The following is a 288,358-nucleotide window of genomic DNA, read 5'->3' on the forward strand; positions in this document are numbered from 1 at the left end:
ATATGGTCACGTTACAATTTTTAGATACTTCATATTTATCTTTAATTTACTTCAAAACGTACATTAATTTCATAACAATAATTCAGGATGTTATGATAACGCGCTCTTTTAAAAATCGATTATCTAGTATTCAGCAGTCTTTAGTACAAAACAAATTTGACAATAATAACTTTAATATACATAATATAATTATAATTGAATATTTTAAGACGCGTTGCTGTTACTAAAGAATCGATATGTTCAAGTTACAAACGCCATATCAAAATCAAAGAGCATAGATGCTTCGTCACACACAAGCGTGTTATCGCAACAAATATAACAGCAAATTGTTATTAAACTTCAGCAAAGAGAATAAATAATTTTTATGTATGCAATAATAACAATTATTAAAAAAATCATATTATTTGGCATCTTTAAAATGTTGGTTATACAATAAAGAGCCAAAGATTATTTACAAAAGGTCATTACATATTTATTTAACATTATCAAAATTGTAAACGCATTTATTATACAAACAATAAATGATTACATAGTGGGGCAACCCTCGTTCCACCTTACAACGACACCAACACCAACATTGGCAACACCAAAAATTTACTTTCATATCCGTAAATTTAAACCTTTATAAAATTATTTTAATGTACACCACATTCAGGGGAACAAACAAGTTCCTAGCTAGCGCACGGATAAGAATACACCACTATTTTTTTTAAATAAAAATATTTCTTTATGTGATAGTGAAAGTGTATGGATTTTGTTTCATTAAAAGGACGTAAAGACTATTTTATAATTCTTGATTACATACATACAAACCTACAATATAACTATTGTTTTCGAAGAGTACGGTCCACTAGGATGACTCCATTTATTTATTTTTTTACTTTCAACATTACAATAACCCTGTATTGATTCTGGCAACACATTAACCACCGACATTGACAGAGACCTCGTTCTTCGATAATAAAAATATAGTGGTGTATGAAATATCCATATTGACACACACACAACACGTTTTCGCTAAAATTCATTTCATTTAATGCAGTTTAATTTGCAGTTAATGCATTCCACTCGCGCACACCACAGGCACACAAAGAATTTCAATATACAGGATAAAACTTAATGTGTTAAGAACCTAAACCTAACACTTCATGCCTGAACAATCAGTCTTCTCATTGCGAAAATTATCATAATACATATTTTATATTTATATTTACACAATATTTTGGAATTTTCTACATTTCATAATTCTATCCGAAGTGATCAAGTGGCTGGTGTTCTTATATAGATCACGCTCAATGCGTTCAGATATTACAATGTGACCAATGAATGTTGAGCAAAGTATACAGAGGTTAAAGTAAAAACGATAAAGCATTATTGTTTATGGCACTAATCTTTAAAACACTAAAAGCATGCATTTACAAGCGAATTTCGGAGTGTCTGTTTTTTTTTTTTTCTAAATTATTACTCAGCATGATACACAAATATTTTTTTTAAAACAGAAATTAAAATTATGAATACAATATTATATGTTTAAGATTTAAATGAATATTAATGATTCGTAAATATTAATTATTAAAGTTATAGAGAAGGTAGTTCGAGTGAGATGAAGGAGGTTTTAAATGATGATTTATGAAATGACAACGACCAAGGAACCCGAAGCCGCTTAAACTAAAACTAATTCAAATACTATTTTTTTTGTTCTTGAGGCTAATCTCATGCAATGCACTATTGGTGATAACAAAGAAAAAATCTCATGTTGGTAATGTTTCTTTTGAATTTAATTTGGCAAATAAATAAAAAGTGCCAATTTTTTCCCCCTAAACTTTTTTTGCGTTAAATGAATTTTAAATAACTTAGTCACCGGTTACAACGCTTTTTCCTTCGTTTGATGTTAAACTCACAGCTATACTTGCATGAGTTTTTTGTATTTATTGTTTGTGCAAAATACGTTACGTTCACAGAACAAAACCGAACCGAACTAAAGGATGAACATGAACGCGTCTAGTGTGCCTAGAGCAAGTTTTTTAACGTTCTTCATAGCGTAAAAGTTAACTCAAATTTGTATGGAGGTGGAACGTTTGCCTACGTTCGCCGCTAGAGGCGCTGGCGCGTTTAAGTGAACTTTTACGCTATCGAAAACGTTAAATATTCGCACTAATCACACTTGTCAACCGTGAGTGAGCACACGCGTCCAGCCGGGGCACATTGAACAGAAAATATCCAAATGACACATTCAAACAACAAATACCTTTACGTTATTTATATGGAGGGTAGAAGTAAGGAGTACCTCAGTGCATTAAATAGTGTCCGCTATAAAGAAACCAATTAAGGTGGCGCCACAGTAGCAAGTGGAAATATTTAAAAAAAAGCACCATAATTTACCACACTTAACTCTGTTTAAAACTGTTATATTCATACCATTCCCACTTCCTATACTAGCGCTATTTCGGTGACTCTTCCAACAATAGCTTGCTGTTTACAGGTAGACATTTTTTCAACTTGTCCCCTATACAAGATAGTACTCATTACTTCTACCCTCCATAGTTATTTATTCTAGATAAGCCGAGCACATCGCCACAGAACAGTCCCTTGTAATGTGAATTACAAATATTTGATGACAATGACTGTTCCATATTAAGAATTGCTCGCAGAGATTGTAGAAAGATTATCGCCATCAATTGTTCAAACGAGAATCATTGTTTTGATTCATGCACCGAACAAAATAGTCAAGAACATCAAAGTGAGTCCGCTTCAGAGTGACGCTTGACTTTTGTTGTGATATTCTAAAAAAAAAACTTGGTATCGCTTGTTCACATTCAACAACTTTACCACGTATAATACGGTCCTTAGCATTAGCCGTTATCTTTAGGGAAATTTACTATCGATGAATTTGTTGCGCTGTATGTTACCTTGTCAACATTTTTTTAGGAGCATTATTATACGGGAATCCCCTATACTCTATATACTAGCTGTTCAACCCAAACGAGTACCGGGGTAGCAGCGCGGTGCGAAAATAAGCGATTTACATTATAATTTTCTCGAATTTGAATGATTTCAATAGCCATTAGTTTTTTTCCTCCGGAGTAAAAACAAATCGATTTTATCGAATTATCCCATCTCTAGTCATCACACGCGATCGTTGGATATTCACTAGTTCGGTATGGTTCGTATTAGAGATGAAACGGATAGTGGTTTGGCCGGATACCGGATACCGAATATTCGGCAAACTGCGAGGCCGGAGCGCCGGATGTTCGGCCCTTTCAGAAATATTCGTGCGCGTTCGGGTGTTGTCGCACGTGAGCGGAGATCGCGACGACTCGGTACGACGACGATTTGGTATTCATTCACCACAATTTGCCACTTGTTAATTTTGAGTATTAAACAAACTAATTATAACAATAAAACAATCACTTTTGACGTGCGATTATAAAAATAAAAGTTGTCCATAGCCTATTGTGGTATTATTAGCCTTTTGTATAACCATGAGATTTTCTTCAATTTTGCTATTCGAAATCCGGTCGGATACTGATTTATTATACGCTATCCGGCTGGATAGTGAAAACCTGGCCGGATACCGGATAGTTACCGGATATCCGTTTCATCTCTAGTTCGTATGGTTGAGCTGGCGGGTGGCGACGCTCACAGTATCCCGTTGGTGTGGTACTGGTAGTTGTCGTAGAGCCTGGTGGAGATGGAGTTGAGCGCGTCCTGCACGAGCCTGTCGACGAGCGCCTGCAGCTGCGGATCGGTCTTGCCGCTCTGGAAGCGAGCGCGGAACGACGACACCACGCTACTACTGCGGAGGCACGCCAGCTGACCGCCTGCGCGACAGGAAAAAATAATTTCAACAGATGTGACTAAGACAATTTGACAAGTTTGTAGGCATGAGGTAGGCCGTATATATGTCTTCCTAAAAGGGTAACAAATCACTACATAGTATAAAACAAAGTCGCTTTCTCTGTCCCTATATCAGTATATATTTTTATGTAAGTTTATTAAGATATAGCACCGTCCAGTTCGCTTATTCCTCTCCCTGCAAAGTTACCTGGAAGAGATCGCTTTCAGCGATAAGGCCGCCAATTTATGTCACCGATTATTATTTGTTTTATATGCTTACTCTGTATACGGATTGCTGTTCGTTAGTCTCGCTAAAACTCGAGAACAATTTGGCTAATTTTGGTCTTGAATTATTTGTGGAAGTCCAGAGAAGGTTTAAAAGGTAGACAAATATGAAAATGTTCGGACTTAAAAAAAAAAAAAATCCTTTGATGTCCCCCCCATCGGACGGATTCCTTTTGTTTGTTTTAAGTTTATTTTATACAAAAGTTTAGGTCTTTTATTTATCGATTGAGGCACTAGGAAGTCTGCCGGGTCAGCTAGTAAATAATAGTTGAAAAAACTAACAAAATACGCTTTTATAGAAAATTACATACAATATGAAAATGCTTAGATCACTGAAATCATATAACGATCGCTTGCTTATTTTAATTTGATATCTTTAAGCAATAGACGCAAATATCTTGACCTTTCCTTTTTATATAATATTTTAAACAATAATATAGATTGTCTGAACTCTTGTCAAGAATCCAAATTTCTACCCCAAGTAGGTTGCCACGCTTAAGTGTCTACAACTGTTCACTCTGCGTCGATATAAAACCAATCTAGGCCTTAATGCACCCTTGACTCGAATGTGTAAGTTATATAGCGACCTCCATCGTATATTGGATCTGGACATATTTGCTCAAAACTTGTTTAGTTGTAAGAAAAAAATTAGAAACTATTTAGCTCCTAAACCATGTTAATTGTTCTCATGTTATTTGTTTTTATGTAGTTTATTGATGAATTTTTTCTTTTTATAATTTTTATCTGATTTCTTTTTGTTCCTTTTATTTTTTGGTTTTTCTTTTAGATTTAATTAATTTTATAATCATTTGGTACTAGAACTAGATGTTAGCTGTGATTACCTATAATTAAGTGAGCACATGTCATGTTTTGATATTTTTGTACCCTATGTTTAAGCCAGTGTTTCATTTATTGGTGATCCATTAAATAAATAAATAAAAATCCTTTTTTCTTACAGAATTTTTAATTCAAATTTATTAAAATTTATTTTCTATTTTTAGTTGAATTTTCTATAAAAGCGTATTTTTTAGTTGTTTTAAACTATTATTTATTTTAAATTTTTTAGTGGAATATCATTTTTTTCAATTTTTTTTTATATTAATTGTCATCGGTCTTTAATAAGTATATCAAATTTCGAGTTAATCCGACGTTTTGAAGGGGGTCAAAATCATATTCAAAGATTCCGTTACAAACATACTTAAAGTATATTACATCTGAAGCTAATAAAAGCGTATTACAAAAAAAGTTTAATAGTGACCATTGACACCAAGCCCACTGAGTTTCTCGCTGGATCTTCTCAATGGTCTGGGCGATTCCGATCCGGTGATCAACTCAACGATACGCTGCTCAGACCAGGTCAGATGTTCGTAGTCTCTTACACCGTGCCGTAAAGTCTTATTTTAATAAAAAGTTTTTTATATGAAAAATATATTAAGAAATGAAACGAAGTTGATTAATATGAAACATGGCTTGATATGAAATGAAATGAAATATAATCTGAGTAAAATGGTGGTCAAAGACTTTTTTTAGTGGACTTTTTGGAGATTCACGAAAAGTAACGTTCAGCAGCTTTGTTTCATTTTCCCACATTTGTGCACTTACACAGATACTAAACAATTAATAAACCACCGTTATTACACATTTAAACCTGAAGCTTAACACTAAATAGACAAAATAAAACAAATCACACAACTTCACTCCTGGCGTTCCCGCCAAAAAGTCGCTGAACTGCAACTATGCGATAAAGACTAGAGATAGGACAAAGCGATGCCTCCAATGAACACCACGCTAACTCCAAATTCGTAAATTTGCAGGGGGAGCGTTTAAACGAAAAAAGTTGATAAAATCTTCATTATTGCAGATATATTTATGGTTTTTTTGTGTAACTAGCTGATTTACTCTTGCTCCGAACCCCATCAATAATGATTAATTATAATACTTTTAAAATAGTGAAGCGATTTGCGTGAAAAACGAAAATTTCAAAATTTTGAGTTAGGGTAATGTTCATTGGAGGCATCGAAGCTGTCAGCCTGCCACTCACTCATTCGCATCAGCTCGACCATGTGTATGATCTGGTCGCAGTACTTGCGCGCCGCGATGAGGCCGCGCAGGATCAATATCTTGAAGTATTGAAACATGTCCGAGTGTTCGCCGTCCATTACCTCAACGAACTCCTGTGTCAACTGGAAACAACAAAATGTACGTTTTATACGAACTGCTTTCTCCCATAGACTGCTTTAATATACAAAAGGCTTCGGCTTTGTACCCAAGTTTAACGGCAGCGGCTTGACTCTGTCCCTGGCATTGCTGAAGTCCATGGGCGACGGTAACCATTCACCATCAGGTGGGCCGTATTCTCGTCTGCCTTCAAGGGCAATAAAAAAAACCCAAGACCACTTGCATTAATTTATGTCCCAAACCAATACAAACGTTTACGCCAGTACAACAGAGCAGGAGTTGTTTATTGATTGTCGTTGATGAGGTTGGTGATTGCTGACACAACGGCTTTGATTGTACAGTCGTAAAAAAAAGATAAAAATATATCGTTTTCATTGCGCGCAATGAAACACAAAATCAGCTCGCCCTTGGAATTACTTTGTGTTACATTACCGGTTCACAAAATATGTAGCTTCTGAAACCCACGAGTATGCTTGTCTTCGCTTAGTAAATTAATATTAGTTTCTGTTCGCTTAGAGCTATTCAAACCAAAAAATGATAAGATAAAAAATGATTTTTATTTACTATTAAAATTCACTATTCTCTTTTGTTTTCAGAAAAACACAAGTGGAGTTATGGTTACGCTTATCTAATTGTGCATACCATATTAAAATATGTTTTAAATAATAATGTTTTAACAAAGCAATGTACAGAAAAACGTTTACCTTGAACGGTGAACTTTCGAATCCAAGATTTTTCGGTGACGTAGAGAATATGAACCCGAAGTCGATGTGGATTATGTGACCTTCGCTATCCAATAAGATGTTTCCGTTATGCCTGTCAACAAAATGATAAATCATTTTAATATTTTTTGGAACGAAGTTCCTTATGGGACGATGCGGAGGGGTACCCTGACCGGGAAAAAACGTCCGTAACGTAAGATTTTTATTAGTAATGTACACAGTGTACGACTTAACTTTGCAATAACGTACAAAAAATAACATTTTTTTATTATATATTTTTTATAAATGATTGTGAATAAAATAAAGTTGATAACTTTGTAAAGTAGTTTATTATTTTTTTTATCAATAAGAAAATCATAATAAAAAATGTATACCCGAATAATTACTTTCTTTCTACCTCGAATAGAACTTAAAATTAATATTTTTATAATAAGGAACTTCGTTCCTATCCGGTGTCCCACGACACCACACATCTTTTTTTTAAGCATGACACTCATGAAACTCAGTAGGCTGTGTCTGTGGGTTAATTTACTCGTCAAGCCCTTCGTCAAGTTCGCAAGCGACGGGTTCGGCGAGAACGATGGCCGGTGCTTGAGGTACCTAAAACGCACCGTTTACCATTCGGTCCGCAAGATCGGGAATGAATTTGACGCTAGAGGCGCTGCTCAAACTGCATACAAATTTGAGTTAACTTTTACGCTATCGAGAACGTTAAAAACTCGGCACTAAGCACAGCGGTCTATAGTGCTCGAGGTGCTTACCGGTCCTTGAGTTGCAGCAGATAGCTGGCGAGCGCGTAGGCGGCAACGGATTCCACGAAGTTCCTTTGCGCGCGCAGGAAGCCTTCAGAGGTGGGCGCGCCGTGCTCCAGCTGTAGCCACGCGCGCAGGGACTTCCCCGACTGCTTCTTGATCTGGTGCAGCGACACAGAGTTCAGCACCTGCCAATAAAGATCTTCATTATATTTACTGGTGGTAGGTGAGTCCACGCGGGTAGGTACCACCACCTCGCCTATGTAGGCCGTGAAGCAGTAATGCGTTTCGGTTTGAAGGGCGGGGCAGCCGTTGTAACTATACTGAGACCTTAGAGCTTATATCTCAATGTGGGTGGCGCATTTACTTTGTAGATGTATATGGGCTGCAGTAACCACTTAACACCAGGTGGCCTATGAGCTCGTCCACCCATCTAGGCAATAAATAAAAAGAATCTTTACTAGCGGCCCGATCCGGCTCCGCTCGGGTCTTTAACGAAAATTTCAACGATATTTGACGTTGTTTTATTTTTTAAATAAAAGAACACTTATTGCGGCATAACTATAATAGTTTGACATATATGCTGTCGCAACACTTTTTGTAAATAATAATGTGTTCTACAAAGTCGTAGTGCATTATTTTATTCTATCATCAATAGTTTTCGCAGGGCACGTGATGTAAATAATATTTTAGGTAATTTTTTTACACCTTGGGTTAAATTATTGGAATTTTAATAAAGATCCCTAATTTTTTTCAAAAAAGATTATAGCCTATGTCACTCGGGACTGTAGCTTCCAAACAGTGAAATAATTTTTCAAATCGGTTCAGTAGTTTTGGAGCCTATTCAATACAAACAAACAAACAAATCTTTCCTCTTTATAATATTAGTATAGAAGTATAGATTATGAATTAATCGGCGTATGGACTATTGTTCACATACCACGGCAATTAGAATACGATTGTGCGAGCAAGACAACATGATGGTGTACCGTATATACCTATCCCCTCCCGATTGGGGGGAATATCGACAAACCTGAATTAGTTGAATTGAAAACGACTTTAATTTAGTGTTTAAGAACATTAAATAGTTTAATTTTGTCATCAATGTTTTGTAACTGATTAAAAATATTGAACAAGTTAATTACCTAAACGTAAGTACCTACCTAACAACTAAACAGTGCTAGCCCTATCGAAAAACTCTATTGTCCCCGTACGTGACCCGATTCACCCCAAAAGCCAAGGTGGATCAGGTCAATCTAGTTTTTTAAGTGTTTGTGTGTATTTTTCAATGAACTATGTATAATAATGCATCGTATATGAAAATTTAAACCTCCGGAAACATTTTTATCTCAATTTTATTGGTATAACCCTAAGAAACAACGCTGAAAATTTGTGTTGGGATTGGAAAGCGTCCCGATTCTCCCCAATCTATTGTATTATACACAAACTCTTCTACACGGTTTTACATACGTATTAAGTTCCACGGGGGTTCGAATGCGCTCCTCTCAATGCCATTGAACGTGATAAGGTTATTTACCTATTGTTCCTAACTCGCGATAACGAAGCAATATATTTAACATAACCCTTATATTTAATCGGCTGGCTGATAATATCCACCCACGTCCCCGCCTACGTGACGTCACCACTGAGCTCGCAACGACACGACCTTTAAGCCGCATCTGAAGGGAGCACCCTGTACGTGGCGGCACAGGGTGGTGTAACGCCGGTAAGAGTAACGCCATCTATCACCAAATACCCGAACGAATATCGAAGGATCTAGAACGCTCGAGAAGTACAACGTCATCTATTGTCAGATAGCGGAAATACACATCGAAAGTACTCGACTTGTGAGGAATATTCTCGATCATTCTAGGGATGTGGTATCCGCTACAAAAGCGTTGCAGAGATGGCGCGCAGTCAGTTAGTAATCGGATTTACTCGAAGCGAAACAGCGAAAGAATCACCTGAAGCGAAGCGGAAGAAGCGAATTGAAAATTTTAAAGCGTTTTTGAAGTTTGTTAAGTGTTCTAAGTGCTAATACAGTGTTAACTTGCATTTCGGTAAATTTTTTTTCTTACTGCTTTGATGGGTGAACGAGCTCACAGCCAACCTGTTGGTAAGTGGTTACTGAAGCCCATAGACATCTACAACGTAAATGCGCCACCCATCTTGAGATACACAGATATACAAGAGGTCCTACCACTAGTTAATCCCGAACCCCAGCGCGTAACAGTGGGAATCCCCGCGTCCGTAACTATCCATGTTCACATTCAATCTCGTGTCGTTCGCGTCACGTTTCGCGAAGCCTCAGCGTGACGCGAACCGTTCGCATTAGACACGAGATAAAGTTCGACGTCACAACAATACAGTATCATTAGTCACGTGGCTCGGAACGGATGTCTGCGATATGAAAACATTCGAAGAGATCAAAGGGCCATTTAGTTGTTTAATATGTTTGTAGCGAGTGTACATATTAAAATGTTGTTTTTTGTTTTTCTTTGCTTAGATGTCTGGTCGAGCTTACGGCCAAACTTACGTTAAGTGACTACGGAAGCCCATAGACATCAACAACGTAAACGTCACTAAGCTTGAGACTTGAGGTCTAGGACAAATTAATGGTCTGTTCTGTTATAAAAACTTATTTGAAATACTTATACGGTTTCATAACTATTTATCCGCGGTGATTTCCCAACTATTTATCAAAGGCAGTATGAGTTGAATTACATTTTTATTGCCTTTAATATCAGGAGAGCATACGCCCTCTCGTGGTATGTTAAGTACGCCAATGGTAACAAAACAGAAGACTAATAATAATATTACATACATATACAAACACATCTGCGGTATATATATATCATATAATTGTCTTATTCTGGTGATCCTAATGAGGATATCATATCAAAGTAATAAAGTTAATAAAGTATTATTGGTGTTTTAATATTTTTGCAATTTAAGTTTTCGTGTTAATCGGACGTCTTGTAGTGTAGGTGACAATTGCGTTTTTTTCTTTTCCTATTTATGCTGATAACCTAGGTTGCTATTCCAGCTACAGTCGGAGAGGTAGGTGAGCTCACGGGGCTCTAACCAGAGGACGTTGCTAACACTAGCCCTAGCAAGAGCAGTGCTTCGCAGAAGATCCGGCGGATGATTGCGTTCCATACAGACTTACTGGTGGTAGGACCTCTTGTGAGTCCGCACGGGTAGGTACCACCGACCTGTCTATTTCTGCCGTGAAGCAGTAATGCGTTTCGGTTTGAAGGGCGGGGTAGCCGTTGTAACTATACATGAGACCTTAGAAGTTATATTTGAAGGTGAGTGGCTGATTTACATTGTAGATGTCTATGAGCTCCAGTAACCACTTAACACCAGGTGGGTTGTGAGCTCATCGACCTATTTAAGCAATAAAAATAAAAAATGTGTGTGCAATTCACACACGGTAGAAGTGGAACTTATTAAAAAAAAGAATAATCGCAAGGGTCTACCACTCCGCAGTGCAACGAAGCAGCCTCACCCTGAGGGATCACGGTGAGGGAGGCATGATCACGGTATCCCTACACCAGGTAAGTATGATTAAGCAAGAGAAATACAAGAACGTCTATCAACTGTTTAACATCTCGTCACCGCGATTCAGAAATTGTTGAATTTACATGCAGCGGACATCTGTTGATAACAAACTAAATAGAAATAAAAATATCTCAGGGCGCTCTGAGAGCCACGAAAGGGTGCACGGACGTCAATAACACACTGAACTAGTCGGGGACGCGAGACGGTGTGAAGCGCTTCGTGATCTGTCGGCGCCGCTCGGAGCCGCTTCGGCAAGCCAATCGCGGCACACTAATTTTTTCGTTTCGTTTCATTTCGTTTCATCGAGTTTGAAATCACAACGATTCTAAAGAAGTTTCACTTAAAAAAAAAAGAAGTAACATGAGCAATACGGACCGGTTGTATGAGTCCGGTGTCGCGGCCCAGACACAGGATCTCGTAGGGGCGCAGCGCCAACGGCACGCGCTCGTGGCGCCAGATGGCGGTGAGGCGGCGCAGCAGCTGCGCGGCCAGCAGCTCCTGGCGCAGGTCGTCGCCCACCTTCACGATGCAGCCCAGCAGACGCCAGCCCGACAGCGCGCCGTACGGGGACATGGCGCGGATGCGGCACAGCTTGCTCTCCCACGATTCCTGTAGATCAATGTATTAAGACTCAACTTTTTTTTTTCAAAATATCTGACGCGTACAAATCAAACAATTCCTGGGAACTAGAGGTCGCCCAACGGTCGAAATTCGATCATAATCATTAATTTAAATTATAAATTTAAACATTATGGTTTTTTTTCTACCTGAGCTGATAGCTTTGAGAGGCTATTTCAGCATAACCTTAACTAGCAGGTGAGCTCACGGGGCTCAAACTTGACGACGTTGCTGACACGAACCCTAGCAAGAGCCGTACTTCGCAGAATCTACCACCGGATCGGAAACGCGACCCACTGAGAAGATCCGGCGAGAAACTCAGTGGGCTGCGTCTATGTGTTTATTCGTCGAACCCGTCGCTTGCGACGAATGGAAAAACTTTGTATCCCTTTTTACGAAAATTGCGCGGACGGAGGAGTATGAAATTTCCCACACTTATAGAGAATATAGAGAAGGAGTGCAGAATGTTAATATTTTTTTAAATTATGCCTAAAAAATACATGAAATTAATAAAAAAAACATTACACACACTACCATATATTTGACGCACACGCGCATGCATACTATTTATTTATTGTCAAACTTTTGTTCTTGACGTCTGTGGTCAAATTGAGAATAGATTAAATACCTATTGTTTGTCTTTATTAATAATCTTGGCGAAATTTGTGATTATAGAAGTATAATAGTTTTTGAAAATAGAATCATAATAGTGTACGAACTTACAATTCCAATTAATTATAGTCGAATTTCGACTACTGCGGGACCTCTAGTTCTAATTAAACAGTAAAATTTCGTATTTTGTACCACGAGCTCACACATCATTATGTCATTTTCGTTACGCTCAATGATCGCTGTGAAATTTTAACGTTACGTTCTTCGTGATTTTTTATAAAGATTACTGAAGATTTTACTCATTAAATCTTTGTCATAGGAAACAAAGTATCGCTTCGAATTGCACGTTCGGAATACAACAATACGTGGTCATTTAATACATACTAGAGGTCCCGCAGTAGTCGAAATTCGACTATAATTAATTGGAATTGTAAGTTTGTACACTATTATGATTGTATTTTATACTCCTATAATCACAAATTTTGCCAAGGCTACACTATAAAAAAATATATTAATAAAGACAAACAATATTTAATCTATTCTCAATTTGACCACAGACGTCAAGAACAAAAGTTTGACAATAAATAGTATGCAATGCGTGTGTGCGTCAAATACATGGTATGTAGTGTGTGTAATGTTTTCTTTATTGATTTAATGTATCTTTTATGCATTATTTTAAAAAGATATTAGCATTGTGCACTTCTTCTCTATATTCTCTATAAAAGTGGAAAATTTCATACTCCTCCGTCCGCGCAATTTTCGTACAAAGTTTTTACTTCACGTATTAATACATATATAGATATCGAATCTCTAATCGATTATGCAGTCTGTATTCAAATGTATTATTACAAAAGTTATTTTCCTTGTTTCTGGAATGAAGTGGAAAATAATACTACATTGTTATTATGTATTACGGACGAACAGAAAACTCGAATGAGCAAAACACCATATTATTTTTACTTAAATCACGTACAAAACTTATCTTTATGATTATATACTGTGTAACTGAGATTTAGAACTCGTGTCTCTAGATCAGTCACTGACACGACATTTATGTTGTCGATATCTATGAGCTCCGGTAACCAATTAACACCTTTTTTTTTTTTTTATTGCATAGCTGTGTGGACGAGCTCACAGCCCACCTGATGTTAAGTGGTTACTGGAGCCCATAGACATCTACAACGTAAATGCGCCACACACCTTGAGATATAGTTCTAAGGTCTCAGTATAGTCACAACGGCTGCCCCACCCTTCAAACCGAAACGCATTACTGCTTCACGGCAGAAATAGGCGGGGCGGTGGTACCTACCCATGCGGACTCACAAGAGGTCCTACCACCAGTAATTACGCAAATTATAATTTTGCGGGTTTCATTTTTATTACACGATGTTATTCCTTCACCGTGGAAGTCAATCGTGAACATTTGTTGAGTACGTATTTCATTAGAAAAATTGGTACCCGCCTGCGGGATTCGAACACCGGTGCATCGCTTCAACACGAATGCACCGGACGTCTTATCCGTTAGGCCACGACGACCACAGTCACAGACACCTTAGGAACGTCTTGTGAGTCCGCACGGGTAGGTACCACCACCCTGCCTATTTCTGCCGTGAAGCAGTAATGCATTCCGGTTTGAAGGGTGGGGCAGCCGTTGTAACTATACTGAGACCTTGGAAAACATATCTTAAGATGGGTGGCGGTATTCACGTTGTAGATGTCAATGGGCTCTGGTACCCCTTAACTCTAGGTGGGCTGTGAGCTCGCCCACCCATCTATGCCATAAAAAAACCAAAAAAGAAACATATGAGTCGGGAGCTAATCCAGTCGTCTAAACAATAGAAAAGAACGATTAGTAGAGAATGTATAGCGTACCTTAAGTGCGGTAGCGGACGGATCGGCGGGGTCGTGTCTGAAGGTTTCTGCTTCTGTGGCGTCGACCAGCCTCCTGCGCACCTCGCCGGCGACCACGGCCACAGACTCGCGGCTGCCGCACGATGACGTGGACAGAACCGAAACCGCCGAGACCTGCGCAAACAAGAAACCGTTTTTCTTTCGGTCCATGGGCCGAACCTGCTACGAGGTCCCCGCGCCTAGAGTGCGCGCGGAGCATGTGGGACTGATCCACGACTGCGGGACCGCGGACCCATGGATATTTTCAGGGCCCTACAAAAAAGAAACCCTACGCAAACTATTTTTTTTCTCCTACCTATGCTGATAGCCTTGAGAGGCTATATCAGCGTTACCCTAGCGTGTGGGTGAGCTTTCAAGGCTCAATACGAAGGTGTTGCTAACAATGGCCCAAGCAGGAGAATCGCAGAATCTACCACAGGATCGGAAACGCGACTCACTGAGTAGATCCGGCGAAAAACTCAGTGGGCTGTATCTGTGGGTTGATTTACTCGCCGAGCCCTTCGTCGCCAGCGACGGGTTCGGCGAGGACGGTGACCGGCTATTATTTATATGAAGGGTAGAAATAAGGAGCACCATTTGTATATATTAAATAGTGTCCTCTGAAAGGGAGCCAATTAAGCTGGCGGTATAGTAAGTGGAATGCTTTTAAAAACAGTGCCATAAACTACCACACTTAACTCTGTTTAAAACTGCTATATTCATACAATTTCCACTTCCTACACTAGCGCTATTTTGGTGACTCTTTCAACAATAGCTTGCTGTTTAGGTAGAGACACTTTTTCAACATGTCCCCTATACAAAATGGCGCTTCTTACCTCTAACTTTCATAAATTATTTAATGTTAAAACTTTCTTGGCACCCTCTTATAATTTAAAACGGGATAAAACGAAAGGACGACATTAAACAGAGACAAACATATACTTTTATGGCATTTAGCCTGCGAGAGAATGAGATGAAATGCTTGATGAACGTTTTACTTCACGTTTTGTTTTTTATCGATAGGGGTGAACCAGCTGACAGACCACGGGTTGTTGAAGCGACATGAACTCAACGAGTAATCAAAGAAGATACGAGTTGATCTACAGAGCCGACCTCCCTGGCGTCATTAACAATGACAATCTCATAACTTTTTCGCGCAATAAAACTGTTCGCAGGCTCTTTCGTGTTTTGTCTTTAGCGACCACATTGACTATAACCATCTGTTTGAATAATCTAAAGCACTATTTTATAGGGCTGTCTCTCACAAGTTTTTTATTACTGTTTTATCAATAGCAATGTACCACTAAAAGTCGATTAACTATGAGCACCCTTGATCAAAGTCAGACAAAAAAAAAAAACAATTACTAGAATAATGCATGTGCGTTCAAAGTTATTGAGTAGTTTGGTAAATTAATTATGATTGATTCGTAGTTACGAATCGATTGAATTGTGTGTTCTCGTAAAATTAATTTCCCATTTTACGTAATGGTATTGTTAGTGATCTAATAGATGCCTTATGCTTTATACACTAGTGTATAACACAGAAGAGTTTTCATCTTTCATTTTCATTTCATTCGTTTAAAGCTAAATCTACTCATTATTATATAAATACAATTTCTAATGATTTAATTCCTCCACAATTAGATAACGATTTATGCTAATGAAAGCGGACCTGTTTAAAAATATCTAAGTGCATATTAAAATTTTATGAATGTGTTGATTTAAAGCAAATGAAACTATATGAAAAAACATAAAAGAAATTACATTATTATAATGATGTTACTCAACTAAAAAGTCTAATTCGCTTACAATTTTCTTGGTGATTTAGTGAATGTCTCGTCAAAACTTTTGAATTAATACACTTTCACTCGGCAGGCGATGTGTGTTTAAGTCACTACCGTAAAAACGGAGTTCTTAGAACTCAGGTCTCGAGATGGGCCTCGCCTACACATAATAAGCCCTCGTATTCATGGCTGTAAAGTTTTTAGCAAAGTTTTACGACTGACCGCCTGTCTGGCGTCAACCCTCCTTGGGTATGCTTTTGCTGGTAGATTGCCCGCTACCAGTCGGGTAAAGCGCTGGATGTTTGCGCTTAAATGCCCCTGTCGCCTTTTACGACACCCCTGGGAAGATAAGGGGGCGGAACTATTCTTAGCCGGATCCGTGCGGACTTACCACACCTCATAAGCAATATAAAAAAGTCACATTAGGATCGGAGGGTTTGTTCTCGTGTTCTTAAAGTACGTACCTGCGACACGCTGTCGGGCGCGGGCGCTCTGTGGTCGTAATGAGAGCTGAGTTCATCGTCGTCATGACTCCAGCAGTCTCCGGTGTCCACGTCGTCCAGTGCCGAATACAGGGAGAGCGCAGGCCACTCAGGCACGAGGTTCTCCTCACTCTTCGTATGTCTGATGGGGGGTGAGTGGGGAGCCGGTGGCGCTGGAGGCAGCTGGCGGGGAGGAAGAGGCTCGTGCCCGTCAGTCTCTAGTACCTCCACGTACATTATGTACGGAGCCTGTGAGATAAATGTATCAATGTAATGTATTCAAATAATACAAAGGAACAGATAATTAGTTTACCATTGATCTTTTACAATATAGACATGTGAACAAGCTCACGGCCCAACTGGTATTAAATGGTTGGCGGAGCTCATGGACGACACAACGTTAATATATATACAAATATTTATACTATGATTAAATAGAACTTTGTCTGTATATTAAATACATTTATAAGAATTGTTGTATTTTTTTTTTGTTTATTGCTTAGATAGTTGGAAGAGCTCACAGCCCACCTGGTGTTAAGTAGTTACTGAAGCCCATAGACATCTGCAATGTAAATGCGCCACCCACCTTGAGATATAAGTTCTAAGGTCTCAGTATAGTTACAACGGCTACCCCACCCTTCAAACCGAAACGCATTACTGCTTCATCGTAGAAATAGGCGGGGTGGTGGTACCTACCCGTGCGGACTTACAAGAGGTCCTACCACCAGTCATTTACGAAGAGACGTCATTGCCTCGACCACTAATCTTCGATTTTTTACGTGTCTATTTTTGCGTTTATTTGAGCATCAAACAAAGTGACTAGAGTAAAGTTTTTGTGCGTAAACAGTTTTGATTAGACTTTAAAATTATTTCAAATTAGCGAAATTTAGTTACATAACAAATTAGTGAATCCAAATTTCTTAACTTTCTTAACAGCTCACATTCCGCATACATACATACATTCATAACATTATTTAATCAAATTCCAACGCAGCTAGAGCCTCGGTCGAAATTACCATATCTCCTTGGGAACATAAACAACTCACAATAAGCAACTCTTTAACAAAATTAAAAACAAACATTTCTTATTTATTTCTCCGTAAAGCCATTGAACAACGTCATAATGATAGTAAAGATAAAATACTTAATAATATTAAGCTATCGCTAGAATGTTACCGGTTTGAAGACATCTTAGATAATTCGACTATTTAATACGAGTACAATGAATCAATAAAGCTATTGTACTAGAATTACTAGATCGTGTTATCCAAGCAAATAGTTTTATAATATGTACTTGAACCTCTCTAAGGCTGAATCTAGAATAGACAATATTCTATTATTATAATGTTTACTTCCCTGTTTTTTATAGCAGTGTTTTAATGAGCATAAAGCGGATTTTGATTAACGGTTTGTTTGAGTGACACAGCGACGTCTATAGTATATTTAGTTCTGTAGATTTAAATTTTCATTCGGGTTAACCGAAAGTTTCACGTATTAACAAAAATATCTAACTAATTCGAATGATCTCTGATTCAATCACAATCAAATTCATGTAGCTTTAAAGAAAAAAAAATGGAATACGGATTTAATCGTAGCTTTGGTTCGAAGTACCTACCACAGTTGTTAATCCATTGTGATTTATTGATATTATAATATTGCTGTCGTAATTTATATATTTTAAAAGTAACTAAAACAGTTAGCTTCGGATCATCTAAGTCTCACTTACAGTTTAAGAGACTTGTTTTCAAGCCAGATCTATAGATAAAGGTACAGCTACAATTAAATGAGCCACATAAACTTTTTAAAACTGATTGTTAATGCGTTTTTTACTGCCCTACGACTTAACAGATTACTGATGATTAATTTAAAACGTTATTAATTTTGTCGAAGAGATACTGCACTAACAGGCTGTTTTTTTTATTGCCCTTGTAGGCAGACGAGCATACGGCCCACCTGATGGTGAGTGGTTACCGTCGCCCATGGACTTCAGCAATGCTAGGGGCAGAGCCAAGCCGCTGCCTACCGCTTAATACTCTCCACAACGTGCATTATGAATACAACATGTGCACACAGAAGAAACGATGAATCGACTTTCACAGTTCCATCTGGTGCGATTCTCGAAAACTTATGATAATATTAACAGCAATAGTATATATACATTAAAACATTTATTAAAGTTACACTAGCGGACCCGACATACGTTGTCCTGTGAATGCATACACAAAAATTCATTCAAATCGATCCAGCCGTTTAGTTGCAGTATAGATAAATAGCCTGGATACCGACTACAGCGCCATCTGCCGGACTGATTTGTGAATCTAAGCCACCCAGGGCGCCACGCAAACGCATACAAAAAAATTCATTCAAATCAGTCGAGCCGTTTAGGAGGAGTTCAGTGACATATACACGTGCATTCGAACTATATATACGAAGACTGACTGATATAAAATATATTAAAAATTCAAAAAAAAAAACAAGAACAGAATAAAACAGATGATGTCATCTATCTGTGTTAGAATTCATTTGATTTACTACTTAATTATGAAATTCCTAACGCAGTAAATTCTATCTCGATCATTATCTAGTGCGAATAGCGATCTCGCACTAGTGGATACTACTGTTATTACTAGATCTGCCGCGATTCAATATTGCATTTCACCTTTTTTACACGCTTTATATTAGCTTCACTTGTATGTATGTTTGTATGTTTTTAACTGACTCCTTTAGACGCGATTTTGACCCACCTTAAACGACCAGATTTCATTTAAACTTTGTAGATTTATCGAGGACCGATGACAATACACTAATTTGATAAGATATTCCATTATTCAATTTGCAAAATAAGATTTTTGCCAATTTATATATTTTTTTAGGATTGTAGAGCACCTGCTCATGCAAGACTTCTCTCTATCACAGCTGTTTAGTCTGTGAGTTCTGATGAGCGGAACATCAACAGTGTGTACGTGATCTAAATTGTTGACAACAACTTTGATACGTCACTATAAAGTTTATTCGGAATGCAAAATATCAATTAGTAGAATATCGAATCGAATAAAAAACCGGACATTTAAAAACCGAGTTTCTCGAGTAATAGACAAAATTTAAACGATTTTTACGGTTTAATCTCGTATTTATTATTGTCATGAAATTTTTTCCGACGCTTCAAATACTTTATAGTTTTTCGTGTGCACGGCGGTCAGTCCGTCATTGAAAACTAGTTTTAATTACAAGGTATTATGTTAGAAATTCGCTTAATGGTACTTCGTGGTACGTTACACGTGCACACATCACGCACACATCGTATAGACAAACCCATGGAAGGTCAGCCTCGGTTAATTAACTTAATAAATGACTTACATTCCGAACATTCCCGAGAACATTGATATGATGAGATCATGAAACTATTTTGTGTGGCTAGCTAATTATCTAGCGCATTGGTTCCCAAACTTTGTACCGCGCGTGAACGCCAAGGGTACTCAAGAAAAGTCAGTTGATTTATTTGATATTGTCACAGAAACCATGAAGAGATATTTGTTTAATGATTTCGGGGTAAAATTAACTAAGCTTCCTATTAAACATAAAGGAAATATATAGAAAAAAATATCTAAACAGTTTCTTTCATCCCATTAAAGACAATTGAGAATGAGTGTTATATTTGCCCTACTTTCCTTCATTTCTTCAAACCCTTTAAAGGCTACGCGTTAAAGGCTATATCCAATAGCCGATAAGGGTGCCGTGGCGAAAAAAATTTAAGAAGCAATGATCTGAAGCGGATAATTCCACCGAGTGTTAATGAATATAATGACACTGCAATCCTTGATAGGAAGCGCGCCCGTCTCTACCACATTCATTTCTATTTGAATAAAGGAATAGCAGACATTCCAATATTGTCTCTGCTGCAATCGGCAACCACTTTTTGTCCGGTGAACTCGTCTAGACAGTCAAGCTGCTAATAATATTCCCTATTTTTCCGCGATTGATCAACGCCAAAAACTTTGACAAAAGCATGAAACGTACTGACAATAATGTCATGAAATCTCCGTAACCAGAGTCTAGAAGGGAATAAGCCATGATTAGCCTAGTGCAGGGGTGAGCAACCTTTTTAATCAATGGGCCAACTTAAATTTAATATTTTTTGGCGGGCCGCATATCGATCAACTCTTATTAATAATTTACGAAACTTTATTTATAATAAATATTAGAATAAAAAAATATAGATATTAAAAAAAAGTAAAGATAGGAAGAAGAAAGAAGAAGAAGAAAGATAGGTACAAAGTAAAGATAGATAAAGTAAGATACAAATTTCAAGCAGTTAAATTTTCGATTATTTTCTATCATGAACACTCCGATTCACGAATAGTTTTAATACTACTGTATTAATGCAAGCTCGGAATACCATTCGGAGAAACGGTTTACCCGGCAATCAAATTTTGATAAACATAATCTTGCTTCTATTCTATTATGTTAATAATTTAAAAATTATTTATTCTATTCATCGATAAATATTACAAAAATTACCTAATTTGTATACGCATAACGTAATCTAATTACGCAAAATCCCAGAGTTGACAATTAATTGGTTATTGACATAATGAAATTGTCGCAGTTTTGTTGTGAATCAACGCGTGAATCACGTTGTCCGGTCCAATGTTTAAGATGCTCGCGTCATATACATATGCTGAACATTGTTAGAGACTTCACTCAAGTCTCATCGTTAAATTCGCCTACACATCTACGCCAAAATACGGTAAACCAATTAAGTTCATTGAAATCTTTACTAAGTAAACGTTTATAATAGGAGACAGACAAATGAAATGCGAAGTTTAATAAATGAAAATCTCCTTAATTAATTTTTATTTATTTAAAACATATTTTTAGTGTGAGTTCGTAACTTTATTGTGACAAGAATGGACAAGATAAAGAATGAGTATATCAGAGGATGTGTGAAAGTGGCCCCGGTAAGCAACAAATTAAGGAGCGGACGGTTAGGGTGGTATGGACATGTGATGCGTAGAGAGAAGATGCATGTGACTAGGAGATGTATGGAAATGGTAGTGCAAGGTAGAGGGGGAAGAGGTCGACCGAAGAAGACATGGATGGAGTGTGTGAATGACGATATGAGAGTGAGAGGAGTGAGTGTTGAGATGACGGCTGATAGAAGAGAATGGAAGAGAAAAATTAGCTGTGCCGACCCCACCTAGTGGGATAAGGTGGAGAAAAAGAAGAAGAGTTCGTAACTTTATTATCCTACTGTTTACAGGCAATTTATTTCAGTTGCACACCAAAAAAGAATGCAACAACAAGTCCGTACAGTTACAGTTTCAAGTAAGTTTAAGTAGTCGTTGCCTAAAGGATAAGACGTCCGGTGCATTCGTATCTAGCGATGCAACGATATTCGAATATTTCTAATGAAATAAGTACTTAACAAATGATCACGATTGACTTCCACGGCGAAGGAATAACATCGTGTAATAAAAATCAAGCCCGCAAAATCATAATTTACGTAATTAATAGTCGTAGGATCTCTTGTGAGTCCGCACGGATAGGCACCACCACCTTGCCTATTTCAACCGTGAAGCAGTAATGCGTTTCGGTTTGAAGGGTGGGTAAGCCTTTATAACTTTACTGAGACCTTAGAACTTATATTATCTCGAAGCGGGTGACGGCAATTACGTTATAGATGTCTATGGGCTCCGGTAATCCCTCAACACCGGGTGTAGTTCGTCTACCCATCTATGCAATAAATAAAAAATAAAGATGTCATACAAAAATGGTCCACCACCTACAGCGGACATTCAGTTATTTGGCTAAAATTATATTCCATATACATAATGTCATCGAATACCCTTTAAAATAAAATAAAAATTGTCACGATATCACTTAAACAGTTTTATTTATTTATTGACAATTGACAATTGAAGTCGTCGTGGCCTAAAGGATAAGACGTCCGGTGCATTCGTATCGAGCGATGCACCGGTGTTCGAATCTCGCTGGCGGGTACCAATTTTTCTAATGAAATACGTACTCAACAAATGTTCACGATTGACTTCCACGGTGAAGGAATAACTTCGTGCAGTAAAAATCATCAAACCCGCAAAATTATAATTTGCGTAATTACTGGTGGTAGGACCTCTTGTGAGTCCGCACGGGTAGGTACCACCGCCCCGCCTATTTCTGCCGTGAAGCAGTAATGCGTTTCGGTTTGAAGGGTGGGGCAGCCGTTGTGACTATACTGAGACCTTAGAACTATATCTCAAGGTGTGTGGCGCATTTACGTTGTAGATGTATATGGGCTCCAGTAACCACTTAACACCAGGTGGGCTGTGAGCTCGTCCACACATCTAAGCAATAAAAAAAAAAAAAAAAAATTTAAATTCGAGTGCTCTTAATAAAAAGTACTTTACATACGTACATTTTTTATTGTTAAAAAATAATTACCTTGCAAATTCAAAATGAAATGGCCATAATAATATAAATACTGGTATCTTTCTAGAACAATTGTTTCTTGATTTTTATCGGAATCATTAATCAAAGGTAGCCTAACATAAAAACCATGACATTATGTAGAATACGTAAATTGGTTTAAGGACGTGAGAAGCCGCTTGGAATCTTAATGAATTCAAAACTATAAAATCGATTTTAATCATCACGGTGGTACGGAGTGTCGTGATCCCACAACTATTGGTACAATCATCAAGCATGTTTGTTATCTGAATCTATCCGACGTAATGATTTTTAGAACATTTATTCCAATAAAATATTGACTACAATTTTTAATGCCTTTGTAGGCAGACGAGCATACGGCCCACCTGATAGTGAGTTGCTACCGTCGCCCATGGACGTCGGCAATGCCAGGGGCAGAGCCAAGCCGCTGCCTACCGTTAAACTTAGGTACATCAAACCCAAAACTTTGTAGCATTTACCCTTTGTGGCATTGTCTAGGGGAGCCAAGACGCTGGCTACCAAAGGTATATTAAGAACGGTCCATATGTATTGAGTCAATCAATACCTATGGACTAAACCCAACACCAACACTCATAATACGTACTTGATTTCATTAAGGCGAAAGTGAGTTTTGCTTGTTGCGCTTTCGCGTTTTAACCACTCGACCGTCCATCACGATATTTTGCATACGCGTTGAAAATACACATAAAAAAGACCTAGAACATCCTTTCATTCACGAAAAAAACTACTATTACTGAGCAATAGATTTTCTTTGCATATGACAGAGTTGTTAATAAGATTTATTAATTTTAATAGTTTATTTGGAACACTATGTTGAGTATATCAGAGAAAGTGTGAAAGTAGCCCCGGTAATCAACAAATTAAAGAGCGGATGGTTAGCGTGGTATGGCCGTGTGATGCGTAGAAAGAAGATGCATGTGACTAAGAGATGTATGGAAATGGTAGTGCAACGTAGAGGGGGAAGAGGTCGACCGAAGAAGACATGGATGGAGTGTGTGAACAACGATATGAGAGAGAGAGGAGTGACTGTTAAGATGACTGTTGTGATTACTGGTGGTAGGACCTCTTGTGAGTCCGCACGGGTAGGTACCACCACCCTGCCTATTTCTACCGTGAAGCAGTAATGGGTTTCGGTTTGAACGGTAGGGCAACCGTTGTAGCTATACTTGAGACCTTAGAACTTATATCTCAAGGTGGGTGGCGCATTTACGTCGTAGATGTCTAAGGGCTCCAGTAACCACTTCACACCAGGTGGGATGTGAGCTAGTCCACCTATCTAAGCAATAAAGAAAAAAAATGACGGCTACTAGAAGAGAATGGAAGAGAAAAATTAGCTGTGCCGACCCCACCTAGTGGGATAAGGTAGAGAATGAGAAAAGAGATTTGGAGCCCTAATTTAAAATTTTCAAATAAAACATCGAATCGAACTCTTAACGTTCGAAAGACGTTTTCAGAACGTCCTAATTACAACAGCGTAAAGAACGCGGCAATTAAACATTGACGTCGAGCGCTAATTAACACAGCCTCTATTGTTTCCAGACTTCACATCGGTATGAATGAATAACAAGTTAGAATATTTAAAAAAAATATATCATTTCATTTGAAAAGAATTGCTTTAATGAATCAAAACCGAAGCTTATTGTGCGCCACAGACGTTCTATTAAACTGGAATTATCCCCGGTGTACCAGAATAACAAATGATTGAGACGACATATCACCGATATCACAGAGATTCCGACAGGGAATCGTAATCGGACCCAGTGAGTTATTGGGTACTACAGGCTGTCAAAGTCTACATATGCCAGAGTATTTTATCTACATACGTGATGCCAAATATTCGGTAGCTAGCCTATTGCTAGGGATAGGGACGAATAGACATCACATCTGGAATCGTAAAATGACTATGTCAGACCTTTCAACACGGAACACACTATGCGCGTTTATTTTTTTCTACAAAATGCTACCCGCCTGCGGGATACGAACATCGGCACAGTCGCATCGCTCAGCACTAGTACATCTTCTTATCCATTAGGCCATGACGAATTCATAGTCTACATTATTTCATATTCAATTCATAAATCCTTGTCTACTCACCTATTTCATTGCGTTAGTTCAATCGAATTTTGACATATAATCATGTTTTTATTAAAAAATGTTACTAAATTATTTAAATAGATTGGTTCTTGGGGTCTGGAGAAAACGACTAAAGGAAGATGCTCCGTCGACCGTATGCTAGGTAGATCCGTGTCACCATTGCTGTCCAGCCGAAGCTCAAGTATTTGGGCCTTGTGTTGGACAGCAAATGGAAATTCGACCACCATTTCAAAATGCTGGTTCCAAGGCTGATGGGGACGGCGGGTGCGCTGACCCGTCTTCTTCCCAACACCGGTGGATGCAGCGCCGGTATCCGGCGACTGTACCTGGGGGTGGTGCGCAGTATGGCCCTGTACGGTGCTCCCGTGTGGTCGCCCGCACTTACCGCGCGAAACGCGGCTCTGCTGCTCAGAGCTCAGCGGGCGCTCGCGGTGAGGGTCATCAGGGGGTACCGCACCATCTCTCAGGATGTGGCCTGTGCTCTCGCCGGATCCTTACCGTGGGACCTCGAGGCCGAAATCTTGGCCACGACATACCGACGGAGAACACAGTCCTCGACTCGGGAACGGACACCCGGCCCCTCGGTTGTCGATCGATGGAGGCGTGCTGCGCGTGGTCTGGCGTATGCCAAATGGAGAGAGCGCTTGCTGGAGGAGCTCGGCCGAACTTCGGCCACTCGTCAGCGCACGCTCGAGGCACTGGTGCCTGTGCTGGAGGCATGATCGGACCGGCGACACGGTGAGCTCTCCTTTCGCCTCACCCAGGTCCTCTCAGGGCATGGATGCTTCGGGAGGTATCTGTGGAGAGTCTGCGGAAGGGAGCCACATCCGGGCTGCCACCAGTGCGGGCACCCGAACGATGACGCTCAGCACGCGCTAGAAGCGTGCCCACGGTGGGAGCACCCGCGGCGAAACCTCGTCGCGGTGTTGGGGCAGGACCTCTCTTTGCGGGCTATCGTCGCCCGTATGGTAGAGGACCGGAGTTCGTGGGAGGCCATGGCTGGGTTCTGTGACTTGGTCATGGCGCTTCGTGAGGCTGAGGAGCGCGAAAGGGAACGGGATCCCTCTTCGGCTCCTCAGCGCAGAAGGCGGGGTGGACAGCGCGTGCGAGAGGCCGCCGCTCAGCCCTCATAGGGACTATCGAGTGCCGGGTGCGGGGGCGCTCGGCACTCGACTGTTGGTCCGGTGGTGAAGCGGTGCAAGGTGGCTCCTGTGCGCCGCTCACGGTGTGTCTCCCGAGACGAGGTTCTACGGGATTTTCCCGGGGATGAAATCCCGTCTTAACATTAGTACGGGTACCGCCTAAGGCGAGACTTTCGGCGCGCATCGCGGTACCGTAAGTTTCGTGTAGTCGGTGTGGTGGAGGTCGATGGGGTTTAGTCGGTAGTCGTTCTGCGGGGCAAGTGTTTCGCGCGCCTTTTTCAAGGCGTAGTCTCCTGTGAGAAATTGGGGGAGGTGAAGGAGCTCGGCCTTTCTCTTCTCCCCTTCTTCCTCTCAGGAGGCGCCGGAGTCCGACATAGCCCGGTCCGTTACCCCCCTCGACCGGGTATCCGTAAATGGATTCCCCAGCGCTAAAAAAAAAAAAAAAATTAAAATGAATGTAAGCGATTCTTACCTTATCTTTGCTATTGAGCACCGTGGCCGCGTACGGTGATATCCTCAACACGTAGTGAGGCTTGTGATATAGGGGTAGCCAAACTTTGGCCGGCAAATTCAGGTTCAGAGTCGCTAGTTCAGCTCTGAGGTGGCCATTCCTTCGTTCCTTGTCCGCGACGCTGGCCAACCGGCGTCCGATATTCATTAGCGCCAACATGAACTGCAATATCAATTATTCAGTAAACTATTTGAAACCGACATGAGTATACATATAAAACATACCTATTTTTTTAAGGTGCTTCAGCACTAATCGTTTTTATTCGATCGTAATACGAATTTAACTTTTTTATTTTTTATTGCATAGATGGGTGGACAAGCTTACAGCCCACCTGGTGTTTGCGTGGTTACCGGAGCCCATAGACATCTATAACGTAAATGCAGCAACCCACTTTGAGATATGAGTTCTAAGGTCTCAGTACCTATAATTAGAACGGCTGTCCCACCATTCAAACCGAAACGCATTACTGCTTCACGGCTGAAATAGGCAGGGTGGTGGTACCTACCCGTGCGGACGCACAAGAGGTCCTGCCACCAGTAAAAACTATAGAAGTTTTTCTATATCGTTCCATTGCTTGATTTTTATTTTTATTTAGTAAGTTACCGGAGCGCAGGGACATCACAGCGCGCATGTCGTCACCCACCTTGAGACGTGAGGTCGAAATCCGAATTCTATAATAGCTATACCAATCTTCAAAGCGGAATACATGAGCGTTTCGCAGAAGAAATAGTCAAAAAATAACGGTATCTATCGCTACTAGCTATACTATACGTCCTTAAACCAATTACTATATCACTGAATGTATACACATTTCTGCCATTCCCGATCCTGCGGACAGAATGGAAAGCAGTCGACGTCGCCCAAAACACGTCATCTCGGATCCTCCCGATCCACTAACGGTGCTTCTAGGTACTTCAAGCACCGGTCACCGTTCTCGTCGAACCCGTCGCTTGCGACGAAGGGCTCGACGAGTAAATTAACTCTCAGACACAGCCCACTGAGTTTCTCGCCGGATCTTCTCAGTGGGTCGCGTTTCCGATCCGGTGGTAGATTCTGCGAAGCACGGCTCTTGTTAGGGTTCGTGTTAGCAACGTCATCAGGTTTGAGCCCCGTGAGCTCACCTACAAACGTTAGGGTTACGCTGAAATAGCCTCTCAAGGCTCTCAGCTTAGGTAGAAAAAAAAAAAAAAAACATTTCTGAATTGATTACTGATGTAGAGGTTATCTTGTACTTAACGATCGGATCTTTCCGATTACAAGGACTTATCACGAATCGATTAGTTAACAACGTGATTAAAGCCGCAGTTATTGTCGTTTATAATCATTTATTTAATAACAAACTACGTTTGGATTACCCTAGTAATCGGTGATATTAGTTTGAACAACATATTTTCAAGAAAGTAGCGCTGTTTGATTTTTTAGTTTAGATAGCCTATTATCGTATTATCGGTTAGGCACCAGCTACCTCGACAGTCGCAGTTTCAAGGCTACAAAAACAATTCACCTCCACGTGTCTTTAATAAATAAATTAAATTTCCGAGCAATGCTTGTACATAAATCTTCGATGAACTAGTAATGTTTAATATCTTAAATTTTTGTAATGAAAACTAACTTTACGGTTTAATCTAGCGGTTTTTACTATGAATTTTAAGGTAAAAATTTCATTTATTTATTTAAAGTTTCAATTTTCACAACCGAAATTTTGTCACGATTACTTAAGATTCAGAAAAATATTAAATTATGTTAACGATCGCTGCCGCGACAGTCACACGGGCCCCACAAGCGAAATTACAACACCGCAGAGCAGAATTCCACATTTTAATTGGCCAATAAAAAATGTGTTAATAACCGAGTGACATCTAACGGACGCTGACGAAAGACCAACCTTTGGTCCAAGCTTTGTACTACATTGTACCAATGTCATCTAGTTTTTTTTTTATTGCTTAGATGAGTGGACGAGTTCACAGCCCACCTGGTGTTAAAGTGGTTACTGGAGCCCATAGACATTTACAACGCAAATGCGCCACGCATAGGTTTGCGGTAGGCAGCGGCTTGGCTCTGCCCCTGGCATTGCTGAAGTCCATGGGCGACGGTAAAAACTCACCATCAGGTGGGCCGTATGCCCGTCTGCCTACAAAGGCAATAAAAAATAAAAAAAAACGCACCTTGAGATACAAGTTTTAAGGTCTCAGTACAGTTAAGACGGCTGCCCCGCCCTTCAAACCGAAACGCATTACTGCTTCACGGCTGAAATACCGCTAATACATTTCGAACCACTTCGAACACACAGATGGCGCCCATTTTCTTGTTATACGATTTTGCTTTGGTATTGTCCATGCACATTTGCGGCATAATAATATACTATTAGAGGCGACTCCCTCTTAAGTCAAAGTCGATGGGCGGAGCCATTGACGACGAGCACTCACGTGGACTCGTGACGTCATCTGGAGGGGCAACTCGTCATCTGGAGGGGCAACCGACCGACCAGCGGGGACATCACGCCACCTCGGAGCACTTTTTGCTGGAAGCGCGCGCAGCGTTCACTTGTCTTAGATTTAATATTCTGTGTCGATCGTTCCTACCCACTTTTGTATTTTTTTATTTATTTAAATTATTAAGCCGTTGCTAAAATCAGAAGTGGGATAGGGCTTGTGCCCTATCCGCTTTTGGGTTATCCTGGCGTACAGTTTATTTTTAAAATTTGCATTAAATTAACAAAGTAATGACCGATATACGTGTAACTGGAAGCAGGGTAGGAGGACGCTCGCATTCGCCGAATGTTCGAGACCAATATTGGAGAATAATATTGGCGCGTTTAATTGCTTAAAACTCAAATGTGAACGTTGCGCGTGAGTCGAGCCCGCTAGGGTCGCAGATAGAAGACGCACGTCCCTCGACCGCGGACGGTGGTGGCGCCGGACCCGTGGTGGCGTTGGGAATCACATCACCGCCGCCGTCAGAGTCCCGCGCGTACGACGCTACAGACAGGATCATCGGAGCATTAAGTGCACTGTCCAAAGTAAGGTCGAACCATTTTTATATTTCTAATTTTGACCCCAGCGTTAATGATATCGATTCTTGGTGCGAAGTAGATTTTTTTTGTCGGATACCCTCTTATGAAATGTAATAAATCACCAAGTAACTAGCTCAACGACTTTATCACAACCGACCTTACGGTCTATTTTTATTGACGCGATAGAACATGCTCGAGACTGAATGCTCAGTTTCGGTGGGTGGAAATAGCATTCGAAGGGTTCAAAATGTTACTAGTCGGCAAACTCCATCAATACGTCAATTAGACAACAGTCCGACTGTCCAGGTCGGTGATCATGCAAACGGGACGCCGTGTTGTTCCATCGCCGTGTCGATTGTACCCGCGTTTGAGAATAGATGTAAAATAGTTCCACCACGCGTTGTGACAATAAAAAGGCAACTACCACATCAGCACGGAAGTTAACCGAATCCATTAGATTCGTAAATTCAGATCGAGCTCATGGTTACCTTATTTCTAAGTTTTACCCTGCCGTGCAATACATAGACACAATGTGTAAGGAAGTAGAATGGGCTAGATCCTTAACTGGGAAGGCACTGAGTATTTGTCACGAGTTTTGGGCTGTCTTAAGAGTGATGAGCGTACTTGGTTACACGTGTGATTGTCTAGTGACCGGACGTGGGGTAACTTCGTAAAAGACTTTAAGCCGTTGTGTCCGCGAAAGTTAGAGTATGCCAATATTCTTTATAATGCTATGCAATTAGCATCAGATTGCTTTGCCTCATACGTCGAGTGCGCCAGGAGATCGTTGCTCTGTCTTAAGATGGTCAGAGTTCTGACTGACAAACTCGGAACTTTAATAATGATACGGGGCATAATGGGCCCTCTGGTTGACTCGCGAACGCTAGTCTACAGATTCACGATTTGATTAAATTTTTGGTGGAGGTCAGGTTAGGCCGAGTCCTCGTAGGGTTCAGGCACTAGTTGAGTCACCAGTGACGCGTAATGTCAAACATTCTTGGGGTTGACTGCATGCTTCCAGAGATTTACGTGGTAACATAGTTCATGTAGATGTTGTAACGTGGTAACATAGTTCACGCAGAGATTTACGTGGTAACATAGTTCACGTAGATGTTGTAACGTGGTAACATAGTTCACGCAGAGATTTACGTGGTAACATAGTTCACGTAGATGTTGTAACGTGGTAACATAGTTCACGCAGAGATTTACGTGGTAACATAGTTCACGTAGATGTTGTAACGTGGTAACATAGTTCACGCAGAGATTTACGTGGTAACATAGTTCACGCAGAGATTTACGTGGTAACATAGTTCACGTAGATGTTGTAACGTGGTAACATAGTTCACGCAGAGATTTACGTGGTAACATAGTTCACGTAGATGTTGTACCGTGGTAACATAGTTCACGTATATGTTATGACGTGGTAACAAAGTTCACGTAAAGGTGTGACGTGGTAACGCAGTTCACGTTACGAGTGTATTAGCTTGACATGTTAACTTGGCCATGTCAACCAGACTTTACTCTCACAGTATATATGGTATGGTAACAGTGCCGATATGGTAACAGTGCCGTGTCGTCAGTACATCTAACGTAACTCAACAGCACGCAGTGAACGCACTGAAATGTGATGTAAAATGCTCACAAAAACTACTAACTTTTACTAATGGTTCATGGTACCAAAATCATGATTGTAATGCAAACAATCTATTTCTATGACGATATCATAGAACACCCCGATAGCAACGCTGTGCACACAGTGAGTCCTGCATCGTCAGAGATTGAAGACGGTCATGACATCGAGGTGAACGTGGACGTCCACCAGTCAGGAGAGGCCGTATTAGAGGCGACTCCCTCTTAAGTCAAAGTCGATGGGCGGAGCCATTGACGACGAGCACTCACGTGGACTCGTGACGTCATCTGGAGGGGCAACTCGTCATCTGGAGGGGCAACCGACCGACCAGCGGGGACATCACGCCACCTCGGAGCACTTTTTGCTGGAAGCGCGCGCAGCGTTCACTTGTCTTAGATTTAATATTCTGTGTCGATCGTTCCTACCCACTTTTGTATTTTTTTATTTATTTAAATTATTAAGCCGTTGCTAAAAATACCTACATACTCTCATACTATGCCGAGTACACAGTTCTAATGCTAGACCCAAAAGTGCAATTAACAAATTACGGATCAGTTCCCACTCGTCTCTGACAACGCAAGGGTACAAACAATTTCCGATCTAATATTCCTTTTATAATATTTTGATTAAAAAAATTGTAAAAATAATTGTATTATTAGAGGCGACTCCCTCTTAAGTCAAAGTCGATGGGCGGAGCCATTGACGAGAGCACTCACGTGGACTCGTGACGTCATCTGGAGGGGCAACTCGTCATCTGGAGGGGCAACCGACCGACCAGCGGGGACATCACGCCACCTCGGATCACTTTTGCTGGAAGCGCGCGCAGCGTTCACTTGTCTTAGATTTAATATTCTGTGTCGATCGTTCCTGCCCACTTTTGTATTTTTTTTTATTTATTTAAATTATTAAGCCGTTGCTAAAATCAGAAGTGGGATAGGGCTTGTGCCCTATCCGCTTTTGGGTTATCCTGGCGTACAGTTTATTTTTAAAATTTGCATTAAATTAACAACGTAATGACCGATATACGTGTAACTGGAAGCAGGGTAGGAGGACGCTCGCATTCGCCGAATGTTCGAGACCAATATTGGAGAATAATATTGGCGCGTTTAATTGCTTAAAACTCAAATGTGAACGTTGCGCGTGAGTCGAGCCCGCTAGGGTCGCAGATAGAAGACGCACGTCCCTCGACCGCGGACGGTGGTGGCGCCGGACCCGTGGTGGCGTTGGGAATCACATCACCGCCGCCGTCAGAGTCCCGCGCGTACGACGCTACAGACAGGATCATCGGAGCATTAAGTGCACTGTCCAAAGTAAGGTCGAACCATTTTTATATTTCTAATTTTGACCCCAGCGTTAATGATATCGATTCTTGGTGCGAAGTAGATTTTTTTTTGTCGGATACCCTCTTATGAAATGTAATAAATCACCAAGTAACTAGCTCAACGACTTTATCACAACCGACCTTACGGTCTATTTTTATTGACGCGATAGAACATGCTCGAGACTGAATGCTCAGTTTCGATGGGTGGAAATAACATTCGAAGGGTTCAAAATGTTACTAGTCGGCACACTCCATCAATACGTCAATTAGACAACAGTCCGACTGTCCAGGTCGGTGATCATGCAAACGGGACGCCGTGTTGTTCCATCGCCGTGTCGATTGTACCCGCGTTTGAGAATAGATGTAAAATAGTTCCACCACGCGTTGTGACAATAAAAAGGCAACTACCACATCAGCACGGAAGTTAACCGAATCCATTAGATTCGTAAATTCAGATCTAGCTCATGGTTACTTTATTTCTAAGTTTTACCCTGCCGTGCAATACATAGACACATTGTGTAAGGAAGTAGAATGGACTAGATCCTTAACTGGGAAGGCACTGAGTATTTGTCACGAGTTTTGGGCTGTCTTAAGAGTGATGAGCGTACTTGGTTACACGTGTGATTGTCTAGTGACCGGACGTGGGGTAACTTCGTAAAAGACTTTAAGCCGTTGTGTCCGCGAAAGTTAGAGTATGCCAATATTCTTTATAATGCTATGCAATTAGCATCAGATTGCTTTGCCTCATACGTCGAGTGCGCCAGGAGATCGTTGCTCTGTATTAAGATTGTCAGAGGTCTGACTGACAAACTCGGAACTTTAATAATGATACGGGGCATAATGGGCCCTCTGGTTGACTCGCGAACGCTAGTCTACAGATTCACGAGTTGATTTAATTTTTGGTGGAGGTCAGGTTAGGCCGAGTCCTCGTAGGGTTCAGGCACTAGTTGAGTCACCAGTGACGCGTAATGTCAAACATTCTTGGGGTTGACTGCATGCTTCCAGAGATTTACGTGGTAACATAGTTCACGTAGATGTTGTAACGTGGTAACATAGTTCACGCAGAGATTTACGTGGTAACATAGTTCACGTAGATGTTGTAACGTGGTAACAAAGTTCACGCAGAGATTTACGTGGTAACATAGTTCACGTAGATGTTGTAACGTGGTAACATAGTTCACGCAGGGATTTACGTGGTAACATAGTTCACGTAGATGTTGTAACGTGGTAACATAGTTCACGCAGAGATTTACGTGGTAACATAGTTCACGTAGATGTTGTACCGTGGTAACATAGTTCACGTATATGTTATGACGTGGTAACAAAGTTCACGTAAAGGTGTGTCGTGGTAACGCAGTTCACGTTACGAGTGTATTAGCTTGACATGTTAACTTGGCCATGTCAACCAGACTTTACTCTCACAGTATATTATACACCCGATATGGTAACAGTGCCGTGTCGTCAGTACATCTAACGTAACTCAACAAGAGCCTACTATACATGAACGCACTGAAATGTGATGTAAAATGCTCACAAAAACTACTAACTTTTACTAATGGTTCATGGTACCAAAATCATGATTGTAATGCAAAAATCTATTTCTATGACGATATCATAGAACACCCCGATAGCAACGCTGTGCACACAGTGAGTCCTGCATCGTCAGAGATTGAAGACGGTCATGACATCGAGGTGAACGTGGACGTCCACCTGTCAGGAGAGGCCGTATTAGAGGCGACTCCCTCTTAAGTCAAAGTCGATGGGCGGAGCCATTGACGACGAGCACTCACGTGGACTCGTGACGTCATCTGGAGGGGCAACTCGTCATCTGGAGGGGCAACCGACCGACCAGCGGGGACATCACGCCACCTCGGATCACTTTTGCTGGAAGCGCGCGCAGCGTTCACTTGTCTTAGATTTAATATTCTGTGTCGATCGTTCCTGCCCACTTTTGTATTTTTTTTTATTTATTTAAATTATTAAGCCGTTGCTAAAAGTATTATATTTCTATGAATCATTATTTTACTTTACTTTAATAAAAGACTTTTCAATAATTCAGTATAACATTGCCAAGGGATATAACCGTGAGCATTTAATTCGTGACGTTTAAAACAGTACATCGTAATAACAGAGAATGATTTTAAAACTTTTTTTTATATTTAGTTTCGCGACAATGATTATACGATTATTAGTCAATAATAATTAACAAGAGAACTTTGATATACCAGAAGAATACCAGAATTAGAATAAATATAATCAAATATGCATTGCCCTGTCTGTTACATTTCTTATACCATAGCATGGTAATTTATATCTAATATGCTTGTTGTAAAGTCTTATAAATTTAATAACATTAAACTAAATGCAAATGTTACTCTTTGATAGCATGTATAAGATCTGTCAATACGGAATAATATTTTATTTCAATTAGTGATAATTTCAACGATCCTTTGAAAATATTTCATATTTCAGCTAACTTTTTTAAGACCTTTTGTTTATTAAGATTTTACGATATTTTAAAACCTTTAATTAGATTTACGAAATCAATATGAATTCACTATTACATATTTATTCTGTTTACCCTGCTGTTCATGTTTTGATGCAAAATAGTTATGTATTCGTCAAGAATTTACACAAGTGTACGGCACGTGTCGTGAAATGTGTTTAACACATTACAATTCATTTAACTAATCAAAAGTTGGTTCGGTATATAAACTCAAATAAGTTCATCTCGTTTCTGTTTACAACAAAAAATAGAGATGACCTTTATTCATTGCCCATTTTAATTCACTTACTCTGTGTGAAATGTTACCACTCTATATGCTACGAGTTTAAATAAATGAATTTGAATTGTTGCACTATTTAGTTTTGGGATTCAAACACTAATCGTTGTTGTCGTCAAACATTTTAAGGTCCCACCCTAAAATATCGATCGACTGATTTAATTAAACGAATGATTAATAATTACCTCTAAATGCGGTGCCAGTCTGGGAGCGTCGCACGAACACTGTTCCCCACAAACACAACCGTTATCGAAGGCTCGTCCAGATGTCAAGTCCCCTAAATACTTCCAAGGAGGCGTCGACACTCTCAACGCCGAAGCGTCCGATTGTGTTCGGTGATGTCCTCTTTTCGCTGCCGGCCTAATCTTTTCGGCCAGTATGGATTCTCTCAACTTCATCGCTTTAGACGTTGTCGAATCCCCACCGAACGCTGTCAACAACCATACGAGTCGCAGCGAAAACTCCGTGCTTTGTTTACATCTATGAATCAAATACGGCTTTAGCACCTCCGCTACGTCGGCTAACTCTATGTACATCGTTGCCAGCTGCGGCAGATAGAAATCCACATCCTCGTGCGGAAACGAAAACAATTTATTCGCCAGATAAGTCTGTACGCCTGAGGAGTTGTGAAAATATTCTATTGCCATGTTCATGTCAAACAACGAGCTCTCGAATAGTCTTAACAGAGAGTCTTTGTTTTTGGACGTGCTTGCGATGCTGGTGCCAGCTGTAGTTGTCGGTTCTGCTATCGTATCGGGGGGATCGGGAGGTTTCTCTGAGTCTTCCGGATTTCCAGAATCAAGACTTTCTCTAGACCGCGCCGCTGTCGACAGCGGAGGTCGCTCGTCTTCGTTGTCATCGGGCGGCGTGTGAATACCAGAGTCGTCTGAGCCGGTCGGCACTTCCGGAGGCAGAGCCAATCTCGGAACCGTCGCTTCGATAGTGAGTCGCAGAGGTGCATCCTCCGGCGAAGTTGGTGTCATGTCTTCTGGTATCCGTTGGAGCACAGAGTCCAGGGACCTGTTCCTTTGATGACCGCATCCCGCTGGCGGCCCTCCTGCGCCTGTCACATGCCTACAACAATAAAAAAAACATACGTAAAATCATATGGTTTTTCCAAAATCTATAATGTATTCTATTAAAATTGAAACCGGTAAATATATTGCTTTATTGCTTATATAAATGTATGTATTATTGATAACGCACTTATAAAAGGGATCCTCGTAATGTTGAATTCCGATTACGATAATTTTCCTAACCATCTGGTCGACTAAACTTTGGCTGTTAATTCGTAAATCACTTGATTCAAAGCACAGAGTAGGTACGTAATTTAATTATCATCCACAACAGCAGCCACGAGAACGAAGCGTTGGAGCACGAGCGAGCGGTAGTCACAGCCCGCAAACAACCTTGCGATGTTTCACAGCGCGTAAATAGAAACGAAACGCCGACCGACCGACAAACGCACGTCCATCCTTGAAGCGGCCGTATGCCATACTGTCATTAAAGTCTGTCTCGTGTCCGTATTCTGTGTATTTTACGCAACTGAACTCAATAAACGCTCCGCATACCATTCGAATAAGGATCGCCTCGATTACGCAGCCTAAACACCACCCAAAGAAGTTTTACTACGAAACAAGTAAACAAAGATCTGTGAGCACATTTCTTGGACCGACTAGGTATACGATGTTAAAGTTTTTCAAGAAGTGGAATGAATTTTTACTTTTTGTTTGTATATTTGATAACTACACTTGGTCAAACATACGTCATGTAATCAAAATCATATTATTTGCGTGAGTTGCGTGTGGCTAGATAAAAAAATGCCGATAGTATTTATACTATTATTGAATACAAAAATGGATTCGGTACACTACGCTTATCATTAAGATTTGTATCGACAAAGTTGCAAAACCAGTTACTACATCAAAATACGAAGGCGAGTCTCTTATTAGTATTCACCGTGTGACTTTAGTAGTTCCTTATGAGACCGCGTGGGTCTCGGGGCTCAGCCGTGACGGAATAACAATGAAAATAACAGTTACAAAAGAATTTGTGTAATATCTACGACAACTGTCGCTTCTACGTAATTTTTACGTTCGACAAAAGTAAACGTCTAGACAGTACCAGTTTCGAGATAATATTATATTTCCCGATCGCTATCGTAAAACAGTCGATAGCAACTTGTATAAAATAGAAAACTACATGGCGTGAATTTTGCCAATGGTATGCCGTTTGAGAAAGTAAAAGGAAGTGGCGGTGTTGAATGGAATGCCATAACCACACCGTTCTTTAATGGTGAACGAATTATCGTAGTTTATTTTTGGATCGTTATCGGGAACCAAGAGTGTTTGTTGCACCCTCGGGAATAGACGTGCTGCTAAGTCCGAAACAACAATACAATTTCAAATAAGTAAATAATAATATGTACATTCTGTATTATGTAATTATACTTTATACAAAAATAACGTAACTGGTTGTTACACATTTTACTGACTTCTAAAAATTAATGTTAGAGAAGTTTTAGGATTTCTATATTGTTATTAATATGTTTCATTTGCAGCAGGTGGAATGTACAGCTTCACTTTAATCCATTGTTGCGTGTAGGTTGAGTTTTTGCGAGGGTCTATCGAATGTCGAATACCTCTACAGATTGTTTCGGTATTGAGGTCGATAATCCAGATTCTAGACTATCATAAAACAGTGCAACTATACCAGAAGAGTGTATGTACATAAAAGACATTAACAAGAAATACACCTCAACTTTAAATAAATTCACTTTACTGTTTAAAAACGCGCGTGAAACCGCAGAGCACGCCTAGTTAAATAGCACAGCTCCCAATTTATCCGATAACTAAATCGATATCTAAGGTAGGACTAAAACAATACGAAGACAATTCACCAGTTCAACAATTAATCAGGATTTTTTTTTCATGACGCTAGGCGGCTAGATAATTCACAAAACAATAGAATCTGTTCCTTATTTCAATGAAAACAAAGCAATTAAGACACTTTAAGCTGTGACGCCAGCAAACAATGATGTCAATGAAAAACCAACAGTCTTTTAACGACGACAAATTTTAAAGTTATTGTTACATTGATTTCAATTGAAGACTTGTTAAAACACTGATAGTTAATGAGGCATATTTTTGTTTAACATCTAAACAATTCAGATTTTGTAGCTCTTCGTATGGCCAGAGGTTCTTGCACCTGTCTATAGTAATAGACTGGGTTATTTCTTAACTAGCTACCCGCCCTCGCTTCGCTTCGGAAACTGTAATTTATTATTGATTTCTCCACTATTTAATGGATGTTATTATACATATAAACCTTCCTCTTCAATCACTCTATCTATAAAAAAATCGCATCAAAATCCGTTGCGTAGTTTTAAAGCTTTAAGCATACATAGGGATATAGGGACAGAGAAAGCGACTTTGTTTTATACTATGCAGTGATACTGGCGTTCCTAATCTATTACTTCAACTGTGTTTATATAGTACTTATTCCCTTGGTTCGTTTAGCTGATAGGATATGTTCTGAGCTCGCACAGGTCGTTAGCACCGTCCTGTCTATTGCTACTGCGAATCAATATATTTTGATTTGCTGTATAGGTTGGGGAGCAACTGCCCGGGCAGTGGGGTTTACCCCGAGACTCATTCCGTGCCCCCCTAAAGGGTGCACTACGATCCGTTTTTTTTTTTCATTCGATAGCCTACATGACGGCTATCGAATGATGATACCAGTGAGACTAACTTAATTTCTCACTCAATATTATAGTGTTTATGGGATACTAATAATTACTTATTATCAAATGCATTGTGAGATCGTCTGCCGATCGGAGCTGATAAATTAATAAAAAAGACGTGTGGCACTCGGGGACTGCTGCGGTAAAGCTATTGCAAAGCATTTTTTATCAACTTATGCAATTACAATTAGACAATAATAATTTAATATTAAAACAATAATAATAATAAGACCACGCTATATTTATAAACATTAACAAAAGCAAAACATTAACTGTCCCCTTCACACTCATAAGCTAGACCGCCTGAGAGAGAAATGGGCAGACTTTTCATGATGCTCATGCAGTGCGACGTCACGCCGCGCGCTTAATCACAAACACTACACCAACGCAACGTGTGAATGTGTTGAACGCGAGCTACATAGTAGGCGTAGTGGGGGTGTCAGGTTATTTTCGTTACGGAATTTCTTGATTCAGTCGCCGCGCTCAAGGCCCGCGATAGAAGCTATGCAATATCTTAAAAATCAAAACCTTTAATTAACACGTTTTATAGAGCATGTTCATTCAAATACTTTTTTTCATTTAAGAAATCCAGATACCTATATCTTAAAGATTCATTTAAATTATACACATACGTACAATTCATTTGAACCAACTAACAATTCAAGATGTTAATGGAAGTAGCACGTCGATCGTAGAGTTCTAAACAACAAATTGACGTATTCGAAATAATAGAGCTGCTTGACGTCATTCACTGATTCTATTGTTCTGAATTTTTACACGCTCACGAAAAAAAAAGGAAAGCTAATCATCCGGGTTTCTCGGAGAAGTGAGATTACAGACAATAGAGTCGATTAAGCGGTCTTTAAAAACACACCTGCTTGGGAGAACAGATGTCGAGTTATTGTTTGTCGTGTTTACCGCGGGCAAAGAATTCGAGCGGACTTTCAAAAGCGGACGTAGAATTAAAATCGTGATATTCACAAGCGATCAAGTTTTTTTTTTTTTGTCTAAATGGATGGACGAGCTCACAGCCCACCTGGTGTTAAGTGGTTACCGGAGCCCATAGATATCTACAACGTAAATGCGCCACCCACCTTGAGATATAAGTCCTAAGGTCTCAGTATAGTTACAACGGCTGCCCCACCCTTCAAACCGAAACGCATTACTGCTTCACGGCAGAAACAGGCGGGACGGTGGTACCTACCCGTGCGGACTCACAAGAGAACCAGTAAAAAAGTCAAAAATTCTTGCAGCATTTTTAGTCATTTAGAAATAATTAGTTTTGGGTATCGAACGAGCGATGGGGAGCACGAAACTGTATAGTGTTACTCACGCTTAGCAAATCGTGGCGAAAGTGAACGCCTCTTTCGGCCTTGCCTTTTTGTTTTCGTGTGGATAGGCGATGCCGGGCAATTAAAATATGTTAACGGAATTAACAAATAATTCTTTACGTAGGTAACCTTTACGTAAATTAAATAAATAAATATATCAATATATTACTAACAATCACGCCACGTTAACTGGTCCCGTGATAAGTTCGTATAGAACTTGTGTTACAGGTACCAGATATCGGAAACAAATGTAAGATTTTTATTATACACATACATATATTTAATATGCATCCATAACCCTGGAAAATACATTTATATTTATCATACAAATATCTTCCCTTGGCGGGATTCGAACCCGCGACCCCCTAGTGTAGTGACCATGTCACTTACCACTACACCAGACGGTCGTTATATAATTAAATGAATATTTATTGGGCCTGTTGTGTTGTCAAGCTTATAAAACATTCTGTGGCCGTCTCCTTTCTTATACATGAATGAAGCAGTCTTCATAATATTGAAATGCGGAAAACAAACGCGAGATTTATTTGCGGCGGTTTCCTAATGAAATTTCTAATGTAGTCCGCTTTTAGGGAAATTAAAATCCAACAACCGCGTCTGGAATGTTTCAGAAGTCGCGTTTCATAACAACATAAATACTGACTGAAACGCGATTCGTCAAACTTGTGTTTTACAGTAGCGCACCAACACTGCGCACTACCAAGAATAAAGCCAGCCAATAACAATAATATTACTATGAACTGCATCATAAACAAGATATAACGAGCTAGATTCTCATATCTAGTTAATAAGCGATTCAAATATTTCTTGTAGTGAATTCATTTTTTCAATAACTGTATAAATATGGACGCAAATCTTTGTTAAAACAATTTCATATCAGTAGACATTAGGTTTTAAGCGCGCGTATAATTTGTCTTATTTACGCAAGTGCTACCAATGTAATTCAACATTCGATAAATACACTCAAAATTTTAAGTATATCAAACGATAAAATACCACTCCTAGTTGTGAATTTGATTTCTTAACGTATTCCGCCATTTTAATATATTCATTTATAAAATGGAAGCTATAAACATTTAAAGAAGATTGAGTTAGTCATCTCAGTAGTATTATTATTAGCATACATAATTACTATACTATTGCTATATAAAAATAGCATATCGCACCTTTAGAATTAAAGTGGCTTAATCCGAAATTTTTTTTTTTGGTAAACTCCAAAAATGTAATTGAAGAATTGTATTTTTTTAGTTTTTCGATTTTAATATGTACTTCAAGACATGCGCTTGATTGAAAAGAGACGAAAAGAGTACGTTTGTCCTTCTCTGGAATTAAAGAGACTGTTTAATTTTATACACTGATAGAATACATGCTTAAAAGTGGTATGAAGTATAAAACACTTTTTTTTTATTTGTAGTTATGCCACTTCAATTTTAAAGGTATATATACACGTTCGACAATCGGACGGGTAGGTATATTATTTTTAAACAGCTAGTAAGAATGAACTCTGCTGGGGTAGCGGATAGTGCCATACGAAGTTGTAGATGAAAAGACCATTTCAAATAATTTCTTAGAGAACTCGAGTCTCCAAATAAAACGCCTATGACATACATCCAAACGCTACCGTAAATAGAAGTGTACAAAAAAATGTTAACTCGGCATTTATATTTATTATCCTTTGTCATGAAATGACTTCAAAACATTTGTTGATAATTTTCTATTAGTGAGAATTTGTAATAAATGCGTCGATCGAGTAAGTCATGTAATGATTGATCCCTTCAATACCAGAGAATGTCGGTAACCTATATTGAACTATTATAGAAATCTTTAAATTGTTCTACCACGCATGCGGGCGTCGTGCGTGTAATCTAATAAAAGACAGTGTCAATCCTAATTCCTAACCTACCTATTGTTGCACGCGAACTTGGATACGGCTTCTTCCATCCTGTCAGGTCTTTTGTGATTCCATTAGAAAATCACGTGTTTCTTTCTTGTTTATTATTTGATTCATGAGCCACACTATACTGTGTATTTGAATGAATATGTACTATAATATGCATATATTAATACGTGAAGGAAAAACTTTGTATCCCTTTTTACGAAAATTGAGCGGACGTAGGAGTATGAAGTTGCCCACACTTATAGAGAATATAGAGAAGGAGTGGACAATGTTAATATTTTTTAAAATTATGCTTAAAAAATACATTATAAATTATTAAAAAAAACATTACACACACTACTATGTATTTGACGCACACACGCATGCTTACTATTTATTTATTGTCAATCTTTTGTTCTTGACGTCTGTGGTCAAATTGAGAATAGATTAAATATTGTTTGTCTTTATTAATATTTTTCTATAGTGTATTCTTGGTGAAATTTGTGATTATAGAAGTATAATAGTCTTTGAAAATTGAATCATAATAGTGTACAAACTTACAATTTCAATTAATTATAGTCGAATTTCGACTACTGCGGTACCACTAGTATTAATAATACGGGCTACGGAAACCATTGTATACCAAGTGGGCTCGTTCACTCATTGCGAGTAAAAAGGAACCGTTTAAATATGGTAATATAATAATATTCTAGAAACTTCATACAGAACGATTTAATGTTCTTTTATGTATGTCGCTTATGGATACTTGAATTTCCCTAAATTCAATTTTCTCTTTTATTTGCGGGTTATAATGACCCATGACCACTGACCGTGTCAAGGGTGGTTACCCTTAACCGGACTTGACTTTGATGTCATTTATTTGAATTTCCACCACAATTGAGGCTAACGAATTCGATCAACATGAAAACATGTACTTACAATAAGTACTTCTCATTTAACATTTTTCTTGACATATTTGGGTGGCTAATTGTGGAATAACGATTTTTCTATCAGATTATTTAGCCGAAAGTAAGGTCTCAAATGTGGTATACCGAGAAATAGCTCCTTAATAAACCAACGTTCATGAAGGGGTAACCAATTACCATCATGTAAGTCGTTTATTCGTACAACATCAAAGTTTTTAAGGTGCAAAAGAAACATGTTTACAACCAAGGAAAAACCCACAAATTCAATGTTTATATCTATAAAGTTTATTACATTTTACGCAAAAAAATACTCCGTAGACAAATTGTTTTTCCTGTGATTATGAACTGGCATTCATTCAACCATTGCTTCGACCTCGGTTTTGCGAATGTCAGAGCAACTTGTATTGTCGAGAGTCGAAATATCTTACTCCCACGATCTATACTTACTTAAATTTTAATTAATTAATTTTTTTTATTGCTCATACGGGTGGACGAGCTCACAGCCTACCTGTTGTTAAATGGTTTCTGGAGCCCATAGACATCTACGACGTAAATGCGCCACCCACCTTGAGATAGAAGTTCTAAGGTCTCAGTATAGTTACAACGGCTACCCCACCCTTCAAACCGAAACGCATTACTGCTTCACGGCAGAAATAGGCAGGGTGGTGATACCTACCCATGCGGACTCACAAGTGGTCCTACCACCAGTAAAATGAATGATACCCAATGAACATTTATGATTTAACTGAAACCCAATGAAAGTTTATAATTTAATTAAACGGCAGTTATTGTCTACGAGAAAAAAAAATGTATATTTTTGGAACTGTATTTTTTTAAAATGTTTTTAATGCACGAACGATCTAAAATTCCAATGAAGTGTTCATCTGAAAAGTTTCGCACAGTTGCGCATCGCTAAGCAAGTTTCGGACGAGAGAACATGGTAAATACAAAATTGCGGCGGAAACTAAATCGCGTTCATGAATTCTTATATATAGAAAAACACGTTTTTGTATAACATGAATTCGGCATAAATAGCTTTTCAAATTTATTTCTAAACAAATCCTACATCACGGTTACTAATGTAATGAAAGCAAATATGACAATCATAAGTTGCATATTAACATTTATTAATGCACTAGATGTAAACCAGCTCCCACCTAGTGGCAAGTAACCGAGATATATGACATCACAACGCAAATGTCACAACTGCCTTGAGATACGAAAAAAATCGCATCCATTTGTAAAAAAGTTGTCCTACACTTTCGAGTAGAACGCACAACTGCGCGGCAGAAATATGGACGATGTTGGTTACTGGATGTGTACACAATACGTCCTACGACCGGTATCTAAATTAACATCAAACACAGCACATTAATAATCACGTACTACCAACGGACGGCATGAAAACTTCCCATAGACACAGCCCACTGAGTTTCTCGCCGGATCTTCTCAGTGGGTCGCGTTTCCGATCCGGTGGTAGATTCTGCGAAGCGCTGCCTACATGTTAGGGTGAAACTGAAATAGCCTCTCAAGGCTATCAGCCTATGCTGCTACCTATGTAGAGCAAAAAAAAAAGGAAAACTGTTTATGTATCGATCTCGGATCTCAAAAACAAGCTCTTTGTTTGGTCTCACAGAACTTTATCATCATGTATTTTATCAGAGTGCATCGATGCACACAACGTGCATAGTATAGAGTATGCACAGCTGCCGAATGCATCCGTTCCGATTGGCGGGCTTCGGAAACCGTTTGCCATACTGATTTCGTTTCAAGATAAAGAGCGAGGCAGATGCGAAAACCTAAAATCGGGCGGCGGCGGTTATTTGCAACAAAAACAAGCACGTTGAAAAAAACAGCTGTTTGCAATAGAAATACCGATGCGAGCTCGCTGAATTGAAATCCTTATTGTGAATGCTAAATAAAGTTCTTTTCTTAAATTCACTGCTTGTTCATTTTCATACAAACACAAAGTCATAAGCGAGATTATTATAATTCTGCATGAATAAACCACTACGACACGCTGAACGAACACAATGTGGTCATTGAAGTAAAGTCAATCTTTAAAATACATTGTTCGGATCAGTTTTATCTACAATAAAAATCTTGGAATCACGTGTGGCTTAAAGAACTTGTAATACAAGGAAACTATGTGATAACTAACACTTAAGTAACCATAGATAGCCATATCCTCATATTGAGCCCGTGAACTCACCTACCAGTGAATAGGTAGGAAAAATAAAAACAAGTTTGTCAATGTCCAACTAGAAATTTGGAACAATAAGGTACGCCCGATAAATAATCTAGAACGTCGAGGTCTTTACCCTTTACACTATAACAGGGTGTTAAGGTCTAATGGGAAATGGATTATTTTCGTCGACACAAGTTTCACAACGTTAAAAAGAATCTCGATAAATCTATACTGTTTAATTTTAACTAGAGGTCCCGCAGTAGTCGAAATTCGACTATAATTAATTGGAATTGTAAGTTTTTACACTATTATGATTGTATTTTATACTTCTTTGATCACAAATTTCGCCAAGACTACACTATAAACAGTATTAACAAATACAAACAATATTTAATCTATTCTCAATTTGACAACAAACGTCAAGAACAAAAGTTTGACAATAAATAGTATGCATGCGTGTGTGCGTCAAATACATGGTATGTAGTGTGGGTAATGTTTTCTTTATTGATTTAATGTATCTTTTATGCATTATTTAAAAAAAATATTAGCATTGTGCACTTCTTCTCTATATTCTCTATAAGTGTGGGAAATTTCATACTCCTCCGTCCGCGCAACTTTCGTAAAAAGGGATACAAAGTTTTTGCTTCACGTATTAATATATAGATAAACAGATTTCTCATGCAGGATAACGCAAGACTGTGCATTTTAATTCCTCAACTGATCAATAATCGTAATGAGGAATTACTGAATTTGGCTTTCGTACGAAAAGGCTATTTCAAACAATGGCGTTATTCACGCTCAAAAAGAATGCTTCCTTCCATTGCAACGAAGGGCAATTAGATTACTTCCTTCGAACACAATGGAATATAAAAACGCTGATGCCGTGACGAGGCAGCCACAATTAAATGAGAGGGTGACACAACTGGGTGCCCCAACAAAATAGTGGCGTTATAAAACAAAATGACGTCATTTATTTAAGAAATACAATGCTTTTGTTAAAGTTTAGCTAAGTTTAGCAACATGTCAAATGACCAAGCAATTGTAAAATCATAACGATAAAGGCTGCTACCAAACTTTATAATATTTTAAACACATTTGACTACAGTTACCCAACGTTGATTGACCTCGACTGATACAAGGAGATATGTGAATTGCCACTTCCGAAATCGAGCGAATGCGAGGCCACAGGATTATCTTAATGCACCAGCAGTATCAGTTTAATAATACATTACATCATGCAAACGTTTAGTTGAAAGAAGTATTGATTAAACCATTTACAGTGACTGTATTGACATAATTTTCATGTGTGTCACCAATGCTTTTCCTTTTTTGTATGAGATTTAAATAAATTTAATTTCAAACAAAGATTATTTATAGATAATATTATGTATACGAAAAAACCTTTACTTGCCGTATGGCTTCTTATTCTTTGAAATTGGCCGAATTCGGATATTTTTTTAGAATAAATATTGGTCTACTTATTATAGTATATAATACCATACTGACCTCGTATTATTTTAAGTAAAACAATTATCATTCCACCAAGGAGCTGATTTAAACCGTCCAAAAAAAGTAAGGAAGCAAGGTTTTTCCTCTAATATGAACTGATCCAACTTTATTACATACTAAACCAATTTTATTATACTCTTTTATCAAATGCCGCGATGCCGGCGCATTAATCTACACAGAAGAGGTCGACATAAAACCTATTATTTCGAAAGTTCCTTAGTATTATTGATATTTCAATGCAAGCGCTACTAATATATTTCATTCCATTTAAGACATTCTCACGACTGCAAGCCACTTGAGACGGATCAAAAGGGATGTGAAATATCTGATGACTGTTATTGTGTACTGTAGAGTTGAAGACCCTCGGTCTCGTCGTGGGTGAGGGCCCCTGATTGATAGTTTCCGTGCATTGTGTCACTCCCTTTTATATCCAGACTGACCTAACACTTAACACTTTTAGAACTGACCGTAACAAACGTTATCGCTATAATAATATCCCCTCGCGTCTTCGTATGACGTATGGACCATCGTGGTTTCTAAAAATAATACGACGAGCTCTAAACGATATTAAATTATGAAGTATCAACTATAATTTTCGTACTTTTTATGTGTTTAAATATGTTTTTATATATCCTGTTCTTATGAAACTTTTGTTTTGTAATGTTCCTTAAGCATATTGCAGAACACACGGGGTGTAACTATTCGTAGTTTAAACTGTGCATGTTAATTAACACAAAATGTTATTAAATTTTAACTAATTAAAAGCTAATTCATTAGTAGTAAATCAGCTATTTTTTTTATTTTTTTTACCATGTAATAGAGCACATGCCCTATAATATTACAATACTGTCTGCACGGGTTATTGCCTCAACTCCACTAGTTTCCGCCGCAGTCATGAGTTCGGCTTTTAGACTTCCGCAGACATTACAAAATATAATTGAAGCTTCGATTCCATGTGTAAAGGAGGATGTCAGCACTGGCAAGATTCAGCGAAGCACTGCCCTTGCTAAGTCTAGTGTAGCAAGTCGCTAGGCTGACCCACGTGGACTCGCCTAAACGTCCGGTAAAGTTTGGATAGTCCCTCGATTTTACTAGCATAGGCCCACCCGTTGCTTGCGACGAAGGGCTTGGCGAGTAAATTAACCCACAGACACACCCCACTGAGTTTCTCGCCGGATCTTCTCAGTGGGTGGTAGATCTACGAAGCACGGCTCTTGCTAGGGTTCGTGTTAGCAACATCGTCAAGTTTGAGCCCCGTGAGCTTACCTACAAGCCCGGTGACGCCGATATGGTCTCTAGACCATCAGGTTAGGTAGGGAAAAAAAAGCATAGTTTTTGAAGTGAAACTTCGTTAGGCGCATGAGGGTAAAATTTTTACAGATGTAACGTCACAAAGGTATGCAACGGCAGTATCGAAAAAGAGAGAGAGAGCGATCGAGACCGATTGAGAGAAAGTAAGACAGGGCGAACGTAGCATGAAGCTGAACTAGCCATAGAGTGAGAGTAGGGAGCAAGCAAGTGAGAAAGATCGAGAGAAAAAGTGAGACAGAGCGAACGTCGTATCACGCACAGTGCCATGGAGCGAGAGGTGGGAGAGAGCTATAGTGAGAAAGATTGAACGAGAGAGAGAATAAGGGATATCGAGAAATAATACATGCTATATTGGTTTGTGTATTCATTTACTAGTTAATTATTTTTAATACCATCTATGAGATTTTTTAATACTAACGTGTGTATGAAACCTCTTATAGTGAATTTTAATTTAGGATATACGTGAAGTTAAAATATCAATTCACAGAGGGCGCTACCTCATACTATAAAAGGTGATTTACAATTATTTACTAATGACAAAATTTTACTAATAATATACTTAGCCATTTAGGATATTAGGCCATTTAGGAATTGTATTTTAATTTTTGAAGGTTTCACTTCTAACACGTGTGAATTGCACACATGCTAATTTTTTTTTATTGCTTAGTTGGGTGGACGATCTCACAGCCCACCTGGTGTGAAGTAGTTACTGGAGCCCATAGACATCTACAACGTAGACGCGCCACCCACCTTGAGATACAAGTTTTAAAGTCTCAGTATAGTTACAACGGCTGCCCCACCCTTCAAACCGAAACGCATTACTGCTTCACGGCAGAAATAGGCAGGGCGGTGGTACCTATCCGCGCGGACTCACAAGTGGTCCTACCACCAGTAATTACGCAAATTATAATTTTGCGGGTTTGATTTTTATTACACGATGTTATTCCTTCACCGTGGAAGTCAATCGTGAACTTTTGTTGGGTATGTATTTCATCAGAAAAATTGGTACCCGCCTGCGGGATTCGAACACCGCTGCATCGCTTCAACACGAATGCACCGGACGTCTTATCCTTTAGGTCATGACCGATAGGTAGGCAAAAAAGGGCACTGGCGACATTCACATTGTATTATCTATAAACTCATGTGTAACAACTAAGCACCGGGTGGTGGTGCAATAAAAATGATCTAATTTAAATTGATAAAGTTACATTAACTATTTCCTACGTTATTACATTTTGTAGAGTTTCCACCTTTGATAGGTTATTACAATCTAATTTATAGTTGTTTAATATTAAAAAAATCGCATGCGTATTTTGTGCTCGTGAGTGCGATTTCATTTGAAGATCAGATGAGTATATTATGTCAAAAAATAAAAATCACATAAAGGAGAGGGCAGATGAGTCGATACTCGAATATAAATAAAGAACACGCAATACTATGAGAACATCGGGAAACAGAATGTAGGTAGATACGTTGTGTGTTCATCGACGCACAACATAAGGACAACGTTGCGAAAAAACAAAACAATATAGGTAATGTAAGTAATACTTTGAGTTGTTTTTATTGTTTTCCGGTATATTTTTAGAAAATTGTTTCATTAATTTATATACTCTTAATGTAGATTTGACTTTATGGAAACTACTGCGACAGTTTTTCTTTCCTCTATAATTACCGTAAGTCGCAGCTTAATCGCCTCCGTTCAATGATTAGAGTTCAAGAAGAGTCTGGAGATCGTGTTCGATTACCGGTAAGATCCGATTTACTTTTCAAAGATATCTAGTATGCGAGTTCGATGTGTATATAGTCTTATTTTTTATATGTAAATTTTCGGCAACCACAGCACAGGAGTACTTAAAATTTTTAAAGTATTATCCGAATTCGGATTGAAGCAAATTGTTTAGTCTATCCAAAATTATGAGACAGAATAAAACGTTAGGTATAAGTTAAGTTATCAATCAGATAGGGGTCGGCTTGGCAGTCATACGGCCTCGAAAGAAAAATCCGTGGGAAGGAACATTATGGGGCCAGTTCGTAACAGTGTTACAATGGAGCGACTTGTTCAGATCCGTTACACGTCTTGAGAGATATCTAATGTGAAAACATCCGTTACATGTCCACTTAACTACTGAACGTACGACTGTGTGCTTTCTTAATATTCTTTTATTTAAAACTCAACTAATTCAGGAACAAAAAACAAATTAAGTACTTTGGTCATTCGTGAAGACGAAAATTTTAAAATATTTTAAAAGGTGTAATGTTTTTTTTTGTTTATAATTATCAAGTGCTAGAATTGAATTTTTATTGCGTGGATCGTCAAGCGAACTGCCCACGTGATGTAGTGGTTATCGTCGCCCATAGATATCACAACGTGAACGCCTACCTTGAGACATGAGGTCGAAATCTCAACTGTATTGTAAACGATTTATCCACCCCTCAAAGCAGAGCGCTGATAGTGGACAAAAGTAGATTACGTGAATAATTTAGGAAGTACGAAGAGATCTCGAAAGCATGCTCCACGTATGAATAATTTAAAGATTTATAATAACTATAGCTACTGAAAGATTCGCCACTATTATCATTATGGGATTCACTAACTGTATAAGGTCGAAAAAAAATTTAAAGGGATAGCATGCTCATCATCGCATATATGGATGACATAGGATGAGTATTGGTTTTACAAATGTGTATAGCTGAATTATATAGTTTTTACATTTTTATGTAGGTACATATATTGTCGAGTGAGTATATTGTCTTTTTTTTCCCTACTTATCCTGATAGACTTGAGAGGCTATTTCAGTTTCTCCTCGACGTGTAGGTGAGCTCACGGGGCTCTAACCGGGAGTGTTCCTAACACTGGCCCTAGCAAGAGCAGTGCTTCGCAGAATCTACCACCGGATCGGAAACGCGACCCACTGAGAAGATCCGGCGAGAAACTCGATGGGCTGTGTCTATGAGTTAATTCACTCGTCGAGCCCTTCGTCACAGGCGACGGGTTCCACGACGACGGTGACCGGTGCTTGTGGTACCTAAAAGCACCGTTAATGGATCGGGATGATCCGTAATGACGTGTTTAGGGCGACGTCGGCTGTTTTCCATTCGGTCCACAGGATGGGGTATGTAATTTCCGGCGGCCACAAGACGGTTTTCATGTCGTGCCGCCTTCTCGAAGTGTATATTTATTGTCATTGCCTGTAAAACGCAGTGCAGAAAAGGTTCATGTCTTTTAATTCGGTCATTGGGTCGCGTGTCAAAGCTGTGTCGGTTTGACTCAGTGCGATTTGCAACTCCATTCGACTTTACTGTTTGATTTGTTCCTCGAGTTTAGTTTAATTTTGATTATTAAATTTGGGAACATAAGAACTGACTGTTAATAAATCACATTGATAGCTATTGTTTATTAAGATCCCTTTAAGGGGGCAATTCATATTTTATACAACATTCCATGTCTGACCTAAATGAATATAATATTGTATAATAGGTTACGAGTACACGGGAAGTCATTTATTAGGGCACGGATACTTTGCAAAGCCTACAGAGTTCATAGACATTATAACGTAAACGCCACCCCGTGCAACTTAGGGCGTAAACTCAAAGTTGTAAGACACACTTTAAAACTATAAATTTAATGTAAAGGAATTATAATTAAATATAATTTGATAATTTGTTTTGTAATAAAAATTTGTATAGTACTGTTGCGATTTGAAATTCGAAGCACGACACAAAAAATAGACAATTGTATAGGATTTGGCCTGCAACAGAATGATCAGAAGATAGAATACTTCTAAAAGTTGTTATTCTACCGCATGTAAATCCAACCAAAAGTTTGAAAGTTACTCACCAAATAATTTCTAATAATAAAATATATTAACTGCTTCTGAGACTGCACGGGCAGGTACCACCACTACACCTATTTTTGCCGTGCAGCAGTGCCATTTACGGTGTTGATGTCTATGGGCTACGGTGACCACTTATCACCAGGTGGAACTTGATCTACCTGTCTAAGCAATATACATAATTTCATAGAAATTTATGTCAAGCTTAAATTTTACTTTGAGGTTTCATCTTTTGTAAGTCGATGATTCATACTGATAACAATAACAGATTTTTACGAGTGAAACACAACATTGGTGTCACATTGACTCTAAGCAACGATGACTCAATATTTAAAATTAATAACAAACCCACACTTCACTATAATAATAACTTATATAGACTCATCCACAGCTTGTTCTGTTGTGTACATAATGTACATGGTATCGTGTTCGCTAATCAGCACTTTGTAGACTGCTGGTGATACGTACGATACGATCTTGGTCTGGGGATCTTCAAGCCTAATTCTTGTCAGTCCCCAAATTAATTACAAGGGCATATACTACCACAGCTATATACTTAGAAAAGCCTACAAACATACAACCGATTTGACCAGAAGATACGAAATTTTAACTAAAATGGCTAGTTTGGATCAGGCGAATACACTTAGGAATTCATCGGGTTTGATAATTATAAATGATAAACGTAAGTTCAAAAACACATCTTAAACAATTAAAATGAGGTATGTATGAGGAAAATCTAAAGATTTCTTCAAATCAAATACGTATGTACGTAGTACTTAATATCTCGATGACTTAAGCACTCGAGCAAAATTTTCGTATTTGATCAATTGATTGGTATGTGTACATAATAATATTATTATTAATCAGTACAATTAGTTGACCGTGTGTTTACGGACCGCGTGCGACCGCGATAGACGTTACGAGTACGCGTGCACTCGGATTATCAGCTGACGTCTGACGAACGAATGACCGTTTCTACTATACACCACACTGAGCATTTCAATTCGAGAAGGAAAACATTAAATTATTAAAACTAGTGGTTCCCCAGTAGTCGAAATTCGACTATAATTAATTGAAATTGTTAGTTTGTACACTATTATGATTGTATTTTATACTTCTATAATCACAAATTTCGCCAAGGCTACACTTTAAAAAAATATTAATAAAGACAAACAATATTTAATCTATTCTCAATTTGACCACAGACATCAAGAACAAAAGTTTGACATTAAATAGTATGCATGCGTGTGTGCGTCAAATACATGGTATGTAGTGTGTGTAATGTTTTCTTTATTGATTTAATGTATCTTTTATGCATTATTTTAAAAAAATATTACCATTATGCACTTCTTCTCTATATTCTCTATTAGTGTCGAAAATTTCATACTCCTCCGTCCGCGCAATTTTCGTAAAAAGGGATACAAAGTTTTTGCTTCACGTATTAATATATAGATAACTGTCAGGTAAATAACCCACAGTATGAGATAAACAAAAATCGTTTAGCATTAATACAGCGCAAAATCGTGACATTAAAAAAACATTCTAGTTACATTACAAAATGTGTTTATTATAATGCACACTAACACTGCAATGCGCAGATTATGTTTAATATTCATTTGCAGTTAGTTATATTTATGACACGACTACCGCTAAGATATTTGTATATGCAAATATGATACTTAAATGGTATTGTGTGTCAGTGAACGCAAATCGTGTCGCCGATTGATAGAAAAAAGTATGCATATCCAGGTAATTAATTACAAGAGCTCTGGCTCTGACCAATATGAAATACCAAGTAACTGAATACAAAAAGACAACGCATAGGTAGACTACGCAATGGACTGAAGTACTAAAACCTATTTCGTCACTTTAATTAACATTGCTGAAACTAATGATGATATATACGAGCATATAGCAAGCAACATCACTACATAGTATAAAACAAAGTCGCTTTCTCTGTCCCTATATCCCTATGTATGCTTAAATCTCTAAAACTACGCAACGGATTTTGATGCGGTTTTTTTTAATAGATAGAGTGATTGAAGAGGATGGTTTATATGCATAATAACATCCATTAAATAGTGGAGAAATCAATAATAAATTACAGTTTCCGAAGCGAAGCGAGGGCGGGTCGCTAGTAGTAGCATATAATATAGCATGCCTCGGCTACCATAGCGCGGTTTGAACAATGAAGGGTCACCAATTATCTGTTAATTTGATAAATTTACAGACTATAATTAAAACCGGGTCTGATGTTATCGACAAAAACCAACACGATATATAGGAGGAAAAAATTATAAAATTGTAGCAATTTTAACAATATAATGCAATTTACAACGATAGATCTTACGTGATAACATTTTCGAGAAAATACGGGAATCCTATTATGGCTACCCTAACGTTTCACCCATCTGATATACTATCATAACATTCGTAACCTTCCCACTTACAAAAAATATTTTTCTTATTAACTAATCCCAGACCTATTATTCCCAATGACAGGAAATTTAATAAAAATTAATATTATAAATATCATAAGTAGCCTTATAATACAGAGAACGAGGATAGTAAGTTAGATGACAGTTTTGTACCAGCGTACTAATTATAAAGGCACACAAAATGTCGGTTGGTCTGCCTTGATAGCAACATCGTGCGCTCGCGAAGGTCAATCGCATTCTGTTTTGAATGCAATTAATTGTTTTTCTATTAATAAGAACTTAGTTTTATTACAAATCAGACGTAGTCAAATCAACCCTAAATATATAAATCATTCTACAACCAAAAAGTAATAAAAATAGTAGCATTGATGAAGTTTTTGTTGTTTATTAACCTTGTGAAAACTACAACATGTCGCTTGAATAAACAAATTCATTGAACGGTGATGCTCGTTGGGAATACATACATCTGTCTCTGCATTCACTTAAAAACTGAGAAATTTAATATCATTTTCATATTTTCGATGCCTCATGAAGTATTATTATGGCGAGATGTGTAGTTAACATATTAAATGACTTGAACATCTACAACTATCGCGGAACGACAAGACAAATCAGATTAAATCGACGGGTGAAAGGTTATACGGTTTAAGCGACATCACCGGAGCCATTTAAAGTTTTAAATTTTTAATAAATATCATGACAAAAAACTAGTATTTACTTAAATGGGGCAAGCATAATTGAAGTTCAGTTAAAAACATAGAACTGTTGATGCTTAATACCTACCAAATAAAACGGTCCTTTACTTACAAAGATATAAATGTGGCGTACCTAATAAGCGAAATGTCACTTAAACCAAATATCTTTTTACCCGAAATAATTTTACTTCCATATCGGTAAACTAATATGGTTTATTACGTTTGGGTGGTTCAAATAAAAACGATGAGACAATACCAACCAATAAATTTAAGCATTTTTAGTGATAATCAAACTGGTACTTTATATTTTGTTTTGTTATCAATAACAAAATATTGCGACAGATAAGTGGTGGTACAAAGTACGATTCGGGATATTCTGATGTTTATTGGTCGAAGAACGCGGGAAACTATAAATAGCAACAACGAAAACTAAACATTGCTTTATGTTCACAGAAGTTAATATAATTAGGAGGTACGATGTTATTACGATGCTAGACTAGTCAAGTTAGATAACGTGAACTGAAATCACGTTATAACTCGGAATTAATAACAGTATGGGTCGCATAGATAACAGTCGACACAATACATATGTACCGATACAAACTAAACTACAGTAATGTACGAACGGAAAGAGCACTCAGTATTTAATATAAAAGGTACCTAGTTTTTCTACATTGTCTATTTTTATGTTGAGCGATAAGGAGTTTGAAGTAATGTTAAATGATAACAGAAAAGTAACATTGTTTGTGATTGTTAAAGAAAAAATACATTTTATAAGATGTAACAAATTGACATGTAAATGAAAAGTTTTGCTAGTTTCCGTCAATCTCATAGAAAAAGTGGCATCGTAAGTTTGCTGAGAAAACGCAACAGCCGCTTTCCGTCGTCGCGCCGGTGAGACCAAGTCCACTTTTACTTTCGGCCCGTCCATTCACCTGGCTTAGCAGAACGTTGGCCGCCCGAAGTTGGCGCGCCCTACATACCGCCTGGCTTGTTTACTTTGCCAATATTTAAATGATGTCAGTACATATATTAAGAATATATCAGACTCGGAACAAATTAACGATTACATTGTGCATACATTTTTTTGTTGCTTATTTGAATGCAAACCTAACACTTAAAAAGTATGTTGTATAGAGCTGGGATAATAAATTCGTTTGTTACTCAGTGTTCAGCACTATCGGCAAATCGCGAGGTTTTCATACTCAGCTGAACAGCTTGTTTCATTGCAGACTATTCATTTGATAGAATTTATCTTGACAGTAGGGGCCGGATATACATCCCTTTTTTCCAAATTGAATATTTAAAATTATAATTGGTCTTAATGTAATTATAATATAGATGGAATTTGTGCAATAATTAAATTGATTGAATACAATTAATTTGATAATTGTTGAGTTATGTATATAATATATAGTGCAGCATTATATATTGTAATATATCGGCCTTGATAAAATTGAAATAATTGTACAAATAACAAATAGGATTATTTTACGAAATGAGGAGGGTGGCAGAATTCATAATTTACGTAGTCTCTGGGTTGCAACGAACATTTAAAATTTTTACTTTAATCTAGAATCTAGGCACTACTCAGGTCTTTTGCATTTAGTCAGCTTCAAAGATAACCTGGCAAAAGAGAACAGTGAGAGTTGTAGCTACTTTAACCTTATCAACTTGTTTTTTACCTAAATTGTTCAGGTGGTAAGTCAGATATTAGATGTTAACTTTTAATATATTTTTTTGTATGTAGATAATTTTCATTGCACAAAAACTTACACAATAACCCAGATGAGATATATGCAATAAGTAAGCATTGTGTACATGGTAAAACACGAATGAATCAACGTAACAGGTGAACAAAATTAACTAGAGCAGAACATACCTTACGTTTGAATAAGTAGAAAATGGACTTCTTATTCAATGAACAATTAAGTTTGATTGCTCACTAGACTGTTGAAGATTTTGTTTCTTTTAAACTTCTCTATACTCAAAACTGTTGTAGACATTTACTGTGTTTATATTTAGGTAAAAAATGATGTAGATATAATATTTTTATTTATAGATACTGTACTGTTTTTTATGGTGTAGTAGACCACTGATATTTTAGTGGTGTCCACTAGTGTATTGTGTTTATAGTTTCATATATCTACACTAGTTTCCAAAATATTTTTTATACATCAAATACTGACTGATTGACTCTCACGCAGCAATATACATTTTCTAGTTGTATGAGACATTCATAATTTCCTTTCGTTGACTAGTAGAGAATGCCTTAGACATTAAGTCTGCTAATGTAAATTTTACATGAAGTGTAGAAAATAAATAATTGATTTTAATTTACAACAGGAACCAAGGAACCTTTTCCCTTAAACCTAATGCGTGTCCTGGTAAGAAGGTCAATGAACTTAATTTAGGTTCAATTATCTAAGTTTTATTCAAAACTTTGTAAATCATACTTTTAACACTTTAAATTACATTTTTAATGTCTTATATTGAAACAAGATAAAAACAATTTAAAACTTCTCTGATAATTGGTATACAGATTTATGAATTTGAATTATCTTATATTATAAGATAAGCAAAACCCAGAATATGTCAAGGATATTTGAAAGTATTTCAAGTTTACACGTCCAAAATAAAAGTGGCTCTGTTACATTTATTTTTTAGACCATTATTTTATGATTACATTGTTTACTTTGTGATTTGTATTGAATTTTGATTGATTTTTAGCTTTAAAAGTTGATGTCATGTAAAGTTAAACTATGTAGTAGAAAATTCATAACAGTGAGCATGTTTTATCACTGACATGATTCTTTTAGGATATCCTATCCAAGGATATAGATAAAACTATGGATTATGCTTGCACAGCAAAATAAAAACAGTTTAAAATCATTGGACAAAATCAACCATCTAAACAACACACTAATCAATAACTGAGAATATTGATAAGGTAAATAAATTATCTGTACATATTACATTTTCTAATGTCTATGCAAATATATTGTCTTTGCTTTATTCCAAATGACTTCTCAATCTCCTGCTAGATCCTACTTTTTTGTTCTCAGGTTAAATTATCCTTACATTTAGTTTCTAAATGTTGTTAGTAATGTATTTTCCCTACTAATTGTTATTATAACATAATTTGATTAACATTTAATTAGACTACTACGCTGGTAGTAGGAAAGACTGGCATAAAAATAATATATGTGCAAAATCCTTTTTGTTTAGAAACAATCGAAATGAGTGGTGCCTACCTGAAATCCAAGCTGAGGTTTCTCTGGTGGATAGTACTCTTTCCATTGCGGGAGTCTGACCGACTTCCGTGCACGGGAACATCCTCCAACATGCTCACACACTGGTTGCCGCGTCACAACACTTTACCCATATCACAAATGCCCAGCATGAAATCACAAGGTAAATAACAACATGGCGACCTCACAACAACTGTTCTACAATTTACGAATTTACTATGAAAGTTAAGAAATATTAAGGCGGTACTGATGTTTCAAAAACGATACTACCTTATCACAGCCTTCACAATATTGTAAATTTACAACTACCTATAACGTTGTTGCAACTTGTTTTTATGGTCCTACAATATTAATTTTAATTTTTTTATATTGTAAAGTATAACACAATAATTTAAAATATAAATTCTACATATAATAATCTCGAAATAAAATAAACTCCAATATTTTCTAAAGAAACAGATCTCCAAAAATTAAAGAAATCGATGACTTTCCCAGTAAGAGGATACCATATTCATAGATTATACACTTAATATATTTTTACCGATTTTTTTCTTGTCAACAAAGCAGTGAGCTACCCAGTTTCACAAATCGTCAAGATTAGTAGAAATTAGTAGAAAAAAAGGAGTTTGTATAGTAGAAAGCGTTATTGCTCTTCATTTTCTACATCGAAATAAATGTAATAGTTTGGTAAAACGTGTATATTTAAAGTGTATTCTTATCTAACGATTTTTTTTACTATTCGGTACACATTTCATAGTTACTAATTAATAAACAGTTTATTTAAATTGCATATTCATGCGGTTTCATTTGTAAAATCCAAATCTACATTTTGACCATAAGATGACAAAATACAAAACGAAAAATACAAAACAAGCTGAAAATTTAAAATATAAAAACATGACTTATAAATACCCAAGGTAGTGACGCTATGTAGATTTTTTATATCATACATATCGTCTTATCTTATTTCATTTCACTCCATGTTATCATTTTTCTTAAAAATAAGAATATAAATTAAAATAAGACATGACCTAAAGGTCTTAGTTACCAGGTCATAAAATCCCTATTAAAAAAGTCGCTAATTATGTTCAAAAAAAATATTGAAATTGATCAATTTTTTTGACCTTTTCACCAAGTTTGTGATGCCATAGAAATTTTCAAAGAAAAACAGAATTTTTGGGAGGTTAAAAAATTCTGAATATCATCTTAAAGTAAACCGTACATCTCAAGAAAATGGCTCACAAGTAAGCAAATAATATACCAAGTTAAATTTCTATCTTGGACAGCGTATTACCTCTAATAATGTATATATCATTACAGCATTAAAATTCTACCCGGAGCAACTGTCTGCGAAGACTGTACCTTAGAGGGTGATATAACCATAGGAGGAGGTACAGTTATTCATCCGAGAGTCAGCATTATAGCTGAAGGCGGACCTATTATAATTGCTGAATACTGTATTATTGAAGAATATTCTACTATAATACATAAGTATGTTGGAATTCTATTGCTCAACTTGAGTATTGTAATTATCAGAAATAAAAATAAGTAATCATCTGCTATCTCTACTGAACACAGTAACATGACGGTGAACATGATAAACATATTTAAAAACACATTTTGAAATCCAAACAAATATGTATGTGGTACAATTTAATATGCATTCCTGCTTAAAATTATTTAATAATCTCTATTCTGTAAAATAATAAAATTGAATATTAATATTGTCATATTAGAAATGAATAAATATTAGGAATATAATTAATCATTTTTATGTATATGAAAGTTACTGCAAATTTTAATTCTTTATATGATGTAATATGTAATGATATCATATTGTTTAATTCTTATAATTAACAAAATGGTCGAAACTCTTAATTCACTACTAAACTATTGATGACTCATTCTTCTTTTATTTTTATTTTCAGAAAGAGTGATAAACAGGAGAATCCCCCAAAGCCATTGTTTATAGGTGCACACAATGTTTTCGAAGTTGCTTGCAAACTGGAGTCTATCTATGGTCACGTCGGTGAAAGTAATGTTTTTGAATGCAGATCTTTTGTTGGAGAAGAAGTCAAAGTTGGCAGTGGTTGTGTAATAGGTAAGCTAGTTTTAGTAGGTACGAAAATAAGCAAAATACATAGCCCTTAATAAGAAGATGAATAAAAAATTTAAATTAGGATATTGAGCCACAGGAATAAAATTATTCTAATATCATAAAACTTTGATACAAGTGAACTTTTTCAAGTTCATGGAACATTTTGAAGTTCAGAAAATTATGTGTAATGTTTCTGTTATGTAGTAGTCTGTAATATAGTATTATAAGTAGATAAATTGATACAAGTAAGCCAATAACATGTTAAAAAACCATAAAACCAAGATTAAATTATAAAATCATAGCTATCCTCGCAAATAATCAAGAATTTTTACTAATATTTGTATATATTATTAGTAATTTTCATATTATAAATTAAATTTACATATTAAATAAATTTATTAATTAAATTAATATTCAATAAGTAATATGTATAGCAAAAATCAGCTATGAGATTGAAGTCTCAAATAATTGTCTCGAAGCCTCGTGTAATAAAAATTAAACCCGCAAAATTATAATTTGCGTAATTACTGGTGGTAGGACCTCTTGTTAGTCCGCACAGGTAGGTACCACCACCCCGCCTATTTCTGCCGTGAAGCAGTAATGTGTTTTGGTTAGAAGGGTAGGGCAGCTGTTTTAACTGTACTTGAGACCTTAGAACTTATATCCCAAGGTGGGTGGCGCATTTACGTTGTAGATGTCTATGGGCTCCAGAAACCACTTAACACCATGTGGGCTGTGAGCTCGTCCACCCATGTAAGCAATAAAAAAAAAACTGTTATTTGAAAAACTTAGAAATGTTTCTGTTTTAACTAAAATATTGTTGCACTATGTTATTTCTTTATTGTATAAGTCATTTGTGAACATGTATATTGCTTGAAATGAATAAAATGGGCAAGTTAAACTTCAGGCCACAATGACAACCCCAAGAAGTGTTAATAACTAACTAACTAATATTTGAAATGATTTCAGGAGCAGCCTGTACATTAACAGCTCCCCAGATATTAGCAGACAATACAGTGATCTGGGGCTCAGAGCATCATGTTAGAGAAGCTTTAGAGAAACAGCCCTCTCAGTTATTGCAGCTTGATTTCTTAAGCAAAGTGATGCCTAATTATCATAGACTGCGAAAACCAAATGTCCACAAAAGACAACCATCAAGACAGTCTCAAGAACCTTCTCCAAAACCTTAGTTTATTATTTCTGTGAACAACCATACATGAAGTGTAAAAATATATATTTATTCTTTTTTAATACCTAATAAGGTTAAATGAATTTTTAGGTTGCATTCCATTCATATTTGTAAATATTCGCATGTTTCGCAAGTAATTAGTCGAACATGTTACAAATCTATTAGCACATATTAAATTATGAAATAAAAATAAATTAAGGGCATCCCAAGTACCTACTCAATCACGAAAAAACATAATTTGTACAGGCTTTCCTGTATGTTAAATATCCTTTGGTTGAACTCCAGTAAAAAAGTAAAAGATTCTTTAAAAAACAAGAAGTTGTCTATAGTCTGAAAATAATGTACAGCTCGACTAAGCTAAGTTTGCACATCGCATCGATTACGTTACATTGTCGCTTAGGTATGGTCTGAAAAAAGGATACGCTATGACTTTAAAAATGTAAATATGCTTTTATTGTTTTTAACAATATATTATACATAGGTACATTAAAATATAGCGATATCGGGTATTTGTATTAAGATTACCCGGGCGTTCTTGCACTTTTTAAATTTGTATCCCAATTGTTCAGTAATAATTTTCCTTTATGTTTCTTTTTCAGTATTATGTTTCTCCCTTCACTGTGTATCACCTTTCCTTTCATTTTTGTTGCCCACAACAACCCTTTTAAATTTGTATTCCAATTGTTCAGTAATAATTTTCCTTTAGGTTTCTTTTTCAGGATTATGTTTCTCCCTTCACTGTGCATCACCTTTGCTTTCATTTTTGTTGCCAACAACAACCCTCTCGAAGTAAAAAAAAATGAACGTTAACCGCTCAGTAACAACAGTTCAATAAAAACTTAACAAAAATAGTTCAATAATATAACTAAACTTAAACAAAAAACCTAACAAGAACAATTAAAAAATTTAAAATACAACGGATAGGGAGGCGAAAACTCGTATCTCACGTGTTGGCGACAAAGATGCTAACCATACTGATGCGACAGGGTGATCGCGGGAAGGTGAGCGGGGAAGCGGGCGGGGTGCCGCATTCCAGCGAGGTGCAAACATAGCTTGGTCGAGTTGTAGTTCGAAATAATTACCGAACCCGAAATAACATTTGGTACTAAGATTAAATGTTATACTTGTATATCATATGTTACTTTTACAGCTTTAAGAGATTAAATGTATGAATATGGGAGAGCAATGCTATTGTTTTCTTTTAGTAGTAATATTACTAATTATGTAATAAAAGTTACATAGGTAACGGGTGGCCCATAAGTCCTTTGATATGAAAAAAAATTTATTAAAATAAAACTAATTACATTATGAATTAAATTTTTATTTACATAAAAAGCTTAAAAAACGGGAATTATTTTTTGAAAATAACATCTCCTAAATGTAATCCGTTGCGATCACGGCACTCTTGCAAACGACGTCTAAAATTGTCGATGACTGCGCGGCACGTCACTGCTGAAATGCTTGTCATTTCTCTGCGGATGTTTTCTTTTAGGGCCTCAATTGACCGCGGGTTTGTGTCGTATACTTTAGCCTTAAAGGTAGCCCCACAAAAAAAAATCCATCGGGGTCAGATCTGGACTACGTGGAGGCCAGGAAATGTCTCCTCTCTTAGAGATAACTTTGCCCGGAAAAAGTTGACGGATAACGGGCATAGCAGTGTTAGAGGTGTGAGAAGTGGCCCCATCCTGTTGAAACCACGTCCTGGCATTAAAGCCTGAAAAGTTTTGCAATTCTGGTATGAAAAACTCTTCGATCATAGCCACATATCGCTCCGACGTAACAGTAACTGCGCGCCCTCTGCCATCCTCAAAGAAGTAAGGCCCTAGGATACCATGGGCTGACATAGCGGCCCAAACAGTCACTTTCGGACTATGTAAGGGCTTCTGATGCTTAAGTTTTGGATTGATGGGGCTCCAATAGCGGCAATTTTGTTTACTAACATGCCCGTTAAGATGGAAATGAGCCTCGTCAGAGAACATTATGTTATTGAAGGAAGTAAACCGATTCAACATTTCATTCGCATAATTTTGTCTTTGAATACCGTCAGTTTCCTTTAATTCTTGAACCAACTGAATTTTGTAAGGGTGCATATGTAAATCTTTCTTCAAAATCCGTTGTAACGATGTCCTGGATACGTTTAATGCTCTGGCGCGCTTACGAGTTGACTGTGTCGGATTTTCGCGAATAGACTGTGTCACTGTGTCTATGTTTTGTTCCGTACGTGACGTCCTTGGGCGACCCAACCGCGGTTTATCTAACGTCGAACCGGTCTCCTCGAACTTAGCAACCCAGTTCTTAATCGTTTGAAGAGTTGGAGTGTCGTCAAAGTTGTGTAAACCTTTGTGTTCTCGAAATTTACGCCGCGCAACGGTTGCCGAATTGTCGTTTTTATAAAACTCGCGCACACAAAACGCACGGTCCGCTCCGGTAAAACGCTCCATCGCGACTAAATTCCCAGAAACCGAAGTTACTCCCCCCGCTTCCCCTGCACCGCTCACGCGCGCCCTGTTCGTTTTATTCAAATTTTACTTTTCAAAGGACTTATGGGCCACCCTGTATAAGACAACACGAATACAGTAAAACAAGGAAGGAGTTAATAAATTACTTTAATGAATTTACTGCACTATCACAGAAAATAAATGGTGGGATGATGTAATGATACTCACACACGACTAACGTGGTTACCAACAGGCGATCCAAATACGTACGCAGACTTTAAAAAATTCAATGTCACATAAGCAGGTGAACTGTTAGAGCACCGTGGTATGGAAGCATGGGATTCGCGATGATCTGATCTCTAAACTTTTGTGGAAGAGACGTCTGAACGCTACTTTAATCAGCAGCGCGACAAGTTGAGTAATCAATTATTTGTGGTTGCTGCCTCCAACCTTTTTCACGTAGCAACCACTGCTAACAACCTAGGCACGTCTTTACGGATTTACCTTTAGCCTTATTAGATGCTATTAATGCCCTTAAACATAAATTCTAAATTGTTATATTTTAGTATGTATGCTCCCGGATAGTTAGATAAAGAGTGGCTTAAATGTATGATTACCAGGGCACAAACTCTTTAAAAAAATTGGAAAAAGAACTAAAAAGTTGGATTTGAAATTTTGAAAACTTTGTGCATTGGGTTACAATTACGACCACATTAAAATAAAATACATTCAATCATACAGTAGCAAAATAATGGAGCCAGTATTTCAATTTCCTTTTAATCCATATCCCATTCAAGAAAAGTTCATGCGCGAGCTTTATTTTACCATAGAAAATAGAAAATTGGGAATATTCGAAAGTCCAACTGGAACAGTATGTATTTTAAATAGTTATCTTCACACTACGTTTGAGACTGCAAATATTCCACACCTTAATTGTGCTAAACATAACTATTTCGTAGCTTTTAGTACAAAAAGAATGGACCCTAGTTTGAACTAAATACAATTGCAAATAATACTGACTAATGTCTCATTTTAAAGAATGCATTTTTTAGATTATGCTTAAGGATGCTGAGAACATAGATAATACACTAAATATTTAAGAACTGAGAGAATAAGAGATTAAGAGAGAAACTTAGTAATGGTGCTAAGTTCTCTGACGCTTGCTTATCTTGCAACGGCAGCTAATAGAAATACATAGTTATGGTATGCATAAGAGGGGAGATATACTTCTCCCTGCATACTTCATTGAAAAATTCAACCAATAAATAATAAATAATTAATGATAATTAAGATTTGTGCAATCGACAAACTTAGAATTTGTTGAAAAATTACAGTTCATAATTATTAAAGCACATTCCTCAAATCATCATCATCATCATCATCTCAGCCTGTCCATTGTCCACTGCTGAACATAGGCCTCTCCAAGTGATCTCCAGTTCCTCAAATCAATTCAATTTAATGAAAATATAATCGAGAGTTACAACTATAACGATAAAAAATATGTAAATAGAAATTTAGTACATTTTTGCAATTGTAAGATCCTGCAGTGAAAACAAATGATTTTTTTTATAGGATAATTGCTTGAGGGTATCTTTGTGGTACAATATATATTTCTTATTATAGTTAATATTACAGTACACAATTAATGAAATTTTACTGGAATTGAAAAAAATGTGCTATTAGCAAAATTGTTTTATTTTATTATTGCAATTCATATTTGAAATAAAAGATTTTGATTTGAATGGGCAGATGAAATATGTTAAAATTATTCATATATAATTAATGAATTAAAACATGTTATAGTAATATTGTGTCAATTGCAGTTGTTAGGTGTTATGGTTCATTAAAGTTACATTTAGTTTTCCTCTGGTATATAATTAATTAAAAGTATGTATGTACGGGTCGGATCTTTTTTGGCATTGCAAGAATAAACAAACTTTAGAGCAATTTTGATAAATGCCATACAAATATTATTTAGATAAATTCAAATAATTTATTCCTGACTTAATTATTTTAATAGGGTAAATCACTTAGCATATGTTGTGCAGCGCTCCAGTGGCTTAAGGATAGCAATAAGAAAATTTTAGAAGAACTAAAAGCTGAAATTGGCGCTCTGAAATTGGAAATTTCACAAACTATGGGTATGGTTAAAACTTACATACTGAAATTATTAGTTGACTGGAACTAAACCGAAAATTATTATAAGATGCTTTTTGAAATGTTTTTTATTAGTATTTTCAGTATTAATAAGTTCATGGCCCACTTGGTGTAAAGTGGTTACAGCAAATATGTAAAATTAGTTATTAACTTCCAATTATTACAGACAGTAATGATTGGCTGCAAGAAGAATATGAAAAAATAAAGAAAAACCAAATGCTCATAACACTACAAAATAAAATGGACAAAATTATACAATGCAAAGAAAATTTTGAGAATATGGCAAAGCGAGTTTCAAAACAAAAATCAAATGTTAACGTTAAGTCAACAGATAACTATTGTAAGAGTGATAAGAGAAAAAACAGTGAACCTGAAATAGAGAAAGAGAACATAGAAGAACAGAATGATAGTGAAGGTGATAGAGATTTAATTCTTGAGGAATTTGAAGAAAATGCTGAACGTGATACTTATCCTGAGGAAGTGGAAGAAATAGACAATAAAGATGAAATCATAAAGGTAATAAAATAATTAAATATACAATATGAAATAGTCTCATTTGTTCAACTGGTGCTATTAACTTCAGGGATACTAAATTAGTAGTTTATCTCTTTATATCAAATTTATGTACTAATCTAAATATATATTGCATATCTGGAAATTAAATTCAAGACAAAAGCTAGGGAGTGGAAGTAGATAATTTACCTTTGGTACAACATATTTTATTGGATGATCAAAAATATCTGTATTTGCTATCTAAAACAACAACTGTTGAACTGCTGTGTTCATTCGTGCCATTTAAGGTATATTTTTCCCCACATACCATACAACTCTAGAACAAACTTTGAAAAAGCTAGAAATGGTAGACAGTGGCTAAACTGTGCATACGGCATTGCTGCACAGTCATAACATAATTGTTTTAAAGGTATACATTAGCAGCAGGACACATAGCCAGCTCTCGCAGTTTATTGGGGAAATAAAGAGAACCATTTTCAAGGATGTCACTAGAGTTGTCACTTTAGCATCGAGACAACATTACTGCATCAATTCTGAAGTCGCAAAGTTGAAGAATGTTAATTTAATAAACGAAAGGTTAGTTTAAAATATGTATTATTAACATACAACCGTATTTTTCATATTCAATATTGTAGTGCGAATCATTAACTATAACTCTTTTTTTTATTGCTTAGTTGGATGGACAAGCTCACGGCCCATCTGATGTTAAGTGGTCACCGGAATCATAAATAAAAAATAACTAAATATGGAAGAATTTTTATATTAAGATCTAGTTGTAATTTTGAGAACAAGCTCAGAAGGGTGTACATTTTTTAAATTATGTTTGTTTAATTTTAATGAATGCACCTATTTTAATAGCTTCAAATTTACTTTGAACTATGTACAAATTGAGAAATATAAATGTTTACTAATTTAAATGTAACTTGCACAATAACATTAACATTTTAAGATCAGTGGCAGCATTCACATTGTGATGTCTATGAGTTCAGGTAGCCACTTAATACCGAACAGGCCGTGAGCTCATTCATCTGGCTATGAAGTTAAAAGAATTATACAAAATGCTAAAATGTTACAGGTGTCTAGATATGCAGAAAACTAAAAGTAAATCAACATCAATCAGTGACGATGGTCGAGTTCTCAAAAAGAGTAAGTTAAGGGCTTGTACTGCCTGCCCTTATTACAATCAAAACAATATAACAAAACTAAAAGAAAGAATGCTAGTTGAAATTATGGACATGGAAGACTTGGTCAAATGTGGAAAAGAATTGAAGGCTTGTCCATATTATGCGTCTAGGATGGCCATGGATGATGCAGAGGTAGGACCAGTATAATAGAATATTTGAAGCAATTCATATTGTTATATATATCTCAATCTTATTTGATTCTTGTCAAAGTTGATGATAAAGTTACCAAGTAACTAAACTCTCAATAAACTCATGTTGTATACATTTAATTGTGACATTTTTACTGGTGGTAGGACCTCTTGTGAGTCCGCGCGGGTAGGTACCACCAACCTGCCTATTTCTGCCGTGAAGCAGTAATGCGTTTCGGTTTGAAGGATGGGGCAGCCGTTGTAACTATACTAAGACCTTATAACTTATATCTCAAGGTGGGTGGCGCATTTACGTTGTATATGTCTATGGGCTCCAGTAACCACTTAACACCAGGTGGGCTGTGAGCTCGTCCACTCATCTAAGCAATAAAAATAATGTTAATATAAAATTCTGTCGCAGCAGTACGCCATCTAGTGGAATCATAATGTACATGTAATTACTATAGACCACAGATGGCGTTATTAAATAAAGATTTATTAATTATTTATCATACTCTCCACGCCTTATTGCAGCCCGCTGTACAATGCATGGGAAAACGCAGCCCCTTGAATTTTTGTATTAAATAATTACTATCGTCGCATATGCTAAAATCCTGCATTTATGTTACTAGTGTTCATCCAATGTTTTAATTTCGATCATGATCACTGACGACTTCAGAATATGATCAGTTTTTATTTTATTTTATTAAAGGAAATTCCTCAATAGCTACAAAATAAAGTAGTGTGGTTCCGAAAAAATTAAAGAAATGGCTTGTCTAACTGCATTGTCCTATATAAAATATAGATTTTTGATGGGCATGTCGATTCTCAGTCAAAGAAATTATACACAGTAGCATTACGCTACCAACATTATAATCAACATTCAAAATTTACTGATTGTTGTAATGATAATTTTTTCAGGTGGTACTAATAAGTCACGCGGGTATAGTAAGTTCTGGAGCCAGATCAGGAATATCATTAAAATTGAAGGATAACATCTTGATTCTGGATGAAGCACATGGCCTCAGTGCAGCATTGGAGAATGCTCATTCCGCCCCCGTCACTCTTAAACAGCTGTCTTCCGTGAAAACTTACCTACAATTCTACATAAATAAGTATAGAGCAAGATTGAGTAGTAGAAATTTGTTGTCTCTGAACCAGATTAGTTTTGTTGTAGGGAAGTTAATAAGTAAGTAAATAGTATCTAAATAACATATTGAAAACTTGCAGTATGAGCCAAATTTTGAAGTTATACTTCTTTAGGCGCGTTATGAAAAATTGATGAGAGTGAAATTTTACGATGCGCGCGCACCGTGACACAAAATTAACAGAAATGAAGTTGCCCACTAAATCGCTCATTACAATTCGACCGACGTAACTTGGCGAGTCTGAATATAGCCGCAGGTGAACTTTCGCGCATGTATACTCGTAAAAAATGCTACCAACAAAACAGAAATGGAACCTCTGTTAGTGGCGCATGTTGGCGCGCACGCCGCCTCTGTTCACTGTGTATTTATATTTATAATATTTATCCACATGCTTTGAGTTTCTACATTCAAAACACCTGTTTTCATATTGTTTTCATTATACAAGTGCGAATTTTATATGTGCGTCTGAATTATAATCAGAAATGATTTAAATTGAATATTTAAATCAATACTAATTAATATTAGAAAATATTTGTGAAAAAACTGTGCTCATCAACCTTCCTAAGTGATCCAATACAATTGAGGTTAACTATCCGTATGTATTATTTAGTAATATAAATGACAAAATTATTATTTATATAATTATTATTCATACTAAATATTATTAAATTATTAACGTTAAATATTTATTATGAATTATTTAATATTAAAAAAAAAGAAATGAATTTAATAAAAATAAAGTATAACTTCTTACGCGCGTATAGTACACGCACCCTTTTTTTTAAACCATATAAATAAGCAAAGATAAAAAAACAGTTCCGTTTCATTCACATCTCGATTTTCAATTGGACCTTTTTTAGGCTTAGTTAAACCAAAAGAGACAGAAAAAAACAAAGAGACGACCATACTTACTCTTGAGGATTTCGTGATAAAAGCTGAAATAGATCACATGAATTTGAGGCCCTTAGTAGAATTTTGTAGAAGCACACGTCTGGCGCCCAAATTACACGGGTTTTCCATGAGGTATAGCCAGCAAGTATTGGAGGAGGAGGAATCAAAAAAAAATGCAGTGGAAAAAAACTCATTCCAGAATTTTCTATCAAATATCGCAAAGAAGAAGGAATTGACTACTGTTGAAGAAACACAAACGGAAACTAAACCTAGCGTCCAGGTACTCATTGTGTTGATTTAATTCAACCTCTGATAGGTTTTTCGAAGTTTTTGATTTAAAACCCTGAAATACTATAGATTTCTAGCTGACCCGGCAAACGTTTTTTTGCCATATATAAGATTTCGAGGGAATTTCTATTGTAGAAAAAAAAAACTAACTTATTGTAAGTGTGTAAGGATGTGGTAAATGAGAGAAAGAGGCATGGAGCGCTGTGAACGATGAATGAATATAAAAATAACAAAAACTCATTCGACCACATAATATATATAACAAAAAAAAATGTCCAAAAAATAAATAAATAAATCACTTAGGGGTATGAAAAATAGATAGTAGCCGATTCTTAGACCTACTGAACATGCATATAAAATTTCATAAAAATCGGTTAAACCGTTTCAGAGGAGTATGGTAACTAACATTGTGACACGAGAATTTTATATATAAGACTAGCTGACCCGGCAGACTTCGTAGTGCCTCAATCGATAGTTAAAAGATCTAAGCTTTTCTATAAAATAAACTTAAAACAAACAAAAGGAATCCGTCCGACGGGGGACACTTCAAAGGGAAAACAAAATTGTTATTTTTATTTAATTCCGAGCATTTTCGTATTTATCTACCTTTTAAACCTTCTCCGGATTTCCATATATAATTCAAGACCAAAATTAGCCAAATCTGTCCAGCCGTTCTCGAGTTTTAGCGAGACTAACGAACAGCAATTCATTTTTATATATACTAGTGTCGCCCGGTAGTTGAAATTCGACTATAATTAATTGAAATTATAAGTTTGTACACTATTATGATTCTGTTTTCAAAGACTATTATACTTCTATAATCCCAAATTTCGCCAAGACTACACTATAGAAAAATATTATTAAAGACGAACAATATGTAATATAATCTCAATTTGACCACAGACGTCAAGAACAAAAGATTGACAATAAATAAATAAATAGTATGCATGCGCGTGTGCGTCAAATACATGGTGATGTGTGTAATGTTTTTTTATTGATTTAATGTATTTTTAGGCATAATTTAAAAAAATATTAACATTCTGCACTCCTTCTCTATAGGTATTCTCTATAAGTGTGGGAAATTTCATACTCCTCCGTCCGCGTAATTTTCGTAAAAAAGGATACAAAGTTTTTCCTTCACGCATTAATATATAGATAGATTAAGATCCTTTGACCGACGAATGATTGGTGTTTAGTTGGCAACAGAAACGTCGGCGGGCAGCGGGCTCTATGCCGTGCTAGACTTCCTGGAAATGCTCTGCGCAAGGAGCGAGAACGGACGAGTGCTGGTGCAACAAGGCGACAGCGGGCTCCTCAAGTATCTGCTGCTCAATCCGGCTGAATGTTTTGCTGATGTACTGGCTCAATGCAGATCTGTAAGTAAATTTTACTGGTGGTAGGACCTCTTGTATACCACCACCCCGCCTATTTCCGCCGTGAAGCAGTAATGCGTTTCGGTTCGAAGGGCGGGTGTATGTGAGACGTTAGTTCCCGGCTCGGTAATTTTTTTTAGCCGGTTATCGTCGCGACACACACACTGGGTCTGGACAAACCAATCGATCCCTGGTCGGGGATGGATACGGAACTTGCCCAGCAAGGTATTCTAGGTCCCCGATGTACGACTAGGATTCAACAAATAGTGTAAATGCACATACGCACCTGGGACTGCCACACGGAGCTCCTGGACGCGTGCACTGTTATAGAATCACTAGGCCTTTGTTAATGTATTATAATTTAACTTCACCCGCGGTCGTCGATTTCGGTTAAGTTTAAATGTTCTAGATTCGGTTGCGTGTTGCTCGGCTCCCGTTCGTAATCGATGTGTGTGTGCATGCGATGTAGCTTCGCTGTCATTTGATGGATCCGAACGTGGAGATCGATTGGCGTTGTAAAATGTCAGATTTAAAATTTGCCGCGAAGACGGCACAGCGGGGTAGCCGTTGTAGCTATACTGAGACCTTAGAACTTATATCTCAAGGTGGGTGGCGCATTTACGTTGTAGATTTCTATGGTCTCCAGTAACCACTTAACATCAGGTGGGCTGTGAGCTCGTCCATCAATCTAAGCAATAAAAAAAATAAAAAAATCTAGTTTTTAATATTTGCTGCGGGGAATTTTTGACGGGAACGCGAGGAGCGAAGTTGTGTGAATTATTTTATTTTGTCTAATTTTTTTTATTGCTTAGGTCGGTGGACGAGCTCACAGCCCACCTGGTGTTAAGTGGTTACTGGAGCCCATAGACATCTACGACGTAAATGCGCCACCCACCTTGAGATATTAGTTCTAAAGTCTCAAATATAGTTGCAGCAGCTGCCCCACCCTTCAAACCGAAACGCATTACTGCTTCACGGCAGTAATAGGTAGGGTAGTGGTACCTACTGGCGCGGACTCACAAGAGGTCCTACCACCTACGATGTTATTCCTTCACCATGGAAGTCAATCGTGAACATTTGCTGAGTACGTATTTCATTAGAAGAATTGGTACCCGCCTGCGGGATTCGAACACCGATGCATCGCTTCAACACGAATGCACCGGACGTCTTATCAGTTAGGCCACGACGACTTTAAAAGGTTTATTAACTGTTTAGAATCTGTGATAATGCACAAATGTACGAAAATGAAACAAAGCCGCTGGACGCACCTTCTCAGCATCCTCCAAAAAGTCCACTGAAAAAGTCTCAGTAAATGACCACTATTTTACTGAGATTATATTTCATCACGTATCATCTCATTTGTAAATTTAATTCGTTTTTAATCATTTCTGTTAGGTCGCAATTAGTTTTTTATTACTCTTAAACTGTAAATAGGTAATTAAAGCGGCGAATTATAAAAATATTATTACTTGACGCTGGCTAATGCACAAACCGTCCCGGAGCCAAAAACTAAAGAAGAAGAAGAACATTTGCTGAGAAAAATTAATTTTAAAATATTGCAGGTGATTGTGGCTGGGGGTACCATGGAGCCGATAAGTGAATTCAAAGCGCTGCTCAGCTCCAATGGAAGATCAGACTCCAAACTGAACATAGTGCGATGTGAACATGTTGTACCTCCAGACAATATATTAGCTGTGTGCTTGTCAAGAGGGCCATCCAATGCTGTATTCAACTTTTCCTATGAAAATCGAATGTCCAACGAATTGGTAAGACAAATATAAGATTTTTTGTTAACTATCTTTTTTGTTTTTGCAATAAAGGCCACGGTCACAAAGTGATAAGTATAATGCAGGGGCTCCCAAACCCATTTTGTCTACTGTCCAGTTTGAGAATAAATTATTTTTTAGCGCCCCCATTTTTTCACCTGCTTAAAAATTACTATAACCTATAACCAGAGCTCAACCGGTGTCTAATAGTCTTCCTAGATGAAATTACAAATCGCCTCCCAAGCCTCCACACAATGGCCGCATTTTTTCTGGGTCTCTCACCGCCCGCGCCCCCCTTTAAGCCTGCAACGTCCACAAGGGGGCGTTATCGACCACTTTGGGAAATGCTGGTATAATGTGACTGCTGTCTGTACATAGTAGATTCTACTTCTCGTGTTGAACGAGCGAGTACTGACGTGAGGCAAGCTTATATGATCAATAATTATATACTGTAATTTTTGTATTTATTGTTGATAAGAATATTTTGATTAAAAAGTGTTAAGTAATAAGCACGAAAATTAAAAAAATACTCTAAGGCCTTCAATTTATAATAGAACGATTAACTAAAATTGAAATTTTAGACGAAAAATGTTTTTCAGCTAAATGAAGTAGGTCGCACATTAAGAAACGTGTGCAGCATCGTGCCGGGCGGTGTGGTATGCTTCCTACCGTCATATTCCTATGAACAAACCGTCTACGATCATTTGAAAAACAATAATATTATTGATTCTATAAGCAAAAGGAAGAGCGTATTCCGTGAACCAAAATCTGCAGCTGATGTTGAACAAGTAAGTGTAGTTTTATTTAAAAAAAAAAAACATTTCGCTACACAGATTGTTAGTTTGTATTCGTTTGCATGTCCTTAATCAATAAAGTGCTCTGATAGAATATCTTTATACATTGATTTTTGAAGAGCCAACCTAGGGTTGGTGATTTAGGTGAGAGCATCTAGGAAAATATACTTACAATTTCTATAATTTCCATTGAAAGCAGAAAACTTTCTAGCTCACTTGATGAAAAGTTGTCACCGTTGCACTTCCCGTAGAACCCGTCGCTTGCGACGAAGGGCTCGACTAGTAAAGTAACCCATAGACACAGCCCACGGCCCACATGCCCATGTATGGTATATTTTTCTATTTTTTTTTTATTGCTTAGATTGGTGGACAAGCTCACAGCCCACCTGGTGTTAAGTGGTTACTGGAGCCCATAGACATCTACAACGTAAATGCGCCACCCACCTTGAGATATAAGTTCTAAGGTCTCAGTATAGTCACAACGGCTGCCGCGCCCTTCAAGCCGAAACGCATTACTGCTTCACGGCAGAAATAGGCGCGGTGGTGGTACCCACCCGTGCGGACTCACATGAGGTCCTACCATAGAGAATGGCTGGTTTCTTTTCAGATCATTGTAGATATTGGTTTCTAGGTACGCTAACTGTTGAATATATCGTTATGTTAGTGCTTGTTATTTTTTGTTTATAGGTACTTCACAAATATTCATTAGCTGTAAAAAGTAAGGAAAAAAATGGAGCTTTATTACTGAGCGTCGTAGGTGGTAAGCTTAGCGAAGGCTTGAATTTTAGGTAAACATATTCTTTATTACCGTTTCGTAACGTCCCATCCCACATACTTTCATTTCGTTGTCTGTATGCTACAGACAGTTTACCCGTACATTATTGCCATAATGAAGTTAGATGTACTCAAGTCAATGATATATGGCAATTACGATAAAACACTTCTCATTCCATTCAATTAACCCGTGTCGGTACAGAACACATGTCATAACTCTCCCTAGGCGTAATTTAATTATTTAGCTACATATTCTAAGCATGCGTTCTAAGGTCTCCGTTGTTACAGTACAACGGCTGCCCCACCCTTCAAACCGAAACGTATACTGCTTCACGGCAGAAATAGGCAGGGTGGTGGTACCTACCCGCGCGGACTCACAAGAGGTCCTACCACCAGTAATAAAAATTATAATTTTGCTGGTTTGATTTTTATTAAACGATGTTTTTCTTCACCGTGGAAGTACGTAAATCATTAAAAAAAAAGGTATTTGACTGTGGGATTTGAACACCGGTGCATCGCTAGATATGAATGCATCAGACGTCTTATCTTTTAGGCCACGCCGACATCGGCGACAATTATTCATCAATATACATGCCGAATATTTTAACGCCTTTGTAATATTCCAATTTATTTTAGCGACGATCTGGGGCGTTGTGTGATGGTCGTGGGAATGCCGTATCCTAATGTGAAGTCGCCAGAGCTGCAGGAGAAAATGTCCTATTTGAATAGAACTGCAGGTGGTAATGCTGCTAACATTTACTATGAAAGTTTGTGTATGAAGGCAGTCAACCAATGTATAGGTATGTTTTAAAAAATAAACTTTCAAATGAAATCGTGGTAGAGGCTTTTGAAATATTTTAAATTAATACGTAAAGCATTAGTGAGCAAATTCTACTAATAAAACTAACTAAACACAAAAGTTTGTAAGAATGTATGTATGTTTGAATGGATTTTTATGAAACTTTATAATAATATAGCTTACACATCAGAATAACACATAGGCACATAATATAATTAAAAAGATATAGTGAATTACTCAAATAATAATATAACGATGAGTGCTAAGAAGGAAAATATATTTTTGTTTGTATAAAAAATTTTCAATAAGATCAATAATTACATTTCCCGAAGCGAAGCGAAAACAGGTCACTAGCAATAGTATAAATTGAAAAAAATAAATTTCATCTTTATTGAATAAAATCATCTAGATTAACACAGAATTGCGTTGATAAAAAGTAACAGTATTATTTAAAATAAACCTTCAATGAACCTTTAATTGCAGGTAGGGCTGTTCGGCATATTAATGACTATGCAACTGTGCTGTTAATAGATGAAAGATATTCGAGAGTCCAAACGATATCAGCTTTACCTTCATTTGTACAGGTAAAAAACCATAAGTAAGAATAATATAGCAGTAATTTTGACTTTTTAATAATAAAAATTAATGAAATTACGTTTTTCAGAAATCGTTAATATCAAACTCCAGTTTTGGTCAAATGATCGGAAGCATGGCAAAGTTCTTTTCAAGGCACAAAGAAATAAAAACAAATTGAATGAAATAATTCAACAGCTTTAACAATATTATAATAGGGATAATAAAATATAATAAATAACTTATAAAACTACATATTATTTAATTTGTTTTAAAATAAATCCGGAAAGGGAATAACACAATATTTTAAAACAAACAGAAATAATAAAAAAATATTAATATAATTCATACATATTTTTTTCTTAAAAGCTAATCAGCCAGTGCTTGTGGCAGTGTTGTACCACAAGGTCCTTCGAAGTAAAAATGGAAATCAGGTGTGGCCGGTGTTGGTTCTATATTAAATTCTGCTACAATTGCACCCCTCGAAGCTGCTTGCGGAGCAAACATTGCCGCAGGATATACCACTGATGATGTACCAACAACTAGGCATACATCACAGGTGGACATTGCATGTTCTGAAAAAGTGGTATATTGGCTTTAGTAATATTATGAAACTGATTGAATTCTTACCATTTAATTACAAAATTTTGGGAATAATTTTAAGATTTCGGTACCTACTTTGTTTTCTGCAATATGTTCAATATATTTGTTCAAAATATACTGTTCACATTGTTATTATATTTAAAAAACGTTGCAGGTAGTGCAAAACTACGTGTAATTCCTTTTATGCACATTTTATTGTATGGATAGAAAACAGTATAGATAATTAATTAATATTAAATTATTATATACAGTAAAAAAATACTTACCAGCTGCTTCTAAAATATCATGTTCTAAACTTTCACCGAACCACACAATGTGTGGTCTTAGCAAGGCTCCACAATGAGCCTTTTTACAGTGTGGTAATAATTTCACAGGAACGTCAGAACCCACCATATTAGAATCTGGGGCTCCTCTATTTGCAAGTGCCTAATTGGAGGAAGAATAATACAAAATTAAATTAAGCTTTACCAAATAATAATTTATATAGGTTTTGAAAATGGTACCTCACATATAGGGCTGTCATTATTCACCAATACTTCCTTACATTTTGTACATCGAGTTTTGTATAAATTTCCATGAAGCTCTATCAATCTTTTCGTTCCTGCTCTTGTATGTAAACCATCCACATTCTGAGTAATTACTGTAATTTTTTTTTGGGATCCATGGTTATCTTCGAATTTAGCAATAGCAAAATGTCCCTGAAATTTACTCAGATTTACTATATAGTAGTTAGCAATAAAATTCATAGTTATAACTTATTGTCTTGTATGTTACACTATGCTGCAGTTTATAAATGAGATAAAAAAATTAATGCTCACAATATAATAATTATAAGAACCATTTTAATATACATATAATATTTGTTTACAGTTTATTGACATAGTTCTAATAAATCTGTGAATGTGCATGTTTGCATGTAATATGCAATTTTGGATCATTTGATGCTAAATCGCTTTTTTGTTTGATAATTACCGCATTAGGCTTCGCCTTTGCTGCCACCTCTCTTCTGTAGTGGTAAAATTCCCATACTAAACTTGGACTTTCTCTAAAAGCTCCTGGTGTTGCTAAGGCCGAAGCTTGATATTTCCTCCAAAGCCCTCCAGCACCACGAAAAGTAGGTATTCCAGATTCTGCACTAATGCCAGCTCCAGATAAGATAACTATTTCTTTTGCCGATTTTAAAGCAACTCTGAACTTTGAGAAATCACTAGATTGTCTGGAACTCATGACTTTATTAATATAACAAGGAATGACTCTCTGATTTAGTGTTTTCAATAAACTAAGGCACATCGTTTAAAGGTTAAAGGTTTAGGTAATAAATATTGATTTTATTCTGTTTACTACATGATGTGTCATTAATCTAATGCCGGCCACTGACATGCGCGCAAATATTCGTACATTGTACGAATGTTTGCGCGTATGTGAAGGGCCGTCAAACATTAATTCGCAAACCTAGCGGCTGTGCCAATGGGTTCGCATACTCAATTTGCGAACCCGTTTGCGCTTCCTCCTACACTTGTTTACGAATGTCTCACGAATTTCTCCTCCTTTTTAATTCGTCAATAGAACATTGAAAAGAAAAAGAGTTTTGAATTCTTTCCCAGACATCATTAACAGCCATGCTGTTTTTATGGGATTTCTTTTGATGAAGATACGCTACACAGTAGACGTTACGAACTATGAAAATGGCGATACGTCCGTTACCTTCGCAATCGTCGGCGCAACCGAATATATTAAGTGTATAATCTATGGGCGCAACTGGGCAAGCGAATGTGTAATGTGTGGGAGACTACGCGAAGGTGCGAGGTTCGCGCGCTTTGATGTCTGTTAAAAAACCGACACAGCTTGGAAAACCACGAATGCAGCGAAAACTTTGCATAATCATTCGCAAATGTCGTCCTACACTTGCGGGTTTGCGTATTCGTGCGCATGTGAGTGACCGGTGTAAAGTAGTAGTAGTTTTATTTTTCCAATTTGAAAAGCAAGGATATCGTACCATACAGCCTAATTTTTTATATATTTTTTTATATTATGAAAAATGATAGAAATCATATAAAATGAGATGAGATGATATGGAATGAAATATAATCTCAGTAAAATGGTAGTCATTTATTGAGACTTTTTCAGTGGACTTTTTGAAGGATGCCAAGAAGCTACGTCCAGCAGCTTTGTTTCATATTCCCACATTTGTGCACTTTCGCCGATACTAAACAGTTAATAAACCACCGTTATTTAAACCTGAAGAAACACTAAATAGACAAAATAAAACAAATCACACAATTTCACTCTTTGCGTTTCCGCCAAAAAGTTCCAAAATAATCTAAATTTTAATTACTTTTTTAATTTTATCATTTATTAAGCAAGCACAGAAAATGTAGTCCATAAATCCAAATCTTTCGTAATAAAGATCTAAAACTATCGTGAGTGTTGGATGAGGAGATTTTAAAAAACTCAGTAAAATAGATTCATTGTAAGATACTAAGGAATTAAGTCCAGCGTTCTTGTTTCATTTTCACACACATGTGCGCTTTTAAAGATGCTAAAGGGGTAATAAGCCATTATTACACATGCAAATCTGAGGAAACCCTAAATTAACAACATAAAAAAATTCTCCTAACGACCCACCATAGTATTTTTGACAATTGGAGACTATTTGTCCTTAAATTTTAGTATGGTCACTGGAAAGTGTCTTTAAGATTGTCTACTTGAAAATTCAGAAGTGATGAAGCATAAATAGCAAAGTTTTTTGCTTTGTGAAGTTAACATCATATTTTTTGGGGCAAATGCAAGAATTCTTATGACCTCAATAAAATTGTGAGAGTTTCGGAATTCAATGGATTTTTGATACAAAAAGAATAGCCAATTCACCCATGTTGCTTTTCCCACTTTTGTACTTGCACAGGCTATGCCAAACGAAGTGGAATTCAACGGAATGATACTTTTAGACAGGTTTCGGTTAATTACCACTAATAAAAAGAACCTTTTAAGCCTATTAAACTCCCGAAATTGATTAAACAGTCGTCTACAGAATTATCTTTTTACTTTATTAGTTCATGAAAACGTCTGGTACCAGAGGCCATCGTTTTCATAAAGTGAACTCCGACATCTTTGAAATGTATGATTATTACAGTACTAGATGTACCCGTCCGCTTCGCTGGCCATTTAAAATTAACATTACTATTTCTCACCCCCACAAAGATTCTCATCATTAACGCCCTCACAACTGGTATAGGGAGTCCAATACTCATATAAGTATTAGCCTATCCATTAAGTGCATGTATTTTCTACATGGATACCAAGCTTCAAGTCAATCGGATGCATGGTTCAGTAGTTATAACGGAGCATCCGTAAAAACCAATGTAAATTTATATATTAGTATAGATACCTATAGTATGGCGACTGCTCCACCCTCCGCACACATGGTTACTCTGCGGCAGATTTATCGATAGGACGGTGTAGCTGTGCAAACTTACAATAGGTACCAGTCAGAATCGCTACTTACACAAATTACATTTTTGTGCCAGATGAACAACCGAGCTATTTCGTTTTTTTAACAAATTATGATGAAACAAAATTTACTTATTTTAGATGGTCCCTTATAGATAATCTGTTAGGTTACGAATTTAAGTAATTTTTTATAAAAACATGTGATGTCGTTATAAAAACGGAATGAGAGTATCGTCTTGAACAATTCCTCTGAGCAATTTTCACAGTAGGTACATACGGTACAAATCACTCAGAGGACCGACATCCTTGCGCAACAGAATTCTAAGCATCAGTTAATTCTGGTTGGCTGATTATTGTTGAATAACATACCTTCTCTGTCCTGATCTTCATAATCCCAATGAGTACTCTGGCATTCATGCTCGGTGCCCATACGCCTAACTTTCAAAACCAGTGTGTTATAGTGCGAGTTTCTTAACGTTCTCGATAGCGTAAGAGTTAAGCTAATTTTGTATGCGGTTGGAACAGCGCCCCTAGCGGCAAACGCACGTAAACGATCCCATTCCATACAAATATGAACTAACTTTTACGCTATCGAGAACGTTAAAAAACTCACACTAAGCACACAGTATACCTACCCGTTTTTCTTGGTGTGCGTGCTTTCTGCCGTTATTTCTGTGCAAACAAAGCGATAGCTTATTTAAGTTTCTCCCGCATCCTTCACGTGGGAAATCATTCGTAAAGTGTGTGTCACGAAGTAATCACCTCTGATCACAATGACGCAAATCAACAATAAATTTATTAATAAATGTTGTTCTTGGCTATAGATTATTTGCGTTGATGCAAAAGTTAATTCTTTCATATACGAGGGTTGCACTAAAAGTATCGGGAATGGAATATTTCCACTGTTCCTGTCATATTAAAATCTTTTTAATTGAAAACTCCTTGGTTTTAAAAATCGAATACCATTTATTTATTTAAAAAAAGATTCTCGTTCTTGTCACGAGGTTTTGTCAAACTTGTTTAGTCGTTGAGAAAATGGAATTGATTCGAGAAAATTCAAGAGCGATGATTTATGATGACTTTCGAAGTGGTTTAACACAAAAATAGTGTGTTGACCGGATGATTTCTGCATTTGGTGATGAAGCCCCATCCAAAACCACAATTTATCGCTGGTTTGCTGAGTTTCAACGTGGACGTGTCAAGCTCAGTGATGATCCCCGTCAAGGTCGTCCAAAAACTGCAGTCACCCAAGAAAACGTTGATGCTGTGCGTAAGCTGATTGAGGAAGATCGACATGTGACATACCGCGAAATTCAGGCAACTTTAGACATTGGCATGAGTCAAATACAAATAATCTTGCATGAACAATTAGGAGTAAAAAAGTTGTTTTCCCGATAGATACCGCATTCGCTCTGTGAAGAGCAAAAAGCGGCTCGCGTTACTTGGTGCGTCAGAACTCTCGAAAGATTCCACGCAGAATCCTCAAATGCTGTATACAACATTGTATCTGGTGACGAATCCTGGATATACGCGTACGAACCCGAAACAAAAAACCAGTCACGAGTTTGGGTGTTCGAAAATGAGTTAAAGCCAACAAAAATTGTTCGTTCACGGAGTGTTGCAAAAAAAATGGTGGCCACGTTTGTCTTCAAAACCGGCCATGTTACGACTATTCCTCTTGAGGGACAAAGAACGGTTAATGCAGAATGGTATGCTAGCATTTGTTTGCCACAGGTCGTTTCTGAACTCCGTAAAGAGAACTGCAACCGCCGCAGCATCCTCCATCACGACAATGCGAGTTCTCACACCGCGCACAGAACAAAAGAGTTTTTAGAGCAAGAAAACATAGAATTATTAGACCATCCGCCGTACAGCCCCGACCTAAGCCCTAATGATTTCTATACTTTCCCTAAAATAAAGAATAAATTGCGTGGACAGAGATTTTCATCACCTGAAGAAGCTGTGGACGCCTACAAAACGGCCATTTTGGAGACCCCAACTTCCGAATGGAATGGTTGCTTCAATGATTGGTTCCATCGTATGGAAAAATGTGTCAAATTTCGCGGAAAATACTTCGAAAAGCAATAAATACATTTTTAAATAGTAATGTTGTGTCACTTCGATAATTTCTGAAATTTTCAGTGCCGCCTATGTTGATTGTTGAATTATAATAGTATGTGCTAATTTGCATGACAAGGGTCGTCCGGAGTAAGCAATTACTCAAAATGTTCAACCTTTTGTTTTCTACAAGTTTGCATGGCGCTGTGACTGCAGGACTCTGTTTATTTGGTACACCAAGATATACATACACGTACTTAGCATGTCCTTGACTAACTTAGGCTCTTCAAGCACCGGTCACCGTCCTCGAGCGAACTAACCTGTAGCCATAGCCCACTCAGTTTCTCACTCGATAATTTTTTTTTTTTTGGATATATGGATGGGCGTGGTTACAGCCCACCTGGTGTTAAGTGGTTACCGCAGCTCATAGACATCTACAACGTGAATGCCGCATCCCACCTGGAGATATGAGTTCTAAGGTGTCAGTATAGTTACAACGGCTGTCCCACCCTTCAAACCGAAACTCATTACTGCTTCACGGCTGAAACAGGCAGCCAGCATAGGTGGTGGTACCTACCCTTGCGGACTCACAAGAGGTTCTACCACCAGTAAAATCTCCACCACCACTAAAATCTTCTCAGTGGGTTGCAATTCCGATCTGGTGGTAGATTCTGGGAAGCACTGCTCTTGCTAGGGCTAGTGTTCGCAAATTTTCTCTGGTTTAGCCTGTGAGCTCACCTACTTGTCTGCACATAGCCGGAATAGACCCTTACGCTGCCAGCGAATAGGCAGGGAAAAAAATGACCGACTCCCATGATGAAGCAATAACATTCTACCTAATTACTGGAAGTCCAAAGGCAAGACAAAAGCGTTTCTTTTTTTATTTGCATAGCCAAGCGTGAAATTTTATCATTTTATGAAGCTTAAATTTCAATTAAAGAAACCAAAGCGAGCGTCACATGAAATGGGCTCACTGATGACGTACCTAATTTTAATAATTATAGAAAATTCAGCGAATTGGCTCTAAAAATTTTTTCAAATCGGTTATTGGAATTGCTAAATAGGAATTGGTAAATGGAAATACCTTGATTAGGCTATGGTAATAATTACAATTGTAAGCATTGTTTTGATTGTCTTTGTTGGAAAACGTGCATACCACCAGGGCCGGATTTAAGCTTAATGCCGCTCCTGGGCACCGGAAAAAAATCCGCCCCAATACTGGAATTTTACTTAAAACTTATATATATTTTATTTTTAAAAATAAAATAACTAATTTAATGCAGAGACTTTATTACATGTAATATATTCCAAAAACATAATTAACATCAACATAATACATCAGAATTAATTGTTTTTTTTTTCGAACAATTATAAACTTGGCACTAAGGGTGACTATAAGAGTCACATACGTTACATAAAAAAAAAACTAATTAAATTTCTTTAATTCCAGAAAATAGAAGAATCGATTATTTTAAATCTACAAGGTAATAAATTGATTAAATCATTTAGATTATTAATTTTTACCAATAGTACCAAAATAATAATTCACAAATAATGGATGAATTGAATTTCTTGACTTATGAATTAAACAGAAAATTATTAATTAATAGAATTAATTAATTAAATACAGTCAAACCTGGGTAAGTGAGAACTGGATAAGTGAGACAACTCTATAAGTGAGAGTAATAGCCAGGACCCGTCATTTTAAGCTCCCAAAACCTCTATTAGCGAGAAACAGAAACCTCTGTAAGAGAGAGTCGTTTGTCCCTCATGGACCTCCGTAAGTGAGACTGCTACTTATCTATACCTCTATAAGCGACAGTCGAGCTTTATTTAAATATATCATTTAGGAGGAACAAATGACAAAACAAATTCTGCTATTTTATGACTCATTCTTAGCTTTCGTGGAACTTCCTACCATTGTTTTTGTATTGTTTTCTCGTCAATATTGAACCTATTCTATTTTGTGGAACTAAATAACGTTGTTATTTTATCGCATTCTTTTCGAATGGACACGTGTCCCTGTGTACCGTCCTGTTTGTCGGACTCACTCTTTTTTTTTTAATCGTTAATTGCGAAGGAAAGTTCTGTTCTGCATCATATCAAAACGGAAAATTAAAGTACTGTCATTAAGTGATAAACTTAAAATAGTGAATGCGTTTGAATCCGGAAAATCGCGAAATGAAATTCAGAGAGTGCATTAGCGAGAAACTCGGTTTAGTGAGAAACCTCTATAAGCGAGAATGAGATTGTGCTCCCTTGAACTCTCGCTTATCCAGGTTTGACTGTATAATTAATTAATTCTATTAATTAATAATTTGTCTAATAATTTGTCTAATAAGACAATTTTTTTCCCCCTGTGCACTTGCCCCGGCTGCCCCTAGTGTAAATCCACCATTACATACCACCTAAGGCCCAAGTACCTAAATTGTTACTGTTGCTCATGATCGTCAACAAGGGTACAGCCAAGACGCTGCCTTTTGCTGCTACATTATGAACATTTCGACACCAGGAACGGGTTTCTAAATACTTCGAAGTTCTGGACAACTGCATTAGGAACGCCCGCTCTGGCGAACTAAAACACCTGACGGGAAATAATCAATACAACCCGCATTTGTTTTCAGTAATTGTTACAAGCGGTATCAAAACTACATTGTACTGCCGGCCAAGCGACCTTATCTATTATCAGTACATTTCCTAGTTTATTGTGTATGAATTGAATTGAATGACCGTTACGTTGGCGTTGTATATCGCATCGTTTGGGTCGTTCAACGCGAGTAGTCCTTCTTGTTTTATCCGGTTCGTATTGCCCTATACCCATCTCTCAAGCATTTCTCATAGACAAAGAAAATACAGCGAACTCAGTATTCTTACAATTTATTAACGGTTGTCGGAATTTATGTACAGATATCTCTTGCCCGCGACTTCGTCCGCGTGGAATAGTTCACCAATAATGTTTTATTTTAGAACCAATTTGGTTAGCATAAAAAACGTTATAGTGAGCCAACCTTAACATATAGACATATGGTGTCGCGGACTTTTTTTAGATCTTTTAAAGGGGAACAAAACTTTAACCATTTCTGCAGCGCACGCAGCGGAAACTTTCAAAAGGAAAAAAAAACCCGATTTTGAAACATTCTTTATTGGTGCTCCGCTTGTATTGGTCTTAGCGTGATGTTCCATTCTCGATAAATGGGCTATCTAAAATTGAAATAATTTTTCAAATCAGACCAGTAGTAGTTCCTGAGATTAGCGCGTTCAAACAAATAAACTCTTCAGCTTTATAATATTAGTATAGAAGTATAGATTTGTTACGAGCTATATCCTACTATTTTACAATCCGTCTACATAGTAATAGTAGGAATCTTATTTACACCCAATACTTTCAGGGAATCCTGTCTTAATTTCAATGCCTTGCCTACTATTTCCATGGAGGGTTGATGTCGGGTATACGGGCAATCGTAAAACAGCCAAATCACTCTATAACATATGAGACAGATGGGACACAGCCAACTTAATACTATCAAAACAATTGGTTTTATGATCAATAATACAAAAGATGCAAACAGTATTAAAATAACATAACTAAATATTATTATTATGAACGAGTAAGTGCGCATTATGATTTATCCAAAAATAGAATAATGCGCTAGACCAAAATAATTGGAATATGTGGAGAGTCGTTAATTGCATGTGGAGAGAGCGCGGTGTTATATACTCCCAACACCTGTATGCTTCATGAGCCATTGACGTCATGAGGTCCACGCAGGCGCATTTTACAACGTCGCAATCATACGAGGGTTAGGAGATCAGAACGCGGCACGCTCTCTAGGCGCGCAGACGATACCGCATTTTCAGAACTCCGTCACCTACGCGGGAAATCACGGCAGTGAGTATAATAATATGTTAATTACGTATTTTCAACAAAATGTCTTTGCAGTACACAAAAATAATCACACATTGTCTAAATTTTTTTTCTAATTCGTTAGAATTGGATTCCAGGTGATACTTATGAAATTTAGGACTGCTGATTAGTATTTTATCTAGAACTTGTACGAAAATGGGAATTTTCACAAAGTTCACCCCCTTCTCTCGTTCATAAAACTAATAGTTTACTAGTTTACTTTTTCTATGTTTATAAAACTATCTATTTTGTCAATATCGCGACAACTATTAAGTACTCTCTAAACTTATGTTGTTAGACACGATACGACAAATGTCCGCTTTGTTGAAAATCCGTCAACAGTATAACAGATCGTAAACATGTTTACAATTTAATCATAAGTTTAAGAATCAACAGTTTATGCAGAGCAATTAATTGAGGTGAGTTAAGTTGAGGATGTTTTTAAATGTAATTACATTTGATGAATTTAATTAAAACTACTTTTACGGCTTAATCTCACGTTACTTTTTTCGTGTTGATTTTAATGCGCTTTGAGAAAACGCTATGTCCTCTCAACGTAAAACAGCTTAATCGTCGTGACCACGATAGCGGTAGTGTCCGAAACGTCGAAAATAATATAATGCTAATAAAATATCCAAGATTTAACCGGATAAAATACTATTGAATTACTATTAACGTTGATACCCATTTTATAAGCTTTTGAATCTGAGCTATTTCATCTAAATGGAATATTAGTTAGTTTTTGATGAATTCGAGTTTAAGTAATTATTACTTTTAAAGAACATTTCAAAACAAGGTGACTCTGAATTTTCTTCTTCTTTGACGTCTCTATTATTATTTATATTATTTAGTTTGTTTGAAATGTTTTATTAATGGGGCGATTTTAATGCAGAAAATTATGAAAGTAATGCTCGGAGCTTTTAATATTTAATATTTGTGCATTTTCATTCAACTATCTTTCCGCGCAAATAGAACTTTCCCGTAGATTGATAATCCAAATAAAATATGTATCTGAAATACTAGACATGAAAACAAAAAGTTACAATTTTTTTTATCATATGTCTTGCGAATGAGTAGTCGCATTTATGTCTAAAATATTAAGTATATAACTTTGCAGTTCATTGGGCCGAAAAATCAGAGGGGACAGTGATCTCACACACATTAAAGACGATGTATACTTCAATCAAACCCGTTCAAGTGTGAAATAAATGGAATAAACCTCAGGGATGAAAGCAATGACGGTAGATTTAATCTTCTGATAATAAACAAGTGGGATCCATCAAATCGAATTCACATGCACAAAATGTTTAAATCGAACGTGTCTCCGAGGTTTTGGTACCATGTTCTTGTTTTCTAATGTACATTATATATCCAAACGTAAGTATATTCGTGTTCTATTAAACTGCGTCTAATACAATCGGCCTTGGAAATTAAAATCTTATATTTCCTTTTTTTATATATATAACTAAAACCTTATTAACTTATTAAAACCTTACCTTAGGCATTTGAATCCTTCGTGTTCTAACGGGTGAGAGGACAGGTCTGTGGGTCTGCATATATTAAATGTGTTAAGGGAAAGTTGTGGCAGTATCTAGAGTTGGCCGGGGTCACGTACCTGTATTCCCATATGAATAGCCACACTGACTATAATCAGTGTACGATCTTTTGACTCAATCTGACACTTATACACACATCATCCCAATGTCTCATCAAATCCTATCTTTGCAAACGAATTGTAAAAAAAACTAAAAGTGCATTCGTAATGTAGGTATATCTTAGTTAGATTGAAAGATTCCATTACTAACCACTCTTTATCTGCATTGTCTGCTCAATTCGACGGTATTACATTACCATTTATCCGAAGTACACTCAGTAAGAGTCATGATGATAATACAACTATAATATAAATTTATATTAATAAATGGGTATAAAAATAATTGAAAACGTGACATAAATTTAGATAGATAGATATTTCTTTTAAATAGGCCTTTGTTTAATATTGTCAGTACTGTACCATAGAACTTGATATTTGATATTAGTTTCAATTGAATGAAATCGATATCTCTATCCGTTCTTGACAAAAAAGGTCTTGCCAGACAACATGGTATAGGATTGCGTCTTTTCTTTTTGATGTCTAACTAGATACAGACAATATTTAACTAAGAAAGAAAAGCTTAAGTTACGCTATGAACAATTCGGACGTGAAAAACTTCTAATTTATGTGCTGTTTTATTTATAATGACTTAAGATATAGTTTATTTCTATGTTATTGATGCCGAAAGCATACTTACGAAAAAAACAGAAGAAATCTCAGGCCACGAGAGCCGAGCATCTTTAAAAAAGACATTGACTTCGACCGGGAATCGAATCAAAACATCGATTTAATAAACCTGACAGACAAATTTATAACAAACTAGCGACCCGTCCTCGCTTCGCTTCGGAAACATTAAAACACACATGAAACCAAAAAAATAAAATAATTTTTTTTATTTATAAAGTAGCCTATGTTCATCAGGGACAATGTCGGCTTCTAATGGAAAAATAATTTTTCAAATCGGTCCAGTAGTTTCGGAGCCTATTCGAAACAAACAAACAAACAAATCTTTCCTCTTTATAATATTAGTATAGATTAGTAGTAATTATTTTATTTTTTATAATAAATGATTTTTTCTTACTTTAAGCTCCAAATTAAGACAGTAAAATATGAGTATTTTTTAAAATATATATTTTGCAAAAGTGATTGATCACCGAACTGGCCCTTTTGAGCCAGAAATTGGAAAAACGGGCGAGATTAAACACATTAACCCAGAACTGTCAATTGTTGAAGTGTACTGGATACTGTGACAATAAACGAGGACTAGCGTAGGCGGTTAATATCGGATATCTTTTTATTTCTGTTTGGGTAATGTTATTCCTTATCTACTCGCTAGCTCAAGAGTTGTAATTCGAAGATAAAAAAAGGCCATTAAGAAAATACCTAAGCCTAAGAATCGATTTCATTTATGACTGTATTCAGAAATGAATAGCTAATTAATAAAATAAACTAATATCTATTGTTCATTAAAACATTGAACATTAGTTTGTAAATTGTGAAACTTTTGTAAGTTTGTATCGAACGTTTTCGGGTTGGTCTAATGTTGTCTAGAAATAACAACATGGGCTGGGCCATTCGTGATGGATATTCATAAAGTATATTCCAAAGTGAAGATTCATCTATTTGTTTAAGCCGGTTAGATTAACGTTTGGATTAATTTTACAATTAAAACATCATATGTAGGGGTATATTATCCCTTGAACCGATCTCAGTTTCGGAGATTACTGATTTCAGTGCTTAACTAACTGTTCGCTACCATGCAAATTGATGCTAAGTTTCAATTCTCAATTTACTTAAGCCTGAGACGTAACGGTTCCCTATTTTTGTATTTAGTTATTGGAGCGATTGAGCCTTCGAAAAGGTTTTTGATTTAAGTTACTAAAATTTGTTTGTGTTTTTTACTGGTGGGAGGACCTCTTGTGAGTCCACACGGGTAGGTACTAACGCTCCGCCTATTTCTACCGTGAAGCAGTAATGCGTTTCGGTTCGAAGGGCGGGGAAGCCGTTGTAATTATACTTGAGACCTCGGAGCTTATATCTCAAGGTGGGTGGCGCATTTGCGTTGTAGACGTCTATGGGCTCCGGTAACCACTTAACACCAGGTGGGCTGTGAGCTCGTCCACCTATTTAAGCAATAAAATAATAACAATCAATCGATATTAAAGTTAGGGCTTGGAAAACAAGAAGCGATAAAGGTCTCAGTATTCAGAACTCGATCTTCTATCAAGCTGGTGAAGTTGCCCGGTAGACCGACGGTCCAAATGTTGCTGTTCGGAACTTGTATATCAGCAAACTTATCTTAAAAATGTCGTTTCTCGAGAATCAGGCATCTGTCAAATATCTTGTGTTCTATCCGTTACATACGTCCGCTTCACACGTTGTGGCTTATAAAGAAAACCTCAGAGACACTCCATTGAGTTTTCTCATTTGATTGCGATTCCGGTCTGGTAGTAGATTCTGCAAAGCATTGTTCTTGCTAAGGCTAGTGTTAGCAAACGTTTGGTTAGAGCCCCGTGAGCTCACATACTCGCCCGGTGAATCTGGTGTGACCCCTCGAGGTCACTAGAATATGAAAAAAAAGTAGCATAGCGATAGTATAACATGTATGGACATCTTTCTTGTCGTTTTACTTTTGATTATCCAATCCTATATCACATGAGCACATGTTCCGTGCACGATTTACTTATTCGTTTAGGTCGTAATAGATGATTTCCGTGCAACAATACCACAAAGCCAAGCTCCACTAGACACTGTTTATGATTCTTTCATATAAAGTGGGATTAACAGGTCTTTTGTGTTCGGAAATTTAGTTCTTCTTTATTCAAGTTACACAGCATGTTTTTGGAATGAAGTTCCTTACGACAGGCTTGGAGGGGATAGGGATTTTGCTGCGCGACCGAACTGAAAAAAAAGTGATAGTAAAACCGTAAGAAAAAATCCGTGGAAAAAAGTGCGTGGAAAAATCCGTGGAAAAAAGTGCGTGGAATAAAACCGTTAAATGAGACGTGCGCAGGCGCGACAGTCGCATACACAAGCGAGTAGTGTATAATACCTTTCTCTTTCTCCTTCTTTCTTTTCGTTCTCTGATCCCTTCTCTCTCTATTTAGTAATTATTTCTATTTCTATGTAATTTTATGTTTTCAACCAAAAATAAAGAGATATATTTTGTAATTTTAATTGATAATTTGAATTACTATATTTTTTATTTTACGTAATTTATTATTTCCTAAAATACTGAATTTCGTAAATACTTTCCCGTACTTAAATAAAAACTAATCAGCAAAATTTAAGAGAAAAACCAACAAAACCTACATAAAATTGAGCACCATTTCTTTTTTTGCAAATTGTGTCGATTCTACATTAGCCGAAGGAACTTCGTTCCTACCTGGTGTCCCACGACACCACATCTTTTTTTTTTCATGTTTTTGTGGCCATTACTGGTACATTACTGTGGTTCACGCAGTTATAATATGAGCGTGTTTTTGGAAGTATGCCGATATAATTGGAAGTTTTCTAATTTCGAAGTAGTCGTTTGAAAGACACACGCTCTACGCAATGAAGCCATGAAAACATGTAATGAGTTTAGTTCGAAAGAGCGAAGTGTGTGTATAAATGTTAAGTGAAGAAGGTATTTAAAGTAGTTTACTGGTCTATTTCAAGTTTTAAGTACTAAGGGAATTTATTTTCAGGAATTCTTAACCAAAAAAAAACATTATTTACATTTAAAATGTCTGCTACAGTAAAGATAACAGGGGCGTGATTAATTGTAGACTAACATATGTCTCTAGAGGCTAAACATAGTTTGTCTCGTGTAATCTGTTGAGAAGAATGGATTAAATACGGTCTACGATCCGAGCCGTGACTTAGCATTAATTAGTTAGACAACGAGTCTGCAAACAAATTCTGTACGACGGCTACAAATAGTGATCTTTTTGGCTTTCTGAATGAAATCTGTGACTTGTCTCTATAGACTTAGACAATAGAGACCGAAGCAAACTTTAAATTTTACACTTTAAAATTTATCAATGTTCGTCGGCAGCATAAATGAGGTACTGTTGACTTAAGAAAAAGTCACGTCCTAATCATTATCATTATCACTCTCCTGCCCTTCTCCCAGTCACTTGGGGTCGGCCCAACATATTTACTTCTTCCTTACTCCTGTTTCATATACCGTTTCTTCATTCAATCCCCTCTTACACTTATCGTCTTTCACGCAATCCATCCATTTTTTCTTAGGTCTACCTCTTCCTCTAAAGCCTTCCACATTGATAGTTAAAAAAACACGACCTATTATGAGGTCAAAGTCTTCATTGTATTAAATGAACTATTAATTCAAGACCACGCTTCGTTGCGAGCTGATAGGCGGAATTTATTTTATTATTTTTATTAGATGGATAATATTCTTATTTAGGATGTAGATGAGTTACATTTCAAACCTATATAATATTATGCAAGGAATTGTTGAAAATTTAAGTTAAGCATTTAGTCTGTAGAAATATTCTACTGATATTGGAAAAATGTGAAGGTATAGCGCGAACTAAAAATAGATTTCCATTTAGCTATTCACATTTTTGATCTCTTCCTACGTAATCCCTGTTCAATAGTAGAACGTTCTGTAGGTACATCTTTATCGAGAATTTCTGCGAAAATTTCCTTACAAATTTTACTTTTATTGAAATGGAAACGACCCTTGGATATTAAGCTGTTTTTGGACTAATAATATCCTGTGATATGGATTATAAGGCGTTCTTTGATTACTTTTAGAAGAAATGCTTTTGTAAGCTGAAGTGAGGGGCCAATGTTGAAATCAATCTTCGTTTTTCTTTACAAGAATAATTGTGGTAAAGTTAGTTCAAATTGCCTTATTTTTAGGACTACCAATGCGCCTATGAGGCTAAAATAATTATGCATATTTCAACTTTCAAAAGTCAAAATGCCGGGCCAATATATACATAGCATATAGTACTTTTAGGGACTGCACATAGGATGGAACGGATGTTAGAGCTGTCGATAGCACCCACTCAAATATCAATACAATCAGTGTGAATTGAATATTATAATATTTGTATAAATTAAAATTTGGATTTTGGAATGTTTTAAAAAAAAGTTTCGATATAATGAATTTATTAAAGTTAAAAAAACATTAGTATAACTTTAGGGTCATGTAGCGGTGTCATGGAAAAGAAGATATATTGACAGATGACTAAATTGCCGCCACAGGTCATCGATAATCTTCGTTGACTACGCAACCGATCATTTTGGAACAGTATACCAGAATTATTTTTTAAGATTAGTAACCAATTAATATGTAGACATTTTATTTACCTACCAACCGCCATCTAAGATATTCTTTTATTGTGTTAGTTAATTGTGCGGAATCTCGGGAATCCACAGGGAGTCATTTTGCTCGATGTGTTCAAGCGTGAAATGAGTATTTCGGTAAACTTTCGTTGATGGCATTTATCGTGGATAAACATCTTAAGAAAATGGTTTCGCTGTAGATAAGCTGTTCGGAAGTAGACCACTAAGTAAATCTATTTTGTATATAATGCTTATAATTTTATGGCGGATCAAAACCGACAAACATCAGACAGACAGACAGATAAAAAAAAAAAAAATGCTATTTTGGTATATGTACTGTGCATACATACTTAGGCATTTAATAAAAAGTGGTTATTTTATTATTACAAACAGACACTACAATTTTATTTATTTGTATAGATTGTCATAATACTTATAATTTTACAACGGATCAAAGATGCAATTTTTTTTAATTAAAATAGGCGCTTATTTTGCTTCGTAATGGGTACGTATCCCCTTCTGTCGCAAAGCAAAAATGCGCTTAATGCAATACACTATCATCACCTTTTCACTTGTCACCAGAAATTTACTGCAGAAAAATTTACTCCTTTTTCCTTTTCTCGCTATTTTTTTTTGTACTCGAAGGCTGTAATCTCAAAAGCTGGATTTTAATTACATTGGACATCGTGCTAACTATCTTAAATATTGATTATATCGCTTAATGAACTGTCAATAGCAGGGTGGGTACTAGGTCCCCGGATGCAGGGATGCGTTATAGGTCTTGAAGGGGGAAGGGGCTTCCAGAGATCGGCGCGGGGAGGTAAGAACTGGGTCACCGGGGCAACGGCATCCGCTCGAACCTGCTTCCTCGAAATCGGGAACACTTCGAATCTACTCGTATATAGCGGCTGTTTGTTTAACTACTAGTGACTCCGCAGTAGTCGAGATTCGACTATAATTAATTGAAATTATAAGTTTAAACATTATTATGGTTCTATTGTCAAACACTATTATATTTCGATAATATAATTACAGTATTCGCCAAAACTGCACTATAGATCAATAATATTAAAGACAAACAATATTAATCTATTTTCAATTCGACCACAGACTCTAAACAATAACAAAAGTTTCCCAATTGACAGTAAACAAAGAAAATATTCTTGTGTATGTGTTGTGTCAAATACATGGTAGTGTGTGTAATGTTTTCTTTATTGATTTAATGTATCTTTTATGAATTATTTTAAAAAAAATATTAGCATGGAGCTCTCCCTCTATATATTCTCTATAAGTGTGAGAAATTTCATACTCCTCCGTACGCGCAATTTTCGTAAAAAGGGGTACAAAGTTCTTACTTCACGTATTCACGTATAGATAGATACCTACCTATTCAGTGGAAATGCGTTTTAATCGCTGCATTGTGATCGAATACGTTGAATCGAAGCTATTTCAGTTTTATCGGATATTGAGAGCTTGCAGTCCCCAAACTCACAATAGGTTTCTCGTTAACAAACTGACTTTTGTTAGCTTACAGTAAAGTTTATTATATTTGCTTTTGAATTCGATAGATTGATGCGCAGTTCGTTTGGTTTTTGTTATTAAGCAGTTGTCAGAAACATTGAGAAAACTAGAGCACTAATTATTATTAACATACAAGAATTTGGGTTTGGGAAATATCAAACATATTGTCTCTTTTTTTTTATAATAGCCTTTTCGTAGTTTGTCGATCATAATAATAATCGCTAATACCATTTCCAATTTCAAAACAATAGCGCAGAAAAAAGCAGGGCGGGTGTCTTGTTTTGATTCTATAAATTAGTTAATTTATATTTACCTATTAGGTTAAGTTGGCTAGTTAATTAATGTTTAAGTTATGTCTTTTTTATTTACCTATTTGATTTGAGTAACATGATTGAGATATGTGATTAGCAATTATCGTTCTCACACAAGCTCGTTAGCCGTATTACTTACTCTCATCCACTTATCTTTATTAAAATTTCGGTAACATATTTTAGGGTACACGGTTTACTTCAAAGAGCTTATATTGGTTCTAATAGACAACTAACGAGAGTAGTGGCAGTGGCACAGCTGATATTCATGAGCAGCGGTGAGCATCTGCGTCAAGCGAACCGCAATCGCGTTTTTTATATTGACAAAGTTCCAATTTTTTTTTCTTACCTATGCTGATAGTCTTGAGAGACCATTTCAGCGTAACCTTAACAAGTAGGTGAGCTCACGGGTCTCAAACCTGACGTCCTTGCTAACACTAACCCTAGCAAGAGCAATGCTTCGCAGAATCTACCACCGGATCGGAAACGCGACCCACTGAGAAAATCCGACGAGAAACTCAGTGGGCTGTGTGTGTGGGTTAATTTACTCGCCGAGCCCTTTGTCGCAAGCGACGGTTTCGACGAGAACGATGACCGGTAACATAATTCAAATAGTCCCATTAGTTAAATATTCAGCGTCACATCTTACAAAAATGATGTTAATGTGTTTTTTAAAGCCGTGTTTCGTCGCGTGTATATTTTTCCTAAGTACTTTGGAAATTACGTGATGGATCGTGATGGATGAACCGAATGTTCATGTAATATTCTCTATGTATACTCCAGACACTCCTTTACTTGCGAAGGAACCTGATATTCGTCGTCAAACGCTTTTACGTTTACTTTAGCTTGTACTTTACGTGAAAGTGTTCTTATTTTTTATTGCAATAGATCGGTTAACTCAATCATAGCGTTGTCGGTGTTAAGGGGTTGCCGTAACCCGAAATGCTTACCGTTGAATACGAACTACCAGTAGTATAGACGGAAATTCTTATAAGTTTATAGTTTTAGTTTTATATTCCGTGTCTCTAATGCAGAAGTCGTTCGGGGTAGTGCGGAAACATGTTAGATACAAGCTTACTTAGATAGCACGTAATGTTAGAGTGCATTTTCCGTGGTCGCGCATCACTCGACACAAATAACTAGGTATCTATACTGAGACCTTACAACTTATATCTCGAGGTGGGTGGCGCATTTACGTTGTAGATGTCTATAGGCTCCAGTAACCACTTAACACCAGGTGGGCTGTGAGCTCGTCCAACCATTTAAGCAATTAAAAAAAATATCTGGCACATAAAGCCTGGCACAACGTAATATGGAAGGTGTTTCTACGAACTAAGTATGCATAGCAGATTCAGCTTTGATTTAAACTACGAGAATTCTACATTAATGGGGCGAATTAGGGAATCGGGTGAGACAATTACATCGAACGATTTGCGTGACTCAAAACAACATCATTTATAAACAAGGTATTTTATTTCCGCTGACATTTCGTATAAAAAACTACTGTCATATTTGTCGTGTGTAGAATGTGCAATAGAAAGAAATGACTTCTAGGCCACAATTTTCTACTTTGTCAAGAAATTTGAACAAGGAGTTAATCTCTCTGTTTTATCTGTCTTTTCCACTCATTTAAGTGAGACACGAATGAACTGAAAAAAAAAGCTTAACACAATTTTATCGGTTTTCTGTTGACTTATATTTATTTTCCTGTTTAATACAATGTAAACAATGTCAATAGTTTGTAAGAGATCGTATTTCAACAACGTTTTCACCTATCGACTCCAAATAGAGTTAAACTTCAAAAGAGTTAAAATAATAAAACATTTCAAATTGAAACGTAATTAGCGCTAAGAATCGTAAAACCTTGAGTTATATTTTTAGTGTATGTTTTTTCAGTTCAATCAAGCATTCAATTAGCGCTTTGTAAAGCTAAGTTTAAAAGGATTTTTAGTTTTAAAATGAAAGTATCATGCATGTATAATGTTTTGAACACAAAACAGGGAAGTGAAAGAACAATGGACGCGGAAAATCAATATCCGACCAGTGCTGTGCTAATATGCACTTCAAAGGTTTCTCTCTATGGCCGTCTGAGATTTTCCTTCAAACGTTCGCTTCCTTGTATTATACAACGTGATTGTATTTGACGAAACATGGTTAAATTCTTTCTAGAATTGAAATGCTTTTTTTTCGTTTTATCACTACATAGTATAAAACAAAGTCGCTTTCTCTGTCCCTATATCTGTCTGTCCCTACGTTTGCTTAAATCTTTAAAACTACGCAATGGATTTTGATGCAGTTTTTTTAATAGATAGATGTACCTATGTATGCTTAAATCTTTAAAACTACGCAATGGATTTTGATGGAGTTCTTTTAATAGGATCAGTGATTGAAGAGGAAGGTTATATGTATAATAAAATCCATTAAATAGTGGAGAAATTAATAATAAATTACAGTTTCCGAAGCGAAGCGAGGGCGGGTCGCTAGTTGAAGTCTCACATACCCCGCGCGCCCCTTTTGCGCGGGGACCTCGGAGGAGGTTCGGCGCTCTAACCGAAAAAAAAAAAAAAAAAAGGGTCGCTAGTTGAAAATAAATTTAAGAACTTAGTTGTTGATTATATGATTAGTAGACGGCGGTGCCCCTGGCATTGTTAAAGTGCATGAGCGATAATAACCACTCACTATTAGGTGGGCCGTGTGCTCGTCGGCCTAAAAGGGTAATAAAAAAAAGGTTGGATGTTCGTCTAATAATAATAATAATACAAATAAGATAATGTCTTGTAAGCCAATCCATGACAGTAGTGATTACGAAACAGCTTTGGAAAGTTTGAGTGGGTTCAAAATGAAAATAACTGATTTTTTTTCGATTTGATATCATCATTTCTGAAGAATGAGAATGGGGGGCTATCGAACGTTATGTGATAAAAAGGGGGAAACCTTTGTCCAGCAGGGCGTCAAAGGTTTGATGAATGTGTCCAAAATAGTATGCGCTAGTATTTTAGTAAAAAGCGTATTGAAGTTTTTAAAGACAAACGAACAGCTTAAAGACTTCGTTACAATCGGTTTATAAAAAAGCATGTTTCAAGTTTATCGTTTTCATTATTTTCCGTTCAATATTTACTATTAAAAACATAATCTACATTTTAGTAAAAGAAAAGTTTACTGCCAACGGTATCTCTCTCTCTCTCCCTCTCTTTCTCTCTCCCTCACTCTTATCCCACATGGTGGTGGGGTCAGTTTTCCTCACTTTACTCCTTGACTTCGCTCTGTCTTCGACATCCTCGTCAGCAACATTGCATTCCATTTTGTTCTTCAGCACTACATCCTTCCACTTTGTCTTAGGTTCAACGGTATCATGCGATACTAATATTTTTTCATTTTTTCATTCATGATTCATGATTGCTTAGACTGAATGGAAAATTGATGTTCAATCTTGTTTTTTTCCTAAATTAACCTGAATGAAACGTTTATATTTAGTACGTTTCAGACATGTTGATAAATAGCCTTTTGTATTCGGCAGGAGGTACTCAGGGGCAACGAACTCAAATATTTTCTTCTTCATAATGAAATGTGATGTGTGTATTATTTTTATCTAAGTATATATTATTGTGATGTGTATTATTTTTATCTAAGTTAATATTTAGTTAATTTGGTTTTTGTTCAGTCATGTAAAGAACGAATGTTTCAATTAAAATTTTCACGTTTAGGATCCGTGAAACTTTTGTTTTGTTATTAAAAGTGAATAGTGTTTGTAATTAATTCGTATAGTTAGCGTTCTAGATAGATCCTATACCACAATTAATGCGGTCTAGCTTGACATTTTACCACAATACATTTGTATTTGATGTTTCTACCATTTAATCTCTTCAGAGGCTCAGGATTCACACGTAAATATGTAAATTCATTATTTAAAAGGACACTATTTATGCAGACATGATATAAACAGGAATGGTAAGTTTCGTAAAGAACGAATTTCGTAGTGTCAAGTGTTACCAACTGTCTACCGCTAATCGTTTTTTTTTGTCACAGCGAACGCCCAGTACTGAGCAAGAAAATTCATTACAGAGCTTTATACGTCGCTAAAGTAACATTTCGAACACTAGAGACGAGTAGCTTTAAGACTCGAGCTAATGGAACAAAGTAACGAATTAACATTGCCGACTTAAATTATTACTGGTGGTAGGACCTCTTGTGAGTCCGCACGGGTAGGTACCATCACCCCGCCCATTTCTGTCGTGAAGCAGTAACGCGTTTCGGCTTGAAGGGTGGGGCAGCCGTTGTAACTATACAGAGAATTTAGAACTTACATCTCAGTGTGGGTGGCGCATTTACGTTGTAGATGTCTATGGGCCCCAGTAACCACTTAACACCAGGTGGGCTGTGAGCTAGTCCACCCATCTAAGCAATAAAAAAAAAGAGGCAATGATAGTAACAGAATGATTCAACCAAACAATTTAAAAGAACGGCTGCTGATTCAGTATAGTGGAAAGAGATGAACAATATCACTTTCGATGATATTCGATCAATTGATATCCGATACGCTCTCTTCTCTATCGAATCAAATGGAAGGCATGCTATTATATTATATTAAATAAGTAATACTTACTATAATAAATAGTATACAATAAATACTATATTTGAAAGGGTTATATTAAATAAGCAGTACATAAATCAATTTACTGATTTTTTTTTATATTGCTTAGATGTGTGGACGAGCTCACAGCCCACCTGATGTTAAGTGGTTACTGGAACCCATAGACATCTACAACGTAAATGCGCCACACACCTTGAGATATAGTTCTAAGGTCTCAGTATAGTCACAACGGCTACCCCACCCTTCAAACCGAAACGCATTACTGCTTCACGGCAGAAATAGGCGGGGCGGTGGTACCTACCCGTGCGGACTCACAAAAGGTCCTCCCACCAGTAATCACGCAAATTAGAATTTTGCGGGTTTGATTTTTATTGCACGATGTTATTCCTTTACCGTGGAAGTCAATCGTGAACATTTGTTAAGTACGTATTTCATTAGAAAAATTGTACCCGCCTGCGGGATTCGAACACCGGTGCATCGCTCGATACGAATGCATCGGACGTCTTATCCCTTAGGCCACGACGACTTAATTCATTAAAATATGTGTTTAAAACTATTTGGTATTAAGGTGCATTAATTAAAGTTGCCTTTGCTGTTTCATTACGCGTTTATTGAACGACTTTTAATAATGTTCCACGTCACTATTATCTTACTTTTATTGCGACAGACGAATGAATAACTGAAAAGATTAAACGCGAGATTAGTCCGCTTTTAATCACTTCTACAATTCGCAAACATCCTCGTAAATGTTGATAAATTAATTTTAATAATTAATTAAGTTTTAAAATAATGAAAATGTTCAAATAATGATCTTGTGTACGTCCTTATTTCGCGAAATTTCCAGTACAACGATCTTAATTTCATTACAAGCAAATGTAATGAATTTTCTTTGATTAACATTCAAAATGTATACGTGACATGCGTCTGTTTATTTGTATTTTAGTAATACCGTTCTCATAAATATGTAAAGTAATTTCATAACTTTAAATATATAAATTCGAACATTACGCAAAAACTACCAGGCCAGCTACGGTGAGAATTCGAAAAAAAAACTTACATATAACTATTGGTATTTAAAAAAAATTGACAATTCAAAAGGTCAACGACCTTGAGTTACGGATATTTCTTGTTTTTTTTCGGATTTATCCGCTACTCGATCCTAAATGTACAAATTCTTGTGTAGCTTCAATCTATAGAGGCGATCGCCACTTCGATAAAGCGGCACGACACGAGAACCCTCTCATCGTGGCCGCCGGTAACTACATTCCCGATCCTGCGGACAGAATGGAAAGCGGTCGACGTCGCCCAAAACACGTCATCTCGGATCCTCCCGATCCACTAACGGTGCTTTTAGGTACTTCAAGCACCGGTCACCGTTCTCGTCGAACCCGTCGCTTGCGACGAAGGGCTCGACGAGTAAATTAACTCTCAGACACAGTCCACTGAGTTTCTCGCCGGATCTTCTCAGTGGGTCGCGTTTCCGATCCGGTGGTAGATTCTGCGAAGCACGGCTCTTGCTAGGGTTCGTGTTAGCAACGTCATCAGGTTTGAGCCCCGTGAGCTCACCTACTAAAGTTAGGGTTACGCTGAAATAGCCAATAGGGCTATCAAGTTAGGTAGGAAAAAAAAAAAAAAAAAGAGGCGACCGCTGATAAAAAAACTGAACTATGACGTTTAGGTAATCCGAGCAAAAGCTAATTTGTCTTGACCCCCGCAACGAATATAATCAGCATTTAATAATACTATAATAGAAGGTCTTCGATTTCGGATTTCGATTCCTTTCCTTGCAGTACAGTCGTGAGACGATTGTCCACATCTTGACTTGACTACATTGGTCTTTTATGAATTATGAGTTCTGAGGTCTCAGTATAGTTAGAGCGGGTGCCCCGCCCTTCAAACCGAAACGCATTACTGCTTCACGGCAGAAATAGGCAGGGTGGTGATACCTACCCGTGCGGACTCACAAGAGATTCTGCCACTACTAAGTGAAAAGAACCGGTTTCCTTCTCTATTAAATACAATACGACGTAAATAGTCGTACCTAAGATATTAGTATTGTTTTTAAATTAATGTTTCTTTACAGGTACAATGCCATCGATTCGTCAACTGATTTTCTTGCTGATACTCAACTATTCGCATCGGGCCTTATGTGCGCCGGTGGCTCAACATTCAGGTAGGTCTTTAAAAAATGGTATCCACTCACTTATGAATAAAAATAGGCTTGTCTGGAGAGCCTTACTGATCTTTGGGAAATAACTATGTACTAGTGGACCCCCGGTAGTCGAAATTCGACTTTATTTAATTCCAATTATAAGTTTGTACACTATTATGATTCTATTGTCAAAGATTAATAAAATTCTATAATCACAGATTTCGCCAAGATTACACTTTCGACAAATATTAATAAAGACAAACAATATTTAATCTATTCTCAATTTGACCAAAGACTATAAGTTTGATAATAAACAAATAGTATCCATGCGTGTGTGTGTTAAATACATGGTATGTAATGTGTAATATTTTTTAATTGATTTATTGTATTTTTTTATGCATCATTTAAAAAAATATTGAAATTCTACACTCCTTCTCTATATTCTCTTTAAGTGTGGGAAATTTCATAATCCTCCGTCCGCGAAATTTTCGTAAAAAGTGATACAAAGTTTTTGCTTCACGTATTAATATAGATTCTTTAATATCTTTCCACTTGCAGATTTTTCTGTGCGTATTACGCTTTCCAATTCGTGAATGGAGGCCTGTGCTCAAAAATGGGAGGAAAAGTAAACAATATTCTATCCAAGAGTTTCTTTAAAGCCGTTTTAGTGGTTTAAACGTGGAAACGTTATAGACAGGGTTATTTTCGTACTAATGATATTAATTTTTATGTAAATTTGAACGTCGGATAATATTAAAATAATATATAAAAAAGAAGCAAAAAAAACACGCCTACATTTCACTCAAGATCTAATATTCACGTACTTATGAAAACTTCACGAACATCCGTGCTAAGGCCGAATAAGTGCGGGAAGACACAAACAAAAAATCGCTGGATTATGTTCTATAATTTAATTCTTCTTTTGTTACGTATGTACCTTTTTCTATTATAACGAGCGACCCGCCCTCGCTTCGCTTCGGAAACATTAAAACACACATGAAACAAAAAAAATAAAAATAAAAAAAAATTAAAAAAGTAGCCTATGTTCATCAGGGACAATGTCGGCTTCTAATGGAAAAAGAATTTTTCAAATCGGTCCAGTAGTTTCGGAGCCTATTCGAAACAAACAAACAAACAAATCTTTCCTCTTTATAATATTAGTATAGATTATTGCTTTTCTTCAGTATACACAGACATCGGATTCAATTGTTTCATTACATGTACATATATTCCATACATATAAATAAAATTGGAGTGTGTTTGTAATATTGAAATAACCGCCTTTTACCACCTGCATATATAAAATATATACGGTACATGCACCAAAATAACATTTTTTACAATTTTTGTCTGTCTGTCTATCTGTCTGCCGGTCTGTATATCTGTCTGTTTGTTCCGGCTAATCTCTGGAACGTCTAGACCTTAGGCTACTTAGCTTTTTTTAGACTAGCTTCGTCTCGCGGCGTCACCCGCGGTACGACAATAACCAATATGGCGGGGCTCCGCTATCAATAATAAAATTTCATGTTTCCGAAGCGAAGCGAGGGCGGGTCGCTAGTTGGTAATATTTGCATGAAACCAGATTAATATTGTTAAATTAAATTTGTATAAGCTCATTATTAAAAAACCACCCATCGAATCGGTTATAAAATACGAAATAATAAATAAATAAAACAAAAACATATGTCTTATCTCGTATATGTGTTTTTGATACACATAACCTATTCTCCAAATGAATGAATGAAATGAAATAAAATATCAATTGTTTGATACTACGCGTGCCACCTTTCATATTTTACTGGTACTCCGACAGAAAACTTTCCCGGTTTATTGATGAACAGAGAACATTCATTTTTATTTATATGTCCGAGAAGCCACAACTGTTAACACCATCGTCAGACATCATAGAGACGAATAGGATGATCGAGCTAAGAGAAATATTGAATGCACCAATGACGTTTGTTGTCTTAGAACAATCTAGAAATCTTCTCTTGACGTTAGCAAATGAAAACGAATGACAGTTCTTAGGACGGAGGCACCGCTCTTCAAGAAGGCTAGTTAGTAAGTGTGTGATGGCGTCTACGCGCCTCCACCGGCTCGATTCTGTTGTAGCACGAAGTTAGCCGAGTTCCGACGACACCGCAATCGTGCTGCCATCTATCGGGAATCGTACCGCGTTTCGCTTAGCTACCAAACTAATGACCCGTCTCCGACATATAAATAAACATTCAAGTAAATTTTCATGTAGCGATCGTCATTGTTCTGTAGGTCTAAAAAGATTTTGTTCAGAACTAGCACATATCAGATTTTGTATATTTACGTACACATGCCTCCATAATACTTATATATGCCGCCAAGAATGAATGTTATCCAACAAAATTCTAAAAAGGCTTTATAGTTTCATTAGGAAACGTAACCTACAAATTTCGACTACAAATTGAATTTACGAATTTCTCTATAAGAGTTTAACTTCGACAGCGACAGTTTTTGTTATTGCCTTCAGCGATTAAGTTTTCGCTTTGAACCGAAAAGGAAACGGAAGTCCAATGAATTTAAGATACACAACATGTACATATAACATACACGAGTGTAATTTATATATACGTCATTATACATACATGTAGAATAGGGATCGCAGCGTATAAAATGGAACTTCCAATGTTTCAAAATCTTCTGTTATAATAATAATTTAAAATTAATTAACACTTTTATTATGTACGCCATGCTCATTTTCTAACCGTCTTCGCCATCTTCCTTTTCTCTGTCATTCTGTCTCAATGAAGTAGGAAACCTATGGAAATGAAACGTCAACCAAAATTTCGTGCCACTGTGACGTCATCTGGCCACAAAACATGGCGGCTTTAGTGCTGTACAAAAGATTTCAATGTTATCAGGTTTTATCGATAAACGTTCTTGGCTCATTTTATTTTAAATATTGTTGAGTATTATTTATTTGTAGAATTTATACTTTAATGGGAAGTAAGTAGGTATATTGTTATGTGCAAATATGATATGATTTAGATGGGTGAAATCTAAGACAAGTTCGTCCTTCGAATTTGCCAAGTAAACGATATGATGATTTTTAAAAGTTGCTACACTGATTTTATAAAGTTGTCGTTTGTCGCAAAACACAAAGATATGGCGTAGTTCAAAGCCATCAGCCCATTTCTAGCATGCTAAATGTTATCGTGTTTTGAGTACGTGTTTTTCTTAGACTATTACAATCTATTTTAATTGTTTTGCTGACTCTAAAGTCCGTAACATACTACCGCAGCGCACCCCAAGGACGGTGCGCCGCACCATTTGAATCACTTTCGCTTGAGAGTGATTCAAATTTTAAACTTATCAAGGGACCGCGTGAAAAAAAAAACACCTACAGAACATTTATTCATTAATTACAAACGTCATTCCTTGTGACTTCCTCTCTAAAATTACTTAATTATTAAATATTTAACAAATTTACAATAGTGTTTTACTCACTGCGGAATAAAACTATTTTATTTAAATAGTTCCGAAGAGATTTTGTCGGTAGCCTTTTTCCCGAAATATCTAAACAGAATGTCTAAATATGTTTTGATGACATATTTTAAAGTGGTATTTATGATTAGTGTCATGATCAATAGATTCCGACCGAAAAATGGATTTTTCGGATGAGGGCTCCATAATGAATTTAAATACATATAGATAATAGTTTTAGGGCATCGACTTTCTTGAGATCCTATAAAATACGTTTTAATTATTATTTTTGTATGTTTTAAGCATGATAAATTATGAAATTTTATATAATCAATCATATTAAATCGATATCAAAGTCAATAAATAATGTACAACCCAAAACAGACGGCCGAACTGACGTGACAATGACATTTGGCGCGCTAAACATGGCGGATTTTCGGCCTCATTAGACGGAGACGGAGATATTTACGTATATTCATGTTTCATTTTATGTACGCACTGAAATACTGTTATATTGTTTTCCTGCGAGTTAAAGTACTGAGTAAGAACGAGATAGATATATGTTTATGTATGTGCCTTCAAAATGGGTGCTATTTATATAAGCAATTGTACGTATAGAACAATATGTCGTGTCCCTAGGTACCATGACATGGGGTAAATTGGGATCCTGGGGTAAATTGGGACAAACCTGCGGAAGATTCTCAAAGTACTTGTAGCACGGAATCTACCTAATTTTGTTTATGTTAATATTTATCAATGTATAGAAGAAAAACCAAGTTAACTATGGAAGTACTAAATATGAGTTAAGTTGGTCCCAAAAATTCGTCAAATTAAATTGAAAATAGTGGTTGAAAAGTGCGTTTTAAAACAGCTTAAAGAACTTTTAAAAAAAGTAATATTATCGTTGTTTTTTCAATAAGATCACAGTTTATATAAGTTTTTAATACACCTGGAAATACCACAACAAACGGTAAGTTGCAATATTCTTATTTTAAATACAATATTTCGACAAAATAAAAAATATATATTTTTTCCTTTCTTTTTGGGGAAAATTGGGACGTATGTAGGGTAATTGGGAACGAGACTGGAAAAATTAGGGACGAGAAAACACAAAATTGGAACGCCAAAAGACAAAATAGGGATGGCTTGTTAGGGTTGTCACTGATATCTTATAATAGATTTTTTAGCCTATACTATCACTTAATTGCGTGATGTAAAGAAGGTTAATGTGTTTATCAGTTAGTTTATGTAAGTATTATAGGTAAAAGAAAAGTATATATATAATTACTTTTTTTTCGCGACATTTACCTTGTAATATCTGCCCGGTCGTATGTTCTTTATAGCAATAAAAAAAATTAAAAGTTAAAAGAACTCAAACGAATCAAAACTTTTGTTATTTCAGAATCTATTCACGCGTCGAATCATGATTTTGTTAACATTCAAAACGCACACACAAATAAAAACAGGCCTCAGATTTTAAATGTAACATTAATTAAAAATCCGAGATATCCAATTATGAGTGAGTGAATTAATTGAGTTTAGTTATTTAGGTTAGAAAGAATTTCTTTTATTTTTGTTATTATTGGCAGTAATCAGATAAAGCTGTTTTTTTATCTTATTCACCTGATATCTTACTCTTGCTCAAAGATTATTTTGAAAATGTTGATTAAATAAAATTGTATTATTGCATTTCCAGTCCTTTTGTTTTCTATTTTTTATTCTATTTTATCATTTTGTTTCAGAGTTGTGATTTTTAAGGAAATTAAATAATAATTTTCTAAAATATAACATGCACATACTTTTTTTGATCAATTTATTGTTGATTATCATTCACGTCACATCGCTTCGGAATAGAAACCAGCTTAATTTACACTATGTTGTGTATTGTGCTTAAATTATGGATTGTATTCATCATTTCGGTCCATATAAATAATTATATGGCACCTACCTATATATCGCAGTACTGCGAGTTGACAACCCTTACAAATATCCCAATTTAACCCTTAACCGTGTCAATTTACCCCGGACGCTGGGTAAATTGGGACGGCCATTATTTTACCGATTATTTCTTTAAAATGAATAATTAAAATAATGTAACGGTTTTTATCACCTAGGTACGTTCAAGACTCAACTTATTTCTTTGGTTGAGCAGTGACTATTTAATTGGAACTATTTTAAAATTCAATCTGAAGGTCGATTTTGTCCCTATTTACCCCATTGTACGGTACTATATAGGTCTATGTTCTGTCTGCCATTCTTTTCTCCCTTTCTTTCCGTTTTCTCTCACTCACACCTTAACGCTCCGTTTCACACTCTTTTTATACGTTCCGTTCTTATCAATCCTACATACAAGCGGTTCATTTTCCCGGCGGCCAGGCCGGGAATAACATAATTAAAAAAAAACAACTGAGTTGTTGTTTTAATGATATTAAACGAAATCACGCCATGAATTTTAAATTGAGCGAACTTATGTACTACGGTTACTAACTTTTAGTGGTTTCATGCAAATGCTTCGACCTCGGTAATATCACTCTCTGGGGTGCGTCATTTGGTTTTATGGCGTGTAGCTCTTCGAGGAAAGAACATTTTGTCGGCAGATATTTGTTGTGATGTTCTATGAGATTTAAGGCTGATTTTATATAATTATCTCTTAATAGAGATGAAATCTACTCATAAAATAAAATACAACGTTAACGCGTTCACGATACTTTATTAAAGAACATCTGTGCAATAAAGCTTACTATAAAGTCAATGATTATCTAGAAGATTGCACAAAGTGGGAATGAGTTGCTCGCTCCGGGCATTTCAATATTGTAGTAATTGTTACGTTATAATACACATTGTAAAAAAATCATATTTTAAAAAAAATCTAATATTAAAAAATAAATAAGTAATAATTTCATATTTAAAAAAAAAAAGACATGCCCGCTGAGTTTCTTGCCAATTCTTCTCGGGACGGAGGCTAGTTCTTGTGAATTGGCGGTAGTTCTTTTGACGTTCAACAAGTATGTACTTTCATTTATGTTGAATAAATTTTTTTTGATTTGATTTGATTTGAATCGTTTTAGGTACTGTTATAATCGGTCAACTTAAAATTTACTTGATCTAAATTATACAAACTTATATCTGAGGATTATAATATTAAGCATCTTATAGAATATTATTAGAACTACTATTACGGTTAAATCACGCATTTCTTATTGTCATTTTAAATATATTTAATTCAGACGTTTCCAGTACTTAGTTTTCATGATCAACGACGACTGTCCTCGTAATAATATAATGGCAGTAAAAAAAGCGAATCTAAACCGTAGAAATCATTTTAATTAGAAAATACCGAAGAAACTAATATCTTATAAAGAAATTTATATCATGCAACTAATGGAAATGAATAATTTCGCTTCGTAATATGATATTTTAGCACTACTAGTGACAATGCGGCTCTATTTAGTTAATATTAATGAATTCTGCGTCCACTATTTAATACATATCTACATCTTCCAAATTCTTCATCCATCCATCTCCATATTTTAGTATAATACCGATACTGAAATTGTTTGAATTTAGAACAGAAATTAAAATGTTCTTGCCAATTTTATTTAAAACTGTACTTTTCAAACAGACAGTCAGAATGTGTAAAACCTTTTGAATGTTTTCATTCTATTTGCGTTCAACACTTAGTAATAATTATTTCTGTAATTTTCCGCTCTGTCGACTCTGTGAACAAGTTATGAGAACACAGTTATTCATATTCGAATTTTAATCGTGAATTATACTTATGTTTTGTTCAACGAAATTTATCTAAATATAACTGTTTATATATTCACTCCTGATATTTCACTGGAATGAGCAGCCATATGGAAATTTGAACTCAGCTGAACTGAACAGAGTTTGCCTTTCAAAATATTTATTAAAGATATTTATTCATTAGTTATTTATGAATAATAGAAGACGAGCAATGCACTTCTTATATTATTATGTTCAATCATAGTCATTTATGAATTAGTAGAAGACGAGCAATGAACTTCTTATATGTTCAAACCACACGCTTCATAGTAAAGCACCGATGGCTTTTTATTATATCTAGAGGTGGCTCCAAATTTGATGTGTATTTATTGAGGTTGATACAGGCTATGTCTTGTGAGGTGATGATTGGTGGCTTCCACAATAATTGACAGTTTTCGTCTAATGGCTTTAATTATCCCTGACGGCAGCAATTTATGAATTTTAAACGTCTTCTGTCTCGTGAAGACAGGATTTTTTTGGTGTTTGTCTGGTATCTCTTCTATATGACTGGCCGATTGATGTTTGGATAGTGACTACTACATAGGGAAGTAGCCGTGAAGGAAGAAAGAAAGAAAGAAAAAGAAACGGTATTGTGTAGGTCGAATGATAGCTTGAACATTAAAACAGTACGCACACAAAGTACATTTCGCACCTTTAGAATTATTCAGAGTTCGACGTGCAATCTAACCTATGCATCAGCCGCTGAGTTTCTCACCGGATATTCTCGGCGGGTCGCAATTCCCATTCGGTAGTAGATTCATTCGCGAAGCAGGTGCTCTTGAGCTGTTAGGTCTCCTTCGGAGGCCCTTGGGTAGCTGTTAGCAAATCGCACCCCTCCTGGCTGAGCCTTTGCTCGCCTACCTATCCTGGTGAAACTGACAAGGCCTCCGGGCCACAAGTATTCCTTCAAACATAAAAAAACCACCCAATGCGTTCCGTATTCAAAGGTCTAACATAGTGATTTTACGATTCTATTGAGTCTACAATTTCATGTTTCGTAGTGGACGGTGGCATTTATGTTGTGATTTTTATTAACACCTAAGCAAAAAGTATTATACAGACTCTTTTGATATTTTTGTATTTCGACTTTTATTCAAAAATGGACCTAGAACGACCCTTTTCAGCGATCCTTATTAATCAAATGTCCAAAAGTAGCCTATAAAGGGACAAAGTTATCCATAGGTTTATTTCACTCCGTCCCCTTACTCTACATCTTTTCGCTTTGAAAACTTATTCGATGTTGTCCAAAAAATACATTTTTGGGTCGGGTCTCTATAATTATAAAGGTGCCATATATAAAAGACTTTGGATGTATGGCAGAAATCATATGCCAGGGGTGAAAGGCTATTTGGTTTAAGCGACATTTTTGCAACTTCACAGGAGAGCCATTTCAAATTTAAAATTTGTAAAATATTGTGGCGGGTAGCCATCATACAACGCAAGATATTTGACAGATGCCTGAATCTAACTTACGATATTTTCAAGATTAGCTTGCATATAGGTATACAAGTTCCGAACAACAACATTAAGACCGTCGGTCTACGGAGCTAATATCACCCGCTCGGTGGGAGATCTTCCCTTTGTCGTATATCTACAAATATCATTAAAACCTTGTTCAACTATTTGAATGAGGTAAACTTAATTGAATCTGTATATTAATACGTGAAGCAAAAACGGTGTATCCCTTTTTACGAAAATTGCGCGGGCGGAGGAGTATGAAATTTTCCACACTTATAGAGAATATAGAGAAGAAGTGCACAATGCTAATATTTTTTTAAATAATGCATAAAAGATACATTAAATCAATAAAAAAAAACATTACACACACTACCATGTATTTGACACTACACGCATGCATACTATTTGTTTATTGTCAAACTTTTCTTTGCAGTCTGTTAGTTATAGTCTGTCAAATTTAGAATAGATTAAATATTGTTTTCTCTTTATTAATATTTGTTTAAAGTGTAGTTTTGACGAGATCTGTGATTAAAGAAATATTTAATCGTCTTTGACAATATAATCATAATAGTGTAAAAACTTATAATTTCCATTAGTTATAGTCGAATTTCGACTACCAGGGGACCACTAGTTAATAATTAAAACGTACCTTTGACTACAAGGATAAAATTAAATGTCACGTATTAAGCGAAATATTGCTTAAACCAAATAGCTTTTCACCCCTCTAGCTTATAGAACACAAATACATTCATTAAATAAGGAACGCGTCGAGGATAATATTATTATTAGTAAAAGTAGACACGTAGCAATCTGACGTGTACATATCTTTGATACAAATAAACATTTCGCATTTCCTACGTCTTTTCGCTCACCCAACGTACTCCCATGAGTGTTTTATCAAAGTAATAAAACTTCGTTGCTTCTATAAGAGGCGTCTACTATTGGGGTACCTCCGAATTCGTGCAGAAAAAAAAACAGAAGAAAAACCTATTATACGACAAACGTAATCTTTACGAACGTTTTTTTTTTATTGCTTAGATGGGTTGACGAGCTCACAGCCCACCTGGTGTTAAGTGGTTACTGAAGCCTATAAACATCTACAACGTAAATGCGCCACCCACCTTGAGATATAAGTTCTAAGGTCTCAAGTATAGTCACAACGGCTTCCCCACCCTTCAAACCGAAACGCATTACTGCTTCACGGCAGAAATTGGCAGGGTGGTGTGGTACCTTCCCGTGCGGACTCACAAGAGGTCCTACCACCAGTAATTACGCAAATTATAATATTGCGGGTTTGATTTTTATTACACGATGCTATTCCTTCACCGTGGAAGTCAATCGTGAGGTCCAATATTAAATTGCATTAAAACCTAATAAATTGTGGTGTTGTTTTTTAATAAAACGATCCGGCCGGTCCGCCTTAATGTTTCTTGCGCAGTAGTTTCCTTTGAACTGATTACGGGCCGAGTTAGATGGAGATATCTTGAATAAGTTTTTGTCTTAAACGAAATGTTGGTACTGAATGTTTTGTTCTCTCACTCCTATACCAAGGCAGGGTAAGGTTAGGCAAAACGTTGTGCCGTAATTCCGCTTACGTAATTCCCAGTTTAATTCTGATGTTGGAATTTTATGGCTGTAACGGTCTGACGCGTTTTAACATATGACGAATTATTTTATTTAAAGACTATACAGGTGAGTCCCAAATGGGACTCTGTACTCGAAATGGGATTTGTAATTATTGACTGTGAGTTTTTATCTTTGGAATTGTTTTATTATATTAGAACGGCAGAGGAGGGCCTCCGCTTCCGGCACACAGCCAATGGAGCGAAGCTGCTGGAGTGTCCCGGTGCCGATAGTTCTGGCATCGCAGACAAACTAGTGGCGACGCTCCGCATGGCACTGCCGGAGGATGAGGTGCGCGTACACAGGCCGGTGAGGAGGGCCGAGATTAGAATCACCGGCCTGGACGACTGTGCTACCAAGGAGGAGGTGGCAGCCGCGATAGCCGCCCAAGGTGGATGTGCCCTGGAGAGCGTGACCGTGGGCGAACTTCGCTCAGGGTACTCTGGAGCCAGGTCGGTGTGGGCGCGCTGCCCTGTGGAGGCAGCCACTTCCTTGGCCACTCCTCCGCCGGGAAGATCGACGGGGGATCCGGGGAGACTGCGCGTGGGCTGGATAGCGGCCCACGTGCGTCTCCAAGAACCACGTGCCTGGCGATGTCTCCGATGCTTTAGCACCGGTCACGGCCTCGCTAGGTGCACTAGCTCGGTTGACCGCAGCGGTCTGTGTTTCCGCTGCGGCCAGCCGGGCCATAAAGCGGCGTCCTGCACAGCCGCCCCGCACTGCGCTCTGTGCGCTGCGGCCGGGCGCAGGGCAAACCACCGGGCGGGAGGCAAGGCGTGCTTCCCGTCCGGTGATAATACCGAACGCAACCGGCGCCGAAAATCAAAGCGCCGACAAAAGAGAAGGTTGGCCAGAGGAGCACTGGCCAACGCTGTAATCCCCGATGCGGCGCCGGTGCCGGAGGGCGGGGGCAGCGGTGAAGGGGAGGAGGCGATGGATGTGGTCCAACAGTAATGGACCGCACCTATCGCTTCCTCCAAGGAAACCTAAACCACTCCGCCAGAGCTCAGGACATGCTGTCTCAGAGCATGGCGGAGTGGTCCATAGATATGGCTGTGGTCGCCGAGCCGTACTTCGTTCCCCCAGCAAATGATTGCTGGTTTGGGGACGACGGCGGCCTGGCGGCCATAGTCATAAGAAGAGACGCGGCGATCCCCCCCCTGGCGATGGTGACCAGGGGTCAAGGGTTCGTCGCGGTACAGCTGGAAGGGACCGTCGTGATCGGGGCGTACTTCTCTCCGAATAGGCCTACCGTCGAGTTCGGGCATTTCCTGGGCGGGATCGGGGCGATTGCTCGCCGCCTCGCTCCTCGTCCAGTGATTCTCGCGGGGGACCTCAATGCGAAGTCAGTCGCATGGGGCTCCCCCCGCTCGGACGCTCATGGTAGGCTATTGGAGAGGTGGGCGCACGCGGCCGGCCTCTGTTTGTTGAATAGAAGTTCGGTTGCGACGTGCGTGCGGTGGCAGGGCGAGTCTATTGTGGACGTTACGTTCGCAAGCCCGGCCATCGCACGCCGTATCCGCGACTGGAGAGTTTTGGAGGGGGCGGAGACGCTGTCAGATCACCGATATATTCGGTTTGATCTCTCCGCCCGCTCCGCAGTCGCGGACGTCCACGGGGATCACCCCCGTGGTGCATCCCGGTCATTCCCCAAGTGGGCACTGAAGCGCCTGAATAAGGAGCTCCTGATGGAAGCCTCTACGGTGGCGGCGTGGGCGCCCATGCGTCCACACCCGGTCGAGGTCGAGGGAGAGGCAGGGTGGTTCCGGGACACGATGCGTCGCATCTGTGATGCGTCGATGCCCCGGATCGGCCCTAGACTCCCTAATCGCCAGGCGTACTGGTGGTCGCCCGAAATTGCGCAACTCCGCGTGGAATGCGTTCGGGCGAGGCGCGAGTGCGCCAGGCATCGCCGCCGCCGCCTGCCGCGGCGCAACGATCCGGTTGCGTTCGCGGCGGCAGAGGCCCGGCTGCACGGCGCATTTCGCGTCGCGCAGAGGGCATTGCAGCTGGCCATCAGAAGAGCCAAGAACCAACACATGGAGGGTCTCTTGGAGACGCTGGATGAGGATCCGTGGGGGCGGCCCTATCATATGGTGCGCAATAAAATGCGCCCATGGGCCCCCCAGATCACGGAGCGTCTCCAGCCTCAGCAGCTGCGGGACATCGTCTCGGCGCTGTTCCCGCAGGAGCGGGAGGGATTTGTCGCTCCCGCTATGGACGCGCCGCCGGAATACGACGGCGAAGTCCCTGCTGAGGTGCCCCGTATAACGGGGGCGGAGCTCCGTGTGGCCGTGCGCAAAATGTGCGCGAAAGACACTGCACCCGGCCCTGACGGCGTGCATGGCCGGGTTTGGGCCTTGGCTCTTGGTGCCCTAGGGGACCGACTCTTGAGGCTTTACAACTCCTGCCTCGAGTCGGGACGGTTTCCTTCATCGTGGAGGACGGGCAGACTCGTGCTGTTGAGAAAGGAGGGGCGCCCGGCGGATACTGCCGCCGGGTACCGTCCCATCGTGTTGCTGGATGAGGTGGGCAAGCTGCTGGAACGCATTCTGGCGGCCCGCATCATCCAGCATCTGGTCAGGGTGGGACCTGATCTGTCGGCGGAGCAGTATGGCTTCCGAGAGGGCCGCTCAACGGTAGACGCGATCCTTCGCGTGCGGGCCCTCTCGGAGGAGGCCGTCTCCAGGGGTGGGGTGGCTTTGGCGGTGTCTCTCGACATCGCCAATGCGTTTAACACCCTGCCCTGGTCCGTGATAGGGGGGGCGCTGGAACGACACGGAGTGCCCCCCTACCTTCGCCGGCTGGTGGGTTCCTACTTGGAGGACAGATCGGTCACGTGTACCGGACACGGTGGGATCGTGCACCGGTTCCCGGTCGTGCGCGGTGTTCCACAGGGGTCGGTGCTCGGCCCCCTTTTGTGGAATATCGGGTATGACTGGGTACTGAGGGGTGCCCTCCTCCCGGGCCTAAGCGTAATCTGTTACGCAGACGACACGTTGGTCGTGGCCCAGGGGGGGAGTTTTGCTGAGTCTGCCCGTCTTGCTACCGCTGGGGTGGCGCATGTCGTCGGCAAAATCAAGAGATTGGGCCTCGACGTGGCGCTCAGTAAATCCGAGGCCATGTGGTTCCACAGGCCCCGGAGAGTGCCACCTGTCGATGCCCATATCGTGGTTGGAGGCGTCCGGATTGGGGTCGGGGTGCAGTTGAAGTACCTCGGCCTCATTCTGGACAGTCGTTGGACCTTCCGTGCTCACTTTCAGCACCTGGTCCCTCGTTTGTTGGGGGTGGCCGGTGCGTTAAGCCGGCTTCTGCCCAACGTCGGGGGGCCTGACCGGGTGACGCGCCGTCTCTATACGGGGGTGGTGCGATCAATGGCCCTATACGGGGCGCCTGTGTGGGGCCAGTCCCTGGCCGCGGGGGTGGCGAAGCTGCTGCAACGGCCGCAACGCACCATCGCGGTCAGGGTCATCCGTGGTTATCGCACCATCTCCTTTGAGGCGGCGTGTGTACTGGCTGGGACGCCGCCTTGGGCTCTGGAAGCGGAGGCGCTCGCCGCTGACTATCAGTGGCGGGCTGACCTTCGCGCCCGGGGCGTGGCGCGTCCCAGCCACAGTGTGGTCAGAGCGCGGAGGGCCCAATCTCGGCGGTCCGTGCTGGAGTCATGGTCCAGACGGCTGGCTGATCCTTCGGCCGGTCGTAGGACCGTCGAGGCGATTCGCCCGGTCCTTGTGGATTTGGTGAATCGTGACAGAGGACGCCTCACTTTCCGGCTCACGCAGGTGCTCACTGGGCATGGTTGCTTCGGTGAGTTCCTGCACCGGATCAGAGCCGAGCCGACGGCAGAGTGCCACCATTGTGATTGCGACTTGGACACGGCAGAGCATACGCTCGTCGCCTGCCCCGCATGGGAGGGGTGGCGCCGTGTCCTCGTCGCAAAAGTAGGAAACGACTTGTCGTTGCCGAGTGTTGTGGCATCGATGCTCGGTGATGACGAGTCGTGGAAGGCGATGCTCGACTTGCGAGTGCACCATCTCGCAGAAGGAGGCGGCGGGGCGCGTGAGAGACGCACAATCCCGCCGCCGTCGAGCGGGGGCCAGGGAGGCGGATCTCGCCCAAACCCTGGCCCTCTAAGTGTTTCGGGTCCCCCCTCACAGGTCGGTCTGGGGACCGGCGAGGGGGGCCTAAGAAGACGACGTGCAAGCTGCTCTGCACGCGTTTTACGCAAGAGCATCCGGGTGATGGAAGGCCGGCTATCCTCGACCCACGCTGGTTCTGACCCAGCGGGGTATTCCGTAGGATAGCTCACTCTAACCGGCGCCATCTAGGCGGGCTCCGGATAGCCTGCCGACCGAGAGGGCTGGTGGTCGTGGCGCCGACGACCGCCAGTCCGGCGTCCCGAGGGGGAGGGTGATGGGAGAGATGTGCTCCGCACTAAACGCTTCACTTTCCCCCCTTTGCCTCTTCATGAGTTCTGTCTCATGCGAGGTTTGGACGTTGGTTGTTGAGCGACAGGAGGTTTTAGTCAGTTCGACTCTGACATGCTCCGCCCTTTATCCCCAGTGGAGGGCGGAAGTCCAGCGATTTCCTCATGACCAAAAAAAAAAAAATTATATTAGAACGACAATTTACGTAAACTATGTGTCAGTGTTTTTACTAGTTTCAGTAGATTGCTAAAGATTAAAAATATCATAAGTATACGATCGTCGTCGTGGCCTAAAGGATAAGGCGTCCGGTGCATTCGTATTGGAACGGTGAAGGAATAACATCGTGTAATAAAAATCAAACCCGCAAAATTATAATTTGTGTAATTACTGGTGGTAGGACCTCTTGTGAGTCCGCACGGGAAGGTACCACACCACCCTGCCAATTTCTGCCGTGAAGCAGTAATGCGTTTCGGTTTGAAGGGTGGGGCAGCCGTTGTAACTATACTTGAGACCTTAGAACTTATATCTCAAGGTGTGTAGCGCATTTACGTTGTAGATGTCTATGTTGCAGGCGAGGCACAGGAACCCGTAGTTATCAGAAAGTTAATATTAGTGTTCTTTTTAAAATAATGCTTGAAATTTCAGTTGTTTTATATGAGGGTAGGTCACCCTTTATCGAATGGAACGACTTCGCACCAATAGACGGAATGGTGGTCGTGCGGTTTCACAGTACACGTTTTTTGAACCGGCGACCGAACCTCTGACCCCGCGCATAGGATGCGCGCGGTCTATGTTGAGCTGCTGAAAGGGTCCTTCCATTTAATGACTCCCCTGTATCCCCACCCAAGCGTACAATCCTCGCCCGCAACAGACCTGCGAGGGTTGGGCTACCACGCAACATTGCAACCGGATTCGTAGTTCACCCTAAGACCCCCCGGCTGGCGCAGTCGTCGTGGCGTCAACAACTCTACCTCGACCATCACGGTACTGCGGTCCGTCAGTGTCAGCGTCAACGGCCCCAATGGTGCTCGGCAATATCCCGCTGGACCAAAACCAGCCTGCTGGGTTGAAGCGCATCAACATCAACAATCGATCGCTCTTCAACTAATGTTCAATCAGTGCAGCGCTCACATTACACCCTGCCGACACTAATGAATATAACATGTTAAAGAAAACAGCTTAAAAATGCCTTTACAAAATACATTCCAGGAAATATAATAAATTTTGTTGAACAACCAAAATACAATTAGATTCTACGAAATATAATGTGCGTAGGCGTAGCGCTTCGTAGCGATTTCGTAGTAAAATGTCTACGTAATAATGAATGAATCAATTGAACGATTTGACTGTCTCATTAACGAGTCCACATAATTAGAAATATGGATAATAAATAGAATGGTTAATAAATAGAAATATGGATTAAAGTGAAGAATATAACAAAAAAAGTATTTTTCGAATGCTACATTTTATGGATCACACTTTACGATCCGTAGTCAATTATCCGAGATGCGAAGTATGTTTAATAATTATGAGTTTTCTTGTTATAAACAGGCAGGTTGGTGTTTGGAACTTACCCCAATGGACTCATATGTCCTACTGTTAAAAAAGGAGCATATTTTTTTTTGTAATTGAAATAAAATGAAGGTCCAATAGAACTCAAACAAAACAGTATTTTATGAACGAAATTGAAAGTAAATACCACCTGTCCGTGCGTGAAATTGAACATTACTTCGTGATTCTGAGATCATAAATCACTGGGAACAGCGAACGCCGATGTGGGTGGTATGAGACAAGAAACAGATATTTATTTACTAAACTACGCTACCCACGTGCGAAATGTGAAGGATTTGTTTTACGGCTATTCTGCTAAGGGATTTATATGGGCACGATAATATTCAACAGAACTGACAAATTGAATTTGATATTAATTAAATTTGTGTAATAGTCTTTGTATCGTTTGAGTTGCGTCAGATTAGCTCGCGCAGTCCATTGATTGTTAAAAAGATATGCATGATATGACCAGTAGACATCTCAGAGTAATTCCCGAGTATAGACGTCTCAAAGTAATTCCACTGCCCCTTTTGAGATAGAGTAATAATAGCTGGGAACAAATCACGCACGGTCATCAATATAGGATTCTCTGTGTTATGGCTATCAGAGACTGATACATATACTTTATACGTTTAAATATATACATAAATAAATAATGAATACCCAGAAAAATAGCAAACAAACCTGTGCACTACACAATGGTTGTCCGATGTGGGAATCGAACCCACGACCCTCGCCGCAATAGTCAGGCTCAGTCAAAATATAAATTATAATAGAAAATATAGAAATGACGATGAGATATATAAATTACTTTATTAATTACCTTTTTATATAGAAAAATAAAACTTCAAATTCGTTCCAAAAAAGACGGAAAACTCGGTGAAAAATAGACTCTCACAATCGAACTGCCCCCTGTTTTTCAATATTTCAAAATAGGAGACAGTTCAAAAGCAAGCAGTCTTATTCATTTGGTCGGTTTTCATTTGTGAGATAGTGAGCGAACTCACGAATGCACTTTGTGAAATAGCTTTTCCTTCGACAGAAAATACACCTGCGGCTTGTTCACTGATTGCTTTTTCCGATCGATTGTTTTATTACTCTAGTCGTTCGATATCCAAGTCTCAATCAGTATTTAGTATTCGGGATCAGGGTAAATTTGTCCTTGTCTGTGTTTGATTCTGTCACTCAAGACAAAAGTCGAGCTTCGATTAATATTTAATATTTACGCAGCTGATTTAGATAATCGGTGCCTGCGTGCGGGATTCAAATACCGACATAGTGATATCGCTCGACACGAGTTCACCACTTTGCGGAAAAGGGGCAGAAGATCCCTTCTTAATCCCCCATGAAAAACCAAATCTCGAAACTTTATTAGCTGATTTAAATTAGCTCCTCAATACACAATAATATTCATGATGAACCTTTTGAAATGTAAAACACGAAATCAGTTAATTACCATATTACATCGGCTTAATATTCTACGCGCTTAGGGGCGAGGTCTTTGAATCGACGACTCATAGTTTAATCTTCTTAATTAACCGGAGTCAAACAGATTGTGAATCGGTATCAGGAAAATAATTATTATCTTTATATATAAGTATATCATTCTACTGTACGTGTGTATGTCATTGAACCCCTCTTAAACGGCTGGGCCGATTTGAATGAATTTTTTTGTATGCGTTTGGGTGGCATCCTGGATGGTTTAGATTCACAAATCAGTCCGGTAGATGGCGCTTCAGTGGGTATGAACGTTATTTATCTATAGTGCAACTAAACGGCTGGATCGACTTGAATGAATATTTGTGTATGCATTCACAGGACAACGTCTGTCTGGTCCGCTAATTATCTTATAAATCTGTCGTCGTTGGTGACCACTGTAACTGTAAAGTGTAACTGGAAAGTATGAGTTAATGACGGAAATAACATAGTGACCATAAAAAATTGTAAAAATAGTTTTAGTTATATCTGCGACTCGTGAAATTCAAAGAAAATATTTTATATACCCTTTTTTTTCTTGATGGGGGCCGAAGATGTAACTAGGTCATCGCACCGAGGAGGTGCTCAGGGTATCTTGCAGCTGGTGCCCAAAGATGTTAAAGCCCGGTGCCGGGTATGTTGAAGGCCCACCCAATAAGCGACACCTATCTTATAAACTACGTTTGGGTTTTGTAAATAGCTTTAGATAGGCAAATGAAATCTATCTACTTAGCGGTATCTTATTTTAAGATATGAACTCAATCTGAATCGTGTAGTACAACTGCTTCACGCTTGAAAGCGTGACTTGCTAGCGGCAGAAATAGGCGGGTTACCTTTTGCCGTCATTATACCCTCTAACAATGGTACGAGTTTACTTAAAAAAAGAATTACCCGGTAAGGAGATGTGATTTTTTTTATTGCCCTTATATGCAGACAAGGATACGGCCCACCTGATGGTGAGTGGTTACTGTCGCTCATGGATGTCAACGCAATGATAGAGACAGAGCCAAGCCACTGCCTATCCCGATATGATTTGAAATCCCGACGAATCCCGGCAGTCACATCGCTCGATACGTAATACACTAGAAATTCTTCAAAATTATAGCTGTTATCAATTACTAGGGGCCCGCTCCAGCTCCGCTCGGGTCTTTAACAAAAAATTCAATGAAGTCGTTTTATTTTTAAAAATAAAAGAACACTTATTGCGGCATAGCTATAATAGTTAAACATATGCTGTCGCGACACATTTTGTCAATAATAATGTGTTCTACAAAGTCGTAGTACATTATTTTACTCTACCATCAATAGTTTTCGCAGGGCACGCGATGTAAAGAATATTTTATTTTATGTAATTTTTTTACACCTTGGATTACATTATTGGAGTTTTAGTAAGGATCCCTAATTTTTTTAAAAACATGTTATAGCCTATGCTACTTGGGAATAGTGTAGCTTCCAAACAGTGAAAGAATTTTTCAAATCGGTTCAGTAGTTTCGGAGCCTATTCAATACAAACAAACAAACAAATCTTTCCTCTTTATACTATTAGTATAGATTAGTATAGATAATAATGTAACGTCAGTTTTTCTATGTAATACGCCCACATTGACTTAATTAAATAGAAACATTTCACACATGGAAGACACGTCGTTTTCGCATTATACTTGACACTGAAATGAAGGTCATTGGAGGCTTCAGCCTGGAGGTCGATGAGTGTTAAATGTCAATAGTCTCTATAATGTAGACGCATACGGTATCTCGAATTCTTAATTAAGCCGGGATAATGAGATTTGTTCGTAGACGCGGTAGATGATTTTTAACGATTACTGAATTGCGATTATTTTTTTGACGTCTTATAATTCGATGGAGCCGGCTGCACGCACGACAAAACATGACTCATGAGGCGTTCCATTTAAGGCTTGAAGTGCAAGCGAGAGCGCGCTACGAGCGACAAAGAGGCACAATCGGCCTCCGCGTTCGGCAGCGTTCGACATCTGTCTCTCTCCTACTTGAGTGGACAGCTGCTATACAATAATACATTTACATGTTTTCGTCAAGTATGAAGTTCAGTGAAAAGTGAATGTGGTGTCAATTGTTTATAGCAACGATAATTGCGATAATTCAAAAATGAAACCATTCCATCAGTATTTTCTTATGACGTTGTCACGTTAAACTATCGTCAGTAAACCGACTTTACAGACAACCGTTTTTTTTTAAATCTTAAATATCGAAAATGGAAACTTTCTAACGCTTTAGCAATATATATATATATGAATATTTACAGTGCTATTAACATAATGTCAGTACGAGGAAACGATGACATCATACTTGGGAATATTTACGGCTATGATGAAATATTGGGTCTTTATTGAGTATTAGCAAATGTAGCCCGAGGTTAGCGTGCGTAATAAATATCTACATGATATTTGAGGATTGGAAACCTTCTTTTTTCCTATGTTGGTTCAGATATAACATACAACTATTGTATTTTGCATTTTTTTTAAATCAGCCATCAGTTCTATGTTTTCCTTCCCTGAGCTAAGCCATAATCTGATAAATAAAAAAGTAATTAATGGCTGTTTTTGAGATTGACTTCTCACCGATCTCTCAGGCATTAAGTGGTTACCGTGGCTTTTCTACATTACACATAACACCTCAAAGAAAAAGTTCAAAGTCTCAATTGTATTTAAGAACGGATTTTCTTGCTTCTCAATAGCAACACATGATTAATCCATCCAGGATTCAATAGAATTGTGTATCTGCTCGTATGGTACCAAAAACTCTCCACCTCCGGTTAACAAACAGCAGTATCGTAGCGCAATAGTTAAAAAAATTCTTAGTCGCCTTTTCCGACATAAACTTGAAATTTTAATTCATGAATTTCATAATCAAACAAACCTGACTCAACCTGAATCAAACATACGGACTTGTGTTGATGCTATTGTAATTAATTTTCCGAGTCAAAACTACTTTCAAGGTATACATAACTTACTTCACATCTAAATCGTACGAGTGACCAAGAAAAGTCTGATTATAAAATATATGTTTACGAACTACGCATATAGTAGATACATAGTAAACTATAAAACAAAAATGCAAGAAATAAAATTAACTTTTAAATTAAGAGATTAAACATTCTAAATTGTTTTTTATTATATACGACGTGTTATACCTAACTTTTCGTAATGCGATAAACATATCGGATCAATTTTAAGTCTAATCTAATCGGTCTTCAAGTATTTGGGTGGTGTTCGAAAAAACAAATAAAAATCTAGACGATAACTTGAATGTTAGCGAGTTGGAGCCTAAGACTGTTCTATATAAAGAGTACCATCACTCTGCTGTAAAGATCTTAGGCGTTCTTGCTTGAAGGCTAAGGCGGTTATTATTTTAATGTAATTGAAATTTCAGTGTGAAATTTTCTCGGAACGTACGGTCGTAATCAGCTCATCGACTGTGGTAATCACATAACAATAGCCGTGTTTTGAATGTGTCTACATACATTTATTATTACTAGAGGTCCCGCAGTAGTCGAAATTCGACTATAATTAATTGGAATTGTAAGTTTGTACACTATTATGATTATATTTTATATTTCTATAATCACAAATTTCGCCAAGACTACACTATAAAAAATATTAACAAAGACAAACAATATTTAATCTATTTTTTTTTTGTTCTTGCTTATATGGATGGACGAGCTCACAGCCCACCTGGTGTTAAGTAGTTACTGGAGCCCATAGACATCCACAACGTAAATGCGCCACCCAACTTGTGATATAAGTTCTAAGGTCTCAATATAGTTACAACGGCTGCCCAACCCTTCAAACCGAAACGCATTACTGCTTCATAGCAGAAATGGGCAGCTATTTCAGACCCCCTCGGAAGAGTATTAAGACTAATGTTGAATAGCGAGGTACATACGTCGGTATTCCAATTTATTCCGCCATTCGGTTTTGATTAGAAAGACACGAACAAGATTTATTAATGTGTTTTCATTAGAAACGTGAAGTAACAAGGAAAAGTTTATGTATTTTTGTTATCTTTGATAACAATGGGGCTTGTGTTTCCTCAGTTAACATTTTGAAGAATGTATTTAATGTCGTATATTCACGATAGAGACTTTAGTGAACGTATAGAGTAGTGAATATGTATAATAACACATATAACATATAAATATACCCAGTCAGGTCATAAATTCTGTCACATGTTTAATGTAAAATAATTGAAACAAGTTTATTCATTATGTAACCATTCATATACCAAAATGAACTTAACAAAACATAGATTCTTATGACACTAAAGTTTATTCAAAATGACCTCCGTGATTTTGAATACAGGCCTACAATCTGCGCGGCCAGTCGTCTATCGCAGCACGAACGAGGTCCATGTCAATATCGGCGGCTGCCTTAATCAAGGATGTCTTGAGTGACTCCAAATTGGGATGAGGCTTTGAGCACGCCTTTTCCTCCAAGTGTTGCCATATCTTGTAATCTAACGGATTCAAATCTGGACTGGAGGAAGGCCAGTCTTCGTGCCGGATGAAGTCGATTTCACGCGCCGCCAGCCAGTCTTGTGTGCTCTTCGGCACCGAATCTTGTTGGAATACCCAGTGCCTGTTATTGAACATGGTATGACAAACAGGTTCCACAAGGTTCGTCAGGACTGTATTTTGATACACAACTGCATTCGTTTTTACACCTTTCTCACAAAAATGTACCTCAGTTAAGCCCCAATAAGAAACTTCTAACCATACCATGAGCGAGGATGGAAAATGACCTCGTTGGACACGCGGAATACGGTTGCTCGCTTCTTCACTACTGTGTGCGTACACCTTATCATTTTGTTTGTTGTAGCTCTCTTCTACGGTAAAAATTTTTTCATCCGAAAAAAGAATTTCCCGATATTTTTTTCCCGCGTACCGCTTCAACAAAGCGCGGCATCTCTTCAGTCTCAGGTCCATTAGACGAGCATCCAAACGATGTCCTGTTTTTCTTCGATATGCCCGAAGCCCTAAGTCTTCATTTAACACCCTTTTCACCGTGGTTCTGCTTAACCCCATCTGCAGGGACAGCAGTTTCTGCTTACGTTTGGGATTTCTTTGAATTCGCACCTTCACAGCTTTTATCACTTCTGGAGTCCTAACAGACCGAGGGCGACCACTTCTTGACCTGTCATCTACACTAGAGTCTTCATTGTATCGTTTGATGGTACGATAAACGAATCTTTTGGTTATATTAAAATTTTTCAGTATGTTAAAAATTTGAATTGGCGCGTAACCGCAACGATGCAACGCAATAACTGCAACACGGTCTTCTTTAAGCGTCCACTCCATATTTAAAAATGAGTAAAATTCTAAAAGTATACATTTTTATTTTCATGAACAATTCGAAATTCGAATTCAATAAACTTTTTTGTGGCCAGCATTCTAAAAGAAAAGTTTTTACTGTGTGACAATACTTATGACCTGACTAGTTATTATAATAGATATTATAAATGCGTTTTAAGGTATTTTACTTAAATTAAAATGATCATGCAGTTTATAAATTAATTACTGTGTAAAATGTAATATTTCTAATAATTTGTTACCATCACGCTGAATCCTAATTAAAACGCAAATATAACGACCAGAAAAGCTAATCGTTGTACAATAATGTACGATCTATATACTTGTTTGTATATTTTCTATTTGACCACAAATGACGTAGCTCGTAGTCAAATTACGCATAGAAGTATTCTGAAAAATATTTCGCGGTAATTTTGAAAAATTATTACTGTTGGTTCCTTATTTATGACAATGTCCAATATTTATTTAAAATAAACATTTAAAATTAATAGATACTAAAATCTTCCTGCTTGATAATGTTATTAAAGAGTCCCGCCGGATAATTAAAGGGATACGCCGTAAATTACCCGCCGATGGACGTAATTCGTAATCATGACTCTCATTTGCAATTCTAATTATAGACCTTTCGTGGAATCTACCAAAAAAAAAAGAGCAACTCGAGATGAATATTTCATTAATTTCAGGTTTCAAATTACAAAAGCAATTTGTTCGAGTACAAACGTCGACATGTCAATGACAATGTCGATACACAATAAACAGAACGTCAAACATGAATATAGGTTAGTTGCTGTTGAGAAGCTGATACAAAATTCTACCGTAAAAAATTCATGCATTCGATTTTGACCATTATGACAGTCGAAATTGGGGTTCTGACCTCATGTCACTAGGTAGAACTCAGCTCACGCTATGTCCTATCATAAATATTAAAGCAAATATATTTAGTATACTTAAGTGATTTCTTAAATTATAACTCTCTCTTGTCTTTCTTTCCTATTACCCTCTGCTGGGGTGTAGGACTCGAATCAAATCCTTCCATTTACATTGGTCTTGGGCAGTCTGTTCTAGCTCCTCCAACGTCATGCCCAAGACACCTAGCTCCTGCTCCACCGAGCGACGCCAAGTTGTTCTGACACACCCTCTCTTCCTTTTGCCACTTTCTAGGTCAGTGCTCTCTTGGATAGGTGGGTATCGGGTTTTCTTTATATGTGACCAATCCAATTCCACTACCGTGTAAGGATCTCCTTCTTCATTGATGTTTTTTTTTTTTTTTGCTTGTACGGGTAGACGATCTCACAGCCCACTTGATGTTAAGTGGAGCCCATAGACATGTACAACGTAAATATGCCACCAACCTTGAGATATAAGTTCTAAGGTCTCAGTATAGTTACACCGGCTGCCCTACCCTTCAAGCCGAAATGCATTACTGCTTCACGGCAGAAATAAGCAGGGTGATGGTACCTACCCGTGCGAACTCACAAGAAGTCCTACCATCAGTGAGAAATGTCTGCTTGGTTAAGTTAAATTATACCAGAATTAAATAAATATGTGAATCGATAATACATATTTTGCACATGCCTCTCGCCTACCCGTTCATAGTCTAACGTTAAATCAAACAAACACAAACAGCCCAGTAAAAAGTTTGACCCTGAGGAGCACGTACCAATTTTCTATATCTTATTGTCTCAAGCCAAGTTTGGGTATAGTATTAAACGAATCCTTTAAATACATAAGCCTTGTTTAAACAAAAACATTATAAGCCTGCTGGGAATACAGATTACACATACACCCAAAAAAAGTGGTGGTAGGACCTCTTGTGAGTCCACACGGGTAGGTACCACCTGCCTGCCTATTTCAGCCGTGAAGCAGTAATGCGTTTCGGTTTGAAGGGCGGGGCAGCCGTTGTAACTGTACTGAGACCTTAGAACTTGTATCTCAAGATGCGTGGCGCATTTACGTTGTAAATGTCTATGGGCTCCAGTAACCACTTAACACCAGGTGGGCTGTGAGCTCGTCCACTCATCTAAGCAATAAAAAAAAAGTGTACGAATTATTAAAAAATAAAATTAGATGCCATTTGTAGATAATACTATAGATAATTAAATAAATAAATCACGCATTTCATCCGACCCTAACATAAATATATACATATATAGATAATGAACAAAGAGAAAATAAAACTGTTCATCGCACAAATGTTTGCCCAATCTGGGAATCGAACCCTCAACCCTCGGCGTAACAGTCAGAGCCTCTGACTGCTACACCACCAAGTCAGTCTAATTTCTATAAAGCGTGCATAATGTGTTATGCCTCTATATAATTTTTTTCTACTTAAGTGTGGGCTCTGTGATGTTGCTTAGTAATACATACGTAATTACGAAGCGTGTTTACGGTCTGCATACAGTAAGTAGCCTGTAAATTCCTAAAATATTTAACGTAACGACCGCAAAATGTAGGATTATGCGGCATCCGCTCCATGAATTGTTTCTTTGGTTTACCCACAAGCCACAGAATATAATTATTGTGAAGTAAAAATAAAACATAAAAAACACATTTTGTATTCTAAGGTTACCTAGAAATTTCAACCTCCTCGAATCACTTCGGCTCTATCAAGGGTACTGTAAATATAACTTGGAGGAATTCACGAAATAGGTTTTTTTTAATGCCCCGATAGACAGAGTAGGATCTAAGCCGCTGTCTGCCGCTAACGGTGACGATAAATGGTTGTAATTCAATCTTGATACCTAGCGATCGAAATACAAAGAGAGAGAGAAGAGAGAGTGAAGAAAGAGAGAAGAGAGAGAGGGAAGAGAGAAAGAGAGGAGAAAGAGAGAGTACAAAAGGCAGTTTTATCCCTAAAAGCGATATATTCCAGATAACCGTTTTCTTTACAGAACATCTGAAAAAGATACAGCAGGCATGTTGCGGTGTACTATTAACGACGTCTTGAATATTCTATTAGGATAGACCAAGCCATTACCTGAATTGAGGAAAAATAGTATGTGAGATTAAGTAGAGGAGATTTTATTCGACGCAATTACAGACAGATTTTTTAAGAATATAGTTACATGAAGTTCAGGATCATTCCAGGTTTGGATATTGTGGTAATAGTTTATGCGCAATTATAATTAATTTCTGTGTTGGCTACGTCTGTAGCAGCTACGCTTTGTTATAGCGGCTACGTAGCTACGGTACTACGAATTGAAGCTACATTCTTTATACAAATAAATAATTATACCAAAGTATTATATTATATATATGTAACCTCTTTAAGATTTATGACATAGATCTTAAAAGAGGTTATAATAAGTTATATTTTTTTATGTATTATTTTATTCACCATAAAAGAAAGTTTAACTATAGGCAAACTAAGTTACTCTATAAAGAGCATCAACATTTAAAGCTATTGCTTCAACAGTTCTTATGTTTCATATGTTTCAATATTCAAAATGTTTCAATGTTTCTAGTGTTTCTTCTTCTAATGTTTCAATATTTAAAATATCATTTATGTCACCTGTATAATTTATTATAACCTCTTTTAAGATTTATGTCATAAATCATATAGAGGCTACACATATTTATTTTCAAATATGTGACCTCAGTATAGCTACGGTTCAATTAAATGATATGTGTTGAAACTTCATTACATTAAACAGTGGGATCCCCTTACGCTAGGCTATCTTATAAATTTTAATGTCAAGTGGTCTTAAAGGACAACTAAAATTGTTTTCATAGTAACAACGTAGAACATTCCTCATATTATATTCCACTACAATGCGTTTTAAAAACAGTTTTCTACCACGCACAGTAAATCTCTGGTATTCGTTGCCATCAGCGGTCTTCCCCAACAACTGCGACATTGGGTTATTCAAGAAAAGAGCATATTCTTATCTGAAGGGTAGGCAACGCACTGGCGTAAACGCTGGTGACCGTGGGCGGCGGTGAATCACTTACCATCAGGTGACCCGTCTTGCTCGTTTGCCTCTTAATTGTTATAAAAAAAAAAAAAAAGAAATATTAATAATTCTTCTTCTTCTTTTTCTCCACCTTATCCCACTATGTGGGGTCGGCACAGCAAATTTTTCTCTTCCATTCTCTTCTATCAGCCGTCATCTCAACACTCACTCCTCTCTCTCTCATATCGTCATTCACACACTCCATCCATGTCTTCTTCGGTCGACCTCTTCCCCCTCTACCTTGCACTACCATTTCCATACATCTGCTAGTCACATGCATCTTCTCTCTACGCATCACATGTCCATACCACGCTAACCGTCTGCTCCTTAATTTTTTGTTTACCGGGGCCACTTTCACACTTCCTCTGATATACTCATTCTTTATCTTATCCATTCTTGTCACTCCACACATCCATCTCAACATTCGCATCTCTGCCGCATGCACTCCTCTTTCATGCTTAACTTTCGTCGCCCAACACTCAGATCCATACAGCACGACAGGTCTAATGATCGTTTTGTAAATTTTACCCTTGAGCTGAAGGAGCATTCTACGATCGCATGCTGTTGCAGAGACCTGTCGCCATTTCGCAAATATTAATAATTCCATTCTCAAATATAGACTTAAGCACAAATACTCAAAGCAAGATACACTTAGCCTTTGATTTTTTTAGATCCCACGTCAAACCGGACCTTTTTAGTAGGTATGGGATATTCGAGAAACAATTTCCAGGAATATTCGAAGAGAATAAGTACTAAAAACTTTACGATCGTCAAAGTCTAAAAATATGTTTTCGAACCCGTTTGTTTTTTTATTTCAATGCCTGTATACCGTTCGTTTATTCAATTAGTAAGTGTGTCGTAATATTTGTTGTTTATAAGTTTTTTTTCTATTGCTTAGATAGGTGGACGAGCTCACAACCCACCTGGTGTTAAGTGGTTACAGCAGCCCATAGACATCTACAACGCAAATGCGCCACACACCTTGAGATATAAGTTCTAAGGTCTCAGGTATAGTTACAACGGCTGCCCCATCCTTCAAACCGCATTTCTACTTCACGGCAGAAATAGGCAAGATGGTGGTACCCACCCGCGCGAACTCGGTCCTACCACCAGTAATTACGCAAATTACAATTTTGCGGGTTTGATTTTTATTATACGATGTTATTTATTCACCGTGGAAGTCAATCGTGAACATTTATTAAGTACGTATTTCATTAGAAAAATGGTACCCGCCTGCGGAATTCGAACACCGTTGCATCGCTCGATACGAATGTCCGGACGTCTTATCTTTTAGGCCAGGATGCCTACAAACAAAACTATATCTTTAGTAATGAAATAATTTAATGGTAACGAGACGTGAACGAACGGTATGAAGGCGCAGATTCGATTAAAATCCGCACATCACCTATCATTTGAGATTCGGTGACTGACTTGGCCCATCACTTTTGAAGCTTGTATATTGTGGGTTCTTAAAATTTAAAACGAAAAAAAAGTTTCGTAATGATAACCTTCCTAAGATATGATTTAATCTTATGTTTCGGGTAATCGAAACACATATAGAATAAGTACAAAAGGTTCCGAATTATTACATATTTAACAAAGATAAGCATTTGAATAACTATAAACGCTATGTGATTAGAATGATTTTGATTACTCAGATAATTAAAGGAACTGACGCTCCAAACTACTGTGAACACACAACGTGAATGCCACCCACTTTGAAATTTGAAGTCAAAGGCTTTAATTTCATGCCTGTCGTATCCATTCTTAAAATACACTTTACGACCATTTAATCCCGGTTGGCGATCGCGGCGTGCCCGTTGAATATTAAGAAAATGGTGCTGCCTATTGTACCGTGAACCTCTGACTCGCGCTTTGCAACGCCCACGAGAAGAAATAGGGTGGCGCTACACTCCTCCTGTCTGAGTCTTTGCTCGCCCACCTGTTCTGGTAAAACTGGAAAGGCCTCCAGGCTACCAGTAATCCTTCAATCATAAAAAAAAGATTCAACAATTAAGATTCCCATATGTATATAATCTTTCTCCACATACCAGACACAATGGAATCTATCTCAAAACTCATTTCTCCACAGACGCACACAAAAACTGATAGTGTCTTTATCGTATTTTTTTGTTTTGACTTTTTATGTACCGAGCTAGAAAATGATTGCATAGTCTACAAGTCGTCTGCGACACATGCTTATCCTAGTGGGAGTGCTGCCAATTATTTCTGATTACGATATGATTAGGATAATAAATCTCATTTTGTTTCAACTGAATATATGCTAGAAGCTGTTATTAAACATGAAGCCAAGATAATAATATCAATTTATTTGGATGAACTGCTATGGTGGCTCTTTAGTGAAAACGTATGAATGCATGTCAACAACAATAGGCAATAACGTGTTGCTTAAACCTTGTGGACACACAATACGTGCCAATTATCTTAACATCAAGTGAGTTTGAAGGTAGGTAAGTGCTCTTTCGGGCGAAGCTTCGCTGAATGCAGAACCAGACCCCTCTTTACAACAATATTATAATATTAAAGTAAAGCTAGACGTGTAGCTACTGAAATGCATTCTATTCAATTCAAACGGAAATTCAATTTGCTTTATTCTCTCCTTAACAACAATGTCTGTTTGTGTAAGATAAATTGGAAAAGGCTTTTCCTGTAATCAAAAGATCTCGTAATCGATATCAAAGAATGTTATCACCTAGATACTGTTCAGTATATTAGTTTTATTGATACTTATTATTATTATTAAATAATTAAAGATATTATATTGCATGCTTGGTATTTATGAGTCACGTCCAAGACAAGACAATAAATAGATTTGTAAATAATAGGCATTCGCATTTTTCTAATTTATTAAAAATTCTACTTCTTTATTTCATTTATTGAGTTTGCACAGGGGCCCTATGTAGGTCTTCGCATTGGATACCAAATGATGCCACAGGTCAAGATGTAGCGTTGCCTCGCACTGCTCGATTACTTGGAGATTTATGCTTACTTTACTATATAATAATAATAATAATAATAATATTATTATTTAAAAAAAACTTAGAGGTCTACCATACTGCGAGTATATATAAAAAAGTCCATTGCAGATCTCGATCAATTTCTTAAAATTTACATCATAGGTATCCGTATCTTAAAAAAAATTAGATATGTTCATTTAGTGTAAAGTTACTATTTTAAAAAAAACTACGCTCGCTTACTGTAGAACCATGTAAATGGCGCTGTTGGTATTTTTATTCTCTATGTTATGGTTATATTACATGGTTTAATATAAAATTGATTTCCAGACGGCAACCTGACTCCATACAGACGAGGACGCGGGAAGAACTAGTGTGTATTATAAGATAGCACAAGAGCCGTGCCAGTACATTTTACTTCTGTAAAAAATAACAGAATTCGATATTAGTGTTTATATATGGCTAAATCATCCTAATTAATTTTTTCTTTTTCTATATGTTATTTGTTTCGGCATCACGCAAAATCTAGTCTTAACTTAGGCACAATTACGTGAAGAACTACGGAAGAAGATGACACAATGACAAAATAACACATTTCCAACAAAAAAAAAAATGGCGACAAATTTTTTCGACCATTGATTTGATTGATTCTGTTGTAAATCGAACTAACTAAAAGGTGATCTGCCAAACGTTTTCTTAAAACTTATTCCAAGAGAATATAATCCGAACCCTTAAACTACTATATTTCATTGACAAGCTTTTACACGTTGCCACGTCAACAGTTTGGGGAGCGTCATAAATTTACCGGATTATAGGCCATTCCGGTGGAATTTTGCCTGCATACCCGCCGTCCGCAGGATCGCGAATCCCGGATCATACGACCCAGCAGTGCTTCATAGCGTACTGAAAATTTTGGTCAAAAAAATTAAGGGGCCTATGTAATACGTTTTTTTTTATTCCTTATATGTGTGGAGGAGCTCATAGCCCACTTGTAGTTAAGCGGTTACTGGAGCCCATATACATCTACAACGTAAATGCGCCACCCACCTTGAGATATAAGTTCTAAGGTCTCAGTATAGTTACAACGGCTGCCTCACCCTTCAAACCGAAACGCATTACTGCTTCACGGCAGAAATAGGCAGGGCGGTGGTACCTACCCGTGCGGACTCACAAGAGGTCCTACCACCAGTAAAAACAGTTCACAGTAAGAGGATTCTAAATGCTAAAACGGCGAAAGATTTAACTCATAAAGTCATTTAAATTTTATTATTATATCCGGGATAATTCAACAAAATTAATTAATAAGCATTTGTAACTCTCCTAAATATTTTTCATTGCAAAATACATATTTGTTCATGTGCAGAGTTCAGCGAATTGAGGAACCACTGCTTTCATCTAGAGAGAGCTTCTTCGGAAGTCCTTTTTGGCCACGTACTATGTGGTTTTTAATGGTGGTAGGACCTCTTGAGAGTCCGCGCGGGCAGGTACCACCACCCTGCCTATTTCTGCCGTGAAGCAGTAATGCGTTTTGGTTTGAAGGGTGGGACGGCCGTTGTAACTATACTTGAGACCTTAGAACTTATATCTCGAGGTGGGTGGCGCATTTACGTTGTAGATGTCTATGGGCTCCAATAACCGCTACGGTAGGCTGTGAGCTAGTCCACACATGTAAGAAAAAAATAAAAAAACCGTGTTTCTTGAACGCATTCTTCTCGTTCACCCTTCGTCAAACGAGGCTTGAAAAGCATCCACGAACGCAAGTTAGCGATTTGGCTGTTCTCTTGGCGTCACCGACATCCACTCACCATCAGATAAACCTCGGCTACCTTACGAAAGCAATAAAAAAATACAGCGCACAGCAAAATTACCGTCTAAAACACTTTTAAATATAGTCTCAGAGATTTATCTCACAATAGATTCCGAGGAAGTTTTTATAATGCAAAACGGAATTCGTGCTAAGCGTTAATAGCCCGTTCTTTTGTTTCGGAGTCTTTTGTGAACCTTGTTGCTTGTTCTTCGAGTATGCGAGAGCCAGAATTGGGATAAAGATTTTCTTGTCAAAGAAACTAATTCGAGGAAGGAATTCTGGCGTGAAAGTTATGTCGGGATCAGACATCTTTTTAAGGGGTTTCGATCTTTCGTCCTTTTATTGAATGTAATTGTCTTTATCAATAATCCGATTCATTTGCATAGTATTACAAATGATACTTAACTAGATAGGCCTCGCGGTTTCTTTTGCGTTTTATCTTAAAATAATGGAAAATGACTTTTATTTTCGGGAATTATAACGAGTTATTTTGGAAGGAATCTCATGTTTTCCGAGCGCTATGACATGTCCTTCTTCAAACGAGGCTTGTGGAGAGTATTAAACGGTAGGCAGCGGCTTGGCTCTGCCCCTGACATTGCTGACGGCCATGAGCGACTGTAACCACTCACCATCAGGTGGACCGTATGCTCGTCTGCCTATACGGCAATAAAAATAATAATAATAATTTTAAAATGGCAGTTATAATTATTAGGAATCTATTATTTTTGCGATACTATTGAGCAAGAAGATATTATAATTAGACAACGGAATAAATTTAAAAGCGTACAGCAGAGTCTGAAATCTCTTCTAGAGTACGTATTTTTTTTTGCTTTTTTTTATTTTATATAGCTATTTTTATTAACTTGAAATTATATTAGTGAAATATTGCTTATTCGAAGATAGAAAGTGTTTTAGTATTTCCTTTCGTTTTCGTAAAACTTAAACAAATTAATTTAATTAAAACTAGTATTATGTTTTTTTTTTTTTTTTTTTTTGTTTTTTTTTTTTTTTTTTGGTCAGGAGGAAATCGCCGGACTTCCGCCCTCCACTGGGGACGGCGGGCGGAGCATGTCGGAGTCGAACCGACTAAAACCTCCTGTCGCTCAACAACCAACGTCCAAACCTCACCACATGAGACAGAACTCATGAAAAGGCAAAGGGGGGAAAGTGAAGTGTTTAGTGCGGAGCACATCTCTCCCATCACCCTCCCCCTCGGGACGCCGGACTGGCGGTCGTCGGCGCCACGACCACCAGCCCTCTCGGTCGGCAGGCTATCCGGAGCCCGCCTAGATGGCGCCGGTTAGAGTGAGCTATCCTACGGAGTACCCCGCTGGGTCAGAACCAGCGTGGGTCGAGGATAGCCGGCCTTCCATCACCCGGATGCTCTTGCGTAAAACGCGTGCAGAGCAGCTTGCACGACGTCTTCTTAGGTCCCCCTCGCCGGTCCCCAGACCGACATATGAGGGGGACCCGAAACACTTAGAGGGCCAGGGCTTGGGCGATATCCGCCTCCCTGGCCCCCGCTCGACGGCGGCGGGCTTGCGCGTCTCTAACGCGCCCCGCCGCCTCCTTCTGCGAGATGGTGCACTCGCAGAAGTCGAGCATCGCCTTCCACGACTCGTCGTCGCCGAGCATCGATGCCACAACACTCGTACAACGACAAGTCGTTTCCTATTTTTGCGACGAGGACACGGCGCCACCCCTCCCATGCGGGGCAGGCGACGAGCGTATGCTCTGCCGTGTCCAAGTCGCAATCACAATGGTGGCACTCTGCCGTAGTTTTATGGTTTAATATCAAATGTCAACGTATTGTCCGTGACCACGAAAACAGTAAAGTATACAAAACGTCGGAAATGATGTAATGATAATTAAAAAATGTATTATAGATTAAAACGTAAAAGTAGTTTTAATCATAGAGGGTGTTATTCGTATTTTTTTAATACTGGAACTATACTGAGACCTTAGAACTCATATCTGGGTGGTAGCATTTACGTTGTAGGTAACCGCTTAACACCAGGTCGTCCACTCAATACGCAATAAAAAAAAAAAAAAAAATTTTTGTCATATCATCTATACTAATATGTATATAAATCTACAGTGGTTTTTACGGATGTTCCGTTATAACTACTGAACCATGCATCCGATTGACTTGAAACTTGGTATCCATGTAGAAAATACATGTACTTAATGGACGGGCTAATATTTATATGAGTGTTGGACTCCCTACACCAGTTGCGGGGGCGTTAATGATGATAATCTTTGTGGGGGTGAGAAATAATAATGTTAACTTTTAAAAGCCCAGCGAAGCGGACGGGTACAAGTCAGTTTTTCGACCTTGAAGCAAGTCCTCGTAACCTTAATGTGATAAATCGTCAATACCATTGAACGGGCCTACGTCTCCATTTGCATTCACCTCATTGAATATTGACGACAATTACATCTAGCCTCCGAATATTGGGTGATAAATTGAATCGATACCGCGCGTTCGACTAAAGGCAGCGGAGTGTAAATGATACGATTCGAAAATCGGATGTATTGACGTACTTTTATATTGTTTCACCACATGTGACTTTTACTGACGCGGTTCGACTTTTATATTTGAGCGTTTCGTGGGCGTTTATTGATAAAACCCTTAACTCTTATATGTATATATAACATGATCTACTGCTATTTGCAAATAACAATGTTTAATCCTTAATCCTTTGGTTTTTCATTCTATTCGATTTTATTTTATAATATTTTTGTAATACTACTAATATTTGATTTCTGTATAATGATTGTTCTTTGTTTCATATTCAAGTCCTAAGTGATTATCATATGAAAAAGTTGTATATTTTAATTGATTTCTTTGATTTTTTCTTAAGCCTTACTATGAATATACATATACATATTTGTTATTAAAAAGTGTAACTATACTAATATATAAATCAGTGGTTTTTACGGATGTTCCGTAATAACTACTGAACCATGCATCCGATTGACTTGAAACTTGGTATCCGTGTAGAAAAAACATGTACTTAATGGATATGCTAATATTTATATGAGTGTTGGACTCCCTACACCAGTTGCGGGGGCGTTAATGATGAGAATCTTTGTGGGGTTGAGAAATAATAATGTTAATTTTAAATGGCTAGCGAAGCGGACGGTTACAGCTAGTAAAATATATAGTTACAATAATCAATAACAGAACGAATGATTCTGTTAAAAAAAACAAACAATAGATTCACTCACGAATCCAATATGTTCATTCGAATGATTTTCAATTTGGTCTTTCTGAACATTATAGCAACTTATTTCGTGTTCATGTTTCAAAGAAACTCTTCACTATGATTAAGACTTAAGTACGTTTTGCCGTTTTATATAGCCCTTTTTTTTGTTCGTTTTTTTTTTAATATAACGGATGAAATAACATTATGGCAGAGGTTCCTAGAAAGCGACGCTAATGATCCAGATACAAGGAATACGGCTTAAGAGAAATATGATATACTAGCGACCCGCCCCCGCTTCGCTTCGGAAACTGTAATTTATTATTGATTTCTCCACTATTTAATGGACGTTATTATACATATAAACCTTCCTCTTTAATCACTCTATCTATTAAAAAAAGACGTGTGGCACTCGGAGACTGCCGCGGTAAAGCTATTGCATAGCATTTTTTATCAACTTATGCAATTATAAATCGACAATAATAATTTAATATTAAAACAACAATAAAATAAGATCCGACGAGAAACTCAGTGGGCTAACTTTCAATGAATCTGCTACATTGTGAGTATTCCATTTTGACCGCGCACTCACTAGAGGGCGCTACATGGGATAGAGACACGCCTTTGGATGCTAGTTCTAACTCTCATTCGCCCAGAATCAACGGTTTAGCTAGTTTATTTTTAATGCCACTCCAATCACTGAATGAGTAGTAGGAGTGGCAGTAGGTGATGCGGTAGGCAGCGGCTTGGCTCTGCCCCTGGCATTGCTGAAGTCCATGGGCGACGGTAACCACTCACCATCAGGTGGGCCGTATGCCCGTCTGCCTACAAAGGCAATAAAAAGCGGTAGGCAGCGGCTTGGCTCTGCCCCTGGCATTGCTGAAGTCCATGGGCGACGGTAACCACTCACCATCAGGTGGGCCGTATGCCCGTCTGCCTACAAAGGCAATAAAAAAAAAATAAAAAAAAGGAGTAGTAATAAAATTCTTCGACTAAGCGATAGAAAATGGCACGCCCTACGCATTGTAATGTGATATAATTTTCTATTTCACAATTCCGTTTGTCGCCGATAGATGACGCTTGACGCAAAAGCTGAATCGCGCTATCATTGTGTTACCCACGAAATTATATAATATTTTGATAGTACATAAATCGGTGTTTAGACTTCTTACTTTAAACACTACACAAGCGCAACGTGTGAATGTGTTGAACGCGAGCTACATAGTAGGCGTAGTGAGGGGTGGGTGGAAGGTTTGTTTCGTTACGGAATTTCATGATTTCGCTCTCAAGCAGCGTTCAAGGCCCGCGATAAAATCTATGCAATAGCTTAAAAAACACATCAAAATCTGTTGCGTAGTTTTAAAGATTTAAGCACACATAGGGATATAGGGACAGAGAAAGCGACTTTGTTTTATACTACGTAGTGACGAAGCTATTCCAAATCTTCATTTCAATTTTAGGGATCAAAGCGCGTTAATTACGTACGCAGTTGTTACGCGGAAAGCCTGTAAAGTAGACTTGCGCAAAACATCACTCCTCAATGTAATGTGATATGACATCACTTTTACAGACAGGTGATATTACTCGAAAACATTACACATCACTCTTAACATTACTCGGTGCGTTCAATAGATACTGTGACGACGAATACATATCTATACACCCGAATCATTACCTAAGTGATGTGTTGATACACATCACTTAGGTAATGATTCGGGTGTGTCATTACAGTAGTGTATTACAATACAAAGTATGAACTTTGTATTGTAATACACTGTTATATTACTTGACAGAGATTGACTTACTTAATAATATAATAATTTTATTTTTTACTTAATATAATTTATTGTGGGATGAACGGATTTCATATGGCGACTTAGACTGCAAATTGAGCTCGACAATAATGTTAATATACGAGAGCAGTAGATGCATTGTTTCGGCGCGATATCCTCAAAGTGCATCCAAGGAGGACTGTACTTTCATTTAGACGCCGTTATTTCTTTCACTTATTAAACACGCATTAAAACAAATAATAAAACTATCTTCAAACAAGTGCTTAAGTAATTCAAATCAAACACAAAAATTAATATGAAATATTACTAAACAATTACGAGCAACTAGCGATTTTACAAAAGTTGCGAATAAAAAATTAAGTAAGTACTTGCGGGAAACTACCGGCTGGCCGCATGAAAAATATAAACACAAATACCTATATTAAAATTCAGACGTACCATAGGTATAAAAATGTACCTAGCGGCCGGGACATACGGTTCCAAATCACTAGGAATAATTCCGTGTCGCTTGCTCATTTATTTTGCGTCGATCGGTCTGTCTCGCTCGCTCGGTTCCGTTCGTGTATTAAGCAACATTACACGACAAAGAAAGAAACATGTTGGGTGATGGTGTGATCAGTGATGTTTGTTTCCTTCGCGTAATGTGTGATGTTGCATTACATCGTAGAGTAATATTACCCGAGTAATATCACTCGCATTACTTACACATGTCTACTGTAAAGGTTCTCTTGTTAGCGAAATGATTACACAGTGCAGTCACGCTCGTCTAGTCACGTGGACGTCGACTTGGGACACTCGTTTGCAATTGCTTAATCAAATATTCTATCAATCTATACTTCTATAATAATATTATTAAGAGGAAAGATTTGTTTATTTGTTTGTATTGAATAGGCTCCGAAACTACTGAACCGATTTGAAAAATTCTTTCACTGTTCGTAAGCTACACTATTCCCGAGTGACATATAGCATGTTTTGAAAAAAATTAGGGATCCTCACTAAAACTGCAATAATGTAACCCAAGGTGTAAAAAAATTACCGAAAATATTCTTTACATCGCGTGCCCTGCGAAAACTATTGATGATGGAATAAAATAATGTACTACGACTTTGTAGAACACATTATTATATGTCTGACTATTATAGTTATGCCGCATTAAGTGTTCCTTTATTTAAAAAAATAAAACAATGTCAAATATCGTTGAAATTTTTGTTAAAGACCCGAGCGAAGCTGCAGCTGGCCGCTGGCCGCTAGTCATGAATAATTTTAAAAGATTTTAATTTTAATTAATTTACTGGTGGTAGGACCTCTTGTGAGTCCGCACGGGCAGGTATCACCGTAGGTACGGTTCTGCCGTGAAGCAGTAATGCGTTTCGGTTTGAAGGGTAAGGCAGCCGTTGTAACTATACTGAGACCTTAGAACTTATACCTTAGGTTGGACGGCGCATTTACGTTGTAGATGTCTATGGGCTCCGGTAACCACTTAACACCAGGTGGGCTGTGAGCTCGTCCACCCATCTAAGCAATAAAAAATATTTTAAATATATTTAAGATTCCGACAAACCAATTTATACGCTGTAGAAGATTTGAAAAAATGTACATTAATGTGATTTTATTATATTATATTTTGGTCAATTGCGTATGTAGATTTTTCAATACCACCATTTTGTTTATTGATGTCGCGAAGCCATCGTAATCCAGTTTGAAGGTTGGGATAGTTGTTGTATCATCTATATAACTAGTCAGGTCATAAGTATTGTCACACAGTAAAAACTTTTCTTTTAGAATGCTGGCCACAAAAAAGTTTATTGAATTCGAATTTCGAATTGTTCATGAAAATAAAAATGTATACTTTTAGAGTTTTACTCATTTTTAAATATGGAGTGGACGCTTAAAGAAGACCGTGTTGCAGTTATTGCGTTGCATCGTTGCGGTTACGCGCCAATTCAAATTTTTAACATACTGAAAAATTTGAATATAACCAATAGATTCGTTTATTGTACCATCAAACGATACAATGAAGACTCTAGTGTAGATGACAGGTCAAGAAGTGGTCGCCCTCGGTCTGTTAGAACTCCAGTAGTGATAAAAGCTGTGAAGGCGCGAATTCAAAGAAATCCCAAACGTAAGCAGAAACTGTTGGCCCTTCAGATGGGGTTAAGCAGAACCACGGTGAAAAGGGTGTTAAATGAAGACTTAGGACTTCGGGCATATCGAAGAAAAACAGGACATCGTTTGAATGCTCGTCTAATGGACCTGAGACTGAAGAGATGCCGCGCTTTGTTGAAGCGGTACGCGGGAAAAAAATATCGGGAAATTCTATTTTCGGATGAAAACATTTTTACCGTAGAAGAGAGCTACAACAAACAAAATGATAAGGTGTACGCACACAGTAGTGAAGAAGCGAGCAACCGTATTCCGCGTGTCCAACGAGGTCATTTTCCATCCTCGCTCATGATATGGTTGGGAGTTTCTTATTGGGGCTTAACAGAGGTACATTTTTGTGAGAAAGGTGTAAAAACGAATGCAGTTGTGTATCAAAATACAGTCCTGACGAACCTTGTGGAACCTGTTTCTCATACCATGTTCAATAACAGGCACTGGGTATTCCAACAAGATTCGGCGCCAGCTCATAGAGCGAAGAGCACACAAGACTGGCTGGCGGCGCGTGAAATCGACTTCATCCGGCACGAAGACTGGCCCTCCTCCAGTCCAGATTTGAATCCGTTAGATTACAAGATATGGCAATACTTGGAGGAAAAGACGTGCTCAAAGCCTCATCCCAATTTGGAGTCACTCAAGACATCCTTGATTAAGGCAGCCGCCGATATTGACATGGACCTCGTTCGTGCTGCGATAGACGACTGGCCGCGCAGATTGAAGGCCTGTATTCAAAATCACGGAGGTCATTTTGAATAAACTTTAGTGTCATAAGAATCTATGTTTTGTTAAGTTCATTTTGGTATATGAATGGTTACATAATGAATAAACTTGTTTCAATTATTTTACATTAAACATGTGACAGAATTTATGACCTGACTAGGTATATAAAAATTAATTGCTGTTCGTTAGTCTCGCTAAAACTCGACAACGGCTGGACCGATTTGGCTAATTTTGGGCTAGAATTATTTGCGGAGGTCCAGAGAAGGTTTAAAAGGTAGATAAATATGAAAATGCTCGGAATTGAAAAAAAATAACAATTTTGTTTCCCCTTTGATGTGTCCCCCGTCGGACGGATTCCTTTTGTTTGTTTTAAGTTTATTTTATACAAAAGCTTAGGTCTTTCATTTCTCTATTGAGGCACTACGGAGTCTGCCGGGTCAACTAGTTTTTAATATTTAGTACAATAGGAATTTATTACTGGTGGTAGGACCTCTTGTGAGTCCGCACGGGTATGTACCACCACCCTGCCTATTTCTGCCGTGAAGCAGTAATGCGTTTCGGTTTGAAGGGTGAGGCAGCCGTTGTAACTATAATTGAGACCTTAGAACTTATATCTCAAGGTGGGTGGCGCATTTACGTTGTAGATGTCTATGGGCTCCAGTAACCACTTAACACCAGGTGGGCTGTGAGCTCGTCCACTCATCTAAGCAATAAAAAAAAAGAAAATAAAAAAATAATGAAACGAAAATTGTTATTTAGAAAATGAAGCAAAACAGGGGGCGTTATTATGTTATAAGCTTTGAAATGTCTGATAATATTTATTCAGGACTGAATTTCATTTAGTAACGGTAAATAAAGTGTTAATTTCTGAAGTTGTTCCCTATAATTTTAGTTTTCGTATAATATCATTATAAAATCACTACTTACGGTAGGTGAAGGTAGTATTTGAATATAGTTCACAACGGCATTCAAAATAATCAATGCTCTAGAGAAAGCTTTGGAATATCTTTGACAAATAACTTTACTGATCTATATTTTAATGACGAAATTAGCGGTTTTACTCATTAATCAGTAAAATTGTTATTCCAGAAGGAAATAATAACGAGCCTTCGAACACAGATGTCAAGGCGGGCAGATGCATTCACGGTTGTCTATGGGCTCTGGTAAGCGTTTGACAACAGGCAGGATGTGATCTTGTCAGCCTGTACATACAGAAATATGAATAATAGCATTCATGAGAGCTCGCGATCGGCAGGAGATCGATCGATAGCAGATAATGAGTAATGTATTGCAAAGAGTGAAACTAGCAGTTCGTTCGCTGGCAACAAGATAAAAAAAACATGTGTAGTGTCGTGGGACACCGGATAGGAACGAAGTACCTTATTATGAAAATATTAATTTTTAATTCTATTCGAGGTATAAAGAAAATAAAACTAGAGGTTTGGCAACAACCCACAGTCATTCGGTGACTTGCGAACTTATTGTGGTACACTTCATTCACGGTTGTTTGCATAAGAGTTAGTGTATTGCGCAAACGAACGCTCTGAGATCGTGGTCAATGAATAAAAAAAAAAAAAATATTTTTTGTATGTTATTACAAAGTTAAGTCGTACACTGTGTGCGTTACTAATAAAAATCTTACGTTACGGACGTTTTTTCCCGGTTAGGGTACCACTCCGCATTGTCCCATAAGGAACTTCGTTCCAAAACTCTTAAATTCAGATTTTTACAATTAATTAACTATGTACATATTTTTGATAAGTCTGCCTGTCCGTTATATCAAAAGTCTCTTCATATTTCGATATTCTAAAGGCAGTTCGGAAATTTCTTGACCCAATATTTAATTTCGACAAACTAAACGGAAACTTTGTGTTTTGTTTTAAAGTTAGCCCTAAATAACAGAGTAAGTAAAATTTATACGATAACTTTAAAGTTTAGAGTAAATAATTTAATAATATTTAAAGGTCTTTGATTGTTGGTCTAAGTTAGTAAGCCGGGCTATGTATTTCTCAATGTCTAGATTTGATTCGTCTGGTTTGAATTACAACCTTGATTAAATACTAGGCATGCCCCGTGGTTACGCCTACTTTAAATTTAAAATGCAGAAAGAAAGAAGCACATTCCATTTTCCCGGCATGTTTGTGCGAAGTTTTAACAAACATCCTAAAGGCTAGAACTTTCACTTTTATGATATTAGTATAGATGTTTTGTATTCGGGATTCAGCTGTATTTCCGTTTGTCTCACACGTGTGTTTTAGGTGTTCATAAACACGAGAAAATCCTAGTTTGAGATGTCCTTTACATATCAAACGATTTCAATTTTCTTTATTATACTGCCCGAATGGAATCGTTTCGTTATGCAATATATCTTTGCAAATACTAGTTAATTAAAATTTATACATTTATAATTATTAGTCCTGAATGATTGATCCATTTTAAATACAATCCTCGAGAATACAAACTTAAAATTTTGTTACTTAATATCTTTTGTGTTGTAAGCATAAAGATTTTACCCTTAAGAGGTTAGATTAGGAATGCAAATTAATACGGAAATTCAATATTAAAGCTATACAAAGTTTAGGAAAGGATATTTCGAATTTTATTAATTACGGTAGGCAGCGGCTTGGCTCTGGCCCCTGGTATTGCTGAAGTCTATCAGCGACGGTAACCACTCACCATCAGGTGGGCCGTATGCTCGTCTGCCTACAAGGGCAATAAAAAAAGAAGAATAATATTTATAGCGACTCGCCCCGGTTTTGTACAGTTATGTATTTATAAATGTACTGTAATCTACTTCCAGCAATATACCAATTCAACAGTGCTTTAGTATTATCTAATGTAATACTTAACAACAACAAAAAACAAGTTTTGTAAATATACACGTTATTATTAAAAATTATTTGGAGGCGGGTAGCGGTTTTGAGCTGTTTTTATAAGTCTAATGAAAAAGCAGGTTTATTTTTGCGATAAAAAATAACTTTGCGCCCTTTGCTACTCCACTCATAAACGTAGTCTAAAAATCGTACCGGTCCGTTGCTTCTTTGCTATACGAGAGTCGGCAAACAAACTTATATGTCAAATCAAAATTTTGTATGCTAATACCGTTTTTAATTTTTTTTAAACCAACTATATCCTCGGTTTGGATCGTTCTCTCAATTTTGAGGTCTTTCGAGACAATTTAAGTTTTCTCTTGTAACTAAATTTCGTCATTAATTTAATTGGGTGCTTTTTATTAACGATTCTATGGTATTATTCAAGAGCAGAAGGTCTGTAGTATTTACACTCGCGTGGCTTTCGCATAAATAAAGGTAAAAGCTTCGCTGAAGAGTGCTTTCGGTCGGTTCCGCAGAAGCATTCGTGGCTTTAAGATTTAAGCTCCCAAATTTATATTTTAGTTGCAACTAAAAGCTTCTAAGGTTCTGACCGCTAGGGTTAATTTTATGTTATATAAAAACATAAGAAGCAATCGATTTCACTTTTGTTCTTAAGTTACAAGTGTATGTCACATGCTTATTTTATTCCTTGTAATACACGTATTATAATGCAATCCTACTGTCCGTAATAAATGTTGATTTCTTAATCAACAGTTATACGATTTTATATTGGAACTAATTTGAGGCTTTAACAAGTTTTGTGTTCAAGAAAATTTTTGGATAAACATTATTTTATAGCAGTCAGTAGTTTTGTAATTCGATTTAGAACTTCCAATGATGCAAATGGCTTTAGAATAATATATTGTGTTACATTTTAACTGAATTACTAAATAGAGGGTAATATTACGTCAAGTACTTTAGAATTACTGTAGAAGTAGTCGTGGTCTATAGGATAAGACGTCCGGTCCATTCGTATCTAGCGATGCACCGGTGTTCGATTCCCGCAGGCAGATACCATTTTTTCTCATGAAATACGTACTTAACTTTAATGATTGAATTCCACGGTGAAGGAATAGCATCGTGTAATAAAAATCAAACCCGCAAAATTATAATTTGCTTCATTACTGGTGATAGGACGCCTTGTGAGTCCGCACGGGCAGGTACCACCACCCTGCCTATTTCTACCGTGAAGAAGTAATGCGTTTCTGTTTGAAGGGCGGGGCAGCCGTTGTAACTATACTAAGACCTTAGAACTTATAAAGATGGGTGGCGCATTTACGTTGTAGATGTCTATGAGTTCCAGTTACCACTTAAGACCAGGTGGGCTGTGAGCTCGTCCCACCCATCTAAGCAAAAAAAAAAATTAATTGTCATTATAATATTTTTGATGATTCGAATTCTATATAGTTTCACTGGTGGTATGACCTCTTGGGAGTCCGCACGGGTAGGTACCACCACCCCGCCTATTTCCGCCGTAAAGCAGTAATGCGTTTCGGTTCGAAGGGTGGGGTAGCCGTTCTCACTATACTGACACCTTAGAACTTATATCTCAAGGTTGGTGGCGCACTTACGTTGTAGATATCTATGGGCTCCAGTTAACCACTTAAAACCAGGTGGGCTGTGAGCTCATTCACCCGTCTAAGCAATAAAAAAAGTTTTTTTTATGATATTTTTCAAGATTCGCATTCTATATAATTTTCGTGGTCACATGCGACTGATAAGATTGCCGAATAATATGTAATCGTAGATACAGGTAACAATTTTGTATACTCTAAGGGCTCTGGTAAATATGTCGTGAGCTTTATTCGCTTAGGCTATTTAGCTTAGGCAATAAAATATGGATGTCATTTGATGTCTGACGAATAGGTATTCATTGTTTCCGTTCAAATTGGCCAAAGTCACGAGCTTTCGTTCAATTAAAATGTTATTTGAACACTTAATATCCTTTTGGCGCTGTTAATTAAACGAAATGTCAGAGAACCGCTGTCGTTCGCAAATATAGAAACGTGCTCGATCCGTGAACGTGACAATTACGTAAATCCAACGGTTTTAGGGCCTGTGCACACCGCGTTTTTTAAACGCGCCGTCGACGCGCGTTCGTAGCGACACAGACGCGATACGCACGCAAGTCAGACGCAGCCTGTAGACCTTTGCACACATGTATAAATTCAAATACGCGTTTGTATCGATACACATGCGCGTTAGCATCGCGTTTATATCGATACAGACGACAACAAACCGTTCTGTAGGGTAAAACGCGCGTCGACGGCGCGCTTAAAAAACGTGATGTACACAGACCGTTATTCATAAAGGCGTGACGCCCACTTGTTCATACCACAGAATAAATTAAACGCAGTAAGTACTCTTTCGTGCAATGTTGTTTTCTAAAAGAATTAAATACGACATATTATTGAAACTAAAACAATTTCCTCTTCACTGTAGTCTCACATACTATGTGATAAGCTACTTACTATGTACTATATACTACTATGTACCATATATTACTATGTACTATTATACTACTATGTGTTAAAGTCATAATGCTTTAAGCAGATGACGAAATTGGCCTGTCTGTTTTTGAGTGCACCATGTTTAACAATAACAATAAATTCATAATTACTGAACACACGTGAACTGCGAACTCTGGTCATGGTAAACATTTGAGTTTATAAACTAAATAGTTCGGACTTAGTATAACGTAAGCACTCATAAAGTACAAAGAATATGTTTATTTTTGGTTTCCGTAATTACTGGTTTTTACTGGTGTTAGGACCTCTAGTGAGTCCGCGCGGGTAGGTACCATCACCCTGCCTATTTCTGCTGTGAAGCAGTAATGTGTTTCGGTTTGAAGGGTGGGGTGCGTTTCGGCTTGAAGGGTGGGGCAGGCATTGTAACTATACTTGAGACCTTAGAACTTATATCTCAAGGTGGGTGGCACATTTACGTCGTAGATGTGTATGGGCTCCAGTAACCACTTAACACCAGGTGGTCTGTGAGATCGTCCACCCACCTAAGCAATAAAAAAAAAACGTAAAATAATGTGGAATTTGAAATGAAAGAAGTACAGTCGATTTATACAAAAACAAATCAGGTTGGCAATAGAGATCCTTCGTACGGCAGGGGTTTACTTACCTCTTGAATACCATAGGAAATTGGGACGAAGGTCGTTCCATGACCCTTCATGTGTTATTCACGGGAACATATCGGGTTTCTGGAAAGTTCATTGTTTTTGCATGGTTTCTCCTTTAATTATTAGAGGTACTGTAGTTTTTGGATTCACTTAACCTCTTTATAGATAACTTCTAAAATGGCTCTTAATATAACGGAGTTTATTTGCTTTTTAGTAATGGAATGTTAAGAATCAATATTTTTTTCGGTATTTGCAAGTCGTATACATAATTAAAGCTACTTTTATGATTTATTTTTGCATTTTTTATTGTCTTTATGTTCACGGACGGTCACGGACTCAAATAATATAAAATATTAACTAACAATAATGTGGAGCAAAGTTTTTGTGAAATTTTATTTATATGTTTAATATTGGCCAGTCAAGACCCGGTGGCCAGACTTCCTTATGATTTTCTTTGTTATTGTTGAAATAAATGTATGGTTTGAAGTACCATTAATTATACATTACCATATAAACAACATTGTTGAAAGTTTTTTTCCAGGATTCACAATTCAAAGTAAAGTCAATTACTTACATGGTATGTAATATAATTATTATTGAAAATTACTTTGCTATATAATTCTTGCCTTAATTTACTTGGAATATTTTAAAATTAGTAAAAAATAATGATTTATTTTTGTATCATATCCATGCAGTACACCTTTCAATTACATACGTATTAATGTGAGTGAAATTTCACACCCACACAATCGTGCACGTTTTTGTAAATACGCTGTAAAGAAAAAACCTACAATATTTAGTTACAGACAACAGCTGTTTAATATATATCGTGCTAGTAAGAGATAAAGTTCAATTTCTACATCTCGAAGGTCAGACCAGGGTCACGCATGATGCGGAATACTAAATAAGGATGTTTCGAAACAAGGCATTTAGAGACGATACATTAATTTTTTAAAGGAATATTGATATAGCATTCAACGTTTTATGATTTTAAGGACGCTTTATACATAGAATTATCAAGGCTTAACAATTAAATGGAAATCTGATTCTATACAAAAAAATACGGCTATCTATATATTAATACGTGAAACAAAAACTTTGTATCCCTTTTTACGAAATTTTTTTCCCCTTTTTGCGCGGACGGAGGAGAATGAAATTTTCCACACTTATAGAGAATATAGAGACGAAGTGCACAATGCTAATATTTTTTTTAAATAATGCATAAAAGATACATTAAATCAATAAAGAAAACATTACACACACTAAATACCATGTATTTGACGCACACACGCATGCATACTATTTATTGTCAAACTTTTGTTCTTCACGTCTGTTGTCAAATTGAGAATATATTAAATATTGTTTGTCTTTGTTAATATTTTTTATAGTGTAGTCTTGACGAAATTTGTGTTTATAGAAGTATAAAATACAATCATAATAGTGTACAAACTTACAATTCCAATTCATTATAGTCGAATTTCGACTACTGCGGGACCTCTAGTACTTTAAAAAAATTAAAACTTATGATTTTGTGTATAAAATCACATTCAAGTACCGGAGCTATTGATATCAGACTAAGCCTAATATGGAATAGAATTTAGGAAAAAAAATATCCAAGAACTACCTAATACCAGTGTACTTTTCCACCAGTGCTGTAATAAACTTTTAATCTCGTATTTAAAATCATTATCATTTATATTACATTTTCACTAAGGCTCTCAAAAAATATAAAGCATTAGATGTAGGTGTACTTTTTACAAACTGCTTCACGAGGTAGCGTGTTCTTTTATTTTTATTTTTTCACAGCTCTCTTTGAACTTTATCACCGTTATATGAAAACAGGTGGGCAAATAATACCGTAGTCTAGAGAGTATATTGCTCATAGTTTTGCAAAGTTCACTTAATTTGGCGTTTCTTTACACGTTGGAAATTATATTAGCAATATATTGCTGAGAAAACAATTTATAAGCACTTAGATTAAGCTATGAGGTACTGAGACACGTTTATTTTGTTTGAAATTTCTAATAAAAAATACAATTTTCGTGAAATAATAACTGAAAATAAAATAAGTGTCTGTTTAATTTTATTTTATCTGCGATACGTAGTACCTTTTTTTAATTTATTGCTTAGATGGGTTGACGAGCTCACAGCCCACCTAGTGTTAAGTGGTTACTGGAGTCCATAGACATCTACGACGTAAATACTTCACCCACCTTGAGATATAAGTTCTAAGGTCTCAAATATAGTTATAACGGCTGCCTCACCCTTCAAACCGAAACGCATCACTGCTTCACTGCAGAAATAGGCAGGGTGGTGGTACCTACCCGGGCGGACTCACAAGAGGCCCTACCACCAGTAAACCTCAAAGACCTCAAATACCTCAACGAACCTAAAAATATTAATGTTAATTATTTATTTTGGCTATGTCATTATTAAACTAAATCCGTTGCTTATACGTTCCTATTAAAATATAGTTGTTCAATTCGCATAAAATCGCATATACAAATTCTTAAGTTCTTTATTCTTCTGACTATAAAGTTCATTTTTGTAATGTAACGTTACCGCCATTAATTCAGAAGTGGGTACAATGCAGCACAACTCACATTGTTCATATAAAGCCGGAGCGCGTTATCTCGTATTGCAGGTGTTAATTCAATTCTGCCTGCCTTAGTCGCAGCTAATGGAGTTCCGCTGTAATAATAGTGTTACGAAATGTAATATGTTTAAAATACAGCTATAACTGACGATACTTATGTATATTAAGCGTTTTTTAACTAAATTCAAAAGAGGAGGAGCCTATTAAATTGGCTGCATTATCATTATGTGCGTTATCTTAGATTTTTTTTTCTATAATAGATGAATTGATTTGGATGACCCTTTTTTTACTCGAAAGCTGTTAATTTTCATGAGATCTCATTTAAATTCTTCGAAGATCTGATCGGCAATAGTAGTAGTAGAGTTATCCTTAATATTGCAAATTCAATTGACTTTGACGACACATTTTATTTTGTCGACTAATTTTATTTTATTTATTTATTTTATTTTTTTCCTACCTAAGCTGGTAGTCTAGAGAGGCTATTCCAACGGAATCTTAACTAGTAGGTGAGCTTACGGGGCTCAAACCTGACGACGATGCTAACACGAACCCTAGCAAGAGTCGTGCTTCGCAGAATCTACCACCGGAATATGGACTCTATTCTCTTAGTTTATATATTTTTTCATTCATCATATAAAAACTACTACACCGTAGGAAATTATCTATATTAGAAAGTCTATAAGTATATTTTAAAATTGTACAATATTTTGATAACCAGAAACAGGGCTCGAATGAGGACGATAAGAAGATAAGAATACATATTTTCACACAAAGAAAACTAATTTTAAATGAGACATTATTTTAAGTATATCCACATTATTTGTTTCAATTTCAAAAGGGCTAAGACACGCTTCGTAATTTTTGACAAGCGTTGATACACTCTGATTGTTAGAAGTTGTCCGTAGGTACGAATTCGCTCCGAGATTTATTCATAATTGAGTTGATGGTGAATTACGGTCAATAAGCGGCCGGTCGGAAATATTACTCACGTGTATTATTGTCCGTGCTATTCAAACACTTTAGTATAGAGATTGCTAGACGTGAGTTTTCGCAAGCAGATAGTTTCTTGTGTTTAGTACATAATCTAAAAATAAATGATAATTTAAAAAACTAACAAAATACGCTTTTAAATTAAAAATAGTGTAAGAAAAAATGATTTTATTGTAAAAGAAGCGTGGGATGCTTTTCAGGATATTATCAAAATAACCCTTCTACTCATATCTGTTCATAAAATATTTATAACTACTGATACAATAAAATCATTTTTTCTTTTACTATTTTTAATTCAAATTTATTAAAATTTATTTTCTATTTTTTAGTTGGATTTTCTATAAAAGCGTATTTTGTTAGTTTTTTTTTAAACTATTATTTATTTTTCATTTTTTAGTTGAATTTCAATTTTTTCAAAATTTTTTTCCCATTTTTTTTAAATATTGAATTTTCATCGGTCCTTAATAAGTATACCAAATTTTCAGTTAATCCGACGTTTTGAAGGGGGTCAAAATCATGCTCAAAGATTCCTTTACAAACATACATACGTCTGAAGCTAACTAATAAAATCGTATTAATTATATCGAGGGGTGAAATGCTAATAAGCGACATTTTACGCAACTCTACAGGAGACCCATTTAAAGTTTAAAATTTGGAAAAAATATCATAACAAAAAAAAACTTCTTCAGCTATTTAAATGGAGTAGTAAACTTAATTGAAGTTCAATTAAAAACATCGAGCTGTTGAAGTTAATAACTAATAAAACGCACCTTTCATTGCAAAGATAAATGTAGCGTATTAAGCGAATGTCGCTTATACCAAATAGTCTTTCACCCTTCGATATGTAAGAGGACACAAAGTCACTTATCAGTAAGTACTTCATACGTTTTAGTACATAGAACTTCTTGCGAGTCGTAGACATAAATAAAACTATTGTTATAGTTTAATCTCGTGTTTATTATTGTAATGTTATTATTTTCAATATTTCGAGTGGGAGACTGAAATAAGCCCGATATTATAGCGTAAAAGTACAGTTACTTCGTTATTTTTAATATATTTCACATTAATTTCAATCGTACTTAGTATAAGTTGTTACCCAAAAAAATTGTAGGTATAATAATAATCTAGAAAATCGGTCTTCCATAACTATTCCGTGGTTCTTAATTAACGCCAGGAGGGTTTCTATTAGTTTCTAAAGTATCAAAAATAATTGATAACGTTGAGTAATTTGTATTTGAAGTTTAATAATATTATATAAATTTTTAAATTATTTTATCATAGCATCTGTCTAACATAAGACTGCTTTGCGTCTGCAGTACCATCATCTATGATAGGATTAGGCAGCTATTAGCAGCGACTTAACTGTGCCCCTGACAAGAGCTCAATGAGTGACTGTGAGTACTTATCGTAAATATCTAACAAAAGCGTATTAGGAAAAGGCTCACACATCGATTACACCTCACGTGGGCTTCATTCAAATTATACGAATTGCAATTCAACGTAGACCAGCTTTTCGGCAATAATCTCTTCCCCTTTTTTACGACCTCACGAAACGAGTTCCTGAAATAACTTTCTTGCGTAATTCTTCTGCCTCACGGCCCTTGAAACGGCACCGCAAAGTTTATGGCGTAACGAGACGCCTCTCGGAATAATTGGGGAATGACAGTGAGTGTTAACTCACTATCTCACTCTCTCACTCACGTTTACCGGAGTGTTGCTAACACTGGCCCTAGCAAGAGCAGTGCTTCGCAGAATCTACCACCGGATCGAATACGCAACCCACTGAGAAGATCCGGCGAGAAACTCAATGGGCTGAGTCTATGGTTTAATTCACTCGTTGAACCCTTCGTCGCAAGTGACGGGTTCGACGAGGACGGTGACCGGTACTTGTGGTACCTAAAAGCACTGTTAATGGATCAGGAGGATCCGTAATTGCGTGCTTAGGGCGACGCAGACCACGAGAACTGTTCTATTCTAAACTTAGCCTTGTATCAACATCACGATCAATTTCTTTGGGATATTAGAATGTGATGAACAAAACTGCTCATTAAGAATCGGATTTTTTTTCTTGTAATACTTTCTTATTACAGGAAATTGGGCGAGCTAATTATGAATATTCCATTTTGTTATGAGGCAAGCGTAATATCTGTCCAGAAAAAATTAACTGGGCCGAGATGCAAACCGATTACTTAAGCGATTATTCCAATTATAAACAACCTAATGAAGCAGTGTAACTTTCTTAAATTAATCTTTAGTCACACTTTAGCAGTTAACTCAAGATTGCAAGCTGAATAAGAACGGCGATTCAAACAAAATAAAAAAGAGATTGTTCGATTTTTCTTCAAACGATAAACTTGGAAGTAAAGTATCTAACTGTTTTTGTTATCAGAGTTATACAGATAGTATTTTTCCGCTTAAAACGTTATGAAACAAATGGCAGCGAAGAAAAGATGATTGCCAATTTAATTTTGTTTACGATTGTTCGTTTTCAAAGTATTAACATTAATTTGAAAGGAATCAATTTTTGGGCACAAACATCTAGTGAAGTCCTAGATATCGTTTCATAATATCGGCACGTAATGAGAATATTTCATGAGTAGAGTATATTTTTGTATTTATATTCACTGTAGCACTTACCTACTTATTAATTAGTAATATCTTATTGGCATTCTAAGGATTTTTTTAATATTATTGAAGTAAAAGTTTTTTTTTGTTTTTTTTCCATTTTTAGTCCGTGGCTCAAGATAGGATCGACATTCTTTCTATTTTAATTAATAGCTAATTAATAGTAAAACGCTATTTTAACTAATAGGAAAATTTATGGCTCGGGCCTCATTTCTAGACAAAAACATATGTTTTCTCGACCATTTTATTGATTGTCAATAATTGATTCCCGTCTATGGGCTTCGATAAGCACTTAATACCATTTGGGCCGTGATCTCGTTCACCCCTCTAAGCAATAATAAAATCCTCAGATTATCAATCATTAATCAATTAGCAAAAACATTCAAAAATACAATGACAGTTTTTTTATAATCATGATATTATATTTCAAGAGCTTTAATGTAGATTTATTTTCCATAAGCCGCCAACGCTTTGTTCGTAATATCTTTTGTTAAATTGGCTTGAAAGTTTCAATTTTCAACGATAGTAGGTCACGACCTGGCAACGTTGGGCCCGCAAAAGTTTCATTAATTTAGTATAGCCTACTGATATTATGAATGCGAAATTGTGTGAGAAGGTATGATGTTTGTTACTCTCTCACGCAAAACATATTGTACATTGATGATGATTTTGATGAAACTTCACAGTGTTAATAGCCTATACGTTAAAAGAGCACATTTGTTATAATGTAGTAAGCTGACGATGGGTGATGTAACCCACAGACACAGCCCACTGAGTTTCTCGCCGGATCTTCTCAGTGGGTCGCGGTTCCGATACGATGGTAGATTCTGCGAAGCACTGCTCTTGCTAGGGCTAGTACTAGCAACCTCAGGTTAGAGCCCCGTGAACTCATCTACTCGCCCGGAGGATCTAATATAACTCCTCAAAGTTACTAGAATAGGTAGGAAAAAAAAGGATATAAAGAAATGATACAATGAATATTTTGTACAGTTTTGATACATTTAGCGATAAACGCAGCGCGGCGTGACCAGATTTCACTAGTATATAATAATATCTGTTGTGGTTAGTTTAAGCATATTGATACTTTCTTTTAAGTATTGTTATTGGATATATCATTAATAGACTGAAGATTGTGAGCACTCGTGAACGTGGCTGGCACGCGATTTAATGCCGCGGTATGGGCTCAGAGAATTCCTGGCATAGCATGATGGGGATATGGATGGATTTATAAATTTGTAAGAATATCACATACCTTGAACTTTGCACACACTTGCTTGGAATGTTTTATTGGACAATTTTTAGGCAGCAGTTGCGTTTCGGCGCGCACTGTGCGGTACCGTGGGTTTCGTGGAGTCGGAGTGGTGGGGCTCGATGGGGTTTAGTCGGTAGTCGGTTTTGCGGGGTAGCTCTTGCGTGGCTGACGCCGTGCAGTGCCTCGCGCGCCTATCTCAAGGCGTAGTCTCCCGGCAGGAATTGGGAGAAGAGGAGGACCCCTGTCTTCTTCTTCTCCCTGTAATTCTCTGGAGGCGCCGGAGTCCGACATAACCCGGTCTCTTACCCCCCTCGACCGGGTATCCGTAAATGGATTCCCCAGCGTTAAAAAAAAAAGGCAGCAGTTGCGTGTAGGTTTCTCGAAACCTAAAAAGATGTAGATTTATGTTTCAAATTGTCAATGTCATAAAATGCAGACACATGAACGGGTAGATGCTCAAAATTACCCTCTACGCACATATTATGTAAATATATAATTCAGTCTTTATAAATGCCGCGGGATTTATTTTTACATGTAATCCTATTCAGTTTTTGGAAAAACGATTTTTTTTATTGCCCTTGTAGGCAGATGAGCATACGGCCCACCTGATGGTGAGTGGTTACCGTCGCCCATAAACTTCAGCAATGCCAGGGGCAGAGCAAAGCCGCTGCCTACCGCTTAATACTCTCCACAAGCCTTGTTTGAAGAAGGGCATGTCATGTCATGTGTAGTCGTTAATGCCAATGATGACATCACATTAGAATGTATTAGTTCAACTATAATTTTAAAATGGTTATTTTACTATGGAACGTTATCCCGACGCAAAACGCTTTTAGTTGTTTATAAAATCCTTTAAGGGCATTTTACAAATAACTATATATTGATCGTATTAGCCGCCAGTCCAGTGACCAAACACATTCCTGCACAAAGGGCTAGCTATTTGAGCGGTTCCACGGAACGATGGCTTGCGGGACGCAGGAAATTACGTGGCGACAACACAGAGACGTTCGACTAATAAACTCTGAGACTAGATTGCTTTTCTATTTGCAGGAAGACAATAAATTATTGGCCCCGAAGCTATGTATGTTTTGTGTATTCCGAAAATAATCATTTATCGTCATTTAAGTAAAATTTGAACAGTTGTATGTTCGTGCATTAACCTCATTTGCTTGATTGGTTCTTCGATTTTCCCGAGTCGGAGACAAAATTAAAACTATTTTTATGGTTTAATCTCGCTTTATTTGTTGTCATGATATTATTTAATACTTTTCTAAACACTTAATAGTTTACGTGTTCGATGGTGTTTTTTTTTAATTGCTTATATGGGTGGACTAGCTCACAGCCCACCTGGTTTTAAGTGGTTACTGGAGCCCATAGACATCTACAACGTAAATGCGTCTCCCACCTTGAAATATAAGTTCTAAGGTCTCAAGTATAGTTACAATGGCTGCCCCACCCTTCAAACCGAAACGCATTACTGCTTCACGGCATAAATAGGCAGGGTGGTGGTACCTACCCGCGCGGACTCACAAGAGGTCCTACCACCACTAAAGTCGACGTTTCGCGTTCATCAACTTTTGAATATTGTGCAAACCACCGTTATTTTTTCATTTATATGAATTATTCACAAATTCTACGCCACATAAAAATGTTAGTTCTTGAATTAATATAATAATAATATATAATAATAATAATTATAATAAATATGTACTGACAACCACGCCACGTTACCAAGTCCCGTGATATGTTCGTAAAGAACTTGTGTTACAGGTACTAGATAACGGAAATAAATGTAAGATTTTTATTATACACATACATATATTTAATATACATCCATAACCCTGGAAAAGACACTTTATATTATTCGTACAAAATATCTTCCCTTGGCGGGATTCGAACCCGCGACCACCTTGTGTAGTGACCATGTCACTTACCACTACACCAGACGGCCGTCCAATATAGCTTTATTAGAAGTTATAAGAATAATTATGATGTCAAAAGCTGAATCAGACAACAAACAAACAAAAAATTGTTTACGTCGTAGACTTATTTTTAAAACGATTTTCAATAAATTTACGATGAGCTTATGAATCTTAAGCTGAAACACATAATTCTATCGATATTCTAAACTTGTTTACACGGCACTTGAAGACAAAATAGGCTTATAGTGGTATCCAGGAATAATTTATCAGAGCAACGTCCCTTGTTATTTATCGTTTCATCACGAAGGCTTTCTTCTACATCGAAGGGAACGTGCCATCCATAAAATTCAGATCCAGTAATAAATTTACGAATAAACCGATGACGCGAATGAAGTTACAGGAGGAATATACTTGATATAGTATTTGTATACGGTATGTATAATATACCAGCGGACCCGGCGAACTTTGTTCCGCAACGCAGTTTGTTTTAAACACGTCAACTTCAAAATTCTACTATAATTAACCATAGACTATATTACGTTTAGCTGTCAGTTGCGTTTTGTTATTCCTTATCAACTGCCTTTTTTTATACCACGTTTTATGTCACGTCCTTCGGGAACGTAATAAAAATCCTATGTCCTTGTCCTGGTTCTAAGCTATCTCCCCACCAATTTTCAGCCAAATCAGTTCAGCCATTCTTGAGTTATAAATAGTGTAACTAACACGACTTTCTTTTATATATATAGATGGTATAAAAATGTATTTTTTTTTATTGCTTAGATGGGTGGACGAGCTCAGCCCACCTGGTGTTAAGTGGTTGCTGGAGCTCATAGACATCTACGACGTAAATGCGCCACCCACCTTGAGATAAAAGTTCTAAGGTCTCAAGTATAGTTAAAACGGTTGCCCCGCCCTTCAAACCGAAACGCATTACTGCTTCACGGCAGAAATAGGTGGGGTGGTGGTACCTACCCTTGCGGACTCACAAGTGGTCCTACCACCAGTAAAGCGTAAAGTTGGTATAGTGTTGTTACCTTCAATAGTAAAATTTGGACGAATTAAGCTGGAACAGTATAATTACTTTTGGTTTGTTTTTGTTTTTGGTTAAAGCAAAAAAATTTCAGATTTTTATTCCTAAACATTATTTCTCAGTAAAATTTGTTGCATATCCATTATGTTAAGGTATATTGTAAGAGTGGCAGAAGGACATATTCCTAGTAGAAGAAGATGCCGCGGGCGTCAAAAAGTTCTCGGATGGTGACCGCTGTCGTAGCATGGGTAAGTTTCTCATAAGGTGGATGGATGACTTGCTAACGGTTCCAGGAAACCACTGGTTGCATAAAGAACCGGTTGTTGTAACGAGCCTTGGGGAAGGCATATGTCCAACAGTGGGCGTCTGTAGACTAAAAGACAGAGAGAGAGAGAGAGAGATAGAGACAAAATTAAAATACGCTCTGGTTCGAGTAATTGATGGAAAACCGATACTCAGCCTGTTCATCCACCTCCAGCTCCTGTAGTTTGAGAATTTAGTAACAGAGTAGGAACCCATAACGTATCTAAGATTAATCATGATTGAAATTTAGGCATTTTCTTTCATTATTATTTTTTTCCTACCTAAGCTGATAGCCTTAAGAGGCTATTTCAGCATAACCTTAACTAGTAGATGAGCTCATGGGGCTCAAACCTGACAACGTTGCTAACACGAACCCTAGCAAGAGCCGTGCTTCGTAGAAGCTGCTACCGGATCGGAAACGCGACCCACTGAGAAGATCCGGCGAGAAACTCAGTGGGCTATGTATGTGGGTTAGTTTACTCGTCAAGCCCTTCATCGCAAGCGACGGGTTCGACGAGAACGATGACCGGTTTCTTTCTCAGTTATCAGTTCTAAGCTATCACAATTTTTATTAGAATTTAAATAGTATTTTTTTCGTTACATTTCACGAAAACATCATAATCGGCTTCAAGTTCAGTTGAAAAGCAGGTGAAAATGACACTTTCGCTTTTACCGAAAGCGGTAATCCGCGGGTAAATCTGACATTAAGCCTTTCACATTTTTTTTATTTCTAATTAATCTTTAAATAACGGTTTATTAATTCAGTAACTTTTTTTTTTATTCATACTTGGCTGTTTGAGTAAGATTTGAAACGAGAGAATGTGGTACAATTTTCAAAGCGCATTTGTGTATAAATTATTCATCTAACTTTTAATTTACTTTGAAATTTGTTCATATTGGACATTGCATTATTCACAGTTAGCTATTTATTTTGATTGCTTGGTTGATACAAAATGTGATTTAGCTTTTATTATTTATTTATAACTTTATATACTTGACAGTATATATTTACTATAACTAGAAGTCCCGCAGTAGTCGAAATTCGACTATAATTAATTGGAATTGTAAGTTTTTACACTATTATGATTGTATTTTATACTTCTATAATCACAAATTTCGCCAAGACTACACTATAAAAAATATTAACAAAGACAAACAATATTTAATATATTCTCAATTTGACAACAGACGTCAAGAACAAAAATTTGACAATAAATAATATGCATGCGTGTGTGCGCCAAATACATGGTATGTAGTGTGTGTAATGTTTTCTTTATTGATTTAATGTATCATTTATGCATTATTTAAAAAAAATATTAGCATTGTGCACTTCTTCTCTATATTCTCTATAAGTGTGGAAAATTTCATACTTCTCCGTCGGCGCAATTTTCGTAAAAAGGGATACAAAGTTTTTGCTTCACGTATTAATATATAGATGTATTGAAGTTAACGTGTTATTGTCTGTATTTGTTTGTTTGAAGGATCAAAAGGTATAGAGAATTATATAAATAAGCCTCTTTTTGGAAGTAATTGAAATGGCAAGGAATCGTTCTAGAAATGTAAGCTTTAATAATGTATCTAGTCTAGTCATCTATTAACTTCCGTTGCTTTGAGCTCTGTCTTTAACGGCGGTTTTTAATTTTGTTTTTCTTCCGTAGACCGGTAGACGCGCACTTAATTTGCAGAATTAGCATCAAACCTAATTCGTCGAAATGAGGAAATTCGTGTTTTGATGTCTATAGACATAGTAGGGCCGTGCCTTATTATTAAGTAAATACTCTTCTCTTTCACTATTCAATATAAGAAAAAAACATATTAAGAAAGTATCGATTTTGTTTACGGGTGCTGTTAGTTATTTAGTTTATAAACAAGATTCTTGTCTGTTAAGTAAAATTTAATGACTCGAAGACTATGGTACTAGGGTAATTTAAAATATTCAGTACGTCGGTGAATGATGCTAGTAACGCTATATGAATGGGCCAATTTAAATTTAAAAAAATTTTGGCGGGCTGTACATAGATTATCTCTTATTTACGAATAATTTACGAAAATTTATAATAAATATTAGAATTAAAAAAAACTTCAAAAAAAAAGTAAGAGAAAGACTTCATGTACAAATTTTAATGCAAGATAAAAACAAACAAGAAAAGAACAGAAAAATGAATTGTTTCGAGAAAGTCGATAAAATAAATTAAATTTTAGAAAGGCTTGGCGGGCCGCGTGTTGCTCATCCTTGTTCTAGACCACTTCAACTTCAAAAGCGAATCTGTTACAGCTAGCACGTATGACAAACATTCAATATTTCTAAAAGTGTGCAAATAGTCATCTTATCCTTGCCCTTTATGTCGGCATTGTGTTACTTTGACCTATATTCTGAATTGATATGGTTTTGATGAACGCAAGGCATATTGTGTATCGGAAAAACAAGAGCAAATGAGATCATCCTTTGTAATTGTATTTTGATATAGTCATCTTTAATTTCTCGACTACATTTACTAGCTATTGTCTGATGTGAATAATAAGTGGTAACTATGAGCTTTATGGGCCATCAAAGACAGACAAGTCGGCTCACATGTCGTTGGAAGTAGTCACTAAATTCATTAAATTACGAGTATATTAAAGTCATTATGATTTTGAATAGATTACAGATAGCTCTTTTTAAAATTCGTTTGAAACAAGGCTTATCACAGAGCCAGATAAACATCGAGAAAGGTAATTAATATTAGTTTTATGGTTTTAGGAGCTGGTAATGATATCGAATGACGAAATGCGCCATTGTTAGACGGAGATGATGAGATCGTCTGAGATATCCCACGAATAAACAATGCAGCACTTCGAAGTAGAGAGATCTTATGTTATTGTTGTGTATTTTATTTTTTTTCGGCCCGCGGTCCGAACCTCCTACGAGGTCCCCGCGCCTAAGGGGCGCGCGGGGTATGTGGGACTCAACGATCTGCAGGTGTTGAAAGCAGACCGCGGCCCAAGGAATTTTAGGGCCCACCCACTAAACGACTCCCCTGCACTCTTACACCCAACGTTCGATCCCCTCCGAGGCCAGAACCCGGATGAGGTAGGGGGGTTACCGCGGTCAACACTACAACCAGACAGCGCGGCTCATCCCAAGGACGCCCAACCGACTCGATTCGCCTCGAAGGCTCTGAAACGTCGGCCGTCTCGGTACGGCAGCCCGTCAGGCCGCCCAGACGGTGCCGCTGGTGTCCCGGAATACCCCGCTGGACTAGAACCGGCCTGCCGGGTCGGGACGCGATACACCACCAACCGGTCGCTCTATTACTCCTCGGCAGCGCGCTAGAGTGCTGATAATAAATAGTGTAACTAACACGACTTTCTTTTTTTTAAATAGATATTCTTATCTTATCAAGTTCCAAGCGGTTCACTGGAATCATGATTTTCGACAGTCAGATCGACTCTTTTGTCAGTATTATTTCGAATCAAGTTAAGTGGTATCTCAGGTCCTGGTCCCGAGATTTTAGATTTTATCTGGTATAATCTATCGATACACACAGCTCTGGACTGTTGCTTTGGATCACTATTGTTTCGCGACGGAAATGGAGACGTTGATGGAACTCCCCAATCAGGTTTTTTTTCCTAATTAAGCTGATAGCCTTGAGAGGCTATTTGAGCGTAACCTTAACTAGTAGGTGAGCTCACGGGGCTCAAACCTGACGACGTTGCTAACACGAACCCTAGCAAGAGCCGTGCATCGCAGAATCTACTACCGGATCGGAAACGCGACCCATTGAGAAGATCCGGCGAGAAACTCAGTAGGCTGTATCTGAGGGTTAATTTACTCGCCGAGTCCTTCGTCGCAAGCGACGGGTTCGACGAGAACAATGACCGGTGCTTGAGGTACCTAAAAGTACCGTTAGTGGATCGGGAGGATCCGAAATGACGTGTTTTGGGCGACGTCGAAACCAATCAGGCTCAGATGCCATAAAAAACAAAAAAAATAACCAGTTTAAATTTCTAAATTAAAGAATTTATATAAAATTTTAAAAGTAAACCGAGTAGACTTTATTTATTTATAAATTCGATAGATTCTAAGAATTATGCACCAACAATAATCTAGACAAAACTAAAGACCATCAAATTGACATTTTCTTAGTGCAGGAGACCCTACTTAAGCCCGCGCGCCGTGACCCTAAAATCGCGAACTATAACATGGTCAGGAACGACAGGCTCTCTGCCCGTGGTGGTGGTACCGTTATTTACTATAGAAGAGCCCTGCATTGCGTCCCGCTCGATCCTCCCGCGCTCGCTAATATCGAAGCAGCAGTGTGCCGAATCTCACTGACGGGACACGCGCCGATCGTTACCGCGTCCGTTTATCTTCCACCGGATAAGATCGTTCTAAGCAGTGATATTGAGGCGCTGCTCGGTATGGGGAGCTCTGTCATTCTGGCGGGCGACCTAAATTGTAAACACATCAGGTGGAACTCACACACCACAACCCCGAATGGCAGGCGGCTTGACGCGTTAGTCGATGATCTCGCCTTCGATATCGTCGCTCCGTTAACCCCGACTCACTACCCGCTAAATATCGCGCATCGCCCGGATATACTCGACATAGCGTTATTAAAAAACGTAACTCTGCGCTTACACTCGATCGAAGTAGTTTCAGAGTTAGATTCAGACCACCGTCCCGTCGTCATGAAGCTCGGTCGCGCTCCCGATTCCGTTCCCGTCACGAGGACTGTGGTGGATTGGCACACGCTGGGCATCAGCCTGGCTGAATCTGATCCACCATCGCTCCCGTTTAACCCGGACTCTACCCCGTCTCCTCAGGATACCGCTGAAGCCATAGACATCTTAACATCACACATCACCTCGACATTAGATAGGTCATCGAAACAAGTTGTAGCGGAGGACTTCCTTCACCGCTTCAAATTGTCCGACGATATTAGGGAACTCCTTAGAGCTAAGAACGCCTCGATACGCGCCTACGACAGGTATCCTACCGCGGAAAATCGTATTCGAATGCGTGCCCTACAACGCGACGTAAAGTCTCGCATCGCCGAAGTCCGAGATGCCAGATGGTCTGATTTCTTAGAAGGACTCGCGCCCTCCCAAAGGTCTTACTACCGCTTAGCTCGTACTCTCAAATCGGATACGGTAGTAACTATGCCCCCCCTCGTAGACCCCTCAGGCCGACTGGCGGCCTTTGATGATGACGAAAAAGCAGAGCTGCTGGCCGATACATTGCAAACCCAGTGCACGCCCAGCACTCAATCCGTGGACCCTGTTCATGTAGAATTAGTAGACAGTGAGGTAGAACGCAGAGCCTCCTTGCCACCCTCGGATGCGTTACCACCCGTCACCCCGATGGAAGTTAAAGACTTGATCAAAGACCTACGTCCTCGCAAGGCTCCCGGTTCCGACGGTATATCTAACCGCGTTATTAAACTTCTACCCGTCCAACTCATCGTGATGTTGGCATCTATTTTCAATGCCGCTATGGCGAACTGTATCTTGCCCGCGGTGTGGAAAGAAGCGGACGTTATCGGCATACATAAACCCGGTAAACCAAAAAATCATCCGACGAGCTACCGCCCGATTAGCCTCCTCATGTCTCTAGGCAAACTGTATGAGCGTCTGCTCTACAAGCGCCTCAGAGATTTCGTCTCATCCAAGGGCATTCTCATCGATGTACAATTCGGATTCCGTACAAATCACTCATGCGTTCAACAGGTGCACCGCCTCACGGAGCACATTCTTGTGGGGCTTAATCGACCAAAACCGTTATACACGGGAGCTCTCTTCTTCGACGTCGCAAAAGCGTTCGACAAAGTCTGGCACAATGGTTTGATTTTCAAACTATTCAACATGGGCGTGCCGGATAGTCTCGTGCTCATCATACGGGACTTCTTGTCGAACCGCTCTTTTCGATATCGAGTCGAGGGAACCCGCTCCTCCCCACGACCTCTCACAGCTGGAGTCCCGCAAGGCTCTGTCCTCTCACCCCTCCTATTTAGCTTATTCGTCAACGATATTCCCCGGTCGCCGCCGACCCATTTAGCTTTATTCGCCGACGACACGACTGTTTACTATTCTAGTAGAAATAAGTCCCTAATCGCGAAGAAGCTTCAGAGCGCAGCCCTAGCCCTAGGACAGTGGTTCCGAAAATGGCGCATAGACATCAACCCAGCGAAAAGTACTGCGGTGCTATTTCAGAGGGGAAGCTCCACACGGATTTCCTCCCGGATTAGGAGGAGGAATCTCACACCCCCGATTACTCTCTTTAGACAACCCATACCCTGGGCCAGGAAGGTCAAGTACCTGGGCGTTACCCTGGATGCATCGATGACATTCCGCCCGCATATAAAATCAGTCCGTGACCGTGCCGCGTTTATTCTCGGTAGACTCTACCCCATGATCTGTAAGCGGAGTAAAATGTCCCTTCGGAACAAGGTGACACTTTACAAAACTTGCATAAGGCCCGTCATGACTTACGCGAGTGTGGTGTTCGCTCACGCGGCCCGCACACACGTAGACACCCTCCAATCCCTACAATCCCGCTTTTGCAGGTTAGCTGTCGGCGCTCCGTAGTTCGTGAGGAACGTTGACCTACACGACGACCTGGGCCTCGAATCAATTCGGAAATACATGAAGTCAGCGTCGGAACGATACTTCGATAAGGCTATGCGTCATGATAATCGCCTTATCGTTGCCGCCGCTGACTACTCTCCGAATCCTGATCATGCAGGAGCCAGTCACCGTCGACGCCCTAGACACGTCCTTACGGATCCATCAGATCCAATAACCTTTGCATTAGATGCCTTCAGCTCTAATACTAGGGGCAGGCTTAGGGACCCCGGTAACCGTACTCGTCGAACTCGACAAAGAGGTCGACGTGCAACCTCACCCATGCATCAGCCCGCTGAGTTTCTCGCCGGATCTTCTCAGCGGGTCGCGATTCCGATCCGGTAGTAGATTCATTCGCGAAACAATTGCTCTTGAGTTGTTAGGTCTCCTTCGGAGGCGCTCGGGCGGTTGTTAGCAAATCCCACCCCTCTTGGCTGAGCCTTTGCTCGCCCACCTGTCCTGGTGAAACTGGAAAGGCCTTCGGGCCACCAGTAAACTTTCAATCATAAAAAAAAAAAAAAAAAAAAAAAACTAAAATGAAAATTGTTCACTTAATTTTTTGGGATCATACGTATCCTTTTTTTTAATGTGATGTAATTAAAATTTAAATTAAAAATTTAATGTAATGTAATTTTAATGCAATGTTTCCTCAGTGATTATGATAACGAGTTTATTTTCATAAGTGACACTTCTAAGGAAGGACCTTAATTGCGCCTCGCGATGACCTTAGCCTTAATGGATGCGGAATATATACTAGGAAAAATGAGTGAAAATATAATCTACCCTGAGCATCATACTTTAGAGTACTCAGACTATGTTTTATTTTGGTAGAAGATTGCTCCTGATTATTTGTTTGATTGGTTGACCGACATTTTTGAAGTAATAAGACGTTCTATTATATCTAGTTATTGTGTTCAGTACAAGCGTTTCGTAGATACATTAATTTTACGGTTAAATTTCTCCTTCCCTATTTCCATTTTATTATTAAGAGTAAAGACACCACGAAAATCGTTCGTGTCCACGAAAACTGTAATGTATTCGAAACCTCAGAAATCTTCTTCTTTATTTCCAATTACCCTCTGCTGGAATCTAGAGCTCGAATCAAATTCTTCCATTTGCATCATATCCAAGACGCCCAGTTCCTGCTCTACCGAGCGACGCCAAGTTGTTTTGGGACAGCCTTTCTTCTGAAACGTCAGAAATAGTAAAATTAAAATAATAAACAGGGAATTGAACCGTAAAACCAGTTTTAATTTCGTGTCATATTTAGATTATCGATAGCATACAGGTTAAAATAAAATTCGGATCGAAAAGTGAATATCTAAATCACCTCCTACGATCCACTGAATGTAATCACACCACCACTTTGCCCGAACATTGAACACCGTCAATAATAAGGAAATATATGCACCATACGGACGATATAATCTTTTCTATCAATAATTTTGTATCAAAATATTCATTTGGAATTAAACTATTAACACCAACTGGAGTATAATAATATATTCAAACTTTATTCGAGACAAGGTCGGAGCTGAATTAACTCTTATACATTAGCCATGGAACATATAAATATAGCGGGTGTTCATAAGCACTTATTGTTCTAGCCTAAAGTATTTCAGTACGCATATTTCGGAAGTGAGTACTTGTTACCGAGAACAGCAATAAAAATGTTAACGTTAACAGCTTCCCAACTGCGAGCACCAGTGAATACACTTCGAGTTATATTCATGGTGTTTTGCGTGGCGAACCGAAACTACCATAACGATAAACATTAGCAACCGGTCTATAATTGTTTCATTTTGTTTGTTACAGAAACGAATGACGCCTTGGAGAATAAAACTGTAAGTACCAAATTCTCGTTTGTTCCTTAAGTAGTTCATCTAATCCAGTGGTTACTGAATTCACAGCGGGATGGATTCTTAGAGTATTTTGTTCTGTTTTCGCGGGTCATATTATATCGCGTAATTAAAAACACTTTTACTGTTTTACGATTTATTATTTCCGATTATTCGAATTCGGGACAGTTTCTGTGATCACGGACGACGAGTTTAAACCAAATTATATTTTGTTTATTAGATATTCGGATCTAGATGTACCTACTACTTATTTTTATCGAGTTTGTTTTTATCGATTTATGTTTCCGGTTTCCTATACACTAGTCAAAAATCCCAGCTTAGGCAGTAGAACATTTTAAATTTTGTGAAGGTTTACTTTCTGTTCTACATTTGATTATTAAATCTACCGAATAAGGTAACTAAATAAAAGTCTGTAATGACTCTTCAGTTTTACCCTCGGTAAAAACGACGTAACTTTTTTGGAAAAAATAAATTACAAGAAACGAAATACACGAAATCGATTGCCGCCTACACTATCGCTGTCTTTGGCGAAACCGTTACACGCGTCAACGTCTCTGCCAGCTTTAATCTAGATAAAACAACGTTCAATAAAAAAAGTTGAAAGAGATCAAAGTGTTTCAATTGGATTGCCCTCGGGCTAAGTACTGGGTTGTCACGAACGGACAGGCGATTCTTTATTTCGTCTGTCCATCTCATCCCTCAGGCGAAACAAAAAATCGATAAGGATTTCGTATTTGTCGATCTCTGTATTAATATCTGTAGATTACTAAAACCTTAGTAACTCTCTGAGATATTTAATCTGTGGTCCATTTATCCTATTCAAAGAATGATAAATGGAAATATTACAAATCACATATTATGTAAATCAGAACATAATGCATTCGATAGAATATTTATTCGGAATTGGTTTTTTATGATATCGATAAACTGATTTATCCTAGACATTGATTTACCAGATAAAACATAATTAAAAATATATTTTTATCGCAAACGTGATCTGGCTTTGAAACATTTTTTGACAGCGAAGTTAGTTTCACAAATTCTATAAGCTTAAATTTTGTTTGATTTTGCATTTATTCGTCTATTTTTGGTCAAACGAAAGTACGGAGCCGTATTTTTAATATTCGCCTCAGGAATTTCGTCAGCTCTAACTATGCAAATAAGATTTTATTACTTTAATGTAGACCTGTCGGCAACACTCCATCTTCAAAACATAATGTACTGTATAATGTAGACATGATTCATATGAATTAGATAATTATTGGGCTTAATGAATAAAGAGGCAGAGTCATTGAATACAATAACTGCGTGATCTTTGCATATTTGTAGTTCAAGACACAACTAATACCTACAATAATATAAACTATTTCTATTAAAACAACAAGTCATCTTAATTTAGCTTGGAAAATATTATCGCGCGTGCAAGAATAAATTTTGTAGCCTATAAGAATATTATCTTCTTGGTATTTAGATTTATTCAAAGTGAGGCGTATATGGTAAAGCATGGCTTAACTAGCTTAACAATAAAAAAGGGAAAATATAAACCAGTTGGGTGAATTTAATTTCAGCCTTAAATGTTTCCTAATACCTATTACTATACTAGGTACTACAAGAATACCTAATATTTCTACATGGAATGCTGTCTCTCTACCATATAATGTTATCTCCAACCCCTTTTATAATGGACCAAGATACATGGTCTTTCGAAGACTAGGGAATTAGGGAATTTATTAGTTTATTAATTGAGAATATGTTTCTGTTTCAGGATTTGCCGGTGGAGCAGTTGGAAAAATTGAAAACGGGTGAGTTTTTAGGAAACAACAAAGCGAAGATCCTCCGAGTGTTTTTTTAAATTATTGATTAGGTGAGTGAACGAGCTCACGGCCAATATGGTGTTAAGTCGTTATCAGAGCCCGTAGACAACAACAATATAAATACCACAACCTACCTTGAGACATGATTTCTAATTCTCAGTTCTCAACAGCTCTCCCACCCTTCAAATCGGAATTCTTTACTGCTTCACGGCAAAAATAGGCAGGGTGGTGCTACCTACCCGTGCGGACTCACAATAGGTCCTACCACCAGTAATTATGCAAATTATAATTTAGCGAGAAAAAGGTGTATAAAAAAAACACATTAGGTAGGCAGCGGCTTGGTTCTGTCCCTGGCATTGTTGTAGGCAGCGGCTTGGCTCTGCCCCTGGCATTGCTGAAGTCCATGGGCGACGGTAACCACTCACCATCAGGTGGGCCGTGTGCTCGTGTGCCCATAAGGGCAATAAGAAAAAAAAAACATTACAAAGGACACACTTGTGATATTAATGACCAAAAATTCTATTATATACTCAAACAATAAACAAATCGTAAACAGAGAATTTTCTAGGGATTCTTGCGTCTGAAATGTATTTTCTTATACACATACTTCTTGGAAAGGAAAACTTGTTGTTTCATATTTCAAAAATAAACATCGAAACCTTAAAAACGAATGAAACCAAACAGTTTCTCAAACTCGGACCTGAGACGTGGAAAACAATTGCAGAAAATGCAAGTCAATTTTTCTATAATTTAGGTTAGTTTATTAATCATCTATGTGTAAAGATGCTAATGCTTCGGAAGATATAATACTAACATGAAACAAGATGTCACGTAACGCAATACTTTTAACATAATCATTAAAAACTGCTTTTTTATTATTTTTTATTACTTAGATGGGTGGACGAGCTCACAGCCCACCTGGTGTTAAGTGGTTACTGGAGCCCATAGACATCTACGACGTAAATGCGCCACTCACCTTGAGATATCAGTTCTAAGGTCTCAAGTATAGTTACAACGGCTTTCCCGCCCTTCAAACCGAAACGCATTACTGCTTCATGGCAGAAATAGGCAGGGTGGTGGTACGTGGACTCACATGAGGTCCTACCACCAGGTCTCGAGTTTTAGCGAGACTAACGAACAGCAATTCATTTTTATATATAAGTACTAGCTGACCCGGCAAACGTTGTGTTGCCTTAAATAAGATTTCTAGGGAAATTCTACTGTAGAAATAAAAACCTCATTTAACCACATAATACCTCATTATAAACAAAAAAATATATCCAAAAAATTAAAATAAAAAATAAATGTTTGGGGTGGACAACCCTTTTCACTTAGGGGTATGAAAAATAGATAGTAGCCAATTCTCAGACCTACTGAACATACTATTGATACACAAATAAAACCAACAAAACATGGCTGTAAAATGTATAGTATTGTATAGCTCTCAAATATATTAAGTGTATAATCTATGATGTATAGTGAGTAAGTAAGACAGGAGACCGGCTTCGTCCTCATCCCTACTACGTGATGTTTGCTGGATCAGTGGTGACACCTGGTGGGGATAGCTGATCGATTGATAGTTGATCAGTAGTCAACCGGCGAGCGCGGGAGATCAAATTCAATTTAAAAAAAATCATAATTAAAGGAACTTGAAATTATAAACTCTGAATAAGAATTTATCGTACAACAATTATAATATTTGATTGCCATCTTGCAACCTTATTGCGGATGGAAAAATAGGGGTTGATCGTATAAGAGTGACAATTGAGAGTAATATGATTTTTTTTATTTTAAGTCATGATAAAACTAAATAAAAAACTTGCCAAAAAAATTAAAGTTTATAATTAACAAAAAATAGGGGTTGATCATAGAGGGATGAAAAATTGAGAGTAACATCAGATTTTTTATTTTAATTCATGACAAAATAAAAATTAAAATTAAAATCTTGCCAAAAAAAATAAAGTTTATAATTAACAAATGAAAAATAGGGGTTGATCGTAGAGGGGTGAAAATTTCAGAGTAATATGATTTTTTTTATTCTACGTCATGACAAAATAAAAACAAAATTCTCGCAAAAAAATTTAAAGTTTTTAATTAGTAAATAAAAAATAAGGGTTGATCGTAGAAGGGTGAAAATTGAGGATTGTATGTATTTTTGTATGTTGTATCATAAAAAAATAGAAATTAAAAATTTTGTCTAAAAAATAAATATAAAAATTTAGGGGTGGACTACCCCTAACATTTAGGGGGATGAAAAATAGATGTTGGCCGATTCTCATAGATACCGGATAAGCACAAAAAATTTCATCAAAATCGGTCAAGCCGTTTCGGAGGAGTATGGCAACGAAAACTGTGACACGAGAATTTTATATATTAGATAGATAGATTTCTCGTTGTCCCAACACGAGTTCTTTTAACAGGATTGCAACAAGAGTAACACAAACGCAACATTAGCAGCAACCATTTGACGTGAAACCACCAAAAAACGCTGACATCATTGAATTGGATTACAAAATTGAAATCCTTGCTTAATCTATACCCGACTATAATACTGGCCGTCATAAGTACTATGGCATCACTTTCCACTTGACGGAGTCCTTCAATGTGCTCCAACTTCCCGCCATTTGTACGGCTTCCGGCGTTGGTATTGCCAGTTAGCTACAGAATAATCGAAAAGCGAATACATACTGAGATCTTAGAACTTATATCTCAAGGTGGGTGGCGCATTTACGTTGTAGATGTCTGTGGGCTCCAGTAACCACTTAACACCAGGTGGGCTGTGAGCTCGTCCATCCATGTAAGCAATAAAAAAAAATTCAAATGAAATACATATCAAAAACTATTGATTTATCTATTTCATTAATTATCCTACACGGTGAGGACATATCAGAAAAGGAACAGTTTCAATCTGGAGCTCAAATAATACATTAGTTTTTTTATTTTATTTTAACTTTTTTATAATACCAACTAGCGACCCGCCCTCGCTTCGCTTCGGAAACATTAAAACACACATGAAACCAAAAAAATAAATAAATAAAAAATAAAAAAAGTAGCCTATGTTCATCAGGGACAATGTCGGCTTCTAATGGAAAAATAATTTTTCAAATCGGTCCAGTAGTTTCGGAGCCTATTCGAAACAAACAAACAAACAAATCTTTCCTCTTTATAATATTAGTATAGATTAAATTAATCGTACTATATTAATATCCTCAATATTAAAACAAATAACAGTAATGGCAGATGAGCCACTATGGAATATAATTTTTCTAACGACTTTACTTTACTAACTTGATCTGAAACAAACCCACTTTCGAACTCACAAAGCTGACGTGTCTTTGAAATGTGCTGATCTTTAGATGGAGGGAATTAGTTAAGTTTACCGCGTGCGAGACGACCTCTGGGCCCCGAAGGATTACAAAATCCAAATTGACATAGACGACGGTCGATCTGTAATCAAGGAGCAGAAAGGACGATGTCTATAAATTTCAAAGATCCAAGATTTATATTCGGAGTCAGTCACGCTCTAACTTTGAAGTTGAAAATTTTAAATTAGAAAAAAAAACGTGCAAAATATTTGCATCATCAATGGAATATTAATATTTTATTAATGTAATGAATTAATATGCAAAGAGTTATTGGTAAAAGAAATCAAATGAACGAAAAAACTAAATAAAAATAAAGGGTAAAAGTGGAAATAAACGTTCCGATTTCAAATTAAGACGAAGTAGTTTTGTTCGAAGAGTTTTTATCACGATTTTATAAATTATTGAATTTCGGTGAGCTCGTCTGACCGTTTAGGCTAATTCAATTTAGAATAGTTTAAATTTAATTGTTGGTCTACTGACGTTGTGTAGGAGCATCAAATCTTTGAGGTCGCAATCCCAACTGCAATGGAATAACTATCTCTTACCATCTAAACAGAGGTACACGAGTACTTCACGAGAAAAATAGTCAGTAGTAGTGAGAGCTATCAATGAATATAACACGCTAATTACGTAAACATAAAATCCATTTAGTTTCTAAATTGAAATAAAAAGCCGCACAAGTAAAATCACACCGTAACTATCAATTTGCTTTTGACATAACGTGAAACGAAGTATGTAATGGAAGCTGCAGTAACCTGCCCAAGTATCCGTATCGTACGAGAGACTCGATAGTAAATATTTACGAGGGGACATCGGGCACGTTTCCGTAATCCGTACCGTAAAGAGCTCTAGCAAAAATAAAATGGTATATCAACCAGTGGTCCGCGGCAAGTTTATTTTATAAATAAAGTATATATTATTTTTTAAATAAACTGGATTTTGACGGAAATAAAAAAAAAAAAAAACTTTTAAGTTTTCTCAAATAAATGTTAAATGTACAGATTCTGGCCATAAATATTGTCACAATAAAAAAAATATAATACTACATTTGAATTTGGAACCTGTTATTTTCATCATAATTCAAAATATATTCATTGGGCTTATGTACTCATTTTCGCGCCAATCACAGTAAAAGTTAGCCATTCCGATAGAGGCACCCGTCACGTGCGGACGTGCTCATCGACCACTCGATCGCCCGGTCTTTGTTAGCCCGGCCATTGTTCGCGCGGCCTGTGTTCGTGGTACATCTACCGACTAAGTGCTCTTCCTGGAAGTTTTTATTTGTTTTGTTTCCTTTTGTTGTTTCTGTGTTCGTGGTACATCTGCCGACAAACTGTTTTCCTGGAAGTGGTTAATTGTTCTGTTTCTTTTTGTTATTTCCGTTTTGTTGTGTTTTTTCTTTGTCCTGTAGTAATCGTGCCGCATCGCCACCTGTGTTCAATAGAACCGCTCAGGTCCGAGAAGTTGGGGCCTCGCCGCAAGGCGAGTGTTTTCAAGACCCGGGGCCGCCCCACCTGGGCACTCAGCGATCACGGACGCTGTATTCGCGGAATTCCTCCGACTTCGCCACCCACAGCTCGCCTCAGAGTTTCTGGCCTTCAAGGCCGATCAGATCGCGAGCTCTCTCGTGGACTCCGCCGAGCTCGCTGCTCCTGCGTCGCCTGTACCTGCGTGCAAAGCTTCTGCATCGAGCACCGCAGCCTCCGTCGTGCCTGCCGTTCCCGCGTCGCCTATACTGGCGAGTAAAACTGCTGCGTCGTCCGCCGTGGCCACCGTTCCAGCAGCGCGATCATCCGCAGCCTCCGTCGTGCCCTCCAAAACACCTGCTTGTATGTCACCTGCCGCCTCCTCGTCCTCCGACTCTGACTCGGAGATGGAGGTCGACCTCGCTCCCGCCTCATCGACGGATGTATTCACCCTGGTACAAAAGGGTAAGAAGCGTGCCGCGGAGTCTCGAGCTCCCGCGGCCGCTAAAATTAGCAAAGCCGCGAACGCGTCGCGCCCCCGCCCTCAGACTCCCGTTGCGCCTCCAGCCCGTGCTACTCCCTCGCCGCGTCCGGTGGCACAAAATAAAACCCAGACCCCTCCCCCGGTAATCCTCCAAGAGAAGGCAGCTTGGGATCGAGTTTCCCTGGCCCTTAAGGCCAAAAAGATCAACTTCACGAATGCCCGTAACCTCGCGAACGGCATTCAAATTAAGGTTCAAACACCCGACGACCATAGGGCCCTCTCTTCTTACCTCCGTAAGGAGCGTATAAGTTTCCACACGTATACGCTCCAGGAGGAGCGCGAACTCCGTGTCGTCATACGTGGCATCCCTAAAGAGTTGGATGCCGAGCTAGTCAAGGCCGACCTTCTCGAACAAGGCCTACCGGTTAACTCCGTACACCGCATGCACACAGGTCGCGGAAGGGAGCCATATAACATGGTTCTCGTCGCCCTCCAGCCTACCCCCGAGGGTAAGCAAATATTTAACATCCGAACGGTCTGTAGCCTTTCCGGAATCGCCGTCGAAACCCCACACAAGAAAGGCACACCTAGCCAGTGCCATAACTGCCAATTATACGGGCATTCTTCCCGTAACTGTCACGCGCGCCCCCGATGCGTCAAGTGTTTAGGAGATCACGCCACGGCCCTCTGCACTCGCGATCAAAAAACCGCGACGGAACCGCCTAGCTGCGTCCTGTGTCGTACACAGGGTCACCCCGCAAATTACCGCGGATGCCCCCGAGCCCCGAAAATAAATCGCCGCGTCGCCCGCCAAAACCGCCTCCGAGCTTCCGGCCCAGACATCAAAGCCTCGGCACCCTCTGTGTCGCAGGCTAAGCCAGCGTTCGCTCCGGCGCCGGTGCCCAGTGTCTCGGCTTGGGCGAAACCGCTGCCGTACACGAACACGGTTACAACTCCCTCCTCCGCGATTCGTCCCGCCCCCGCAACTCGTCCCTCTCCCGCGACTTGCCCTCCGACCGCGTCCGACGATCTCGCTTTAGCGGTCGACTTCTTTCAGTCGATCAACTTTGAGCGCGTTAACGCTTTGGGCGACGCCATTCGCGCTGCCTCCACCGCACAACACTTTATCGCCGTTGTGCAAGAATACGCCGACGTATACGCGTCATTAAATACGTACGTCCTCCCCTCACTCCGCCGGTAATCAATGGCGTATATAAGTAGAATAAAGCCCCTATCCGTAACGATAGGATTTTTTAACGCTTACGGTCTCGCAAATCAACGTGATCAGGTTTCTGACTTTTTGCGTGACCATCAAATTGATATCTTTTTAGTGCAGGAGACCCTACTTAAGCCCGCACGCCGTGACCCTAAAATCGCGAACTATAACATGGTCAGGAACGACAGGCTCTCTGCTCGTGGTGGTGGTACCGTCATTTACTATAGAAGAGCCCTGCATTGCGTCCCGCTCGATCCTCCCGCGCTCGCTAATATCGAAGCATCAGTGTGCCGAATCTCACTGACGGGACACGCGCCGATCGTTATCGCGTCCGTTTATCTTCCACCGGATAAGATCGTTCTAAGCAGTGATATCGAGGCGCTGCTCGGCATGGGGAGCTCTGTCATTCTGGCGGGCGACCTAAATTGTAAACATATCAGGTGGAACTCACACACCACAACCCCGAATGGCAGGCGGCTTGACGCGTTAGTCGATGATCTCGCCTTCGATATCGTCGCTCCGCTAACACCGACTCACTACCCGCTAAATATCGCGCATCGCCCGGATATACTCGACATAGCGTTATTAAAAAACGTAACTCTGAGCTTACACTCGATCGAAGTAGTTTCAGAGTTAGATTCAGACCACCGTCCCGTCGTTATGAAGCTCGGTCGCGCTCCCGACTCCGTTCCCGTCACGAGGACTGTGGTGGATTGGCACACGCTGGGCATCAGCCTAGCTGAATCTGATCCACCATCGCTCCCGTTTAACCCGGACTCTACCCCGTCTCCTCAGGATACCGCTGAAGCCATAGACATCTTAACGTCACACATCACCTCAACATTAGATAGATCATCGAAACAAGTTGTAGCGGAGGATTTCCTTCACCGCTTCAAATTGTCCGATGATATTAGGGAACTCCTTAGAGCTAAGAACGCCTCGATACGCGCCTACGACAGGTATCCTACCGCGGAAAATCGTATTCGAATGCGTGCCCTACAACGCGACGTAAAGTCTCGCATCGCCGAAGTCCGAGATGCCAGATGGTCTGATTTCTTAGAAGGACTCGCGCCCTCCCAAAGGTCTTACTACCGCTTAGCTCGTACTCTCAAATCGGATACGGTAGTAACTATGCCCCCCCTCGTAGGCCCCTCAGGCCGACTCGCGGCGTTTGATGATGACGAAAAAGCAGAGTTGCTGGCCGATACATTGCTGGCATACATAAACCCGGTAAACCAAAAAATCATCCGACGAGCTACCGCCCGATTAGCCTCCTCATGTCTCTAGGCAAACTGTATGAGCGTCTGCTCTACAAATGCCTCAGAGACTTCGTCTCATCCAAGGGCATTCTCATCGATGAACAATTCGGATTCCGTACAAATTACTCATGCGTTCAACAGGTGCACCGCCTCACGGAGCACATTCTTGTGGGGCTTAATCGACCAAAACCGTTATACACGGGAGCTCTCTTCTTCGACGTCGCAAAAGCGTTCGACAAAGTCCGGCACAACGGTTTGATTTTCAAACTATTCAACATGGGTGTGCCGGATAGTCTCGTGCTCATCATACGGGACTTCTTGTCGAACCGCTCTTTTCGATATCGAGTCGAGGGAACCCGCTCCTCCCCACGACCTCTCACAGCTGGAGTCCCGCAAGGCTCTGTCCTTTCACCCCTCCTATTTAGCTTATTCGTTAACGATATTCCCCGGTCGCTGCCGACCCATTTAGCTTTATTCGCCGACGACACGATTGTTTACTATTCCAGTAGAAACAAGTCCCTAATCGCGAAGAAGCTTCAAAGCGCAGCCCTAGCCCTAGGACAGTGGTTCCGAAAATGGCGCATAGACATCAACCCAGCGAAAAGTACTGCGGTGCTATTTCAGAGGGGAAGCTCCACACGGATTTCCTCCCGTATTAGGAGGAGGAATCTCACACCCCCGATTACTCTCTTTAGTCAATCCATACCTTGGGCCAGGAAGGTCAAGTACCTGGGCGTTACCCTGGATGCATCGATGACATTCCGCCCGCATATAAAATCAGTCCGTGACCGTGCCGCGTTTATTCTCGGTAGACTCTACCCCATGATCTGTAAGCGGAGTAAAATGTCCCTTCGGAACAAGGTGACACTTTACAAAACTTGCATAAGGCCCGTCATGACTTACGCGAGTGTGGTGTTCGCTCACGCGGCCCGCACACACATAGACACCCTTCAATCTCTACAATCCCGCTTTTGCAGGTTAGCCGCCGGAGCTCCGTGGTTCGTGAGGAACGTTGACCTACACGACGACCTGGGCCTCGAATCTATACAGAAATACATGAAGTCAGCGTCGGAACGGTACTTCGATAAGGCAATGCGTCATGATAATCGCCTTATCGTAGCCGCCGCTGACTACTCCCCGAATCCTGATCATGCAGGAGCCAGTCACCGTCGACGCCCTAGACACGTCCTTACGGATCCATCAGATCCAATAACCTTTGCACTAGACGCCTTCAGCTCTAGGAGCAGGCTTAGGGACCTCGGTAACCGTACTCGTCGAACTCGACAAAGAGTTCGCCGTGCAACCTAACCCATGAATCAGCTCGCTGAGTTTCTCGCCGGATCTTCTCAGCGGGTCGCGATTCCGATCCGGTAGTAGATTCATTCGCGAAGCAGCTACTCTTGAGCTGTTAGGTCTCCTTCGGAGGCGCTCGGGCAGCTGTTAGCAAATCCCACCCCTCCTGGCTGAGCCTTTGCTCGCCCACATGTCCTGGTGAAACTGGAAAGGCATCCGGGCAACCAGTAATCCTTCAATCATAAAAAAAAAAAAAAAAAAAGTAAAAGTTAGAATTTCTGTGATATCATTATGGAGTGGAAAGATTGAGAAAAACGAATTGCTGTGATAAAATTACACAAAATAATGTATATTACTAGCAACAAGGCTTAAAATTTGGCATTAAGGGCAATGGAGATAATTTTCTATTAGTTTTAGCAGCAAGCATTTTTGAAAATGGTTTCTAGTACACTTACAAATAATTAAACCGAAAATGTTTTAAAGGTAATCTTCTGACGACGAGGTGTCACCATTGTGGACACGACCTGGACACGGCGGAGCATACGCTCGCTGTCTGCCCCGCTTGGGAGGTGCAGTGCCGTGTCCTGGTCGCAAAGATAGGACCTGACTTGTCGCTGCCTGGCGTCGTGGCGTCGATGCTTGGCGGCGATGAGTCATGGAAGGCTATGCTCGACGATGCGAGTGCACCATCTCGCAGAAGGAGGCGGCGGGGCGAGTGAGGCAAAGCTCTCCTCACTACGCAGAAACCCGCCGCCGCCGAGCAGGGGGTCGGGACCGGGGTCGTATCCGTGACTTGGCCCCCTAAGAGCTAGGGGTCCCGCCCGTTTTGTGCGGGGAGAGACTCAGACGTGGGGTGGCGTGCTTTGCACGCTCACCCGCAGTAGGAAGCCGGGTGATGGTAGACCGCGTTCCCCCGACCGCTCTGGGGGAAGGTGTAACGCGGCGCCATCAAAGCGGGCTCTCGGCCCGCTGAACGAGTGAACCGGTGGTCGTGTCGCTGGCGGCCGCCGGTCCGGCGTCCGTGGGACGGTGGGATGGATGTAATGTGCTCTGCGTCAACCCTGTCCCGCCGTTTCAATAGCCCCGACTGGGCTCCGGCCCGGTCCGAGGTAGGGCGCCGGTTGTGAGCGGCAGGAGTTTTTAGTGAGGTTCAACTCCCACATACCCCACCTGCCGCGCGGGTGGGGATCCGGCGATTTTCTCCTGTGGAAAAAAAAAAAAAGGTAATCTTCTGCTTAGCATTTTATTAGCTGAACACCATTTTCTGAATATAAATTCGCTCTGCACCATCAACCGAATTATTAACTCAAATTTAGCTAATGTCCTTAATAATTATCGATTTGAACATCTGTTACAAGAATTTCTTGTGGTGAAGTTTTTACTCAGTGTCTCGGAATGAGGTCAGCTATACACGAGGTTTTCTAGTTAGTCCCAATAAATGTTTATAGGCGTCGAATTCATTAGATCAACCACAATTTCTAAGAAGTATCCTATTAAGTGGAACGAACTCAAACATTTCTCAAATAAAGTGAAAATAATACGTGATTATAGTTAATTGCGTTGTTGGAAAAATAATGTTGAATTGATAATTGAAGGTACGCGGTATCTGAATATAATAAATAAATAATAAAAGCTTCCAGTCATATTTTATTGAAATCGGTGAAATAAAAAATGTATTTCATAAGGAAAAAAAGCACTAGTAAATTATTGTTATTTAACGGTTATAATTTTGTCGTATAATAATATCGGTGACGTCTTTTTATAATCGGATCTAGTTTTTGAGTGAGGTTTGCAAAAAAGTAGGTATTAGGTAAAGGTCGGTATTACTATAAGTGTTCGCGTGTCGAAAAATTGTTATTTAATCGTGCCGCAATTTATTTAATCATTTAATAATTATTAGTTATTTATATTTTACTGAATTATTACATATTAACAATTTAATCGGCTTAATGCAACAGTATTAATTTTCGTCAAATGCTTGACCATAATCACTGCTATCTCAAGAATTAGCTTTACCTCATACCTCTACTAAACATATAAAATAATACGAAAACTACTTGACAAATGTGCCTATTTCTGAAAATAGAAAATAAATGTATTTTTTTTTAATCTGTAGTTTAAGCGTGGGTTTTTTTTTTGCTTAGATGGGTGGACGAGCTCACAGCCCACCTGGTATTAAGTAGTTACTGGAGCCCATGGACATCTACAACGTAAATGCGCCACCCACCTTGAGCTATAAGTTCTAAGATCTCAGTATAGTTACAACGGCTGCCCCACCCTTCAAGCCGAAACGCATTACTGCTTCACGGCAGAAATAGGCAGGGCGGTGGTACCTACCCGCGCGGACTCACAAGAGGTCCTACCACCAGTCTATCAATTACCAGGTTTAACTTCACGTTAAAACTAAAACATTCTTTCTTCGACAGCGGATTCGAGTGGAGATGGTGCTGGGGTCGGAAGCGCACACGTTGAATTCCATAGCCTCGGTAAGTTAAGACATGTTTGAGAAAATAAAAGGGCTTCTTTTTTTAATTTTTTTAGTTTCACCATGTAGGTTTATTCTCTAAAAAGTTTACGATTTAATGCAAAAACTTTTTTGTTATCGACAAAAAAAAGGAGGAAGTTATTAAATCGACCGTGATTTTTTTATGTGCTTGTAATGAATGATTGAATGTCAATCTGTCATATGACAATTGATAGTTGCTTAAATAATTTTTCGGTTAATGGACGTTGTGAAATGTGTGTTAAAGAATTATTGAAGAAAGGGCATTAAATGTTGTTTCTTGTTGTTTAGAAGAAACGCAATTTCGTCTTTTCTTATTTAAACACCGTAATTACCATTATAAAACAACATTTTTGCTAATATATTGAGAAAATGGAGAAATTAAGATTTGATTTTACAATGAAATCAATGGCGGATGGAAAAACAAACGTCATATGCATAACTTCCATTGCTACACCAAGTGGACAAGTTTTTGGAATTCCAGTCGAATATCAACCCGTAAATCTTCATAAGGTGATCACAACTACTCCTAACTACACCAGAGTAAAAAACTTTTTAGTAAAAAGGCATCAAACGAGGAAAATATGGATAACTGTGACGGAGGAAATTTCAAAAACATATTTGGATGAAGAACAAAATTTGCAATTCAATGATTGTTATTTGGAAGAGATTTCAGAACAACCTGTTAGTTATGAATCGACATCTAGTGATTCTAATCACATGCTTGAAAAACTGTTAGAAAAACTACAAGAACAAAAACAGCAGAAACCAGAAAAACAAAATTTAGGGAAAATTGCAAAGGATTTTATTATAGAAAAATTCAACGGCCGTAATTCAAATGCATTACAGTGGATCAAAGATTTTAATAAAGAATGTGAACGTTTTCAAATAAACGAGGATAAACAAAAAATTGAAATTTTGAAGAACTTCTTACAAAATGCTAGTGTAGATTGGTACAGTTGTATGCTGATGAAGCTTACAGTACAATCAGAATGGAACAAATGGGAGAAAAAAATTTGTGAGACATTTGCGAACAAAGGATGGTCCTCCACTAGATATGCTCTTGCCTTTAAATATCAATCGGGATTACTTACTACTTACTTGAGTATGCTTTAAAGAAGGAGAAATTATTGTTGGAAGTCAGAAAGACAGTGGATACCGGAACAATTATTGATCTCATAGCATTTGGTTTACCCAATTATGTGGCGGACAAGATTGACAAAGAAACATTACAAAGAACGGAAGACCTTTACAATGAGATAAGAAAATTGGAACATCTGGTGATGAAAAATAAATATGAAAAAAGGAACAGTTCATATAATTTAGATAATAAAGGGAAAAAGATTGACGAAAAGAAACCATGCCCAATCTGTTTAAATGAGAAAAAAGGGAAACGGTTCCACCCAGAGGACAGCTGTTGGTTCAAAGAAAAAAATAAAAAAGCTGTGGTAAAAACAGTAAATAATTCAGAATTGGAAATAGAACTGAATGAGAAAAACCCAAAAAACTAGAAATACCACCATTAATAAAAATAAGTTTACAAATAAATGACACTTTGAAGGTTTCTGGAATCTATGACTCTGGATCTAATGTTTCTTTAATTAATGCAAGATTATTGAAAATACAAGAGAAACAGAAGACAAATGATATGCAAGTTGTAAACTTAAAAACTATTAATGGTGAGAAAAAAACGAAAGGTATAGTAACGCTAAAAATAAAAATCTACAATATTGAAAGAAATATGGATATTTTTGTGGTGGATAATGAAAATTTTAACTATGACTTCTTAATTGGTTTGGATTGTATAAAAAAATTCAAATTAATACAAAATGAAGAACTTAACATCATACAATATCCCGAAAAGAAAAGAATAATCTCAAATGAACATTGTTCTAATGAGAATAATGTAACAAATGTCGGAATTCCTGATGTACTAGGTGACAAAAATAAAGAACAAACATTTAAAGAGAGAATAGAAGAGAGAGAGAAGATAGAGATGGAACTATACTCTGAGATAGTAAAAAAGGGTACTACTATAAATACCAACAAATTGTGTGAAATTAATTTCAATGAACATGTAAACATTGATGAATTTCAAATGTCTGTAAATCATCTAGATTTATATCAGCAATCAAAAATTGAGAAGTTGGTAGATAAATACAAATCTGTTTTTGCTAAGGACAAATATGATGTTGGCTCTGTGCAGGATTATGAAGCCCATATAGACTTGATGGTAGATAAATACTGCTATAAGCGTCCGTACAGATGCACAATTGAAGACAGAACAGAAATTGAAAGTCAAATATCGAAGCTACTACAGAAAAATTTGATAGAGGAATCTTACAGCCCGTTTGCTGCTCCTGTAACTCTAGCATATAAGAAAGAAGATGATAAAAAAACAAGATTATGCATAGATTTCAGAGATTTAAACAAAATAGTAGTTCCACAATCACAACCTTTCCCACTTATAGAGGACTTAATGACCAAAACAGTAAACTGTAAGTATTATTCTACATTAGACATAAACTCAGCATTTTGGTCGATCCCATTGAAAATTCAAGATAGACATAAGACTGCTTTTGTGACACAAGAAGGACATTTTCAATGGACTTGTCTCCCATTTGGGTTAAAGACTGCACCAGCGATTTTCCAAAGAATATTGAGCAATATTATAAGAAAACACAGACTATCTAACTTTGCAGTAAACTTTATTGACGACATCTTAATTTTTTCTAAAACTTTTGAGGAACATATACAACACATATCGAGACTACTGGAAGCAATACAAAAGGAAGGGTTTAGACTGAAGTTTTCAAAATGTACATTTGCAAGTCACCATGCTAAATACTTGGGTCATATAATAGAAGACAATTCAGTTAGACCTCTGAAAGATTATTTAACTGCTGTCAAAAGCTTCCCAATTCCAGAAACAAGGAAAAATATACGGCAGTTTTTGGAAAAAGTAAATTTTCATCATAAGTTTGTACCACATAGTGCAATTATCCTCAATCCATTACATAACTTATTAAGGAAAGATGTGACATTTGTATGGACGGCAGAATGCCAGGAAGCATTTGATAAAATTAGAGCATTGCTTTGCTCAGAACCAATCCTAAAAATATTTGACTCAGATTCACCGATAAGAATTTACACAGATGCTAGTATCAAAGGAGTTGGAGCAGTGTTGAAACAAGACGATGAAAACGGCGTGAGTAAACCGGTTGCTTATTTTTCGAAGAAATTAACAGAAGCACAGAAAAAGAAGAAGGCAATATACTTAGAATGTCTGGCGATAAAAGAAGCAGTCAAATACTGGCAACATTGGCTTATGGGAAAAGAATTTATGGTATACACAGATCATAAACCCCTGGAAAATATGAACATTAAAGCTCGAACTGATGAGGAACTAGGTGATTTAACATATTATCTATCACAATATAATTTTGAAATTAAATACAACCCAGGAAAATCAAATCAAGAAGCGGACTGCTTAAGCCGAAATCCAGTCTTAGAAGCAAATGATAATAACGACGATTTTTTAAAGGTCGTAAATTTAATTGACCTACAAGAAATAAAGAATGACCAGCTAACAAATCCAGACCTACAAAAAGAAAAGAATAAGCACATGTTAGAGAATGAAGTTTATTACAAGAAAAATAAAAGAAGAAATAAGATTATACTGTCAGAAAAACTTAGCAAAGCTCTAATAAAAAAGTCCATGACACATACTGCCACATTGGAAGAACCCAGATGACAAATAAAATAACACCATTCTTTTCAGCCAAAAATATTACAGCAAACATTAATAAAATGTGTGATGCGTGTGAAACCTGCATTAAAAACAAGTCCAGGAGGAAGTCGAAATATGGTTTAATGTCACATTTGGGACCAGCCACACACCCGTTTGAAATTGTATCCATCGATACTATTGGGGGCTTTGGAGGATCCCGATCAACCAAAAGGTATTTGCATCTTCTAGTGGATCATTTCACACGGCATGCCTATATTTGTACATCAAAAACTCAAGGCTCCAATGATTTCATTAAGCTAATGCAAAAGGTAACAAAAAATTATGACGTTAATATGGTATTATTAAACCAATACCCTGGCATAAATTCAAAAGAATTTAAAGAATTTCTAAAGAATAATAATATCAAAATAGTTTTCACAGCTGTTGATGGGCCTTTTTCGAATGGGCTTAACGAAAGATTAAATCAAACACTAACAAATAAGATAAGATGTAAAATAAACGAAAGCGATAAGAAGACATCTTGGACAACAATTGCACAAGAATGCGTAGAAAAATATAACGAAACAGAACACACAGTTACAAAGTTTGCTCCCAGGTACCTTCTAGAGGGTGAAAATGTGAGTATTCTACCACTACATTTGAAAACAAGTTGTACAACAGAAGATTTGAGAAGAGATCGAAAATTAGCCTTAGAAAACACAATAAAATCTCACAATTATAATAAAAATATATTTGACCAGTACAGAGAAGGGTATAAATCGGAAGAAGGAGATAGTGTTTATGTGGAGAATGGAAATAAACTAAACAGGAAGAAAATGGATGAATTGAGAACAGGGCCATACAAAATACTAAAGAAGATTTCAGAATCGATCTATGAAGTTGACACCGGACACAAAAAAGCGGAATCAAACCTCTACCATATAACAAAGTTGTCTCCAGTGTCTATCTGATATGATAAACAATTGTAAAACCATTCACTGCCTCTTACAATTGTCTTTTCAGCGGGGGAGATGTAATGAATGATTGAATGTCAATCTGTCATATGACAATTGATAGTTGCTTAAATAATTTTTCGGTTAATGGACGTTGTGAAATGTGTGTTAAAGAATTATTGAAGAAAGGGCATTAAATGTTGTTTCTTGTTGTTTAGAAGAAACGCAATTTCGTCTTTTCTTATTTAAACACCGTAATTACCATTATATGCTTATAAATTACCTACGATTTTTTTCCAGGTGAACAGATTTGATGATTTTTTAATTGGAATGTCATCATGTAGTCCCATCTAACTTTGATCTGACCATTCCTTTTTAAGTTATCGCCAATAATTATACATAATTAAATATTCATATTTATTTCATCTCGACTATTTATTTTATTCTGTTTAAGTCGGATTTTCTGCTTTTGTTTTAAATTTTTTTTTATATTACATAACCTCGTCGTTCTATTTATGTTGCTATGCATTACAAACAAATTTACTTACTTACATAATATTTACTTTAGGGTTTCGGCGAACAAATTCTCCTAACAAATCACCCGAAAGAAAAGCGTTTACAAATTCTTCTATATTCAATGAATACACAATATACAATACGTGAGCTTTCAAACAAGGCATGACTTGCGTATCGCCAGAACTATTTAACGTCTTATAGAAAAGTAATCGTGTTTTTTTGTAAATTTGCAATGGAATGGAAGTGAAGTTAAACAGTGATTAATGGAAAACACCGTACAAACATTGGTCAATAAATGCCCGGCCACAATTCTGTATTATTACTAAGTTAACAGGGTATCGAATATTGTTTTTTTTTTTATTTATTTTTTATTGCTTAGGTGTGTGGACGAGCTCACAGCCCACCTGGTGTTAAGTTGTTACTGGGAGCCCATAGACATCTACAATGTAAATGCGCCACCCACCTTGAGATATAAGTTCTAAGGTCTCAGTATAGTTACAACGGCTACCCCACCCTTCAAACCGAAACGCATTACTGCTTCACGGCAGAAATAGGCGGGGTGGTGGTACCTACCCGTGCGGACTCACAAGAGGTCCTACCACCAGTGATTACGCAAATTATAATTTTGCGGGTTTGATTTTTATTACACGATGTTATTCCTTCACCGTGGAAGTCAATCGTGAATATTTGTCAAGTACGTATTTCATTAGAAAAATTGGTACCCGCCTGCGGGATTCGAACACCGGTGCATCGCTACATACGAATGCACCGGACGTCTTATCCTTTAGGCCACGACGACTTAAATGACTATTATGCAAAACGAAATAGAGTCAGCATGGACAAAGACTAATTAAGTTGCGTATCGAGTAGTAACCGTTATTATAATGCTCCTGATCGCACCTGGAATACTAAAAGCGATATTGAGTCCATTAACAGAGCGGATAAAACTTCTGTACGTCCCCTCTAAGCCAAGCTTTAAGCTCTTGTTAATAGTCTGTTTGCTTACACAATCTCAACTGTGTACCTAAATGAAACTGTTGAAATAACGAGGATAGGTGAATATCAAATATTTCGGAATTCTTTTTTAATGAATGAAGTTTAGATTTTAGTACGTTATTTTACATATGCTACACTAAATAAAATTATTATAAACATCAATTTGTATTATTCTCTTTAATTAAATTGATGGGTGAACGTACTCACGCCTCACCTAATGGTAAATAGTTACCAGAGGAAATAGACATGTGACATGACAGGTGACGTTGATAGACAATGTGAATGCCGCGCGTCAGCTCGACGTCTAAGTTACTTAATCTATAATGTCCGTGTAATTCTTCAAACCGAAATGCATGTCTTCTTCCTGGCAGATATATAATAGAATAATGAAACCTATCCGTACTCGCTTACAATATCAACAGTAATTATCTATTTGCATGAGCGATTGTGTATTCTAATCTCTAATTTGTAGTTATCAATGAACAAAATTGTCTATGAAATCACTAAGTTTGTAATTTACACGTGAAATAATAGTTTATTATTGTAAGCATAGATGTACTATTAGTAGTTTAATTATATGTGTATTTGACGCAATATTTATAGGCAATAATTTGATCAGCATCATGAATTCAATTTCCGCAAGTCAAGGAACTGTGATGGGAGGTTGCTCAAATATTTGATAAACACTTAATAGTGGAGTAAATTGACTTTCATTTTCGAGCCCAAATAGTTTAGTGTGTTATAATTAAATTATTACGCCTTGGATTTGATTTTATGGTTCGATTAATAGTTGTCATTGGCCTAATTGGTATATAGTTGAGTGACTAGTCAAACACGCTTTGCAGGCCGACCTTTAATTTGACTTTCGATCGCCACTATACTTTGTAGGAACCGTAGGAGCCGAGGATTCCCTAAAAGTTTCACTGAAATCGGTTCCGCAATTTAGGAGTCTACTAGCGACCCGCCCTCGCTTCGCTTCGGAAACATTAAAACATACATGAAACAAAAAAAAATTAAATAAAAAAAATGAAAAAAAAGTAGCCTATGTTCATCAGGGACAATGTCGGCTTCTAATGGAAAAAGAATTTTTCAAATCGGTCCAGTAGTTTCGGAGCCTATTCGAAACAAACAAACAACCAAATCTTTCCTCTTTATAATATTAGTATAGATAGGGAACATACATACATATTCATATAAATCGACTTTTGTATAAATGAGCAATTAAAGCATTTTAACTACAGTATAATAAAGTGTATGTAAAGTGGCATATTTCAAAAGTAAAAAAGTATTTTTTTTTCCCTACCTAATCGTTGGTGGCTTATAGGACTATTCTAGCTACGCCCTGTTCTCACTTAGTCAGGGTTCACTTAAGGCCTTAAACTAGCCCCAGCAAGGACAATGCTTCGCTGTTTCTACCACCGGATCAGAATCGAGACCCACTGAGAAGATCCGGGTAGAAACTCAGTGGGCTGTATCTGTGAGTTAAGTGGCAAGTCGAACCCTTCGCCGTATTCGACGGGCTTGACGAGAACGGGGACCGATGTTTTAAATGCCTAAAAGTACAAATAAACATAATTTATGCCTATTTTTTCTCCATGCAATAATGGATAGGACTTAGAACCGTAGTTAAAACGTGCTATAAATTTTAAATTTTATATTAGAGTCCTAGAAAATTGCGCAGCTTAAACAGACAAAAATGTACATCACGTACAAATGTTATATATATGTCGATATTAAAATTCACTTACTTTTTGTAAATAAATTAATTTAGACAGACTATTAAAGCTGCTGTTACTGTTTAATTTCGCGGCGTTTTATTATCACTATATTATTTCTGACGTTTCGAATAATTTACAGTTTTCGTGGTCACGGGCGATTCTCAGTCGTTGCATAAACCCGAGATTAAATCGCTGAAGTAGTTTTAATTATTTCTAAAAATCGAAAAATTTACTGGTGGTAGGACCTCTTGTGTGTCCGCCCAGGTAGGTACCGCCACCCTGCTCATTTCAACCGTGAAGCAGTAATGCGTTTCGGTTTGAAGGGTGGGGCAGCCGTTGTATCTATACTGAGACCTTAGAACTTATATCTGAAGGTGGGTGGCGCATTTACGTTGTAGATGTCTATGGGCTCCAGTAACCACTTAACACCAGGTGGGCTGTAAGTTCGTCCACACATCTAAGCAATAAAAATAAATAAAAAACCGTAGCAAATATTATTTTCACTACAATTTGTTTTATCTGCGTTTATTCTTTATGCATAGATGCCATAAAAGCAAACGGCGAGCTTGTATCTCGACTAGAGCAACACGCTTCGGCTGACTCTGTGAACGGTGAGAAACCACGGGTACACGCTCAAGCCCAGCTGGACGTGCCTTCGGAAGGTGTTCACCGCGTCCTCGAAAATGACGGCTCTCATGTCAGCGTGCACGACGTCACATCAGCTCCAACAGCAGCAGCAGATGAGGTTACTCCTAAGGTGAATGTTGATTAGTTAATTTGAATACAATTCTTATTTCAAAGTATTAGACATTAATTACAGATAAGACGTCCGGTGCAATCGTGTTGAAGCGATGCACCGGTGTTCGAATCCCGCAGGCGGGTACCAATTTTTCTAATGAAATACGTACTCAAAAAATGCTCAGGATTGACTTCCACGGTGAAGGAATAACATCGTGTTATAAAAATCAAACCCGCAAAATTATAATTTGCGTAATTACTGGTGGTAGGACCTCTTGTGAGTCAGCGCGGGTAGGTACCACCACCCTGCCCATTTCTGCCGTGAAGCAGTAATGCGTTTCGGTTTGAAGGGTAGGGCAGCCGTTGTAACTATACTTGAGACCTTAGAACTTATATCTCAAGATGGGTGGCGCATTTACGTTGTAGATGTCTATGGGCTCCAGTAACCACTTAACACCAGGTGGGCTGTGAGCTCGTCCTCGCATCTAAGCAATAAATAAAAAAAAGGTCACGAAAGAATGAATTTATTTAATCATTGATTAAGTTTTTAGGGACGGAAGTAATTGTAAATGTCAAGTTAGTCAACTAAATAAATACATTTTAATTTTTTAGTTAAAAAAACATATTTTTGAAAAAAAAAATTCATGCGTGCTTTGATTCATTCATGGTTTGTGATGATTATCTTTTTTTTTTATTGCCCTTGTAGGCAGACGAGCATACGGCCCACCTGATGGTGAGTGGTTACCGTCGCCCATGGACTTCAGCAATACCAGGGGCAAAGCCAAGCCGCTGCCTACCGTTAAAATCTGTCCCTAGATGTCCACGGCGAAGTTGGTATTAATGTTTTTGTGCACCCAAATAAGTATAATAATTCCCGATGTAATTGATAGTCAAGTTTACACCTTTATTGGTCGCGAACGACGGAGAATGAAACGTGGATTATCGTAGAGTTGTGGAATATGTTGGACATCAAGTAATATGTTTTCAGGTTTTTCACGGAGCAGCGCGCCTTATCCAGCCAGGCTCGGCGACCAGCGCGCCCCAGGGCCACACCGCGGCACGCCGTGCTCTCAATCCAGCCCCAATTAATGTCAGTGATTTTGATTTTTTATTTTTAAAGAACTTTAGGATATTTTTGGAATTTGTACTCAGATACTCATGTCTATTGATAGACGGCGGCATTCATGTTACGACCCGTAACCGATAACCGATAATCCGGTAACCGATTAGAATCATTTAGGCCGTGAGTTCGTTAATCCATCCAACAAACAAAAGAAAACTATATTCATAAAGTTCTTTTCGTATCTGATGAACTCTTCTTGAATTTTTAAGATAAATCTTAGATATATAGTATAACAAGTGCAAATTTCAGGACTGTTGCCATTTTCTTATTGCTGACATTTTCTACAATAGATTATTTTAATTAGCATTCATGAATAAGAATAATGATGTAAGCTCAACAAAAAATAGTTAATTTCAAATCAATATTTTGTTGACAAGCGAATTTTATAGAGAATAATGACAATCCGATTTTTTTACTGCACTATACAAGACATGAGATCGGGGTCTCAATTGTGTCGTCTAAGGGCTGATCTCAAAATCAACCTTTAAAACAGAATCAACGATTGCTTCGCAATACAAATAGCCAAGCCTCATTTCTGGGACTCATTTCACAAAAAAGATAAAATTTAAACGTTCAACGTTATTTAATCTTGCGTTTTTATTATCATTAGATTATTTCCCACGTTTGGAATGTTTTACAGTTTTCGTGGTCATAGAGAATTAAGGTGATATTGTGCTTATATCAGTGTGTCGGTTAGCGCAATATTCAAAATTCGACAAATAGCACTTAACTCGTATGTTCTACTTCACTCGACCACGGAAACTGTATAGTATTCGAAACGTTGGAAATAATATAATGACAATAAAAAATACGAAAAGAGAAGATAAGAAAGATATTTTTTTATTGCTAAGTTAAGTGGTTACTGGAGCCCATAGAAATCTACAACGTAAATGCCCCACCCACCTTGAGATATAAGTTCTAAGGTCTCAGGTTCTATAGTTACAACGGCTACCCCACCCTTCAAGCCGAAACGCGTTACTGCTTCACGGCAGAAATAGACGGGGTGGTGGTACCCACCCGTGCGGACTCACAATAGGTCCTACCACCAGTAAACATAGATAGAAGAGACAATAAGATATTCGTTGGTGTCCGCAGCAAGTGGAACACTTTTCACCGGCGAACACAGCAGCCGGTGTCCAGTACACGCCGATGGAGATGGCCGAATACGTATTCTGGACCGGAGACGAGCGCGGCGTGACCACCGCCATTGAAGTCTTCTTACAGGAGGGAATGGTAAGAAATATATATTTTTTTATGTTATACAGGCCCGTGGACAACAAAAGCGACTTGAGTACAACCTGATCGTAGTATAGTATGATGATGCATAAAGAAGATTATGATGTACAACCTGATCGTAATAAAGTACGATGCTTAAATAAGATCATGTTGCAGCGTTGTATGGTAGCAACGCGAACGGAATTTCACTCCATTGTACACTTTTCATTACAATAACTTTTCTTTCAAAACAATTAGGTACTGTCGGTCTGCACTGATAAATTTTATACTAATGAAATTAAGATTTCGAAATAACGTAGTGTTGTCGATGGACTTCAGTTGCGAAAATGAGCGCTCACTGCTTAAAAATCTATGGATTTCAAATTTGAAAAATAAATAAATCACATAAATTAAAAGATAAGGAATGTGCAGCTCACACGCGGTCGAATTGAAACCTTTAGAATGATTCTATCTCCTTTTTTCGTAGGGCAAATTTGTATAGATGTATATGTTTGTCTCTTTTAGTTTCATGGAGTTACAAAGTGCTTATGGGTTTTTAATAAAAAAAATATTATACACTTGAGTTTCGTTTTAGATTTGTGGATTATATTTACTGAGAACTTAAACTTAGATTCATTCATTGGTTTGTCTTTTGTTTTGTAATTATTATTATTTTCTTGTGTAGGTGCGGATTTTTTTTTGTTATTGGCTGCAATAACTATTTAATAAAATATGAAAGAAACTATAATAATAACTTACAGTTTTCGTGGTCAGGGACGACTAAGGTTTTTTTTTATAGAAACCGGGTTACAAACAGAAAAGAAAGTGGTACCTACTTGAATGTTTAGTCTTTGCCTATATATTACCTAGATATTGAGTGAAATAATGTCATTTTGTGCATCGTGTGTGAGAGGTTGCCTATTCCATTATATTATAAACTAATACAATTAATTTTTGTGTTCAATAAAAATTACCTTGTTCTCACTAAAATTCAGATGACGAAGGAAGAAGCTATATCTTTCTTAGAAGAAATCAAATTCAATTTGGACTATCTCCGCGCGCACTACGCGCAGAACATGAAGGCTGCAGAGGAGAACGCTCACCAGGAGAAGCTCAGGAACATGCTCCTAGAACAGGTTAAGGTTAGTTCTATTCGAGGTATAAAGAAAATAAAACTGGAGGTTTCGCAACAACCCACGGTCATTCGGTAACGTGCGAACTTGTTGTGTTACACTTCATTCACGGTTGTTTGCATAAGAGTTAGTGTACTGCGCAAACGAACGCTCTGAGATCGTGGTCAATGAATGATAAATAAAATGTTATTTTTTGTACGTTATTACAAAGTTAAGTCGTACACTGTGTACATTACTAATAAAAATCTTACGTTACGGACGTTTTTCCCCGTTAGGGTACCCCCCGCATCGTCCCATAAGGAACTTCGTTCCAAAACCTAAATCGCGCTAACGACACTTACAAAATATATGTATACAAGTTCCCACTCCGTCAGCTCAGTGGAACGCCTTCTCTTTTTCGTCGCAGCTGATTAATATAATTTTTTTCTTTATACTTTTGGGTGATTATCGAGGACCATAGACCACACAATTCAATGCTGCCTTAAAAGTTGAGGTCGTGGTTACAATTCTATAGCGGTTCTCCACCCTTCATATCGGAACGCGTGACAGCTTCGCGGTAGGAATGCTCAGAATAGTGATATTTACCCATGCCGGCCCATAGTATATCTAATACCAGTTATACGCAAAATCATTTATATTGTGTCTATTTCGTATTGAACACCGGTTTAAAGTTCTGTACTGAAACAAATCCCTAATACAGTATTGATGATAGTCACTACATAATAAGACGCGTGGCGAGACCACCATTTTGATTATTTTTACCGCGAAAAGATTACGAGAAGACTTAACTTCAAATTTCGAATAATAGATGCAAAAAGATTAACTCGTAACAATTAATTAGAGGTTTTATTGTCAATAAAAATGTAAAGGAAAGAATTTGAGATTTATTTCCGGATATTTTAGTTTGACAGAAACTGCGAATTATCCCTCGAAAAATATTATAGGAAATAAACTCTTGAAATTCTCCTCCGGGGGACATTTCTCAACACCAAGGCACATCTCGACGACAAATCCAATTAAATGTTAAGGTTTTCCGCTTGTTTCGGGCAAACGATTCCTTTCAATTTAACTTGAACGAGTAAAGAATTGGGTCAATTTATCGAGAAACGTTTTCGTTTTTTCCGATCGAGGTTAATCTGTAAAGCAATTAAACGCGTGGTTCCCCATATACCTACTTATGTTCTTGAGGCGGTTCTGTTGTTCATTCCGATAGAGGCACCCGTCACATGCGGACGTGCCCATCGACCACTCGATCGCCCGGCCTTTGTTCGCCCGGCTTTTGTTAGCCCGACCATTGTTCGCGCGGCCTGTGTTCGTGGTACATCTGCCGACCAAGTGTTTTTCCTGGAAGTTTTTATTTGTTTTGTTTCCTTTCGTTATTTCTGTGTTCGTGGTACATCTGCCGACAAACTGCTTTCTTGGAAGTGCTTAATTGTTTTGTTTTTTTTTGTTATTTCCGTTTTGTTGTGTTTTTTCTTTGTCCTGTAGTAATCGCGCCGCATCGCCACCTGTGTTCAATAGAACCGCTCAGGTCCGAGAAGTTGGGGCCTCGCCGCAAGGCGAGTGTTTTCAAGACCCAGGGCCGCCCCACCTGGGCACTCAGCGATCATGGACGCTGTATTCGCGGAATTCCTCCGACTTCGTCATCCACAGCTCGCCTCAGAGTTTCTGGCTTTCAAGGCCAATCACACTGCGAGCTCTCTCGAAGACTCCGCCGTGCTCGCTGCTCCTGCGTCGCCTGTACCTGCGTGCAAAGCTTCTGCATCGAGCACCGCAGCCTCCGTCGTGCCTGCCGTTCCCGCGTCGCCTATACTGGCGAGTAAAACTGCTGCGTCGTCCGCCGTGGCCACCGTTCCAGCTGTGCGATCATCCGCGGCCTCCGTCGCGCCCTCCAAAACACCTGCTCGTAGGTCACCTGCGCCCGCCTCCTCGTCCTCCGACTCTGAATCGGAGATGGAGGTCGACCTCGCCCCCGCCTCATCGACGGATGGATTTACCCTGGTACAAAAGGGTAAGAAGCGTGCCGCGGAGTCTCGAGCTCCCGCGGCCGCTAAAATTAGCAAAGCCGCGAACGCGTCGCGTCCCCGCTCCCAGACTCCCGTTGCGCCTCCAGCCCGTGCCAGTCCGTCGCCGCGTCCGGTGGCACAAAATAAAACCCAGTCCCCTCCTCCGGTAATCCTTCAAGAGAAGGCAGCTTGGGATCGAGTTTCCCTGGCCCTTAAGGCCAAAAATATCAATTTCACGAATGCCCGTAACCTCGCGAACGGCATCCAAATAAAGGTGCATTCATCTGATGACCATAGGACCCTCACCTCTTACCTCCGTAAGGAGCGTATAAGCTTCCACACTTATACGCTTCAGGAGGAACGCGAACTCCGCGTTGTAATACGCGGAATCCCTAAAGAGTTAGATGTAGAGCTCGTAAAAGTCGACCTGTTAGAACAAGGCCTACCAGTGAATTCTGTGCACCGTATGCACACCGGTCGCGGTAGGGAGCCATATAATATGGTTCTAGTCGCTCTCCAGCCTACCCCCGAGGGTAAGAAAATCTTTAACACACAGACCGTCTGTAGGCTCTCTGGTATCGCTGTCGAAGCCCCCCATAAAAAAGGCACTCCTAGCCAGTGCCATAACTGTCAATTGTATGGGCACTCTTCCCGTAACTGTCACGCGCGCCCCCGATGCGTCAAATGTTTAGGCGATCACGCCACGGCCCTATGCACTCGCGATCAAAAAACCGCGACGGAACCGCCTAGCTGCGTCCTGTGTCGAACACAGGGTCACCCCGCAAATTACCGCGGATGCCCCCGAGCCCCGAAAATAAATCCCCGCGTCGCCCGCCAAAACCGCCTCCGAGCTTCCGGCCCAGACATCAAAGCCTCGGTACCCTCTGCGCCGCAGGCTAAGCCAGCGTTCGTTCCGGCGGCGGTGCCCAGTGTCTCGGCCTGGGCGAAACCGCTGCCGTACACGAACACGGCTACAACTCCCTCCTCCGCGATTCGTCCCGCCCCCGCGACTTGCCCTCCGACCGCGTCCGAAAATCTCGCTTTAGCGATCGACTTCTTTCAGTCGATCAACTTTGAGCGCGTTAACGCTTTGGGCGACGCCATTCGCGCTGCCTCCACTGCACAACACTTTATCGCCGTTGTGCAGGAATACGCCGACGTATACGCGTCATTAAATACGTACGTCCTCCCCTCACTCGGCCGGTAATCAATGGCGTATATAAGTAGAATAAAGCCCCTATCCGTGACGATAGGATTTTTTAACTCTTACGGTCTCGCAAATCAACGTGATCAGGTTTCTGACTTTTTGCGTGACCATCAAATTGATATCTTTTTAGTGCAGGAGACCCTACTTAAGCCCGCGCGCCGTGACCCTAAAATCGCGAACTATAACATGGTCAGGAACGACAGGCTCTCTGCCCGTGGTGGTGGTACCGTCATTTACTATAGAAGAGCCCTGCATTGCGTCCCGCTCGATCCTCCCGCGCTCGCTAATATCGAAGCATCAGTGTGCCGAATCTCACTGACGGGACACGCGCCGATCGTTATCGCGTCCGTTTATCTTCCACCGGATAAGATCGTTCTAAGCAGTGATATCGAGGCGCTGCTCGGCATGGGGAGCTCTGTCATTCTGGCGGGCGACCTAAATTGTAAACACATCAGGTGGAACTCACACACCACAACCCCGAATGGCAGGCGGCTTGACGCGTTAGTCGATGATCTCGCCTTCGATATCGTCGCTCCGTTAACCCCGACTCACTACCCGCTAAATATCGCGCATCGCCCGGATATACTCGACATAGCGTTATTAAAAAACGTAACTCTGCGCTTACACTCGATCGAAGTAGTTTCAGAGTTAGATTCAGACCACCGTCCCGTCGTTATGAAGCTCGGTCGCGCTCCCGATTCCGTTCCCGTCACGAGGACTGTGGTGGATTGGCACACGCTGGGCATCAGCCTGGCTGAATCTGATCCACCATCGCTCCCGTTTAACCCGGACTCTACCCCGTCTCTTCAGGATACCGCTGAAGCCATAGACATCTTAACATCACACATCACCTCGACATTAGATAGGTCATCGAAACAAGTTGTAGCGGAGGACTTCCTTCACCGCTTCAAATTGTCCGACGATATTAGGGAACTCCTTAGAGCTAAGAACGCCTCGATACGCGCCTACGACAGGTATCCTACCGCGGAAAATCGTATTCGAATGCGTGCCCTACAACGCGACGCAAAGTCTCGCATCGCCGAAGTCCGAGATGCCAGATGGTCTGATTTCTTAGAAGGACTCGCGCCCTCCCAAAGGTCTTACTACCGCTTAGCTCGTACTCTCAAATCGGATACGGTAGTAACTATGCCCCCCCTCGTAGGCCCCTCAGGCCGACTCGCGGCCTTTGATGATGACGAAAAAGCAGAGCTGCTGGCCGATACATTGCAAACCCAGTGCACGCCCAGCACTCAATCCGTGGACCCTGTTCATGTAGAATTAGTAGACAGTGAGGTAGAACGCAGAGCCTCCTTGCCACCCTCGGATACGTTACCACCCGTCACCCCGATGGAAGTTAAAGACTTGATCAAAGACCTACGTCCTCGCAAGGCTCCCGGTTCCGACGGTATATCTAACCGCGTTATTAAACTTCTACCCATCCATCTCATCGTGATGTTGGCATCTATTTTCAATGCCGCTATGGCGAACTGTTTCTTTCCCGCGGTGTGGAAAGAAGCGGACGTTATCAGCATACATAAACCCGGTAAACCAAAATATCATCCGACGAGCTACCGCCCGATTAGCCTCCTCATGTCTCTAGGCAAGCTGTATGAGCGTCTGCTCTACAAGCGCCTCAGAGATTTCGTCTCATCCAAGGGCATTCTCATCGATGAACAATTCGGATTCCGTACAAATCACTCATGCGTTCAACAGGTGCACCGCCTCACGGAGCACATTCTTGTGGGGCTTAATCGACCAAAACCGCTATACACGGGAGCTCTCTTCTTCGACGTCGCAAAAGCGTTCGACAAAGTCTGGCACAATGGTTTGATTTTCAAACTATTCAACATGGGCGTGCCGGATAGTCTCGTGCTCATCATACGGGACTTCTTGTCGAACCGCTCTTTTCGATATCGAGTCGAGGGAACCCGCTCCTCCCCACGACCTCTCACAGCTGGAGTCCCGCAAGGCTCTGTCCTCTCACCCCTCCTATTTAGCTTATTCGTCAACGATATTCCCCGGTCGCCGCCGACCCATTTAGCTTTATTCGCCGACGACACGACTGTTTACTATTCTAGTAGAAATAAGTCCCTAATCGCGAAGAAGCTTCAGAGCGCAGCCCTAGCCCTAGGACAGTGGTTCCGAAAATGGCGCATAGACATCAACCCAGCGAAAAGTACTGCGGTGCTATTTCAGAGGGGAAGCTCCACACGGATTTCCTCCCGGATTAGGAGGAGGAGTCTCACACCCCCGATTACTCTCTTTAGACAACCCATACCCTGGGCCAGGAAGGTCAAATACCTGGGCGTTACCCTGGATGCATCGATGACATTCCGCCCGCATATAAAATCAGTCCGTGACCGTGCCGCGTTTATTCTCGGTAGACTCTACCCCATGATCTGTAAGCGGAGTAAAATGTCCCTTCGGAACAAGGTGACACTTTACAAAACTTGCATAAGGCCCGTCATGACTTACGCGAGTGTGGTGTTCGCTCACGCGGCCCGCACACACATAGATACCCTCCAATCCCTACAATCCCGCTTTTGCAGGTTAGCTGTCGGGGCTCCGTGGTTCGTGAGGAACGTTGACCTACACGACGACCTGGGCCTCGAATCAATTCGGAAATACATGAAGTCAGCGTCGGAACGATACTTCGATAAGGCTATGCGTCATGATAATCGCCTTATCGTTGCCGCCGCTGACTACTCCCCGAATCCTGATCATGCAGGAGCCAGTCACCGTCGACGCCCTAGACACGTCCTTACGGATCCATCAGATCCAATAACCTTTGCATTAGATGCCTTCAGCTCTAATACTAGGGGCAGGCTTAGGGACCCCGGTAACCGTACTCGTCGAACTCGACAAAGAGGTCGACGTGCAACCTAACCCATGCATCAGCCCGCTGAGTTTCTCGCCGGATCTTCTCAGCGGGTCGCGATTCCGATCCGGTAGTAGATTCATTCGCGAAACAATTGCTCTTGAGTTGTTAGGTCTCCTTCGGAGGCGCTCGGGCAGTTGTTAGCAAATCCCACCCCTCTTGGCTGAGCCTTTGCCTCGCCCACCTGTCCTGGTGAAACTGGAAAGGCCTTCGGGCCACCAGTAAACATTCAATCATTAAAAAAAAAAAAAATAAAAAAAAAAAAAAGGTTCTGTTGTTGCATATAACGCTAAGTCTATCTCGCTTTTAGACATTGAGATCGAAATCCCAATTGACCTGGTGTTAAGTGGTTACCGGAACCCATAGACATTGCAACGTAAATGCCGCCACCCACCTTGAGATATAGTTCTAAGGTCTTAGTATAGTCACAACGGCTGCCCCACCCTTCAAACCGAAACGCATTACTGCTTTACAGCAGCAATAGGCAGGGTGGTGGTACCTACCCGCGCGGACTCACAAGAAGTCCTACCACCAGTAAACCTCAAAGACCTCAAAGACCTCAAAGAACCTAAAAATATTAATGTTAATTATTTATTTTGGCTATGTCATTATTAAACTAAATCCGTTGCTTATACGTTCCTATTAAAATATAGTTGTTCAATTCGCATAAAATCGCAAAATACCTACCCGTGCGGACTCACAAGACGTCCTACTAACATAACGCTAAGTGTGTGATCGAAATCGCAAATGCTTGTTACGTTTTATTGTATAAATAATGTGCCTTAATCTTCAAACTATGTTTAAGATAGAAAGTTGAATAAATGAATGAAGATTCTTTATTGCACAAAATAGTGTACAAAGGCGAACTTAACGCCATGCTGGCATTCTCTTCCAGTTAACCCTCGTTGATGAAGTGAAAGATACAAGAACTGTGTAGCTGTAATGAAGTTAGCGATAATTTAAAGAATTACAGTAGACATGAGTAAAATGAACACTAGGTTGTAAATTACATTGGCAAAACAAATACATAGATAGGTCCATACATACAAAGACTAGTTGTACCCGTCCGCTTCGCTGGGCATTTAAAATTAACATTATTATTTGAACCCCCACAGAGATTATCATCATTAACGCCCCCGCAACTGGTGTAGGGAGTCCAACATTCATATAAATATTAGCCTATCCATTAAGAAGTACATGTATTTTCTCCATGGATACCAAGTTTCAAGTCAATCGAATGCATGGTTCAGTAGTTATAACGGAGCATCCGTAAAAACCACTGTAGATTTATATATTAGTATAGATATATATATACAAATAAGAATGTTCGTTGAATGATTTAATTTGAGCGAGTTAGTGACGGAACCAGGATTACCAGTACCGCGTTCCGGTGGTCCAGTCCTCGTTCGGAGGTAACCACGCGCGCGGCTGGGAGCTCGGCGCCGGCGCCCCCCTGGACCCCGTCAAACGCGCCTACGACCCGATGCTCCAGACAAACATTATCAGTGAGTTGATATTTCACTACACGTGTGCTTGCAACACCAAATATTACCAAAGGCTTTTGGCGGGAACATAACTGTGTAACTTTAGGGTTGTGTATTGCCTCTTTCTTAACAATATCGAATACACATTTTCAGTAACGAAAAGTACCGTTATATGTTTTTTATATTTTTTATAGCATAGGTTGGTGGACGAGCTCACGGCCCACCTGATTTTAAGTTGTTACCAGAACCCATAGTCTACAACATAAATGTCGCCACCCACCTTGAAATATGAGTTCTAAGGTCTCAGTATAGTTACAACGGCTGCTCCACCCTTCAAACCGACTTCACGGTTCATTCACTTTACTGCTTCACAGAAGAAATAGGCAGGGTGGTGGTACCCACGGAATAGATAAATAAGGTTATATATAAGATAAATAACCTTATTTATCTATTCCGTAGTGGTACCTACCCGCGCGGATTCACAAGACGTTATACCACCAGTAAATGCAAATCCCACCCCTCCTAGCTGAGCCTTTGCTCGCCCACCTGTCCTGAAGCTGGAAAGGCCTCCGGGCCACCAGTAATCTTTCAATCATTAAAAAAAAAGCACCAGTAAATAAGTAATGTTTTACCATTGCGGTGTGTGCTTATCGCAGGCACATCGGACTACGATCGCGACGGCCAGGTCATCACCGATGAGGAGTACGAGGAGATGATGGACAAACTGAAGGCAGCCGATACTCTGTACACGGAATACACTCTCGAGGAAATCATCTACCAGCTCGCCAAGGTACGTGTCGCGGAGCTTCGTTTTTTTTTATGCTGCTTCTTACCTCCGGCGCTTTGTCGGAGTCCGTTTTTACAATCTTCCTTTCACTTCATTTCACCCTGTTTTCTTCTCACGCTTTCACTATCATCCTGATTCTTTTATTTATTCATCGTCTTTCATTCTATCTCTATTAGTGCACATCAGAAGTTGGGAAGGGTTATCCTTTAATTTTCGAGTCTTTCACTACATTTTTTATATTTAGGATACTTATGCAACTTATTTCTATTACTTATTTTTAAACATCTGTTTTAAATCTAAATTACTAATATACATGACAATGTCTATAATAAACGTGTTGTGTTAATTACTCCGATTTTGACTAGACGCGCCCCGCGGTTTGACTTCACGAATTTTGAAATACGTTTCCTTTTCCCGGGATAAAGAGTTGTTTACGTTAATCTCTCGTGTATCAAATAGGTACAGGCCGATTACCGAACACATTTTTGCAGTTATTATATGCTTGGCAAACTATATAGGTAGTGAGCGACAAGGATAACGCTCTACGGAATTAGCCAATTGTCTCTTTCTAAAGGTCGATGAGCAATATTTATCGCCGGGTAGGTACTTCAACAAAGTTTCATATTCATAAATATAGATAAATAACTAAGATTTTCTGGATTTTTCCTTGTAAATAATACATTCGCGTGTCCATTATTCGATTAAATTGAAACCTGCTGATGCCCTGTTATCTCATACTTTTCTGTTTATTAGTGGTAGAGTAATGTAAGGGTGATATTCATTAGCTTCCTTATTTGTAGCACGAAGTCATGCGCTTCTGTTTTAAAGAATTGACAGCTGTTATTAATACAATGTAACCCATAGACACAGTCCACTGAGTTTCTCGCCGGATCTTCTCAGTGGGTCGCGTTTCCTATCCGGTGGTAATTCTGCGAAGCACTTCTCTTGCTAGAGCCAGTGTTAGCACCACTCCAGCTTAAGCCCCGTGAGCTCACTTACACGTCAAGGAGAAGCTGAAATAGCCTCTCAAGGCTATCAGCATAGATAGGGAAAAAACAATTGAGATTTCGACCTTATATCTCGAATTGGACATGTTGATACCGTGTCCACTAAAGAGACATAAGCGTACGACAGAACATACGTACGAATAAGCGTACGACAGAACATAAGCGTTACTGTATCACTTCCAGATGATGTTCTCGCAGTCTCTGTCCCGGGACCCCGCGTCGGCGCGCGCCGCCACGCAGCGCTTCATGGCGTTCCTGGAACTGGAGGCCGAGCGGGGACAGCTCTCCCGGACTATCGAGAAGAAAGTGCTCGGTACAAACAAACAGCGCTTATAATGACATTTGTTATTATGGAAATAGAAAACGGAGGCATACGATTATTGTACATTAAAAAATTTGCTGGAAGATAATTGCGTGATTTTCATGCCAATAAAACGCCTTTTGCGGTTTATTTTCGTGGTCAAGAAATTTTTATAGGAAAAAAAAAATGTATATGATTACTACAATATGTATTTAAATGTTGACGAATAACACTAGTCACGTGTGACCGCGACAATGGTAAAGTTTCAGAACTGTCCGTAATAATGACAATATAAAAACACGAGATTAAACCGTGAAAGCAGCTTTAATTATTTCGCGATTCGCTAAAATGCGGAAAAAAGTACTATGCCTTTAATTATTAAAATATTATGTGTGGCACCCCTAGTAATAATATAAAATTCTTTCATTTCTAGATGTCATGATCGCTGCTTTGACGGACACGATCGGCGATCACCCGGAACTGCTGCAGGCGCACGATTCCATCGGCGTGAGCCCTGGGAACAGGTAGACTTTTTTTTCTACCTATTCTAGTAATCTCGAGGGGTTATTATAAATTCACCGAGCTAGTAGGTAAGCTCACCCGGTCATCGTTCTCGTCGAACCCGTCGCTTGCGACGAAAGGCTCGACGAGTAAATTAAACCTCAGACACAGCCCACTGAGTTTCTCGCCGGATCTTCTCAGTGGGTCGCGTTTCCGATTCGGTCGTAGATTCTGCGAAGTACGGCTCTTGCTAGGGTTCGTGTTAACAACGTCGTCATTCCGATAGAGGCACCCGTCACGTGCGGACGTGCTCATCGACCACTCGATTGCCCGGCCTTTGTTCGCCCGGCTTTTGTTAGCCCGGCCATTGTTCGCGCGCCCTGTGTTCGTGGTACATCTGCCGACCTAGTGTTTTTTTCTGGAAGTTTTTAATTGTTTTGTTTCCTTTTGTTATTTCTGTGTTCGTGGTACATCTGCCGACAAACTGTCTTCCTGGAAGTGTTTAATTGTTTTGTTTCTTTTTGTTATTTCCGTTTTGTTGTGTTTTTTTCTTTGTCCTGTAGTAATCGTGCCGCATCACCACCTGTGTTCAATAGAACCGCTCAGGTCCGAGAAGTTGGGGCCTCGCCGCAAGGCGAGTGTTTTCTAAGACCCAGGGTAGCCCCACCTGGGCACGTAGCCATCATGGACGCTGTATTTGCGGAATTTCTCCGGCTTCGCTACCCAAAGCTCACTTCCGAGTTTCAGGCCTTCAAGGCCGATCACACCGCGAGCCCTCTCGTGGACTCCGCCGAGCTCGCTGCTCCTGCGTCGCCTGTACCTGCGTGCAAAGCTTCTGCATCGAGCACCGCAGCCTCCGTCGTGCCTGCCGTTCCCGCGTCGCCTATACTGGCGAGTAAAACTGCTGCGTCGTCCGCCGTGGTCACCGTTCCAGCAGCGCGATCATCCGCGGCCTCCGTCGCACCCTCCAAAACACCTACTCGTAGGTCACCTGCGCCCGCCTCCTCGTCCTCCGACTCTGACTCGGAGATGGAGGTCGACCTCGCCCCCGCCTCATCGACGGATGGATTCACCCTGGTGCAAAAGGGTAAGAAGCGTGCCGCGGAGTCTCGAGCTCCCGCGGCCGCTAAAATTAGCAAAGCCGCGAACGCGTCGCGCCTCCGCCCTCAGACTCCCGTTGCGCCTCCAGCCCGTGCCACTCCGTCGCCGCGTCCGGTGGCACAAAATAAAACCCAGACCCCTCCCCCGGTAATCCTTCAAGAGAAGGCAGCTTGGGAACGAGTTTCCCTGGCCCTTAAGGCCAAAAATATAAATTTCACGAATGCCCGTAACCTCGCGAACGGCATTCAAATTAAGGTTCGAACACCCGACGACCATAGGGCCCTCTCTTCTTACCTCCGTAAGGAGCGTATAAGTTTCCACACGTATACGCTCCAGGAGGAGCGCGAACTCCGTGCCGTTATACGTGGTATCCCTAAAGAGTTGGATGCCGAGCTCGTTAAGGCCGACCTTCTCGAACAAGGCCTACCGGTTAACTCCGTACACCGCATGCATACAGGCCGCGGAAGGGAGCCATATAATATGGTTCTCGTCGCCCTCCAGCCTACCCCCGAGGGTAAGCAAATATTCAACATCCGAACGGTCTGTAGCCTTTCCGGAATCGCAGTCGAAACCCCACACAAGAAAGGCACACCTAGCCAGTGCCATAACTGCCAATTATACGGGCATTCTTCCCGTAACTGTCACGCGCGCCCCCGATGCGTCAAGTGCTTAGGCGATCACGCCACGGCCCTATGCACTCGCGATCAAAAAACCGCGACGGAACCGCCTAGCTGCGTCCTGTGTCGAACACAGGGTCACCCCGCAAATTACCGCGGATGCCCCCGAGCCCCTAAAATAAATCGACGCGTCGCCCGCCAAAACCGCCTCCGAGCTTCCGGCCCAGACATCAAAGCCTCGGCACCCTCTGTGTCGCAGGCTAAGCCAGCGTTCGTTCCGGCGCCGGTGCCCAGTGTCTCGGCCTGGGCGAAACCGCTGCCGTACACGAACACGGCTACAACTCCCTCCTCCGCAATTCGTCCCGCCCCCGCGACTCGTCCCTCTCCCGCGACTTGCCCTCCGACCGCGTCCGACAATCTCGCTTTAGCGATCGACTTCTTTCAGTCGATCAACTTTGAGCGCGTTAACGCTTTGGGCGACGCCATTCGCGCTGCCTCCACTGCACAACACTTTATCGCCGTTGTGCAAGAATACGCCGACGTATACGCGTCATTAAATACGTACGTCCTCCCCTCACTCCGCCGGTAATCAATGGCGTATATAAGTAGAATAAAGCCCCTATCCGTAACGATAGGATTTTTTAACGCTTACGGTCTCGCAAATCAACGTGATCAGGTTTCTGACTTTTTGCGTGACCATCAAATTGATATATTTTTAGTGCAGGAGACCCTACTTAAGCCCGCGCGCCGTGACCCTAAAATCGCGAACTATAACATGGTCAGGAACGATAGGCTCTCTGCTCGTGGTGGTGGTACCGTCATTTACTATAGAAGAGCCCTGCATTGCGTTCCGCTCGATCCTCCCGCGCTCGCTAATATCGAAGCATCAGTGTGCCGAATCTCACTGACGGGACACGCGCCGATCGTTATCGCGTCCGTTTATCTTCCACCGGATAAGATCGTTCTAAGCAGTGATATCGAGGCGCTGCTCGGCATGGGGAGCTCTGTCATTCTGGCGGGCGACCTAAATTGTAAACACATCAGGTGGAACTCACACACTACAACCCCGAATGGCAGGCGGCTTGACGCGTTAGTCGATGATCTCGCCTTCGATATCGTCGCTCCGCTAACCCCGACTCACTACCCGCTAAATATCGCGCATCGCCCGGATATACTCGACATAGCGTTATTAAAAAACGTAACTCTGCGCTTACACTCGATCGAAGTAGTTTCAGAGTTAGATTCAGACCACCGTCCCGTCGTTATGAAGCTCGGTCGCGCTCCCGATTCCGTTCCCGTCACGAGGACTGTGGTGAATTGGCACACGCTGGGCATCAGCCTGGCTGAATCTGATCCACCATCGCTCCCGTTTAGCCCGGACTCTACCCCGTCTCCTCAGGATACCGCTGAAGCCATAGACATCTTAACGTCACACATCACCTCGACATTAGATAGGTCATCGAAACAAGTTGTAGCGGAGGACTTCCTTTACCGCTTCAAATTGTCCGACGATATTAGGGAACTCCTTAGAGCTAAGAACGCCTCGATACGCGCCTACGACAGGTATCCTACCGCGGTAAATCGAATTCGAATGCGTGCCCTACAACGCGACGTAAAGTCTCGCATCGCCGAAGTCCGAGATGCCAGATGGTCTGATTTCTTAAAAGGACTCGCGCCCTCCCAAAGGTCTTACTACCGCTTAGCTCGTACTCTCAAATCGGATACGGTAGTAACTATGCCCCCCCTCGTAGGCCCCTCAGGCCGACTCGCGGCGTTCGATGATGATGAAAAAGCAGAGCTGCTGGCCGATACATTGCAAACCCAGTGCACGCCCAGCACTCAATCCGTGGACCCTGTTCATGTAGAATTAGTAGACAGTGAGGTAGAACGCAGAGTCTCCTTGCCACCCTCGGACGCGTTACCACCCGTCACCCCGATGGAAGTTAAAGATGGAAGATGGAAGTTAAAAGTTAAAGACTTGATCAAAGACCTACGTCCTCGCAAGGCTCCCGGTTCCGACGGTATATCCAACCGCGTTATTAAACTTCTACCCGTCCAACTCATCGTGATGTTGGCATCTATTTTCAATGCCGCTATGGCGAACTGTATCTTTCCCGCGGTGTGGAAAGAAGTGGACGTTATCGGCATACATAAACCCGGTAAACCAAAAAATCATCCGACGAGCTACCGCCCGATTAGCCTCCTCATGTCTCTAGGCAAACTGTATGAGCGTCTGCTCTACAAACGCCTCAGAGACTTCGTCTCATCCAAGGGCATTCTCATCGATGAACAATTCGGATTCCGTACAAATCACTCATGTGTTCAACAGGTGCACCGCCTCACGGAGCACATTCTTGTGGGGCTTAATCGACCAAAACCGTTATACACGGGAGCTCTCTTCTTCGACGTCGCAAAAGCGTTCGACAAAGTCTGGCACAACGGTTTGATTTTCAAACTATTCAACATGGGCGTGCCGGATAGTCTCGTGCTCATCATACGGGACTTCTTGTCGAACCGCTCTTTTCGATATCGAGTCGAGGGCACCCGCTCCTCCCCACGACCTCTCACAGCTGGAGTCCCGCAAGGCTCTGTCCTCTCACCCCTCCTATTTAGCTTATTCGTTAACGATATTCCCCGGTCGCCGCCGACCCATTTAGCTTTATTCGCCGACGACACGACTGTTTACTATTCCAGTAGAAACAAGTCCCTAATCGCGAAGAAGCTTCAGAGCGCAGCCCTAGCCCTAGGACAGTGGTTCCGAAAATGGCGCATAGACATCAACCCAGCGAAAAGTACTGCGGTGCTATTTCAGAGGGGAAGCTCCACACGGATTTCCTCCCGTATTAGGAGGAGGAATCTGACACCCCCGATTACTCTCTTTAGTCAATCCATACCCTGGGCCAGAAAGGTCAAGTACCTGGGCGTTACCCTGTATGCATCGATGACATTCCGCCCGCATATAAAATCAGTCCGTGACCGTGCCGCGTTTATTCTCGGTAGACTCTACCCCATGATCTGTAAGCGGAGTAAAATGTCCCTTCGGAACAAGGTGACACTTTACAAAACTTGCATAAGGCCCGTCATGACTTACGCGAGTGTGGTGTTCGCTCACGCGGCCCGCACACACATAGACACCCTTCAATCTCTACAATCCCGCTTTTGCAGGTTAGCCGTCGGAGCTCCGTGGTTCCTGAGGAACGTTGACCTACACGACGACCTGGGCCTCGAATCTATCCAGAAATACATGAAGTCAGCGTCGGAACGGTACTTCGATAAGGCTATGCGTCATGATAATTGCCTTATCGTAGCCGCCGCTGACTACTCCCCGAATCCTGATCATGCAGGAGCCAGTCACCGTCGACGCCCTAGACACGTCCTTACGGATCCCTCAGATCCAATAACGTTTGCACTAGACGCCTTCAGCTCTAGGAGCAGGCTTAGGGACCTCGGTAACCGTACTCGTCGAACTCGACAAAGAGTTCGCCGTGCAACCTAACCCATGAATCAGCTCGCTGAGTTTCTCGCCGGATCTTCTCAGCGGGTCGCGATTCCGATCCGGTAGTAGATTCATTCGCGAAGCAGCTACTCTTGAGTTGTTAGGTCTCCTTCGGAGGCGCTCGGGTAGCTGTTAGCAAATCCCACCCCTCCTGGCTGAGCCTTTGCTCGCCCACCTGTCCTGGTGAAACTGGAAAGGCCTCCGGGCCACCAGTAATCCTTCAATCATAAAAAAAAAAAAAAAAAAACAACGTCGTCAGGTTCGAGCCCCGTGAGCTCACCTATTAGTTAAGGTTACGTTGAAATAGTCTCTCAAGGCTCTCAGCTTAGGTAGAAAAAAGTGGACTCACGGGGCTCAAACCGGGAGTTTTGCTAACCACCGGATCGGAAACGCGACTCACTGAGAAAATCCGGCGAGAAACTCAGTGGGCTGTGTCTATGGGTTAATTTACTGGTCGAGCGACGGACTGTTACAATATATCCTTAAACTAGAAGTTTTTAAAGATTGTTGAACGATCGAACGATTGTATTGTATTTTATAAAGCCTCGAGCATACCCGTCGTTCGTTAATTCATTAATTCACCTATAGTAACTGTACTTTTGAGTCAACTAATGCAAATTCAATTCTAAGCTCAGCGTCAATCATAGGTCCCAATCAAAGGCAGAAATAGACCGACCCTGAGTTCCTAATGCGTATCTACTTCTGTCCACCCTTCCAATTTATTTTAACTCATCAAAATAACACTTGACTAGGCTGATGCGGCAGTTCCTGGAGACGAGTGCATCGGAGCCAGGGATGTCGCGCGCCATACTGGCCGCCTACAAGGACGAGTTGCTGCGAGGGCCGCCGCGCGCCCCGTACGAGCGGAACTAAGCGGCCTCGCCCGACGCACTCACGACCTTATCGTTTACTTTACCGTCAACGTTAGTTACATCACTAGTCCTTTATTTGTCTACGCCAGCGGTCGGGGAACTTTTTATTTATTTATTTATTTGTTTATGTACACACAAAAAATAAGACATAGTACAGAGTAATAGGAGAATTATGTACAAAGGCACTACTTATTTCTTTAAGAAATCTCTTCCAGCAGACCTGCGAGAGGATTATGAGAATAATAATTAAAAGTGGATAAGTTGATATTACCCCATGGCGAAGAACAAACAAAAACCCGCAATCGCTTCTTTTTTAGCATCTTTCATATTATAGCCCCCATGATAATTTTGAAAAGAAAACAGTAACTAAAAATTTTACGATTCTAAAGAAGTTTCACTTCAATATATTCTTTTTACTCACAAAAGTTTCATTTTTACCCCCTAAAATTTCATTTTACCCCCCATTTGAGATAATTTACCCCGGTTCCCCGACCGCTGGTCTACGCTATGGTTACGTGCTTAAAGCCTCATTGTGGGCGTCTACATTTGTGCTAATTTCTGTTTTAACTTTTTTTTTAAGCTAGGTCATTAATATGTACGTCTTTCTCGGTTCGGCAAGTTTCTGTAGCGATATTTTATATTATCTATGGCGAAGCATGAAACCGCCCAAAACGTGCTACAGGCAGTTTTCGCGCTTCAAATTCGTGCTATGTATAGAAAGAGATAGTTACCGCATAAAAAGCTCGCGTCAGTGAAGGACAGAGATAGTTGCCGAATAAGATTAAAAAATACGTTCGAATTGTTTGTTTAGAATAAAATGAGTTGGTTCCCTAATCAAATATGACAGACATTTTAGTTTTGGTTTTTTCATTTATATTTCAGACTATCGATGCCATAAACACGTTGCTATAACCTATAATGAAATTAATATTTTGTTATTAATGCAACTTGTCTATTTGTTATTGTGATTTAGTTGTTTCGAATCTTGATCACGGGCTAGTTTCCGGAGGTCGAGCATGCGTCCTGCGTGCGGAGACGTAGGTGTCGGTTTCCCTCGTCATTATTATCTGTATGTTTTAGTATTTATAGCATGAACGTTTAGATCAAATTAGAGCGTAAAACTTAAACATACGTAGCATGGTATTATAATACACGTTTTGTAATTATCTTTTTTAGAATAAGTAGTATTGTTGCAGCTATTAATCCAATGTCTATTTTATGAATAAAAAAAAAAACATTAAGGACTTAATACATCAAAAGTTTTCCATCGGATTTCGCCATCACAGCTAAGTAATTTTGAATGTTGCCAAATATGTGGAAAAAAAATGCGTTTAATGTTTAAACCGCCATTTCATTTCATACCATTTCACGAAAATACCAGTTTTATTATGATTTCAAAGAATAGATAAAAATGAATGCTAAGTGTAAGGTAGAGAAATGTTAAATATTTAGCTAGTCAAATATTTCTTCATATTTTTCTACCTATTTCTATATATTCGGGCTATGTGCATCTTTATGTTGTATGACAATTTTTGCAGACTACAATAATTATTGCATTTTTACGTGTTTTAGCATATCCAGTTGCATATCTTTTGTAACGTTTTTATAAATTAGTCTCGCTGAAGAAATCAAAAGGTTTTCCGGCAACACAAATTTGCACATACTCATAATTTAATCTTCGACTATATAAAATGCATATTACAAAGTCTTCTATCTTCTTGGAAATGTTTAACATACCTATTAGAATCAAACTCGTTTATAAGATAAGACTTGATTACCTTATACTAATACGGCATTCTTGGGAACGATGCTGTAATGTTAGTAAATCGCAAATTTACTATATTTATATTATTCTTTGAAATATATTGTGGATTTAATAAAAAATAATGGTTACTGTCATTGGCATTTTTAATCGTTCTACCTTCATTTAACTTGAAATATGGCTGACACTTAAGTCGAGCTAATATAATTTCAAGATAATTTTGCGTTACATATAGAAATTAGAAACCATATTCTGAATGTCGATTTCTAGGGCAATGGCACCTGCTCGATAGAGGACATTCCCCTTACAGTCGTTTGTCATAATAATTATTACGTTCAACCCTAAACAGGTACGAGCATTTTAGAATATGTCAACACTGACGTCATGATTATGAACAGCAGTTCAAAGGTGCTATGTGGAAGAAAATAGTTATATATAATAAAATTATCCAGTACATAGTAAAATCATTTTATTTTTCTCAAGTATTTCGAATAAATTCCGAGATAAAACTGTTTATAGTTTTCGGAATATTGATATTGGTGAATATTTAAATGATATAAAAACGTTATAACTAAATTATTATTACACAGGTGAATTCATACTTTTTATGAAAATGTACTTTCCGATTTAAAAATAAAACTTTTCCTATAATATTTGTGGTTGTGTTTTTAAGTTTACCATCGTTAATTTCAGAGTAATATACTTAGTGGTCTAAAGAATTATATCCGTAACATCATCTACTCAGTGTGCTCCGTGTTAGTTTTGAACGTTCTCGATAGCGTAAACTCAAATTAGTATGCAGTTGGAACAGCGCCCCCAGCGGCAAACGTAGGCATACGTTCCAATTCCATACAAATTTGAGGTAACTTTTACGCGATCGAAAACGTTAAAAAACTCGCACTAAGCACATTGGGTTAAGTCCTAGTTTTGTTTTCTACCCAATTATTAGCTTCGAAGGGCTATTCTGATTTCATTTAACGGGTAGGCGAGCTTACGGGGCTCAACCTGAGACTTTTGGTACCATTTGCGCTAGTTAGAATCAGTGCTTCGCTGAATCTACCACGGTATCGGAATATCGGAACTATTTTTCAAATCCGGTGAAAAATCCAGTGGGTGGCGTGTTCTTCTAGTGATGGAATCATTTAAACTATTGCTCACTTTGGTGTTGGAAAAAATTTGCAACATACGATACAAAACAGTGATAAAAAGTAGTTCCATAAACAGAAATTCCGAACGACGCGAAATATTACGTTTCATACTTCAGTGGAAATATCGAAATCAAAATTATTATTTATCTGTGATCTTAACTGTCATCCCTAGACGTTTATTTAAATTTTAAACTTAATACAGATCAGTTTAAAAAAAATTACACATGCCAGACTATCTTTTATTAAAATCCACATTAATGACATTCAATAGATTTTATTGTTATAGTGCTTAACCATATTCACTGACAACTTAAGGTTTAGACTCATGTTTTATATGTATATTTTGTTTTGTTAATGACAAATTTTGGTGTAAAGGCACCCCTATCGTTGTGAGTTTCTATTTTCTTTAATGACAACCCTAAACACATTAGTGCATTTAGTGCTACTAAAGAAATAAAAAACTGGACCACTGAACTGTTTTGTGTATTTTTATGGATATTATATGTAATCAAAAAGAAAGAAAGGATTTAAATAGTGAAATTGTGTCAGATATTGTCAATTGCTCATCACAATCACATTTCACTTAAACAGCCTTAATGCTAATGGAAATCTTAATTTTTATTAGAATAAACAAAAAATTAAGTGTGTATTCCCCTAGGTACAATTTAAATGGTATAAATTTAATACAGACTAGATAATGGAGGAAAAGCATTTTGTTTACTGACAACCACTTTCTTGTGTTGGTATGAGATGTATCCTTTGATTTTTCCATCATATATGAGGTTTGCAACAATACATTGAGTTTCATCTGAATCAACATCTTCCTGTCCCATGATTTGTAGAGCTGCCTCGAAGCTGGCTATGTCTATCTGATGTGAATTCTCCGCTAAATATACTTTCCTAAACAAATTTCTATATGCTGTAATCTTTAATTTTTCTACAATCAAATAAATACCAGCCGTTATGAAGAACTTTTCATGTTCCTCCATAACCATATCGATACCACGCAAATCTCCATTTTTCACAGCTGATATTAGATCCCAGAATTGTAGCAAATCATATTTCTCTAGTAAATATTTTGCGGGCATGAAACCCAACAGCATTTTCACAGGAACTAAATAAGTTAGAATGAGTCTTTTATTTCGTATGCTTCTTCTGTGACAATTTTCAAAAGCAAATGATAAGTATTCATCAGCTAGACGATAGTCTGAGTCAAACATGGCTTTACGGCCCACAAAATATCTGTATGTAATTTGTTGGGCCAGTGGGAATTGATCTTTGAATGGTGAAGAATCAATGGCTCTAATCAATGGTTTGCAAAGGTGGAGCTTGTTTATCCTGAAATATACTTTAAGAAGTTGGTTTACAAGGCACAACATGCCTATCTTTTTGGTATCCACATCTGAAGCTCTGTTGTCAGCAGCACAGACTCTGAAGCAAGCTAATAAGCTCTCTGCTGCTTTTTCCATAATTTTACTGCCATTTTGAGCTGAAATATTGACAAATGAATTTAATTGTACAGAATACAGATTATTTAACAAAATATTAACTAAGACAAAACTCATGCAAGTATTTGAGATAATTTCGTCTTTTCGACACTGTTCCACCATAACAGAGTTGAATCCTACCACCTGTGAATATACTGAGCACTTGAGCTTGTCATTCTTCAAACAAGATTAAGGAGACAAATCTTCAGTAGAAGGGAACTTGCACTTATACAGCCACCAGATGATGAGTGGTTACTAGAGTCTGTAGATGTTACTTTGTGAAGTCTGCCTTAAGTGATGAAGTTTAAGGCTGAATTGTATAGTGTAATTGCTGCACCATTCTTCAAGCTAGAATACATGATTTCTTTACTACAGAAACAAGCAGTTTGGTAATACCTAGTTATGCAAACTTATAACACAACCGACCACCATAAATACTATAAGATCTCATTTCTATGACACATTGATTTCCTTGGCATTTGAAGATTTCAATATGAGTACTCCAGGCATCTTATTCTTAATGCCCTAATCACTTGATAATATTAACATCTTATCTTAGCTCTTGAATGATGTATGCAAATTCATACTTACGGCTAGATGCCTCTGCTTTCTGTGCAACAAGTCTAAGATCTAAACATGCAGCATACATAACCGGAAGGCACCAGTTCTCTTCTTTCTGTCCCTGTAATAGCTTTACGACAGCAGCCACACATATACTCTGATGATCATATGCCTCAATATAATCACTTGCATATAATGCCTGGAATGCAAAGCATTTTTTTTATTGCTTAGATCGGTGGACGAGCTCACAGCCCACCTGATGTTAAGTGGTTACTGGAGCACATAGATATCTACAACGTAAATGCGCCACACATCTTGAAATATAAGTTCTAAGGTCTCAGTATAGTTACAACGGCTGTCCCATCTTTCAAAGCAAAACGCATTACTGCTTCTGACTGCTACTGACTCAAGAGGTCTTGCCACCAGCAAAAGTATTTGACGAGAAGCTAATAAAACGATATATTTAAAATACACTTAACAGGTAATATTCGCCCTAGAATTATTGGTTGCAGTACCTAGTGGCCAGATTAATAATGGTACATTTGCTATTTTTTTATCTATATTTATCAATTTAAATCCATAACTAAATTCATATATCTCACCTTAAGACATGATAAGTGTGCAATTACAAGTTCATCTAATGGAGCAACACAATTTCCTGTTACAAGGGTTGCAATATCGCTCGATAATAGATTCCTATTGTAGACATGTTCATCTCTTAGAGACAGCAGTCTAGACAATATGTTACCTTGTCCCGTTCTGTACATACGTTCCACACATTGTATGTATTGATTAAGAGTGCCAGTTATCATCGACATTGTGGTTAGATATTACTGGATTTTTAATTTTGAATGACTAATTTTAATATACAAAATTACAAGAATGTAGTTTTTCTTATAATTTCGTCAATCGACATTTCATGGTTGATTATCAAAGAATCAGAGTTTATTAGCGCAAAATCGGTCTCATGAAAACATTGAAAATTTGTTTTCTATAAGTTTTTCATCCCATGGATAGGCACACGGAAAGAAGTCTATACCGCTAAAGCATTTGGAAGGCAAAGACTATATATACTTATTATGTGAAATGGAATGTAATTAAGTGGAATCAAATGTTTAATTAATTTTTTAGATGAAGTGAATTATAACAGCGGCAAACATACATTTTTTTTGTTTGAGACACAAATTGCAGGCATCATACTGTACTGTGTTCCATTTAAAAAAGTAACTAGTGCAGCTATTAAAGGAATGGCTTCGCAGTATACTAATTTTACATTATATTTTACAGTGCTCCCAGTGTACATCGGAACATAGGCATAAGCATTAACACAGGTGCGAAAAAGCTAGTGAACCACTGTTTTATACGTTTAAGCATAAACTAAATGAACAAAATGTAACAAGTCACATTAATCCCTTTCTCACGATCCCGCCTAAAGGTCTTGAGCTTTTCGTGTCTGTTACACGAGAGTTTGTTATTTCTACCAGTTATCCAAAGGGAATCAATTTTTATATTAAATTAATGTACCATATTTGCAGCTAAAAATACATATGTAATGCCTACATCTATCTGACGCAAACAGTACATATTAAAACGAACATCAATCTGTGCACTTAATACACGAGAGGGCTTGGGACTTTTTGGTGGGAATGCGAGGAGTGTAGTTGTGAGATTTGTTTTATTTAATTTTTGATGAATTTTTGTCTATTAAGTGTTTCTTCAGATTTAAATGTGTGGTTTATTAACTATTTAGTATCTTAGAAAGTGCTCGTCCATCCCGTTTCATCTCGTCTCGTCTCGTCCCAATTCGTTTTCATTTTCATTTTATGACATTTCGTGCATTGTTTTATATTAATCAGCTTCTTTCATTTCATATCACTTTTCATAAGAATTAAAAACAAGACTTGACCTACTTGACAAAGGGTTTAGTTACCAGGTCATAAAATCCCTAAAAATAAAAAAAAAAGACTTTGTTGTTCTTTATTTACACTCCTAAGTTTTGCTTAGATCACATTTTAAATTACGAAATAAAATGGAAGAAAACGTTGCGTTGGATTCTAGCAAACAAAAAAAGTTTATCAAATCCATTAAAGGATTGCAAAAAACTATAAAGGTAGTATTAATAACTTTATATATTTGAGACTAGGTTATAAAAAACCAGTGTACTTATTCTCATTTATATCACAGAAGAAAAAAACGCAAGTGAATGATCAGACCCCCGTCACCCCTAAAGTACAAGAAGAGAAAATAAAAAAAAAGAAACGTGTAAGAGGGCTTGTTTATTTGGGACATATCCCACATGGATTTTATGAGGTTGGTTACAATTCTTTTTTTGCTTTAATTGGTAAACTACCGTGCCACCGTCGAAGAAGAGCCCCTGTTGTTAATAGACTGCTTGGAATAACTTGAATTGTTGTAAATACCAATAAAAAAAACGTACATAAAGTCATTTATTCATTTATTACTGGTCGTAGGTCTTGTGAGTGGGCGCGGGTGGGTAACAACCACCCTGCCTATTTCTGCCAAAAAAACTATACTTTACAAATTATTTGCAATTATTTAGACTCATGTCTTTTGTGGGTTTTTTTCAGCATCAAATGACACAATACTTCAGTCAGTTTGGAGGTGTTTCTAACTGTAGAGTGATCAGATCAAGGCGCACTGGCAGATCTAAAGGATATGCATTTGTAGAGTTTCATGATCCTGCTGTCGCACAAATTGTTGCTGAGACTATGAATAATTATCTCATGGGGAAAAGATTGATAAAAGGTATACAGTATTATGTATGGGTGAAGGTCAATAACCATATAAGCCCATTATACCTCATCTAGTGTGTTAAGCCATCACAGGAATCTTAAATGCTTAAGGCAACCTTTTGATAGTCACTCAAATTATCCATAATTTTAGAATAGGGTTTAATTTACTCACAATAAATAGACACAAATAGGCAATATAGTAAACAAACAAGACAATCAGTAATTATGAGACATACTTTAGTTCTTCATTCAAATATTTTCATTGTGATAATTTTGTTCTAGTTCCTATAGTAAAGTGATCTGATAATAATAGCATGGTACTAAATATAACCAAGGCTGATGATTTGTGATGTAGACAGAAAACACTAGCTATGCATAAGGACATGAATGCGCATCTATAGTTTATCATTAATCATAAATTTTTTATAAAAAATACCTAATAAAAAAATTCTCAACACAAATCAATGAATGAATTCTGTTTGTTGGGAAGTCTAAAAAAATTTAGCAATCTTACAAGAGTGTCACTACTATATTAACATGTTAGTATTCTTAATTGTCAATCCATTTTGGATTCTGTTATATTATTATATTAATGTTCCTTAACTAATAACTTAACTTACTGGTGAAACAAATTTATTTTGGCTAAACCTGGCTGACTGGTAAAAAAATAAAAATACATTCATTTTCAGCTGCTTACATACCACCTGATAAACGAAGATGGGCCATGAGATACACATGGAACCCTCAGAACAATCCTGTCTTAAATACGAACCTGAAACTTAAAAAAGTATGTATTAGAAAATATTAATTTCCAAATGCCTATAAAGATTGCCCAAGCACAATCTAGTGTACTTAGTATTATTAAAGTAGATAATGTATGTTGCACATGTTAGTGGTTTTTTCAAATTGCTAATGCCAGTTCTCTATATCTATTAGAATTGTAAGTTTTACTGTTCATTTAACCTATTTGTTGAATTATCTTAGTGAATGAAACTTGTTTTTTAGTAAATATACATGCCCTTGCCTTGTATGTGGTTTTTACACCTATAACATAAAATTCTAACAACAGCAATTGAATGTGGAATTTTTATTGTAATGTTTACTATTCAATAGTAAATTTATTGTTAAAATATGTTCTTTGAACACTGAGGATGTGTTGATCATAAAATTACCATAAGGGATATATTGCACCTTTAGAATTATAGAGATCCAACCCAAAAAATGTTTTTTTTTGGAGTACATTGAAAAAATTTTCAAACTGAAAAGACGTAGAAGAAGGGGACGGTGTGAAAGAGATGGACAAGTTTGTCCCTTTATAAGTGAAAAACGTCAGAATCTAAGTCCATTTTTTAACTAAAGTCCAAATAAAAAAAAAAAACGAAATGGGTCTCTTTAATTCTAAAGGTGCGATATATCAAATATTTAATAAGTAACTAAAAATAATCAATTGTTATTAAGCAATACAACGCAGTAAAGAGTGATGCTGAAGAATTAAGAAGTGCTCGTAAATTAATGAAAAGGTAAGTTAATTATTTTACTGAAAGTATTGAGTTTACAGTACTAGTGAAATTTGTTACATTATCACCCAAACTTTTTTTAATAAACCAGTTATCATATAGACGGGTGAACAAGCACACAGTCCACTTGGTGTTAAGTGGTTACCATAGTCTATAGACATCACAGTGTCAATGCTGCAACAGAAATGAGTAGGTTGGTTGTACCTACTAGTGCCACCTTGTATTACTAGCTAGCGACTAAGATACTAAGAAGCTACTAAGATCAAAACAGCTAGCGACTAAGATACTAAGAAGCTACTAAGATCAAAACATGATCAGCATCAATAAAGATTTTAGTAAATTAATTTTAAATTATGTTCTTTACTTGCTGTGTGCATGTATCTAATTAATTCTGATCGAAGCAAATATTTCGATCGAAGAAACTTTGGGAAATTCTATGATGAACCAAAATAATATTTCTAAAGAGGACAAGAACTAGTAGATTTCAAAAAAATATTAATTATATATCTTAATTCCATGTAAGTGCTAATAATGAAATTAAATTATCTACACTATTCTATTTTTCAATTTCAGTTTAAATAAAACAAAGAAAAAGTTAAAGGAATTGGGCATCAATTATGATTTCTTCATGCCTGTAGATATCCCAGAAGAATTAACAGAAATTGAGTAAATAAAACAAGGTTTGTAAAATGAATTCGTTTCTCATAATACAATGCATTAACCTGATTTCTATTAATGAATGACATCATGGTCTTTCCATAAAATCTCAGCTCCTATATGCTATTCAAAGTGTCAATGTGATTATTGTATTGATTATTATTGCTTGGGTATGTTGTTACAGTACCACAAGCGACAGTGAGAAGTTGAAGCTTAAGAAGCAGAACAAAAAGAACCCCATCAGTAAACAATGAAAAAAGAAAAAGCAATGTATAATATTTAAGTCAAAGTAAATACAATACAAGAAATGTTTTTATTTATTTTCTGCATTTTATGCTTAAGTGCGCGGCGTCAGCCACACAAGACCCGCTGAGAAAAATTGACTACCGACTAAACCTCACTGGGCTCCGACACTCCGACTTCATGAAACCCACGGTACCGCATAATGAGCGCCAAAAGTCCGCCTTCGCCGATACCCATGCTGATAATAGGGCGGGATTTCATCCCCGAGAAGATCCCGGGCACTGAGAACGGCGCACAGGAGCCACCTTACGCCGCCTCACCACTGGACCGACAGTCGAGCACCAGGCGCCCCCGCACCCGGAACACGATGACCTCTACGGGAGACAAACGTGAGCTTCGCGCCCGCGCCGCTCATTCCACCTTCTTTAAGGAGCCGAAGAGGGATCCCACTTCCTTTCGTGCTCCTCAGCGTCACGGGACGCCATGACCAGGTCGCTAAACCTGGCCATGGCGCCCCGAGCGCGTGTTGAGCGGCATCACCCGGATGCTCGCACTGGTGGTAACCCGGGTGTGGCTTTCTCCTTCAGATCATCCACAAGTACCTCTCGAAGCAGCTATGGCCCGAGAGAACCTGCATAAGGTGGAAAGAGAGCACGTCGTGTGATCTGAATATGCCTCCAGCACGGGCAGGGTGCGCCAGCCGGTCATCGTCCTCGTCGAAACCGTCGCTTGCGACGAAGGGCTCGACGAGTAAATTAACCCTCAGACACAGCCCACTGAGTTTCTCGCCGGATCTTCTCAGTGGGTCGCGTTTCCGATCCGGTGGTAGATTCTGCGAACCACGGCTCTTGCTAGGGTTTGTGTTAGCAACGTCATCAGGTTTGAGCCCCGTGAGCTACCACCTACTAGTTAAGGCTACGCTGATATAGCCTCTACCTTATATAGCCTTATATATATATATATATATATAAGGCTATATAAGGTAGAGATATATATATATATACTAGCCTTGAGATAAAAGGTAGGAAAAAAAAAACGTTGCGCCAGAGGGTGACAGGAGCTCGGCCAAGTTCCTTCAGCAACCGCTCCCTCCACTTTTTTTTTATTGCCCTTGTAGTCAGACGAGCATACGGCCCACCTGATGGTGAGTGGTTACCGTCACCCATGGACTTTAACAATGCCAGGGGCAGAGCCAAGCCGCTGCCTACCGCATACCTACTTGGCGTATGCCTAGGTGAGGTGCAGTGCGCCTCCACCGAGCGAAGGCGTAGGCGCCCTCCTGGAAGATCATACTGTATCCCCTGATGACCCTCACCGCGAGCGTCCGCTGAGCTCGGAGCAGCAGGACCGCGCGGAGAGTGCGGGCGACCACACGGGAGCGCCGTACAAGGCCATACTTTTTTTTTTAACTACCTATGCTGATAGCCTTGAGAGGCTATTTCAGCGTAACTTTAATTAGTAGGTGAGCTCACGGGGCTCAAACCTGACGACGTTGCTAACACGAACCTTAGCGAGAGCCGTGCTTCACAGAATCTACCACCGCATCGGAAATGCGACCCACTGAAAAGATCCGGCGACAAACTTTTTCTTGAGATCAGGACAGGTAAAGAAAAAAGATACTAAAGTTAAAAATGTAAATAGATGCAATTGTTTACAGGTACCATTTATTTAATTTGAAAAATTATGATACAAAAAATATTTTTTATAAATTATATTAATTCTTATAATTACCATTACTCTTTGATCACACATTTTCGTAACTAATCTTAAGGTATGTAAATATTGAAAACATTGTCAAAAAGTTTTCGAATTCCCAAACAGTCGGTCTACATTATTGTAAGAGCCCTTATACCCATTATAGGGAATTTTGCTGTTTATGTATATAACTAATTTAAAAAAAACTATTTATATTTCTTATTCTAACTAGTTATGGATTCGGTGTATTGAGTAAAAAAAACTAGTTCTTTAGCCCCATGCAGTCTGTAAATTAGTAATAAAAGTTACTGATCTGTGACGTCATCACACATTGAACTTAATATTGTTACGTAATTAAACCACTGCAAAAGTTTTTAACCTTGCAGTATATTGATAGAATATAATATGATAAATTTCTTTTTGGAAATTTAGAAACAGAACAGAAAAGTTTTTAAAGTAAACAATATTTTTTAATGTAATCAAACATTTGTTACTATGAACGATTGAACTAATAAATAATATCGAGTTGGTCGGAGACATCTGCCTGTACAAATATAAAATTGGTTCTACATGTACACAGTACACAATTAGGATAATATCATCTACCTTGGAAAGTGTCGGTTGTACAGATCATCCAAGTTAAATGAAATATGAAAACCGTCCTTATGGCTCCTCTTCACAATCGGCCATGATGGGCGATTATAGAAACTCACGATAGTGTAGAGGGCATAAATGTGTGTGATCGGCCATCATCGCGTATGATCGTGTGCAATCGGCGTTGTGTCGGTAGATCAAAGGAATTATGGCCCATGATTGTGTGAGCGTCCACACCATCACCGATTAGTCAGGATGCAGTTGTCTCGAATATGTGTCAATTGTGTCGACTTTAAAACTATGGTTGCGTGGACCTTGTTTTGTTCCAATTGATAGCCACCACCCACCACCCTCTCTTCCTCAATCTTGTTTATCGATAACGGTAGGCAGCGGCTTGGCTCTGCTCCTAGCATTGCTGAAGTCCATGGGCGACGGTAACCACTCACCATCGGTTGGGCCGTATGCTAGTCTGTCTACAAAGGGGATTTAAGAAAAAAAAAGTTTTCACGATTCTTTTTTCGCGCACATTAACTAAATGACTATATGAGCTAACTAAAAATATTGCCGCAGCCACGATCTCCTCGATTTCCCGATACCTAGACGTCTTAACATATCAGTAGACAGTCAGTAAATAAACGTTCACGATTGTGTGGAGAGTTGCCCCATCAGGGCGGCGATGATGGACGATCGTTTGTTGGCCCATCATGGCCGATTGTGAAGAGGAGCCATTAAATATAATCTATTGAGTTCCTTCGTCGAGTTTCACTACGACCGGCCTCTCGTCTTCATCGTCAGCGTCTAGACCAGTGAAATCCCATTGCAATTTGTCAGTCAGGTTATCTTTGAAGCGTTCAATCATCGTCAAAAGTCTGCCGTCGACTTTGCTAACGTAAGCCGTGCGGAAAAACTCTCGGAGTTTCTTGTATACTAAATTTTTATTCATCACTATATCGGCTAAGAAATCTTCGGGCATCTCTTCGATTTGCACCTCAATAGTCCTAATGAAGTGAAAGAAAACACTTCTGTATTTGTGTATGGCCTCGTCACACGAACATATGAGTATGACGAGGCTCTTCCAGTGCTCAAAAGCCTCTAGGGAGTGCCCAATCAAAAAGCACAAATATGCGAATTGCAGTTCTCCTATGATGTGTAGAGGTCTGAAAAATAAAACACGTATAAAGAATTTTAGATTTTGGCTTTTGGGCATTTAATCATGATGTCAAGAGTTGAGACTTTACTTTAGCTTCCTGATAACTTGGGCACTGAATAATGCTTAAAATATCCATCATGTATATTCAACTGTATAATATGTAATCAACATATGTTATATAGTATGTAATCAACATATGTTATGTAGTATGTAATGAACATAATATATTAAAATGCCCTCAGATTTCACTTAAAATACTAACACAGTTAAAAATAAATACTTACTCATTATGCTGTGCTATCATGAGCTCTAATGAGTATGACTGATCTAAGTAATGTTTCGTGATCTCCTCTGGTGTTGCATCCGGTGGATATTTATCTTGAGGTATTTCTGTGAATCTCATAGCAGCTCCTGTAAAGATTCACATTTTAGAATTCTTTTATTTTTTTATATATTGCTTACATGGGTGGACGGACGAGCTCACAGCCCACCTAGTGTTAAGTGGTTACTGGAGCACATAATATACAACATAAATGCTACCACATTCTAAGGTATATAGATAAACAGCTGCCCCACCCTTCAAACCGAGACACATTACTGCTTCAAAATATTATTTATTTGTTTCATTAATTTACCTGGAACTGGTTTCAAATCTGGTAACAATGACTTTTCTTTCTCTTCCCTTGTGATTCGTTTAGCTCTCTTAGCACTTGAGTGTCCGGCAATCTGTTCTTCACTGAAATCCTCTTTAGTGGGAGATTTTTCGTTCTCCTGATTTATTGAACTAGATGAAGACTTGACTCCTCTTGGTCTTTCTGCATCAGTCATCGATAAAAGTTCAACTGATGCTCTTATCATTCCACTTTCTGGTGCCAATTTTGCTGCTAGTTCAGCTGACAATAGAAATTAAACTTAGTACAGATTATTGATATAAGATTCTGGAATAACACAATATTCTAAAATTTCTTGTATGAGTAATTTTATCTTATACAAGCCTAAGTTTACGGGGCTCAAACCAGGAGTGTTGCTAACACTGGCTCTAGCAATAGCAGTGCTTTGCAGAATCTACCACCTGATCGGAAACGCGAAACCCTGAGAAGATCCGGTGAGAAGCTCAGTGGACTGTGTCTATGGGTTAATTTTACTCATTAAGCCCTTCATCGCAAGCGACGGGTTCTGCGAGGACAGTGACCAGTCTCAATACAGGCTCATAATGTGAACTACCACCAACTTCAACAAGACTAAGTTCAAAGATTTGTTGGGCAAGTATTTCTTTAATTGAAGACACCAACCAGTGATCTGTGAAGACAGTAACTTCCACTTCTGCCATATTTCATATGGATATGGAGCAAGATGTCGGTCCAAATTAAATAAGTTATCTTTCAAACGTTGGATGCTCTCATCACTGATCTCTTCCTTGCTCAAATCTTCAGTTTTTTTGTCCCACATTTTCACAAGAAATTCTTTTTTGTGAAAGTAATGCATGAAGCCAGATCTGGAATTTAATCAAGAAAAGTAATTTATTGAGGCATGCAAGTAACAATAATATTGATATCAGTCTCATATAAGTTCAATAATAATACACGAAGAAACTTAATAAGCTGTATACATATATTTTGTGCTTAGAATATGTAAATTCTGAGTGTGAATCTGATATCGAATTACCATATTAAAATTAAGTGGTAAGATTCCAAAAACAACCTCCAAACTTGAATTCTGTGAGTACTAGGATTGTTTTTTTAAAGTATATATAAAATGCACTTACCTAGGTGCAATATCGCCAGTACCTTTACTGACAGCAGAGTAATGAACATAATGTAAGCCTGGAGGAATCATTTTAACGCCACGAAAATCTTCCTCCGTGTTCCAGCACTGCATATCGATGCCAAACTGGGTTTCTGAAGGGACTCCCAAGAATACGAACGTGCCCCCTTCCACTAGCAGCTTTTTCGCTGTTTCTTGATCCATATCCAACTATGCTCCCGAAACAATGAAATATGAATTAATGGTATGATAAAAATACATACAACCAATCAATCAATGTGTTTACATTCGTGAGTGTCAAACGTCAATGTCAAAATCTCGACGCGTGCCGATTTGAATGTTTCTGAACGTGGAAGGTAGGTACAATGCAGACTGAAGTAATATGATAGAATAGATTTTTTAATAATTTTCTTAGGTTTGAAATAATGTTCTTTTTCTCAATTATGTAAAACAATGTTTTAAACATTAAAAGCACCATAACCCAATACGATTGTATTTAATAGTAACTAAGTGATGTGTCTTTGGGGAGCTTAACGACAAAGGGAAGATCTTCCACCGAGCGGATGATATTGCTCGGTAGACCGACGGTCCAAATGTTGTTATTCGGAACTTGTATATATGCGCTTTATCTTGAAAATGTCGTAAGCGAAATTCAGGCATCTGTCAATTATCTTGCGTTGTATGATGGCTACCCGCCACATCACTCGCCTCCGAGACTGGAGGTCGTGTCATATTTAGTTATCGTTGTCCGTGCTGAGATTAGCTTGCAAGTGCCAGTACTGCTCGAAGTTTGCGGTGAGTCGAAACTGAGCTTGAATGCTGCGTGATTGTCGCCAGTGCTGCTTGAAGTCTGCGGTGAGTCGAGACTGAGGTTGAATGCTGCGCGATGAGGCAGTGTAGGTACGTGCCGTAGGGCCAGGAAGCGCGGTGAGTCGGCTGCGATGGTCCTGTTGAGACTGCGATGCTGGTTTGCTGTGGGACGACTGTCGATGACTTGCTTTTATCTGCGAGAATACCGGGATTGTGGTAGCCGAAGTTCTTGATGCGCTGATGATGAATCAGAAGGTTGCGATTGTTCCGTCGCAGGTCACCAGTTTGGGGAGCTTAACGACAAAGGGAAGATCTTACACCGAGCGGATGATATTGCTCGGTAGACCGACGGTCCAAATGTTGTTATTCGGAACTTGTATATATGCGCTTTATCTTGAAAATGTCGTAAGCGAGATTCAGGCATCTGTCAATTATCTTGCGTTGTATGATGGCTACCCGCCACATGTCCTTCACTTGTTCTATTTGTTTATTTTTTCAGTGTGGCTACCTTTATAACCCAATTCATTTGAAAAACTAAGTTTATAAATATATCATGTTTAATTTTCGGCATATGATTTATAAAATCGTAGCTTCTTTAAGAAAAGAAGATAAAAAAACTATAGTCTCCATATTGAGGTAAATTTTTCAGATTTCGGTATAAATAATCAAGGTAGTACCTACTGTATTCCTAACTTAGTCTGCAAAGTTAATTAATTTGTTATTTTAAATCTGTCTGCTATCTTAGGATTTATTTTTGTACATGAGCACAGAATCACGCCTTTTATAAAGTAATTTCTCTAGAATAGATAAGACAGATGAGTACATTAATTTATATCTCTGTAACGCTTAACGGAGCTACTCATAATAGAACAGAGAATAAGTCAGCAGAGCGTATATTATGAAAAACTACGACGAAACCCAAATTTGATGAAATATATTGATCGTACGGACTTTTGAGACTCTCACCTCACCACTCGAATCTTAAAACGGAAGCGCATCTCGAAGCGTGCCCGCGTCGGGAGAATTCGCGGTGAGATCTAATCGCGGTGCTGGGGAGGGACATCTCCTTGCGGCTGTCGTCGCTCTCATGTTAAAGGACTAGAGTTCGTGCGAGGCTTTGCGAACTGGTTATGGTGTTCCATGAGGCTGAGGAGTGCGAAAGGGAGTGGGATCTCTCTTCAGGTCCTCAGCGAAGAAGGCGAAGTGGGCGGCGCGGGCGCGAAGCTCCCGTTCATCTCCCGTAGGGGCCGTCAGGTACAGGGTCCAACATAACCCGTTCTGTTCCCCCCTCAATATTAAGAAACCAGGTCAACGGGATGAGCACGATAGGTGATAGATTATCTAGATTAAGGCCAAGACCAATTACAACCCTGTCATCAATGCGAGTGCTTTCGAACATAGTATATAAATATACTGGTATGTTTAATCTTATTATGATAATTAAGATTTTAAAATTATATTCATAGTTAATCCCTTTAGTAGTAATAATATATTACAAGGCACTATATTTTACATGAATTCAGAGAATGAATTACAGAGGGAAGACCATAATGCAAAACCTTATGGTATTTTTTATTCCATCACCTTAATTTTTTATAAAAAACGTCTGGTGTGGTTCGGATCGGACGATGTTCAAGTTAACTGAGAAATAAGTAATTTGTTTTGTCGTATGCAGAATTTGAGATAAGAACACATCCGAGAAAAGTTTAATTATCTACTCAATTTTATAAGACAAAAAAAAAAGTATTGTTATTATTACATTTCTGTTACGTCTCTAATATAGTTTGACTTAATCAAGTAGGTATATTTTTTCACATACGTACATAGTCTCGTCCTATAAAGTAATGGAAGAAAAAAAAGATCCATTTTTCGGTCGCCAAAACAAATTCCGACCGAATTACGTCTAGATTTTTCGAATTTTTCAGCGTGAAGTGGGCAACACAGCAGTGCACTGCAGCACCGCACCAATTTTTTTTGTTAACACAGCGTATTTTTTTTGCCTAATTATTTTCAACAGGTGACGAATTTCACGTCTGAAGTGCAGAGTCGACGAGACGGGACCCAGAAGCGCTTTCAGTTTACCTGTCGTTCGTAATTAGTGGTTTACACTAGTTGACTCAGTGTAATTTGAGTTTGTTTGACGTCGGAAACTTGTTCCGCCCTGTCGCACCGCGTATATTGAGCCTTAAATTAAACCAATACCATACAGGAGAGTTATGTTAGACGATAAAAAGTGTTCTACTAGATGTTTTTTGTAAAGCAAACTTGGTTCGAAAAAAAAAGGATACATGCCATTTTATTTTTTCTTCCCTTTCATCATGTCAACGATAGCAGTGAAATCAGCGTACAGATGTAACATAACAACACTTTTTTCTTCCCTACTTATTCTAGTAACCTCGAGGGGTTATTCTAGATTCGCCGAATTAGTAGGTGAGCTCACAGGGCTCAAACCTGACGATGTTGCTAACAAGAACTCTAGCAAGAACCGGGCCTCGCAGAATCTACCACCGGATCGGAAACGCGACCCACTGAGAAGATCCGGCGAGAAATTGAGTGGGCTTAACGACACCAATGACAGTTCAGTACGAGTTTCTTAACGTTCTTGATAGCGTAAAGTTAACTCAAATTTGTATGTCGTTGGAACAGCGCCCCTAGCGGCAAACGTAGGCAAACGTTTCAACTCCATATAAATTTAAATTAACTTTTAGCGCTATCGACAACGTTAAAAACACGTAGGTACTAAGCACACAGTACATATATAAGGCATATATATAAATACTATTCAGTATGTCTGAATTAATAAATAAAAATATTTGTAAAATATAACCAGTACTAAATTAAAGCCAAAACAAAGTCCCTAAAATCGAAACCGGAATTCTTGGTGTTCGATTTTTGATATCGCTGACGAGCAGTATTTCAATTGTAGCCACTAGGGAAATTAGGATGTAAATTTCCATTCGCTCGCTCCTATGAACTATACTCAAGGATTCTTTGTTTTCCGCGGAAATTTAAGGATACGTATCCTCCAGGGTACCACTGATATGTAGACAAGAGGATCGAACTCACCTCGGGTAACTGAAATGAAACTGGAAAGAAAAATTATATTCATTTCTCTTGTGTTCGTACTTTGTTTCGTCGGAGGTATTGAATTTTAAAATCCTTTGTTTGAAATTTACCAGATTTCGATGTATTACTCGTACATATATTGTGAAGGTAATAAACACGAGAATTCTTCTGAAATTCTCATGGTAATATTTTGTTTAGCAATTTTGTCCAACAAGTAATAGAATAATGATTTTGATCATTTTCAGTGGCATGATTGTTTTTTTTGTTGCTTCGAATGGTGACCAACCTTTCCCTTAGTGAATCCCAAGTAAATCAAGGCTCTAAGTCTCAATTGGATAGGATAACGGATGTACCACTCTTGAAACCGGAACGCATTACTGCTTAGTGGCAAAAATAGGCGTGGAAGTACCTGACCATGCGGGCTCTAAAGACGCCCTACAACTAATAGTAGGACTGCCGTCGTACCAACGCACTTACGATTTAGGCTATAAAAGTCTTTCGGAAGCTAAGAACATCATGCGATCTCCACATACTGAAAATGGTTTATTATGCTTTGGCACACTCTGTCATAACCTATTGCATTGTCGTCTGGGGAGGCTGTAAGAAAGGATTATTACTTAGATTGGAAAGAGCACAGAGAGCCGTGCTTAAAGTAATATCTAAAAAACCAATAAGGTTTCCAACGGAGGAATTGTATGATATCTGCAAAGTGCCTCGAGTTAGACAATCTTTTATTAGGAGCACATTGTTACGTAAACATTTGGAACTCGTTTTTGACCCTAATACCTGTTCGCAAACTCGTCGGCAGGGCAGAGTGTGCAACATCTATGTAGCAAATTATAATGTAGTCAGGTCTCACTATAGGTATTTAAGCTCTATTCTGTACAACAAGATAAATAAATTACTAAATATTTACCCACGTATTTCTAAAGAAGTTAAAATTATCATTGATAGATGGCTTTTCTCCCTTACATACGAAGATATAGAAGAATTACTGGAGTAGATTACACATTTTTACACATTTTTGGTAATGAGCAATTTATATATTAGGTATTAACACGCATCTGCACATACACTCAGACACACACATACACACACACACACACACACACACACACACACACACACACACACACACACACACACACACACACACACACACACACACACACACACACACACACACACACCACACACACACACACACACACACTAATTGTACTTCTAGATTTTGAAATAATATTGTATTAATTTGATAATTGTATCTAAAATTAATTATTATAATGTGTTTATGAAATATTTAAATTTATATGTTATTGTTCCTTGTGTGTAGGGGTTGGCGTAGCCTTTGCACTCGCGATCAAAAAACCGCTACGGAACCGCCTAGCTGCGTCCTGTGCCGAACACAGGGTCACCCCGCGAATTACCGTGGTTGTCCCCGAGCCCCTAAAATAAATCGCCGCGTCGCCCGCCAAAACCGCCTCCGAGCTTTCGGCCCAGACATCAAAGCCACGGCACCCTCTGTGCCGAAGGCTAAGCCTGCTTTCGTGCCGGCGTCGGTGCCCAGCGTCTCGGCCTGGGCTAAACCGTTGCCGTACACGAACACGGCTACAACTCTCTCCCCCGCGACTCGTCCCACATCCGCGATACGTCCCTCCCCCGTGACTCGTCCCTCCCCCGCGACCTGCCCTCCGACCTCGTCCGACAATCTCGCTCTAGCGATCGACTTTTTTCAGTCGATCAACTTTGATCGCGTTAATGCTTTGGGCGACGCCATTCGCGCCGCCTCCACTGCACAACACTTCATCGCCGTTGTGCAAGAATACGCTGACGTATACGCGTCGTTAAATACGTACGTCCTCCCCTCACTCCACTCCGCCGGTAATCAATGGCGTACATAAGTAGAATCAAGCCCCTATCCATAACGATAGGATTTTTTAACGCTTACGGTCTCGCAAATCAACGTGATCAGGTTTGTGATTTTTTGCGTGACCATCAAATTGACATCTTTTTGGTGCAGGAGACCCCTGCTTAAGCCCGCGCGCCGCGACCCTAAAATCGCGAACTACAACATGGTTAGGAACGACAGGCTCACTGCTCGTGGTAGTGGTACCGTCATTTACTATAGAAGAGCCCTGCATTGCGTCCCACTCGACCCCCCCGCGCTTTCTAACATCGAAGCATCAGTATGCCGAATCTCACTGACTGGACACGCGCCGATCGTTATCGCGTCCGTTTATCTTCCACCGGATAAAATTGTTCTAAGTAGTGATATTGAGGCGCTGCTCGGCATGGGAAGCTCTGTCATTCTGGCGGGCGACCTAAATTGTAAACACGTCAGGTGGAACTCTCACATCTCAACCCCTAATGGCAGGCGCCTCGACGCGTTAGTCGATGATCTCGCCTTCGATATCGTCGCTCCGCTGACCCCGACTCACTACCCGCTAAATATCGCGCATCGCCCGGATATACTCGACATAGCGTTATTAAAAAACGTAACTCTGCGCTTACATTCGATTGAAATAGTTTCAGAGTTAGATTCAGACCATCGTCCCGTCATTATGAAGCTCGGTCGCGCTCCCGATTCCGTTCCCGTCACGAGGACTGTGGTGGATTGGCACACGCTGGGCATCAGCCTGGCTGAATCTGATCCACCATCGCTTCCGTTTAGTCCGGACTCTATCCCGTCTCCTCAGGATACCGCTGAAGCCATAGACATCGTAACGTCACACATCACCTCGACATTAGATAGGTCATCGAAGCAAGTTGTAGCGGAGGACTTCCTTCACCGCTTCAAATTGCCCGACGATATTAGGGAACTCCTTAGAGCTAAGAACGCCTCAATCCGTGCGTACGATAGGTATCCTACCGCGGAAAATCGTATTCGAATGCGTGCCCTACAACGCGACGTAAAGTCTCGCATCGCCGAAGTCCGAGATGCCAGATGGTCTGATTTCTTAGAAGGACTCGCGCCCTCTCAAAGATCTTACTACCGCTTAGCTCGTACTCTCAAATCGGATACGGTAGTAACTATGCCCCCCCTCGTAGGCCCCTCAGGCCGACTCGCGGCGTTCGATGATGACGAAAAAGCAGAGCTGCTGGCCGATACATTGCAAGCCCAGTGCATGCCCAGCATTCAATCCGCGGATCCTGTTCATGTAGAATTAGTAGACAGTGAGGTAGAACGCAGAGCCTCCTTGCCACCCTTGGACGCGTTACCGCCCGTCACCTCAATGGAAGTTAAAGACCTGATCAAAGACCTACGTCCTCGCAAGGCTCCCGGTTCCGACGGTATATCTAACCGCGTTATTAAACTTTTACCCGTCCAACTCATCGTGATGTTGGCATCTATTTTCAATGCCGCTATGGCTAACTGTATCTTTCCCACGGTGTGGAAAGAAGCGGACGTTATCGGCATACACAAACCCGGTAAACCAAAAAATAATCCGACGAGTTCTCACCCGATTAGCCTCCTCATGTCTCTAGGCAAACTGTATGAGCGTCTGCTCTACAAACGCCTCAGAGACTTCGTCTCATCCAAGGGCATTCTCATCGATGAACAATTCGGATTCCGTGCAAATCACTCATGCGTACAACAGGTGCACCGCCTCACGGAGCACATTCTTGTGGGACTTAATCGACCAAAACCGTTATACACGGGAGCTCTCTTCTTCGAAAAAAAAAAAAAAAAAAAAAACCCCTTTTTTATGATTGAGAGATTACTGGTGGCCCGAAGGCCTTTCCAGTTTCACCAGGACAGGTGGGCGAGCAAAGGCTCAGCCAGGAGGGGTGGGATTTGCTAACAACTGTCCGAGCGCCTCCGAAGGAGACCTAACAACTCAAGAGCAATTGTTTCGCGAATGAATCTACTACCGGATCCGAATCGCGACCCGCTGAGAAGATCCGGCGAGAAACTCAGCGGGCTGATGCAGGGGTTAGGTTGCACGTCGACCTCTTTGTCGAGTTCGACGAGTGCGGTTACCGGGGTCCCTAAGCCTGCCCCTAGTATTAGAGCTGAAGGCATTTAATGCAAAGGTTATTGGATCTGATGGATCCGTAAGGACGTGTCTAGGGCGTCGACGGTGACTGGCTCCTGCATGATCAGGATTCGGGGAGTAGTCAGCGGCGGCAACGATAAGGCGATTATCATGACGCATAGCCTTATCGAAGTATCGTTCCGACGCTGACTTCATGTATTTCCGAATTGATTCGAGGCCCAGGTCGTCGTGTAGGTCAACGTTCCTCACGAACCACGGAGCCCCGACGGCTAACCTGCAAAAGCGGGATTGTAGGGATTGGAGGGTGTCTATGTGTGTGCGGGCCGCGTGAGCGAACACCACACTCGCGTAAGTCATGACGGGCCTTATGCAAGTTTTGTAAAGTGTCACCTTGTTCCGAAGGGACATTTTACTCCGCTTACAGATCATGGGGTAGAGTCTACCGAGAATAAACGCGGCACGGTCACGGACTGATTTTATATGCGGGCGGAATGTCATCGATGCATCCAGGGTAACGCCCAGGTACTTGACCTTCCTGGCCCAGGGTATGGGTTGTCTAAAGAGAGTAATCGGGGGTGTGAGATTCCTCCTCCTAAACCGGGAGGAAATCCGTGTGGAGCTTCCCCTCTGAAATAGCACCGCAGTACTTTTCGCTGGGTTGATGTCTATGCGCCATTTTCGGAACCACTGTCCTAGGGCTAGGGCTGCGCTCTGAAGCTTCTTCGGGATTAGGGACTTATTTCTACTAGAATAGTAAACAGTCGTGTCGTCGGCGAATAAAGCTAAATGGGTCGGCGGCGACCGGGGAATATCGTTGACGAATAAGCTAAATAGGAGGGGTGAGAGGACAGAGCCTTGCAGGACTCCAGCTGTGAGAGGTCGTGGGGAGGAGCGGGTTCCCTCGACTCGATATCGAAAAGAGCGGTTCGACAAGAAGTCCCGTATGATGAGCACGAGACTATCCGGCACGCCCATGTTGAATAGTTTGAAAATCAAACCATTGTGCCAGACTTTGTCGAACGCTTTTGCGACGTCGAAGAAGAGAGCTCCCGTGTATAACGGTTTTGGTCGATTAAGCCCCACAAGAATGTGCTCCGTGAGGCGGTGCACCTGTTGAACGCATGAGTGATTTGTACGGAATCCGAATTGTTCATCGATGAGAATGCCCTTGGATGAGACGAAGTCTCTGAGGCGTTTGTAGAGCAGACGCTCATACAGTTTGCCTAGAGACATGAGGAAGCTAATCGGGCGGTAGCTCGTCGGATGATTTTTTGGTTTACCGGGTTTATGTATGCCGATAACGTCCGCTTCTTTCCACACCGCGGGAAAGATACAGTTCGCCATAGCGGCATTGAAAATAGATGCCAACATCACGATGAGTTGGACGGGTAGAAGTTTAATAACGCGGTTAGATATACCGTCGGAACCGGGAGCCTTGCGAGGACGTAGGTCTTTGATCAAGTCTTTAACTTCTATCGGGGTGACGGGTGGTAACGCATCCGATGGTGGCAAGGAGGCTCTGCGTTCTACCTCACTGTCTACTAATTCTACATGAACAGGGTCCACGGATTGAGTGCTGGGCGTGCACTGGGTTTGCAATGTATCGGCCAGCAGCTCTGCTTTTTCGTCATCATCGAACGCCGCGAGTCGGCCTGAGGGGCCTACGAGGGGGGGCATAGTTACTACTGTATCCGATTTGAGAGTACGAGCTAAGCGGTAGTAAGACCTTTGGGAGGGCGCGAGTCCTTCTAAGAAATCAGACCATCTGGCATCTCGGACTTCGGCGATGCGAGACTTTACGTCGCGTTGTAGGGCACGCATTTGAATACGATTTTCCGCGGTAGGATACCTGTCGTAGGCGCGTCTCGAGGCGTTCTTAGCTCTAAGGAGTTCCCTAATATCGTCGGACAATTTGAAGCGGTGAAGGAAGTCCTCCGCTACAACTTGTTTCGATGACCTATCTAATGTCGAGGTGATGTGTGACGTTAAGATGTCTATGGCTTCAGCGGTATCCTGAGGAGACGGGATAGAGTCCGGGTTAAACGGGAGCGATGGTGGATCAGATTCAGCCAGGCTGATGCCCAGCGTGTGCCAATCCACCACAGTCCTCGTGACGGGAACGGAATCGGGAGCGCGACCGAGCTTCATAACGACGGGACGGTGGTCTGAATCTAACTCTGAAACTACTTCGATCGAGTGTAAGCGCAGAGTTACGTTTTTTAATAACGCTATGTCGAGTATATCCGGGCGATGCGCGATATTTAGCGGGTAGTGAGTCGGGGTTAGCGGTGCGACGATATCGAAGGCGAGATCATCGACTAACGCGTCAAGCCGCCTGCCATTCGGGGTTGTGGTGTGTGAGTTCCACCTGATGTGTTTACAATTTAGGTCGCCCGCCAGAATGACAGAGCTCCCCATACCGAGCAGCGCCTCGATATCACTGCTTAGAACGATCTTATCCGGTGGAAGATAAACGGACGCGATAACGATCGGCGCGTGTCCCGTCAGTGAGATTCGGCACACTGATGCTTCGATATTAGCGAGCGCGGGAGGATCGAGCGGGACGCAATGCAGGGCTCTTCTATAGTAAATGACGGTACCACCACCACGGGCAGAGAGCCTGTCGTTCCTGACCATGTTATAGTTCGCGATATTAGGGTCACAGCGCGCGGGCTTAAGTAGGGTCTCCTGCACTAAAAAGATATCAATTTGATGGTCACGCAAAAAGTCAGAAACCTGATCACGTTGATTTGCGAGACCGTAAGCGTTAAAAAATCCTATCGTTACGGATAGGGGCTTTATTCTACTTATATACGCCATTGATTACCGGCGGAGTGAGGGGAGGACGTACGTATTTAATGACGCGTATACGTCGGCGTATTCCTGCACAACGGCGATAAAGTGTTGTGCAGTGGAGGCAGCGCGAATGGCGTCGCCCAAAGCGTTAACGCGCTCATAGTTGATCGACTGAAAGAAGTCGATCGCTAAAGCGAGATTTTCGGACGCGGTCGGAGGGCAAGTCGCGGGAGAGGGACGAGTCGTGGGTGCGGGACGAACCGCGGAGGAGGGAGTTGTAGCCGTGTTCGTGTACGGCAGCGGTTTTGCCCAGGCCGAGACACTGGGCACCGCCGCCGGAACGAACGCTGGCTTAGCCTGCGACGCAGAGGGTGCCGAGGCTTTGATGTCTGGGCCGGAAGCTCGGAGGCGGTTTTGGCGGGCGACGCGGCGATTTATTTTAGGGGCTCGGGGGCAACCACGGTAATTCGCGGGGTGACCCTGTGTTCGACACAGGACGCAGCTAGGCGGTTCCGTCGCGGTTTGTTGGTCGCGAGCGCAGAGGGCCGTGGCGTGATCGCCCAAACACTTAACACATCGGGGGCGCGCGTGACAGTTACGGGAAGAGTGCCCGTACAATTGACAGTTATGGCACTGGCTAGGAGTGCCTTTTTTATGGGGGGCTTCGATGGCGATACCGGAGAGCCTACAGACGGTCTGTGTGTTGAAGATTTTCTTACCCTCGGGGGTAGGCTGGAGGGTGACTAGAACCATATTATATGGCTCCCTACCGCGACCGGTGTGCATACGGTGCACAGAATTCACTGGAAAGCCCTGTTCTAACAGATCGGCCTTGACGAGCTCTACATCTAACTCTTTAGGGATTCCGCGTATTCCAACGCGGAGTTCGCGCTCCTCCTGGAGCGTATAAGTATGGAAACTTATACGTTCCTTACGGAGGTAAGAAGAGAGGGCCCTATGGTCGTCGGGTGTTTGAACCTTAATTTGAATGCCGTTCGCGAGGTTACGGGCATTCGTGAAATTGATATTTTTGGCCTTAAGGGCCAGGCAAACTCGATCCCAAGCTGCCTTATCCTGAAGGATAACCGGGGGAGGGGTCTGGGTTTTATTTTGTGCCACCGGACGCGGCGACGGAGTGGCACGGGCTGGGGGCGCAACGGGAGTCTGAGGGCGGGGGCGCGACGCGTTCACGGCTTTGCTAATTTTAGCGGCCGCGGGAGCTCGAGACTCCGCGGCACGCTTCTTACCCTTCTGTACCAGGGTGAATCCATCCGTCGATGAGGCGGGGGCGAGGTCGACCTCCATGTCCGAGTCAGAGTCGGAGCACGAGGAGGCGGGTGCAGGCGACCTACGAGCAAGTGTAGGTGTTTTAGAGGGCGCGACGGAGGCCGCGGATGATCGCTCAGCTGAAACGATGATCACGGCGGACGACGCAGCAGCTTTTCTCGCCAGTATAGGCGACACGGGAGCGGCAGGCACGACAGAGGCTGCGGTGCTCAATGCAGAAGCTCTGCACGCAGGTACAGGCGACGCAGGAGCGCGGCGGAGTCCTCGAGAGGGCTCGCAGTGTGATTGGCCTTGAAGGCCAGAAACTCTGAGGCGAGCTGTGGGTGGCGAAGTCGGAGGAATTCCGCGAATACAGCGTCCATGATCGCTGAGTACCCAGGTGGGGCGGCCCCGGGTCTTGAAAACACTCGCCTTGCGGCGAGGCCCCAACTTCTCGGATCTGAGCGGTTCTATTGAACACAGGTGGCAATGCGGCGCGATTACTACAGGACAAAGAAAAAGCACAACAAAACAGAAATTACAAAAAGAAACAAAACAAATAAATACTTGCAGGAAAACACTTTGTCGGCAAATGTTCCACGAACACAAAAATAACTAAAACAAAACAAATAAAAGCTTCCAGGAAACACACTTGGTCGGCAGATGTATCACGAACACAGGCCGCGCGAACAATGGCCGGGCTAACAAAAGCCGGGCGAACAAAGACCGGGCGATCGAGTGGACGATGAGCACGTCCGCACGTGACGGGTGCCTCTATCGGAATGTGCGTTGTTATCTGCAACACAGTCTATGACTACAGCAGATAACATCGTTTCAATATTTGTTATTATGATTAAAATTGTATGTTTTTGTAATAAATAAATAAATAAATAAATAAAAAAATAAAAAATAAAAAAAGGTGGAAAATAATGCTTACGTTTCGTATTCTATAGGCGCTAGTAACAGCTTAATATCAGATTGGGCGTTGTTCCCCGGTGTTAATTGGAATTTTATCCCATTTTCACAGGATACAGTGGATTTGAATAGGCAGAAAGCTTCATGGGTCATCAGATATTAAGTATTAGGCTCTTGGAACCCTAGAAATACCATAATGAAGACGCTATCTACAACATAGGTATTTTTGTCAGCTGTCAGAAAACTGTTTCATTTAATTTTAGAATGTATCGTGTCTGTTGTGAAAGTTAAACTCCTTGTTGAATATTTTTTTGCGGTGGTAACGTGCTTAAGCCAAAATTCAAGCGGGTGTATAAAACACGGGTTCGTTTGAAGAGCTTCCGAACTCCTCTGGATGTATGGTCTGAGCTGTGTAGTGGCGCTCTTGACGAGCCTCAGACGACGATAGGGCACATTCCCTGTGTGACCGCAGTCGATCCTTGAAACGCTCCTTATTATCCCCTTTGTCCTTTTTCGTTTTACACCTGCCTTCAAGCGTTCGAAAGACGTGTCGGAGTCTAAAACACTAATAATACCTATAAATTGTGTCTTGTGATATATGGGTTATTTATAAAATTTCGACTATGAAACGAGTCATTGATTTTAATGAAAAAAAAAGCGGCGATACACAAATAAAATAGAAGTTACTTGCCTATTAAAAGAGCATAGATTAATATTTATTTTAAGTCGTTTTAATAACTTTTAAGTTCATTAATAGTAATATAATATGTAATATTAATCAATCAAGTATCTGTAATAACATCTGTATCTGTAATCTGTAATAACATAATCAATCAAGTCAATATTCTGTAATGACTCGATACTGTTATCAGTATTTCTTTTGTAAATACTGACATCAGTATTTTCAAAAGAAAAAAATAAATGGAATATTATAGTTATTATTAGGAATTCTTTAGGACTTAGGATAATTAAGAATAGCTTCTTTTTTTAAACATCATTATTTTTATAACAGTTTATTCTTAAACTAAACTTATAGGTAACTTTTAGCTAGTTAAGATAAGAAAAATATTAGTCTTCAAGCTGTATTCTAGTTATCTGCGTCTTGGAGAATTCTTTCTTAATTATGACAAGAAAAATCAAACAAAACATACAATAGCTTGCGGTAATCTTTTAAGATACATCAGGTCCAGTATTTCATTTATCGTGTATGCTGCGATACGATGTGTTTGTTGAGTGCATTTCGGTTTCCATGTTTGTGTTGTGTGTGTATCTATATATGCATTATATAGTTCTCACGTTCTGGTCTAGTCTATCATATTATACCGTATACATGTATGTTATTTACTACCGGATATTGTGACTGTCTGTTTCATGCCCTGTCTGTTCCTCAATCCGTAACGTAATTGAATTCGCGTGTATGCCTACACTAGGCATTTGTACATGTTAATTAAGGGTATCAAATGCACAATTATTATTGTTCCTTATATTCTAATTCGTTTGAAATTAATCAACATAAAATTATCCAATGAAATTAAATTTTCATGTTATGTATCTGTTGGATGCTTGGGTTTCTTAAATAAAACTTCCAAATCGATCTTGAGCTTGTATTTTCTTTATACATGTTTTTTCTTAAGTTTTATGTTGCGAACAAGTTATTACACGGCGATTAATTGAAGTGTAATGGTGTAGGTGAAAATAAATAAAAATTTCAACATAACTCTTTAAAATTTAGTAGGCGTTACCAGTTTTTTTATTGCTTAGGTGGGTCGACGATCTCACAGCCCACCTGGTGTTAAGTGGTTATTGGAGCCCATGGACATCTACAACGTAAATACGCCACCCATCTTGAGATATAAGTTCTAAGATCTCAGTATAGTTACAACGGCTGCTCCACCCTTCAAACCGAAAGGCATTACTGCTTCACGGCAGAAATAGGCAGGGCGGTGGTACCTACCCGCGCGGACTCAGGTCCTACCACCAGTAATGTATGATTATTATGAACAATAAGGCAGCGAACATGAAATATTCCAGAGGTTTTTGTATTTATTTAATTTAATTTTGACTAATTAATACCAAGGTGTTTTAATCAGCCAGAATATTTATAATTATTATTAAAGTAAATAGACGCCGAGAACAAAGAGTTTCTTAAAGATTATCGACAAGATTATTGTATGACATAACGTAACGAGATAGCATTTTGTGAGATTACCGCGTCCGGTTCACACAAATTTTTCATCAATCGGCTGATGTTTTTTTAAAGGTTTTTACGAAATTAAATTTATGTGTTCTATACGATTCTTTAGATGGCCGACAGTTTTATGGATCGTTTATCAAAAAGTATTGTAAACTTCTAAGAGCCTGCTTTTTATTTTCTCCTTCTGCCTTCATAAATACGTGCCAATATTCCTACTTCTGCAATCATTCGACCAAATCCGCACCACACTAGAGATCCCATTCCACGACGCCCTTCATGCGGCAAATGATAGGAGGCGCTGGCGGGACATCACAAGGAGTAAAATCATGTCGAATTATAATGGTCACGACCCTCAGCAGTGAGGAAACGACGCGAGGAGGGAGGAGCAATCATTCAACCCAGTCTTCCTTTACGATATTAAACGTTAAGCTTATAAGTAATAGAAGAAGCCATTTGACAGAACAGTGATGATTTCGTATTTTATTAAAAGAAAGGTTGTTACCTTATATTTTTATAGGTCTTTTTGCTGTTAAGAAAAAGTTCTGGGAATCATTAAGGAGTCTAGACCGAATAAATTGATATTTTTGTTTACTTCTCAGTGAACGACGGGAAATATCCTGAGGCGAGCTTGACTTACGCTGCACTAAATGCTTTTAACAGAAACGAGTTTTAAAGAATTTAGCTGGGTAAATGGCGAAAGCTGTATCTATTGCACAATTATCGGGCATAAATGGAAGATTTAATTTGAAAAGATTGAGCGTGACTGTAATTTTGAAGAGTCCGAAATTGTTTCGAAAAGAAATAGGATATAACAAAGGATCTTTGTTATGAAGAATGTAATTACTGCAAAAAATACTTAATTTATTAAGTCATTGTAAGTAATGTTCTGTATCACGAAACCTATCATAATTTTATATTTCCCGTTCACAAATGGCAGTTTAACTATTAAGTAAATTATGATGTGAATAGAACAATGATAGATGAATGATGACAAATAGATGTGAATTGAGTTTTTTTTGTTTTTTTTTTTGTTCATCTTCTATATATATAAAAATGAATTGCTGTTCGTTAGTCTCGCTAAAACTCGAGAATGGCTGGACCGATTTGACTAATTTTGGTCTTAAATTATTTGTGGAAGTCCAGAGAAGGTTTAAAAGGTAGATAAATGTGAAAATGCTCGGTATTAAATAAAAATAACAATTTTGTTTTATCTTTGATGTGTCCGGCATCGGACTGATTCCTTTTTAAGTTTATTTTATACAAAAGCTTAGGTCTTTTATTTTTCGATTGAGGCACTACAAAGTCTGCCGGGTCCGCTAGTTCTTAATAAAAATTACGTCGTAATACATGATATTTTATAGAAAAAAGTTTGTTTTATGGCTTCCGATTTATAATAATTTTATTTTTTATATAGTATGTGAAAAGTTTTTATTTTTGATATTTTTAATTTACATTAGCATGATATACATAGAATTTTCTTTAAATTTATGTTAGGTAGACGTATATTTATATGGTTTATGTCTTCTTTATAATACACGTTTTTATTTTGTTGTTAGCGTATCCCATAGTTTATAGATCTACGTAACTGTCCCCAAACTCACCTTGAGACATGAGGTATGAGTCTCTAATGTGATGTATAACGGCTGTCTCAAGCTTCGAATCGAAAAGAAAATCTCCTTTGCCGCAGAAATAGACTAAATGTGAGCACGTGCACGCTCACAACGATTCACCGATTTTGTTATTTGTCAACAAATTTTGAAGTAAAAATCATTATTTAACCTACTAAAACTACAATTTGCAAACAGAAAAAAACTGTGACACAATATTTCTGAAGACGAAACTTTACAGATTGGACGCACGCTGACACATACACTCCGGTTATTGTTTCTGGTATCGATGCGGAGAAAATTGAATTCGTCCACAATCCTAGGGATTGCAGTGAGACTTGGAGAGGCTTGGATGCGACCCAGTAAAACATCCTTTTCGGATCCAGTTTTAGAGCGCAACGCGAGCGGAACCAATGCTTCCCTTGCAAAAGTCTGGCTACATTTATCGAAGTGTTTTCGGATCTTTGAAATTATAACACGTAGGTACAATTTTCACATAAATCTGGGCGAATTGATGCCATAGTCTTATATTGCTTTAAGCTATCGTTTATCCCGAATTAAAGGTATGGAAATACTATTTTCGGGACAAATTCGGGTTTATTTCATTTTGTTTAGTTACATTTTTATTTTACGTCTTAAAGATACAGTATTCTGTAGCCTATTATTATTGACTAGCGACCCGCCCTCGCTTCGCTTCGGAAACATTAAAACACACATGAAACTAAAAAAAAAAAAAAAAAATTAAAAAAAATTAGCCTATGTTCATCAGGGACAATGTCGGCTTCTAATGGAAAAAGAATTTTTCAAATCGGTCCAGTAGTTTTGGAGCCTATTCGAAACAAACAAACAAACAAATCTTTCCTCTTTATAATATTAGTATAGATGTTTGTAATATATTGTTTAAGCTTTAAGTTACATCGTGACTTAGTAATGGACAGAAAGGGCAGCTTAAATTTACCATCAGTAAATATCTCTTTATTATTATAACAACATACCTAGTACAAAATAAATTCGCAACTTTTTCTGTTTAAACGCAGTTCCATCGATTATATAATTAATTTCTTCCGAAAAAATTATTTGAATATTTACGTAGTAATTTATTCATAGAATAACTAGAACTGCCGGTATTTATTTTTGATATAATTTAAATTAAATAAATAGCTTATAAGGGGTCGGTTTTTGAAATTTACACTATTGAGGTAAAGCCTTAAATCCCTAAATATTGAACCTATTCTAGCCAAAGCTGTATGTTTTTTGGATATACATTGATATTAGAATTAAAGTTTATAAACATTTTGAAAATACATATGTTTGTTTTATATTGAGACTTTTAAATTAACAGATTTGCTTGACTTTACCATGGAACAGTCTCGAAACTTGCATTTAAAAAATATTTGTGATTCATTTCGTGATATTCGTTCGTTCAAAAAGGAAAATGTAAAAAATCTATTTCCTTATTTCAAACGAATCGGTCCTCAAGGACGATTTACAGCGAAGATTTAAAGTACTTATTACATTCTTTGAAACAGATACAGGGTTAAGGCTCGGAATTTATATTGAGGAAATTGTTTTGGACGTTTCGTTATTACTGAATTACGATAAATTTAATTTAGAAAACAATTTAAAACGTGTTTTTCGTAAATTCAACGGAATTCGTTCAAGTTATAATGAAATGCTGGTGGGTGGGCGTCTTGTGGGGCCGCGTAAGTAAGTATCATCACCATTTCTGCCGCGAAGTAACGAGTTTCGGTTCGAAGAGTAGGGTAACCATTGTGCTATAGAACAGCGACTCAGAACTCAGGTTTCAAGGTGACAATATTTTGTTGTGGATATCTATAGATTCCGGTAACATGCATACGCCACTATAGTGCAAGGTCTGAGATAACTTATTCACATTCGAGTATTTTAATTACAGACTGGCCTCAAAATAATCAGAAGCAAGAATAAAATCAAATTATATAATGTATAGAGACGAAAATAATACACAGAGCTTGGTCTGTTTGTGCATATTCTATGTTAGTTGAATAGATTTGAATTTGAATCTTTTGATATTACGATTTGTTTGACAAATCAAAAGTTGGTTCGATTCGAAGCATCTCTATATCCATGGATAACTTGGAATCGCGTGTCACAGATATCCATTAAAAACATGAATCGCGCTAATAACATTTAGGTACTAGGTAATATATACAAGTTCCTGAACAACAAAATTAAGGTCGTTGGTCTATTGAGAAATTTCACCGGCTAGGTTAAAGATCTTTCTCGTTCTTTCCAAATATGTATACTTACATTTTAAAGTTCCACATTCGCGTTCTAACTGAAATGTAAGATTTTAATCATCGGGTTGTTATGGATACTGAAAAAATACGACACGAGTCGAGATCAGGTGCTTACCTAGAACATAAAAAACTCATAAGAAAAATACTGAAACCGAGAATCGAACAAAAATTGTGTAAATATATTTTTCTTTTTCTCCACCTTATCCCACTAGGTGGGGTCGGCACGGCTAATTTTTCTTTTCCATTCTCTCTCTCTCTCTCATATCGTCATTCACACACTCCATCTATGTCTTCTTCGGTCGACCTCTTCCCCCCTACCTTGCACTACCATTTCCATACATCTAGTCACATGCATCTTCTCTCTACGCATTACATGTCCATACCACGCTAACCGTCCACTCTTTACTTTACAAGTTGTGCAAAAATGAAATAAAAAAATCTGTATGTATATAAACATCAACTTTTTTCGTAAAGAAATATTGAGTGCACTCGACTTCAGACATCTATTTATAGTACACACAATAAAAGGTAAAGTACGCGGTAATAAAAACCTAGACGACCTAAGACTATTCCAGCACTAATGAGGGCATCTAGCTTTTGTCCCGCATAAAGGCCGCAGACGTTAAAAAAAAATGCAATTAGTGTTCTGTAAAATGTCTTCTAATTAACTTGATGGAGCTCTTTTCACTGTCTGACTTTTAACGTAATTCAAATACATAGCTTAAGACGTATTAAAAGACTTGTTGGAAAAATGCTCAATAGTCCCGTGGTAATCTCACGTTAATAAAAAAAATTAACGATAAAATGTCGTTTTATTCTTAGGAGGGAATATGTAAAATGTAATCAAAACTTCTTTTACGGATTAATCTCGCGTTTATTATTTCCGATATCTCGAATACTTTAGTTTTCATGCTCACGGACGATGGTGTTATCCATCGACATTAGAATATTTACCGGTCACCGTCCTCGTCGAACCCGTCGCTTGCGACGAAGGGCTCGACGAGCGAACTAACCCATAAACACAGCCCACTGAGTTTCTCGCCGGATCTTCTCAGTGGGTCGCGTTTCCGATCCGGTGGTAGATTCTGCGAAGCACTGCTCTTGCTAGGGTCAGTGTTAGCAACTCTCCGGTTGAGCCCCGCGAGCTCACCTACTAACGTTAGGGTGAAGCTGAAATAGCCTCTCAAGGCTATCAGCATAGGTAGGAAAAAAAAAAAAAAAAGAATATTATTTTAACTACCTACCGTCCATTTTTCTATATAATTTCTTGATATATTCGGTAGGCAGCGGCTTGGCTCTGCCCCTTGCATTGCTGAAGTCCATGGGCGACGGTAACCACTCACCATCAGGTGGGCCGTATGCCCGTCTGCCTATAAAGGCAATAAAAAAAAATAAAATATATATATATTTTTTTGTACACAGAAAGATAATATCGATATGTTCGGAATTAATAAAATAAAAATATTAAAAGTAAGATTGAACCATAAAAGCAAGTTTAAATGTGTGTATGATACGCTAAATCGGAAGAAAATATATATTATTTATTTCCCTTTGATATGTTTAAAAATTTATCTGTGCTCAAATTTTATAACACTATGAAGCGTTTTTAATCATTTACCCTGTGGATGTTGATATTCGTCAAGGTTGAAAAACGGTTTTGCTCAAATTCCACGACTCTTAGCAACTTTTAATTACTTTAAAGTCTGAGTAGGTACGTCCCGGCGGCGGTGAGGTAAACAGTGGTCCGAAAAGTGACTGTGTTTGCTTTACAAATGACATCTCCACGTTTCCATTTAAAATCGTGACTGAGTGATCCGTTTTGTTTGCTCACGACGATATTATTTAATTTCGGACGGAGAAGAGATATACGAAATTTATTTTTAGGAATTAATTTTACTAGTTACTTCATTGCAAGCGAAAAATATATACATACACATAAAAGCCTCTATTATGAATACGTGAGTTATTAAATTAAATCATGGGAAAAAAATATTGTCTATTATATGGCAACTTAAAACTCCATTGTCACTTTATGAAATTTAGAAACAATGAAACTTAGAATTCAATGATACTTCGAATTATAATTTTATATTTAGACCTAACACTAATACGTAAAGATTGTTTTTATTTTTGATTGAAAACTACTTACACATCAACCACTAGTTTAAGTATCCAACGATACAAGCTCGAAATTTGGCGATAAGTAGATTTTAGCTCCGCACCTCAACTCAATATAATTAACAAACTCAATATAAACAATATTATCTGTCATCTTCCTTTATTGCTCGGAGATGCCAAAACTTTTTATGAAACAACATTGAATTTCCGATACTATTATCGGTATTAGGATTTTAATTAACTTGTATTGATCTTTCGACGATTTATTTTAATAAAATGTAAACAGACACCAGCTTAAATATCTCGAGGACTTAATAAAGTAGTAAATTGAATTTGGATCAACATTCTCGTTTATTTATTTTAGGATAATCTATCATAATTTATAATCTATGTTTATTTTTACAGTAAGTAGGTAACTAATACAATTCATAATTTGTGAACTAGTAAGATTTGCATAAAATGATATGTATATTTTGTATTTATACCCTAATAAGTAGGTCGTCATTTCTGTAATTCAGTGCTATGTATTATGATACAGTAAAATAACAAAATCAGAGATACAATATTTAACAAAATCATATATACTAATATATAAATCTACAGTGGTTTTTACGGATATTCCGTTATAACTACTGAGCCATGCTTCCGATTGACTTGAAACTTGGTATCCATGTAGAAAATACATGTACTTAATGGATAGGCTAATATTAATATGAGTGTTGGACTCCCAACACCAGTTGCGGGGCCATTAATGATGAGAATCTTTTTGGGGGTGAGAAATAATAATGTTAATTTTAAATGCCCAGCGAAGCGGACGGGAACAGCTAGTTGACTTATATATTTATGAGTTACTACGAATGAGCGTTGAGCTTCAGGAGATATTGAAATATATAGACAGTAGTGTTAACTCTTGAGTATTTTTATTATACTGGCGGTTAAATTACTTAAACAATCAGGGATTACAATAGTAATTAATGATTTAGAGCCAATGTGTTTGCGAATGATCGCCATGCTTATAAAGTCAGTTCACACTTCGAGCTGGCTGCAATATTAGTAGTAGGTACAGCTCGAACATACTCTCGCGTTTGGATGTACAAACACAAACTACTCCCGTCAGGTTTCCAGGAGTCGGAGTAACTTTTAATAGTGTTCGTGTCCCTTGAGTTGCTAAGATGTCGATGCTCATCAGCTTGGTTCCCGCGAAACTATCACAATGTACAAACAAAACTATAACAAAAACATTATTTCCTATTCGATTCATTCTATTTTGACATTTCGTATAATCTGTATTTTTTTATAAAGTTGCAAAGCAAAGAGGTTCTTTTAAAAAAAATTTTGTGTACTGATGACTATGGTTATGATTATGGTTTCAATGTTTTTGGAACATTGAAAGAACTAATATCGATTTCTTGTTTTGCTCGATTTGGAGTAACGTCTTCATTATAGAGAGATGTCAGGTCCATTTTATAATGATCTGAGCAGGCTAGATTACGGTCCGCCGGAACCTATGACTTTTTTGCATCAGAAATAAGCAGGCTTCCCCTCGCATCGTGTTCCTCTGTGCTGAGGGTCGTGATATTTAAGGAGCACTTTTGTTCGGACTGCATTTCTGCATTTTTCCTGTCCTCTGCGCAGTGGATAGCGATATTGATGCTGGAGTCCAACGTCGTCTTAATTGGATCGGAACAGTGCATGAGACTACGCCCACTGTGTCTCTTTCCTTTTACTTTTCTTTCTAGGTTAGTACCTAACGATATAGAATCATAATCAAATCCCAAAACACAATCAATTAAAATTACTCAAATTTTTTGGGTTATTTATAAAATTTTATGATCTCATATTCCATGTTTGGAATGATTGGTTCTTAGAGAAAAGAAAGTAAATAATATATGAAGTGAGGTTTTATCGTTTTCCGTTTAGGCACTAGCCCAACTGCATTCCTGACTTTGCTAATCTCAATCTGAAGTCAATCGTGAACATTTATGAAGTACGTATTACATTAGAAAAATTTATAGCTGATTGCGGGATTCGAACATTGACACGGTCGCATCGCGCAATACTAGCGTCGTATCCTTTAGGCCACGGCGACTGCATTATCAAGATTTTGAAAAATTAAAACAAAAAACTGTATTTTAGTAAATCACCTTTACACGTTACACATTTATCACGTTGTAAATCTAGACACGCTGTAATGCGTGTATATTTCATTGTTACTGCTATTCTATCTCTTAAAGAATAAAAGCTGAAAAATATATTTTTACACACAGAAAAATACCAACGTTTTCTACAATGCTACGAATATACATTAATTTGAGTTTCGTAGAACGAACGATTACAAATTATAATACTCTTATAAAAGCAGCCGGATGACTGGAGATATAATTATTATTTCCAGACTCAGTAATGATTTACGAACGATCAGATTTTTTCAGCTCTTAGCTTTTATTTCGAAAAAATCATATTACCCATAATTCATGAAATTGTTTGCTATTGTTATATTTGAAAAATGTACTTAAAAACTACGCAATAAGATACATTGTATAAGAGAAGTGTAAGATTTTCTGTGTTTAAGGCTTATCGTAGTCGTATTTACGCAACTAAATACCAATAGATGGCAGCACTTTTAATGTGTAAACCATAGATAATACACATAAATTAATTAATTATAGATAAGCAATTCAAGCACTCAACAAAAATGTTTACGGGTGCCGGCCACTAGATGGCTTCGCTTCGATTAGTTTCTCATTGCTGCTATATTATAAGCTACTGTTAATATAATTGAGACTTACTTTCCCTCCGATTGGTCTTCAGACATGTTGTCGTGTCTATTGGCTCCGATAGCCGCCTAAAACTAGACGGGCTTTGAATTGTAACTATACTTGAGACCTTAGAACTTATATCTCAAGGTGGGTGGCGCGTTTACGTTGGAGATGTCTATGGGCTCCAGTAACCACTTAACACCAGGTGGGCTGTGCGCTCGTCCACACATCTTGCAATAAAAATAAATAAAAAAAATCAAGATTGTCGCCAGTCATGACCTACGCAAGCGTAGTGTTCTCTCACGCGGCCCGCACTTACTTGAAACCCCTTCAAGTCATTCAATCCCGTTTTTGCAGGATAGCCGTCAGTGCACCATGGTTCCTAAGGAATGTGGATCTTGAGCTTGACTCAGTCAGTGAGTACTTACAGTCGGCATCACTGCGCCACTTTGAGAAGGGGGCACGACATGAAAACCCTCTTGTCGTGGCCGCCGGTAATTACATACCCGATCCTGTGGACCGAATGGTAAACAGTCGGCTTCGCCCTAAACACGTCATTACAGATCCTCCTGATCCATTAACGGTGCTTTTAGGTACCTCAAGCATCGGTCACCGTCTCGCCGAACCCGTCGCCTGCGACGAAGAGCTCGACGGGCTAAATTAACACAGCCCACTGAATTTCTCGCCGGATCTTCTCAGTGGGTCGCGTTTCAGGTTAGCAACACTCCCGGTTTGAGCCCCGTGGACTCACCTACTAGTTCGGTGAATCTAGAATAACCCTTCGAGGTTATTAGAATAGGTAGGGAAAAAAACAAAAGATTGTCCAGAATCCCGTTTTGTTAAAGTTGAGTAAGCGGTATTGACGTAGTCGTATCTGAGGCTATTAAAGGGGCCAGTATTGTATAGGCCTGTTATAGAGATCATTCATTATCCTGCCCTTCTCCCAGTCACCTGGGGTCGGCGCAACATGTTTTCTCTGTCTATACTCATCATATACCATTTCTTCGCTCACTCCCCTCTTACCCATATCCTCTTTTAAACAATCCATCCATTTCTTCTTAGGTCTACCTCTTCCTCTATATCCTTCCACATTCATAGTTAACATTCTCTTACTAACCTCATTTTCATTTCGTCTTATCACGTGTCCATACCATTCCAAACGTGCACTTCTCAGCTTCTCTGTCACAGGTGCCACTTTCAGACTTCCTCTATTCCTCCGTATTCTATCCATTCTCGTTACTCCACACATTCATCGCAGCATTCGCATCTCTGCTGCATGCAATCGCCTGTTATAGAGATATAAACTAGGAATAAGTCTACGCTGTTTTATAAAAATACAGATAGTTGGAAAATGGCGGTGCGACATGCATAATTATTAGTATGCCGCAGCGTGCCTCTACGATGCAATCATTAGGGGTGCCTTTCAAAGCTCATCGCGTACACTAAGCACACAACGCGTGTCTCTAACAAGATTACAGAGCTCTCTGCGTATCGCGTTAACACAAGTTTCGTGCATGCAACGTAGATTTAATAACACCAGCGTTCGTCCAATGAACGAAATTCGACCATAATCACTGATACCTCAAGGCTTAGATTTATTTAACGTCTTGTTTACTTTTGTTGTATTTAAAAAAAAAGTATTTCGAAAAATATTTATTGGTAACACCAAAATACGTAAATAGCTACTAAACAAAAATTGAGAAAAATTAGGGAACAATAAAAACCAATATTGTTCCTAGCACCACACCATATTTTTCCGAGGGTGTCTTAAAAGTCGACTAAAGATTCACCAGTGAATGGGCAGCAGTGTTATTTAAGTATTATACCAGTATACTGGGACTGCTGGAGAAAGATGTTGCGTATTCCGTGGACATCATTTCGGACCGACGTATCAATTTTGCAAGAACTCAAAATCTCGCGGCTGTCATCCGAGCTGTCTTCGCAGAGCTCTTGAATACATCGGTCACATTGCACGGAAGGATGGTACCAATCTCGAGAGGCTCATCGTGACTGGTAAGGTAGATGGGAAAAGACCTCGGGGGCGCAGCCAAATACGTTGGTCCGACCAGATCCGCACCGCTCTTGATTCCACGTTTCACAACGCCCTCCACACCGCCAGAGACAAGAATAGATTGAGAAAGATCGTGCGTGCGAAGGTGGAAGGTGATACAAAAGGGTGGTCAGGACCCTCAGCAATGAGGAATACGACGCAAGGAGGACTGGGATCTAGAACCGGCGTGTTTATGCCCCAAAGCGGTTATTTATGTGTTTCAGCTTGAACAATCCGGGTGGAAGAGTGTAGTTAATATAATTGAGACTATGACCTCGAATCTCAAGGTGGGTATTGTGATGTATGTAAGCTCTGATAACAACCTTGCCGTGAGCGTTCTGCAGATCTACAGCAGCAAAGAAAATACTTGAGACTCATATGCGATTAGATCGAGCACATTTGGTACGATTATCGTCCTACGTTAAAAAACCTTAAAAACCGCATAAATCTGGCAATAGTAAAGATAATATTAAGAAGCGACTCTATTTACCATAGTCAAGAATATTCTTTCTTATACGAGTGTTTTCGCGGGTTCGTGTTCGAAAAAATCTCCTTGTGAAGTGCCCTTAAACCTTCGAGTTTCTTCTCGTTCGCCTCGCAAATTACGTCTGATAATAGAATTAAAAACCTAAACGGCATCCGAGTTGACGTGGAACGCGAATATCGTGACAGTACAAATTGCCGTGTAATCTCCGAGTCGCGGCGCCCGCAAAAAGGTGAGCTAGCTCCCTCCATTATGAATAACTTGTACCGCCCTCATCTAATTTAACTTGTAAACATTACAATTTAGTCGGCCATCTCGACTTGATGCCCCCGAAAGTGCTATTCCCCACCTTTATTGCACGAATTTTTGTTTCGTTTTTTTTTCTTCTTCTTCTTTTTCTTTTTGTTCGTTTGTTGGTACTTTATGGGTGGCTTTGTTCGCGGTTCGAAAACAAGAACTGAAATTAGTTGGGTCCCGACTTGACTGTTCTACAACCAAACGCTATAAAATTGTCAAGACATATTCTATAGACTGATATGCTACAGATAGGTGCGCTAAGAATAATAATTTTTTTGTGAAGACATAAATTTATTTAGCTCGAGTGCTCGGAGTTTTTCTTCTTCTTATTTTTTTTTATTAATATGAAATTAATATTAGCAATTGTTTTGCATAAACGGGTCAACGAGTTCAAGACCTATATCCTATTAAGTGGTTATTAGAGAGGTTGTATTATATAAATTTTTTTAAAGGAATTGCGAACCTAACCTAACACGTCTTCCCAAACGATTTTCGCGATAAAGGAATAACATCGTGTGGCAAAATCCAAACGTGGAACATTATAAATTTACGTCACTAAGAGCCTGCCGATTTTGTTCACTGAATGGCCCAATAATTGAGTTAGCCAATTGAAAGTCTTCTCGTGAAATTATATGGTTAACAGAATTATAATAGTTTACGCTGTATTTATGTTATTCCATTAACATAAAACATCCCAAGGATCGAAGGGCATTGCGTAGACCAAGCTTTATGACCTGGCGCCGAGTCTTGCTGGAAGGACCATTCTTGATTATTGAACATGGTGTTGTTAAGGGGCTTCACTACCTTCCCAAGAATGGTATCTTGATACACTTGTGCCGATGTTTTGATACCTTTTTCACAAAAGTATGGCTCAGTCACTCCTTCATCGCTAATACCCCACCAGACCATCACTGAAGTCGGATAGTGCCCACGATGCACTCTGTCGACTAATTGGGAAGCTTCCTTAGAGCTTTGAGCATAAATACGGTCATTTTGTTTGTTAAAATGTTGCTCAATTGTAAAAAAATTCTCATCTGGAAACAACATTTTTCTATGACCTCCCTTTGCGTACCGCTTCAGTAGTTGTTTCGATTTTACCACCCTATTCTCTTTTAAATTGTCAGTTAAGAAATTACCAGTAGGTACGTCTCTTATAGGCTGCAAGTCCTAAGTCATCTTTAAAAAAATGCGACATGGTTCTAGGTGCTATCTTCATCTCCCGAGACAAAATCTTTTGCTTTCGGACAGGATCTCTTCGAATTCTTTCCCTTACTAATTTGACCACCTTTTTCGTACGAACACTACGTGGACGGCCAGATCTTTTTCTGTCACAAACAGAGGAGGTCTCATTGCACTTATTAATAGTCCGGTACACAAACATTTTACTAATACCAAGCGTATGGAGAGTTTCAAAAATTGCATATGGCTCCATATCTACTTTGTGTAATGCAATCACAGCGATTCGGTTCTCTTTATCACCCCACTCCATTTTAATATCGCAAAATATTGTACAATGTATTGGCGCCAAAATGAAAAAACTCAATGAGCAATCATATAAAATGACAGATTCCAAATTCAAATGTAATATTTTGTTTATTTTTAATTGTAACAGTATTTATGGCCAGACTAAGTACATAACGAAAAGTACATAATATATATTTATTAGCCTTTGTAGGCATGATTGCTCGTGAGGCGCATAACATCTGCTCACAGCAATGATACCGAATGACGACTACGACCGATCTGACAAGAGTGATACGACAGGGGCCTTATCTGTGGGCACGAGACTCTGTCGATTATCGTCGGCATACGAGCATATGCCCTACTGGATGTTGAGTGGTCACCATCGCATGGACGTCAGCAATTTCAAGGGCACAGTTGCTGCCTACTGCTGAGTTCTTTACGCAAGCTTCGTTTGAAGAAGGACCAGTTATAGCGCTCGGGAAACATCACAGAGAGCAGTTCATTCCAGAGCCACATGATACGTAGCATAGAGGACCTCTGCAAATGCACTGCCGATAAACGAAGCCGTTCCAGATAATATGGACAAACTCTGCTCTGATGGTAAGAGGTGTGTGTGATAAAATAAGACGGAGATAACATTTCGAACAATTACACACAAAATACAGAGAGAATTGAAGTTCATTCGTAGATTCACAGGTTCCAAGCGATCCGTGTTAATGGGATTATGGACATTCGGACATTCATGTCAAATAGAAGTAGCTGGTATTTCTACATATGGCCTATTAACGTAATTCATTAGAACCTTACTTGTCGCTAATCAATTTTTACTTTATTCCGAGAACAAAAATAATTAAAATCACTAGCGAACTAATCCTTCGAATTAAATTGAAATCAACTGTTCTCTAGATGCATGAGTTCCGAATGAGATCGCGGTCAGACCAACGACATGCGGAGAGCTCAAGCTTAATGTTAAATTGGATCCAGCGCTGTATGCCTTTTGTGCAAATTGGCGAGTCTTTGACAATACGTTGGTAGTCCAGCGACACGAAACAAGGAGTAATTGCGTCCGTTACAGCCAATGTACCGTGCTCTGCGAGTGGCCTTTGCGAGTCTTCGAGCGACCTTCACATGTATTGTATATTGAAACGGGAACAGAACGTTTTCAAGAGGATTCCGTTTATTTATCTATACTAATATTATAAAGTGAAGGGTTTGTTTGTTTGAACGCGCTAATCTTAGGAAATACTGGTCCTATTTGAAAAATTATTTGTGTTAGATAGCCCATTTATTAAGGAAGGCTATATAACATCACATTAAGACCAATACAAGCGGAGCACCAATAAAGAATGTTTCAAAATCGGGGTTATTTTTACGGTAAAGTTTCGCTAAAATAATGTAACTATGACAGAATTGTTCCTCTTTAAAAGATCTAAATAAAGTCCGCGACAGCATATGTCTATAGTATAATATTAAGGTTGGTTCACTATAACGTTTTTTATGCTAACCAAATTTGTTCTAAAATAAAGCATTATTTGTGAACTATTCCACGCGGACGAAGTCGCGGGCAAAAGCTGGTCTACTTATACACGTCTTGTTTGTTTTATTACTAAGTTACTACTTAAGATTAATTTTACTGATTTAGATGGACCGTAGAGCTCACGGCCCATCTGGTGTCAAGTGTCTACCAGAGCAAATGGACATCAACAACGTTAACACCGTCAACATGAAAAATGACGTAGACGTTTCAATTAAGTTATTTAAAGTGTGTCTCAATCCTTAAAATGCCCTATCACCAGTAGAAGTGATGACAATTTCATTATTGTATTTTTCTAGCTACGTTTCATTAAGTATTTTGATTTAATAATGAATTTAGTAAGGTCATATTTACACTAACTATAAACAATAAAGTAATGTTTTTTTTTTTCTAGACTAAAATAGCGTTCTCGTTCTCACAGTAACGCATTTGTGTTAATTTGATTACATATAGCAGCTTGATGTATTCGTTCTCTGACCTTTACACTTGTTCCAAGCTAACAAAGAAAGGTAACCTTTATTAAATAGAAAGAAAGTAATACTAACATTAATAGTATTACTAATACTAAAGTAATAACTAATAAAATTAACTAATATTAAAGTAATACTAATACTTTTATCACTGGTGGTAGGACCTCTTGTGAGTCCGCACGGGTAGGTACCGCCACCCCGCCTATTTCCGCCGTGAAGCAGTAATGCGTTTCGGTTCGAAGGGTGGGGTAGCCGTTGTAACTATACTGAGACCTTAGAACTTATATCTCGAGGTGGGTGGCGCATTTACGTTGTAGATGTCTATGGGCTCCAGTAATCACTTAACACCAGGTGGGCTGTGAGCTCGTCCATCCATCAAAGCTATAAAAAAAAAAAAAACCTAATAATGCAATTTGAATGATATTGTGTTTTTAATAAAAGTAATGGAGCCGAATAGAATTATAAAAAAAACTAGCGGCCCGCCCCGGCTTCGCTTGGGAAGTAGCGCACGCGATGTAAAGAATTTTAGGTAATTTTTTTACACGTTGGGTTACATTATTGGAGTTTCAGCAAGGATCCCTAATTTTTTTGAAAATATAATAAATATAGCCTATGTCACCCGGGGATACCGTAGCTTTCCAACAGTGAAAGATTTTTTTAAATCGGTTCAGTAGTTTCGGAGCCTTATTCAATACAAACAAATCTTTCCTCTTTATAATATTAGTATAGATTAGGTAGAAATTGTTTTTCTGTAACTTTTTTTTTATTGCCCTTGTTGGCAGACGAGCATACGGCCCACATGATGGTGAGTGGTTACCGTCGCCCATGGGCTTCAGCAATGCCAGGGGTAGAGCCAAGCCGCTGCCTAGAAACTACTGCCTAAACTACGAAAAGCATTTGAAGAAAAACCGTGACAATGTCAATGACTGACTCGGTTTAGTAGGTAGCGCTCCTAATTGCTGGGCCGAGTGTTGCGGGTTCGATTCCCGCATCGGGCAAACATTCGTGTGATGAACAAATTTGTTTGTTTTATATTTATACGTATATAAATAAGTATGTACATCAATCTCTGGTTCCCATAGTATAGGGAATTCTTGTTGGGCTTTAAATGTCCGGTCATTATTGTCATTATTACTTATTAACTGTTGGTAGTACACTTTTACTGGTCGTAGGACCTCTTGTGAGTCCGCGCGGGTAGGTACCACCACCCTGCCTATTTCTGCCGTGAAGTAGTAATGCGTTTCAGTTTGAAGAGTAGGGCAGCCGCTGTAACTATACTTGAGACCTTAGAACTTATATCTCAAGGTGGGTGGCGCATTTACGTTGTAGATGTCTATGAGTTCACCAGGTGGGCTGTGAGCTCTTCCACCCATCTAAGCAAAAACAATAATCAATTACTTATTTTCTTCGATCACCAATCGATATAACAATCAAGATAATACAGTTATTTTTTGTTCAGTTTTCAGACATTTAGCAAAAATGTTTACTAGTAAATCAAAATTAAAGGAAATTTTACATGATAAACCAGCTTAGGAATCTATGATCGAAGCTTATTTTACGTAAAATGTAATGATCTAAATCATAATTATCGGAGCTTTATGGGTGCTTTATAAGAAGACATTAAAAATTGTTTTAGCGGTTTATCACTATCGAACGATTATGAGTTTTATTTTATAGCGCTATTCAGAAATATAATAACCGGAACGATCGAGTACAAATATAAACGCGCTTATAAACTTTAATAACACAACATGAAAATAAAATATTCTGAATTTTTTTAGATAAGGTCTAAGGTTCTAAGTATTAAAAAACGTATTTTAAAGATATTTAACCAGTGGTCGTTGCGATCAACAACACGCTTTATTAAAGAATTGACAGCCCACCTTAACGCCACCTTTTTTTTTTTGTTCACTTTTATAGAATTTACAACAACTTATGGTATCTATATATTAATACGTAAAGCAAAAACTTTGTACCCCTTCTTACGAAAATTGCGCGGAGGGAGGAATATGAAATTTCCCACACTTATAGAGAATATCGTCGCTGTCAAACCAAAATCTGCTATGTGCAAAAACTCTATTTTGAATTAACGAGTAAAAGCATTTTCGTATAAAATTTTATATGAAAGTGGATTTTTAAGAACTACATGAAATGAAAGCTATAGATAAATATTAAAGCTACACATAACAGTTTTTTTTATACGGTAAATAGGGCTGTGAACTATACGAAAAGGTCAAAAAGTAAAAATCTCAAAAAGTGCATATAGCAGATTTTGGTTTGACAATGACGATATTGAGAAGGAGTGCAGAATGCTAATATTTTTTTTAAATTATACTCTAAAATACATTAAATCAATAAAAAAAAAATAGTACACACACTACCATGTATTTGGGACGCACACATATATACATACTTTTTGTTCATTATTAAACTTTTGTTATTGCTTAAAGTCTGTGGTTCAATCGAGAATAGATATTGTTTATCTTTAATATTATTTGTCTATAGTGTAGACTCGGTGAAATTTGTGATTATAGACGTATAACAGTGTTTGATAATAGAACCATAATAATGATCAAACTAATGATTTCAATTAAATAAAGTCGAATTTCGACTACCTAGGGGGACCACTAGTGCATATAATTCTACGACTGACCGTATTTGTTCTAGTCTGGTATTTGTCTGTTCCCTCACCGATAGCACGAAATCCTGGCTCGCAGCCGTTAAATGGGATTGTGTAATGTTAAAAAAAATTCGATCCTGAAAACTCCAGTTTTAGAACGTGTAATAAAATAACAAAAAAACCGGAACACTAAAGCGAATTTACAGGCGACGTTTATCGCGGTAAAGCTTCGCCTTTGCCTTTAGCTGGTGGTCGCCTACGTGAGCTTTTGGACCACCGGATGGCGATATTGCTCGTTTCTATGCCGTCGGTGTATACGGGTGTAGCGTTCGACTTTTCGAGGATTTTTCGGAGATTGCCACCCGTTCAAAAACATTTGAATCCTGTGAATACGAAAAGCATTTAAGGGTTAGATTTTTTTAAACGAATAGTGTTTTATTAAAAACTCAGGTTAGTTTCACTATTCCGCCCATTTCTGCCACAAAGTACTCGTGTGCTACGGTTAAAATGGTAACTACAAAATAAATTTTAGTGTTCTTGAAGGCTAAGATGTCTACGAAAGAACTTTTTTATTTATTTTCTTTTTTCTTTTTTTTTTGAATGAAACCATAAAATCAATTTATTTATCGTAAATAAAAATAAAAAAACTGACTGACGATCAAAATGCTATTGTGGAACTTGTATATATTGAAACTTATTTTGAAAATTTTATTAGCAACTAGCTGACCCGGCAGATTTCGTAATGCCTCAATCGATAAATAAAAAACCTAAACTTTTGTATAAAATAAACTTAAAGCAAACAAAAGGAATCCGCCCGACGGGGACACATCAAAGGAAAAACAAAATTGTTATTTTTATTTAATTCCGAGAATTTTCATATCTATCTATCTACCTTTTAAACCTTCTCTGGACTTCCACAACTATTTCAAGACCAAAATTAGTCAAATCGGTCCAGCCGTTTTAGCGACTTTAACGAACAGCAATTCATTTTTATATACTACTTAGTCTGGCCATAAATACTGCTACAATTAAAAATAAACAGAATATTACATTTGAATTTAGAATCTGTCATTTTTATATGATTGCTCATTGAGTTTTCTCATTTTGGAGCCAATACATTGTACAATATTTTGCGATATTAAAATGGAGTGGGGTGATAAAGAAAACCGAATCGCTGTGATTGCATTACACAAAGTAGGTATGGAGTCAAATGCAATTTTTAAAACTCTCCACACGCTTGGTATTAGTAAAATGTTTGTGTACCGGGCTATTAATAGGTGCAATGAGACCTCCTCTGTTTGTGACAGAAAAAGATCTGGCCGTCCACGTAGTGTTCATACGAAAAGGTGGTCAAAGTAGTAAGGGAAAGAATTCGAAAAAATCCTGTCCGAAAGCAAAAGATTTTATCTCGGGAGATGAAGATAGCACCTAGAACCATGTCGCGTATTTTAAAAGATGACTTAGGACTTGCAGCCTATAAAAGACGCACTGGTCATTTCTTAACTGATAATTTAAAAGAGAATAGGGTGGTAAAATCGAAACAACTACTGAAGCGGTACGCAAAGGGAGGTCATAGAATTTTTTTGTTTACGGATGAGAAAATTTTTACAATTGAGCAACCTTTTAACAAACAAAATGACCGTATTTATGCTCAAAGCTCTAAGGAAGCTTCCGAATTAGTCGACAGAGTGCAACTTGGGCACTATCCGACTTCAGTGATGGTTTGGTGAGGTATTAGCTATGAAGGAGTGACTGAGCCATACTTTTGTGAAAAAGGTATCAAAACATCGGCACAAGTGTATCAAGATACCATTCTTGAGAAGGTAGTGAAGCCCCTTAACAACACCATGTTCAATAATCAAGAATTGTCCTTCCAGCAAGACTCGGCGCCAGGTCATAAAGCTCGGTCTACGCAGTCTTGGTTGGAAACGAACGTTTCGGACTTCATCAGAGCTGAACACTGGCCGTCGTCTAGTCCCTATCTTAATACGCTGGATTATGATTTATGGTCAGTTTTAGTTCAGAGTACAGCTTGCTCTAAACGCCATGATAATTTGGAGTCCCTAAAACAATCCGTACGATTGGCACGTACGATTGGCAGTGAAAAATTTTCCCATGGAAAGAGTGCGTGCTTCTTTAAATAATTGGCCTCAACGTAGGACTGTATTGCAGCCAATGGAGACTACTTCGAATAAGCTTTTTATACTTTAAATTGTTTTATATTTATGTATTATACTAACACACTGTAAAAGTGATAAATGTTATTTGCAATAGATTTTTTTTCCTTTGTCTCAGTATTTATGGCAAGACTAGGTATATATAATATTGAGGCATCTGTCAAATATATTTGTACTATAGTTTAAAGCTACCCACTAACGCGAGCGATGCTGAGCGATTCGCAAAGGATTAGAAGAGAGGAAGAGAGAAAGAGATCAATATATCTATATTATATATTTTACTGTTACATATATCGATACATGGATAGTTTGCTTTGATTTTCGCGAGATAATTAAATCTTCTTTTGCGGTTTATTCTCGCGTTTATTAGTGTCATTTTGTTATTTGCGACCTTTCTAATACTGTACAGTTTTCGTGGCCACGGCTATGGACACTAAATAAAAAATTAGGAAACATTGTTTTTTTTTTGTCGAATTAATTGAGAACTCTGATATTATTGAGAACGAGAACGAGAATTGAGAACGAGATAATTATCGTATTTATATATTTACTAATAACGTAATGGAAATCATCGAATTGTTAACAAGTTTTTGATGGTTGAATGGATGGATGGAAGTTTTAACTACACTCTTTTTGTTAATCGTTAAGTTTGCTCATTCTTTTTTTCCTACCTTAGTTGATAGCCTTGAGAGGCTATGTCAGCGTAACCTAACAAGTAGGTATGCTCACGGGGCTCAAACCTGACGATGTCTGACCGTAGCAAGAGCAGTGCTTCGCAGAATCTACCACCCGATCGGAAATGCGACCAACTGAGAAGATCCGGTGAGTAACTCAGTGGGCTGTGTCTGTGGGTTAATTTGCTCGCCGAGCCCTTCGTCGCAAGCGACGGGTTCGACGGTGACCGGTGCTTGAGGTACCTAAAAGCAGCGTTAGTGGTTCGGGAGGATCCGAAATGACGTGGATGCTCCTTACTTACAACTCACTATTCAAGCTATCAAAATTAAATTAGTCCAGTCTGTCAGTCGTTTCCTTGTAATTTCTACATATCTTCTTAAAAATATCAAGCGTTGCTTAATTAAAGTTTAAGTAATGTAAACAAACAGATTAAAATGTTTTACATGATCGTGAGTTCGATGGCGTAGACGAGGTTACATAAAATCAATTTGAGCACCTCAGTGTTGCAAATTGCCTCGTCAACCAGCGACTGTAGTTAACCCTTTGACGCCGATCGCCGCCATTCCGACAGCGTAACACCTCGGTCGCCATCGATTTCGTTTACAGAGAATCAATCGGTAAAAGCGTTTCACAACTGCCCCGTAATTGTTAACCTAAAATTCTGATTTAAGGTTTCGGACGGAACGTTTTTCTTTTGATACGACAGTGATTTCGCGGCATAATTAGACTTGACCTTTGCCATTTGCTTACAGAGTTTTACGAGTTTGAACAAAATAACAGGTGAGGTCTTATAAGTCTCGTCCGTACCTCACTAGCTTCTCTGTCGTGCGGTGATCTTAACTGAAATTTATTTGAAGAAAAATATATATTTATAGTCGTCGTGGCCTAAAGGATAAAACGTCCGGTGCATTCGTAACTAGCGATGCAACGGTGTTCGAATCCCGCAGGCGGGTACCAATTATTCCAATGACATACGTACTTAACAAATGTTCACGATTGACCTCCACGGTATAGGTAACATCCGTGTAATAAAAATCAAGCCCGAAAAATTATAATTTGTGTAATTACTCTTGGTAGGACCTTTTTTGAATCCGCACGAGTAGGTACTACCACTCCGCCTATTACCTGCCGTGAAGCAGTAATGCGTTTCGGTTTGAAGGCAGCCGTTGTAACTATACTGAGATCTTAGAACTCATATCTCAAGGTGGGTGTCGGCATTTACGTTATAGATGTCTATGGGCTCCAATAATCACTTAACAACAAGTGGGCTGTGAGCTCGTTCACCCATCTAAGCAGTAAAAAAAGAGAGTGGATACGAGACAGACTCACTTCACTGTGCTACTGACTGACAAAACTCCACTAACAAAAGATCTCAGGAGGGCGCTTTGCGATGCTCAGCGATTTGCTAAGGATTAGAAGAAAGGGAGAAAGAGATCAATATATCTAAGATGTCCTATTACAATATAATCCCTAGTGTCGACGTGTTACTGTTATCTATCATTCTCAGTAACTGCGATTCAAGAAAAGCACCGTATGTATGTAGTATAATAACCGGCAAACTTCTTGAGCATTTGTCGACGTAGTGGGGGTAAGTTTGCGCATGGTACACTCACGTGCAAAAACATTACTTACTCTGCGTCATAATGCTATTAAATTATTAAAATCAACATATGTATTTATTTATATATTTATTAGAACATCAACAAAACATATAGGTTAATAATTGTAATAATTTAATCTTGGGGTAAAATAGATATTCCTTCTATTAAGTCAAAACTAGAGCTGTTGCCAGGTCTTGGTTCAGTTGAAGCGAAGCTGGTATTTGTAATTTTTTTTTCGTTATCATTATCTTGACCATCATCATCATCACTGTTTTCATCACCCGAGTTGCTATCATCGTGATGAGTCGACATAGGGCTCATCGGCGTAGTTTACAACTCGGTCGATTCGGTCTTCTTTTTTGTCTATAATTAATTATTTTTTGAAGATATTCGATTCGTAGTAATCGAATGTTACTTTTTTCATTTACCAGCTTCCGATTATTTTCTGTTCTTTTTTTCCATCTGAAGCCTAGCTCTTTCATAATCCGTCGTAAGCTTAATTCCGAGCCATTAAAATTTATATCTTCTTTAAATTTTTCGAAGCCTATCTACGGTACGGAGTTTCGCTGCTTGTTATGTAGTTATTATGATTACATCTTTTTATTACAGATTGAACGAAACTATCCATTCCGGTAACTTTCTTCTTCCCTGATCTTTTCTTACCCGGAGTCCGAAACACGGCGAGCAAGCCAGAGCCTTTAGCTTCGTTAATAATGCACCTAACAGTACTCACTAATGTTTTTGTTGCTTCCGAAGTCTGTTTTAATTTTTCCATATCATTCTTCCCATGTTTTATAAAGAAGCAATATACGTCGTACACAAATTTTCTACCCTTTCTTTTAAGTACTACACCAGTTTGTCACGGCATAGTGTATGTTTTATAAAAAATCAACAAACACTCAACAAATAGCAATGGCAACAAAGTCCACAAGCAATTATAACAAATAACTTAACGATTAATAACGATAGACTTTCCACTGTACGCAAGCGTACTTTTGGGAGCAAGCGGAATGAGGGCGCAGTGCGGGACGCAGGGTTCGACTGATCTACCAATAACGCGCTCGATACGATTTCCCCTGCCGTCGCGCCTCACCCTCACCACCAAAGTGATCTAAAATTCGGTTCTGCGCAGTCAAGGTCATTTGCTCACGAAGTTTGCCGATTACTATATAGGAAATTTAATTAAAAACGTATTACAAATAATAAAAATAATTAGACCACAGAACAATCAGCGGCCGCGTAAACTATCCTCATAGTGTTCGTATAGCCAGCTCCCTGCTTCCAACCGGAGACCACGACGATTGGATCACCGACTCTTACGAAGCCCTGGTCCATCGCCCATTTGGTGCAAAAATTCACCCGGCATTCCAAATCTATTTGCCAGTCTGCGTCTGGGGCATCTGAAAGAAAACAAGTTTTATCTTCCAAACAGCGTTGATGATGTCCGTTGAGATTCAGGCCACGATGACATCACTGCCATCAAAACTTAAAATTGAAATGATCGGGAGCGTTCTTTAGTAAAATATGATGAGCATGTTGGGGAGATAATGGACAGATCGACTGAGTAGTTCCAGAAGATTATATATTATATCTTTGTCCTCTAATCAGTAGCAGTCCACCATTTTATTGATTCATTTAATTTCATTATATTCATTTAATTTCATCCCAGTTGATTAATGTCCCAAATTAATCATCTTCATTTCATTTTACTCCATATTATTATTTTCCATAAAAATAAGAATATAAATTAAAATAAGACATGACTTAAAGGTCTTAAATAACAGGTCATAAAATCCCTTAAAAAAGCAGTTATAATAGTCCAGCTTTATTATGTAGGGACGGATATGTAGGATGACTGAGTGAGAGAGATAGGAGATGTTGTGTTAGAAGGTAAGAGAGACGGCGCGGCGAATGAAGGGTTTCACAAATAGTTTTATAGTTAGATATTCGCTTGTAAAGTTATACCAATTCGTTCTCACGTGCTAGCTACTCTGTTATCTATTACGCGATAGGTTATAAATTTAAGTAATACTATATTTAAGGTTTAATCTCGGATTTTTATTGTCATTATATACGAATAGCTTACAGTTTTCACGGTCAAACTCAACTTATTGATTGTTGTGCTAAGCACGAAACATGTGAAGTATTCATAAAATCCGAAACAACTTAATGACCATAAAAAATGTGTGATTATGGCGTAAGATTATTTTTTTAATTATGTGTATGACTCGTGAAAATCGAGCTCAAGGCTAAAAATTAATAACATAACAATGACTGGTGGTAGGACGCTTAATGATGGCAAGACGTCTTATGAGTCTGCATAGGTAGGTACCTGGTGGTACCTACCCGTGCGTGCTCAGGCTATTTCTGTCGTGAAGCAGTAAATCGTTTTAGTTTGAAGGGTGAGCGGGCCTCTTTCCCTGTCAAAAACTGCTTCATTTAATTTAAATATGTCTATAGGCTCCTGTACCTTCTTAACACCAGGTGACCCGTAAGCTCTTACACTCATGTAAACAATAAAAAAATATGAAATTTGTAATTAAAAAAATGATGGTACGCGTTCTCTTTCAAATGATAATTATTATTAAACGTGTTATGTTATTACATACCCTCAAAAATAAGCGGTATGATTCCTCTCCACAAGTGCAATTGTCTAGCTATAGCAGCGTATCTAGTTACACCTATAATGGGACATCTCGGTCCGTATTTAGATACAATTTGCGCCGATTTCCCGGTTGTGGTGACGACAATTATGGCGGCCGCTAATGACCGCTGCGCTGCCAGTACCGCGGCTAATCCAACACCGGTTGCTTGATCGCACGGGATCGGCGTCTGTGATAATCACAATAACAATTAATGACAAAAATGATTATGATTATTAACAATAGTAAGTCTTTAAACGAAATTAGTAAGGTGGTGTCTTGTGTGTTTTTGTCATTAAGTTCAAGCAGTGCCAATGCAATTTAGATTTAAACGTTAGCAATCTTGAATTAGGTACTAGGTTTTGATAGCTTTTGCATCGAACCCGCTAAAGTGCCCACAAAAGATTTTGAAAATATGTTATCGCGAGTTACAATTATTTCTGAACTCACTCATGTTACAGCTTTTCGTGAGTCGTAGATATTAATACAATTAGCTTCACGACTTAATCCCATGTTTTTTATTGCCTTTACATTTCGATTGAGACAACATTATTGAATGTAGGCCAATAACACCTCAGTCTTTTGTGACCACGAAAACTAAAGTATTTGAAACGGAAAGAATGATATGCCAATTTAAAAAAAAACACGATTTGAAACCGTAAAAGGACTTTTAATCGTTTATGTTATATTTTAGACAATTTCGGATTCAGACACGTAGCAGTAAAGTTTGTGCCAAACAATTTTGATAAAGAGGCCAAATAATAAATTAATGACGAAATCTTTTTTGAAGTCATCTAAAGAAAAACTTAAAGGCCGACTATTAAAACTGCTAATGTTCTATAATACCTTATCGACAAAATCGTGAAAAATCTGCTTAGACCAGATGCAGGCTTCAGCTTCTTTACAGGCACTGGCTAAACAGGCAACAGTGTCGACTGGGTACAGACCGACCGCTGTTTCAGCAGATAATTCAAGAGTGTCGGCACCATCCAGAATGCAGTTCGCCACATCCAAGAGTTCCGCTCTTAGTGGTAATTTTTTGTATCTCATGCTGCTTAGGAGATGTGCGTTGACACAGACCGGAACGTTAGCCTGACGAAAACTTTATGTAAGTATGATAAGTGACTATTACCACACCTTATAGACGAAAATACTACGAGTATATTTAGACTTGAGATAAATAATATCAGGGTTTCAGAAAGAAAATTGGCACGTTGGTCCCAGATAGATTAAGTTAGTTATCCTAAGCTGGACTAGTGTTTAAATATATTTTTGTTTTTTTTAATAAGGTCATGAAATTTTCAGCTTTCAATGTGAATCATGTTGGGTTGCTTAGTCCTTAGGTTTAGGATAGTTTACCTTATTGGCACGTGCAATCATATTCTTCTGAGCAATGACTAGCTTCTTCGGTGTTATATCAGAACCTAATTCCTGTCGAGTTATCATGATGCCATTCGCTGTCTGAAACATTAAATCAAACAGATCAATGAGATTTTTATTGTTAGATGTGATGAATAAAATTGTGGTCATACGGAGCAAAGTATTGTCGGAGTTTCTAGATTTTGGTTGTATTGAATGTTTTTTTACTTAGATGGCTGTACGAGTTCACGGCCCACCTGGTGTTAAGTAATAACTGGAACACGTAGACATAAACAAAGTAAATGCCACCGCCCATCTTGAAACTGCCCCACCTTTTAAAGGGGGGGGGGGAAGCAGGAAATAGGCAGGGTGGTGGCACCTACCTACTGGGTAGGTAGGTTCATCCGGGTGATGGAAGGCCGGCTATCCTCGACCCACGCTGGTTCTGACCCAGCGGGGTATTCCGTAGGATAACCCATTCTAACCGGCGCCATCTAGGCGGGCTCCGGATAGCCTGCCGACCGAGAGGGCTGGTGGTCGTGGCGCCGACGACCGCCAGTCCGGCGTCCCGAGGGGGAGGGTGATGGGAGAGATGTGCTCCGCACTAAACGCTTCACTTTCCCCCCTTTGCCTTTTCATGGGTTCTGTCTCATGCGAGGTTCGGACGCGGGTTGTTGAGCGACAGGAGGTTTTAGTCAGTTCGACTCCGACATGCCCCGCCCTTCATCCCCAGGGGAGGACGGAAGTCCGGCGATTTCCTCCTGACCAAAAAAAAAAAAAAAAGGGTAGGTAGGTTCGTGTAGGATCACAAAACACATACACTACAAATAAATTAACTTACTAAAAGGATTTCATCGAAGTTTCGGAAGCCCTCTATAGTTTGAATGTTGGCAATTATAGCTATTTTCTTTCCTTTTACGCCCAAGAGGTCTTTGAGGTCCGCTATCGTATTTGGTGAATTGACAAAAGAAGCAACAATAATGTCGATCTGAAAATCATATTCGCAACGATCGATTTCACGGTGCTAATTCACACAATCCATCTTCCTCGGAGGTCAAACGTAAAGTAAAGAAAATATTCTTCGCGAAAACGTCGCGGTCTAACGAAGAAAGATTGCCGTCCACGGAATAAATCTTGTCTTTCAATCCTTAACGTATTCTAACGAATGTAGGTAATAAAGAAATTTTTATTTTTGTATTGATTTGAGCGTATTGTTTGGCATGAATATATCCGAGTATCTCACAGTACGTAGTCAAACCAAAGTCAGCTGGTAAGTGCGAAATTCGAATATTTTTTTATGTTACTGATAATTTTTTACACGATAACAAATATGTTTTCTGTATTTACTTAGGTATTCGCGAGTCGTAAAACTAATTACAACTACTTTTATCAACAACTGTCTAACGTTTATTATAAAGCCGGTAAAATTGTTCGGTAGACCAACAGCCCGAATGTTATTGTTTATACCTATAAACGAGCGATTCTTGTATATAACTAGTCAGGTCATAAGTATTGTCACACAGTAAAAACTTTTCTTTTAGAATGCTGGCCACAAAAAAGTTTATTGAATTCGAATTTCGAATTGTTCATGAAAATAAAAATGTATACTTTTAGAATTTTACTCATTTTTAAATATGGAGTGAACGCTTAAAGAAGACCGTGTTGCAGTTATTGTGTTGCATCGTTGCGGTTACGCGCCAATTCAAATTTTTAACATACTGAAAAATTTGAATATAACCAAAAGATACGTTTATCGTACCATCAAACGATACAATGAAGACTCTAGTGTAGATGACAGGTCAAGAAGTGGTCGCCCTCGGTCTGTTAGGACTCCAGCAGTGATAAAAGCTGTGAAGGCGCGAATTCAAAGAAATCCCAAATGTAAGCAGAAACTGTTGGCCCTTCAGATGGGTTTAAGCAGAACCACGCTGAAAAGGGTGTTAAATGAAGACTTAGGGCTTTGGGCATATCGAAGAAAAACAGGACATCGTTTGAATGCTCGTCTAATGGACATGAGACTGAAGAGATGCCGCGCTTTGTTGAAGCGGTACGCGGGAAAAAAATATCGGGAAATTCTTTTTTCGGGTGAAAAAATTTTTACCGTAGAAGAGAGCTACAACAAACAAAATGATAAGGTGTACGTACACAGTAGTGAAGAAGCGAGCAACCGTATTCCGCGTGTCCAACGAGGTCATTTTCCATCCTCGCTGGTATGGTATGGTTGGGAGTTTCTTATTGGGGCTTAACAGAGGTACATTTTTGTGAGAAAGGTGTAAAAACGAATGCAGTTGTGTATCAAAATACAGTCGTGACGAACCTTGTGGAACCTGTTTCTCATACCATGTTCAATAGCAGGCACTGGGTATTCCAACAAGATTCGGCGCCAGCTCATAGAGCGAAGAGCACACAAGACTGGCTGGTGGCGCGTGAAATCGACTTCATCCGGCACGAAGACTGGCCCTCCTCCAGTCCAGATTTGAATCCGTTAGATTACAAGATATGGCAACACTTGGAGGAAAAGGCGTGCTCAAGCCTCATCCCAATCTGGAGTCACTCAAGATCCTTGATTAACTTCCAGTGCGAGTCCTGACGATCACAGATATGATGTCAAATCACATTATCACGTGAGGCTCAAAGACCGGCGTGGCGGCAACAGGCGCGTCCGCTCAGCGGACTTCTATATTATTACATTATTTACTAGTTCTCGTTCTAAAGTACTTTCAATCGACTAGCTGAAGGTTCGCTTATTACATAATTTGTTTGTCTTGTACAATTTTCAGATCGTTGATTAGTTGTGCATTCAACAGTGTTTCACAACATGTGCAGTATAAAAAAAATGTATTGGAACTTAAGCCATTTGGTTTTTATTTTATCAAACACTTAGTATTGTACAAAAATATATAATTTACATCCAGCAAGGTCTTTATTTTTTAATAAATGGAAAACAAAAGATAAGATTTAGGTAACCGATTATATTTCTCATAGAACAGTTGCAATATAATTCAAGGTCAAGTGTAGTCTAACAAATTACATAAAGAAATCTTATTGGAATTATAAATCTAGTTGGAATTTTGAATAATTCCAATTAAATTTTGAGAAAATCACGTTTTTCTAAACCTAGACCGAAAAAACCTAGCCAGCGCAAAGTCCGCTCAGCGGACTCAACACATCATAGACAAAATTAATTGACATGCACATATGCGCATTACGTGGAAAGTCCGCTGAGCGGACTTTGGACTGGTGGTGCCATAATAAATTTTGATGCGCACTGGGGAGAGGTTATGGCAGCCGTCGATATTGACATGGACCTCGTTCGTGCTGCGATAGACGACTGGCCGCGCAGATTGAAGGCCTGTATTCAAAATCACGGAGGTCATTTTGAATAAACTTTAGTGTCATAAGAATCTATGTTTTGTTAAGTTCATTTTGGTATATGAATGGTTACATAATGAATAAACTTGTTTCAATTATTTTACATTAAACATGTGACAGAATTTATGACCTGACTAGGTATATATAATCTGAATCTCGAAAATGACTCCAACGATTTTCATAAAATGTAGTATACAGGGGATTTCGGGGGGCGATAAATCGATCTAGCTACGATTTATTTTCAGAAAATGTTTTATTCGTGTTTTAAATAATCAACTCTTCCCGATATCTATTGGCAAATAATAATACTATTTTTCTTAATTGAGGGCAACTAACCGCTTTAAAGACACAACAAGATGGCGTTATAAAAAAAATCATCTAGTCGGTCATCATCTAGTCATTTTTTACACGTTAACAAATATGTTTCCTGTTTTCGCTTTGGTATTCGCGAGTCGTAAAACTAATTACAACTACTTCTACTTTTATCAACAACTATCTAACGTTTATTATAAAGCCGGTAAAATTTTTCGTTAGACCAACGGCCCGAATGTTATTGTTGGGAACTTTATTATTACATATGTATGCTTATCTTAAAATCTTATACCTATAAACGAGCGATTCTTGTATATTTATAATCTGAATCTCGAAAACGATTCCAACGATTTTCATAAAATGTAGTTATACAGGGGATTTCGGGGGCGACAAATCGATCTAGCTACGATTTATTTTCATAAAATGTTGTTATTCGTGTTTTTAATAATCAAATCTTCCCGACATCTATTGGCGAATAATAATGCTATTTTTCTTAATTGAGGACAACTAACCGCTTTAAAGACACAACAAGATGGCGTTATAAAAAAAATCATCTAGTCAGTCATTATCTACTCATTTTTTACGCGTTAACAAATGTGTTTTCTGTTTTTGATTTGGTATTCGCGAGTCGTAAAACTAATCACAACTACTTTTATCAACAACTATCTAACGTTTATTTTAAAGCCGGTAAAATTGTTCGTTAGACCAACGGCCCAAATGTTATTGTTGGGAAATTTTGTATTACATATGTATGCTTATCTTAAAATGTCCTTAGCGTGGTTTAGGCGTCTGTCAAATCTTCAATTCAATTATAGTTACCGCGACACTCGGTTTCACTTCGCTACAACTAATTGAATATATTATTATGTTTATACATATTGGCATAACATCAAGTTCTAGTGTTCAAGTGTTGTTACTACGTACGTGTAGTATGCGGGAAATCTTTCTTGAAGTACCAACAAAAAACTCTTACGTTTTTTGTTCAACAAACATATATAATATGTTCTGTTTTAATTACATCAAACTAAAATGATACTAATTGCTTATATAAATATGTTCTGTATTTGAAACGTCTCTGAAAACAACTACAGACACTATAATATTATAATATATTTATATTCAAGTCGAATTGTATACGTTATAGGCTTCGAAACACATAAAGGGGATGGCCCATTTTAGGCCCAAAGCGGACAATAGATTATAGAAAAAATACTTAGTGCATTAATTTTGTCATAAATAAATATGCATTTACTTTCTTGCAAATAAGCGCCACTATAGTTTACAATAAGTAGTTTAAAAAAAGTAACTCTATTGAAAAAACAAGGATTTTTATTTTTGCGGGAAAAATATTGCCAGCTTCAAATCCTTTTACGTATGAAGTAAATATTTTGAGTATATAAATAAAACATATAAAGAAATCATTTTGAGTATTATCATTAATCAAACGATTTTAATGGATTTTATGCACATAAAATAACATCGAAGACATACCCATTGGACTTTAACTTGTAACTATACTTGAGACCTTAGAACTTATATCTCAAGGTGGGTAGCGCATTTACGTTGTAGATGTATGTGGGCTCGAGTAACCACTTAGCAACACCAGGGTGGCTGTGAGCTCGCCCACCCATCTAAGCAATAAAAAAAACTTTACTAGTATTGTTATTTAAATATGAACAACTAAAACAAAAACATAAAAAATAATGTGTATTCGTAAAAAAAAGATTAAGATATAAATCAATTATCGGTTATTTAAAAAAATAATCGATATATGAATTTCTTGTAATTATTTTTCTTTATACTGACAACACTGAATTTAATCTGACTGACTTCGCTTGCTGCTTGTGGTGTTGTGCTTGCGTACAAAATGGATGTGTTTTGATTTTTCTTCGATTTATTTTACTTTTATCAATAACGTTTCATACTACGACTAAAAAACATTGTGTGAATTGTGGTTTTACCCTGACCGAGATTTAAAACCGTGTATATGCTCTCCTTTGCTATTTTTAGATGATACTAATTGTGTATGAAGATGAAGAAAATATAGATATTTAATGAATTAAGTGTGTTTTTATACCCTATTGGATAAAAATACATTAGGAACATCTTAAACATTAAGAAAAGAAAAGTTCTTGAAGTATCTCACAATCCGACACTTATTTATATAGAAAATTAACCTCAAAACGAGTTTTTATTTTTATTATATTTTTTATAATAGTGGCGGCAATTTCAATATATTTTTTAGATATCCAATACATTTAAGAATTTGAATCAGTACATTTTTATAGTAATATTTGATGTCCATCTTGGGCCTAGCACACTATGGAGAGTGGGCAATCCCCTTTGGTAGCAATCTGATCAAAATTAAACCAAAAATCGACCGGAAAAACTGGCTAATAATCTTTTCAATTTCTTTTATTGCTTAGATGGGTGGACGAGTTCACAGCCCACCTGGTGTTAAGTGGTTACTGGAGCCCATAGACATCTATAACGTAAATGCGCCACCCACCTTGAGATATAAGTTCTAAGATCTCAGTATGGTTAACACGGCTGCCCCACCCTTCAAACCGAAACGTATTGCTGCTTCACGGCAGAAATAGGCGGGGTGGTGGTACCTACCCGTGCGTACTCACAAGACGTCCTACCATCAGACTAAATCTTCATTTATATGTTGCTAAAATTGAGAATTTAATTTCATGGTACCTGTTGATGAATCAACATGTCAATGTCGAGTTTGTCTTTCTCACTGAAGTTGGGCATTTCAAACACTACATTCGGCACGAACACATCCTTGTAGGAACCCAAAATTCCACCTCTTTCAATCTTACACGTGACTGTAGTGGTCGATATGATTTCGACTTTTAACATTATAGTCTCATTGTCAATTAATACTAGATCCCCTTTTGTTATTTGATCCGCGAAATACATAAAGTCAACATAGATGGCGTATGTCGAGCATCTGTCTTTGTATGTCTCGTCTGTGGTTAGTCTTATTACGTCACCTGTTTTTAATTCAACTGTTTCTCCATAGCTCTGAAAAAATAGGATTTTTTTATTGCTTAGATGGGTGGGCGAATTCATAGCCCACCCGGTGTTAAGGGGTTACTGGAGCCCATAGACATCTACAACGTAAATTCCGCCACTCACCTTAAGATATGAGTTTTAAGGTCTCAGTATAATTACAACGGCTGCCCCACCCTTTAAGCCGAAACGCATTACTGCTTCACGGCAGAAATAGGCGGGGTGGTGGTACCTACCCGTGCGTACTCAGAGGAGGTCCTACCACCAGTAATTACACAAATTACAATTTTGCGGGTTTGATTTTTACTACGCGATGTTATTCCTTCAACGTGGAAGTCAATCGTGAACATTTGTTAAGTACGTATTTCATTAGAAAAATTGGTACCCGCCTGCGGGATTCGAACACCGTTGCATCGCTAGATACCAATGCACCAGATGTCTTATCCTTTAGGCCACGACGACTTATGAGAAGAAGAAGAAATATTTTATAAGCAGCCGTCGAGGCACAGAGAGAAGCAGCCTTTAAGTATTATCGATGATGAGTTGGCGCTTAGTGTACAACAGAGATCACACACGGCGAAAGTTTAAAACACAGAATTAATTTGAAATAAGGACTATCCTGCTTTATAAACAACTAAGGGTGCGCTCCAGCTCCGCTCGGGTTTTTAATAAAAAATTCCAAATTAACAACACACACATCATTCCTTCTATTTGCGACAGCTTACTAAAAAAAGAATATTATAAAGATAGTTTTGAATAATCTTGGGTTACGATATTGGAGATTTAGCAAGGATTCCTATATAAAAAAAGAAAGAATATAGCCTATGTCACTCGGGGATAGTGTAGTTTCCAAACAGTGAAAGAAATTTTCAAATCGGTTCAGTAGTTTCGGAGCCTATTCAATACAAACAAACAAACAAACAAATCTTTCCTCTTTATGATATTAGTATAGAAATATAATAATTTTGAAGTAGATTTTTTTTAATTTTTTTTTATTGCCTTTGTAGGCAGACGAGCATACGGCCCACCTGATGGTGAGTGGTCACCGTCGCCCATGGACTTCAACAATGCCAGGGGCAGAGCCAAGCCGCTGCGAGAATAAAGCAAGTATCGATCACTGTGGGTTCACTTAAGCCCCACCAAATTTTTATGTGATTTTTAATGACAAAAGAAAAACAGTTTTTTTTTTAAATTGACATCTGACGTCTTATTGTCATATGCGTTCCTAACGTAATTGCTGAATATTGATTACCATAAAATATCATTATAAATTATATAATTATCTAAAACGAAATAGTGTTCAGCTACAAATAAGGTTATATTCCTCCTCCTCGCGTCGTTTTCCTCATTACTGAGGGTCGTGACTCCCCCGTTGCATCAGTTTCTCCCGTACGATTTCCCTCCATCTGCTGCGATCCTTAGCTTTAGCTTATAGGTTATACTAAATAAAGGTTATACTAACATCAGCTATACTGCCTGTTCTTATCTTTTTACCAGCCAATCTTGCAGCTATGGCTAGTGGATAATTCTTTCCCATATTAACACTGAAATTCTTGGCTGCTTGCCTTAGTAGTTTGATCATTTCAATATGTTCCTCTCTCGTCCCGTAGGACATATTCAGCATTGCAATGTTCATTCCCGCGGACATCATTTTCTCTAATGTATCAACATCACTTGTCGACTTACCTAATGATGTTCAATTTGAAAAATACGTATATTATACGTTATACTATACGCTACGGCCGCTTAACAAATTATAACGATGAGGATGACAATAACGAAGACGCAATTATCAATATCGACGCTTGAAAGGCAAACGTGACTAAGCGACAATAACTGCTTTGTACATAAATGATAGGCAATAACCATATTCGACGCGCAAAATAAAATATTTCTAGGTCTATTAAAATCATTTCAATTCTAGAGCTACTAGCTAGATTCTACTACAGCTAGTTTCGTTAAAATAATTTTTATTTCAGGTATTTCAACTTTAAATTAGTCTACTGTAAAGTACACGCATTGTCGCTTAGTCACGTTTGTCTTTCAAGCGTCGATATGAATATAAGACGTTTCTGTTTGGTAAATATCTGACGTTTTTTTTTTGGGGTAGATTTGTAAGTGAGATATAGCCAATCTATTGTTTTGTGGTTTTTGGAGCTAATCGAAACAACGAGATTACTGCCACCTTAATTTGAGTCACAAGGTCATAGTTTTAATTGTACTTAAAACAGCTGTCGTTCAAGCTTCTTCTCCACAGAAATATGCTATCCATTCGGGCTTACAAGACGATCTACCACAAGTTAATAATTATAATTATACTAGCTGTACCCGTCCGCTTCGCTGGGCATTTAAAATTAACATTATTATTTCTCACCCCTACAAAGATTCTCATCATTAACGTCCCCGTAACTAGTGTAGGGAGACCAACACTCCTATAAATATGAGCCTATCCATTAAGTACATGTATTTTCTACATGGATACCAAGTTTCAAGTCAATCGGATGCATGGTTCAGTAGTTATAGCGGAACATCCGTAAAAACCACTGTAGATTTATATAGTAGTACAGATTTAAAATAGTAGCAATTTTTCGTAATGAAGACAAAGGTGAAGCTACATTTTGTATTTTGTTCAAAGTTAAGGCGATTTGGATCGCAGGTACATATACCCGGCATGATATGCTGTATACACGTACGTATAAAGTAATTGTAAGAGAGAATACAGGCGAATTTTAGTTTTAATTTTTTGAAATCTGGTATCATAGAATTCGGTTTCAATTAAGTGTTTAAATTGCAGTTGGAATAATATAAATACCCATATTAGCTATTATTCCAGTTAGGCGCTGACATCCCGCTGGTGCCTTGATATCTAAATTTAAGAGATGATCCAGAGGGGTGAAAGCTTGCGCTGCACTCAATTGCTGTCCAGGAATTTCCATGGCATTATACTAAAAAATAAATCCAAAAATATTCAATAATCCACTTTAACTAGATCAAGTTAAGGTCTTTATAGCTTGTTTCCTAAAAGAACAAAGAATCCTGGTTGCTTTCCTTATGTCTTAATTCGCATTATTTATGAACATTAAATATTGTATGTATCTTATAAGTTTTCAAATTTACTTTTTCTAGTTTCACATCGAACTCTGTAGGCCAAACCATTATTTTGGTTTACCGAATTAATTAAATAATACTACAAATATGTACATATATCCAGAAATATTTTTTCTGTCATTCCATCAAATGACGTATATTAAGAATGTCATTGCCATAAAAAAACGAATCACGATGTCTGAAAACTTAATTGACATATTCTATCTGCACAAATAGAATTTAATTCTGTTGGACGGTTAAATTTTGAGGGGATTGGGTTCTTTAGGTGATGAGGGCTATTTAAAAACACACTGCTTCATTATAATTATATTGCAGATAGCTTGAACACTTTTACACCATTATACAATTATTATCTTTATATTTTTTTTTATAAAACTATTTCATGTTTCTCTTGCCGTGTCTAGATGAGAAGAACAGACATTTTCTTACGAGAATACAATGATCTGTTTTTTAAACATTTAAAATAATTCCAATATTCGAAATCTAATCAAGTGTCAAGTGTTGCCTGCCATTACATTTATATACAAACTCCAACAAATTCGGCCAAGGTGTGTTTTAAATTTAAAAAAAAAACAACAACACCATTACGTATATTAATCGCTAATTTATTGTTTCTATCCTAATTTTACGTAAATACAGGATTAACGTTGTTTTTGTTTAACAAAAGTCAGGTGAATTACAAAACCGGGAAAGGAATCCCGATCAGGGTAAGCTGAATGATAAACAAGCGACGCAGCTGTCGCTAACAACACCGACAGAAATAAATAAAGCCCACGAAAAATAAACAAAAACCGAGTTTTATTTGTGGGAAAACCATTAGGGGATCAGAACGACGTTGGCGAAAAAGATAAACGGAAAAATAGGGAAAGATTTCGTGCGGACGCACCAACGTAATATTGTTGAGTACCTGTGTGTGGTCTCTGGAGGTGATAGAGTTAACGCGTGATGTTAAATTTGATTTGCAAAATATTTCAGTGCCCTCGTAGCGTGTTATAACATTTTTCACGACTAGCCGTCCTCACGGATATACCCGTGCAAACCTTGAAAACATTTGACTGTTATAAACGGGGATTATTACTTTGAATTATTGCTTTGACTTAAGGTCATTACGTTTGTGTTTGTGAACTAGATACGGTTATGTCTAGACTTATGCTGTTTCTGGTATTCGAAATACTGAAAGGTGGCACGAATGTTTAGTATAAATACAGGAGTGTATAGTTAAATAGCTGATTGTTAACTATAGATAGCAATAGATTTAAAGTACACTAAATTATAATAATATTATGCTTTGAATGAACTTTATGTAAAATCATATATTTTTACGATTACAATTTGGCTTATAGCTCATTAAATTAGTCATTGTAATTTTTTTTTGTATTGATTTTCTTGCATTTTTTCAGTTAAATCTAAAAGTGGCTTATATTGATATGGTCGTACGACAAATGAAAATGGACACGAAGAGAACCAACCCTAAATTGCTATAGCATGTTCCAGCCCAAAGAGGAAGAAATGCATAATGTAACTAAAGCTTTTAAAACTATAAACATTATTACATAGCGACGCTTGAAAAGCAAACGTGACTAAGCGACAATGCGTGAACTTTACAGTAGACTAAGTTAAAGTGGAAAAACCTGAAAACAAATCTATTTTAACGAATCTAGCTGTAGGATTGAAATGATTTTAATAGACCTAGAAATATATATTTTTTGCGCATCGAATATGGTTATTGCCTATCATTTATGTACAAAGCAGTTATTGTCGCTTAGTCACGTTTGCCTTTCAAGCGTCGATAGCTTATTAACTGCTAGCTTGCCGGTTGCAGCTTTGCCTATTTGGACTATAGTTTAAAAGACTGTATTTTTAGTTGGCTGTACCTTCTATCATTTATTTATTTATTCAAGAATAAGACTTTCCTCTATATATTATGTTAGAAATTTGTCGAAATTAAATTACCTCAGTGAGGATACGTTAAGAATTAGTCAAATATTTTTTTATGTGCATACCAATATGAGTTTTTTTATTGCCCTTCTAGGCAGACGAACATACGGCCCACCTGATGGTAAGTGGTTACCGTCGCCCGTGGACTTCAGCAATGACAGGGGCAGAGCCAAGCCGCTGCCTACCGTAAATCAATCAATAAATAAAGGTATCAGGAATTCAGAGAACATCTTTTTTGTTATGTTGACTATTTTAAAGATGTCTTTGATAAATATATTCGTAGCATTAGTTTTTGGGTACAAAAATGTAAACTAATTTAGTTTCTGTGCTTTTTAAATCAGTCCCAATTTGCCTTCTATGTCTCGGGGGGTTCACAATCTATAAAATCCTCGTCGGTTTGATGTAAACCCTTTGTGCTCTCAAACTAACAGAACGGTCTCCCGAGACATCAGCCGGCGCGATGAAACCACTCGTGTCTTGATGCCCGAACGTGTTACGGGAAAATGTTTTATATCACATTCTTATTCTTTGCTTTTATGAGACTAGGTCTTTATAAAAACTAATTTAACGATTTTTAAGCTATTGCATAGCTTTTATCGCGGGCCTTGAGCGCGGCTTACTGTAATCATGAAATTCTGTAACGAAAAAAACCTTCCACCCCTCACTCTGTCTACCATGTAGCTCGCGTTCAACACATTCACACGTTACGCTTGTGTAGTGTTTGTAAATAAGCGCGTGGCGTGACGTCACACCGCATGCGCATCATGAAAAGTCTGCCCATCTCTCTCTCGCGCGGACTAGCTTATGAGTGTGAAGAGGACAGTTAAGGTTTTGCTTTTATTAATGTTTAATATAGCGCGGTCTTGTTTTATTATTGTTTTAATATTAAATTATCATTGTCTAATTATAATTGCATAAGTTGATAAAAATGCTATGCAATAGCATTACCGCGGCAGTTCCCGAGTGCCACACGTTTTTTTATTTTTATTTCTTTGTATTATTTTCGACGTTTCTAATTAATATATGACTACAGTTTTTATTATCACATACGCGTATGGTTTTTAATATATTTTTAATTTTTGGGTGTTACATATTAAATGAATTATATGATTATTGGAAAAGAGTAGGCCTGAAGTTTCTTGCCGATTCTGGGCTAGTTCTGAAAACGCTTGTGTAAATAAATAAAAAGTTTTATTATTATTTTAAGAGAGAATCGTTATACCAAAGAATACGTGCATGATCTAAGGAATATGTTGTTGTTTTGTTTATTTCGATGTTAAATATTTTTAAATCAATGTGTCTTCATGTACTAATTTATAAAAGAGATAAGATCAGGATTTTTGAATCTGGAGCGTTTATTTATTATTATATATTTATTTAACTAAATCATGTAAATACAATGGTAACACAAATTATTTATTAAACTTGCAATGCTAATGACCTCCTAGCATCATTATTATGTTGTATTACTATTAGTAGAAATTTACAAAATAGGCATCAAAGCATATACCGTTGATTGCAAATGCACGGAGAAAAGAAAAAAGAAATATAATATGGCATTTTTTTTATTGCTCTCTTACGTTGACGAACATACGCCTCAACTGATGGTGAGTGGTTACCGCCGCTCATGGACGTCAGCAATAGCAGGGGCAGAGTCAATCCGCTGCCTACCGTGAACCTGTATTTTTTCGTGTCTTGCGTGTTCTATTCGTTCAAGCGTAGTTTATGCGAATTGAGATGAGACATTCGACAGTCGATGTTGGCTATTCGTGGAATGTTTCTGATGTTTGTTAAGTTTCAATAATTGTGCTTATTTCACTAATTATGTCCAATTCTAAGAATAATATTTATATGAGCTTAAAAAAATAAATACAATAAGAACAAAACGTAAAGTATAAGTTTTTATTAATTCATTAAACATTCTTAAAAAGCTACGAAAATATGAGAATTAAATTGCTTCATAGTCATCACATCTGAAATTTAAATTGTAAATAAAGTATTTAACATTTTGTATGTCGTCATTCTATCTAATTCTACTACAGATCCATTCATCATTATCCTGCCCTTCTCCCAGTTACCTGGGGTCGGCGCAACATGTTTTCTCCTTCCATACTCTTCTATCATATACCATTTCTTCGCTCACTCCCCTCTTACCCATATCGTCTTTCACGCAATTCATCCATTTCTTCTTAGGTCTACCTCTTCCTCTATATCCTTCCACATTCATAGTTAACATTTTCTTACCAACCTCATTTTCATTTCGTCTCCTCACATGTCTATACCATCCCAAGCGTGCACTTCTCAGCTTCTCTGTCACAGGTGCCACTTTCAGACTTCTTCAAACATATTAATTTCGTATTCTATCCATTCTCGTTACTCCACACATCTATCGCAACATTCGCATCTCTTCTGCATGCAATCGTCTTTTATTATAACACAATTTTATTTAATACTCGTTGCTGCGACAATAAGACGATAAATTGGATTCCAATAGCACAATTTACTTACTCGACCATTGTTTTTTTATAAATGTTGACGCTGCTAACTTTGATGATGTCGCAGAATGAGCTCACATCCGAATACTTCTGTAATATTATGTAAATGTTCTTGAAACTGAGCCACCCTTTCTTAACGGCGTGTTCTAATGCGAAATTCGTTCTTCTTTCCATTTCAATTGACCAGTTTGTATGGGGTGTATCTGAAAAAAAAAAGATGTTTGTATGTGCAAGTCACACACGGTCGAAGTGAAACTTCTATAATATAAAAATAATCGCAAGGTTCAACCACTCCGCACTGCAATGGAGCAGACGCACCCTGGGGGAACCGCCTGCATGATCACGGTATCCCGACGCCTGGTTGCTAATAAGATGGCGCGTAACCGAAAAACGTTACATACGTTTTTTCCTCCCTATGTCGATAAAGAAGTTTCACTTCAAAAATATAAAAAAAATCGCATTATCTGACTTGAATAATTTTAATCTTCACCGATCATTATAGGACATTTATATTTCTGAGTATATTTGATCTAAAGTGAGTGAGCTGATATAAATATTAATGATAATGAGTGGTACTGTACACAATATTACAGTGTGCTTAGTGCGAGTTTATTAGCTTCTTGGAATTTGTATGGAGTTGGAATAGATTCCATTCGTTTGCCGCTAGGGGCGTTGTTTCAACTCCATACAAATTTGAGTTAACTTTCACGCGATCGAGAAGTTAAAAAACTCGTACTAAGCACACAGATAATATGTGTAATTTTAATTGTGAGGTAGTATGTTGAATATGTTATAATCATGGTGAATACTGAAAATTTTTTCATTTACGCGGCGAAACAATATTTTAATCTGTGGAATAGTGATGGCATCAGGACAAGAAACAAAAATTACAATAAAACCTTACAATCAAAATTATTTTTTGCACTAATAAACATAATGTTCAAATGTTGACGAATGACAACGGTAAAGTTGTTGATACCATGGAAATTGTCTTAATGCCATTATATTATTTACAAAGTTTCGAATACTATAGTTTTCGTGGCCACGAACATGGACAATAATAAACACAGTTAAAAGTTGCAAAAACTGAAGAAAACACTAGTAAAAATCATTCAATATAAATAAAATATTCCGGTACTATCGCCATCATTTTCCTGAAAGCACGAATAAATTAGATTTGCAGAAAAGGACAAATCAGTCGACAGTGAAATTTGTATCAGAAAAGTAAATATTTTCACTGAACTGATAGGATATGTACATTCCATTACTCTAATAATATTGATTTGTAAATATTATGAAGATAAATTCCTGAATGTTTTTATTCATCTTGTATTATTGATTCATAATCTGCAGATATCACTACATAGTATAAAACAAAGTCGCTTTCTCTGTCCCTATATCTGTCTGTATGCTTAAATCTTTAAAACTACGCAACAGATTTTGATGCGGTTTTTTTTAATAGATAGAGTGAATAAAGAGGGTTTATATGTATAGTAACATCCATTAAATAGTGGAGAAATCAATAATAAATTACAGTTTCCGAAGCGAAGCGAGGGCGGGTCGCTGGTATAAGTATAATTTTATCTAAGATTTTGGTGGATTGAAGAGGATTTTTCAGATTCAAGTATAATAATTTCGGATTAACACGGAACAAGACAACTAAGATAATTGATGATATTCATATTTCTTTGTATTTTGAAGGAACTAAATCTGTCTAAGCCTGTCTGTGATAAGCAGTTTTTATTTTTACTATTCAAATTGTTATTTTTTTGTCGTGATTCTTTTATATTCATAATTAAATAAATAAATGAAGCATGTACCGCGAGAGCCATATAGTTTCTTTTTTAATTATATATTTTTTTTAACACAACTGAAAGCATTATCAAGACGAATTTGGGTTATTTTATAAAATTAAAAGAAATCGTTTAAAAATTTATAATCCATTTTTACCATTATACATAAGTGAGACCACACAGCGATAGGTGGACAATAAGCGTATTGTACTCGTTCTATTACTGACAGTGATAACGACACAGTTAGGTCGTATCCAAAGCAGAGACTTGGCCGTCCTTCCAGAGACCGTCGGCAATATTATAGCACCGGCGTTGGTGTGATTAGCTAGAGCGACACAGGCCAATGCGGCTGCTTCCGCTGCATTTGTTGGAATTTTCAACTGTCGAGAAAAATTTATTGTCTGTTTGATAATTTTTACTGGTGGTAGGACCTCTTGTGAGTCCGCGCGGGTAGGGACCACCGCCCTGCCTATTTCTGCCGTGAAGCAGTAATGCGTTTCGGTTTGAAGGGTGGGGCAGCCGCTGTAACTATACTGAGATCTTAGAACGTATATCTCAAGGTGGGTGGCGCATTTACATTGTAGATGTCCATGGGCTCCAGTAACCACTTAACACCAGGTGGGCTGTCCACCCATCTAAGCAATAAAAAAATTAAAATATTATTTTTAACTCACTCTGCTTTCATCAGCTTAGTGAATTCGTTGGTTTAAAACTAAATAAATATAAAATCGAGTGTGTAAAAATAAAATATTTTATTGTAAAAAAAGCGGGGGGTGGTTTTTAAGATATTATTGAAATACTAATTCTTCTACTCATATCTGTCAGAAAAATATTTATAACTAATAACACCATGCACCCTACGCTTTTTTTACAATAAAATATATATTTTTTTACACTATTACACAATATAAAATTATTAAAATTTATTTTCTATTTTTCAGTTGAATTTTATATAAAGCGTGTTGTTTAGTTTTTTTAAACTATTATTTATTTTTCATTGTTTAGCTATTTTTTTTTTTTGCAAATTGAATAATGGAATAATCTTATCAAATTAGTTAAGTGTATTGTCATCGGTCCTCGATAAATCTACAAAGTTTGAACGAAATCTGTCCGTTTAAAGTGGGTTAAAATAGCGTCTAAAGGAGTCAGTTACAAACATACAAACATACATACAAGTGAAGCTAATATAAAGCGTGTAATTATTGTCGTACTTCAAAATAAGAACCTTCAAGCGAACGAACCTCTTCCAGCATTCTCCAAAACTCACTGCGTACATTAACAAGGGGTTCCACAGAACGACAAAGATCACTCAATGAGTTAACCACATAGAGTAGGGTGTCTGCATTGTCGCATTCTCTCAGAACGAAGCCAACCACGCCGTCCAGAACAGCGTTTGTTACGTCAGATACATCATGATCGCACAGCTTACCGTTTGCGAGCGCTTGGCGAAATATCCCACCAGATATATAGAATGGTTTACCTACCTTCAAACAGGCATAAATATATATTTACAAAACAAAACGTACGTAGAACGTATTTACAAAATGTATATTTACAAAAACATTCTGCTGGAATATGTCACAAAGGAATCGAATATAAATTTAGAAGTCATTTATGTTTCAAATAATTAATTCAATCTAGTTCTTTGTAAGAATTGAATGAAATGAGCTCGAAGGAATATTTTTATTAGAATGTTTCCAAAAATTAAAATTTTCATATCATAGGTACTTCTTATATATTGTTTCAAATTTGAAATCAATTTCTTTTGAACACATATATAAATTTTATTCCTTCATCGAATTTGAGAATTGAAGGGTGAATTCTTTCGTTTTTTGTTCATTAATATAATGGAACAGTTTATTGATTTTTCCCAAAAATACTAAAGTAATCATAAAAGCAATGATTTTCATGACGACAAGATTTTAAATATTACTTATTATTACTTCTACTTAAATATAACTCGAGTCCCTCCTGCACTATTATTGTTACGAAGGAATGAACTATTTATTTCTGTTTCAAGGGCTGGATGTATCTGAAATTTCTCATGTCTGCGAAGAAACGTAATCGTCCATACATTCATGGTGTGGGTTAGGGGGATCAGTTAACCGCTTAACTACCGTATAACTTTAAGTTGGCTCAAGATAATTAAAACAATATTTACAACTTTACAGCTAGCCAGTGTCAAGATGACGCATCTGTTGTTTAAAATTCTATGTTTTTAATTGAATTAATTAATTCATAGGACCTTAAGACATTTCGCTCCTACAAATTTTTGTATTTGATTCATTTTGTAACTCAAAGCTCCAGTCAATTCATAAGCCAAATATTCCCGTGACAACATTATTCCATCTGATTCCTGAATAAGAAATTAATATATAATTTAATTATAAGTTGTTCATTTATTTGTACGCTAGGTGTTGTAACGTATTGTAGTATTCACATTGTATAGTATTTTAGCCTTCCGGCTTGAAGAGTGAGCCCGCCGTTGTAAAATAGGACTAGGACTTACAGTGGGTCGTGGCATTTACACTGCTGATGTCTATGGGCTCCGATAATTATCAACACCAGGGCGATGAGATCGTTCACTCATTTTAGTAGGCAGCGGCTTGGTTGTGTCCTTGCCATTGCTGACTCCATGGGCGACGTTAACCGCTGACCATCAGGTGGGCCGGATGCTCGTCTGCCTAAAAGGGCAATTAAAAAAGTATTAAGCAAAAAAAAAAAATTCGGGAATTTATATAGTAAATTAGCTAGTCTTTATTTTTTTTATTTATTTTTGACGTGACAACGTCTTATAATTCGATGGAGCCGGCTGCACGCACGAAAAACATGACTCATGTGGCGTTACTTCGAGGTGTATTTTCTTATGACGTTGTCACGTTCAACTATTGTTAGTAAACCGACTTTACCGACAACAGATTTATTTTATTTCTCAATATGGGTGGGCGAGCTCACAGCCCACCTGGGGTTAAGTGGTTACTGGAGCCCATATACATCTACAACGTAAATGCGCCACCCACCTTGAGATATAAGGTCTAAGATCTCAGTATAGTTTCAACGACTGCCCCGCCCTTCAAACCGAAATGCATTACTACTTCACGGCAGAAATTGGCAGGACGGTGGTACCTACACGCGCGGACTCACAAGAGTTCCTATCACCAGTAATTACGCAAATTATAATTTTGCGGGTTTCATTTTTATTACACGATGTCATTCCTTTACCGTGGAAGTCAATCGTGAACATTTGTTGAGTACGTAATTCATTACAAAAATTAGTACCCGCCTGGGATTCGAACACCGGTGCATCGCTCAACACGAATGCACCGGACGTCTTATCCCTTAGACCACGGCGACTTATAACGACGAATTTGGCAGCTGTGTGATAAATGCAATAATATTAGTACGTAGAGAATTTCGATTTGCTTGTGAGCTCTTTGATGGTGAACTCTCATAAAGCATAAAGGAAAAATTAATGAATATTTATAGGACTTTACCCGTATGAGGCCATCGATGTTCTCCAGACCTTCCCTGGTACAAATTCCAGCTATGATAATAGGTTTCTTTATTTTGCATCCAATAAACTCTTTTATTTTCTTGATAGAATCCGCGTGTCGGGAATAATTCACTATGATCATATCCACCTAGTTAATGATGTTTCGTGAAATTACATTCATGAAATAAAATCAAATGTAGATAGAAAAAAATTTAATAAAAAGAATACAATTACAATTGAAAAGCAACAGCAATTGAAAATAACGACATCAATTTGTTTAGTCCAATTAGACCTTGAATATAACTTAGCCTATTGAGGTTTTTTTAATTCCAGTATGCAAAACATCAAAGTTTTCAAGCCTCGAAGATAAAATATTGCTCATAACGCAGAGCTTGTGGTTTTTAGATACATACGACTGTTCACAACTAGTTCTCGGATATTCTCAGTGGGTCGCGTTTCCGATCTGTTGGTAGATTCTGCGAAGCACTGCTTTTGCTAGGGCCAGTGTTAGCAACACACCCGGTTTGAGCCCCGTGACCTTACCTACACGTCAAGGGGGAGCTGATATAGCTTCTCAAGGATATCAGCATAGGTAGGGAAAAAAACTAGCTCTATGTAATAAAAATGATAAGGTTAACCGAATACCTGATATTCCATAGCGAATTGTACAATACGCAAGTCCTTTTGGGTTACATACGGCTGAGTATGTTGGCCACCTCTAATACATACTTGACACAAATTTCCCAATTTCCCGCTTTTGGTTACAATGCACTTCATTGACATTTCATTAAGGACCATTTTACATTGTAATATTATTTCGTCTTGATCTATAGATATTTCCGCCTCGACATATGTGTTTCCTGAGCGCTATAACATGTCCTTCTTCAAACGAGGCTTGTGGAGAGTATTAAGCGGTAGGCAGCGGCCTGGCTCTGCCCCTGGCATTGCTGAAGTCCATGGGCGACGGTAACCACTCACCATCAGGTGGGCCGTATGCTCGTCTGCCTACAAGGGCAATAAAAAAAAAAAAAAAAAAAAACATTAACGTCTGTCGTTAAGTATGGATTGTCAACGAAAATATATTGGTTTGTGCAAGCGTTGTACTCTTCCACATCGCAAGTCAATGTAACGGTCGCACCTTCCTTTAAATGTACGTATTCTTGTTGCTGAAAATAAAATTCGCTCCATGAGAATGTAGCTTTTTTCCGAAGAAAAAGTTCACTCTCTCGACGTAAAACTATAATTTTATATTTTAACTCCAACCCTATGCAGTACGTGGTGTGTAAATTTATAAAATGGAACTTGAAATTGTGAAAATTTATTGAAAAAAGAACTTGTATGTCTATTGTTTTTTTGTAAATGTGTAGTAATGTGTTTGCTCTCATTCTGCGAAACATCGTGCCACATAGCGTCGCATCGCGAGAGCATCGGTATCGCAGGATCCGACTGACGCATGACCACGACCACTCTGTCAAGAGTGTACGAATAGGAAGGAAGGAAGAAGTAATGTGTGTTGTAATTTAAGAAAAAAAAATAATTTTTTTTTTAAATATTGTTTTGCAATAGTTAATTCAGAACGACATAGCTTTTCAAAGTGATTTTCAAATCGTCAGTGGCATTAAGACAGCGGAGACGTTATCTCAAAAAAAATCTGTGACATGCTACTCCTTTCGTCCTCTTATCAATGTCACCTGTTAATTTTTTTTTTGATTTTATGATTTTACAATATCTCTGAAACCACGTTCTTATGGTTTTAAAAAACCACATTGATAATCAATACGTGTTTTAACGCTATTCAAATCATTACTGCCTTCATGCTTTGAGTGAGAATAGTGAAGAGAAAAGTGTTTTGAGGTTATCAATATAAAGTCTTTAAAAAAACTGATATTTGAGTCGTACAAAAAATACATAAAAGTATATAAAAAGTTAAGCTAAAGTATCTATTTGAATAAAGCTAATGGTGACAACATTTGAGGACAAATAAAGGTGAAACATATTTGATTAAAAGTCTTGGAAATTAACGACTATTTCTCAATTTGAAAAATTGATTTTCTGTTATCTGCTTGCCTATTCCTCGCAATAGATTAATCAAGGAAATTAAACAACAAAAGTCAATGCCCATAACTCTAATTACAATTTCTTTTGGAACTCATTCTGGATTAGATCAAGTGGTGGTTAACAACAACCTACAACTATTCACATATTGAATTTATTGAACGCAAATTACATTTTGAAGTATCCCAGTTTTCATGATACAAGTTTTCAACTCCACAGCGGTGGCGACAGGCCAATCTGAAGTCCCATGTTTTTGTGATAGCATTTTTGCAGCTTTGTCAACTTTTGCTAGAAGTTGAATCTTATCTTCTTTAGTAATGTGCGACATTTTAAATCTGATCAAATTTATTCCGGCTTCCATTAGCTTTTGTATGTCAACTAATGTGGTATTGGGATTGGCTGTTGGAAGAGTGGGGAGAAAAAAGATAAAGATTGAAAATGTTAAAAGGACATGTCGAGAAATAACTATTAAAACATGTACTATATATTAATAGGTGTTCTCTAATTAGTGTAGATAATATATATCTGATTTTATTCACTTGATATAAATTTATTATTATCATTATGAGGTTATTGAAGTGCCACTACGCCCACATGTGAGCATACTGTCTTAAGATAAGAGGTAAAATTTTCGTTTTCTTTTCACTAGTTAGCTATACCTATTGCTAACTAGTAACCGATGCCCACGGACATCTGAAATGCTAGGGTATTATGGCCGCTTGAATTCATTTCAATATTGTTAGGTAGTGTATCTGATACAATCCAAACAGACGTCAATTCTGAGGTTCGCGGTAAAAATGAATTGAAATGGATCATACTATTCAATTTGCGGTCATCCTATCGCTCCATGCAGCAACATTTCATAGAATCTATTTTTTTTCGCCAACATACTCCAATTAAAAAAAGGCATAATTGATGAAAACGAAATAAAGAGTAACGCGAATTTCAACCTTATTCCAACTTCGTTTCAGAGCATTTGTCGTCGTCGTGGCCTAAAGGCTAAGACGTCCGATGCATTCGTGTTGAGCAATGCACCGGTGTTCGTATCTCAGGCGGGTACCACTTTTTCTAATGAAATACGTACACAACAAATGTTCACGATTGACTTCCACGGTGAAGGAATAGCATCGTGTAATAAAAATCAAACCCACAAAATTATAATTCGCGTA

The 288,358-nt window shown here is 38.5% G+C and overlaps 10 protein-coding genes across 14 annotated transcripts in view; 4 read left to right on the forward strand and 6 right to left on the reverse strand.

Moving 5' to 3' along the window:
• Nucleotides 1–1,440: 1,440 nt before the first annotated feature.
• fwd (phosphatidylinositol 4-kinase beta fwd) lies at nucleotides 1,441–59,361 on the reverse strand. 2 transcript variants are annotated; one of them, XM_028171489.2, is made up of 10 exons: nucleotides 58,805–59,361; nucleotides 35,869–36,757; nucleotides 26,898–27,098; nucleotides 16,707–16,973; nucleotides 14,441–14,593; nucleotides 11,714–11,947; nucleotides 7,784–7,962; nucleotides 7,005–7,116; nucleotides 6,164–6,305; nucleotides 1,441–3,821 (listed from the first exon to the last, which is right to left on the reverse strand). In XM_028171489.2, the coding sequence occupies exons 1-10, from the start codon at nucleotides 58,894–58,896 to the stop codon at nucleotides 3,640–3,642; spliced, it is 2,451 nt and encodes an 816-aa protein (XP_028027290.2). In that variant the 5' UTR covers nucleotides 58,897–59,361; the 3' UTR covers nucleotides 1,441–3,639. The 2 variants fall into 2 exon arrangements, with proteins under 2 accessions (XP_028027290.2, XP_028027291.2); XM_028171490.2 differs by lacking the exon at nucleotides 58,805–59,361 and adding an exon at nucleotides 36,890–37,083.
• Nucleotides 59,362–59,905: 544 nt separating this feature from the next.
• DCTN6-p27 (dynactin subunit 6) lies at nucleotides 59,906–63,274 on the forward strand. The gene is made up of 4 exons (XM_028171500.2): nucleotides 59,906–60,045; nucleotides 60,122–60,292; nucleotides 60,730–60,902; nucleotides 61,869–63,274. The coding sequence occupies exons 1-4, from the start codon at nucleotides 60,035–60,037 to the stop codon at nucleotides 62,087–62,089; spliced, it is 576 nt and encodes a 191-aa protein (XP_028027301.1). The 5' UTR covers nucleotides 59,906–60,034; the 3' UTR covers nucleotides 62,090–63,274.
• Nucleotides 63,275–65,154: 1,880 nt separating this feature from the next.
• LOC114240803 (ATP-dependent DNA helicase DDX11) lies at nucleotides 65,155–77,167 on the forward strand. 4 transcript variants are annotated; one of them, XM_028171486.2, is made up of 14 exons: nucleotides 65,155–65,397; nucleotides 66,547–66,667; nucleotides 66,850–67,199; nucleotides 67,606–67,772; nucleotides 68,272–68,512; nucleotides 69,430–69,697; nucleotides 70,517–70,827; nucleotides 72,032–72,211; nucleotides 73,771–73,974; nucleotides 74,574–74,762; nucleotides 75,456–75,556; nucleotides 76,179–76,342; nucleotides 76,825–76,925; nucleotides 77,006–77,167. In XM_028171486.2, exons 1-14 carry the CDS (start codon nucleotides 65,278–65,280, stop codon nucleotides 77,093–77,095), a joined length of 2,607 nt encoding a protein of 868 aa, XP_028027287.2. In that variant the 5' UTR covers nucleotides 65,155–65,277; the 3' UTR covers nucleotides 77,096–77,167. The 4 variants fall into 4 exon arrangements, with proteins under 4 accessions (XP_028027287.2, XP_089585802.1, XP_089585803.1 ...); XM_089729676.1 differs by having other exon boundaries at nucleotides 65,266–65,397; nucleotides 66,575–66,667; XM_089729675.1 differs by lacking the exon at nucleotides 65,155–65,397 and adding an exon at nucleotides 65,712–65,729.
• On the reverse strand, nucleotides 77,097–78,902 carry LOC114240799 (NAD-dependent protein deacylase). Its single transcript, XM_028171479.2, has 4 exons — nucleotides 78,490–78,902; nucleotides 78,021–78,215; nucleotides 77,784–77,943; nucleotides 77,097–77,489 (listed from the first exon to the last, which is right to left on the reverse strand). Exons 1-4 carry the CDS (start codon nucleotides 78,805–78,807, stop codon nucleotides 77,284–77,286), a joined length of 879 nt encoding a protein of 292 aa, XP_028027280.2. The 5' UTR covers nucleotides 78,808–78,902; the 3' UTR covers nucleotides 77,097–77,283.
• A 7,872-nt stretch (nucleotides 78,903–86,774) lies between these two features.
• Nucleotides 86,775–210,989, forward strand: LOC114240785 (uncharacterized). The gene is made up of 14 exons (XM_089729679.1): nucleotides 86,775–86,911; nucleotides 102,325–102,414; nucleotides 167,268–167,296; nucleotides 169,077–169,113; nucleotides 180,635–180,694; nucleotides 189,167–189,381; nucleotides 190,351–190,452; nucleotides 191,581–191,718; nucleotides 192,696–192,842; nucleotides 200,294–200,429; nucleotides 201,065–201,198; nucleotides 202,386–202,515; nucleotides 202,937–203,027; nucleotides 208,971–210,989. The coding sequence occupies exons 2-14, from the start codon at nucleotides 102,330–102,332 to the stop codon at nucleotides 209,089–209,091; spliced, it is 1,425 nt and encodes a 474-aa protein (XP_089585805.1). The 5' UTR covers nucleotides 86,775–86,911; nucleotides 102,325–102,329; the 3' UTR covers nucleotides 209,092–210,989.
• A 315-nt stretch (nucleotides 210,990–211,304) lies between these two features.
• On the reverse strand, nucleotides 211,305–215,088 carry PCID2 (PCI domain-containing protein 2). Its single transcript, XM_028171514.2, has 3 exons — nucleotides 214,651–215,088; nucleotides 214,079–214,247; nucleotides 211,305–213,489 (listed from the first exon to the last, which is right to left on the reverse strand). Exons 1-3 carry the CDS (start codon nucleotides 214,864–214,866, stop codon nucleotides 212,681–212,683), a joined length of 1,194 nt encoding a protein of 397 aa, XP_028027315.2. The 5' UTR covers nucleotides 214,867–215,088; the 3' UTR covers nucleotides 211,305–212,680.
• Nucleotides 215,089–215,670: 582 nt separating this feature from the next.
• On the forward strand, nucleotides 215,671–219,283 carry Nopp34 (nucleolar phosphoprotein). Its single transcript, XM_028171503.2, has 7 exons — nucleotides 215,671–216,158; nucleotides 216,233–216,358; nucleotides 216,637–216,814; nucleotides 217,491–217,588; nucleotides 218,260–218,321; nucleotides 218,892–218,998; nucleotides 219,160–219,283. Exons 1-6 carry the CDS (start codon nucleotides 216,078–216,080, stop codon nucleotides 218,986–218,988), a joined length of 642 nt encoding a protein of 213 aa, XP_028027304.2. The 5' UTR covers nucleotides 215,671–216,077; the 3' UTR covers nucleotides 218,989–218,998; nucleotides 219,160–219,283.
• Nucleotides 219,284–221,361: 2,078 nt separating this feature from the next.
• Nucleotides 221,362–224,725, reverse strand: LOC114240825 (protein AAR2 homolog). Its single transcript, XM_028171512.2, has 5 exons — nucleotides 224,423–224,725; nucleotides 223,950–224,152; nucleotides 223,293–223,550; nucleotides 222,942–223,068; nucleotides 221,362–222,664 (listed from the first exon to the last, which is right to left on the reverse strand). Exons 1-5 carry the CDS (start codon nucleotides 224,623–224,625, stop codon nucleotides 222,247–222,249), a joined length of 1,209 nt encoding a protein of 402 aa, XP_028027313.2. The 5' UTR covers nucleotides 224,626–224,725; the 3' UTR covers nucleotides 221,362–222,246.
• Nucleotides 224,726–261,671: 36,946 nt separating this feature from the next.
• On the reverse strand, nucleotides 261,672–275,463 carry LOC114240849 (pyruvate kinase). The gene is made up of 9 exons (XM_089729678.1): nucleotides 275,425–275,463; nucleotides 275,120–275,252; nucleotides 273,770–273,993; nucleotides 271,990–272,319; nucleotides 266,440–266,590; nucleotides 265,603–265,700; nucleotides 265,090–265,335; nucleotides 264,211–264,433; nucleotides 261,672–263,001 (listed from the first exon to the last, which is right to left on the reverse strand). The coding sequence occupies exons 1-9, from the start codon at nucleotides 275,461–275,463 to the stop codon at nucleotides 262,814–262,816; spliced, it is 1,632 nt and encodes a 543-aa protein (XP_089585804.1). The 3' UTR covers nucleotides 261,672–262,813.
• Nucleotides 275,464–279,301: 3,838 nt separating this feature from the next.
• The window catches only part of LOC114240851 (pyruvate kinase), a 9,556-nt gene continuing 499 nt past the window's right edge, over nucleotides 279,302–288,358 (reverse strand). Inside the window, exons 2-10 of the mRNA XM_089729601.1 lie at nucleotides 287,362–287,588; nucleotides 286,175–286,300; nucleotides 285,780–286,001; nucleotides 285,136–285,282; nucleotides 283,887–283,997; nucleotides 282,883–283,125; nucleotides 281,799–282,021; nucleotides 279,862–280,051; nucleotides 279,302–279,326 (exon numbers count right to left, since the gene is read on the reverse strand). Of these exons, the coding sequence (XP_089585727.1) occupies nucleotides 279,302–279,326; nucleotides 279,862–280,051; nucleotides 281,799–282,021; nucleotides 282,883–283,125; nucleotides 283,887–283,997; nucleotides 285,136–285,282; nucleotides 285,780–286,001; nucleotides 286,175–286,300; nucleotides 287,362–287,588 (1,514 nt within the window). The remainder of the gene's footprint in view (nucleotides 279,327–279,861; nucleotides 280,052–281,798; nucleotides 282,022–282,882; nucleotides 283,126–283,886; nucleotides 283,998–285,135; nucleotides 285,283–285,779; nucleotides 286,002–286,174; nucleotides 286,301–287,361; nucleotides 287,589–288,358) is intronic.

The sequence above is a fragment of the Bombyx mandarina genome, chromosome 09 (assembly GCF_030267445.1).
Source record: "Bombyx mandarina strain Sakado chromosome 09, ASM3026744v2".
In the NCBI taxonomy this organism is placed as follows: Eukaryota; Metazoa; Arthropoda; class Insecta; order Lepidoptera; family Bombycidae; genus Bombyx; species Bombyx mandarina.

Bases quoted from the DNA above. Each gene is read 5' to 3' on its own strand.
- fwd (XM_028171489.2), bottom strand. From the start codon at position 58,896: ATGTTGGAGGATGTTCCCGTGCACGGAAGTCGGTCAGACTCCCGCAAT. The intron at 11,948-14,440 runs GTACGCTATACA...ATTGATCTACAG, and splicing joins CGTCCGCTACCGCACTTAAG to GAATCGTGGGAGAGCAAGCT. The intron at 6,306-7,004 runs GTAAACGTTTTT...TGTTGTTTCCAG, and splicing joins TCGAAAGTTCACCGTTCAAG to TTGACACAGGAGTTCGTTGA.
- DCTN6-p27 (XM_028171500.2), top strand. The intron at 60,293-60,729 runs GTATGTTGGAAT...TTTTATTTTCAG, and splicing joins TATTCTACTATAATACATAA to AAAGAGTGATAAACAGGAGA. The intron at 60,903-61,868 runs GTAAGCTAGTTT...AAATGATTTCAG, and splicing joins TGGCAGTGGTTGTGTAATAG to GAGCAGCCTGTACATTAACA.
- LOC114240803 (XM_028171486.2), top strand. From the start codon at position 65,278: ATGGAGCCAGTATTTCAATTTCCTTTTAATCCATATCCCATTCAAGAA. The intron at 65,398-66,546 runs GTATGTATTTTA...TTATTTTAATAG, and splicing joins TCGAAAGTCCAACTGGAACA to GGTAAATCACTTAGCATATG. The intron at 70,828-72,031 runs GTACTCATTGTG...ATTGGTGTTTAG, and splicing joins AAACTAAACCTAGCGTCCAG to TTGGCAACAGAAACGTCGGC.
- LOC114240799 (XM_028171479.2), bottom strand. From the start codon at position 78,807: ATGTGCCTTAGTTTATTGAAAACACTAAATCAGAGAGTCATTCCTTGT. The intron at 78,216-78,489 runs GTAATTATCAAA...AGTAAATTTCAG, and splicing joins CAAAGGCGAAGCCTAATGCG to GGACATTTTGCTATTGCTAA. The intron at 77,490-77,783 runs GTAAGTATTTTT...CCACTTTTTCAG, and splicing joins TGATATTTTAGAAGCAGCTG to AACATGCAATGTCCACCTGT.
- LOC114240785 (XM_089729679.1), top strand. From the start codon at position 102,330: ATGCCATCGATTCGTCAACTGATTTTCTTGCTGATACTCAACTATTCG. The intron at 180,695-189,166 runs GTAAGTTAAGAC...CTTTATGCATAG, and splicing joins CGTTGAATTCCATAGCCTCG to ATGCCATAAAAGCAAACGGC. The intron at 191,719-192,695 runs GTAAGAAATATA...ACTAAAATTCAG, and splicing joins TCTTCTTACAGGAGGGAATG to ATGACGAAGGAAGAAGCTAT.
- PCID2 (XM_028171514.2), bottom strand. From the start codon at position 214,866: ATGTCGATGATAACTGGCACTCTTAATCAATACATACAATGTGTGGAA. The intron at 214,248-214,650 runs GTGAGATATATG...TTTGCATTCCAG, and splicing joins CACACTTATCATGTCTTAAG to GCATTATATGCAAGTGATTA. The intron at 213,490-214,078 runs GTAAGTATGAAT...TCAATATTTCAG, and splicing joins GAAAGCAGAGGCATCTAGCC to CTCAAAATGGCAGTAAAATT.
- Nopp34 (XM_028171503.2), top strand. From the start codon at position 216,078: ATGGAAGAAAACGTTGCGTTGGATTCTAGCAAACAAAAAAAGTTTATC. The intron at 216,159-216,232 runs GTAGTATTAATA...TTTATATCACAG, and splicing joins GATTGCAAAAAACTATAAAG to AAGAAAAAAACGCAAGTGAA. The intron at 216,359-216,636 runs GTTGGTTACAAT...GGTTTTTTTCAG, and splicing joins TCCCACATGGATTTTATGAG to CATCAAATGACACAATACTT.
- LOC114240825 (XM_028171512.2), bottom strand. From the start codon at position 224,625: ATGGATCAAGAAACAGCGAAAAAGCTGCTAGTGGAAGGGGGCACGTTC. The intron at 223,551-223,949 runs GTTGGTGTCTTC...TTCTATTGTCAG, and splicing joins ACTGTCTTCACAGATCACTG to CTGAACTAGCAGCAAAATTG. The intron at 223,069-223,292 runs GTAAATTAATGA...GAATCTTTACAG, and splicing joins AGATTTGAAACCAGTTCCAG to GAGCTGCTATGAGATTCACA.
- LOC114240849 (XM_089729678.1), bottom strand. From the start codon at position 275,463: ATGGTTTGGCCTACAGAGTTCGATGTGAAACTAGAAAAA. The intron at 273,994-275,119 runs GTATTTATATTA...GAACATCATTAG, and splicing joins TGGAATAATAGCTAATATGG to GTAAGTCGACAAGTGATGTT. The intron at 266,591-271,989 runs GTACCATGAAAT...TATGATTTTCAG, and splicing joins ACATGTTGATTCATCAACAG to ATCGACATTATTGTTGCTTC.